Source organism: Lynx rufus, unplaced genomic scaffold (genome assembly GCF_022079265.1).
Source record: "Lynx rufus isolate CCGP_SWC_20201006 ecotype Redwood Valley unplaced genomic scaffold, mLynRuf1.p SCAF_2, whole genome shotgun sequence".
In the NCBI taxonomy this organism is placed as follows: domain Eukaryota; kingdom Metazoa; phylum Chordata; class Mammalia; order Carnivora; family Felidae; genus Lynx; species Lynx rufus.
In genome coordinates, this window is record NW_025814834.1 from 43,698,072 (window position 1) to 43,923,328 (window position 225,257).

The 225,257-nt window shown below is 40.3% G+C and overlaps 2 protein-coding genes and 1 long non-coding RNA gene across 8 annotated transcripts; 2 read left to right on the top strand and 1 right to left on the bottom strand.

Annotated features, from left to right (window-relative positions):
* Positions 1–72,380: 72,380 nt before the first annotated feature.
* On the top strand, positions 72,381–163,785 carry STAT4 (signal transducer and activator of transcription 4). Of its 6 annotated transcripts, none has more exons than XM_047084150.1 (24): positions 72,381–72,466; positions 75,112–75,240; positions 76,534–76,678; positions 125,964–126,062; positions 128,205–128,297; positions 129,173–129,251; positions 132,092–132,177; positions 133,645–133,796; positions 135,591–135,749; positions 136,483–136,575; positions 139,494–139,553; positions 139,863–139,880; positions 139,968–140,061; positions 142,322–142,366; positions 152,501–152,584; positions 154,064–154,162; positions 156,864–156,999; positions 158,553–158,602; positions 158,863–158,957; positions 159,250–159,386; positions 159,945–160,136; positions 161,286–161,352; positions 161,704–161,812; positions 163,498–163,785. In XM_047084150.1, the coding sequence occupies exons 2-24, from the start codon at positions 75,113–75,115 to the stop codon at positions 163,522–163,524; spliced, it is 2,247 nt and encodes a 748-aa protein (XP_046940106.1). In that variant the 5' UTR covers positions 72,381–72,466; position 75,112; the 3' UTR covers positions 163,525–163,785. The 6 variants fall into 6 exon arrangements, with proteins under 6 accessions (XP_046940106.1, XP_046940107.1, XP_046940109.1 ...); XM_047084151.1 differs by having other exon boundaries at positions 159,948–160,136; XM_047084153.1 differs by lacking the exon at positions 161,704–161,812.
* Positions 163,786–165,789: 2,004 nt separating this feature from the next.
* On the bottom strand, positions 165,790–176,650 carry LOC124515344 (uncharacterized). The gene is made up of 4 exons (XR_006962795.1): positions 176,461–176,650; positions 173,424–173,546; positions 170,609–170,712; positions 165,790–166,117 (listed from the first exon to the last, which is right to left on the bottom strand). It is a non-coding gene; the product is annotated as an uncharacterized LOC124515344 (long non-coding RNA).
* A 135-nt stretch (positions 176,651–176,785) lies between these two features.
* STAT1 (signal transducer and activator of transcription 1) lies at positions 176,786–219,726 on the top strand. Its single transcript, XM_047084154.1, has 25 exons — positions 176,786–176,934; positions 177,238–177,389; positions 181,918–182,046; positions 183,594–183,738; positions 185,008–185,106; positions 190,882–190,971; positions 191,981–192,059; positions 193,151–193,242; positions 193,653–193,804; positions 196,012–196,170; positions 197,808–197,900; positions 200,614–200,673; positions 202,981–203,010; positions 203,101–203,194; positions 204,306–204,347; positions 205,577–205,660; positions 206,079–206,177; positions 207,545–207,680; positions 209,095–209,144; positions 209,857–209,951; positions 210,754–210,899; positions 212,711–212,896; positions 213,952–214,027; positions 214,922–215,024; positions 218,564–219,726. Exons 3-25 carry the CDS (start codon positions 181,919–181,921, stop codon positions 218,576–218,578), a joined length of 2,253 nt encoding a protein of 750 aa, XP_046940110.1. The 5' UTR covers positions 176,786–176,934; positions 177,238–177,389; position 181,918; the 3' UTR covers positions 218,579–219,726.
* Positions 219,727–225,257: the final 5,531 nt, after the last annotated feature.

The following is a 225,257-nucleotide window of genomic DNA, read 5'->3' on the forward strand; positions in this document are numbered from 1 at the left end:
CCACCAGCGCTTGCTCCCCTACAGCAGCCTGGATTTCCTGCTGCCACCCTGACTCTGTATGGTCCTGCCCAGAGCACTAAGAAGAGGATAAGCAGTCCCCAGGTGCTGCTGGACTAGCTCCATTCCATGCCTTTGTTCTTCAGGATCCAGTCACGCCGGTTCATAGGAAAGGTAACAATGGCTCATACATGACAACTGTGGACCCACTTGGAAAATAAATAAACACTCACTGTGCAATAACATCCAAGCACTAGAGTCATACATAGGAATTCTAATTCAACAGCCCAGACATTTAAAATCTGAGACTGAGAGTCAATCTCTTGGTTAGGGACCTCCCCCATCTGTAGCTAGCTACTTGAAGGGCTTGCCTGAACTAGAACCACTGGCAACAAATGAAACCAGACTTTGACTCCCTCCTTCTCTGCATGGTAGAAAAATATTGGTCATAAAAGGCAAATTATGGGGCACCTGGGTAGCTCAGTTGGTTAAGTGTCTGACTTTGGCTCAGGTCATGATCTTATGGTTCCTGAGTTCCAGCCCCACATCAGGCTTGCTGCTGTCAGCATAAAGCCCACTTTGGATCTTCTGTCCCCTTCTCTCTCTGCCCCTCCCTGGCTTGCACCCGCTCTCTCTCCTCTCTCTCAAAAATAAATAAAACATTTATTTTTTTAAAAAGGCAAATTATGGCTACTTTTACATGGAAAGCTAAAGGGACACAGCACCCTTTTTACAGAGCCACAGATGAAGTGAAAATGGTCTGGTCTCAGAAGATGATGTGGGCTAGCCTCATTGTAAATGCAGACTCCAAACCCTCCTTTTTACTTGATGATAGTATATAAAGCAAAACAAGGAAGGATGGTGATGATAAGGGTAGGGAGAAGGGGCAGTCAGGGAAGACAGGAAACTTGTATGATAACCACTGTTCTATAGACCCAATCAAATATCCATTCTCCTCAAGGAAATACATTCACTTTAAAATGACCGATTTTTCTGATGGTGGATACAACCAAGTAAACTAAAGCCTAACACTCCTAAATGAGCATTTTTCAAAAAAGAAGGCATAAGAGATTCATTTATTATCCTGACAATTTTGGGTTTTTCTCAGTGCAGTGCCCTCTTCTGATTCCAGTTGTTTTAATTGCAAGCTTCAGATGATAAAGCTTGAGCCAATCAGCCCCCTAGGAAAGGTCCAGAGACAGGAGCTCCCAAGAGAGGCCGGCCATCTTTGCTGCTTCTCATACCAGGCACGTCCTAACTTTGACACAGACAGGATCAGAGCCGTGAACGCTTGTTCGACCTGAGGTTATTGACTAAAGTCTTGTTTGTTTGTTTTGCTCTCCACCTCTTAGGATGTCAGCTTTCTAAGAGCAATGTCTCTAAGAGTGATAGTTGTATTTTCAGTTCCAAGGACAGATCCTGACATACAGCAGGCATCAACAGATGAATGAAGGAAGAAAGGAAGAATGAACCTATTCCTAAAGGAAGTAAATGAGACACATTGCTTCTGGAGTATCCCAAATGGCAACCCTTATGCTCCAAACAACCAATAGCGTTCTCCATCATTCATTTACCAAACATTTAATGAGTAGCTTGAGTGAAGACATTATCTGCCACTCTTAGTACACGACGCTTCTTATTTCATCCATTCAGAATATCATCTCCCTCCAAGAGTTAAAGCCAGAAGCAACCCCATCCTCAAATTCAGGACAAAATTCTACAGTGATAGTATTTCTCGAAGTACTTTTCCAAAGAAGGACTACCTGTTTCACTACAGAAAACACTGCTACCTTTATGACACCAGCTACCATTATGATTAAACTGATTTAAAAATTCACTACATATTTCACGTGTGAATTCTTGTTAGTAGTACATCAAAAGTTGGTTTCAGTAGATGGAATTCAGTTTCCTACTTAATGTGTTCTAGCTTATTACTATTATGGGAATGTTAGTAAAACTAAGGCAAAATTCCCACTTCAGGGAACTGGTCGGTCTTTTCCCTCATTCCTCTTAATGTATTTATTTCCTGAGAGAGGAATAAAAGTTGAGCTCTCTCTAATGTAGTGGCCTCTGCTATTTCTCTGATTCCAGAAGTAAACTTGAAACCAACTTTTTAAGTAATAAATATGCCAGGCCCCATGCAATAGTTGTCTTAAAAGTGACAATGGTGGGGGGGGGGCATCTTTTAATATGTATGTGGAAGGAAATCATAAATGCTGTCCAGAATCACATTTTGTCTGTCGTACGGCAGATGTTAGTATGAATGAAGAAAATATGCATAGAATGTTTGAAAAGGTTATTCTGAGACATCTTCGTCCTTGAGGGGCCCCCTCACAGCACGCAGCTCCACTGTCTCTTTCAGGCAATGGAAGACTCCTTAGGGACTCAGAAAATGTTTCCCATCCTAACGCAGGTCTTTGTAGGACATTTGGAAAAGGGGGAGAGGAGTAAAAATATTTTCCCAAGTCAGAAGACTTCTGGTCAATAGGAACAAATGTGGAATCTGGACAGGTTCCAATCAGCTTCCTTGAAGTAAAATAAATTCAAGGTTTTTCTTATTTCTAAAACATCTTTCACTCGTGTAGGCAACACGAACAAGTGACTGATAAATTTCATTAATGGAACCGCACCACCACGTGGGAAAAAAAAATTCTCTGTGAGAGTAAGTTGCTTTCTGAAAAATTCTTAATACCCTCCACCCTCAATTTCATTTAGCTTATTGGTAGTTTTACGATTTCACAGGTGATTTGTTTTTATACACATAGGTGGGATATGAATTATTGTTATTATTATTTTAATGTATTGAAAGTCTATTTCAAACCGGTCTTAAAAAAATAATTACTGCTTGGGGTACTCAGCGGAGTATTGTCACCTTCATTAGTGCCCTAATGGGGCTCTGCAGGGAAGAAATTCTGCCCTGGACCTCAGCAGGGGTAAAATCATGAATGAAGCAAGAATTTCTTTTGTTTGTTTTTCCAGAAGAGACAAGGGAATGCAAAATAAATAAAATGTTTTACTAAAGAGAAAGAAAAACATCTGGGCGCTTCTTTTCCTCACTGCCTTCCTAGGAGCTCAAGTGGAAAGATAGAGGGCCAGGACTTTCCCGAGGACCCTAACAAAATCTCAGAAATCGCAGAGCTCACATCACCCTTTCTGGGCCTCAATTTCCTCATTTGTTAAAGAAGAAACAATATCTACCTCACAGAATGGCTTAAATATAGTGTAAACCATTGGGATGAAAACTGCCACACAGTAAGCGCTCATTAAGTGTTAGCTTATGTTAAGTGTGGAAATGGCCCTGTATAATATTGATTTTAAGAGTCAAGAGTTTGTAGTTAGAACTTGTTCTAAGAATCTCAGTAAGGGTACAGTACCCTGGAGGATAAAGCATTTGGTCTGGCACTTTCCATGACTATCTTATCTTCCAGCAAACGCATATAGATTTACTTACTTTTTGCTTACCGTTTATGAGCTACTCTGCAGGGAAGGAGAGAGGTCAGGACGCAGGGCCTGCTCTCTGGATGCTCACAGTCAAGGGACAAAAGCATTCCTAAACCAGCTATTGCAATGCAACATGGCAAGTTCTGTAATAAAAATAATTATACCTATTATTTATTGGCTGTGTTTGGGGGCGGGTCAGCATTGTTGCAAATATTGTCCTAGTTGTCTCTCACAACAGTTCTATGAAGTAAGTGCTATTATTCCCATTTTACAGATGGGAACACAGGTTCAGAGAGGCTAAGTAGCTTGTTCAAGGACAGATAGCTAGCAAATGATAAGGCTAGACTTTGAACTTGGGCTGTTTAAATCCAAAATCTATGTTCTTAATCACAACACTATGCGTCCTCCCTAAAATATAATACAGAAATAGCAGTATCTATTATTTGTGTTAAAATAATGAATATATGGTAAAACATAGAGAGTGAAAATGTTTGGGAGCATAGAGGGGTCAGTTGGCTAACCCAGCTAGAGGAAAAATGGGAGAGCCTCAGGGAGGGGGTGACATTTCAGTTAACCCACAGAGCTATTTTTATGGATACATCACAGATTAGACTCAAATATATGCCTTATCTGGTTTTCCACCACCCAGTCACCAGAAATCTAATTTTTAACTTTTTATTTTTTTTTGTAAAGATTTTTTAAAGTTTATTTATCTATTTTGAGAGAGAGAGAGAGAGAGAGCGAGCGATCAGGGGAGGGACAGAGAGAGAGGGAGTGAGAGAATCCCAAGCAGACTCCTCACTGTCAGTGAGGAACCCAATGTGGGGCTTGATCTCACAAACCATGAGATCATGACCTGAGCTGAAATCAAGAGTCAAATGCTTAACCGACTGAGCCACCCAGGTGCCCCTTAACTTTTTCTAATCAGCAATACATTTTCAAATTTCTTTTATTGATTTACTGTATTTGGTCACTGAATACATTTAGTCACTGAAACTCTCAAATACCATCATCCCCTAAATACCATTCTCTTAAAAGGAGGAAGCAAAAATCACTCACACACACACACACACACACACACACACACACACCCTAGTGTATCGGGGATTTCTTAAACACACTCCAATAGATAATGATACATTTTTACAATGTATACCTAGTGATATACACCAAAATGTTAACACTGACTACTTCTAATTTTATAGGTTCTGCGCCATTGGGTGCAATTTGTTTACTTCTCAATTTTGCAAATTTTCTCAGATAAACATTTGTTAGTTTTGTAATCACATTATACATGGATTTAAAATAATGAGCAACAAACCTCCTAGGTGTTTTCCTAAAGTCAATGCATGTTCAATTTATGCAACTACATCTTGTCTGCACCTCCAATAATGAGCTACTTAGCAACAAGGACTGCACCCCAGGAAGAGGTAGAAGTAAGGCCTTGTATGTATGTTGTAAGGGCTTGACAAATATTTGCTATCTCTTAATGTGACAAATGAATATCTGCGGTAACTTACAAATGAAGTCAGAGCCAAGAGACTCTTAAACTGATGGTCTGGCCAATAATGTGTAAATGAAACAGCGATGCACATCCTATTCCATAGGGGTTCTCTCAAAAACAGGGCCTGTCATGTACAGGGTGCTGAATAGGAAAAAAAAGAAGGCAGGAAAGGGCTACTTTCCAGCCTTGGATATCTTGCAGTCCAGCTGTAGAGACTAGACATCAGTGCAAGAAAAGATAACCGGCAATATGTGTGTAGAAAATCCATCTCTTTTCACAAACTCACTTGTGCAAGAAACAGATGTTTTATTCCTGAATAATAGTAAAAAGGTACATTTCTTCAGTTGATATCAGGTTCAGATTTTTCCAAGAGCAGAAATGTAATCCTAGACAATTCAAAGACCTTCTTTCTCCTTGTCCATGGTACCGCTGTAGGTTTGAGGAAGCTGACACGATGGGGGAAGAATGGGGGCATAGGTAGGTGCCCAAGCTGGCATCCACTGAGGTCTGTTGTCTCATCTGGTCATTGGGGATTGGCCAGCCAGCTTGGCTGGACCTCGCTCCTATCCAAAGGGCCCCTTGTGGTTGGGGACTGTCCTTGCTCTCAGAGCCCTTCCTGAAGCCTGAATGTCAGGTGGTGTGGCCTGAAAGACTGTCCAAGGTCCTCCAGAAGTTCTGTGCTCTTTATGAGCAAACTGGAATCATTCCCCAAAACCACATCAAGTCTGGGCTGGGAGGCCCTCTGCGAGACAGTGTCAGGCCGATGAATTGAGACACATTTCATTGACAAACTGCATAGCCATTTCTATTCTGACATCTTGAAGCTTCTTCAAACCCTGTCTGTAACTAGCAGCAGTTACCTGTATTTACTTGGGATTTCTGTTGTCTCTCATCCAACACCGAGGGTGGGGGAGATGCCTTTTTTCTAGGAATAAGCTAGTAGCTCATGTTCTTTGTTTCCCCTCCGATATTCAGGGAAACTTCTCACTCTTAACTCATTAAACAATCCTTTGGGGCACAAAATCTTGTTCCTGCATCATTGTGTATGCTCTCAAATCCATTAACTTCACCTGAGAACACCTTGTTCTCTGTAGGGTTTATACATTTGAACTCAAGTCAGGAAAATATTTCTCTTTTTCTCTGAGTCAGTGGATGGCCTGTGCTCCAGCTGCAAAATGGGAGAAGTGCCATAGGGTTGCAAGAAAACACATGAACACAATTCTTAAGTAATAGGTCAAAGTTATCGTGCTATCAATTGTTTAAATGAATGCTTAAGACAATAAGGGAGGAGAGGGGGCAGGTTTAGACCTCAGACAGGCCTGGAGCCTGCTGGGGGATACCCCTGAGAACCTGACCTCCTCACTCAGCCTGGCAGTCGAGTCTCAAGGATGTGCACTGGCTGTCTCACACATGCTACTTGCTCCTGGTCGGTAGGCATGTAGGTGGCTAGAATTTCCACAACGGTCAGGCAGGAAGAAAGATCAGAATAGAATACAGCCTCCTGTGATTATGGAAAAGGGGTCATTTTGCTCTGTTGCAACCCTCATTCTACAGGCAAAATCCTGGGGAAGATTCCTGGGTATCAAACCTCCATGCTGTGTTACCGCTCGTGTTACATCACTATCTCTAAGTTTTTGTATTCTTTTTGTTTGCTTTAGTTTTCGTATTCTTTGCCATCAGTCATGCCTGTTGGTGTCATTCATCCATTGTGACATACATGCAAACGTCACAAGGGTATAAAATTTAATGAGCACATTTTATGAACATTAATGTTGTTATTCTTAGCAAGTCCAATCAATGGCTTTGGGTAAGTTCACCTTTTATCCAATTAAATCTTACTAAATAACAAATAGCTATTGAGTACATAGTATGTACCAGGCACAGGACTCATGACTGGGAAACAATTAGAAGTAAAGCATGTATATTTGCTATTCTCACGGGGCCTGTGATTTGGTGGGGGAGACACAAAAATAACCTTTTAAAAAAAAGAGAGACAGAGGGAGAGAGAATCCCAAGCAGGCTCCACAGTGCACATGGAGCCCGATGTGGGGCTCGATACGGGGCTCAGTCTCATGACTATGAGATCATGACCTGAGCCGATATCAAGAATCTGACGCTTAACCTACCGAGCCACCCAGGCACCCCTCAAAAATAACTTTTTAAGGATCACACAAATACGTGATAACATACAATCATTGCTATGAGGGAAAAGTTCGTGGAACTAGCCTGAAGGCAAAGGAGGCTCTTTTTGGGACATTACGCGGTTACCTAAATATTGAATGCTGAGTAGGGGTTAACTTGACAGGACTTGAGGGGTAGGAGAGAGTGGGAGCCCACATCAAAGAAACAGCATTTTTCAAAGGCTAGAGACCAGAATGGTTGGGAAGAGGTGTCATGAGGTGAAGCTGGAAGCAGAAAGCATAACTTTATAGAAAGTGTTAAGAATTTTGTGTGTTTGTTTGCCGTTTGGTTTTCCTAAGAACGACCCAGAGTTTTATGTGTAAGTGTGACATGTTCACATTTGTATGTTAAAATGATCACTCTGGGGCGCCTGGGTGGCGCAGTCAGTTAAGCGTCCGACTTCGGCTCAGGTCACGATCTCGCGTTTTGTGAGTTCGGGCCCCGCATCGGGCTCTGTGCTGACAGCTCAGAGCCTGGAGCCTGCTTCGGATTCTGTGTCTTCCTCTCTCTCTGCCCCTCCCCTGCTTGTGCTCTCTCTCTATCTCTCAAAAAGTGAATAAGTGTTAAAAATTTTTTTTTTTTAATGATCACTCTGTTTGCTGGGACATCATCCCTCCTTCACCTCAGCCACCAGTTCTTACAGCCATATTAACAGTTCACGTCAGTCACTCAGAAACCTCGGTCACTGGCCACAAAATGCTGTTCTTCTGCGGTGATAACAAATACCCCAGGATACCCTCTCTTTCATTTCATGGAGACCTCCAGTGGCCTTCTCACTCTGCTGTCTACATTTTCATTGGTTGTCTCTTTCCTTCACTTTCCCCCTGTTTAGCAGAAGGGGATCAGAACCTGCCACCCCCAAATACGCCACTTGGGCATACTGATTATTTTGAGCAGAAGAAACAGCGTGTGCCGAAAGGGACCTCTGCCCTCCCCCTTTCTACCTAAAAGCAGGACATAAATATCCCACGAGAGAGATGCCCTCTGTACTAGGAAAAGGAGAACATTCTTATCACTGGAAACGAGATGAATCTGTATAAATAGACCACTAAAAAAACCCCTTATCTTTCATTAGTTTCCCCCATATATGTACTTGTCACTGTCTTACAACGTACTGCCCCTTGCCCCAAACCCTTTTTTCTTGGTCTTGTCACATCTCTGCAACATAGGGTTCATTGTTGAAGTGGTTTGTGAGTTCTCTGAACTCTCAGCTCCTTCGGGTCTGGCTGTCTTTTCTCTGAAGGCTCCTGTGCCACGGGAAAGCAGGCACACCAAGTAAGACCCGAATGCTCGTCTTTTGTCACTTTAATTCCCAGGCCCAGGCTCAGAACCTTCGAGGCCAAAGGAAAAGTCTTTCCTCCCCCACACGGCTAAGATTCTGTGGTTCCCGACTGAAGTCACTCTTTTGTTAACACCCAGCATTACCTTGCCATCGTCTGTCCTGTTGACATGCGCCCGGCAGCACCTGGCACACGGCAGAGGGGCTGGCACGGAGCAGATGCACATGTGAGAGTGAACACGCCCAACAGTTCACCATCTCTGGGTGACCTCTGGGCCACAGACGTCGCTCACCTTCTATCCGTGTGGCTGCACGTCAGGGGTCTGCAATTTCACCTGGGTGCTCATCTTGCTTAGTTAGCACGTCGACTGCTTCAGATCTTCCCTCTGCTCCCACCCCACCCTCGCTGTCAGCTGACGACACCCTTTGTGTTTAAGAGCCAGTCACCAGCACCACATAGACAACCACACCAACTTCCTGCTACCGATGCTCTAGGCGTTCTTGAGCTTACCTCATTCTCGTGCTTCTCAGGAGGAAGTTGTCCTTCTTCCTGGGTCCTGGGTCCAATCCCCTGCTGCCTTCTGACGAATCTTTCTGTTGCCTGCATTTTCAATGTCTCTCTCTCTCTCTCTCTCTCTCTCTCTCAAACTACTAGCTTTGCTGTATCAGCATTAAAATTGCTCGTGTTTCTCCCATGGGGAAAAAAAAACCTCTCTCCTCTACGTCACCTTCCTAGCCAATTTTCTAGAAAATGTTTTTAGCATGTATTATCACCATTTCTTTACCTCACGTTTAACTTCTCAGCTCACTGCACTCTGGCCCCAGCCTTCAATGTGCCGTAGAAACTGATCCCACCGAGCTCACCGGTGACCTCCTTGTACCCAAATCCGAAGAACACATTTTAGTTCTTAGCTCCCCTGACTTCTCCATAGCTGTCAATACCATTGACTTTTTCCTCTTTGATAATCATTTTTCGGTGGGAGGGGAACTGGACCTCCCAGTTTTCCTTCTATACCGCTGAGCTCAGCCTCTGTTTTCATTACTGATTATTGATTCCTAATCGCTACCAATTTGGAAAATGGTGAAGTTCCCTCAAGGACTGTCCCAGGACAACTTCCCTTGTCCCACTTGACTTGCTCCTTAGAAGGTCTCCTCAGAGTTTCCATTATATCTGTATATTGATAAGACTTAAATCTGGATGAACAGTTACAATCTTTCTTTTGAGCTCGACACATATATATGTGCTTTCTTAAATTTTTTTTTCAACGTTTATTTATTTTTGCGACAGAGAGAGACAGAGCATGAACGGGGGAGGGGCAGAGAGAGAGGGAGACACAGAATCGGAAACAGGCTCCAGGCTCTGAGCCATCAGCCCAGAGCCCGACGCGGGGCTCGAACTCACGGACCGCGAGATCGTGACCTGGCTGAAGTCGGACGCTTAACCGACTGCGCCACCCAGGCGCCCCTGTGCTTTCTTAACAACTCCTCTTGAGTGTTAAGTGCCTCAGACTCAAAATATCCTGAAATAAACATAAGAATTTTCCTCCAAAATTGCTACCTCTCCAGTATTTTCTACCTTGGCAATGTCATCAATCTTCTTGTTCAAGCCAGAAACCTTGACTCCTCCCTCTTACACATCCCATCAATGAATCCATGCTGTCAGTGGCTCTCAGAGCCCCTAGCTTCCTGCTGTTAGAAATAAGCCCATCAACCCAATCAAAGGAGAGACGTGGCGACCCAGAGCACAGTGAAGTGGGGCTTTAGTCAATGTTCTTGCAAGAGCAGGTGTCCAAAAGACAGGCACACCCTGGACAGTCACAGCAGACAATTTATCTCCTAGCATGCAAGTCCCCCCACCGCCCCCTCCCCCGGTTTCTCATTGGCTGAGTACTACATAGGCTACAGCCTTACTAGGAGGTCGCCCATGCCCATACAAGGTAAAGAGTAGTCTAACTGGAACAAATGTACATTCCCTGAGGTGACACGGAGATTTTCAGTCTCTCTTCCCTTTGTTCTTAGGTTCATACTCATTGCAAGGCCTGTGAAAAGAAGCCCGTGAAATGGAGAGGGAAAGAAGAATCAGGAAGCGAAATGTCTAAGGGTTTGGGACTCCACTGGGGGGGATGGGCTCGTACATATTTTGTACATAACAATAGGTTGTAAACCTATTGTTAGCACAGCTTTTATTTGGTATTTCTGAGAATGAATCATCTCCCTTCTTCTCACCCTGCCATGCTGGTTCAGGCTGCCATCATCATTTGGCTAAAGTAAAACAAAAGCTTTTGCACTGGTTCCTTCCCATCCCGTCTTACCTATTCGACCCAGCCTCCCCATTTCAGTCATAACATCCTTTAAAAACAATGCGCACGATCGTGTCTTTTTTCTATTTAAAGTGCTTTAATACTTACTGCCCAGCAGGCAACCTCTTCAACTTCTGGCCTCTCTGTCCCACTTTTTGTCCCCTTGAGCTATATATCCTGGAACCTTCTCAGGTGTTTGCCTTGAGCAGGCTACTTCCTGCTTACGGGCCTATGCAAATATCATTTCTTTCGCCTGGAATGCACATCCCTCCTTTTGGCTAATTATCCTGAGCACCTTGTACTATCACTTCCTCTTGGGCACTTTTCCTGAGCTGAAGACAAGGTTAGGTTCATCTGTTTTATGTTCCTGTAAGACCTGGTACTTTGCACATTTGTAATTGTTTACTTTTGTGTCGGTATTTGTTTAACACACATCTTCCGTACTAGGTTAGAAGCTTCATGAGGGGGAGGGTAATACCTGCCTTGCTTATCTTTGCAGCAGGACACAGAGAAATGACCAGCTCATTGCAAATGCTAAATCCCTATTTCTGCTTCTAGTGACCATCTTACATCTGGTAAATAGCCACAGCTTTACATTAGCACTTCAGACTAAAACTCCTCTTCTTGATGGTATATTCTGAGCCCAGTGAATGTTGATTACATTTAAGTGTCCAGCTACTAAAGGTCATATTATCGATTCCATTTCATAGAACACACATTTGGGTCTTCTGTGAGCAGAGCACTCCTATAACAGGTGATGCGGGATGAGGGTGGTACCACGATTGTCCTCATTTCACAGATGAGGATCTTGGGTCACAGAAAGGTTAAGTAACTTGCCCAAGGTCATACAATAGCAACTAGCAGGGCTTGGATTTGAAAAAAGCCTGCATTTGAATTTGCATTTGAAACAGACCTGCCTTTATCCACTACACCATGGTGATTATGCACCTGAGAACTTTCCTCCTCTGACAGCACAATAGGCAGAGTGCGCTGATGTCTGGCATCTCCTAGATTAGCCCTGGATACAAAGCCAAGGGTCTGGGAAACCTGAATCTTTTTGCCCAGGGCGTTGACAGAACAGCGGAAGTGTGCTCTCGCAAGCCCCACATATAGAGACATTAGCGCCACCTGGTGGATATAGTTGTTGTGCTATCTTGCTTGGATTCTCCACTTTTTTTGTTTGTTGAAGTTTGTTTATTTATTTATTTTGAGGGAGGGGAGGGCAGGGGGGGGGGGAGAGAAAGAAAGAGAGAGAGATTGAGAGAGAGAGAATCCCAAACAGGCTCCACATGGTCAGCACAGAGCCGGACGTGGGGCTCGAACTCACGAACCACAAAGTCATGACCTGAACGAAAATCAAGAGTCAGATGCTTAACCCACTGTGCCACCCAGCTGCCCCAGGCTCCTCCACTTCTTAACTGTTATCTCTAATGCAATTCCACATTCATGTGGATTTTAGGAACTTGTTAATAGATTTTTATGCAATGATATACTTGGGCATTATGCTCGGCTCTTCAGGGATGAATACCTCTTTTTGTCTTTTTTTTTTTATCACATTTAATTTTTGTTGAGTCTCCACTAAAGTTTGACAAAACAGAAGAAAGTCCTTTGTCATTGTCATTCAGCACTTTTTTCTTTTTTCATAAGAAAGGCAACATTTGTTTGCAATTAGATTTAAATTTTGTGTCTTTTTTTTTTTTTTTTTAAATGGTGATCATTGTAGCACTTACCTCCCAGGGCTGTGGCGAGAATGAAATAAATTAATCTGTATGAAGTGAGAGGGTCTTGCCAGACTCTTGATCAACACTCAGTAAATGTCGTCTGTCCATTTCTTGTATCATCCCACAGGGAAATTGGATACTTTTTTTTCTAGAGGATTACGACAAAGAAACATTTCAAAGTCTGGCATGCTCCAGAGTCTTTTTTTTTTTTTTTTCCAATTTAGAGAGAGCACATGAGCGGGGAGGAGGGGCAAAGGGACAGAGAGAGAGAATCCCAAGCAGGCTCCACGCTCAGTGCAGAGTCTGACGTAGGGCTAGATCTCACGACCCCCAGATCATGACCTGAGCCAAAATCAAGATCCAGATGCTCAAGAGCCACCCGGGCACCCTGGGAGTCATTCCTTTTGAAAACAAGGATGGCATAAGAGAGAAGCTTAACTATTACAACTAGGCATGCAGTTATGGGCTAAAGTTTTCATTCATGCTGTAGATATTTCCTGAGTTTCCACCATATGTTGAGATTAGAAAAGCAATGATGAAGGACAAGCGTCCCTGCCTGCAAAGAACTTAGAGTCTTGGGACAGAATGAGTAGGCCGACCTATTCGAGTGTGACGTCGCTCTGTTCAGAGAAGCACCTGCCGCAGTTTGCCCCTGGAGAGACAGACTTTGTCTCTGGTAGTCCTGCTGAGTGTTCCGTCCCCTGCCGGAGGTATCCTCTTCCTCTAGCCAACTTTCTTTACCACCTTGCAACTCCCTCTCTCTCTCTCCTTTGTCGGGTCACTGCCAAGTAATGCAAGCTAAGATGTGAACAATCACATCTTCAGCTGTTGCCTAGTCACATAGCCTTCCAAGGGGCATTTGCATTTCAAGGAAGAACTTGAGAAAAATTTTTTTATATTTATTTATTTTGGGGAGAGTGCAAGCAGGGGAGGGGCAAAGAGGGGGGAAAGAGAATCCGAAGCGGGCTCTGCACTGACAGCAGAGAGCCCAATGTGGGGCTCGAACTCCCAAACCCACGAGATCATGACCTGAGCCAAAGTCAGATGCTCAACCTGAGCCACCCAGACGCCCCTCAGGGAAGAACTATAGAAGATCTACTCACAGTCCAAGACCCAGACCAAAATGTCACCAAACGTCTTTTCCAACCTTATGATTCTTACTTAAACTCAGTTAAACCACACAGTCTAGAAAATGGTGGCCAAATGACCATCAGAAAAAAAAATTAACAATGAATTTTAGCAAACAACATAATTTCATGTTCTAATGGATGTGAAAGCGCTTTGAAAGAAGCAAAAAGCACTGTGCAGATGTGAGATATTGTTCCCCCTGTGTATGTATAACTTACTCCCTTATGCCATGGATATTGAGAGGTTCAATTTGGGACCATATTTCTGGCTCCTAGGCCCAGACATGCTGGTTATAACAGCTGTCACATAAATGAGCTCCATAAAACAGGCCTGCTTTTATGACATAAATACTACCTGACTCTCTGAAAAGATCTCTCTGGATAAAACATTGAGTTGAAAGACTTAATTATATTTGTGTTCCTCTTTAGTATCAAATAATATCACAACACATAAAGAGCTTTTTGTTCTTCTGACTTAAACATTAAAATCATATTTTGTCATTTTTTGTCAGCATATCTATCTGCTTCCTGTCTCATCTTTCCCCTCCCCACCATCAATCACCAGGATAAAAAAAATAAAAACAAAGCTAAACTCTCATTCAGAGAGGAAAAGTCCAGAATAGAGGTATATAATCAAATAAAATTAATGGTTGAGTGAACAGGGATTCAAAAGGGATGTGTGCCAACCCATCAAGGTGGCCACAAAATCTTGAATGTATCATATTCTGGTAGAATTAAATCCCAGGTTTTTTATCTAGCATCAGTAGATCATACCTCCTAAGGCCCCAAACCACCAAATTCCTTTCTGCACTAGGCTTCAGGCTTCAAGTGGCCAGAATTTCCACTGGGCAGGATGAAACAACAGACCTGCTCTCCTCAACTTCTCCATTCGCAGTGGCCCACACCCTCCCTCCTTTCCCTAATCTGCCCAATTATTTTGTTTTTTGAGACAAATAATATCACTTCCTCAGAATGAGAGAGAGGATCCTATTATATAACCTGTTGGAGATCTTCCCAAGTTGCCCAGTTCGTTAGGAAAGTCATATGGCATTAGCAGGGCACCAGGAACAGAACTTCTACATAATAGGCATTAAATAAATGTTAGAGTAATTGAATTGAGTTGTCTAAGAGGGCATAGCCACGTGGAGGCATGAGGAACCACTAGAGACTGTCCAAATTCCACCACTGATGAACATGGCTAATTTATCCAAGATGTTTTTCTCCCATTAACTGGCTTTCCTAGTCTGTCAAATAGTTTGCTGAAAACCATTCTGGCACAAACTAAGAAAACTGCTTGATCAAATGATGGTGGATATGGGAGGGGATACTGACTCTGCAAAGATGACTTAAATTAACCTGACAATTACTGTATTCTGCCTGTATTTTCACAAGTAATCACTTTGTATTTTTTACACTCCTGCTGTGTGGTTGTTCCAGTGAGTTGAACCAGTTTCCAAGTCTAATTGGTATAGCAGGAATGTCCTCCTGGCTAGAGAGAGCTTCTTCCAGGCCACTCTGCTTTGCTCAAATCGCCCAATTCAGGTCACGGTGAGGACTTGGGGGAGTACCTAGACTCCCCTTCCAGTGTGTGGTCGTTTCGAGCCAACCACAAATTACAAGTTAATTGCTCTAGTCTCAATAAGACTGGCTAATTCAACTTATTATTTTAAAGTTAAAAATCTCCCGTGGTGTAGACAGCCTTAAATTAACCACAGTTTGCAATTATTGCCCAAACTGTTGGGTCTTTCCAAAGTTACTCTGAAAACAATAGCAGTGCTGTATCGACAAATTACAAAAAGATGGTGAGATTTTTGTTGAGAAACAGATATGGGAAAGTCTGGGTGTGGTGAATTACGAAGCAAATTGAAGAAATTATGACCTAGAGAGAAGGACTTGTTGTGGAGTTAAAAAATAATCTGAGTAGGGGTTCAGCTACCTTATAGTATAGTAAGGTACCACACCTTAAACACCACTCAAAGGGACATGGCTTTTCTTTAATTGTTTTTAAAGGTCACACAGCAGACCTTCTAGGAAGGAGGCATATGGGTTTGCTTTTGCCTGTTCCACTAGCACATCAAGGGTCTAAATACAAATTCTTTATATCAATAAATTAAACAAAGAATTTTGTATTTTTAGTATCAGAAATATTACAAAGGGCAGATATCTAACAAAGCTAACACTGTAGGGGGCGCCAGGGTGGCTCAGTTGGTTAAGCGTCCAACTCTTGATTTCTGCCCAGGTCATGATATCGCGGTTCGTGAGTTTGAGCCCCACATCAGGCTCTGTGCTGACAGTGTGGAGCCTGCCTGGGATTCTCTCTCTCCCTCTCTCAAAAAATAAATAAATAAACTTTTAAAAAAGAAGCCAATACTAGATATTTTTTATATGATTCCTTGGTTTCAGCAACCTTGTCTTTGACATGGTTCATATTGACCCTTTCCCCTCCTTTTCCCCTCTTTTCCAGATGACGACAATCACTTCTAAATGGGCTACCCACCTCCAAGCTTGCTCCTGTGCTGATCTTTCTTCCACAAGGCTGTCACAGGGCAAAAACTTAAAGCTCAAAACCAAACAAAGAGAAACAACATCTTGGTTGGGTTTTTTTTATAAATAAAAAAAATATATTGGTGAGATATTTTACATTCTTTTCTCCATACTAAGTCTTTAGGTTTATTTTCTTTTTAATTTTTTTTAATTTTTTTTTAACGTTTATTCATTTTTGAGACAGAGAGAGACAGAGCATGAATGGGGGAAGGTCAGAGAGAGAGGGAGACACAGAATCCGAAACAGGCTCCAGGCTCTGAGCTGTCAGCACAGAGCCTGACACGGGGCTCGAACTCACAGACCGCGAGATCATGACCTGAGCCGAAGTCGGACGCCCAACCGACTGAGTCACCCAGGCGCCCCTCTTTTTAATTTTTTTAATTTAAATTTTAGTTAACATACAGTGAAATATTAGTTTCAGGAGTAAAATTCAGTGATTCATCACTTACATACAATACCCAGTGCTCATCACAACAAGTGCCCTCCTGAGTATCCATCAACCATCTAGCCCATGTCCCACCTACCTCCCTCTGAAAACCCACATAGTTTGTTCTCTATTGTTAAAAGTCTCTTCCCTCTCTTCTCTTTCTCCCCCGCTTCCCATATGTTCATCTGTTTTGTTTCTTAAATTCCACATATGAGTGAAATCATATGGTATTTGTCGTTCTCTATTTCACTTAGCATACTACTCTCCAGCTCCATCCACAATATACTGTTTATGAATCTATTCGTGGGAGATAAAATTCTTCAAAAAGCAAGAGAAAGTGAACACAAAATACAGAAGAGTGGTAATCTCTTAGGGGAGGCAAGGAGATGACACAGGGAAGAGGCATATAATTAGAGCAGTGGAACCGGAAATGTTTTAGTTCTTAAGTTGGATAGCAATATTTACTTCTTATACTGAGTAATGAGTTCACCAGTATCCATTCTACTATTCTGATTCAGAATTTATGCATGTGATATATATTCTTTTTAAAGTAATCAAATACTACAGAACACACGATTTTAAATAAGGTGAGTGAAGTTTGTTTCAAAGGAAAGTATTAAGTAAACATTAGAAGAATTATTGATTACAACCCAAATTAAAGTTAGAACTTTTTGCTTGTATCTCAGCAGATATAGTAAGCCATAGTCATCAATAAAGTAATTTTCCTATAAAAAAAAAAAGTAAACATTGGTACAGGTCTTTTACAGTATACATGGTGATAATGTGAAGGTGGTAAAAAAATGGCTAATATATAGGAAACATGGGCCTATGGAAACAAATCCATATTTCTTAAGTCATAAAAAGTACAGTCTTAGTCATGTTTACTTTCCCACCAATTTCCTCCCTCCCAAACATACCATACATCATAATCTTCTATGTTTCTGTGCCCTTGCACATGTCATTTCCTCCTGTTGAACTATGTCCACTACTGTCTCCACTTAATGAACTCTTATTCATTCTGGAAAACTCAGCTTAGATGTTCCCTTCCCAAGGACACTGAGATACCATGCTACTTTCCTTAGGCAGAGTTATTTCCTCTTTACATTTCCAGAACACCCTGTTACCTATCCTCTGCTAGTGCAGTCATGCATTGCATGTTTACTTTTTGTTTGTCAACGTTTCTATCTGAGTGATAAATTTCGTGAGACCAAAACTTACTCAATTTTGCACCTCCAGTACCGAGGGCATTGCATGGCATGAAGAAATCTCTGACGGACTGCTCACAACAAATATCCAAAAGTACATGAATAAACCTTCTTCTGTTTGAGTAGCACTGTGACCTCCAGCTCACTTAGACTCCCAAAGAATACAGCAATTTGAAGACTAATTCTGCAATCACACGGTGGGCAGGGACAAATAAGCCAACACACTAAAGAGAGGAGAAGTTATAGAGGCAAAAGTCCCCTGAGCAAAGAGTGTCCTTAGTGTTGGAAACTGCATCAGAGAGGGACTGAGAAACTATCATTTAAGCACATCTATACCTCCTCTCCATGAGGAAGTATGCATACGGAAACCACTGTTATCCTTAGCTCACAGAAGCTTCCAGAGCTTCAGTGATTGAGGGAGACTGACAATGGGGCAGGGGATTGGCAGAGGAATACAACAGATGAAAAGAAGAAGAAACATGAAGTCTTACCACCAGTTCCATTGAACATGCTGTCTCCATGGCAACCCAGGGTAAGGAGAAGTTGGCACGAGCTATAACCACAACAGGATCATTGACCTTTGAAGCACACATCCAGAGATCAGTGGTGCCTGCATTCAGAGGCTGCAATGAACAGAGCTGGATTCTGGTAAAAAAGTGGATCAAGGGCAGCTTATCTTAGAGGCCCTTCCATTTACTCACATTGTGCATTCAACAATGATTTACTGGGCACTACTGTTTGACAGGCCTGGGCCAAGGTGCTAGGAAATCACAAAGGTTATTACACCTGGGTCCTTCCTTTAATGAACTGGCATGGGTGGGCAAATGTGACAGCTGTACGAAGATGATACAGGTTAGAACTGATAATTATCCTTTGTGAAGTATAAATCAAAAGAAGTGGAAACATAGAGGAGAGAAAACAAAGTCTCAATTTAAATATATTACCAGGAAAAAAAATCTTTAAAAAAAAAGGCGGGGGGGCCTGGGTGGCTCAATCGTTTAAGAGTCCGACTTCGGCTCAGGTCATGATCTCACGGTCTGTGAGTTCAAGCCCCACGTCGGGTTCTGTGCTGACAGCTTGGAGCCTGGAGCCTGCTTCAGATTCTGTGTCTCCTTCTCTCTCCACCCCTCCCCCACTTGTGCTCTGTCTCTCTGTCTATCAAAAATAAATAAATGTAAAAAAAATCTTTTAAATATATTGACAAGGAAAGAATAAATAAAGGGGGTAATATATCATCTGAGTATTGAGGAAGGTGCAGAATTTAATAGCTACAGACATATGCAATGAGATATGCAAGAGAGAAGGAATAACGTGAGCATGGAGTGAATTCAGAAAATCTAGGGCATAGTACATGCTTTTTATTCTGGAAGAATTCATCCAGAAACCTATGAGTCTATCCCAAATAATAAATACTCCTATAGCATCTCATACTTCTTTATGATACTTAGGAGAGTTAGGCTTACAACAGAGAAAAATAAAAGTCCTATGCCAGCACCACAGTAATGCATTGTAGCAAGAGTTGTATATTGCAAAAAGAAGTGGGTTTTCAGGATTGAAGGCAATTAACAGACAATACAGATGTGGAGTTGGTGTTTTCAGTTTATTTTGCAAAGGGCCTCAAGGTCGTGGGACTGAACTAGTCATAGTTCATGGTTCATGATAACACTCTTCCTTGGTTAATGCATGGATACCTTTATTTGCTTATTAGTTGGATGGTTATTTTTACAATGTAACAAAATTTCTGCTTTTGGAAAAAAATGTCAGGGTAACTGGTACTGGACTTATGCTTTCTCTGTAAACAACTAGAAAAGTGGATGAAGTCTAGGAAAAGACCAAGATTTCAGATATTGGAAAACGAGTTGTGCAGGGAAGTGATCCCTGAGGAAATTGGCTCAAATAAAGTTGATCTATGACCACTTTGGCTTTCTTCATGGAGGCACTTTATAGACTGTGCAGCAAGCAGGGGAACCCAAGCAGAGTTCAGAGGACTCACTGAGGTGGGGAGACAGAAATCAGAAGAATGACAAAATCTAGACACCCAACAATGTTAAAAGGGTAATGTCCAGCATCTAATAAAAAATATTAAAAAGTCAGATAATATTTTGGATAATATAGATAATAACAGATAATACAATACTAAAAACAGAAGAGGCAGGGAAATGTGACTTTTAACCAGGAGAAAAGTAAGTAATTGGGAACAAAATAATAGTCAATTTCTTGTCAAAATTAACATGAGCTAGCAGGTAGTAACATTTCTAGCACACTGTAAAGCAGAATATGCTTTAGCATGCTGAAAACAAAAATGCTGTCAATACAGAATTCTCAGATCTGAGAGACCATCCTCTCCTTCTCCCCACAAAGAGCCCCAACATGGAATTCTATACCTAGCAAAAATATCTTTGTAAAATGAAGGGCATGGCCATTATGAAGTAATAAGAACTTGATGAGCACTGAGTGACATATAGAATTATTGAATCACTATATTGAACACCAGAAACTAATAAATACAACACTACATGTTAATAATACCTCACTAAAAAAGAAAAAAAAGACCTTGCAATTTAGTAAGATTTCTTAAGAATCTTAAGATTTGGGGGCACCTGGGTGGCTCAGTCAGTTAAGCATCTGACTCTTGATTTTGGCTCAGGTCATGATCTCACAGTTTGCAAGTTTGAGACCTGCATCAGGTAAGAAAAATACCTAAAGTTAGAAAAAAGAACAAAAGAAATTAGTACAGCAGAAACACAGAAATCCAATAAACATAAGAAGAAATGTTCAATATTATTAGTGATTAGAGAAGTACAGATAAAGACCTCAATCACATACCATTTTATACTTATTTGATTGGCAAAAATACCAAAAAAAAAAAAAGGTTAAAAGTTCAAACAATAAGATTCCAATGTATTCTAGTTTGGCTGAAGGGTAGAGTGTGGACTACAAATAATCTTACAAAGGCACTTAGAAACTAACCCATGGAGAGTATTAAATGCTAGTCTAAGTAGTTTAATTGCAGGTATCTGAAGCTGTAGGGGATCTGTTGGCTACTCAGACCCTCTCGATGGAGTGAGGAATACCTTTCCCCAGAGCAGTGATCTGTGATTCAGCTCTTTGACGCATCTTCCCTGTTCTCTTCACAAGCCACTGACCACATGTTTTTTTCCGCAGCATATTCTCCTTTTCAAATAACTTTTGACTTTGGCATGCAGTTTTTAGTACATCATCCCAAAGGTATGAAGAAGATGGGGATTTCAGATAGTTTGGAAAGTGGGACAAATTTTTATGTTTTGTTTCAATAAAACAGATACCTTTATTGACCAACTGAACCTTTTAGTCTCTCTCTCAAATGCCTGGAAAGCCCCATGGGAAATAGTACATTCGATTTAACCATTTTAGATGAAAAAAAAAAAATCTGTCCAAAAACACAAGTTACAGAAAAGGTAGTTGTGATTAAACAATATTCCATATGAATAACAATAATGCCACCTTCTGTTACAAAATACAGTTACCTTCCCCAAGCGCCTTCGCTACTGCTTTATATTTACAATTCTATGATGCAAGGTAAGTCCTGTTATTCCCATTTGATGAGAGAGAAGCTGAGACACAAAGATGAAATGAGTTGGCCTAGAACAGTCGGCCTCTTAATAGAGCTGGAATCCAAACTCAGCTGTCCTGACCCCGAAGCCCTGTTCTTACTCTCTTTCTCCTCTCTTCTCTCTCCTGTTTCTTTCTGCTTCCCTTCCACCCTCTTTTCTTTTAAAGTATTCATTTTAACAGCTTGTTAAAGTACATATTTGTTGTTGAGAATTTATTAAAACATAAAAAAAAAGAAAATCACACACGATCTAACCAGATAACAACTATTAAAATATTAGTGGGTGCTTTTTAGTCTTTTTCTTTGTGCATACATATTTTTAAACAATTTTTTTAACGTTTATTTATTTTTGAGACAGGGAGAGACAGCATGAACAGGGGAGGGTCAGAGAGAGAGGGAGACACAGAATTTGAAACAGGCTCCAGGCTCTGAGCTGTCAGCACAGAGCCCGATGCGGGGCTTGAACTCACGGACCACGAGATCATGACCTGAGCCAAAGTCGGCCACTTAACCGACTGAGCCACCCAGGCACCCCTCTTTGTGCATACATATTTTTAAAACAGGGAGCATGCTTACGTGTAACTTTTGTCACATGCTTCTTCACTTAATGGTCTAGTGTAGATATTTTTCCAAATTGTTAAATATTTTCAAAAGCATAAATTTTATTGGCTGCATAGTATTGTAGTATATTACTATACTATAATTTATTTAACTGATCCACCCTGCTGTTGTAGGTTATTTTCAATGCTTTGCCATTAAGAACAACAGACTGTTAGACATATATATATATATATATATAAATACATCTTTGCGTACATCTCTGATTTTAATAATGATAAATGGGGGCGCCTGGGTGGCGCAGTCGGTTAAGCGTCCGACTTCAGCCAGGTCACGATCTCGCGGTCCGGGAGTTCGAGCCCCGCGTCGGGCTCTGGGCTGATGGCTCGGAGCCTGGAGCCTGTTTCCGATTCTGTGTCTCCCTCTCTCTCTGCCCCTCCCCCGTTCATGCTCTGTCTCTCTCTGTCCCAAAAATAAATAAACGTTGAAAAAAAAAAAAAAATAATGATAAATGTTTCGTAATGGAATTTCTGAGGCACTTTTTTGTACTCTGAAATCTATTGCTACTTTTTGTACTCTAAAACATGGCCATTATGGGGTAACAGAGATGTGATGCATGTTCAAATGTTGGCTTTCAGAAATGAAATGGTTTTGGGTTGTCTGGAGTGTGACCATGCAGGTAGGTGAATAAACTAGAAAGTAGATTTTTACAAAATAGGATGACAGCATTCTGTACATTGTTTGTGAGGGTATAAATTGGGTTTTATCAGGGGGCAATTGGGCAAGCTTTAAAAATTAAAAATGTACACACCCTTGGATTTAGCAATTCCACTTATATTTATTCAATAGATTTCCTTCTGCATGTGTGAGATGATGCACTGAAGTGTTACTTATAAAAGACTGGAAACAACCTATGTATTCATCAGTAGGGATCTGGTTAAAAAGAATGTTACAGTTATTCAAAATACATTCTTAAGGGGCTCCTCGGTGGCTCAGTCGGTTAAGCGTCCGACTTCGGCCTAGATCATGATCTCGCTGTTCCCGAGTTTGAGCCCCACATTGGGCTCTGTGCTGACAGCTCAAAGCTTGGAGCCTGCTTCGGATTCTGTGTCTCCCTCTCTCTCTGCCCCTCCCCTACTCGTGCTCTATCTCTCTGTCTCTCAAAAATAAACTTAAAAGACATTTAAAAAATTTATAAAAGAACAAATTACATTCCTAAGTTAAAAAGAAAAACAAGGAATAAACAGCAATATAAAATACTACCATTCATGGAAAAAGATAGTAGTGGGGAGAACCCACACACATACACACACAAATACATAAAATATATCACGGAATATTATTCAACCATAAAAAGAATGAAATCTTGCCATTTGCAACAGCGTGGATGGACCTTGAGGGCCTTATGCTGAGTGAAATAAGTCAGACAGAGAAAGACAAACACCATTCGATTTCACTCCTATGTGGAATGAAAAACGAAAACAAAACCAAGCTCATAGATGCAGAGAACAGACTGGTGGTTGCCAGAGGCAGGGGGTGGCAGTGGGTGAAGGGGTCAAAAGGTACAAACTTCCACTTATAAAAGAAATAAGTCACAGGGATGTACTGTTCAGCTCGACGACTATACTTAATACTACTGTGGTGTATATTCGAAAGTCGCTAAGAAAGTAAATCATAAAAGTTCTCATTACAAGAAAAAAGAACCCCACGGTGAGGGATGTTCGGTAGGCTTATCTCGATCATTTTGCGGGGTATACAAATAATGAATCATTTAGGGTCACCTGGGTGGCTCAGTCGGTTGGGCGTCTGACTTTGGTTCAGGTCATGATCTTGCGGTCGGTGAGTTCAAGCCCCACGTTGGGCTCTGTGCTGACAGTTCAGAGCCTGGAGCCTGTTTCAGATTCTGTGTCTCCCTCTCTCTCTCTCTGCCCCTCCCCTGCTCATGCTCTGTCCCTCTCTGTCTCAAAAATAAATAAATGTTAAAAAAAAAAAACAAATAATGAATCATTTATGTTCTACACCTGAAGCTCCTATGATGTTCTACGTCGATTACAGCTCAAATGGAAAAGAGTGACGATGCGGTACATCTTTAAAAAGAAGGAGACCTGGCAACAACGGGCCTCGAGGCCAGAGGCTACGGAGCCATCTGGGCTGCCCGCCGTGGGCTGGCAGAATGCGCCCGCTCGCACCTGGCACCGTCGTCTCCCGTCCCATTATGTCCCTGCCCGGCCGCGTGGACGACAGTTTTCTACACCCAGAGCAACGCCTGGGAGGTGCCGGGCGACCCCTGGTAGCATCTTTTTTGGCTTCCAAGCGCCTGTGGAAACAGAGGGGCTTTCCTGTTCCCGCCAGCGCGGCTGGTCCGTGGACCAGGGCCAGTTGGGACAGCCAACGTGGAGAAGACAAGCAGGGAGCGTGGCCAGGGCTCACAGAGGCCAGCGTGATTAAAGGGTTGGAAGACAGAGCCTATGAGGCAAATTTTAAGGAACTGGATTTTTTCCCTGGAAAAAGAAAGGACAAGGGGATGACTCAATTGTCATCTTCAAGGATCTGAGCGGTAATTACGATGGGAACCATACCCAGCTGCTCTCCCTCCCAAAGCCACCGCACCCCTACCCTCCCCACCAGCCTCGTTTACACTGGCAGCAGGAATGCGGCCCAGCAACAGGGAGCTTTTGACTTTTTACTTCAGGCTGACAGAAGCCTCTGTCTGCTGCGGGCCAGGCTACACTTTTCTGTGTGAAACAAAGAAATAAGCTGGGTGACTCCTTGAATTCTATCCCAACTTTAATTCTTCTTGCTTTTCTCTACCATATTCTCTTTCATTTCCTTTGGGCTTATGAGAAGAAAGTTCGAAAGAGCTTTCTTGAATAAGGAAACACAGTCTGAATGAATCACTGTAAAATTCTCTGTAGCAGCAGCTAGCCTTGATGTTACCACAGTTAAAAAAAAAAACAAAAACTCATGTACTGTATATACTCTTCCTAAACGTACAATTAGGACACAGCTGGGAAAGTATTTAAGATTCTTTCCCCAAGTTTGTTTTTTTACCGGTTAAATTGCTAAAGGTATACTTTGCTCAACAGACTGGAGGCGAATCGTCTGGAGGACTTGAGCAAGTGCAAGTCTTGGAAAAAAATATTCCCCAGACTATCTAGTCTTGCTTGCTTTTATTTGGTTTTAAAGACCATGGCAGTTTTTCGTGTCTCTGCTCGTTGTGGATTCTGCGAGTCTACGCAGAGGTCCTGGAGGAACTTCTCGAGATGTCAAATAGATAAACGGTCAGCGGAGTAACAATAGCTACCCTTTGTTGTGAGGCTAGTGGGTGCCAAGTGCTTTTCGTATTAATCTTCATAATGACCCTGTGAAGGAGATAGCCACATCCTCATTCGACAGGTCAGAACACAGAGTCAGAGAGATGAGGAACTTGCCCAAGGTCACAGAGCTAGCAAGTGGTGACCTCCACGTTCAAATCCAGGTCTGAAGTCTGTTGTTTCTATGCTGCTGCCCAGCTCCTGGTTTGGGTGTTCACTCTGTTAGGATGCAGCAGCCACCCAGGCACAGGTCTGTGCGGCTTAATGGGTTATTTGGGTCAGTCTCCCGGTATCATTATTTTGCTCACAATGAGAGCTCATTAGCACCCCAGGTCAGCAAAAGCAGTGGTTGACAGGGACATCGCAATGAAGCAGCCTCACCACCTTTCTGCAGTTTCATTTCCCATCTCCTCCATGCAGTCATCTGTTGAATTCTTTTAGCCTGCACTTTAAGTGTTCAGAGCTCTGGCTTCTTCACTCCCGCCCACAAACGCAGCCCTTCCTCACGATTCTGTAAGCAATCCCGGCCCTAAGGTAGCGTTCCTTAAGGAGTGGTTGATGGACCTTCTACAACCACGTCACCTGGGCTATTGGCTAAAATGATAACTTCCTGGGCCTCACCATTGGTCCACTAATTCAAAATCGCTGGGGGTGAATCTGCGTATTTAATGAGTCCTCCAGGTCGTTTTTTATACATGCTGAGGTTTGAGAAGGGCTGCTCCTAGAGCGGTGGTTCTTAACCTCAAAGAGACATTGTAATCGCCTGGAAAACTTAAGCCTCCGTTCCCCCTCTGGAGAGTCTGATTCATCTGGGGTGGGGCCTGGCCATCAGATTTTTTAAGAGCTCCCCAGGGAATTCTGATATCTACCCAAGACTGAGGACCATGTTCCTAGACCTGGAGCATGGCGTCTCAAACATGAGCATGCATCACACTCACATGGAGGGCTTGTTAAAACACGGATTACTGCCTGCTCCTCCCCCCACACACTGAGTTTTTCTGATTAAGTAGGTCTGGAGTAAGACCTGATACTTTGCATGTCTAACAAGTTCCCTCGTGATGCTGTTCCAGGGACCACGTTTTGAGAACCACTGGTTTAGAGTTTCTTGGATATTAGCATGCATCACTGCTAGATTTTAAATAATTAAGGAAAACTCTTTTTCGCTGCTTTGAAAGCTTCAGAAACACCTTGCACTTTCCTGTCCTAATTTAAATAATTTTGCATACGTTAGGTCCACCACAAAGTCAGGCTTGTAAATACAACTATTAACCTATTTTTCCCCACAGGAGATTTAGATATATGAGGGAATGAGAGCAGCATTTAGCCAGAATAAATAAATAGGTTTCTTAGGCAAATTGCCCCTTGCAAAGCTAGAAGAGATCTGATGAGTGGAGATCCATGAAAGTACAGGTCACTTCCAACATCAAGGTATGTACTAGGGAAAAAATGGTAGGGAAAATCAAACTTTTTGCACAAGCACACAAATAAACCTTGGCCTGGTCATTATTGGCCCTGTTTGCATTCCTGCTATTGTCAGAGATGATGGTACAAAAACTGATTTCTTTGGGACTAGGGAATCACTGCGTAGAGGCAGGGTCACTTCAGATGAACTTGCAGCCTAGGCACAGCACAACCCTAGGCCACCTTTCATGTAGACTTTGGTGCAAATTGTACCCTCTGGGGTTGTGTTACACCACAAAACTAGAAGAGGTCTATACCTTTTCTAGAGTTACAGAAACCTGAGCAATATCCCCAGGAACGGGGACCTAGAAAGCTTTGCAGTGCACATCCCAGAGATCCAAGTTCAGTCCACTGGTTTTCCCTGACCACACCTGCTTTCTAGTAACCAACTAGGGAAAGGATGAGGAGAAGAACAAAAAATTCCCACAGTATTTGTTCACATACATAGACCGAGACATGGGAAGTCTAGTTGAGGGAACCCTGAGAGCAGTCTTCAAAGCCAGGAAGGCACAGAAAGAAGTATCCTGGGTGAGATATAGATCTTGAACATACGGGGACTAAGAATATACATGTAAACCTCAGGTCCTTTTTAGAGCTATGGATAAAAGCTAGACCTTGCTCCTCAGCTAAGTTCCTTTCTCTTTCACTTCTTTACCTTTACATAGTCTTGTATTTCCTCCGCTGTCTCCTGCACCCACCCAAGAGCAACCATAAACTATGTATTATCTGGAGAAATTCCAACTTTAAATATTTTTGTATGAATCTGGACCTCTGCCCTGCTTTTAGTGCTAGAAATGTGGTCATTCTTAACTTCAGCCCAGAGGATCATCAAGATGTCACCACTTCCACTCCACTCGGGCATTTAGTTGGGTCTCTTCTGGGACTTCTACCATCATCCACCCAAATGGAAGTAGCTTCTAAGGCTAAGGGTCTAAACTAGGAGGTAGGGGGTCATGCAAATGGGAACAACTCAAGGGAAGAAGTCATTGGTTTTCAAGTAAATCTTCCAGACAACAAGAATGAAATTGGGGAGACAGAACCATTGCCCCTCCCAGGTGTTTGAGATGAACTCCGGGTGTTATAGACTGAATGTGTCTTCCCCCAAATTTCTATGTTGAAGCCCTAACCCCAAGTGTGATTGTATTTGGAGTAAGAACGTAATGAAGGTTAAAACAATTCATTAGGGTCTGATAGGATTCGTATTCCTGTAAGAGACACCAGACAGCTTGCCAGGCCGTTCCCCCCGGTGCACAGACCGAGCAAATGCCATGTGAAGAGAAGCAAGAAGGCAGCTGTCTGCGTTTAGCATTTAGCAGATTCTTCTCCTGCAGTAATGTGTGAAGGGCCAGGCAGAACACACAGTGGAGGCAGATGCCTGCAGAGGGTGCAGAAGGCAAACGCCTATGCCATCTTGTTATTTTACCTTTTACTTTTAATGGTAGATCAAGAAAGCATTGACTCCCACTGCTAAAACTTCATGTGAACGTGTTGAGGCCAGGAATGGCTGAGCTGCCGGAGTGAAAACACAGTGAACAATGGCCATGTCAAATGTGGAAGACAAGAACTCTGCATCATTGCCCCAGCTCAGGCACCTGTCTCCTCAGGCTTGGCTGACACTGGCCAGACTCCTGCCCGGTGGACAGCCTGAGATGCAGAAGGTGGTGTGGGGGGTAAACTTCCTCCTAGGTCGGCTAGAAATCTTGCATTGGTGAGTCCTTGGTATAGGACTGGGAAGATCTATCTAACCCTTAATAGGGGAGATACTCAAAATATCTAACACCAGGTAGAACAGTTGTAGACAGCCAGAGCCACTGTATTAGAGCAGAGCAGTTACTCATCAGCCCTGGAGTGAGCTAACTGCTGATTCCACTGTCCACACTTGCTTCACAGGCAAAAGTCACATTTGTGGTCACAGCTAAATCACAGCAGCCTGTACAATTCATCAGAAGAGTATGTGTGCTGCCGTAAGAGCTACTCAGAGAACTTAGTCACTCAGGGACTTGGGGATGCGAAGCCAGGCCTGAATCAGATACGTGTCCAGTTCACGCAAGGGTTGTTTTTATTTTATTCTTTAGTTTTTTAATGTTTTTATTTCTTTTTGAGAGAGGCGGGGGAGGGGCAGAGAGAGAGGGAATCCGAAGCAGAATCCAGGATCTGAGCTGTCAGCACAGGGCCCGATGCAGGGCTTGAACCCATGAACCACGAGACCATGACCTGAGCTGAAGTCAGACGCTTAACTGACTGAGCCATCCAGGTGCCCCAAGTGTTGTTTTTGTTTTAAACCAAATGTTAGGAAACCAAAGAAATAATATCCACAGGTATTGTGCCAAACACGAATATATTATACAAACAAACTGGCATCCTATTTTCACATGTACTTCACCCAACGTTTCAAATATCACAAGGAACATATTTAGAGAGATAAAATGCAGGGAATAAGCCAAATATAAGACTTTGTTTATACTTTAGAAATTATGTAATGTGAAAAAATTATTTCTAGTAAGTCCTGGCATAAATTGTGTAAGTTGAGAAACAGTGATAAGGGAAGTAGATGTAACAGAATGTAAAAGGTTCCAATCCAAATTGTTCAGGCAGCATACAATTCTCCCATGTACTTGAAGCACATACTTTGAGAAGAAACTCCTACATTTAGAATGCATCTATATGGTAGGGCAAACTAGAACTTTTTGAATTCTACAATTGGATTTTATATGTAAGTATCACTTCAGCCACAATGGCTCCTCAGTTGTGCAAATGCCATTTATGTAGCACATGCAGTATTCAGAACCCAGCTGAGAATCTGGAAAATGATCAAAGGCCTGTAATGATTAAGACAGGTCCGTGTATTAAATGCCATTCATTTTACTTCCTAGGAGAAACCCACATTACTCGAAGTCTCTACACAATTTTCTAATAGGTGTGGATATTTGGTATTGGAACATGGCAAAGATTGCCAGTGGTTGGCCCCAACATCCTTTCTTCCATTTCAACTTAGTTGAACCTCAGGTTTGTTCGGGGAAGTCATGCACCCAGATAAAGACGATATTTCCCAGTCTTCTTACAACTATAAGTGTGCCAAGTCTTTGACCAATGAAATACAAGCGGAAATGTTTTGTAAGACATCCAGGAAGTATCCCATAAAGGTGAGACCCAGCTCTCTGCCTTCCTGCCTGCAGTCTGCTGGCTGGAACCCTGATATGACGGCTGTAGGGGCCATCTGGAGCTGTGACAGTGAGAGCTATGCCCTGAGGATGTTGCAGTGGAGAGCTAGAAGGAGCCTGAATCCCTAAGAAATTCAAGATGTGCTATGCTCATCTTGGATGGCCTATCTCTGGAATTCTTATGCATGAGAACCTATCTTGTTTTAGCCACTGTTAGTTTTGTTCTAAATGTTAAACGCATCCAAGTTTATCCTAATAACTATGCTCAGAATAAATAAAAAATAATAAACTTTTAGTTTTGTGGTTGCTAAAGACAGACACATTTTACCTGAGAGAAGGAACATCTGAACATTTGGTGTCTCCTAAAAGTGAAGGAGACACCAAAAAACAAAACAAAACAAACCAGAAAACAAACAAAAAATCAATAAACTCTATAATGGGTTTTAATGTAAATAGTTTTAAAGCATAGCATTCTAGCCATACTTATTGAAATAAATTGTCCTAGACCTCTTAGGTAGGCTCCAAGGGTATCAATATGCTATAGGAAATTAGAATCATCTGAATTAATAATACCCGGAGTCATCAAGAAAAGAATAAAATATATTCGGTATAAGAAATAGGAAATACCTTGGGCCACCTGGCTCAGTTGTTTAAGCTTCCAATTCTTGATTTCCACTCAGGTCCTGGTCTCATGGTTTGTGCGTTTGAGCCCCGCATCTCTCTCTCTCTCTCTCTCTCTCTCTCTCTCTTTCTCTCTCTCTCTGCCTCTCCTCTGCTTGCACTCTCTCTCTGTCTCTCAAAATAAACAAATAAACACTAAAAAAAAGAAAAAAGAAAAAAGAAATATGAAATGCCATAGAAATATTTTAATTCTAAATAGTTTAGTGTTTTTTTTTAATTTCGTTCACAAAAGAGGAAGGAAAAGTAGTAAGTTTTCTGAAAATTCTGCAATATGGAATAGCAGATTTTTCCAGGTTGCAAAATAAATGAGTTGTCACTGTGTAGGGTTCTGTCAGTTTGAACATTGTGATTTTATTAAGAATTATTTTCTTGGGGGGCGCCTGGGTGGCTCAGTCGGTTAAGCGGCCGACTTCGGCTCAGGTCATGATCTCGTGGTACGTGAGTTCAAGCCCCATGTCGGGCTCTGTGCTGACCGCTCAGAGCCTGGAGCCTGTTTCGGATTTTGTGTCTCCCTCTCTCTCTGACCCTCCCCCGTTCATGCTCTGTCTCTCTCTGTCTCAAAAATAAATAAACGTTAAAAAAAATTAAAAAAAAAAAAGAATTATTTTCTTGGGGCACATGGGTGGCTTGGTCAGTCAAGTGTCTGACTTTGGCTCAGGTCATGATCTCGGGGTCAAACCCTGCGTCAGGCTTTGTGCTGACAGCTCAGAGCCTGGAGCCTATTTCAGATTCTCTGTCTCCCTCTCTCTCTGCCCCTCCCCTCCTCACACTCTGTCTCTCTCTCTCTCTCAATCAAAAAAAAAAAAAAAAACTTAAAAAAAAGAATTATTTTCTTAAAATTCCCTTACATTTATGTGTTGTATTCATTTTATTTGGTCAGCATTCCAACTAGTTATACATTTTCCCCCACAAAATAAAAAAATTAAAACCAAAGAAAGCTACAAAATGATAGAGAACATAAAATCTCAATCTGGAGCCTTGGAGGTAACAAAATAAAGAAGCTACACCTTTCTTGCTCCCTTTATTTCCTGGAAAGTTTTAGGGCTCCTATTCAAATTGTGTGAATTCTCACCTGAGCAGTGCTGTACGCAGATGGGTGGGAAAAGAGCCAGCTCCTTCTGGCAAGGAGCAGGAGCAAGCCTACAGGCAATTTGATCTTTAAGCCAGACTTAGATAAATGAGAAACCTATTACAAACGGGAAATCTTCTGAGAACTTGCTGGCTATATGCCGTTCTCCAAACAGAGCAAAAGACAGCAGTGGTATAAACAATGGAAGCAAAAGGTTAAAGAACAAAAATATTCGAATAAAATCCCTTAATAGTGCCTCCACTCATGCAAAGTAATCAGAACTCTCCCCTCCGATGCCTCACCTTCCAGGAGATTGACGTCCCCACCACATGCTCTGTTACCATCCCCAACTTCCAGGATTCCTTGGTTCTTTCATCAATTATCACAATCTTTTTTTCACTCAAGTTTTCAGCTGCATGAGGGCAAGGACTGTGTCTCTTAGTCGCAGTTATAGCCCCATTACATGCCTAGCACAGGGCCTGGCAAATAGTAGGTACTCATTCAGATGTTGGATGGGTAGATGAATGGATGAGAGAAAGAAATTTGGAGAAAGGTATGATCAGGCACACAGGCAAAGGGAATTTGACTAAAAAGTTATCCTTAACTCCCACTGTCTCCAACCTAACTTTGACTCTACAAAAAATTGTGGGCTCATTAAGAGAAAAGAGAGAGAAAATGTAAAGAGGAAATAGAGGAAAATACGATGATAATGAGATGTAAATTAAACTATGGAAAAAGTTGACCAAATTGGTTCTTTAATATTTATCCTACACCCACACACACACTTCTAATACACACAGCTGTCCAACACAAGGCAGATATTGCCACAAAGAATGGTTACTTTGAATAGATTATATAAATTAGAATTATCTAATTTATTTGCATATTATCAATAATATGCAAATTTATGCATGCCCCACCCTGAACCTGACAGTGAGCCCCAGAAGAAACTTTCCTAGGTGGTAGCACAAAGCCAACTACCTCTGAGGTGGATGAATTTGCATTTCATTCATCATTTTCCATCTGGCTCTTTAGTGCTCTGGTTGCTGAGTAATAACAAGCCTAGAAGCTGAGCAAGAAAAGCAAGAAAAAGAGGAAGAGGCCCAGTTTATCTAGAAATTGACTAATACACCTGTAAGAACATAGACAAAACCACTGCTTATAACTCATTTATAACAGCGCAGCAAAAATGGAGCCACAGAAAGAGATGAATGGAAGAATGATGTAATATGCAATAGACATCACTGCCGCTGGTCAGTGTCTGTGGTCCTCCTCTTCTAGACCCACAGAGGACTGCCTTACTATCTCCCTGTGCTGAACTTACATGTGGCCATGTGATCTTCTATAATCAACAAAATGTACATGCAAGGGATACAGGTTACTCCTGGGTAAGGCATGTAAGAGCTGGTGCATGATTCTCCATGGTCTTCTCTCCTTGCACCAGCTGGCTGGGTGGCACTCCAAGTGACAGAGTCTCCACCAGCCTGGGTGCCAGAATGAGGTTATGTAGAGTACAGATCAGCAAACTATAGCCCCCAGGTTGGCTGCCTACTTTCATAAATAAAGTTCTATTGGAATACAGCCATACCCATTTGTCTATGTATGCTTTCCAGTGACAATGGCAGAATTGAGTTGTTGGGACAGAGACTATATAGCCTGAAAGCCTAGAATGCTTACCAAATGGCCCTCTAAGCAAAACTATGCCGACCCTTGATACAGAACACTGAACCTCCACCCACATTTATTCGAGGAGGACATGTAGGTTGAAGGGAGAGACAGGCCTCTGTTATTTTAAAATAACAAGAATTGGGGGCTTGTTTGTTACTCATATATAACCCAGGTTATTCTGACTGACACAAAACCCTCAAAAGAGAAAACCACTCAATTTGTGTGTATGTCATTAATAGAAATGTATTGTCTAAGCAAAGTACCTGGCACAGTGTGAGCACTTGAGTAGTAGGTTCTCATTTCTTTATTGAACATTCCCCACTGAAAAAGGAGACAGAACATTGATGTAATCACAAATGGACTACATGTCAGCTCCCTCAGAACACACTGTCTAAAAGTGGTGGCTTTTCAACAATTTTTAAAGGAAAGATGTTGACATGGTAGTTATTAAGATGGTTAAAAAAACATTAGAAGAGGCAGAGTGAAAGCAAAGGTGAGTCATGAGCTGTCAGAACATGAGGCACATAAAGAAAGAGGCAGAGTGGCCCCTTTTGATGTGCTGGCTCCTGGGATGCTGGAGCCTGGCTATACATTTGAAGCAGAGGCAAAAACATTGAACTGGACTCATTGGCTTCAGTGATGAAAATGATTTTAAGGTTTTGAACGATAAAAAGAAAGTTTCTTTTTTTTTTTAATTCTGGAAGAAACAAAGGTAAGGGAATATTTGCTGAGTCTCTCATAATACCAACATTGAACACCATTCTAGCTCTTACAATGATCCAGGCACTGTTCTGAGCACCTGACACATTTCAGGTCTTATAATCAGCACAATCCTGTAAGTTGGATGTTATCATTATCTTTAGTTTACTCACAAAATGGTGAAGTACAGGGAAATTAAGTAGCTTGCCTGAAGTCAGCTATTAGCAAGAGGTGAAGCTGAATTGCAATGCAGATGTTCTGTGCCCAGTGCAATGACTCTTAGCCATCTTGCTGAATGTCCAAAGGCTTTGCCACTGGACTTGAGACAGAGTATGAAGGCAAAGATTCGTTGCTAGGCTGCTGTGTTCACTAGGGTACTTTTGGCTCTCTGTATCAGAATGCCCAACTCGAACTGGCTTAAACAAAGAAGAAATTTATTACTTCATGTAATAGAAATCAAGAGGAGGGGCAGCTGCAGAATTGGTCAAGCCACTAGTTCATTGATGTCTCTTGCCTTCTGATTCTGTTCCCCACAGGGTTGACTTCACATAAGATTAGTTGCTGTTATAGTCAGGGATGGCAACCAGTAGCAAAAGGTACGTATGTGCCCCTTTGTTACCACCCAGATAGAAACGAATCCACCCACCCTCTTCATTCTTTCTGGGCCAAATTAGCTCCACATGGGGGTAGAGGCAAAAAGTGACCAAGGCAATGCCACCCACTGTTTGGCTTAGAAAAATTAGGGTTCTTGGAGTGAGAGAAGCAGTCAATTCTCCTGAGGCAATCTGGCTTCATGGCAAAAGTACTTAATACCTAAATAAAATTAGGGTTTGTTTAGGAAGGAGGATTGGGGTTGTAGGGGTAAACAACCAACAGTGTCCACTAGCAGGTGTCAGGTGAAGTGCAACCATATTTGCCAACTTGACTGTCTCTGCCACCATTTCCCTGGGGATCCTTCCACAGACTATATTGAGGTGGTAAAATTAATGCTCTCATTGCATCATGAGTTTGAACCTTAATCTTGTTATATGTTGATGGAGAAGCTGCTTAAACTCTTGAAAGGCTCATCATTATATAGATGAACAATGACCAGACAATATATAAAAATAGAAGTCTGACCAACAGTCCGCAGCAAACAGCCCAGAAAGCCAACCTATTGCCTATAGTAACCAGTCCAGGAAGTCAGATCATTATCTCTAGCAAGCAGCTCACAAAACCAAATAATACCTCTGTAACAATTGACTTCAAATGGTCAGGACTTGGCTGATATCTGACAACTTCCATAATTATTGCCCCCACTTCCAACTTAGAAAGAAAAACCAAAGAAAGCCAAATACGGTCCCACAATCAATCACATAGGATGATTGCTTCTAGTTAGCTTGTCCACAGCTTCCCTATGCCAACAGCCTCAAAGCAAGGCAGACCTGAAACCATCCCTTTTCTCCACTGAAAAGTTTTCCCACCCTTCTACTTGCCTTTGAGTCTCTGCCACACGCAAGTGATGCAGACTGACTCCTTTGCTACACCAAGTTCTGAATGAATAGCCTGTGCTTGTTCTCATTTGGGTCACCTTCATTTGTTTCCACACTCTCTATGCTTCAGTTTCTTCACCTATAAAGTGGAGACAATACGGGCGCCTGGGTGGTTCAGTCGGGTAAGCATCTGACTTTGGTTCAAGTCATGATCTCGTGGTTCCTGAGTTTGAGCCCCACATTGGGCTCTGTGCTCGCAGCTCAGAGCCTGGAGCCTGCTTTGGATTCTGGGTCTCCCTCTCTCTTTTACCCTCCCCCACTTGTGCTCTGTCTGTCTCTCTCTCTCTCAAAAATGAATAAACATTTAAAAAATTAAAAATATATATATTTATAAAATGGGGATAATAAAATTACTGACTTCAAGGTGAAGATTAAATTAGATTATGTATCAAAGCCCTTAGCATGTTAATTCTTAAGGACTGGAAATTATCTCTTGAGAAATAACTGTTCATTTGACTATTTGGTGGATTTGTTTAAGAGGTCAAAGAAACTGCAGGGATCACCATAGGGCATGATTTAGCAAAGCCAAATGCCTTGTGGTCTAAGCAGAAAAGGTCCAGGATTACAGGGGTGTTTTCCTATGAGAAGCTTTTGCCATACATTTCACATGAAGTGTCCCATGAGTGAGTGTGCCTTTGTGTGTCTTCACTGACCTCCCCATGGGCTCCTCAGGACAATGAGACTGGCCTGGATTGGGATGAACCAAAGATGCCCAGAAGATCACATTGTTTCATAACTTCCAGTGCCCACACTATACCTTCCACACAGTAGGTTGATAGTAAACAGTTGTTAATGGACTGATTGAATAACAAGTGCCATTTACCACTGTTGGAAGTTTGAGAATTAATTTGACCTGCATGTGCAAACTATTTTCATGTAGTCGAAGAAGCCAGAATTTTAAGGATCTATGAAGGAAATACCTTCTTCGGTCCTCATAAATATTTCGCACCACAGAAGTTGTAATTCATTACCCTTGCTGAAAGGAAGACACGAAGAAATATGAAGAAAATGTAATGAGGAAGAGGAAGACACAAAGGGAGAAAGAGAGAGAAACACACACACAAGAGGATGAGATTTTTTTCTCATTTGTGTTATGAGACACATGAACAAGGAAGCGAGAGGCTCTCACGGGAAAATGTCAAAGGACGGGGTGGTATAAATATCTTATGGAGAAGGAGGAGAGAAAGGTGATTTATTCCCTTTATATTAATTAAGAAAATTTCTAAGTATTTGTTGTGTGCATACATCCACGTTGTAGGTTATTCTGAGTATAAAGAGTTAAATGCCTGAAAGAAAGGTTAAAAGAGCAAAGGTGACAGTAATTATGGTCGGGGAAAATTCAAGGTTACAGATCATTTATCCCTCAAAGACCTCTCCGATGTCAAAGAATGTGAATAAGTTTAAGACAAAGTCATGTTAATCATACTGATTCAAAAAAAATATAGTGAGACAGCTGCCTGAGGTAAGTGGGTCATAACTAGGATTTTTGAAAATGATTCATGGGGTCCCCCAGATTCATAGGGACCTCTTAGAGGGAAAATCTGAGAGGCACCCCACTCAGCCACAAGTCTGGACATTTGCAAATACGTGAGCAGCAGGGGACTGAGAGGGGAAACCACCACTTTGAAGGTGATCATTGTAGCCTCTGGTGGACACTGAAAGCTCAAAGAGATATCCTAAAAATTAGTCTTTGATCATCTATAAGAGAAAATAGTGAGGAATCAAAACAGCTCCATTTCCTTTAAGTGATAAAACAGTGAGAAACAATGGGAGGGCAGAGAACTCACTATAATCTTCCACTGTATGCCTTAAGCAAGAGGGATTTTTTTTAAAGCTCAGACCTGATGTTTCAACAATTTCCAAGCAGATGTTCCCTCTGTAGGCTAGGTTGTGTGCTCACTCACTGATTCTCCGTTTGGCTCTATTACACTAATAACCCCACAGAGAGCCCTCCCTTTTCATGCACAGTGAAGTGGTGACTTCTCATTCTCCATCTCTCCAGGTGAAGTTGGATGCTGTTTAAAAATGCTCTTGACACCCAGGAATAGACGCACACAAATATACCCAACTGATTTTTGACAAAGGTGCAAAAGCAATTCAATAAAAGGCCAAAAAAAAAAAAAAAAAGAAGAAGAAGAAGAAGAAAAGAAAGAAGACTTGACCTAAACCTCACACTCTGTAAAAATTAACTCAAAATGGATTATAGACTTAAATGTGACATATAAAACTATAAAACATTTAGAAAAAAACATAGTAGAGAGTGTTTGAGACCTAAGACTAGGTAAAGAGTTCTTAGATTCTGCATCAAAAACACAGTCCATAAAAGGAAATATCAATAAATCAGGCATGATAAAATTTAAAATTCTTGCTCTATGAGAGCCCATGTGAAAAGGATAGAAATGAAAGAAAGAAAAGATACAGACTGAGAGAAAATATTTGCAAATCACGTATATAGCAAAGGACTAATACCTATCATGGGTCAAGAGTTCTCAAAACTCATGAGTTAAAAAAATCCAATTGGAAAAGGGCCAAAAAGACACTAATAGACATTTCACCAAAGAAGATATATAGAAGGCAAATAAGCTCATGGAGATGTTCAACATCATTGGACATTCGGGAAGTGCACATTGGAACCACAAGTGAGATATCACACCCCTACCAGAATGACTAACATAAAAAAGTGATCATTCCTGGGTCATCTTGGTTAAGCGTCTGACTTCAGCTCAGGTCATGATCTTACAGTGTGTGAATTTGAGCCCTGCATCGAACTCTGTGCTGACAGCTCAGAGCCTGGAGCTTGCTTCAGATTCTGTCTGCCCCTCCCGCACTCATTCTCTTTCTCTCTCTCTCTCTCTCTCTCTGTCTCAAAAATAAATAAACATTTAAAAAGTGTTTTAAAAACTGATAATACCAAATGCTGGGGAGAATGTGGGGAAACTGGGTAACTCATACATCGCTGTTGGGAATAAAAAATGATACAGCCACTTTGGAACACAGTTTGGAGGTTTCTTATGAAGCAAAATATGCAACTGTCTTTTGATCCAGGAATTGTGCTACTGAAGTATTTATTTCAGAAAAATGAAAAACATGGTCACACAAAAACCTGTATAGAAAATATTCATAGCTTTACTTGTAACAGCCCAAACTATGAATCAACCCAGATGTCCCTCAATAGGTGAATGCTTAAACTGTGTTCCATACACAACATGGAACACTGCTCAGGAATAAAAAGAAGCAGACTACTGTGATGGCGGTACCAATAGGGGTTGGGCTCTCTAGGGATGTATGCTGAGTGAAAACAGCAGATCCCACAAAGTTACATAGTGGACATTTATAGAGCAATCTTTGAAATGACAAAACTTTAGAAATGGGACCAGATTAGTGGTTGCCCTAGATGAGAGACTGGGGAGACAAGGGAGGTGAGTGGGGTGATAAGAGAGCAATAACAGAAAGGATACTTTTGGTGTTGAAACTGTTCAGTCTCTTAGCTGTGGTAGCCACAGACCTACACAGGTGATCAGATCATATAGAACTTAACACACACGCACACACACACACACACACACACACACACACGAGCAGAAGTAAAACTGGGAAAATCTGAATAAGATTGGTATTTTGTGTCAATGTTAATATTCTGGTTGTGATATTATATTAATTTATAATATAGTTTATAGTTTAGCAAAAGGTTACCATTGGGGGAAACTGGGTAAAGTGTACAAGGGATCTTTCTGCCTTGTTTCTTATAATGGCATGTGAACTTATAATTACCTCAGTTCATATATATATATATATATATATATATATATATGTATGTATATGTGTACATGATTGAGGTAGTAACAACCAAACTAACAATACATGCCAGCCTCCTAAACCAGGCCATTTTAAAGGTAATTCTGAGGGGCACCTGGGTGGCTCAATTGGCTAAGTGTCCAACTCTTGATTTTGGCTCAAGTCATGATCTCAGGGTAGTGAGATTGAGCCCTGCGTCTGGCTCCATGCTAAATGTGGAGCCTGCTTAAGATTCTCTCTCTCCCTCTCTCTCTCTCCTCTGCCTTACCCTGCTCTTGCTCTCTCTCTCTAAAAAGAAGAAGAAGAAGAAGAAGAAGAAGAAGAAGAAGAAAAGAAGAAGAAGAAGGAGGAGGAGGAGGAGGAGGAGGAGGAGGAGAAGGAGGAGGAGAAAGAAAGAAAGAAAGAAAGAAAGAAAGAAAGAAAGAAAGAAAGAAAGAAAAGGTAATTCTGACCATTCAAGATATTTGTATGTTCACTCTCAGGCTGTGTTCCTATCATACCCAAAGGAAAATGTTCTTTTCTTTTTTTAGATGGTTTATATTTTTATCATAAGGGTACTATTTAATTGTAGAAAACATGAAAAAATATAGAAATGAAAGTAAGGAAAATAAAATAAAATCACTTCCATTCTCACCACTGACAATAACTTGAATAGCATGCCTTTAAGAGCTATGCCGTAATACAATTTACTCTTGGTTTTTGCCATGTTCGTATCATAATTAATTCTTCCATGCATATACTTTCGTAAATATCCTTCATTTCTTATCATATATCCTTTTTAAAGGAATTTATATTTTATGAGTAACACCATTACTATACATATAAATATGATCAGGAGACTGTATCAAGGCCAGTACCCCAGTTATATCATGCTACAGCTTTGTATTTGTACATACACATACAAGATGGTTCATCTATCCTCGTGCATAGCGCTCACGAGCATTCCTGCTCCTCGTTTTGGTTATCACTCTGCATCCGTGGTCGTGTAGGAGGTCGGGCCCCCCAATATCTGTTCTAATCCCAGAGGCACCCAGGAATATCTCTAGTGCTGTTACTCAGATCGCTCCACTAAGGGTGTATACTCAAGGAGAGGCAGAGAATCCTTCAATATCTATTTAAGACTTGGAGATTGTCCCTCCCGGACTTCTGTGGGCTTTCCCACACCTCTCAGCTCTGAGAAACATGTGCATTCAACAAACTTCCTTACTATAAAAGGAAGGGGAGAGAAAGCCAAAAAAGCACTTGCAGAGGGTTCAATTCTGCAGCCCCTGCTCAGTCCCCATTAGTGGGGAAAGTCTTATTTTTTTGGCTCCGTCTGTGCAAGTCCGTAATGGATTTTCCTGGGCAGGAGGTCATAGACCTGACATTTCAGAAAGGCTCCAAAGAAGAATTCACTGGAAAGAACACCCTGCATAACTCAAGCAACAACAAAAAGAGTGCATGATTATATATTTCTCAGTCTTCAGCATGATTGTGCCACAGAAGGGCAATAGTCTTTCTCAGACTAAAAGAGGTAAAATAGGAAACTCTGCATGCACAAAAGCAAGTGTGCTATTCCTTCCATTGAAGGAGAGGTTTTTAGCATCTAGCGTAGCACCTGGCAGGCCCTGGAAGCGAGAATCCTTTCGGTGGAAAATCCTTTCTAGTTGAAATGCTTTACTTGCACTGCTAATGTGACAGCCTTGTCTGGAAACTACCTAGGTTTTTTTTTTTTTTTTTCCCCACACTTCACTGAATTGCACTTCATCTGTATTTTTCCTGCTGCATATCAATGGATCCTTCTGTGGTGGAGAGGGATGGAAGGAGAAGAGAGCTGACAGATTGAAGAGATGCTGTTTTCCCTCCTGTCTGTAGCTGTCTTCTCATTCAGGGTTTGATTCTCTGTGAAATCAGAAGTGAAACTCTGCCCTTGGCAAAAAGGAGCCGAAACTCTCGCCAGGATACACCGTGGTTGGCATCCACTGGTGGAAATTCAAGGCCAGCTCATCAGTTTCCTCCCACAGAGCCGGGGCAGATATTCAAACAGATTGGTGCCAGGCTAATTTAAGACATGATAGGAAACAGATTTGAGCAAGCCAGAATTATTTTTTTTTAATTTTCTTAGACGAGAAATAAAAACAAAAAGGATGTTATTGGGAGCACATACAATGAGAGGAGACCAGTACATCGAAGGTAGCTTCAGTAACTCTAGAAATGGAGGCTGTCAGAAGAAAGAGTTCAGGTCTTTATACTGTCAGTGCTCATGTCAGGAGGGCACCGAAGTCAATGTACCCACCAACGGGAAAGCAAGCAGATTTGCTAAGAATGGGGCTATTTTCAAGGAACAAGGGGTTTCTGCTCAAGGAGCATATTTTTCCTTCGTGACAGCTATGAATGCTGCCGCCATCGCTGTGCTAAAGAGGGCAGAAAGGGCAGCATGCTGTGTTTCCATTTGGGTCTGAACACAAGATCACAGGAAGAAGACCTCTGCACCAATCCTTCAGAGTTGTTTAACACAAACACTTTACAGACAGTCCCTGACTTACAATGGTTTGACTTAGATTTTTCTGGTGCAAAAGTAAAACACATTCAGTAGAAAACCGTACTTCGAATTTCGAATTTGATCTTGTCCCAGGCTAGTGATATGTGGTATGATACTCTTGACCTTTGGCAGCGCCGTGAGCCATAGCTCTTGGTCAGCCCTGCCATCATGGGGGTAACAACCCATATGCTTAAGACCCTTCTGTACCCAGACAACCATTCTGTTGTTCACTTTCAGTACAGTATTCAACGCATTACGTGGGATATTCCACACTTTATTATAAAATAGGCTTTGTGTTAGGTGATTTTGCCCAACTATAGGCTAATGTAAGTGTTCTGAACACATTTAAGGTGGGCTAGGCTAAGCTATGACATTGGGTTCGTTAGGTATATTAAATGCATTTTCGACTTAACGATATTTTCAACTTATGACAGGTTTATTGAGATGTAAACCCATTGTGAGTCGAGGAAATCTGTAGAATTAAAGAAAGGCGATAACTCTATCTGACACACTCACCTCTGTTTATTGCACTTCCCCTCTGTATCATATTCTTTTTCATTTCCAAAGACCAGGGCTTGCTTCCGGAAATGTAGATTCTCATAAAGTTCACTTTGATTCAACAACAATTCTGGCTAGTATTGTTTTCAAATTTTGTGTTCCAAAACCAACAATATTGCTTCAAAATTACATGACATCTTTTCTCAAATGTTCTTAAAATAGCTTCTAGACATTACCTCATGAAACCAACACCATCAAAAATCGTTGATAAAGGCAAAAGTGGGGGTACCAACAACTCTCCCCCTTCACCTGCCTCATGACATTGTGGACTGAAGCCTGAGATGGAGGTGGGCAGTCTCTCTCTTCCATTTTCCACGTGACTTGAAAGTGTCACCTAAGTGTTCTAAAGCTCATGCTTCTCATCTGAAAAATACGGCGGCTGAGCCAAATGATTATCCCAGAACTTTCCAGTCCTGTGAGTCTGTAAAATTTTAAAAAGAGGAAAGGTTCTCATTAAGAGAAGTTGAACACTGACTTGCTATACCATTAAGGAGTGGGTTTAACTTGGGGTGCCTGGGTGGCTCAGTCAGTTAAGCATCTGTCTCGATTTTGGCTCAGGTCATGATCTCACAGTTAATGAGTTCCAGCCCTGCGTCAGGCTCTGCACTGACAGCATGGAGCCTGCTTGAGACCCTCTCTCTCTCCCTCTCTCTCTGCCCCTCCCCTGCATGCACATGCTCTCCCTCTCTCTTAAAATAAATAAATACACTTTAAAAACAAAGGGGGTTTTAACTTTAAAATCAAGCTTTATTTCCTCGAAGGGAAAATGAATATACTAGGCCCGGTTTATGTGCCACCCAGATCCACTCATTCTCTCCTATTTTCCAGAGCCTGGCTTTGGAAGGCCAACCAGGAAGGGCCTAGCAGCCTCCTACCCATTCTTGCAGCCTTAAGGCCTGGTAGCTGATGCTGGAGTTATCACCACAGCTGAGAAGCTTTAACAGACACAACTAACTGAGGAAGACAGACACTGTGACCACACACTGCCTGGATTGGGCCTTCGGAAGCTCCAGTGGCTTCCTGGAGGCGGTATTGATGCCACTTGACTTGGGGGGAAATTGACACAATGGATGAACTCTGACCAATGGGAGACAAGAAACGAGAGACCATCTGTGCTTAAGTTGTTTCCCTCCTCCTGCTCCCCCCCCCCCCGCCCCAAACTGTTCCAAATGCAATTACTTTTGTATAGTACCTCTGGAGATGTCTGCTCAAGACTGAGCAACTAATGTGTTTGCAGTGAAGCTCTGCCTAGCTTGGTCATGAACTTCCCTGTGATGGCTCTTCCTTCTTCCCTGCATTAGTTCTCTTTTTCCCCTGGGATTTCGGCAGAGTGTTAACATAACAACATTTGGCCTCAGGTCCTGTTTTCTAAGGAATCCAGGCCAAGACAGTGGTACACGGAGTACCCTTAGAAAGCAGACCTTCAGTATAGAATTCTGGGCCCCCATATATGGTGGTAAACTGGGCGTCACTCATCCCTGGAATGCACTGATGTCACAGTTGCTAAAATGTTCACCTGGGTTTAATTGGCAAGCTATTGGTATGTCACGTGGCTGCTGTCCTTCATCAGTAAAGGAGAAATGATAATTATAAGGATTGTCTTGTAGGATGGCTGCTTTTGATGGCACTGGAAGATTTGCAAAAAAGGAATTAACAGGCTCAGAGAAGCTAATTGCCCACTTAAAGCATGCTGTGAAAGCCAAAGGGCTTCTACACAGCTTGTCTCCTGCAGATGCAAGAAAGACAAGGAAGAAAATCATGTCCAGGATCACATGTTCTGGGTGGCAAACCTACAAAGGAGACAAAATGCACAGCCTCCAAACGCTCCCATGTCAAAGTGAGAGCCCTAATAGGGAAGGAGCAGGAGACTGAGACCTGGAATGAGCGCATATGAGTAGACAAGCCTGATCATTGTGAAGGTACAAGAGTCCCGGCCCCTCCCGGCTAGCAGAAACAGCCCTTTCTCCTTCCCCAGAAGAGAAGGACTTCTACTTGTCCTGAGACATTTCAGTGATCTCATCTGAAGTCTTATATGAGGACACTTGTGCTTCTCAAGGTCTGCCCCGTTGGCCAGGGGAATGCCTTGATCCACAAGGACCGCTGGTGATGGAAGATCAGGACGTTCCCAGCAGTGAGATGGATAGACAACCCGCTAGAATGTCGGATTCTCTCTCTCATTTTATCTAATTATACTTATGTACAGAGGAAGGGCCAATTTCCATGTTGCCCAGAGGAAGAAGGGACCTGTAGCAAGTTCAGGCTGCAGTGAAAGCTGTCCTGCCACGCAAGCCATATGACTCATCTGGTTTGAAAGTTCTAAAGGTGTCTGTGGGTAAGAATATTGCATATAACTTCTTAAAAGTCTCATTAGAAGAATCATAAAACAGATACTTAAAGATTTGGGAGTAAAGGCCATATCTTTTGTGGGAGAGAACAAGTCCCTACTTAGATAGCATGACAGTTTTCACAAATAAAAATTTAGTCCTCAACATGGAATACCAAATGACTATGAAATAGAGCTGCCCATCGTGAGCTGAGTGTTATCAGATCCACCAAGTCTAAGGCCACATGGGTATGACAGTAGTCCATTCCAAAATGGAAGGGGTACATTCAGGATTAGACTGAAGTCAGTCCAGAACACCTGAGTAAATTATATAGACAAGTGGCCCAGGTTCGTTTCCCCTAACTCTGTTGTACCATTACCTTTCCTTTAATCTACATCTATGGCATCACTGGGGATTCCCTGTGGCCAACTGACAGAGGTAGGAAGGACTTGGATACGGTTCACAAATATGTAGGTGTAATATGTTGGTCCTAGCCAGGACTGAGCCACTACCGTACAAAAGCCCTCCTCGAGACTGCCCCAGAAGGCAAGTGGTTAAAAGAAATCTTCCCACTGGGCAGATTTAAGAGCAATACACTTGATTATCCATTTCATATTGAAGGAGAAGTAGCCTGAGGAAGGAATATATCCTGACTCCTGATCAGTGGGAAATGATTTGATAAGATGATCAGTACTTACAAGGAACAAGGCACAGAGACATGAGACAAGAATGGCCAGCAGAAATGTATGTACATAGGCTAATGGGAGTGAACACAGTACATGCAGATCTTTTATCACATATTAAAACCTACTAGAGATCAACTATCTTGTACAAAGCTTTCAACAACCAAGTAGACAATGAATTGGTCAGCTGCTTATTGAGTCATCTAGTGCTTCTGTTTGCCACGGGGCCATGAAGCCATGGTGCCACGGATGGAAACTAAGCATGGATCAAAACCCATGGGTTCCCTCTCACTAAGGCGGATCTAGCTCCTGCTGCTACTGAATTCTCTACTTCCAGGATCAGAGAATGACGCTGAGCATTTGACACGGCCTCAGTCTTGGAAAGACCTGCCAGTCAGTTAGTAGCAGGTCAGTTACATCAGATCCCTTAGTAAAATTAGTGATTCATACTTACCTTAAATGATACTCTGGAGACAGGTTTGCCTTCCTGCCCACAGTAACTCTGCAAACACTACCATCTAAGGACCTACAAAATGTCTGACCTACTCACAGATAAATGACATTTGCTCAGAGTAAAGGACTTATTTTACAGCAAAGGAAGTGTAATACCAGGCTCATGACTGTGTAGTTCACTAGTTTTAGCGTGTATTTCATCGCTCAGAAGCATCCACCTTGATAGAATAGTGGAATGGCCTGTAGAAGTCTCAGCTAAGGTGCCAGCAAAGGGACAACACCTTGTGGGCTTGGAGTATTGTCCTTCCTGGTGTAATTGATCAGATAGATACATAGATGATAGATAGATAGATAGATAGATAGATAGTCAACCCATATGAAATAGGATTAACTCTGTTTCACCACAAATCCAAGTGACTCACAGATACAATTGCAGAATTTGAGACTCTCATCTCCACAAACTTAGTCTCTGCTAGTTTAGAGGTCTTAGATCTCAGGGCAGGAACTCTTCTGCCATAAGTTTCACTGAACTGGGGGCTACAACTGCCATCTGGCCACTTTGGGCTCCCTATGTCAGTGAACCTACAGGCAACAAAAGGAGTTCCTGTGCTGGAAGGCATGATCCATGATGATTCCCTTGGAGAATGAGGGCTGCTGCTACACACAGGTGTGTCTATCTAGAACCCAGGGGATCCCCTGGGGCTTCTCTTGGTCTTCTCTTATTACTGAGTCTAATAATCTCTATTAACAGAAGTTGCATCAAGAATGATTAAATAAGACTAACAACTCAGGGCTGAAACCCCTCAGGGGTGAAGGTCTCTGTCACCACATGGGGCACGCAACTGAACCCGATCAAAATGTTTGTCAAAGGTAAGGAAAATCTAGAATGGGTGTTAAGGACACCGTGACTCACCAGTATCTGTGCTGCCCTGGGATCAGCTGCAGCCGCAAATGCTGTAGCTTGATTTGCTCACCTTCGTTAAGCCTTTTAAGGGATTGCGATGGGCCATTACCTTAAAGACCTGAACTTGTATTTTTTTCCTTATGGGAAAAGTAAGAACTTATTATCTTATGGTTAATAAAGTCAGGATATCAGATCCGAGCAGCCCAAGAAAAGGATCATGACAGCCTCTCCTTCCCTCTTCTTTGGGCTGCGTGTGAAATGACAGCTACCATGTTGCCATCATCACTCACACCCTCAGACTCTGTCACAATTCTTACCGTCATCGAGGGAAGAATCAAGGTGTTTTTTATGAAACCAGTCCAAACAGTATTTCATGGTAAAGCATAACTAGGGAAGCACAGATCAGGGGAGGGTGGATACAGGCAGCTGGGAGTAATTCAAGAGCCAGTTCTTGATTCCAACGTTGGTTCTAAGAACAGCAAGAAGAGCCTGCACGTGCTGCCCTGAGGGTATAAACTGGCTCAAAGTCTGGAACGTTCTTGATGTGCAGTGGGGCAGATGCTTGCTCACCAAGTTTTCTCCAAGAAATGCAGTCACTGAGGGAAGAACAGACCTCTTGTTAACAAGATCAGCTGCCTTAGAACCAGGAGGCAGAATAAAGAAAATGAGAAGACCGTTGCACAGTTTGTTTGTGTTAAATAAGAACTCAAATGTTTTGTGTGGATATGCATATACACAGAGCCGCACCCCCCCCCACAGACATCAATAAGAGTGTATATATATATATATATATATATATATATATATATATCAGGTTGTTGAAATCTGAATTGAAGAAGAGGAAGGACAGATGAGCTTTGTTCAGCATTGGAATGTCTCCACTGATAAACCACTGGATTGAGATTCAGATAGCCATGGAAAGGACTGTACTTGGGACTCAGTAAAGACAATAAACCCAGAGTCCAGATTAATTCAGTCTATGTGACAAGTCAAGATTCAGTGACCTAAGCTGGGTGTCTGTAAAGGATCTCCCTACACAGCACCCCCACAGTTTTTGCTTAGGTAGTAGGCTAGTTTTGTATTCAAAATACAAAGATGTGTGATGAGCTATGGGAGGACTCAATAAATACTTATGGAATGAAGAGTAGTTGCTACAAGATTTGAGGGCAATGCTAGAAAATACCTCTGAATTTATAAAGGTTCAAACAGACAACATTATCAGGTTATTAGTTTCTAGTAATTGTAAAACTAATTATTTGGAAAAGATGACTTAAATGCTGCATTAACAGTACATTGTTAGGGGTCTCCAGAGAAACAAAACCAACAGGATGTGTGTGTGTGTGTGCGTGTGTGTGTGTGTGCGCGTGTGTGTGTGAGAGAGAGAGACAGAGAGACAGAGAGATAGAGAGAGAGAGAGAGAGGAGATAATTCTTTTAAGGAATTGGCTCACACAACTGTGGAGATACAAGTTCAAAATCTGTGGGGTAGGCTGGCAGGGTAGAGACCCAAGGGAGAATTGCAGTTTGAGTCCAAAGGCAGTCTGTTGGCAAAATTTCTTTTTTATCAGAGGGTATATGTCCTTTTTATTTGTAAGGCCTTCAACTGATTGGACGAGGCCCACCCCCACTAGGGAGAGTAGTATGCTTTACTCAAAGCCTATTAATTTAAATGTTAATTTCACCCAAAATACCTTCGTGAAAACATCTAGAACAATGTTTGACCAAATATATGGATTCTGTGACCTAGACAAGTGGACACATGAAATTAACCATCACCAATAATAAGTGAATATTCAAGCATATTTAATTGGATTATAGTTATTTCTTTTCATTGAGACAATGAATGTATTTGTTGAGTTTGCAAGACAAATGTTTTGACTTGGTTGTTAAAGAGCACATTTAATATACATAAATGTAATTTGTTCTCTGTGAACTCCAAAGCAGTATCTGGCCCTAAGTGTGGTCAGTTAACACTTAAAGTTTTGTGGTATGGTGGGTTTAGAAGGTGGCCAATTTGTCTTGTTTTCCTAGGACTCTCTCAGTTTGGGTGCTAAAATTCCACTCCCTCAGAGACTCCTCAGGACACCAGTCACCATAGGGTGCTGTGCTTAAAACTTCTTTACTTCCCAAAAGGAACAAGGATTTAGGGGTGGCTTGTGCTGGCCACATAAAATAATTTACATTTAAACATGTGTGAATTACTTTAGCATGCTTCCTCCTTGAGAAGAATCCTAAAACAAGCAAAGAGGACCAGCAATGGGACATTGCCCTGGGTGACTTTATCATGTGCTGTGGCTAACTGGGGACTTCACCAAGGACAGTCTTGGTGAGTTCTCATCCAAAACAGGATTTAAGCTCACTGTTTGTTTCTGTGGCTCTGAGAAAAGATGGCTGTGCTAGTAGTGAGCACTAAATCAGGTCCATGATTGGTTCTGCCCTCGTCTAGGTCATAGGAGCACCCGTGACAACACAGGAGTGGGTCTACCAGGTGGCCAGAGCCTTCCCGCACAGCCACACCATTCCACCTTGGCAAAGGTACACTCTGTCACCCGCACACGATATTTGATTGCTTCCTGGATCCACAGGCTTGAATGGTATGTAGAAAAATGTTCAAGATTCTAGAAATTGTTGTGGGCTATAGGCTAGAGCCATGGAGTTCGTGAATTTAGGAAAAGTAGTTGACAGGGGAGATGGAAGGACACTGGCTCCTCATTGATCTCCCTCTTCCAAGTACCCTGCACAACTTCCCTTTTATTTACTTACTTTGCATTCTGGGTGTACACACCAAGTTTTGCTTAATGAAAATATTCTCTATATTGCTGGGGTGTTTGAAAAGACCAAAAATATGAGATTCAGAGTATTTATAACATTTACCCATACAGATATGATTATGAATATTTTAAACCATTTGAGGGCTGAAATGACCCCATTATGCAATATATCTTATACATATAAATATTTGTGTCTTTTTTCTTTCATTTCTAAATACAGCATTCCTCCCCTCCCTTTTTTACACTTTAAGGCTGAGAACTTGGTCAGATTCCAGCTCTGCTGTTTTCTAGCTTTGTGACTGTGACAAGTAGATTTAAGCTACTTGAGCCTCTGTTTCCAGGTGTATAACATGAGTGTAAAAATCCTGACGTTCTGAGTTCTGGGAGGATGAAAGGAAGTAATGTACATAAAGTGCCTGGCATGTAGTTGCTTGATAAATGGTAGCTAGTGTTCTACTAAACTGACCATGAAGCTTCACAATGGAGCCCTTGCGTACCTCTCCAGTCTAGTTTCTCACGGCCCCCTTATAGTGCACCCCATTCTGGATTGACTATCTCTACAAGTTCTGCCAGGAACGTAACAGACTTCCAGGACAAAGAAATTAAGGAGTTTTGTGAGCTTTTTACCATGTGTCTAGGAAGGGTGGCCACGGACGCTCGAAGTACGAATTTATAGTGCCATTCTGCACAAAAATCTCTTTGCTTTGAATACACTATTCTCATCTGCCTGTGGTCCCATTTCTCATCTTCTTCAGCAGACAAATTGCTAGTGTTCCCCCAAGATTCAACTTAGGAGTCACCTCCTTATCCCATACTCCTCCCATCGAGACTCGGGGCCCCTCCTCTGCATCCTACCACAGAACTCATGGGAAGTCACTGCAAATGCATGCTTTCACATTTTACCCCTCACAAGACCAATTTAGCAAACACATTTCATGGCGTCTGTATGACCACAGGCTATTCTAAGAGGCTCTCCCTACTCACAACCCCTGGATGGCCATGTTTGCATGGTGTGACCCTCCAGGCCACTCCACCGACCCCTCCAGTTGAAACTGGAATCGTTAAGAGCCCCTGACCCAAGGTCTGTGCTATGAATTATGATTCATGACTTGTCACGTACGGCAGTGGATTCAGTCCTATTTGTACATCAGCATCACCAGTGGAACTTTAAAGCAAATGCACATGCTATGCATTACATCTCTAAAGATTCTGATTCAGTGGGCCAAGGGTAGACCCATGCACTGGTACTTTTTTTTAAGCCCTTCAGGTGGTTCTGAGAAGCATCCAGGACAAAAGACTCTCTGGGCTAGCATAGAAAGAAGAGCTGGTCTAATTAGATTCTATTGCAAATTTGAACGAAGAAAAATGGAAAGAACTTTATAATGAGCAGTGCAATGGAAAGTGACAGAATTTAATTGGACTGAACAGGGTTATGCAATGTCAAAGGGACTTGTCATCTGAAGTTACCAAGGAGCGGAGCACATGTGGATAGTGAAGAAGTTGGTCGTTACAGAGGAGAGAAGAGCTGATATGCAGAGAGAAGCCGGCACCACAAGAGAACGAAAGACAAAGACAGAGATGGAATATCACAGGGAACAACAGGAGTAGACAAAGAGATGGAACAGAGGTGGAGAAAGAGAGAGGACTGGGAGAGACAAACAGGCAGAGAGAGCGTGTGTGAGTGAGAGAGAAGCCCCTTTCAGAATGGCTGCCATCAGCTTACTCCCCCAAACTAGAAACCTCTGTGGATTTCTCACTCATCGACATCCAATCTCTGCCTCAAAAACAATCTCTGAAGTGGCTTTTTCCCCTCTCATCCTGTTGCCACTGCCTTATACCCAGCCCTCATGAACACTTGCCGAGACTACGGCAAAACCCTCAACCTGGCCTCTCTCCCTCTAAAACCCACCCGCCTGGGTCTATTCTCAACACTATGGCTATTCACCCCACCTCTTCCTCTCTGTATGAAACCACAGGCCTTCCTGATCTGGCCAACCTGCCTTGCCACCTCTATGAGGACCACCCCGCCCCCGAAGATCTCATACCCCTTCCAAGCAGATCAGTCCCTCGTCTTTGTACATGCGGTTCCCTCTTTTGTTTGTAGCAATCTCACACTCTGCCTTCAAAACCTAGCTCAAAAATCACCTCCCTGGTGCCTTTTCACCTCCTTCAAACATGGTTAGCTTATTACAAAGCTCCTACCTTCCCCATTAGACCACGAGCTCTTTGAAGACAAGGACTCTTTCCCACTGATCTCGGAGGCACTCAGTGGGTGTGTTGTCAGTGAATTTGAGGAGTGGCGTGTAATGGGTGAGCAACAGCTACAGAACCGGGGCGTCCCGGGCAGGTGGGCCAGCCCTGGGTAGGTCTCTGCATCCCCACACTCTGCTCCCAGATTGTCAGTGTCTTGTCTTCGGCCACATTTATATCCACAGATCCTCTAAAGGCTCCAATCAGGTTTTTCCCAAAGCTCCATGGAAACCTCAGCAGAGGCTTCTGGAGGTGATGGTTGTGGGCTGCAAAGACGACAGATGGGCTGAAGCAGCCACTCGTCCATGTAGGTATTTGGACTGCCCAGATGCACATAAGAACAATCTCCTTCCTTTTTATTTGGAATCCTAAGAAAATGCCTAGATATGAAAACTTAATTTTGAAAAGGGAGAAGACAGAAGTGTGAATTAACTTATTCTCCACGACCTGAACCACTTATAGCCTCCAACAAAGCTTGCGGGGGGAAATTCTGAGTACAATCAATGTTGAAACTATCCTCCTGATGCAGAAATGAATATACATAGAGCAATTTCTGACCAGCAAATTTTGTATAAATATGTAAAATCTATTTTGCATATTTTGTCCCTGTTGACAGTGATGACCAACGGAACAAGATTTTCGCTCGCTAGAGGAAATGCAGTAGCATGCATCAGGAAAATTAACTTGGAAATTTCTAGTGGATAAGCATGATTTTGGGGCCTAGAGAATGTCAATTCGAGAACTCTCATGAGTCCTAGTTCTTCCACTGGCTGAAAAAAAAACCTTAAAATCTTGAATTATGTGCTAAACATTTTCATTTTGCTCATAACTCCCTTGAGTCACTTGGCATTTAATGGAAAATGAGTAGGAAGGGGAAGATCTCTGCCAGCTGAAAGGACAGAGGCTAGTCTGGGCAGAGTGTTTTGTAGGGTGCAGATCTGAGTGTAAGCCAACTATTTTAAAAGTCTTCGTTCTTGTATGCTAGCACATGACCTCTCCAGAAGGGTGAGGAGATGCCAGAGGTACCTATTTACCATCTGGAGTGAACCACGCAATTCATCTAGAAACCTGCATCACCATGAACTTGAAATTAATCACAGTGATGAACAAGGAGAACATGCTGGGTCAGAAAGGTCAGTTTCATTTGATAAGAAAGGAACACATAGCCTAGCTGGCAATGTGCTGACATCATTACCTTCAGGAAAACTCTACACAGCTTCTCCCTCTGGAGAGGACTCCTGGGAAAGAAAAGGGCTCCCTCTGAGGCCATAAAAATGAGAACCCCTTCAAAGCCATTGGCTTTTGATGGTGTCCAGAATCACAATGATCAGGGGCACCCGGGTGGCTCAGTTGGTTGAGCATCTGACTTCAGCTCAGGTCATGATCTCCCGGTTTGTGGGTTCGAGCCCTGTGTCTGGCTCTGTGCTGACAGCTCAGAGCCTGAAGCCTGCTTTGGATTCTGTTTCCCTCTCTCTTTGCCTCTCTCTCTCTCAAAAATAAATAAATATTTTTTTAAAAATTTTAAAAAAGAATCACGATGATCATAACTCCATCCGATGTTGCTCTTTTTTGTCCTGAAAGGGAAAACATCTCTCCATCCACGCCTATGAGGTTTCCTGTGTTTGCTCAAATCATGTCAGAAATAGAACATCTAGCTAGTAATCAAGCACCAGTTGGAGCTGTTTACTACTGAATGCATGGTTTTAATTTTGAAACTCTCACTCCATTGTTCTTTAGCACTGTGAAGGGCTTAGAACTCAACTAACTACATCTCCCACTTTGGCTTGGGAAACCAAGAACAGATCTGGCTTCAACTCCAAGCAGGCTAGAGCCAATTTTGTTGGGTTTTGGTTGCTGCTGTTACTTGTTTTTGAAAGAGATGTGGACACAAAAGAGCAGCCACGGGGATGGTGTTTGAAGTCTGCTTTTGGTGTTTGGGGAAATAGGCACCTATCGCCATAAAAGGCATTTCCTTCCAAATGTCAAAGAATTCTTCACTGTTTCAACTTAGCTCTCGAAACTGAAATGTTTGGGGAGTCGAAATCTGTTAAGCAATCGGAATTCAGTGGGTAAGAGAAGAAATGAAGTCATCCAACAGAATTCCTTGCTTAATGAGACTATAATCCATAGTTTTCTCTTGAAGCGATGCAGCCTGGAAATCGGTTTTGTGGATGAGTCTAAGTTCTTGTACTTTTCTGTTTCTATGTCTTAGAAACCCTCATTCCCAAATTTTACTCTCATGTCCCTGAAGGTGACTTTTGAATCTGTGTGTGCCGAGGAAATGACATCAAACAGAGATGGGTTAAAATCACCACTTTGCCCCTCAACTCCTGTTTGACTTTGCCTAAGTTACTTGGATCCTCTCACTCTCTGTCCCCTCATCTATAATATGCAGATAGTGATAACTATCTTGCAGGGATTATTTTAAGACCAAATGAGATAATGCTATGTTCCCTATTTGGATAATATACACAACTCCTTTAAAGTAAAATGATTATGTAAAATTCACTGTTTACTTAAATTATTTTTATCATAATGTTACTTAAGTGTGCACATATAAAACTAGACAAAAATTCGTTAAGACATACACCCACCCCTACTTTCCAACACGTACAACACAAATTTTTAAAGTCAAATTAAAATGAAAATATAATCTGTAAAATTCAAATAAACAACATAAATTCAATAGAATGGATGTTTCACTGAAATTAAATGCATTGACAATGTGAATTTGACATAGTTATGCAAAGGTCCGTTTGGGTTCAGTGAGGCTAACGATATCCAGTTCCGTGGCATAAGTGTCCCAGGAGCTCAGCTCCTGGAGAGCTCTGTTGGCCCGTTTGCCATGACATGATGGGTTGTAGGGCCCTTGTCCATCTTTGTCTGAGACGATTGCTTGGGCTAAAGAGTGGTCTCATTTATCCAGCTACCTACAATCCCAGACAGGGTCACAGGGGACCCTAACAGGCCAAGTTCAGCCAGAGGGAGCCTTCATTTTGTTGCTCAGCTGTGAACAGTCTCATAGATACCCATTCTTGAGCGGGCTTAAGAAACCCACTGAAAAGTCTTCAACAGAGGGGCCATATGATAACTTTATCTTTTAGGAGATTCACTCTGGCAAAAGTTTTGAGGACGGGTTGGAGTGGCTGAGAACGAAGTTAGGGGAGGACAACTGGGCCATAGAAATCCTCCAAATTCATGAGCTTGACATTCAAAACACCACAACGCTCACTGCTCGCTGGCTTTATCTTCTACTTGCTAATATGGAGCTTTAGCTTCTGCTGATGCGCCTTGCTTTACCTTGCCCGAACACAGTGTTTTCTTGTCTATTCACCTTATACTGACACCTTTCTCTTCACTTATGATGTCTTTTCCAAGCCCTTCTCAAAAATCTCAGGGCACCTGGGTGGCTCAGTTGGTTAAGCGTCTGACTCTTGATCTCAGTTCAGGTCTTGATCTCAGGGTTGTGAGTTCAAGCTCCACATTGGGCTCCATGCTGGGTGTGACGCTTACTTAAAAAAAAAAAATCCCAACCACCATTTAGGGTTTATCTCCACCCAGCCTTCCTTGGTTTGTTCAAATTACCTGATACAAGTCGCAAATTACCTGGTTTGAGGTATTTTTGTTCAATGTTAACATTTGTCTCTTCCAGCAATTGGGATCAAATTTGATGGCAGGGACATGTCTTGACCAAGTTGACTTTCCACCTGGTTTTAACTTAATGCAGCTCATTGTTTCTGCTGGTTCTCAGTAATTTACTGAATTAATAGATGAATAAATAAACCACCCGCTGACTTATCTTACAGACACCTGTATTCAGGTATAAGGAAATTATTTAGTAACAGCTTAAAATGTATTCAAACTGGATGTTTTACATCAAGTTCATAACGAAACATGAGAGTTCAAGATATACAAGCTTGTCAGAAATCTGTAAATGAGATTTATTTAATGAGTTATTATGCAAAAGAACATATAGAGGAATGAAAAGCCCCAGAAAATGAGTGATGTAGAAACATGCTTGGAAGAATAACAGTTTACTGATTTATGAGAAAAGTAAAAATAGAAGTGAACAGTGAAAAGTCTGAAATAATCTTTTCCCCATATGTTTTGTTTCATGTTTGTTTTGCTTCTGACTGTGAAAAAAACAAAGTTGCAGATAAAAGATAGCACTTTTAGTTGGTAGGAGCAGGGTACCAGTTAGCAACATATTGAAACTGTATAAAGCAGTAAGTTAAAAAAAATTAGAAATCTGGGACCTACAGACAAGGGTGGAACCATACTTTAAACTGTAAGTTTAAAAAAAGTTAAAAAGGAGGTGCACCTGGATGGCTCAGTCAGTTAGGTGTCTGACTTCGGCTCAGGTCGTGATGTCATGGTTCATGGGTTCGATCTCACATCAGGCTCTGTGCTGACAGCTCGGAGCCTGGAGCCTGCTTGGGATTCTGTGTCTGCCTCTCTCTCCACCCCTCCTCCACTTGCACTCTATGTCTCAAAAAGAATAAATTAAAAAAAAATTTTTTTAAGTTAAAAAGGAGCCACGTTGTGATGAAAAGAGCTGTTTAAAACATTATTTTTTTTTGAATTTTTGTCCTATCTTGTATCAAATTTTCAAAGTAGAGGAAAAAGTAATTGACTTAGTTTGGTAATTTTTAAAATAGAATAGTTAGTACTGATGAGATCATAATCCAAATGCTCCCTGATGCAGCTGTTGTCACTGGGGAGAAACCTCACCAACTGTTCATCATGCTTATTTTCTTACACCTATTAAGGTACCTTTCAAAAACAAGGCATTTAGTAAGTGTTTGGTGAATGAGTGACACATGAATAATTAACAACGTGCAAAGCAGTCACCTGGTGACCGCTCTGTATTCTCAAAGGGACAATCTTCATAGGCCCATGCTTGAAAATGCAATTTTTTAAGGGACAGAAAACGGCATGGCATCTTAGATTGTCTTAATCTTGGTTCTAGACCCCTGGCACAAATATGTCCCCAGTTCTGGTCTCTATCTGCATTCCTCTGACCTGGAATTCTCAGTCTTCTCGTGGCCTCTCTGGCTGGGCTGTGGGATTTGCACCACCAGCTCCAGCTCTGACACCCAGCTATAATTTGCCTCTCGTTTGTCAATAGATTAAAATATTAGATTGGCGTGGGGGGAAAACGTAGTTCATGTAAAGTCAATACCTCGTTCTACTCACATCATTCACTGTGGCATTTCTTCCCCTTGCTATAGAACTTGAGTTTACCGGTCTTTAACTTTCAGAACTCAACCTTTTTCCCTTTTCTTATACAACCATTGCATGTTGGCTCTTTTCCCAGTGTGCTGGCACTTCCTCAGTCCTCCATGAAATGTTAAAGAGTAACAGATGTAACCCTGCAAAACGTCAACCAATTCAGCGAGTTCACTGTGAAGTAAGTCACACTCCTTGTAACTTTGAATACAGCTTCTTTAAAAACAATCTACTGTCTGTTTGCCATTCTCTTTCTGGGTTCTCTGTCCTTATTTCTAGTCCATAGTGTGGTACTATATTGATTACCAATCAGGCAATAACTGGCTGCTTCTGATAGAAATTCAACTCCCAAGTTGCTTAAGGAAAAAAAAAAAAAGGAACTAGGTGTCCGAGGCTAACTGGGAGGTCCAGGGGTCCAGGGCTATGGATACAACTAGAACCAGGGACACATGTTGTCTTTATTCAGTAACATCTTCCATAGATAGAAGAGGCCACTGAAAGTGGCTTACATGGTCCTTACCAGTCAGCATCCCAAAGAGAGAGCCAGAGAGACTGAGTACCCTGACTGGGGTCCCACCATGGGCCCAAGAGCCTGGGTCACAATGAGGAATAAAACATTGCTGGATGGAGACTTCTATGTTCTTCACAACAAAGCCCAAAGTGAAATCGGAATCTGGCAGCCATTCTGGATAGTTCTAGTCTCCCACCCTCAAATATTACAAAAAATCTACTTTGAGAATCTGAATTACCTATACAGTTGAGCTTAAAACAAAATATACCTAGGAACAAGGTAGACTCTCCAATTAGTATAAAAACCAAAGTCTGAGGGTGAGAAACCACGCATTTCAGCTGTGCTTTTGAATAAACTCAATCAGGTGAATAAGCAAGGCTGAAACAATAGCCCTTTCTGAGCCAGAGTTTACACAATACAGTTCACAGCAAAGGTGATAAACTCTCCAGAGAGGAGGACTCTCCAGGACTTTTCCTCTGTGTTGGCCTTGGCTTGTCAAGGTATTCTCTGTAGTAACCTGACCTTGAGTTTTGCGCAGGCATCATTTACAAGAGTTAATTACCTTCCACCAGACAACATTTGCTCTATTGGCTATCTCCAAAGAAAAGAGCAGCACTGTATTGGAACCTTCCATTTAAGGAATCAAGTAGGGCATGGGTGCAGCCAACTAACACAGATTCGGTGCTCAGTCAGTATTGCTAGAGGAGACAACGATGTCAGTGTAGTTCTTAATACTTGGCCATTTGCCTTAAATAGAGTGTTAGGTTCCCTATCTAAGTATTCTGCCCTTTGCTGGGAAGATGAGTTGACTGGATGACTAATTGTTTTTTTTTCCCCTTTGCCAACCACTGTATGTGATCCATTGTTATCATCATTAAGCAACATCTAGTGGCTTTCTCTGGGAATGGCATACAAAGTTAGAAATACACGGGGAATACAGACTTCCCCTATGATGTCAGCTTTTATTTTAGTTTAAACATTTTGAAAGGATGTCCCAAGTAAGCCAGACATCTTGTTTACAATGGGGCAGTATTGCAGAGTGTGGGCAAGAGGACAATGCACTTCTGGTCCAAATTACCACTATGCAATCACGTCAAGTTTCACGTTACATCTGATACAACCACACATGACCAGCTTTTCCACCCCGAGAGAATCTGCAGATTGAATGTGGCTGAAAAGGGAGTTTGAAAGGATAGCTTTTCAGTACATTACCACGGATGTCAGGATTTGAGAATGGATGTTATTTTGTGTAATGAATGATTATTAATCATTTATATCGTAACAACATTTGTTAAAGATTAATACTTCTCTTGTGATTTCCTTGCAAATTTTTCTACTCCCTGTAGCAAATAAGGTAGTGAATGCAGAGACGTTGCCTTTATATAAAAAGTGAATTGGGTTATTAGAGAACGTTCTCTGAAAAAAGCAGCCAGTCAACCAGCCAATAAGCAGTAGTGGCTCTAGCATTTCCAAAAAGAGAGGATTTAAAAGTGGCCACTTATCTGGAGGGGACAGCGAGAGAACTTGTCTTGAAGGTGCATTTGTATAACAAGTACACCACCTTTACTCTGATGATATGTCTTGGGGAGTGCTATGGAAAGTGTTATGGAAAGGCAAGAGATCCTTGATACTTGGCATTACCACTCTGTGTAAACTTGACAACCCTAAATAAATACAGTGCAAAGAAAGGTTTTATCTCAATTGACCAAATTCCTGGCTCAGATCTCACCTAGATATGAATCTAACAATGTCACCATTCAGGTATTCGAGTTAAGCAAAACCAGGAATAAATCTCTGTAATCGTTTGACCTAAGTATTATTGTTCACATTCCCCTCTCCTTCCCCCTACATCCATCCTGCTGTAAAGTACTGTCCCATACCCTCGCCAGAGCCACAGAGCAAGTTCGTGGGGCCTAGTTTATTAATTCTGTAAACACCATGATATGTCAGGGTCAAGGCCATTACACAATCCCGAATGAGAAAAGCCTAGAGAATAACATTCATCTGTTTTACATGTGAAGGAAACTCAGAAGCCTTCATTTTTCATCTCCCTGCCAGTTGGCTTCCCTGTGAGAAGAGTACCCTCTGGTGCTCAGTTAAGGTTCTAGCCTTCAAACTAAGGAAAAGAAAACCTTTACAACTTGACCAATATAGACAGCTTTATGTGATAGGACTGGCTGTCCTTAAAATAGCACTTTTCCATTAAAAACTGTGTTGTTAGTTTTGTGTTAGACTTTCCCCCTTTGCTCTAATAGAGTATAAAACTAAGCAGGAACTTGGTAGTCCACACAGAAGGACCGACCCAGGCAGTAGCCGAAAAGGTAAGACATGCATTTATTGCCCCCTCATCAGCAACGATTTGAGAAGTCGAACAATTCTTCAGAGAAAGAAGATAGCAATTCTTCACTTTTTACAAATTTTTTTCAAATGTTTATTTTTTTGAGACAGAGAAAGACTTCGTGAGTCGGGGAGGGGCAGAGAGAGGGAGACACAGAATCTGAAGCATGCTCCAGGCTCTAAGCTGTCAGCACACAGCCCGACATGGGGCTCAAACCCACGAACCGTGACATCATGACCTGAGCCAGTCAGGCACTTAACTGACTAAGCAACCCCGGAGCCCCAACAATTCTTCATTTTTGACTGCACAGTCCTTGATAATTTCTATATATGTAAGAAAGAATGATTCACCCTTCCAATGACATTTTTTTCACAAATCATTTATTTGTTACAGGTGGTTATTTGCTTTGGGGATTTTTTTTTTCTTGTAGCAAGGATTTCCAAGCTGGTGAAGATCTTATAGAGGCTTTTTCCGTAGAGATGAGTAATAAAAACCCTCAGAGTTTCCAGACAGGGATACTAGTATGAAATGTGGGTGATAAAACTGAACATGAGCCTATTGTTCCAACCGGTTAAGTCTGCATTGGGTTGCCTCATCCTTTTAAGAAGATCAAACTGATGAAATGAGGAGAGAAAAGGAAGTAGTTGTTGTGGTTTACGGCTTCCAAAATATTTGCATTCATCCTGTCTTGATATATAGAGTAATGTCTGCCTTGGTTCTCCTCTGTTTCCCCCTTCTCTTTCTCTTCTTTTTTGGGGGAGGTCATGGAGCTAGTGTGTACCATGGTTAGAGCTAGGAAACAAAGCTTTATTTTTATTTTATTTTTTGTTTATTTATTTATTTATTTATTTATTTGAAAGAGAGAAGGGGGGAGAGATGGATAGAGAAAGAGAGAGAGAGACTCTTAGGCTCTAAGCTCAGTGTGGAGCCAGACGCAGGGCTTGATCTCATGACCCTGGGGTCATGACCTGAGCCGAAATCGAGAGTTGGATGCTCAATGGACTGAGCCACCCAGGCTCCCCGGAAATACTGCTTTACAACAGAGAAAGCACACCAGTGGCATTCACGTCTACAGATCTGCATTATCTGTTCGGAACAGTGTAAGTCTACACTGTGCTTTGTGAGATATACATAGAGGGGTATACATTTTAAAAATTATGCCAAAATTGAGATTCCATTTTCCCTAAAAGTCTTGATTTGCAGCTCCTCCTGAAAGATTTTCCAGAGAAAAAAAGATTTTCAGGTGCCTGTTAGAAAGGTTCTCCACAAGTCCATTAACTACCTGTTCCAGGAGGCCTTTGAATTTACAGCACTGGATTTAGGGCCATTCTTCATTGGATAACCTTCTGCTAATAGACAGACTACACAGCGCTGATGTTGAACTTCAGAGGGGTTCTATCCAAAACCCTATCAGCTCCAATCTTGCTTACCTACTTTGCTCCTTCAAACTATGAAATTAAATTTCATTTTGTCCCTTCCCACTCTTTTTATTCCACAGTAGCCCAGTAGAACAATGTTTGTAGCTCAGAGATGCTGCACCTTGTAACATCTCCACCCACTTTTCCTCACAGTGATTCCAACATGGGAGAATCTGGGTCACAGGTATAGACGTACTGTGACTACTCAGAAGGGAGATACTGAAGTTCCCACCTAGGACCTTAAATGTCCCACAAAGCAGCTTAGCATTAGAAAAAAGCGTCCCTTTCTCTCATTGGATGAGGCCCTGCATAGAGGCTCATGTCCTGGGAACTGGAGCAGTTCAGACTTCAGTCCTCACTCATCCTCCCAACCGGGCTCCCTTGTGCAATGAACAAACCGAACAACTGTTCCTAAATATCCTGGTACCAATTAACCTTGTTTATCATGACTTGCCCAAAGCATCTTTTGTTAAGGTTATTTTCCTCACTCTCTGAAAGGCTGCCAGTCTTACCTTCTTTAGGCAGGTAGAACATCCTTGCCCTTTCCCCTGACCGAATACAATTCTTTCATTCTTCACTCTTTCTGTTAACCACATCTCCGTATTTTCAGACTTCTTCGGTTCATTTTAGCCTTTAACTTTTCTGAATTCCTGTGACATTTTGTGCTTAGTATTATAGGTCAACTGAGCACTTATAGTTTCATATCCTTATTTTGTCTTCTCTGCCAATGTGATGTATCTTCAAGAAGATTCTGACCTAGAATCATTCTCATTGTGATAAGCACACCATAGCAGTTCAGTAAATATTTCATACTGAATTGAATGGATTTCCAAACAAGTATATAGCTCTGGCACTTAAAAGAGCATCTGGGGACTTCTGCTTTGAACATGATGGATTGAACAGGGATTAGGGTTGCCAGATAAAATCCAAGAAGACCCATTAAATTTGAATTTCAGGCATACTTATACTATAACTATGGGTCATACATATACTAAACAAGTACTTGCTGTTGATTTGACATTCAGATTTAACTGAGAGTCTTGTTTTATTAAATCTGGCAGCCCTTCCAGGGGTCGGTTTATCCTCCTCCCTTAACAGAAAAAGAAAAAATACACATACGAAACAATGGGTTTTCAGGCATTGGCAAACAGAAGCAGTGCAAGAGAATGATCCCTGGAAGAAGCGAAGAAATGAGACATCTTTCTGCTCCATCTTATTTTCTGGAGAACGTTTCCAGGACGCAACACAGAAAGCGGGAACTCAAACAGACCCTGGCAGTCTCCCAAGATGTGAAGACAGAGTTGAGAATTTGGGGAGACCAAGACGGCCAAAATTCACAGGGCAGAGCACCAGATAGGAGACTGCTGAACACTCCCCTTGATTCTTCAGTTACTGATCAGTGCATGTGTGTGAGGGAACTACCCACAGTTAGGGGAATAAAACCACTCGAGAGGAGTGGGGGGAACAACTTAGCTCACACAGCGCTTAGTACATGCTGTCAACAGGCAGAGCGGGGAAATTGTCAAATTGAGTAAAAAAGCAAGACCAATTATTCGCTACCAATGGGAAGCCCACTTCGAATATAAAATAAATAAGTTAAAATATCTGGAAACAAATATACCATTCTGACATGAATCAAAGAAAGCTGAAGTGGATATATAAATATAAAATGAAGTCGACTTCAGAGCAAAAAATATTTATCCCAGATAAAAAGGGTCATTTCATAATCATGAAGGGAAAAATCATCAATTGGGCAAGAGAATCCTAAATGTTTATGCACCTAAACATAATGCTCAGAATACATGAAACAAAATGTGACAGAACTGGAGGAAAATGCAGAATTATGGCTGAAGATTTCAACACTCCTCTGATAATAACAACTGAAGAAATAGGCTGAAAATCTGGAGTGAAATACAAGAGTTGAATACCACTATCAACCAACTTTACCTAATTGATATTGACAGAACACTCCTCCCAACAGCTACAGAGAACACATTCTTTTAAGTGAACCCTAAACATTGACCAAGATAGGCCATATTATGTCACTAAAAAAAAGAATCAATAAATTTAAAATAACTCAAATTAAAAAAATTCCCTAACCACAATGGAATTAAGTTAAAATAAATAATAAAAAGATATCTAGAAAAGTCTCCAAATATTTGGAAACTAAATGACACAGATCTAAAGCAAAACAAAACAAATGCATGCATCATAGAAGAAATCACAGGGAAATTAGAAAGTATTTTGAACAAAATGACTGAGAATTAAACTATAATATATCAAAATTTGTGGGATACAGCTAAAGCAATGGGAAAGGGGAAACATATATGTTTATCTTAGAAAAATCAATGACCTAAGCTTCTACCTTAAGACACACGAAAAAGAAAAGCAAATTGAAACCAAAGTTAGCAGAAGGAAATAATAAAGGCAAGAGCAGAAATCAATGAAGCAGAAAGCAGAAAAGCAGATCAATAAAATTGATAAACTTCTAGTCAGATTGTCCTGGAAAAAAGAAAAGATACAAATTACCAGTATCAGGATTGAGAGAGGTGACATTACTATAGATCATAATTAAAATAATAAGAAGAGAATATTTTTAACAACTTTATGCCTACAAATATAACAGATGAACAAATTCTTTAAATGATACAAACTAGGTATCCAGAACAGTTTTATGTCTGATACAGAAATTGAGAGAGTAGATCCTAAAAGTCCTCATTGCAAGAAAAAAAAAATTGTAACTATTCATGGGGATGAATGTTAACCAAACTTATTGTGATGATCATTTAACAATATACACAAATATCAAATCATTATGTTGTACACCTGAAACTAATATAATGCTATATGCCAGCTATACCTCAATAAGAAAAAAAGAAATTGAACTTGTGGAGTAAAAATTTTCCACTAAGAAAATTCCAGGGAGACATAGTTTTATTGGTGAATTCTTTCGAATTTTAGTAAGAAATAGGGGACACCTGGGTGATTCAGTTGGTTAAGTATCCAACTTCAGCTCAGGTCATGATCTATGGTTCAAATTTAAGGAAGAAATAATACAAACTCTACATAATCTCTTCTAGAAAATTGAAGAGGAGGAAACACTTCTTAACCTATTCTGAGACCAGTATTACTTTAATAATGAAATAAAACACAGACACTATAAGAAAAGAAAGTTATGGACCAATATCTCATAAAAATAGAGCTGAAAATCCTTGTAAAATAATAGCAAATTAAATCTGGCAATATATACAAAGGAATATACATCACAACAAAATGGGGTTTATTCCAAGAAACTGAGACTAGTTTAACATTTGAAAATGAATGTAATTCATCAGACTACCAGACTAAACAAGAAAAAAAACATATGGCCATATCAACAGATGCAAAAAAAATCCCTCTATTTCCACATTCATTCATGATAAAAATTATCAAAAGAAAAAAACAAAAACAAAAACAAAAAACAAGGAATAGAAGTGAACTCCTTAACCTTATACCCTTAATATATTAAAGGGTATATTTGAAAAACTTACAGTTAACATACTTAATGGTAAGAGACTGAATGCCTTCCTCCAAAGATCAAGAACAAGTCAAAGATGTCTTCTCTCATCACTCCTATTTGACAATGCACTGGAAGAACTAGATAAGGTAATAAGACAAGAAAAAGAAATAAAGGACATACAGATTACAAAGGGGAAAAAAACAGTCTTTATTCACAGATAATGTGATTGTGTATGCTGACAATTCCAAAGAATCTACAAAAACATTCTGTAACTAATAGAGGAGTTTAGCAAGGTCACAGGATACACTGTCAGTATGCAAAAATTAGTTGCAATGAACAACTGGAATTTGAAATTTTAAAAGCCATAGAAAGTAATTTGATATAAATCTAACAAAAACTGTTTAGGATTTTTATACAAAACATTAATGAAAAAAACCAAATAAGACTTATGTAAATGGAAAGATATACCACACCTCTTTTTAATACTCCTTTCTTTCTTTCATTTCCTTCAATATGACCACAGTAAAAACCATACCAGTCATTCTTGAAGACTGAGGAGGGAGGAGGAGGTATGAAACAAAGACAGAACGTAATTTGATATAAATCATTAGACATGTCATTAGATTGCACCAGCAGAGATTTTATACTGAGCCCCTTCATTCTTTGCAAGTTTTGTGCCATGTTTTCTTCTCTCTCCCACTCTCTCCTCCTTTTTAGCTCCCTTTGTATCTTTTTCTTTTCCTTCCTTTCTTCTTTTCTCTGCTATCTGCTCCACATTCCCAGTTTCTATTTGTCTTTAAATAGAGCATATTTAGCTGTCTTTTTTCACTTTTTCTTACTATCCCAAGCAGCTTAACCAAATTCTTTTCCTAAGCAAAGATAGTCCTCTCCCTAAAATATTTGAGAGAGAGATGGAAAGATAACCTCCTCTACCCTCTTCAACTTGGTGTTTAGACAGAATTGATGTACATCAAATCATCATATAAACTTTATATAACCATTTATAAACCTATAAATGTGAGATATTATTATAACTATCAAGGGTAGTGACAACCTTAGTGAGAATGAAGTGCCTGGACAAGGCAAGTCTTCTGAAAAAGCCCTCCTCAGGACCGATGAAGGTAAAGGGGCACTCCTTCAGCCCTCTGTCAGTTCAGTAAATATTTCTTAAATAGCTGCTCTATGCCAGGCACTGTAATACAAAGAAAAATTACATTTAAGTCTGATGCTCTAAATATTCAATTCTGAGAGAGACCAACACATGAAAAATACATTAAATGGAATAGGGCAGTTAAGGGTTATTTAACTGACCAGAAACATGGAATTTTTTCTGGACGAGTCTATACTTCAAATATCCTAGCCTTCTGTTGGACCTCATTTTCTAATTTGTGACTCAGCAGAAACAGTCACCTTATGTACAATAGAAACAAGATGTTATAGAGCCACATAATTTGCTAAACGATTTGGAACTCTGTTGGCAATGTGGCCACCATCCTGACACACCCAGGACTTTTAAATGCATGGCTAACTGTCCATATGTTCCCAGGGAAAGCTGGAAAATCAGAGAATATGCCTCATCTTTAATTAATAGCCTTTACAATGAGCCTCTCTATTTTGGAACTTGTGTTTAGATCCTTCAACTAACTTCCTCAATAGGTTTCTGAGAAATTTATTACTTTTCTTGTACGAGCAGATAAGATTTTTAGCAAAGACAAATGGTCACAAATGTTTCTGGAGCCAGAAAGTCCTAAGTTTGACTCCAGAACCCGCACCTTACCATCTGATTACCGTTGACCAGGTCCTTGAGCCTCATTAAGCCTTATTTCTTTGTCAATTGGAAATAAGAATGATACTTAATACTATGGGGCATTTGACAATTGGGTAAATTATGCATGTAAATCTCAGCACTTTGTCTTGCATGGAGTTATAGCTGTAAAAGTCCTATTATTATTGGAAAGAATGTTGTCCTTTATAAATTGTAATGCTCCTGAGATGGCAGTAGAGGGAGCACAGTCATTGGAAACTGGACTTGAGCAAACTAAGAAGATAGGTATTTAAAGTCTTTTGTATGAGAGACGTTGTCCCTATTCTGATGGAGCTTGAGGAAACTGCATACAGATGAGCTGGTAAGATACAAACCAGACTGCCTTGTCCCAGTTATCTTTGCTGTACCACTGATTTGAAGACTCAGTATGTCCTTCTGTATGCCCATGTGCCCTCTCTCCAACATCAAACTCTAACTCACACTGGTTTTCCTAAGACACGTTAGAGAAGCTTGGGCAGGACAGGGAAGGTGCTTCCACAAAAATGAAAACCAACAAATGTTTTATTCTTTGTACAAAAATTGGGAGAAGGTGGATCTGGGTTATAACTTGCAGCAGGAACAGTGATATCCCCTTCTCTTCTCTTGCTAACTCCTAAACAAGCAGCTCTACTTAGACATGGTAGAAAAAGCAGTCAAGAAGAACTGGCTGAATTCTCTCTGACTCTGATACACGCATGTGAACCTGCCCACATCACCTGATCTCTCTTCATCTCCATTTGAAACCCCATCTATACAGTAGGAGAGAAGGGAAGGAGGAAGCTTAACCTAATAACTTTCGAAGTTCCTCACAACTTGGTTATTATTATTCTATTAATAGTAGCTATTGTTGAGTGTTTTCTCTCATCTCATTCCTTCTATTAGATCTTTGAATCTTCCCAGCAATTCCATGTGGGATGTAATATCCCCATTTTTATAGAGAGTTTGGGGCTCAGAGACATTAGGTAGCTGATCTGACTTTGTACAGCTCGGAAGTGGCACAATCAGAACTAGAATCTACTTTTCTGCAAGTGTATAATCTGATATCTCCCTGTTAAGATGGGGCAAGAAAAAAATTAGAAGTGGGGCTTCTAAGTAGGACAATTGAGGCATCAATTATATGGGGGAGTGGAATCTGTGGTGGCCTTTGAGTTTGGTAAACTAGGGATTTCAGTTTAGGGTGCTTTTGTTTGGTTTTCTTTCTCTTCCCCGGCTCTCTGGGAATGATGAAGCCAGGGTAGATGTAGGGCCAAAATACTGTGACGTGGCTATTTAGACTTGATTCTAAGAAAGAAGTAGACATCAAGAATCTGTTCTCAGAAGCCTGGCTCAGTTCATGAAATAGGAAGGCAGACAGAGGTTTAAGGCAGATGCTTTAACCAAGAAATAAAGCGTTCATCTTGGCAGATTCCCTCATAATATTCTACTGGGTAAACTGACTATGGTAGATAGGATACGGTGGGCAGAGGAGAGGTTTCAAAAATGTTGTCTTGTGGACTCCCGGGTGTAGGTCCTAAGACTTTTTTTTTTTTTAAAGAAATCTGAAAATAAAACTTTTTATAACAATAATGTTTTACTTTTTCACTCTGTTGACATTGGCACTAATGGTACCAAAGCAATGGTGGGTAATGCCAGTGCCTTAGCATGAACCAAGGCAGTGATGCCGTATTATTCTAGAAGTCATTGTACTCTTTAGCACCAAACACTTAAAAATGTTTAAATACCAGTTTGACTTAATAATGTTCTCAGTGAAGTGGGAAAATTAATTTTATTAAATTTTAAATTAATGTCTCCTTAATATTCTGTCATAGAATGAGAAGTACACATGTTAAGGCATGATGATCGTCTCAAGGAAAAGCACTTGTGTGACTGTCGTAGAACATCATTTCTACTTGGAAGAATGACTTGACAAGTGGTTGTTCAAACTAGGGTATTTGGAAGATGTTATCCTGAAAATGAACAAAGTGTGACCGTCATTTCAGGGAAAACAATTGGCAATGTCTGTTTCCAATAATAAAATTAGAGTTCTTAAGCAAAAACTAGAATTTGGAAAACTTGTATCCTTGCTATGAACCTTACAACTTCCAAATACTTAAAAATGCCTTTCCAGGGGCACCTGGGTGGCTCAGTCGGTTGAGCATCTGACTTCAGCTCAGGTCACGATCCCACAGTTTACGGGTTCGGAGCCTGTAACCTGTTTTGGATTCTGTGTCTCCCTCTCTCTCTCTCTGCCCTTCCCCTACTTGTGCATGCACAGGCGCGTGCTTTCTCTCTCTCCCTCAAAAATAAATAATACTTTTCTAATGAGATCAGTGGTGGTATTAGCTAATATGATTTTGATTTGTATGATGAAGTGTGTCAGCATTTACAGGATGTGTAATTTAGTGGACTCATGTTTTCCAAGTAACTAATGTGTGACATTACAAAATCATGTGTGAGTAAAGTTCTATTTGAACTAGAAGATATACTAACAGATTTTCACATAACAGTATATGTAAAGTTGGTTGATAGAGTTTCACATCCCACAGTGCAACCAATCCTTAAAAAATTACCACTTGTTGAGTTTTGTGGCATCAAAGAAGGATATCCACCTTATCTGAAAAGGCTATTAAAATGCTCTTCCTTTTCCAATTACATAACTGTGCGAGTCCAGTTTTTCTTCAAATACATCAACCAAAACAATATCTTGCAAAAGATAAAATGCAAAAGCAGATATAAGAATCCAGTCTTTTCTCAAGCCGTACATTACAGATTTTCAAAATGTAAATCAATGCCACTCGTTCTCACTAATTTTTTTAAAGATTTTATTTTTTTTAAATATTTTTAAATGTTTATTTTATTTTGAGAGAGACAGACAGAACAAGCAGGGGAAAGGCTGACAGAGGGGGACAGAGGATCCGAAGCAGGCTCTGAGCTGACAGCAGTGAGCCAGATGTAGGGCTCGAACTCATGAACTGTGAAATCATGACCTGAGTTGAAGTCAGATGCTCAATGACTGAACCACCCAGGGATCCCTTAAAGATTTAATTTTAAGTAATCTCTACACCGAACATGGGGCTCAAACACACAACCCCGAGATCAACAAATTGCATGCTCCACTGACCGAGCCAGCCAGGTGCCCCCTCACTAATTTTTTTTATATTGGAAATATACTTGTTTTTAATTTTAAAAACGTTTAACACAGGGGCCTGGGTGACTCAGTCAGTTAAGAGCCTGACTCTTGTTTTCGGCTCAGGTCATGGTCTCACGGTTCATGGGATGGAGACACACATCTGGCTCTGCGCTGACTGCATGGAGCCTGTTTGGGATTCTCTCTCTCCCTCTTTCTCTGCCCTTCCCCCAATCTAAATAAATAAATAAATAAATAAATAAATAAATAAATATTTTTAAAAGTTTAACACATAATGGGTTTATGATTATAATTTCCCACGAATAAACATTTTAATTTTATTCTCAGGTTAAATTTTAATACAGTAAATAGGAATTTAATACATAATAATAACACCGAAATTCTTTGGAGTTGTCAACAATTTTAAGAGGATAAATGTGTCATAAGATCAGTTTGAAAGCTGCTGAGGGAGTCTTGGAGTGAGGTCCTTAAAAGGAAGAAGAGAACAAAGTCTGCTTTGTATAGCAGGCACTCAACAGTTGAATAAAGACACACAAAACCAGTATGACTAACAGTAAAAGGCAGGAAGTGAAAAGTGTTAAATGAGTGGTCTAGATCTGCGCTGTCCAATAGGGTAGCCGCTAGCCACATGAGGCTATCCAAATGGAGAATAGCACTTGAAGTGTGCCTTGTCCAAATGGAGATTTCCTGAAAATGTCAATTGCACACCAGACTTTGGAGATTTAGTATGAAATAAGGAATGCAAAGTATCTCATTAATATTTTTATATTGAAATATGTTAATATTCTGTATTATTGGATTATTTACATGATTGAAATCAATTTTGCCTGTCCCTTTTACCTTTTTCAATGTGGCTACTAGAAAATTTAAACACGTGGCTTGCATTTCATTTTTTTCTTGGAAAGTGCTAGTTTGTATGAGAAGTGTGATGAGAATTCAGAGCAAGGGAAAATTGCTGTGAGATGGGGTCAACAGTGAAATCTTTACCAGGGACAGGATCTTAAAAAAAAAAAAAAAAAAAAGGACAAACCAAAAAACAGACTCTCAACTATAGACAATAAGTTGATGGTTCCCAGAGGGGAGGTGGGTGGGGGGATGGGTGAATAGGTAAAGCGGTTGGAAGCACACTTACTTTGATGAGCACTGAGTAATATATGGACTCACCGAATTGTTTTATGGAACACCTGAAACTAATATAACACTGTATGTTAATTACACTGGAATTAAAATTAAATGTTTAAAAATTTACACAAATTGGGGGAGGAAGCTGCCATTGAAGGGAGAATCAACACTGAATCAATACAGAAATAGGAGAGGTTAATCTAGGGAGCAGAACAGACTAGTCTGCCTCAGATCTCAGGCTTCTGGGTAGGGAGTAGGGGGAGGAGGAGGGGGAGGGGAGTTTCCGGATAGGTTGGGACCAAACTGTACAGCACTTCGAGTACCAAGAATTTGGACTTTTTCCTAAAGGCAGTGACTGCTTCCCCAGAGCAAACCAGACTTTGCTCCTTAGCTTATTGGAATACCCTCAATTAGGCACTTTCTTCGGGTGCAGACAGAGTAGTAGAAGCTCCCAGAAACTGCCCAGGAAGCAAGCAGCCAAGACCAGGCCTACCTGATCAGAGTAGAGTGATGTAGAGTGTATGACTTTGGAGTTGACTGACTTTTTGTGTATGAGGGAGGGAGAGGGGCAGTGAATTTAAAGCACCTGATAATGTCACCTGGGAGAGGAGCATCAGGGGAGTGCACATGTGTGATGGCTGGTCCAAGAGTGAGGAAGCAGGCCTTTTACTTTGGTGTATTGCTGTAGGCTCAGGCGTAAGCAAACCGAGTCATTCCTTCTGCCTTGTTAGGTCTATCTTCCTTTATTTCTGTCTTTATTTGCCTGAACGTTCATAGAACTCGTGTGTGCTGAGGGTTAGCATCTAGCCTGGAGAAGATGAAATAAAAAGACCACCAAGGAGGGAATGGAACCCCTGACCTCTTATCCAGGCTCAGAAGCTAACTCATTGAATAGCTCCTGTCACCTCTCTGGGCCTCAGTCTCTCCAGATATGAAAGAGGTGTTAGAATCAGATGAGACCAAAGCTCCCTCCAGCTCTCTGATTCTAGAATAGGCCCATGTCACAAAGGGAGAAAAGCATACCACGGTGACCAGGAACAGGGCTACCTGGCAAGTGGGAAGGAGAATCCTGGACTAGTGAGGGTGGGCGTGAGTGGCCCACACAGGAGCTGGACCAAACCTTTGGGTGAGGTTGTCTTCTTCCTAGTGAGCAGACCCTGCTGGAATTGGAGGAGCACAGTGAAGTTTAGGAGTTTGATATTTCAGTCCTGGCACCCCTTCCATCCCAGGGGCTGGCTCACCAGGGTGAGTGTGGAGCCTCAAAGGAGGAAGCCAGGAAGCCAGGAATTTAGCTCCAGACAAGTCTGCAGGGGGTCTCAGATGTATGGGACCCCCCTGAGGAAAATGAATGCGCGTAACTCCACCTACTCACTCACCTCGCGACACCCTCAGACCACCTGCAGTCGCAGGAATGATGGCGGCCGGGGAGGGGGGGGGGAGATAAAGAGAGGGCGCCCTACAGAGGGGCTCCAGCCTGATTGTTTCTGTTCTTTAGCATTTCTAGAATAGAGAGTGGGTGGGAACCGACTCAAGTAAAGTCCCAGAGACTCTACCACTGACGCACAGGAAAGCCTCAAGTGGGAGGAGAAATGCAAATCCCCTACTGACAATGGCGTCAGCGGCTTTGTCCCGGGGACTGTGAGGGGCGATTCTGACTTTGGACTTTGGCACCGCCTGGGACCTGGGCTGAGAGAGCCAGGTAAGTAGGCAGATCACACCTTGGAGTTGCTTCTCCGGAGGAGCGCGGGTCAGGAAATGCTTATGCAGAATGCCGCCGAGGCTGTGCACTTGGTGGTGTGACAGTTCACTTCACTTTAACTGGTGTGAGGATGGGTTCTTCTGAACAGCGTCCGACTCCACGAGGCAAAGATGCGCTCCCGCGCAGGTCTGTGCGTGAGACTCGGGAGCTCAGCCCGCACATCTGCACGGCGGGAGGGACCGTGGTGGCTGATGCGGAGGTGTGTCCTCGCGGAGTGCTGAAAGTGAGCCCCCCCTTCTCTTTCTTAACCAGCTTCTCTGAGCTATAATGTCTGACATTAGACTGAGTACACGGGTTTCAGAGAAAAGTCTGGAGCTAGGCTGGACAGTGGCTGTGGCTTTGATGAGAGGGGGTATTTTCGGACATGTCATCTCCTTTGCAAGCTATGTGTCACGGAGCCAGCGTGGTACTATTAGCCCCCAGACAGCGCGACAAAATGCCCCTTTATCTAGGGCCAGACATTCAAGAGAATCGAGAGGCGCTCAGTTTTCAAAAGAAATGTTCTATAGTTTTCTTGTGATGGGAGACTTAGCGCTTAGAGAGTGAAAGCAAAGGAGGGAAGGATGAGTAAAGGCATTTCTAGAGGCTGCAACAGAGAAGAGGGTCCTCGGACCACATACCTTATCCTTCCCTTCTTCAGCCCTTCAGGTTCAGCTGAACCCTTAAGTTCAGCTCTCAGGAAGGTGGACCCCGGTCCTAAGAGTAATTTTTCTGACTTTAGGGTCAGTTCAGTCCAGTTAATTCTTAGTTAGAAAACAGATTGTAATGGCATTTTCAGCACATGTGCTCTCACCATTAACTAGAATAAAGCAGGGATGTAGCAGGACAATGGCAACACAGGCACTGTGGCATGGGAACAAACATCCCAGTTTTGTGTGGTGTGTGTATATATGCCCAGCATCTGCAAAGACAACCTCAGATCCGTCCTTAGGAGCTGTGCATCTTAGGCAGGGGTCATTTTGCCTACTTGTTCCTCAGACGTTTGCCATTTTTAAAGTTGGGGTCAAACTTACTATCCACCTGCCCTATTCATAACAAAATCAAGATTGCCACTCACTCTGCATTTAACAAGCACTTACTGAGCCCCCACGATGTGCCTACAATTGTGCGTGTAAAGGTCTTCAAGACACAAAGTGATATGAAAATAAAACATTATTTCTTTTGCCAGTTTCTTTTAGAAAAACATTCTTCTATACATTTAGATCAGGGAATCTGAATTTGAATTGTTCCATTTGAAACCTGAGGAATATGTGTATGAAATACATGAAATTTATTATCGTGACCTTCTGTGAGCAAAAGGAAAACTTACCTACAAGATAGGCCGAAATATTATGGTGGTTAATCATGTAAAAGTTTTGTTTCTTGATCTAAAATTGCCGATAAAACAATCAGAACTTTTGACTTTGGAACAAGTAAAGTACTATAACTTCAAGAAGTCATATTAATCTCCCTGAGTTAGGAAATGTCTAAAGCTTCTAAACTGGCCAGCGTAGGATAACATAGGGAAACATACTTTTGTTTTGTGACAGGCTCCCACATACATCTCAAGTGTGGTTTCTTCCTCCTTAAGTAACCTGAGGGTTTAACCCTTGTCAGTTGTACATCAGAGATGAATTAAAAGTAGACCTTAAAAGCTCTGCCCATTCATAGTGTATCATCAAACAGAGAAATATAAATATGCATTGGTTCACAGATATTTTGAACTGGAAGAATTAGAGCCCATGAAAATGCATACATGAAGCTCTTCATAAAAGCTAAGACCAGGGGCGCCTGGGTGGCGCAGTCGGTTAAGCGTCCGACTTCAGCCAGGTCACGATCTCGCGGTCCGGGAGTTCGAGCCCCGCGTCAGGCTCTGGGCTGATGGCTCAGAGCCTGGAGCCTGTTTCCGATTCTGTGTCTCCCTCTCTCTCTGCCCCTCCCCCGTTCATGCTCTGTCTCTCTCTGTCCCAAAAATAAATAAATGTTGAAAAAAAAAATTTAAAAAAAAATAAAAAGCTAAGACCAAATTTGATCAGAAGTCTGGGAATAGGAAGCTGACTCTGGAAGCCAGACAAATCTGAAATAAAAGAAAAAGGACTGGGCAGTTCGACACACAGGAAGCTTTTATTGGGTACTCCTCATATAGAAAGCCCTAAGAAGGTCTTTGAAGGTGCAGTTAAGTATGTTATTTGCCTCAGGCTGCTCAAAGTCAAGAGTGCAGAGGGAGCAAGTGAGCTTGCTGAGAACACAGATTTGCAGGACAGAATGGGGGTAAGGTGAGGAGTGTTGACAGGGAATGAAATCTTTCTGGAGAAAGTTCTGGAGTTCCTGTTAGAGCAAAGCAGGACATGGTTTGGGAAAAGAGACAGAATCATGTTCCGTGCATTAGGGATGACTTGGGAAAAAGCTGAGAATTGCTTTTATCTTTGGATTGAAAGCATTTTCTTTTTACTGTTTTCTTAAATAAGGTGACTATGAAAGAAAATTTTTTCACCAGTTACTTAACTAATGGACAACATCGTCTTTGTCTGAAATCTAAGGAGAAAAAAACACATGTACCACAGTTACTAACATTTGTAAACTTTAATTTTACCCTTCATTTATAGCATGTCTCAGTGGAATCAAGTCCAACAATTAGAAATCAAATTTTTGGAGCAAGTAGATCAATTCTACGATGACAATTTTCCTATGGAAATTCGACATCTGTTGGCTCAGTGGATTGAAAATCAAGACTGGTAGGACCAAACATTATTGTATTTTCCCTAGAGGTTGATATACAAATGCCTTATGCTCTATCCATGTGGATTTATTCTATGATCTTTTTTTGACTGAGTAGATGCATATTTTTCATCAAGGATTTGGAAAGCTTCCTCTGAGGAAGAAAATCATCATCTTTTCTGGTTTCATCTGTTGTAGATGAAAATTTAATGCTTCTAGTGCGTTGGGTTTTTTGGTAAGCCCAATCCCAGTAATTCCTAACTATTAAACAGCCAAGGAATAAAACTATTGTTTACATCAATTTTCAACACAGACTCCATGTAAATAATTATTTTTTATTATGTTTTACAGTCATTCTTTAAAGCTCTGTTTACCTTGTACAGTTAATTTTTTTTTTGCTTTGAATAGTTCTCTTTTTTATTGTGAGAAAATATAAATGACATTTACCATTTTAACCATTTGTAGGTATACAATTTAGTGGCATTCGGTATACTTATGTGGCTGTACAACTATCACCACCATCCATCTCCAGAACTTTTTCATCTTCCCTAACTGAAACTCTGTCCTCATTAAACAACTACTCTTCATTCTCTGTAGCCCAGACTTATCAACCACCATTCTATTTTCTGTCTCTCTGAATATACTACTCTAGGTACTTTATGTAAGTGTAATTGCACAATATTTGTCCTTTCGTGACTGATGTATGTCATGTCACATGTTTTTTCAAGGTTCATTCATGTAGCATATATCAGAATTTCCTTCTCTTTTTAAGGCTGAATAACATTCTATTGTATATATAAGCCACATTTTGTTGGGTTATTCATCTGTCAGCCAACATTTGAGTTGTTTCTACCTTTTGGCTATTGTGGCTAAAGCTGATGCAAACACTGATGTACAAATATCCGTTCAAATTCCTGCTTTCAATTCTTTTGGGTATCTACCCAGAAGCGGAATTGCTGTATGTAATTTATGCTTATGTTTTGAAAAATCTCCATCCTGTTTTCCATTTCCACCAGCAATGTGCAAGGGCCCCAGTTTCTCCACATCCCCACCAACACTTGTTATTTTGGGTTTTCAATAATAGCCATCCATTTAATAGGTATGAAATGGTAGCTCACATTTTGATTTGCATCTCCCAATGATTAGTGACGTTGAGTATACTTGGATGTGTAAAATTTAAGTTTTAAAAGCTGTTAAATGCTTATCACTGTGGAATACATTTATCTCTCTTTAAAACTAGTATGGTAAAGAAGTAAACATTTTACTGGACGTTGTTTCCTGCTGACTAATAACACTTCTGTTTTTTCTAGGGAGGCGGCTTCCAACAATGAAACCATGGCAACAATTCTTCTTCAAAACTTGTTAATACAACTGGATGAACAGTTAGGTCGCGTTTCCAAAGAGAAAAATTTGCTCTTGATACACAATCTAAAAAGAATTAGGAAAGTCCTCCAGGTGAGAATGCATTCTACTTTTTCAAAAATATTTGGATTTCTGTGTCTTAAATTCAGCTAAAAAAAAATATATGTACCCTTATAATATTATTTTCAATTCAGATTTAAGAGGGAAAATTTGAATTCTCTTACCATTTTACATTTTAACTAATGTGTGTTTTTCATGAAATTCTGAATCTGAAATACACCGTAAGTGGGAGGGTGTGTGTGATTCGCATGTGACTATTTACTAGTTATGTTCAAATTTGACACTCCCCGGAACAAGGATTTGAAAGACAATAGGTTCATGGCTCTCCACCAGTCCTCCCTTGCCTTTCTCTCTTATGTAACAATTTAGTTAGTATTGTTCTCATTTATATATAGAGGTATCGTGGTTGTATGTATCTTTTCAGATTTGGTTCAAATCTCACCTCCTCCAAAAACATTCCTTGGTACTCTCTAGCCCCTTGGTACTCTCTAGCCCCTATCTCTGGCTTTCTAGCCTCTAGCTCTCCAAAGGCTCACCCAGGCAAATATGTGTTTGTCTTCTCCCCAAAACTGTGGAGTTTAGTATTCACCTTTGAATTCCCAGTGCCCATCACAAGACTGGATATATAGCAGGTGTGTACTATTTGTTGATTAAAGGTATGAATGAATGAAGGGAGTGAAACAGGGATCTAAAGAATTAAAGGCAGGCTAATACTGAGTTAAACCCAGAGGTGCTAACACACATAACAAACTCTTAATGTGAACTGCTGTAATATTTCCTGAGTGTCTATACAATGTATTAAACAACATGAAAAATGCATGTGCCGTTTTTCAGTGAGGCATTCTTAAAATCCCAAAGTTCCGATGAATACGTTTTTAGAAAATTTCATCTAGGCTATAAGAAAAATGTGCTGGAAGTTATTAACGCTTGTGGGAAGGGCATATATATTGGTTTTCCTATTGTTTGGATTGCACTGAGCCATTTTTGCCCTTGTAATGCCCTACAAATTTGCAAGACACTCGGCCTAGGTAGGAAAATAGCTTGTTGCCAACAAAACAGGATTTCCCACAGCATAAAGCAAACAATCTCTTACAGAGATAAGACATTTAACCTTGGCTTCATTAGCTTAGTGCTGTAATCAATAAGCCTAAAACAGAGGTGGGCATACCATTACCCACAAGTCAAATGTGGTCACTGCTTCTTTGGAAAGCCCATGACTAAGAATGGTTGTTACATTTTTAAGTGGTTGACAAAGAATTAAAAATATTAATAAGTTTGTGACATGGAAATTCTGTGAAATTCAAATTTTTATATTTTAGTGGAAATTGCCATGCTCATTCATTTACATATTGACTATGGCTGCTTTTGCACTACAGAGGCACTGTTGAGCAGTTGTGACAGAGTGACCCCTAAAGCCTAAAATCAAAATGTGTATGTGTAGTGTGTGTGTGTGTGTGTGTGTGTGTGTGTGTGTGTGTATCAATAACATTTATCTGGTCTAGAAGCAAAGGTCCTACAGGTCATTTTGCTAGAGGGACATAGATGGATAAAATGGTTGAGGCATGGTCTTTGGAAATTCTGAAATTTGAAATTCTCAAAATGTGACCTTGGGTAATCACTTAATCTTTCTGAATTCTCACATCTTTTCATGTAAATGAGTATGATCTTTATTTACTTTTTGGGATTGTAAAGAATATGGGAGTTTTTATTCTGGCAAAATAAATAGGCTTCCAATAAAGGATTTTTGTTGTTGGTAGAAAAAGAACAGGACTTTCTTAGTGTAAATGAAGAGTAAATTTAAAGGCCATCTTTTTTTGGAGGGTGGAGGTAAGATTTTGAGGGAATTCAAGAACCTGCAATAACTCCCGTTCACATTTCGACTCAAGCACAAACTCTTCTGCGTATGTCACTGGCCTTCCAGCATCTTCTCTCTGTAGACCTTTCCCAACAAACTGCTCCAAGCTCCTCAACATTCCTGTCTCAGAAGAATACATCTTCTCCTTGTTCCTAAACACATCAAACTCACTCTTGAAAGACTCGGAGCCTTCGCTCATGACTATACCATGGCCAGGAATGCAAAACCATCCCTCTTACTGCAGCCCAGTTTCCAGTGGTTCCTGGAGGACCTATGGATGTCCCAGTGCACCAAGGAAATCTTCACCACCTTAGCCCTTGTTCCATCCTTCATGGAGCACAGGTGGCAAGATAACCAGTATCTCTTCTGTGCTGGATGTGTCTAAGCAGGTCACAAGCTCTTTGAAGTAAAAGCCTGACCTCCTTTTTTGGCCTCTCTACTCCCTCTGGTACCCATTGTGGTTCTACTACAAACTAGGAACTCAAAAAACAGTTGGGTTGGTTAAGATATTTTGAATTGACAAAACACTTGCTCTTTCCTTCCTTTTATAAGTGATACTTATTGGGCATTTGCATTAATTCAGAATACAGTAAAAAATAGCAATAAAGAACATTGTCAACTATGGTTGTAGACTTAAACTTGCATTTAATGTTTCTTTCGAATGTATCATATTCCCACTATGGTTTCTTTTTTGTTTTTGTTTTTGACAAATCTTTTTGAGAAAACAATATCCCCTGCTTCCCCAAGAATTAAAAGAGAAAAAAACCTCCTATCAAAACACTGTTGACACTGTGCTTATCTGGTTTGAACATTTTCATCCTCTGATATTTCAAATACAATCTGTTTAAACAATTATAGCAAAAAAGCACAGATGATACAGTTCCAGGAGAATTAAACAAGTATAAGGCAGATTTATTTTAGTTCTTTACAGAGCAGCTGAGGTCTCCAGTTTCCATATTTTAATTTCCTCTGAGATGGGAAGCAGTTGAACACTGATGTCCAGCTCACCTTAGCCCCTTTAGCGGGAAGCAGTTTCAGGTCAAGGCCAGGAGCAAGGACTGCCCCAGGTTGCATCCTGACTCTGTGACTTACTTGCTGCATGGCCCAGGGCAAGAAGTTTACACTCTCTGGCCTCAGTTTCCTCAGTAGTGTGAGCAGAATCACACTGGTACGGACCCCAGGGGTGTTAGAAGCATTGAAAACATTGTAAAGAATGTGGTAAGGTCAGGATTTGCTAAAAAACAAATACCTGCCTTAGATATTTCAAGAATGCTTCACCATGTTCTTGGGCCTTTTTTTTTTTTTAATTTTTTTGGGTTTACAGAAAAGTTGAGCAGAAAGTACATACTCCCTCTCTACCTGCCTCTCCCCACTTCCCCTATTATAACGTCTTGGATTGGTGTAGTACACTTAGTACATTTGATGAACCTATTGTGATATGTTACTATTAACTTACGGTCCGAGATTACATGAGGGTTTGCTTTTTATGTTGCCCAGTTCTATGGGTTTGACAAATGCATAATGTCATGTATCCACCATTTCAGTTTTACTGTCCTAAAATCTCTGCTCTATTAGTTCATCCTTCCCTCCCTTATCCCAAACCCCTGGAAACCACTGATCTTTTTTTTGAGTTATTTATTTATTTATTTTGAGAGAAACGGAGACAGCATGAGCCTGGGAGGGGCAGAGAGAGAGGGAGAGAGAGAGAATCCCAAGCAGGCTCTGCACTGTCAGTACAGAGCCCGACACAGGGCTCAAACTCACGAAATCGTGAGATCATGACCTGAGTCAAAACTGAGAGTCAGACACTTAACCAACTGAGCCACCCAGGTGCCTCAACCACTGATCTTTTAAATTTTTCTCTAGTTATGCATTTTCCAGAATGTCATATAGTTGGAATCATACAGTATATAGACTCTTCAGATGGGCTTCTTTCACTTAGTAATGTGCTTTTCAGTTTCCTCCGTGTCTTTCTGTAGTTTGATAGTTCATTTCTTTTTATTGCTGAACGATATTCCCTTGTATGGATATACTATAGTTTGTTGATCCAATTTTGGCGATTACAAATAAAACTGATATTAACATTCATGTGCAAATTTTTGTGTGGGCATGAGTTCTCAACCCATTTGGGTAAATAACTAGAAGCTTGATTGCTGGATCTTTGTTCTTGGGCTGTCTCCCGCAGGGCTCTTTTCCTTATTCATCTCCCTCACTGTGTCTTTTTCTGGGACATTTATTTCTCACAGTTCTGGAGGCAAGGAAGTTTAAGGGGCCAGCAGATTCGGTGTCTGGTTCAGCTTCCTGGTTCAGAGGCTGCTGTCTTTTCCCTGGGCCTCACATGGTGCAAGTGAGGAGGGAACTCTCTGGCTTTTTGTAATGTTTATTCATTTATTTTAAGAGAGAGAGAGAGAGAGAGCAAGTAGGGGGAGAAGCACAAAGAGGGAGACAGAGAACCCCAAGCAGGTTCCTTGCTGTCAGCGCTGAGGCTGATGCTTAACCAACGGAACCACCCAGGCACACCTAGGTTTTCTTTTATAAAGGTGCTAATTCTATCATGAGGGCTTTGCCCTTAGGAACTAATCACCTCCCAAAGGCTCCACCTCCTAACAGCCTCACATTAGGGGTTAGGAATTCAACATACGAATTTGGGAAGACACAAATAATCTACAACCTTCTGAGGCACCTGGGTGACTCAGTCAGTTGAGCATCCAACCTCAGCTCAGGTCATGATCTCACAGTTTGTGAGTTTGAGCCCCGCATGGGGCTCTGTACTACCAGCTCAGAGCCTGGAGCCTGCTTCGGATTCTGTGTCTCCCTCTCTTTCTGCCCCTCCCCTGCTCACACTCTGTCTCTCTCTCCCTCTCAAAAATAAATAAACATGAAAAAAAAAATGCAAGGTGCTTACAACAGTGCCTGACACATAGCTATAACAACCTTCCTCTCTGTCTCCTTCAGAATGACCTTTTAAAAAATTTAAATGGTGCATATTTGTTATAAAAAATTGAAGTAGTACAGGAAAAAATGCAAAGAAAATAGGAAATAATTCAAAATCCACTGCCTACATTTAACTATATTATTATTTGATGAGTGTCATTCCAGATGTCTATACATACATATGTGGATAAAAGGCCTGGTTACCAGAATCTTGGAAGTCTCCTGTGCCCCCTCTGTAACTCCACTTTGCTCTCTCTCCATCCAGAGTAACCACTAAATCTAAATTTTGCACTTGTCAGTCTCTTCCTTTTTGTTATGGTTTTACCACATAGGTCAGCATCCCTAGACAACATAATATATGTTTGCAAGTTACTGAACCTTACATAAATGGGATCAAGTGTATTTATTCTTCATAATTTTCCTTCTTCACTTAACATGGTTCCTAAGATCCATCCATGTTGATGTGGTCACAGTAGTTTATTCGTTTTCATTGCTATGTAGTATTCCATTGTGTGAATATATCACAGTTTATCCATTTTACTATTGATGAGCATTTGGGTTTTTTCTATTCACTATTCACTCTTCACTATTTCAAACAATGTTGGTCTGAATATTCTTGTGTGTGCTCTTTGGTGCTTGAAATGTGCATGAAACTCTCTAAGATAGGTAACTAGTAGTGGCATTGCTGAATCACAGAGTATACACATCTTTAATTGCACTATAATGCCAGAATTGTTTTCCAAAATGGTAATACCGGTTTACACTCTCCCAACAGAGTAAGAGTTCTGGCTGCATATCGTTGTACATACTTGTAGTGGTCATATACCACATATCAATCTGGTAGTGTATCCGTCTTATTTCTTCAGCTTATTTTGTTGTTCTTTTCTAACTTTTTATTCAAGTGCTTTATTTATGTTGAAACTTTCTTTTTTTTTCTTATAAATGAATTTAACTCTATACCTTTTTGAGAGGTACTTTTTATGTACTTTAATATGTAGTGCTTTTACTGTTCATATTGAAATAGTTCATAATTTCAGTATGGACTTATAATTTCTAAATGAACTTAAAAAACCATTCCAGGGGCGCCTGGGTGGCGCAGTCGGTTAAGCGTCCGACTTCAGCCAGGTCACGATCTCGCGGTCCGTGAGTTCGAGCCCCGCGTCGGGCTCTGGGCTGATGGCTCAGAGCCTGGAGCCTGTTTCCGATTCTGTGTCTCCCTCTCTCTCTGCCCCTCGCCCGTTCATGCTCTGTCTCTCTCTGTCCCAAAAATAAATAAACGTTGAAAAAAAAATTTAAAAAAAAAAAAAAACCATTCCACTAAAAATATATAGAAATACTAGATAAAATATAACAGACTTTTTAAAAAAGTTTTTTAACATTTATTAATTTTTGAGAGACAGAGATAGAGCATGATTGGGGTAGGGACAGAGAGAGAGGGAGACACAGAATCGGAAGCAGGCTCCAGGCTGTGAGCTATCAGCACAGAGCCCGATGTGGGACTTGAACCCACAAACTGTGAGTTCATGACCTGAGCTGAAGTTGGATGCTTAACTTACTGAGCCACCTAGTTGCCCCAAATATAACAGGCTTTTAATTGCATAGGCAAGCTTATCACATTAAAAGACATTCTAGAATCAAAAAAAAAAATTTAACCATAAAACATCGCTGTAAATAGGAACTACACTGGGTACTATAATACATTCTTGGATTCTTAAAATTCAGATTCCCAAGCATGCAGGACATCAGAAAGAGAAGTTCCCAAAAGTAGCAAGAGAGAACAAATATATTACCTACACAGAAATGAAAGATAACCTAAAAGCCCAATTTAAAACAGAAATGAAAGAAGAGTAGAATAATTTCTTCACAGAGCTGAAGTACAATATCCACCAACTTAAAATTCTATACCCAGCTAAGTTATTATACAAATTTAAAAGTTCACCATGCAGATACTACTAATGGAAATTAAACACAGATGTTAAGCATGCATGGTAAAATTTCAAAAGTACCACGACAACAAATGAAAATAGAGTGCAGAAGAAATTGAAGGAATAAAAAAATAAATATTTAGAATCTGTAAAAAAAAAAATTGAAAGCACAAAATGAAATATCAGAAAAAAATCCAAATAATGTCTGTTAAATGTACAAAACTCATCAATTAATTAGAAAAATTGTGAATTTTACAGGATTCATCTAAAAATATGAAATAACAAAAGATGATGAGATCAAATAGGTGTGCTGGGGCTGTTTTGTAGAGAAGTTTGGGGATCTTGACCAGGAGTCTTAGTCTTATTCTGAATGAAATGGGAATCCATTGGCAAATTTGAATGGGGGTGTAACATGAATTAATCTCTGTTTTAAAAAGCTCACTCTGGCTGTTAAATGAACTGTTCTGAGTCAAGAGGAAATTGGAGAGACCTATTAGAAAATTCATTGATTTTTTTTTTGAAATCAACATATTGAAATCTTTTTCTATTATGGTGGATTTATCACCACTTCTAAACTTCAGAAGCTTTGGCTTTATGTATTTGTTAATATGCTCTGAGGAGCCTAGATATAAGGCAATATTGGTGGACTAAACTTTAAAAAAAACAATTTAAAATACCTTTCTTTGATCCACTTACCATTTTTCATCTTGAAATTTTATGGTGTGGTTTTCTTTTTGTTGCCATTTGGTAACCAGTAAATGAATTCATCTCTTCCTTTTCATACTTCCCTACATCACTTTGTACTGGGCTATGCCTTTTATAAATATTCTATAACAATCTTATTATTTGGTCAACGCATATTGAATGAGTTCTTACTGTGTTACCAATCCCATTTCAAGCACTAGGGATACTATTGGAGGAAGTCATGAAGCTTATAGTCTAAACAATTCACACCTCCTATGTTTTGTTTTTTAACTTACAGGAGCTTCCATGGGCCTTCCTCAAAAATGAGTGTTAGCGAGGTAAGGGAAAGAAGGCATCAGCAATCTTGCCTGATGATAGAAAAAAATGTGTTCAGGGTTTTGGCGTTAACTCTGTGGTTAGTAATCCCACCACCCACAGAGCATTTTTCACCCACCAGGAGAACGATTCTGTTAGTGAGAGTTTTAAACCCTGTGGGTGAGGGGGTGCTTACAAGTGTAACCCACACCTCACAAGTTCTATTCTTTGCATCATGGTGGCCTCTTTCTCAGAGGGTTTCTCATGCGGGTTTGCCCCAACAAAAATATGTGCTGGAGCTAAAAGCTCCTCGAAAGTTGAGTAGATGGTGGGTTCCTTCTTGCCTAGTCTGCAGAAGTCCTATTGTGGGCCTGAGGATCAGGTGCAGTGAGATTTTTAACATGACAAGGTGGAGGATTCAAAACATTTTTGCAATATAAAGGGAGAAAAAAAGCCACTTTAACTACGGGTCCACTCTGAATTTGCCAGATCTTCCCCTTTAACTCATGCTGCTTTCTTAGTTCACTCCTCTTCCTTCCCGTCTGTAGACCACACACACATAAAGAGAAGGGAAGGGAAGGGGTGACCTCAACCTATGACCTGAAAACAACCCTGTATCGCCACTTTGTGTTAACTCTGAAAGAGCTGAGTGGAGGGTTCAGTCCTTCACATCACCTTGCAGCTCATAAGCTGCAGCCTGTTTGTCATTCACTCCACAGTTATTTCCCCAAGTACCACCCCCACACACAACACACACACCCTAAATCTGCTTTCATCTGAGATAATGGCCGGATGCTGGTATCACAATGCTTCTATTTCATAGGCTCAGAGACCTGCCTATTGTGCTGTTTAAAATATTTTTTTAATGTTTATTTTTGAGAGAGAATGTTAACGGGAGAGGGGCAGGGAGGGGGACAGAGGATCGGAAGTGAACTCTGCAGTGAGAGCAGAGACCCCAGCGTGGGGCTTGAACTCACAAGCTGTGAGATCATGACCTGAGCCGAAGTTGGACACTTAGCTGACAGAGCCACCCAGGCATCCCTGCCTATTGTGCTATTTAAGATGGCACATGAATTACTTGTCAAGATCTTGTTTGCTGCATAATTTGGGATAGTCACCAGAAGGTGTGCTTTGCCATTCCTTGCCCTGTGCACATCACCACTAACCTGGAATCCAGTGTGATCAACTCAAGATCCCACCCACCTGAAGTTTCAGTCTTGAAGCGTTTTGTCTATATTCCTCTAAACCTTTCTCTTATCTTATCCAAGGTTGCTTGGATTGTTCTCCTTCCTTACTGTCTTTTCTAACAGTTTATCACATGAGTCCATTGTGATTTGTCTTTTCTCTGAATTCTGATTCTCTTTGAAGTTTATACCAGAGTCCAGAGCTTCTTTATGCAATAATTACTTTGTGTCCAAATGACGATTTGGATAGGGGCACTTGTACCCCAATGTTTATAGCAGCACTCTCAACAATAGCCAAATTATGGAAAGAGCCTAAATGTCCATCAACTGATGAATGGATAAAGAAATTGTGGTTTATATACACAATGGAGTACTACATGGCAATGAGAAAGAATGAAATCTGGCCCTTTGTAGCAACGTAGATGGAACTGGAGAGTGTGATGCTAAGTGAAATAAGCCATACAGAGAAAGACAGATACCATATGTTTTCACTCTTATGTGGATCCTGAGAAACTTAACAGAAACCCATGGAGGAGGGGAAGGAAAAAAAAAAAAAGAGGTTAGAGTGGGAGAGAGCCAAAGCATAAGAGACTCTTAAAAACTGAGAACAAACTGAGGGTTGGAGAGGGTGGGTGATGGGTATTGAGGAGGGCACCTTTGGGATGAGCACTGGGTGTTGTATGGAAACCAATTTGACAATAAATTTCATATATTGAAATAAATAAATAAATAAATAAATAAATAAACAAACATTAAAAAATTTAAAAAAACAACAAATGACGATTTGGATTTCTTAAAGTAGGGCTCATATAATTTGCTTTGGGTTATACTGGGTATCTACGCCATAGATATTTGTTGACTGAATATGGGTTTCATCATATGGATTTTAACATCAGGCTCTATTGAGCATACAAGGTGAAAAGGACATAGATAAATCCTGATGTTCAAAAAGTTTGCAATTTGAAATGGAGACAAAAGTGCAAATGTTTATGATGTGGTGGGGTAAGCACCATGGTAGAAGTATATACAATCATAATTGTCGGAACTGGAAACATTTGAGCTGATTTTGGAAGGATGATTCAGGACTGTGAAGAGAAGGGAAGTAAGGGAGTCATGTACAGAGAAGAAAAGCAAGAGTGGGAACATAGTAAGAGAATGCCTATCTTGCAAACAATCTAGACACCTAAAGCATTAAACTGGGGTTTTATGAGGATCTTGAACGCCATGCTAGGCAGTTTGGACTTTGGCAATGGGGAGCAATCGATGGTTTTTAAGCCAAAGTGTGGCATGAATATGTGTTTTTATTGAAAACCTATCCAGAGCTAGTTTTCTCTGTAGGACAACCTGCCCCTTATTTGCTATAGGCAAAGGAATATTAGAAAATTCTCCTAAGGTTGAAAGCTTTTTCTTTCTTCATTCCACCCACTATATTCCCTCTCCTTAAATTATTTGAATTTAGAGAACTGAGCCAGAAATTGAATACATTTTAATTTTCTTAACACAAAACTAGCTGTAGGGCACCAAAGGAAAAAAAAAACCCTCAACTATTCATATGATGGAAAGTCAGGTCCAACTCTTGGTTTGGGAAACAGGAAGCCCACATAATCTGCCCAGGAACCAACATGGAAACTCCACACATGCTGATGTGGCCTCTGAACCTGTTGGCCTGATTGACCACAGCAGAAGCTTATAGAGGGGCTGTCGACCCCAGAGCGACACCATTGGGACACCCACGCCATTGGGAAAGTGAGTAGAGACACAGATGTTAGTTGAAAAAGAGGATATGAAGATGTTTAGAGTCACATGTTGACTTTTACTATCCATTGGTTTCATTTGCTAGGAGGGTCATGGTGGTTGCAAAGAAAAAATTGAGCAGGTATTCACCTTAAAAGTAGGAGAATTGTGTCATTCTGCCAGTAGTTTTTCCTTTTTAAATGTTTTCTGTTTTAGTTGTCCCTCTCATATGAAGATGAAGGCCTATAGGAAAGCTGTCCGTACTGATCTGAATCCGTTGTGATCTGGAAGCTTTCCAAAAAGATACTTAACCAAAACCAAGACAGTTCATAAGACTTGTTACCTTAAACATTTGCTTTCAAAACGCTTTTATGTACATTTTGTTGAAGTTGGTTTAATAAACAAAAGCATAAAAATTGGAGCAAAACCAAATCCACCTGTCAACAAGTTAGAAACCAGTTGTCATCTAGAAACTAATTTCTGTTTATATTTAAAATTGTGGTTTGACTGAGTCATGATCAAGTAGATATCTGAACTCAGTAGATAACTCATTTCAGTACATAGGCATTGAGTGACTGCCTTTAACTGATCCAAATCACATTAAGGGCATCCATTTTAACTTACCAATGAGATGTTCAGGATTGGGAAAGAAGTTGCCTTTCTCACCAAGCCACCAGGCACCCACCAAACTCGTCTTACTTACTTTCTCCAGAGATGACCAAAGGACAAAAGATTTGCCCAGTTGAAACCTCTCTCTCTCCTCTACTTCTTCCAAAAAATGAGGATCTGGAGACCAGTACTTGGCACACGGTTGATCTTCAACACTCTATTACCATAATTCTATGATTGGCTACTTTGGCGGGGAACACAGATCTCACTGCCACTGCTGAGTGAGTTCCTACGTGTACAATGAGGTACTAAGGTGGTACAAGTAGCCAACAAGTATGTTGGTGGCTAAAAAATGAGAAGACCCTTTTATCTATCTGTTTTCAAGAAGGGTCCTCTTTTCTATCATCTAATCTGTGATCTCTGTCTCAGTAGAAAGATACAGGGGTGAGAAACAGAAGTGGCTAGCTGCCTTTCATACTTACCAGGTTCTCATAACTCACCTCATATCTGTCAGGGTTTATTTTGGAAAAACTTAATATCTCATTGGTTTTCTGTAGCTCAGCACATCATCAGCTCACCACATCTTCTTTAGATTCTTGTATTTCTTTTCCTGAACAATAACAAGCCTTCCTAGAGAAAGAGATAGAGATAGAGACTTGACAGGAACAATGTGGAGGATAGTGTGGCTTAGGTGAAAACAGAGGCATGGAGACCTATTTGGACATAATTGCAATAGTTAAAGGGAAAGGAAATTGGATGCTGGGCAGTGACAATGAGAACGGGGGATAATGTGCTGCAATTGTGAGGTAATTTGGTAAAAGTTTGGGCATGTGATGAGTGAATAGATATGAAATGTGCGATAGCGAGAAATAAGAGATGACTGAGGGTTTTTGTTTGGGTTACTATGTGGATGTCGATGCATAATGAAGATTAGGTTTGGGGAAGGAAGTGGGCTAGCAAGATGAGTTTGATCAGTACTAAGTGGAATGCAGTAGGAAGTTAACGGGAAGTAACTGGAACTATTACGTCTACATACTTAACTGTCTCTTCCACAAGACTGAGAGCTCCTTGAGCACATTCGTCTTTGCATCTCCAAGTGCTTAACACAGAGCCCAGCACATACTAGGGCTCAGTGTCTTGTTTAATAAATGAAGAGTTAGGCTGACATTACAAATGTGATTAATGCCTTTTTTTCAATGAGCATCCCTAACTAAATGGAACAAATGCCATGTCATTATTGTAATTTAGAGCGCATCAGTGAAATTTAGATGATAAGATTTTCTTGTTGAAATCAGAACTTCCTAAGAATACTTTTCTTAATTTTTTAGATACTTTTAGGCTATATGGATTTTTAGATAATTTTAGGCTACATGGCTCATCTACAAGCTTTGTCAAATTGTTGCAAATCTCCAAAAAGTTTTCCATTATATTTATTGAAAAAAAAAACCCTGCATATAAGTGGTCCCAAGCAGTTCAAACCCATGTGTTCAAAGTTCAACTATACGTTTATTCAGGTCTTCCATGTTCTTCAATGCTGTTTTTAAATCCTCCCCATAAAATTATAGCATATCTTTCCTTAAATTTATCCCTAGAGATATATAAACCCCTATGTTTATTGCAGAATTATTTACAAATAGCCAAACTATAGAAGCAACCCAAATGTCCATCGATAAATGTATGGATAAAGATGTGGTATTTGTGCATATATATATATATAGAATGTATATATATATGCATATATATATGCCATACTGTATACACACAATGGAATATTATTCAGCCATAAAAAAAGAATGAAGTCTTGCCATTTGCAGCAACATAGATGGAGCTAGAGAGTATGATGCTAAGCGAAATAAACCAGTCAGAGAAAGACAGATACCATATGATTTCACTCTTAGGTGGAATTTAAGAAGCAAAATAAACAAAGGGGAAAAAAAGAGAGAGAGAGACCAAAAAACAGACTCTTAACTATAGAGAACAAATAGACAGTTACCAGAGAGGAGGTGAGGGGGGATGGGTAAAATAGGTGAAGGTGATTAGGAGTGCACTTGTCTTCATGAGCACCAAGCAATGCACAGAACTGTTGTATTCCTATATTGTACACCTGAAACTAATCTAGCACTGTATGTTAAGTACACTGTAATTAAAAAAAAAAACTTGGTAATTTGGGTCAAAAGGTAGAAACTTCCTATAGAGTAAATTAATAAATATGAATTATTATAAAATAAACAAGTCATGGTAATGTAAAAAAAAAACCCTAGATTTTTGTTACATATTATTGATATTTTGAGTGGTATTTTTTTTCTATTACATTCTTTTATGTGATTACTGCTAGTCTGTGGGAATACTACTGATGTTTGAATACAAATCTTTCTGAACAGTCTTATTGATTCCAACTTAGTGCAGATTCTCTTTTATTTTCTCCAGAGGATCATATCTGCAAATAAGGAAAGACTTAGTTCTCTTCCAAGTTTTATGCTTATTTCTTTTTCTTCTCTTATCAGTTAAGAATTTCATTCCTATATCAAAGTGAAGCAGTCATAACAGATGAAATGTTTTATTAAGATTATGCTTGCTGTAGGTTTATGATGTTAAGGAAATTCCCTTATAATCCTGGTTTACAGAGGTTTTTAGAAATTTTGATGACTACCACATGTTATCCAATGAATTTTCTGCACCTATTAAGATAATTCTATACTTATCTCCTTTAATCCACACTTAGGTGTGTGACACAGATTTTTCTTATCTTGAACCATTGTTATGTTCCTGAGATAAACTTTTTGGTTTTTTCATTCTGCCGAATGATTTGCTAATATTCTATATAAGATTCTCATCTACTTGCAAATATATCCTTTTCTTTTATGGTCCTTGTCTCATTCTGATTTCAAGGTTATACCAACTTTATAAAATGAGTTGGAACTGTTACCTCTTCTCTTGTGCTCCGAAGCTGAGTTCCCAGATGGGATACAAACACACAGTCCAGTTTTATATATAATTTTGTATATTATATATGTATATATTTTAAATTGTGTATATTTAAGGTGTACAACACGGTGATTTGATATACTTGCACGTAATGAAATGAGATACTGCAGTCAAGGTAATTAACATATCATTTCCTTATATATTGCCATTTTTGTGTGATAAGAGCACCTGAGATCTACTCTCTCAGCATATTTCCAATATTCAGTACAGTATTATTAATTATAGTCTTCATACTGCCCATTCAATCTCTAGGCTTAATCATCCTACATAACTGCAACTTTGTACCCTTTGACCCACGTCTCCTGTTCCACATTACCCCTGCCTGTCTCTGGTAACCACATGAAGCACTCATTTATTTAGGTCTTTACTTTCTCTCAGCAAGGTTTTCCAGTGTTCTTATATAGGTCTTTCACATCTTATGGATGTACTGTAATTTAATCAGTCCTGCAGAAATGGGCCTTTAGTTTCTCGCTCTTGCTCTATTTCATCTTTGTAAGCACAACGAAATTTAAAACCTCACATCTAAGTTTTGTTTGTCATGTTTAAGTGCTATAATTGGTATCTACACCACTCATTCTCCCCTCCTACATTCTCATCTACAAGCAAGAAGTCAAAGAGCAAAGAAGCCCCTCCCCCGCCCCCCTGCTTCAGTGTCCGATCTTTTGGGTTTTAAAACCACAGCTGAACCACCTCAATCTGTTTCCTGTTATTTAAAATCTCTAGGGAAAGGTATTGCATGAACAGACTTCAGAGCCTTTCCAAAGCCTTACCAACATGGTCATCAGAAAAAGTCTCTTTTGTCACTGTGCTGTTAATTATACCCATTTTCCCATTGTTCACTTATCAGCAATTGAAAGAATTTATCAGTGAATGGAAGAACATCTGCTTCTCATTTCTAAAAACTAGTTCTTTGTGCATTAGAAAACAGAAACTGTATTTGGGGGACTATCAATTTCCCATGTCTGTAGCTGTCTATAACTCTTTTTAGCTCCACATATAGGTCCTGATTTCCAATCTTGCCAATGAATTAACAAGCATGTGCTTGTTGGTAAACTGCTCTACATAAGTCCTTTTAACAAGCATGTGAACCACATTGGTTTCAGGTCTCCTCCCAGAGGTAGCCAACTTTCATATGTTATTGAGCCTCAAACCACACAAATCCATTTAGATGGTTTATCTGAGTTCCTTAGGTTATATCTTTTTGCTAATGCAGTTTAATATCATACCAATGGATCTTTAAATAACTTTATTTCTTATTACAAAGATGATATGTATCCAATAAAGGAAGTTCAGAAAATCAAAAATAAATGAAAGGGAAAACTTTCATCTGTAATCCCATCTTTACAAATTCATTTGCAATCCCATCCCACTGTTAACATTTTTGTATATTTCCTGCTGATATTTCTACATATATATATGTTTTATATATATATATATTTTTTTAATGTTTATTTATTTATTTTGAGGGAGAGCACAAGCATGGGAGAGGAAGAGAGAGACGGAGAGAGGGAGAATCCCAAGCAGGCTCCACACTGTCAGCACAGAGCCCATCACAGGGCTTGATTCTATGCCCCTGGGATCATGACCTGAACTGAGTTGGATCCTTAGGGCACCTGGGTGGCTCAGTCAGTCAAGCATTGACTCTTGGTTTTGGCTCAGGTCATGATCTTACAGTTTCTTGAGTTAGAGCCCCGCGTTGGGCTCCGCGTTGGGCTCTGTGCTGGCAGTGGAGAGGATGCTTGGAATTCTTTCTCTTTCCCTCTCTCTCTGCCCTTCCCCTACTCGCACTGTCTCTGTCTCTCTCAAATAAATAAATAAACTTAAAAAAACAAGAGTTGGACCCTTAACCAACTAAGCCACCCACATGCCCCTACTTATATCTATATTTTAACTATTTTAAAAATTATTATTGTTTTACTTACCTCTTCCCTAAGCTTAATGCCTTTACTTAAATGATCAACCAACCATGGGATGGCATTCTATGCCATTAATATTCTTTTTCAGCATCATTTGTATTCACCTATTAATTGGGCATTTATTAATTTTTCCTGCTCTTCACCGATATAAACAAATGAAGTGCACATATCTATTGTTAAAAGCTCATTCATATTTATGATTATTCTGTCAGGACAGTGGGTCCTAACTCCATGCATCAAAATCACTTGTAGAGTTGTTTTTAATACAGATACCAACTTTTGACATGAATGTAAACTGACATGTTAATGAGGATAACACTAGTTACTCTATTAAACAACAGACAATAGGATTTTATTTATCTTGCACATAACAGTCTAATGTTTGGCTATCCTGTGGATAAGAAGACCTTATTCTTTTCCTTTTCATTGTGATTCAAGGGTCCAAGTTCCTTCCATAGAGTGGCTCAGCTGTTCCAAAGGAGACTGGATGTCTTCATAGCTAGGAGATAAAGAGAAAGAGCATGAAGTCACAGCCATATCTGGGATCCCTCAGCCTAGAAATGACACACTGTCTCTGCTTTCCATTAGGAAGAACTAGTTGTGTGCCTCCTGAACCATGCAAGGAATGCTAGGAAATGTAATCTATGAATGGGCTGTCACTTGCCCTGCCAAGGACTTACTGCCTCCTACCAGAGAGGAAGAAGAAGTTTTAGTGGACAGTTAGGTATGGCTGCTACTTTGGCAAAACCAGCTTGCAAAGTAATTTGTCAGTATCCACAAAGTTTAATGGGACTCAGTAGCTCCATTTCTGAATATTTTTCCTACAGAAATTCTCACACAGGTAAAGAGAAGGATATCCACACAAGAATGTTCATTGTTTCTGTTATTTATAACAACAAATGGCTAAATACATTGAATTATTTCAGTGTATGTGATAACTATTAAGATATTAGATCTGTATATCTTGAAATGTAAGGATGACCATAATGTATATTATTGAATGGAAAAACATAGAAAAATATGCCCAGTCTGATTACACACAGGGAGTGAGGGGAGAAAGTGGAAGATGATAGGGGTCTCACCAATTTTTTAAAAAATATTTTGTTTATTTTTGAGAGAAGCCAGAGGGGAAGTGCAGAGAGGGAGGGGACAGAGGATCCGAAGCAGGCTCCTCGCTGACAGCAGAGAGCCAGATGTGGGGCTTGAACTCACAAACCGTGAGATCATGACCTGAGCCAAAGTCGGACGCTCAACCAACTGAGCCATCCAAGTGCCCCTCTCACCAATTTTTTAAACTTTTTTATTACTTGAAATCTGAAAAATAAGCCCAAATTACATCAGCATTTTAAAAACCCAGATTCCCAGACCTCACCCCAAATCTGTGGAATCAGAATCTCCAAGGGATGGGACCCAGAAATTTGTAGTTCATAAGAGCTTCACAAGTGATTTTGATAAATTGCCAAGGTTGAGACTACAGCCTTAGGATAAATTTCTAAAAGTGGAATTACTATGTCAAAGGGTATGAAAAATGTTAAGGCTTTGATAAGAATTGCCAAATTGTCCTTTCATAATGTACCAATTCACATTCCCACCAGCAGTGTGTAAAAGCTCATTCCATCATCAGCAATGAGTGGTGCAAAGTGTTTTAATCTTTGCCAGTTTGATAAATGAAAAATGGTATATCTGATTTATTTGGACATAAGCGCTGGTTTGTTGCATTTGATTCTCTTTAGGGGACATTCTGTCCCATCTGTCTTTCTCTTGAACTGGGTAGATTCATCCCCCTAAGTTAATGTTTCATTATAAAAATCACTTTGGGAACTCATTAAAAATGTAGATTTTGAGCACCTCCCCCCCCCCCACACACACACACTTCCAATTCTAGTTGATCAGGTCCAGGATAGGGTTTGGGAATATGGACAGGAGAGATAGGGTCAGAGACTTTACAAAGGACAGGTGCATCCCAGGCAGGAGCATCAGAAGAAAAGGGAACAACGGTGGATTTAGAATATGGGTATTTCATATCCCTAGAATAGACCCTTTGCTTCTGACTTGCCCTACCCTCTTCCCAGGACACAGCTCTTCTGGCCTCCTAGCATCCACCAAGCTCCAGCCCTAGTCCTTTCTACTTGTCATTAAAATTCACATCGATTTCTTTCCCTCTGCACTCCTACGGCCCTCGATGTCCAAACAGCTCATCCTGACACTTAATCACACGCTGCAATTACTTTAGATAGATGAGAATCGACTTACAGTAATAAAGATATAGTCTAATGAAAGCTGGAGAAGTATTATTTCAGGACAAAAAGAAATGCCCCAGGATAGCCTGGAAAATAATCCTGCAATAAATTACTTTTGTGTTGACACTAAATTAGAAACAATGGCAACTCTATAGAAGGTGAAATTTGAAGTCAGAAACGAGTGCTGCTCTGTCAAAGCAGAGGTCTCTTTTTATCTTCCCAAATGGCAAAGATTAAAAATCCTTGCTACCACTCAGGGATGGCTGTGGACTGAGCAACCCAGGTGGTTCTTATGATCAGACAAGTTTGGAAAAGAGTACCTCTCCACCGATGTTCTCAACATTGTCTGCTTATTAGAATCATCAGACACATATTTAAAAATGAGCCATGCTCAGCCCCACCCCAGAGATTCTGTTTCAATTGGGATTTTTTTTAAAGCTTCTTGGATGATTCTAATGTATAGCTAAGACTGAGACTCATTGTCTGAAGTCAAGCAAAAAAAAAAAAAAAAAACACCTTGTGTAGATCTCACATGTATTTCATTATTCTTTGCTATTTTAAGAGGAGGGGATATTTGAGTTTCTAGAGGAAGTAATGGATTCCCAGAGATTTATTTACTATCTCCCTCAAATCTCTTGTCATTTGTGAGATGTTTGAGTAACTTTATTTTCATTTATTCAGTCATTCAATCCTCAGCAAGTATGCATTGAGGAGTTTCTCTGTCAGGAGCACTGTTCATGTTGGGGACACTGCCCTCGTGATGGGGGTGACCTACAAGGTGGAAGTTAAATAAGTAATTGCACTGAAGCTGAGTTTGTGAGTAGTCTCCAGTGGTGTCAGTTTTAACTATGAAAGTTAACCAGCACGGACCATTTTCGAAACATGCCACGTTTGTCCAAATTGAATACAATGTGCTTAAAAAAACCTTTTCTATGAGGTTATTCCTTCTAATGGAATGTAAATCTACAATTATGTTATTAGAAGATAATTTTGTAGGCTACTCAGGGTTATTTCTTTCTAACCTGAAGTAACATTTCTCAACTTTCATTAGGCTATTTTTTATTACGGCTGAGGTGATGCTTCTTTATGTAAACTTTAGATTGCAGAGTAATTGTAGAGCGACAAGGCCAGCTCATGAGGGCATGTGAGCCCAGCTTGGAATGTAATGGATGCTCTATGATCCTGTAGAGAAGGGTGGTACTGGATCATAGTTCTAAAGGCATTGCATCATCAAACGGTTTCCCTGTTGTCAGCACCAGTGGACGAAGGGCACATGTGACCTTTGCTTCACCTTGGGAAGGGAAACAATAAAAGGGAACCATAAAGATTTCCATTCTGTCGGTGATGGCTGTTACCAAAGGGTTTCATGTTATGAGCAGAGTACATCCAAGCAAATGAAGTTTTACTGACGATCCAGAAGCATTCAATGTCTTTTCCGTGACCATAAAGTTCATTTGAACCATGGGTTTCCTGAACTCAGGTTCATCAGTCCCAGTGGACTAATCCCTTACTCCTGCAAGTATTGAGCAGCCCTGTATAATAGACACAACCTTATCTGACCTTTTCATGTAGCCCTGCTTGGCTAAGCAACAAAAAAACCTAGCATGTAAAACCAGAGCATGCTTTTAGACCTCCAAGAGCTGGTGTATGTTGATTACTATACTTCTGGTGTCACATATATAAGGAGATCCCTAACTTAGTAAGAGTTTCTTCATTATCTGGGCATTGGTAGGAAGTTGATAATTCTGAGGCCTGAGGTCATGTACTAGCCCAGAGTCCAAAATACTAAATGCATCCTAAGATCCTTACGGGTAACATGGAGCTGTAAGCTACTGAAAGTTTGCATTCTGTGCACAGATGAAAAAGGACCAAATGAGACACAGTAGAAGAGGCCTTTGGGGGAGCCTGATAAAGGAGCATCAAGCACAAAACCAAAGCGGAAGTTTCCAAAGCAGTAGAACTTTCAAAGGTGTTCAGGCATAACTGACAGGGTGTAGTCTGCAGGAATGCACCAAGCAGAGGGACACGTGGGAGACTGCCCTTAGAAAGCTGTGTGTCCTGTTGCTAGACTGTCCCGGTTGCTTCCTGGTAGGTCACATTCAGTCATCATATGCTCTAATAGCTGCCTTGGTTTTCCTTAATTCCTTATCTGCCTGTGAGCCCTAACTTTCCTCAGCTGAGATACATCCAGTTTCTTGACCATTTGGGTCAGTATTGTTTATAAACCTGACTGACATCATGAGGTACAATATGGCCACCAGCTAGTAGGGCACTGCTTAGAAGAAGGGTACAAATAGCAGAGGCAGTTGGAGTGCATTGCTGAGGTCAGAACTTGTAAGCCCACCCACCTTCAGGCCCGTATATACATATCTTGGAAACGGCTTGACCAACAGACCAGGAGCTGGAAGAAGGGAGATGCGCTTTTTTGCTTCAGTGAGTCCTGTGTGGAGGAGGTGGCTGTGTTCAAATACTTTTAGGAATTCTTATAAGCACTAGGTGAAAGCACATAAGTGAAAGGAAGACCTTTGTGCTTAGTCTGGAAGAAAATCTAGAATTCAAACTGGCCTTCAAAAAAATATCCTTTCTGTCTCCCTGCTTGAAGTCATGGGAAAAAACAAAAAAACAAAAACAAAAGCAAAAAAACAAAAAACAAAAAACCTAAAGGACAAAACACAAATTAAATCCAACTCCTCCTTCAGAGCCCAGATCAAGTCACACTTCCTCATTGGATCAGTTCCTAACCCCAAAGAGGAATAATTTTCTTCTCTGAGCTTTGAACAATAGCTGTGTTCACACCGCTAAGAAAGCAGCCATCTCATGGCTGCTTACACATCTACGTTTTGTATTAGATTGTGAGTTTTTGAGAGCAAAACAGTCAGGAATCACTTTGACAAATGGGCTCCTGGTGAGCTGATTTTTGATGAATTCACCTGCAGGTGGAATTATATTTCATTCAATTTGGACCTCTAATACCTAGCATAATCTCTGGCATACAGCGGGGTTCTCCATAAGTGTTGGTGGAATTGAAAACCAGATAAACATTTTCTCTGTTTATAAAAATAATGCATTTCCATGCTTGCTGTCAAAACATAAAATCAAAGTATGGAATATAGAGGGGGAAATCAATAAATTTACGTTTTCAAGCACACAGACTAGTGCACATCAGCACATCAGTTCTGGGAACAAAAAAATAACAGTCGCAATGATGACAACACAGAAATGCAGACACATGAAATTTTGCCAGTGAGGGTGGGAACCTACCTTTCCACTGGCCCCACAAAACACTACATGGCTACCAAACTGAATTGGAAGCAAAATGTCATCCTCTTCAATTTTCATATTTACTGTCTCGTAACTCCTAAGGCATCTCCTAATCTCTGTACCCCTTAAGGGGCATGATCACCTGCAGTGACCCTGTGGCAGGTGAAATACTGTGGCAGGAGAGCCCCCGGGCTTTGATTGCAAATGGAAGTGATGTCACATGTGATGACGTATGTTGCGATGGCATTCTCACTAGAACTGACTTCATATTTCTAATAAATGTTCAGCTGAAAAATACACAGAGAATGGAAAACACGAATTATGCAACTGAGAGTTGTGATTTCCTGTTCAACATTATGGAGGAGGTGAGAATAGAACAGTAAGAGAGAAACTATTCTTAAATGCTTCTTTTTGATGAATTGTTTCTTCTTTTGATTCCTCCACTCTCTACACTGTCTACAGAGTCTACTACATGATTTGTTTCTTACACTATGTTTATGTATCTTAGAGAAATAACATTTTAGTCATGGAAAAGACCTTAGACATAATGCATACATATGCAACAAATAACCAGCAGAATGTGTTTTTTAGGGAAACGAACGTTCTCTTGGCATATGGTCCCATTTACCATGACTTTGGTAAGACTTCAGGCTATACATTTTTCTAAGTTTTATGTCTTATTCAGCTTTAAAAATTATATTAGCAGCTTAACATTGAGTACAACAACAGTTAAGGCTGGAGGTTTTCATTACTTTCATTGATAATTATCCCCCCATCTCTATCGTAATTCAATTAGGTAAACTAAGTCTGAAGAGGTGCCTAAGTTATAAAACAATCATGTCCCGGACTAAATTATAACAGCAGCTTCCTGTATGTCACACCTTTGCTCAGACCACAGCTTTCTTAAGAAATGATGTATTTAAACATCAGATTTGATAGCTAGAAATTCAAGGGAAACCTCCTCCTGTCTATGGTAGTTTTGAGCAGAAGGGAGAAGCCTGTCAAAATGATATGTATGGAAACATTTTCTCTATATAAATCGCTTTTCCTATTTTAAAAAACTATAACATTCTCTGCTGTCCTTGGGTAAACTTCCTCTGTTTACCAATGGACAAATTACCATTGTCATCTTCCAAATGACAACAAAAGGCAAAAGTTGGCTCTGGTGGCACCTGTTGCCTTCCTGCATCTCCCTGTGAGGCCAAAAATTTCCTAGATTTTCTTAAACCAGGTCAGCCTTACTCAGATTTGGTTACCTTGTTTAAGTTTCTGAGTATTATTTATATCAAAAAAATTTTTATTGTATGAATTCAGCATTTCCCTTCTCTTAAATTCAATGCATCTTGAATAAATTTTTGTCTCCCATGCCTCAGGCCCTGCTCTGTGCCCCTACCATAACCCTCAGGGGTAAAGGAACAACTACAATGTAGATACTAAAAGAGAGGCTCAGATTCAAAAAAAGGGAAAGATGGAGGAGATGATGTTTGTTTGTTTCTCAGCACGCAGATCAGTGTCTGGAGATAATTGTTCAGTACAAATTTATGGACTAAACAAACAAATGAATGGGTGGCATCAGTAATGTCACTGGCTGTAAGTGTGTGGGTAGGACCTTCAGAAACAGAGGTGTGGGCAGGTGTTACAGGTGGGCAAAACTGTGTATGCAAAGGCACAGTGATAGGAAAGCAGTCTGGGGAGACATAAAAGCCTGGGTTGGGGAATCTGTGGGCATCCTTTGCCCACACACTTGAGTTGTGGGAAGATGGCCAGAGCACCCGAGAACCATGGCAACGGCCTTCATGGGAGGGAGCCCAGGGAACTGGCATAGGGGTGTAGGGCAGAAAGATTCTTTTTCTTACTATTTGCTCTACTATGAGACTAGAAAGTGTGTGTCTAAGCTGAGTCACAGAATAATTATTAACTACCCTTGAGAAATGACCTTAACTTTTCTTCCCATGGTTTGTGTGAACACCCATAGCCCTGAAGCCCAGTGTCTTGTATTCCACTTCCGGTTCTACCGCTCATTAGCAGGTTGACCTTACTCTCCCTCTGCTTCAATTTTCTTAGCTGGAGAATGGTGGTAATAATAAGACTTCCTCACCTACTTGTTAAAAATAAAATGGAAAAGAGGTCACAGTGATAACAAAAGCTTCATTTTTCACAGATTGATTCATTGTTCCTTTGGAGCTCATCATCATCCTCCACTGCACATAGATTGTGCCACGTTATCTGTTTATGTAAAAAATATATACATATACATATATCCATACATATGCATGTGTACATCTTAGAATAATGGTGAGCACTCAGTGGATGCTGGGTGTGGTGTGCTAACTGCTTTCATTAGGTCATTTAATCCTCAAAACAACTCTGTGAGGTCATTACTGCTATTTCCTCCATTTTACAGATGAGAAAACTGAGGTTTACCAAGGTTACATAGCTAAGAGGTGACAGAACTAAGACACAATCTCACTTTTTCTGAATCTAGAGCCTGCATCCCAAATATACACATGTAGATAATTTCTCCAAATTTTATCTTTCTATTTCTCTGAAAAAAAAATACAGTTTATGATAATTTTAAGAACTGTATCGAGGTAGGATGATATACAATAAACACCTATTTAAAGTGTACAACTTGGCAAGTCTTGGCATAAGTATCCACCCATGAAACCATTACCACAATCAAGATAATGAACATATCCGTCACCCTTAAAAGTTTCTTTGGGCCACTTTGTAATCTGTTCCTCCCACCCCTCCCTGTCCTGGGTCCACCCCCAAGCAACCACTGATCTGCTTTTGCTCATTAAAGATTAGTTTGCATTTTCTAGAATTTCAACATAAATAGAATTCTACATTTTGCACTCCTTTTTAACTGGGTTCTTCACTCGGCATAATTATTTTGAGATATATCCATATTTCTGCATGCATCAACAGTTCATTCCTTTTTGTTCCTGAGTAGTATTGCATTGTATGGATGTACTGAAACTTGTTTATTTATGATAATTTTTATCAATTCTCTATACTCTAGAATGTGGAAGAAGTAAAAACACCAATCACATTCATAAATTTGGTAGTATTCCATTAATTTATATTTATTTTAATACTTTATTGTACACATTTTCTTGAAATATGAAGTAGGTATCTAAATTGAAAAGGAATGACATAGGGAGTTGAGATAGGAGAGAGGAGAGAATGGGTAAGAATTGTATCCCGGGTGTAATACCACTCCAATTTTTTAAAGCCATAAGTTAGTTTTGAAATTTTCTCCTTGTATGCATGCATATCAAATCTATATTTTTGCATTCTATATGTAAAGTTCTAAAATTGAAATACTATTTCAAATCAAAGTAATCCAACATGGTGCTATAAACCATAAAAACTCTCTCCGTGATACAGCCACTGAAATTCATACATCTTTTCTTTGGCCAAACAATTGTAAGTGGTCAGTGATTTCTTCCATGTTAGGTACATTTATACCATGAAAGAATACTTTAAAGAAAGACAGGTGACTCTTTTTTCGGACTTGCAGATTGCAATCCATATGACACCCAGCTCCAGATTGTGTGGTGGAAAGCCTGTGGATGTCAGTGGAATGGGCTGGAATCTGGCTCCCCTGAGCCCCAGTTGCCCTGAGAACAAGGAGGAAGGCTGTGTTGGGCTTTAAGTAAGAAGGTATTTGAGAGTACATGGTACATAGGAGATATTGATAAATGGTATTTTCCTCCTCCTGCCCCTCCCAAGGCCTTTTTCCTTAAGACTTCTTCAGGCTCCCAGGAAGTATAAGGGCTTTTACCCATTCCTTTTCAGCACTTTGCAAACACTTTTTTTACCAGCATCTATGACAGAGCCAGGCATGAACCTGGCACTGGGATATTTGTTGAATAAATGCCCAAAGGAGACTTTTTCTTCTTGGCACTGGCATCAAAACAAATCCATGGCTGTGCAGACCGAGGACTGGAAGGGATTGTTTCATGACCTTGTTCCCACGAGAATCACGAAGGAGTTTTTCCTGGGGCTTGAGGCAGTGGTGTGACTGGCATTGCACAGGGCTTTGTTAGATGGTGCGGTGGTTAGAGCCTTTGTGGGAGGTGACAGAGCAGGTTGGGAACCAAGGGTTTGATTATTGTGGCCTTTCTCTGTGAATGGAACCCACTGGGAAATGTAACATCTTATTAAGGACCAGTTAGTGTAGCTAGAAGGTTGGTACACCCTCCATTAGTAAACCAGATACCTTGCTATTGTGAGAAGCCCGAGTAAGTTTCCAGGTAGTCCATCAAGAGACCCTTGTGAGTCTTTAAAAACATAGAAACTTGACCATGTTGAGTGAGAAAGAGAAAATGGCAAAATCGTTTCCAAAATCAGCAGGTTCGCTCCAGCACAGTTTGTGGGTCTGCAGTCAGGCCACTGCCCAGCGATGGTTTGTTCGGTGAGAAGTGTACGTGCGCTGTGTGTCCTGGGCCTCCGTCATCTGTGCCTTGTCTTGCTGCCTTCCCCTCACAGACGTGGGAGGCCAAAAACAAAAGCCAGAGTCAGAACTCTAAGTGACTCCAAAAGCCAACAGTGGGGTTGCTTTCGAAAGATGGAGTGCGGCATGGGAAATAAGGGGATGAAAACATTTTAAGAAGCACTGGAATAAGAGAAATCCAATGCGATTTAAAAATTAAAAAACAGTTAATGTGTCTAAACTGTTCCTTCCACTATTACAGAAGACTTCTGGAGGGGTGGTCAAACCTGGCTTGAGTTCCAGGTTGGCCTCTAACAAGGTAAATGGCCCAGGGAGGCCACCTCGCTTCAAGAATGCACAGTTCTCCCATCTGCGAGCTAGTAATTCATAGTACCTGTCTAACCGAACTATCTGGAAGAGAACTAAATGGGATCGGAGTGTGGAGAGACAAACCACACACAGAACTTCTCACATAGAAGGTGTTCAGTAGATCTTTGTTGTGTAGAAGACCGAAGGAGGCCTCTTCCTCTTAGTTATCCAAATGGAAGCATTCTGGCTCCCCTCCTTCTCTTTAAACAATATTTGATCATATTTTACGTGCCTATGAAAAGCTCGAAGAATTTTCGTCAAAACGACTAGAATTTCCTTTCAGCCTCGGTTCTTTATTTGTAAAATGGGGACAATTGCACCTGCCTCCCAGGGACTCCGTGAGAACCACAGAAAATCAGCGAAAGTACTTGGTGCACACCAGGTACTTGCTAAGGCTTGTCAGTGTGTGAATAATTCAGATAAGCAGAGTGGCTTTGATAAATAGGAAAGTAAACAAAGCTAATATTTGGTAATTTTCCATTTGAAACCAAGAGGTTTCTGTTTTTGCCAAATGGAAAGAGATTTGTCACGCATGCAGTTTTATTTTTCCACATGGTTTAGTATACATGGAAAATTCAATTAAGAAAAATGATTTTGTTAGTGAATCTCTATCAAATTTTTTAAGGGCAACTACCCCGTGTTTTAGAATTTTAGGGGAGTTTCCATCAGTGAACGGGGCTTGTTTTGGCTGTGACCTTTCGGCTGGTTTAAACCTGTCAGGTCTGACCACAGAATAATGGCTCCAGGGCACAGACTTGTTTTCTCTCCCTCTAACCTATTCATCACCCCTATTTTGCTGATGCTGACCAGAAGATTTCCTTTTTTAAGTAAGAAAAAAATTCATCTGTTTAGCTTTATATAACGTGCATGCATGAATTGAAGTGAAATAAGCAATATTTCACCTGTCCCTCTTCCTCCCACACCGCCCCCGTCCTCTTCATTTCATATTTGATTTACCTGTCCTAACACTCCAAAATCATTTTCTGAACGTGTTTCTCAAAGTATCACTGTGTGTAGGTGAAAAAACATGTTTCCAAAAGGATATTTATCTAGAACAATACCGTAACTATTATTACTTTTATAGTCATGTGTTCTACTTCTTTCTAAATAAGTTCCCTGATTTTTTTTATGTCTATGTAAGTTAAACAGTGAGTAATCTCTTTATTTCATCCTTGGCGTGCTTCATAAATCATAATCACTGTTTTCAGAGAACATGGAAATTACCTCTTTTTGTAAAATATGGTCATTAACAAAGAAACATTCTATAGAAATTGGGGCTCTTCAGCCTGCAGAAATTTGGGGGACTTCCCCACATAATAAATACTTGCTGAAAAACCAGAGATGTCATTGTGATTCTCTTCCTGTGACCATACATTAGAACAGCAGGAAGGGATGGTAATAATCTGTATTACAACCATAAAAACAAAAAAAGAAAAAGAAAGAAAGAAATCATGCCTTGAATACTTCCACTTAGGCTGGGTAAACTGAAGCCACACACAATGAACTTAAGGAAAAATATCACATCAAAACCAAATCGTAGAAATGGAATTTAAAAATAATAGCAAAAGGAGCTCTGGGGTGGCTTAGTTGGTTGAGCATCCAACTCTTAATTTCAGCTCAGGTCATGATCCCAGGGTCATGGGATCAAGTTCTGTGTCAGGCAGCACACTGAGTGTTGAGCCTGCATGATTCTGTCTGTCTCCCTCTGGCCCTCACCACCCCACCCCCGCTCCCACTCGCTCTCTCTCTCTGGAAAAAAGATAGTAATAACCTAACGTTTAAGTGCACATGTGTTCATGAATCAGACTAGTTTGCATCCCGGCTCTGATTTACTGCCTAAGTGACTTCTGGCAAGTGACTTCTTCCCTCTGCTCCCTGCTTTCCTTATCTTCACATCAAATGGAGACAGCGATAGTACTGCCCAGTGCTTATCACTGTGCTGTTAGAGAGCTAGATGACAAAATTTGTAAAAGTGTGGTGCCTGGCACTCAGGAAGCTCTCAGTAAATATTATTTAATAAATAGTATGGTTATCTAGAACTGAGTATAAAGGACATGTTTCTTTAAGATTAGTAATAGGCAGGGGCACCTGGGTGGCTCAGTCAGTTACCTGTCCGACTTGGGCTCGGGTCACGATCTCATGGTTCGTGGGTTCTAGCCCCGCATCGGGCTCGGTGCTGACAGCTCAGATCCTGGAACCTGCTTCGGATTCTGTGTCTCCTCTCTCTCCCCTTTCCATGCTCACAGTCTGTCTCTGTCCCTCTCTGAAAAATAAATAAACATTAAAAAAAAAAAAAAGATTAGTACAGGCAGGACAATTATAAAGAAGAAAGAAGGATTATTTGGTGGGTTTCGGCCCATAAACATGTTTCCCGCACATACTGAGGTCAACTCACGAGGTTTAACCCTGGGGATAAAAGGAGGACTATCACACCAAAGGGCTCAAAGAACAAGAACGTGAATCTCTGAAGCTTTTAAACAGTATTCATCTTACTGACCTCCCTGGACAATAAATAAATAAATAAATAAATAAATAAATAAATAAAATAAAAACCTATATTTATTTTGTCCAATCATAGGTTTCTACTGATGAGGTTAACTGTTTAGAAGTATTTGAATTCTGTAAAGTTAATTATGAATGTCAACTTCAGTATCACTTGACTGATGCTCTAGGTGTATCACCAAGCACTGAACATGTCGCTTTTTCGGGCAGCAGCATCCTTGTGTAGGCTTCCCTGTCTTTCTCACCTGGAGGATTCCAGGAATGCTCCCCCATAAAAATGAGATTTTTCCACATACCCTGCTATTCTTAACGGGATCTGGCCTAATTCGAATGCAGGCCACAGGCACGGGTGTCACAGGGAGGCAATCTGGCTCTGACCCTGAAGGATGTATGTTTGCTTTGCCTAAAATGATTTGTTGACTCATACACATTTTTTTTTTTCAAGAAAGCTCCTTGAATTGGACACGTTTTAATTTTTTTTTTTCTAAGCAGCCACTAAACCGTGAAACTTAAACAGAATTAGGCATGTGTTTTGATTTGTCTTTTGCTCTGCCAAGTTGGAAGAGTTCCCAGCAAGTGATTTATTTGCCAACAAAACCGCAAAAGCACAAATGAGACCCTTAAGGGTTACAAGTTCTTTTGTAATATCTGTGTTCTGATGGATGGCTAATTATTTTTGGCTTGAGACAGATTGATAGCAAAACAAAAATTAAGAGAGCTAGAGTTCTAACACCTTTTACTCCAACTCCTAATGTTACTGATGAGTCAATTGAGGCTGTAATGACCTTACCAAAACTCCTTAGGAACAGAAAGCTGATTGACGGTGTTTATCCTGCTCTTTCTTCTGCAATTTTCACAGAAAGTTCAGTGATACCACCTCCAATCTCAGACCCTTACAAGCCCACACTGCTGATGCCAACAAAATCCCGCTCCAGAAGTTAGGGGTTACTTATTGTCAGTTCACGTCTACTAGCAAGGATCATTAAATACTATATTTAAAAATCAGGAACAACCCAAATGTCCATAAGAGGGAAATGTTTCCACAGATTGTGCCTAAGCAGATAACTGAGTCGTGTACGTTTATTTAACACCATGTTTTTGAAGACTGTTTAAGGACATGGAAAAATAATCCTGGTGTGTTATTTATTAAGTGAAAACTGTGGAATACAAATTTACATATCAATTTTATTTCATACTGTATATATTTAAAAAATAATTTTAAAAACTTGGAAGGAAAGGCATGAAAATATTATTGATGCTTCTCTGTGGTAGGTAAAATTAGGGATGATTTTTTGTATCTCTATGTATACTTTTCCTAGATATACTTTTATATATTTTATTCTGTGGATATGGATTCGATTTATAATCTGGAAGACAAAGAATGTTATTTCAAATAATCCAGTGTATTTATGATCAACTGGAAGAAGGGAGTCATAGCTATATGAACTATCCTTTTTTCTTTTATTTTATTTATTTTTTTTTTTCAACGTTTATTTATTTTTGGGACAGAGAGAGACAGAGCATGAACGGGGGAGGGGCAGAGAGAGAGGGAGACACAGAATCGGAAACAGGCTCCAGGCTCCGAGCCATCAGCCCAGAGCCTGACGCGGGGCTCGAACTCACGGACCGCGAGATCGTGACCTGGCTGAAGTCGGACGCTTAACCGACTGCGCCACCCAGGCGCCCCTCCTTTTTTCTTTTAAAGAGCATGTCAGCATGAATATGATGTATGAAGCATGTGCCATCTACTCATGACTTTGGCTTGGGTCAGAAGGTATAAAGACTTTGGCTTTTAGTTTGAAATGAGAACCACTGGGTGGCTTTGGTGGAGGAGTGGCTTGATTTTAACAAGGTCACTCTGGCTGTGGCGTTTAGCCAAACTAAACAAGGATGGTAATGGTAGAACAGGTAGTGAGAAGAATTGGATTTTAGCTAGTTATACATCATGATGTTAGATTTTAAGAACCATTTTAAAATTTATTTATTATATAGGGATTTGAATATGTCTTATACATATTTTACCAGTGGAACTTGTGATGAACCCCCAAAAACTCCCTACTTGTTATATGGGATTTAATATGTCTTTTATATAAATTTTATCAATTTATTTATTACATGGGGATTTAAATATGTCTTTTATCTTTATTTTATCAATGTAACTTGTGAGGAGCCTAAACAAAAAAGCAAAACAAAACAAAAACAAAGATCACTGGGTATAGCAGGCCTTTTTCCTGAAAATAGTACCAGATCTGCTTTTACCTTTCCTTTTCAAACATCTGCTCCTATACTAAGTAACAGTTGCTCTGTCTCTATGGAGAGCAACCAAGGTTTAAGACCATGGATCTCAGAGGTTCCTGGGTGGCTCAGTCGGTTGAGCGGCCGACTTCGGCTCAGGTCATGATCTCGCGGTCCGTGAGTTCGAGCCCCGCGTCGGGCTCTGTGCTGACAGCTCGGAGCCTGGAACCTGTTTTGGATTCTGTGTCTCCCTCTCTCTGACCCTTCCCAGTTCATGCTCTGTCTCTCTCTGTCTCAAAAACAAATAAACGTTAAAAAAAATTTTATTAAAAAAAAAAAAAGACTATGGATCTCAAAGACTGATAGAGGCAAGTAGATTGAAATTAAAAATTCAAAAGCATTATATGAAAAGAAGGAGATGGTACCTAAGATAGGGAGGATTTCTCAGGAGGTAAAAAGAGAAACTGGGGTAGAATTAAATTTGTGTTGAACACAGGAAAGGATAAATAAACTCACTGGATAAATAAACATTAAAAAATAAAAAAATAAAAAGATTCTCACTTAGAATCAAAACAGAAAATTCAATAACATGCTGTTAACAAGCAACCCATAAAATGAGGTGCTGGAAAAGTCAAAAGTAAAAAGCAAGGCAAAGATATATCAGGCAAATGCAGACAAAAAGAAGGCACGGTCACTATATATGATGTTATAATAATATCATAAAATAGAAATGAGATATAATAGCTGACATTTATTTAGTATTAAGGACATACAACATCTCATTTAATCCTCATGATGGTTATGAGGTTGTTAGTGCCAAATTCCAGCCCAAAAGCAATAACCAGGATAAATATGATACGACCGTAAGAGGCAATTTCAAGTGAACAAATACCGTTCACAGATCAGTGTGCAACAGATCATTTCAAATCAACATGTGAGGTAAAAAATATAATAAACACTAGAAGGGATGAGACAAATCAAGTAGCGGTGAGATACTTTCTTAGTTTCTGACCTATCAAGTAGGCAAAAACAAATGAATAAGATCTAAATGCTATAATTTAATGAAGTTTGCAATATATCACATCATTTTAATGGTGAAAATTGTAAATAATCTAAATGCCAACAGTGGAGAATTTATTAAATAAATCAGGCTAGGACTAGAGTAACCATTTAACGTCTCTAAAGTGATGTTGTAAATGTTTTAAAAACATTATAATTATACATTAAATGGAAGAACAGATACATAATGATATATAGGATGTGCTCTGAATTTTATTTTTGAAAGTGTGTGTAAAACATATGTGAATATATATACAAAGAAAAGAAACTAAATGGGTACCCCAAAACATTAACATCAGTCATCTCCAGATCTTGTGATTATGGGTGATATTATTTTCTTAGTGATTTTTCCATTTGAAAATTTTCTTCAAAGGGTATTTTTGCCTCTTCAATCAGAGAAAAACATAACTGACCTTTGTTTAATGATTGACTGTGATCTTACAAACATCCCACTTGATTCTCACAATGTAGAAAAGGTACAGATTTTATATGGGAGGAAATCAAGGCTCAGAGAGGTAACATTGCTTTTTTTTTTTTTTTTTTAATTAGCGTTATAGTTAATAGCAGGGCTGGGGTAAAACCCTGACTTCTGACCCCAAATCCTGAGGACTTTCCAGGATATTCTTCTGGGTAAACCATGCCTCCACAAAGGCCATGTTCAAATGCTGCTGGTTCAGCATGTCAAGTGATCATGACCCTGAGGTAATAAACCCATACAGCCTGATAGGATGTTGCATCCAAGATAGTAGGAGAAAGAGGTGACAATGTTTAATTAGCTCTAAATGAGCAAGGAGCTAAGGGAATAAGACAATACATTTTGATGGAAGCTGAAAGTGGAAATAGTCATGGGAAGCCAGAGCTGGTCAGCTTCAAAGATTCTATCACCCGAGGGACAAATTTTACCTAGTTAGCATCTTTTCTAGAGGTACCCTGGGAGAAGAAAGATACTTTAAGTATAAACATGTTTGTGTGATTTGCATTTTAGGCCAGACTAAAGATCACTTTGAATGTCACCCTGGGTATCTGCAAACCAACATTAGGATTCATTCAGATCACTGGATCTGAGACCTGGCTTCATGCTCATGGTTGAGTGATGGGCCATTTGGACACTCACTTTCCACTATTTATGAACTATTAGCAGTTTTTCAGTTTCCATTTCTCTCAGTTGCTGGATAGTTTGTATTAATACTTCTGTTGCACTTCAAAATAGATTTCAGACTTTTGTTCAATGGAAAATGTACAGGGACACTTTGATGGTTGCTTTGTAAATGTCAACAATCTTCAGAGAATGATTTTATTTCTTCAGATTGGAATGATTTTTCCATTTCTCGCTTTAGGAGTTCTACTTTTCTGATTTTTTGCACAATATGTAAATTAATAAAAAAGTTTTTACTAGTGGAATCTTTGTTATGAAAATGGCTTTAAAATGTTTTTCCAATTGCTTAATAACACAAAACTTTGTAAAAATCAAATAATGAAAAGTCTAAGAAGAAACTAAAAATCCCCTGAAATTCCACCAAAATCAGAAAGCCACCGTGAACATTTTTGTCACTGCCTTTTCATGCTTTTACTGCATACACACTCATATAATTTACCATAAATTAGGTATGATACATGCTGCTTTTTATTGTAAACTTTTTCTCTTTTTCCCCTTATCTCTATCCACGCCATCACTCCCCAAGATATCATTGTTAACCAACGTGTGCTCTTCCGTACCTATACCTGATTACTTAAATAACATGGGAAAATGTTCGATTTATCCCCAGATATATTATGTGTATTTGTGGAATTTTGTAAATGGAGAAGTCAAGATTTTGTCATTTACAAAAATGAAGTTTTAGTTCTCATTTCTCTGCTTTCCAAATTTCACATCACAGAAATCTCTAGATTTTATGGTAGCAAATGGTCCGTGGAGTGGACATGCCACAGTTTATTAAACCATTCCTGCTGGGTGAGCAAGCACTTCACCACCAATTTTTCTCTATCATAAACAGTGTTGTAACAAACAACCTTGTACACGCATCCTTATGGGCTAGTGCTCTTACTTTTATGGGATAGATTCCTAGAAATGGGCTTAGTAGTCAAAGCTATAAGTACTTTAAATTTTAGGAGATGGTGTCAGGTTGCTTTCCAAATAGGTTGTAGAATGTACATTTTCATCAGTAAAGTGTCTGAGGAGCCTCTCCTTCATATCTCCATTAGCAGTAGGTATTTTCATTCCTTTTCATTCTGGCTTACCTGATTGTTGAGAAATAATATCTCTCTTTCTATCTTAAATTCGCTTTTCTCTGACTGAGGCTGGGGATCCTTTCTCACATTTATTGGTTGTTAGAATGTGCTCTTTTGTCAATCTCCTATTTACTTTCTTCTATTGGGATTTCTCATCAATACCAAAGGATTCTTTATATATTAGAAATAAACCCATGCTTCTATGGTCAATTAATCTGTGACAAAGGAGGCAAAAATATAGAGTGGAGAAAAGATAATCTCTTCAATAAATGGTGCTGGGAAAACTGGACAGCTACACGCAAAAGAATGAAACTGGACCACTTTCTTACACCACACACAAAAATAAAAATAAAGACCTAAATGTGAGACCTGAAACCATATAATTCCAAGAAGAGAACATAGGCAGTAATTTCTTTGGCATCAGCTGTAGAAACCTTTTTTTAGATAGGTTTCCCAAGACAAGGAAAACAAAGAGAAACTGAACTATTAGGATTACATCAAAATAAGAAGCTTTTGCACAGCAAAGGAAACCATCAACAAAGCAACCTACTGAATGGAAGAAGATACTTGCAAATTATAAATCTGATAAAGGATTAATATCCAAAATAGATGAAGAACTTACAGAACTCCACACCAAACAAAAAAATAATCCAATTTAAAAATGGGCAGAGGACCTGAATAGACATTTTTCTAAAGAAAATATGCAAATGGCCAACAGACACATGAAAAGATGCTCAACATAACTAATTACCAGGGAAATACAAATCAAAACTGCAATATCACCTCACTAGAGTTGGTGAGGATGTGGAGAAAAAGGAACCCTCATGCACTGTTACTGGGAATGTAATTTGGTGCAGCCATGATGGAAAACAGTGAGGAGGTTCCTCAAAAAATTAAAATTAGAAGTACAATATAACCCAGTAATTTAACTACTATTTACCCAAAGAAAATGAAAATACTAAATTCAAAAAGATGTAGGCACTTCTATGTTTATAATAGCATTCTTTACAATAGCCAAGATATGGAAACAACCCAAGTGTCCATCCATAGATGAATGGATAAAGACGATGTGGTGTATATACGTACAATGGAATATTGCCCAGCCATAAAAACGAATGAGCTCTTGCCATTTGCAAGAACATGGATGGGCCTAGAAGGTATAATGTTAAGTGAAGTTAGTCAGACAAAGAAGGACAAATACCATATGATTTCACTCATATGTGAATTTAAGAAACAAAACAAGTGAACAAAGAAAAAAAAGAAAGACCAACCCCCTCCCAAAAAAACAGACTGTTAAATACAAAGAATAAACTGGTGGTTGCCAAAGGAGAGATGGGGGGGGGTGTGAAATAAAGGGGATTAGAGTGCACTTATCATGATGAACACTGAATAATGTATAGAATTGATGAATCACTATACTACACACCTGAAACTAATATAACACTGGTTATTACACATCAATAAAAAATGTTTAAATATTTTTAAAAATATCTTTCACAGTACATAACTATCACATGAGTTGATATTTTCCTTAGTCTAATATGCCTTTTGGATTTATGACATCTTTTTCCATACAAAAAATATTTAAATGTAGTGAAAAATCCATCTTTTTCATACAGTTTCTGGGGATCTTGCCATTGGCTAAAAGTCTCCCAACTCTTAAATTATACAAGTTTTCCTAAATTTTATTCGAACATTTTTTAAAAATTCAGTCTTTCATCTAGATAGAATTCTTAGAGAAATCCAATTTCTTCTTCTGGATTGATAGACAAGTATACCAGCAAGATTTTTTTTAATAATCCTACGGAACTGAAATACCAGCTTTCTATGTTAATTTTCTCATATGATAATTCTCCACCACTCTCTGTTATGCTCTGCTGATTAGTTATATGTCAGTATTATTGATTATAATGTATACTTATGAGTTAGACATATGCTACAAGTCATAGTGTATGTCGATACCTAGTATGACAAGCCTTCCTTCCCCCAACTTGGAGACAATGATCTGGTGGTTAATTGATTGCAAGCACACACTCTGGTGTCAAATTGAATCCTGGTTTCAAGTCAGTTAACATCTCTATATCTTAGTTTACCCATCTGATAAATTGGGATGATAATATTTGTCACAAACAGTTGTGAAGATTAACTGGAGCAAAACATAGAACACTTGGAAAATTCCCTGGTATATGCTAAGCACTGAAAAATTAGCCTTTGTCATTTCTTAACTGTTGTACAGGATTTCTTTCTTATGGACATCATTGACTCTTCCCTTCAACCCAAACCCTCTCGAAGCAACTCTTGGGAGTCTTAACTTCAACTGCATTAAATATATGTATTCAAACTGGGCCAATTAAAATTTTTATGATACTATGTGTCACATTCTGGAACTCTGTTTGTTCTGTGTTATGTTTTTAGTTTATGCCCTCTTAGATCTTGTTCAAAGTCTTCAATATGACTCTGGTTCAATGACTTTCATATGACTTGCACCTTTCTTGTTAAATGTATTCCTGTTTTAAAAATTATTTTTCTTATTGTTCTGATTGTAACATTTTCCCCATGTCTAGTTCTAGAGGTTATTGCCATTGTAGAAAAAAAAATGTCATCTTGTTTATTCCTTCTAGCATTTTTTATTAGAGTCTCTTGGGTTTTTTTTTTTTTTACTGTACATACAGTTATATCATCAGTAGGAGAGATGTGTGTATACCTTCTTTACCAAGATTTACATTTAATACTCCATTTTCCTGTCTTTATACTCTTGTCTAAATACTCTTTAACTATGATAATGATGTCTCCTTGTTATCACAAGAGTAGTGGTAAAAGGGTGACCAAAGGATCCCACCAGACATAAACACAGGACCCTGACTCTTTTACCATCAATAAAAGATGTGTCCTACTACACAGAAAGCTGGAGACTCAGCGTGGGTATGAACCCACTCAGGGGACAGCTTTCATGGTTCAAGCCTCCCCAAGGCAGCCTCACTACCAATGATAGTGCTTATCCTGGGTGAGGATCCCATCCGGCGTTACAGGGGAAGAACAGTGAACTTGAAGAATTCACTGTTTTTTATAGGTAGAGAATCAAGCCTGCTCTTTAGCTGAGGGAGCCTTTACCTCATTAAGGTTGCCTGCTACAAATACAACTCTGAAAAATGAGATGAGTAAAAGAATTGTCAGGGCCTTGCACTGTTGCCATATCCAGCCAGATCATGCAGGGACACCCAGGGTCCACGGCAGATTACCTCTACCAAAAGCAAGTATAACTGCCTCAGGTATTAAGGCCCCAGTTGTCTCAGGAAGTCATCTAATAATCTTGTAACCAAACACAGGCTCATTTTCTGTTGGTTGGTTTGTTTTCACCATGGCAGCTGTCTTGAGGTTTCATGAAGAATGGTTAGTCCTTGAACAGATTTATCAAAGAAACTATTCTAATTTCCAGGGAAAATAAAACAAAATGCAGCTGTGGCTCAAGGGGTTTGGCTAAATAAAGGAGGAATGCATTTTTTTAAAAGGTAGCAATGATTTAGAAAGGTCATCGTTTATCGAATAAAATATACCCAATTTGAAGAGTTTCTTCTCTCTAACTTCCCAGTTCCATGACTTTTCACAAATAATTTAAGCCCTGGGCTTCCTAATATGTGCCTTGCAGGCTATTGTCAGCATTAAAAACAAATTGTATAAAGCACCCTGCATGTAATCGGTATTCAATAACATGCATGCTCCATTATTGTTATGTTCAAACATGTAAATAGTAAGTGGAGTTTGTTAACATTTACCTTGTGTTCTTCCTGTCATTCTGAATTAAGCAGTTCATTTATCTCTTAATTACAGGGCTGTGAATTACCAAAGAGCATTGAATTTTAGTCATCCTAATGATTTAACTAGCCTCCAACTCTTTCTTCCTCTTTTCACTGAATGACAAAGTTTCAAAGCCAACATTCATCTTCTACAAAAACCTTTGCTGAAATAAAGCAAAGAGAAAGATCTGATATGAACTATATACGTGTAATCTGTCACTTCTTGTTTCATTTTAATCATAAAAGTTCCACATGCTAATTATTTTAAAACTTCTAATACCAAAGAATTGGGGAAAAGTAAAATTTCCATTCCTCCCAATCCCATTTCCCCAAGGATAATCATTAATGAGAGTGTGATGTGTTCATTCCAGGTTTTATTTCTATGCATAGAAAGTGTAATATTAGTTATTTTCTTCCAAAGATTATATGAATTATGCTGAGGTGAAAGCACTATATTATTATTATTTCTAATTACGAGCTTGTGGGTTAATTTTTTTTTAATTCAAAGCAGCTTTTAGTGTGTTTGTGTGCATGCACAAGTTAGTCCTAAAGAAAAGACAAGGAAGTCCCTCCTGTCTGATGTGTCGAAAGCCCCAAATACATAGTCTTCCTTTTTCTAGGGCTTTATATTCATGTAAATATACTTCCTAGAACATAGCTCGCATAGCTCGGTCTTCATTGCTTTTATAATAGTTTTTTTTTGTTCCTTTCTGTGAAACCTATTAATAGGAAGATTTTTTTATCTTCTGTGACTTGCCATTATGAGCTTTCAGCTCTCCTAACACCCCCAGGAGGTAACAAAGAAAACTCCTTATGTTTACAGAGTGCTTTACAGATTACAAAGCTCTTTCTCAAATGTCTGCCATGCTCCTCACTGTGACTCTGTGATGAGTGGCAAGCATTATTTCCCCAACTGACTAATAGGACAATTAAAGTAATAAAGGTTAAAAGGCGACTTGCCTAAGGTCACACAGCCACCGTCACAAACCCAGTTACCCTCAGTTTCTTAGAGAGTTCTCAGGCAGCTTCACAGAGTCAATTGTCCAGGATGAGTCGAGCCATCACAGACATAGAACATAGTTTAGGAAATATACTCAGAGTTTATAGAAGACATACTTGATTCCTTTAAGAAGTGTTTTCTTTTCATTTAAAAGAGTAAGCTAAGACAAGCTATATATACCTGCAGCTAATTTTTAGCTACTGGATTTTAAGATGGATGCATTATTATCAGCATAAATAGAAATAAGGCATTAATCGTTTCCATCCATGGAGAATCTGTACCTCACCTCTCTTTCATCAAGAAACTCTTTGTGGTGATGAGAGGATTTAAAGCTAACTAAACAAGGGAGTGCCTGGGTGACTCAGTTGGTTAAGCATCAGACTCTTGATTTTGGCTCAAGTCATGATCTCACAGTTGGGTTCGTGGGATCAAGCCCTGAGTCAGGCTCTGCGCTGACAGCACGGAGCCTGCTTGGGATTCTCTCTCTGCCCTTCCCCCTCTCTCAAAATAAATAAATAAGCTTTAAAAAAATTAAAAAATAAAGCTAACTGAACAGGAGAGGCAAGCCACTCTATTCATTTGCTTTTGTTCATTCCCGGCAAAAGAAATAGCATAAGGATGTGTGAGACCTGTGACTTCAATAAGACAATTTAAAAAATAGACTTGATTTTTGTAGAACAGTCTTAAGTTTACAGAAAAACTGAGTGGAAAGTACAGAGATTTCCCATCTACTCCCTTAGCCTCCCTTCCCCCGTGTCAGTGCGTTTCCCCTGTCATTAGCAGCTTGCATTCAGTGTGGCACATTCATTACAACTGATGAATCACTAATACATTACTATTAAAGAAAGTCTATAGTTTATTTTAGGATTCATTCTTTGTGTTCCATAGTTCTGTGAATTTCAGTAAACACATAATATCATGTAGCCACCATTACAGTCTCATACAGAAAAGTTTCACCACCCTAAAAATCCTGTGTTCCATCTGTTCTTCATTCCTCCTTCCCTCCCTTCCTACCCCCGCAACTCCTAGAAAACACTGATTCTTTTACTGTCTCCATAGTTTTGCCTTACAGTACCTAGCCTTTTTATATTGGCTTATTTCATTTAGCAATGGCTTTAAGTTTTCTCTTTGCATAACTTGATACCTCATTTCATTTTATCACTGAATAATATTCTATCGTATAGATGTACCACATTATGTTTATCCATTCACCTACTGAAAGACATCTCAGTTGCTTCCAAGTTTTGATAATTTGAATAAAGTTGCTACAAACATTCATATCCTGGCTTTTTTTTAATTTTTTAAAAATTATTTTCTCAATGTTTATTTATTTTTGAGAGAGAGACAGACAGAGTGTGAATAGGGGAGAGGCAGAGAGAGAGGGAAACATAACCTGAAGCAGGCTCCAGGCTCTGAGCTGTCTGCACAGAGCCTGACTCAGCGCTCGAACCCATGAGCCATGAGATCATGACCTGAGCGGAAGTGGGAGGTTTAACTGACTGAGCCACCCAGACACCGCATCGTATCATGGCTTTTGTGTTGTCGTAGACTCTGGGTCTAAAGTTCTCTCTTGTCTAGCAAGAGAGCGGGATGCAGGATTGAAAGTGAGAGATGACTGATGTCTGGGAAAAGACAAGAGCCCTGAATAAGGGTCCTTGCCCCATATTTATTCAGATCAGAAGGCTTACAAACGTGATGGGCATGCACAAAGAGACAAAGAAACTGTGAACATTAACTTGGCGGCATGAAGGAAGAGGAGGGTTTTGAAGACATACAGTGTTTGGGGTTTGGGTCAATACAAAACAAAATCTGGGCGCCAGACAGTCGGGGAGGAATGTTGTTTACAGAGGACATGAGGCAGCACCTCTGTTTATCTTAGCTAGCCTAGGGGATGAGACAGATAGGGAGAGTAACCTCAGGGTTAATAAGGCACCTTTTCTTTTGTTAACCATCTTCGCTCTGCGCTGCTTTGCCTGCAGCACAGCTGTCCATAGTCCAATTCACCAATTTACCTAACCTGGCCCTATTCTCCTGTGAAAGTAGCTTTCTGCTACAGTACTAAATTGGGGGTGCTTCCACCCTGAATATCTAATCTTGTTTATTTCATATACCTATGTATTTGGTACCTTTGCACCATTCCTATTTTAGGCCTTTGCCTCTTCCTGTCTATTCTGGGGCTCTTCACCCCCTCTCTATTTTGGGGTGTCTTTGCGCCTCCCTATTCTTGGGGTGCCTTTGCACCCCATATTCTTGGGTGCCAATCTGGTTTACCCAAACTCGGGTGTGAGCATTTTATGGCTTTGTGTTTCTTTATGCGTTGTTAACCCATTGGTGTAAGCCCAGGGGATTCCTAATCTTATCCCCCACATTGTGTGAGCCTAAGTTTTTAATTCATTTGGGTAAATAGGAGTATGATTGCTGGATCATATGGTGGGAGTATGTTTAACTTTGTAAGAAACTGCCAAACTATCTTCCAAAGTAGCTGTACCATTTGAAAGTTCCTGTTGTGCCACATCCTCTTCAGTATTTGGTGTGGTCTGTGTTTTGGATTTAACCTTTCCAATAGCTGTGTAGTGGTATCTCGTGGTTGTTTTAATTATCCTGGAAGATAATTGCTTTTTAAATCTATTAGACTGATCCTTCTACATCTTAATCAGCCTTAAGACAACTAGGTCAGCTCTTCAAATTGATTGGGATTTTTCTGCCATAGACATGTTCTTATGATTCTAGTGAGAAAATACTAGGTAGAAGCTATTAAGAAAAATCATGTGCCCAGAACAAAGAGAAGGAAATAGGAAAAGGCTGAAGCTGAGAACATGTTGTCAAGTAGAAACAGGCCACTGTGTTTGGCACTGGTAAGAGGCAAGGATAAAAATGATTTAAGAGCACTATTTGGGATGATAAAAGGGGAAAGAGCTCATTGGCAACCAGAAGTGTGCAGTAGATTGCAGATTGCCAATAAAAGTGTGAATGAAAACATTTGACTCCATAATTGGAGACAACTGCTTCATATCCCAGAGACACCATAAAAGAGGAAATATCAACATTTGAGTGCAGTATGGTTATAGGTAGTTAAAAACAATGAGAAGTCAAAATTTCTCTAATTGAGGTTAGAAGAAGAGCTGGTATAGCAGAACCAAGGGGTGCCCTACCCATATCCCCTTGGGCCCCATCATTTCAGTTTAATCTAGTGGAGTGATAAGTGCTAGCATCTGTATATATAAACATATATATTTTTTTTTCTTTTTGCTTCAGGGCTAATGAAGATAAGAGTTGGTGTAAAAATGCTCCAGTTCCCAAAGCCCTTGGTAGATAGCTCTGTCACCTGCTCTCTCCACTGGTTCCTAACCCATCTTAGCCAATGGCTTGATAACACCTGGTTTACTGGATACCTTTTCTTTGTCTCACTTATCCCCCTCCCATAACTGTTTTTGGGGATCAACTCTCAATTATACGTTTTGCACTCAAATTCTTATTTCAGGGTTAGCTTTTGGAGGAACCCAGGCTCAGACAGTTGTTGATTACATGTTTCTTCAGAATCCTACATCCCCTTTGGTTCCTATTGCCTCCCTCTTTCCAGGCTCTCATGAAATTTCCCCCTTTATTTGACCTGAGACTCATTATTTTCATCCTGTAGTTGCCAAGTCATTGACTGCAGCCAGAAAACAACATCCTATTCTTCTTTCACAATGCAGAGGCAATTAATTAAATGTAGTGTTAACTCTTCCTCATGTGTTTGCATTTTAAAGGGGATCCTTGGAGAAAGAACTCAAAGGAGTGAATGAATGTCTAGTTGTGAAATCTCAGATTCTGTGCCACCTGAATGGAGGAGATTATTTTGAGCAAGACTTCTCATATCCTTTACCTCTGATTCTGGTACTCCTTGGACCATTTGGGAGAAAACAAGGAGATTAACTAGTCACTTTTTTTCAAAAAACTTTTTTTTAATGTTTATTTATTTTTGAGACAGAGAGAGACACAGCATGAATGGGGGAGGGGCAGAGAGAGAGGGAGACACAGAATCAGAAGCAGGCTCCAGGCTCCAAGCCATCAGCCCAGAGCCCGACGCGGGGCTCGAACTCGGGGACCGCGAGATCGTGACCTGAGCTGAAGTCAGACGCTCAACCGACTGAGCCACCCAGGCGCCCCACTCACTTTTAAGTGACAAGTCAAAATTAGAAATTAAATGGAAGGGCTGGAGAAGAGGAATTTGAAGGAAAGCCAAAGAATTTGGCATAAAGTAGCAAAAAGAATAAAACAGCATATTCATTAATCCTAAAATACCTTTTTTCAGCATTTTAATCTCTGAAATGAAAATGCATCTTATAATCAGTAGCATCTCTTAATTACGGTTGTCAGGTGGCAAACACAATGTCATTGTCATTGCCTGTGATATGAAACTCGGTCATAGCTATTCGCATTGTTGTCACTTCAGTTGAATTATGTGCACTGTTGGCATAGCATATGTTGAGTTTAATTGCTGCTTAAAGCGTCATTAGTATAATACTGATTTAGGATTGAAGCAAATAGCTATCAATTATGCAAAATGGGTTGGGAACAAGTCAGCAGGGTATAAATGTGATATTTGTTAAGCAAATTATTTGTCACTGGATGGATGATCCTAAATTCCATATTTCCATGGAAAGTAACAGTAAAGTGCTTTACAGGATGAACCAAAGGAAGATGCACACAGGTAAAAGAAGTTGTGTTACATTTTGTTTTTGAGATTCGTGCAAAAGGATTGCCTATCATACACAAAGCAACAGTGGGAAGAGAAATTGCCAAATTCCTCACAATAGAGGAATGAAATATCAGTGCAACAGCAAACTAGAATAAACAAATCATGCATTGCATGGAACGATCTTTAAGATGCATAGTATCTATTTATCAGAAACTTCCTGCTGATTTGGAACACAATGCACTTAACTTCCAGCATGATGCCATTGAGGAAAAAGTTCAATATGTGTTTAATCAAATAGGTAATGCCTGGGATGGGGAATTTGTTTTCTTTGATGAGACTTAAAATTACACTGTCAGTGCAAAAGGGATCAAGAGTATGAGTTTGGATTATGACAAGCAGTGTGTCACTGTAATCTTATACCTGCCAATTGCTGAAGTTACTGCCATATTTAATTTAATTTAAACAATGTCTAAGAATAAGAACTTCTTCAAAGACATTTGGGATGGCATTAAGGAGGGTACTTGTTGTGATGAGCCCTGGGTGTTATAGGTCAGTGATGAACCCCTAAATTCTACTCCTGAAACCACTATATTCTATATTTAACTAACTTGAATTTAAATAAAATCTTGAAAGAAGGAACAAAAAGATATTATTGAGTGGACCAAAAAAATATAGATGACAGTCCAGCTGATAGAGGACTGCTTAGTAGACTTCTGGAATAGACATCCAGGAACCTACTATATATTCTTGTCCTCAATGATTTTATGGACATGTTTCTGAATAGTTAAAGAATAATTCCACCTAAAAGCATAGTGATATGGTTGTTAATAAAGATGGCATGACCAGGCCACTACAACCCCTCAATGTTTCAGTCAACAAACCATTTAAGGACCATTTGCAGAAGGAATGTGAGTCCTGGTTCTTGTTTGAAGGTTTTCTATTGAGACCTTCTGGTAAGATCAAGAAAGTGCTAGCATCAAAACTTACAGAATGGAGATAGTAGCTGTGCACGCTTTAAAGAAATGCTGCATCACCAACATTCCTGATGTCCCAGAGGGCATTATTTTATGGAATAATATGAATGCCAATGGGACTAAGTTGAAAAGAGATTCAGAAAATTTGAATTCTAAGTAAGTGATGAAGTTTTAGGAATACATTAACCAATTTACTTCACATGTATTACCCTTTTTATATATGCACAGTGCTGATATGTGATTTTAAATATTTATGTCTCTATAGAAATAAATCCAGAGTTCTTTCAATAAGGATAAAATAAAATTTCCAAGTGATAAAAAGCATTATGTCATAGTTTATATTTTTGCTTCAAAGCTAAACACATCATTAAAGTTCAGTTCACAGAAATGGCAGGATTGACTCACTAGTATATAATACGTCTGAATGTGTGTTGAGAGAACCCTAGGGAGAACAATCCACAAGATAGATTTTAGCATGCCTCTTTCAATAACTGATTAAATTAATCAGAAAAAAAATCAACAGAGATGCAGAAATCTGAACAAAACAACTGACACACATTGGGCTAATGAGCCTGTGTAAGACATTTGCACTGCATGCAGACTTCACATTCCCCACAAGCTCATATGGGACATTTACAGAAGGTTCGTCTGCTGGGCCACAAAGCAAGTCTCAGCAAATTTTAAGTGGTTAAAGTCACTCAGAACATCTGCTCTGATTAGAATTTTTTAATCTATAAAAAATGAGTGGGAAAAAAAAAAACCCCAGAGAAGTAGAAAACCCCTATGTTTGGAAATTAACCAAAACATTTATTTCTAAACAAGACGTAGGATGAAGGTAAAATCCTGATGGAAGTTAAATGATAGAAAAGGGAGAAAAATGTTATCAACATTCACAAAAGATATGATTTGTGTATGTAGAAAATCTGAGAGAGTTTACAGATAAATTGCCAGAAATTGTTAAGAGATATTAAAAATACATTATTAGAGGGGTGCCTGGGTGACCAAGTCAGTTAGGCGTCAGACTTAGGCTCAGGTCATGATCTCACGGTTTGTGAGTTTGAGCCCCGCGTCTGGTTCTGTGCTGACAGCTCAGAACTTGGAACCTGCTTCCGATTCTGTGTCTCCATCTCTCTCTGCCCCTCTCCTGCTCACACTCTCTCTCTCAAAAATAAATAAACATTAAAAGTTAAAAAAAACACACATTATTAGAGTCAATAAGATTTTTGCTAAGTTGCTAGATTCAAATTCAATATATGAAAGTCAAATATATTTCTACATACCAGCAAAAATAATTAGGAAAGAAAGATATAATTTATTCTATTATCAAAAATACCAGTTATATAGAAATAAACCTAACAAAACAATGTGCAAGATCTCCATAGATAATTATAATGCTTAATGGAGAGACATTAAAGAAGACCCAAATAAATGGATTAGAACACAATTATAAAGATGCCAAGTTTCCCAAATGTATCTAAAGATTTAGCAACATTTAAATTCTCAACATGATCATGTGCGTGACTGCAGGCAGACAAGCTGGTTCTAAAATTTATATGGAAATGCAAAGAAACCTATTTTGCTTGACGTCGAAACTTATTATAAAGCCCTAGTAATTAAGATAGCTGGTTGATAAAACAGAGATAGGTAGAATCCTAGATGGAATCGAGTCCAGAAGCAAACCCACCCGCATGTGGACACTTGATGTATGAGACTCAGCCCAGCAGAGCACAGTGGGGGAAAGAAGTCAGTAAATATTGTCAGAACTGGGTACCCACATAGAAAAATGTGAAAAGGACCTCTCATTATTAACAAGCTCCAAGAGAATTACAGTGAAAAACAATACGATAAAAAGGTAACAGGGAAAAAACCTCCATGACTTCAGGTTAGGGAAAAACTTCCTAAGTCATAAAAAGCATTAATCATAAAGGGAAGAATTAATAAGTTTGATTTCACCAAAATAAATACTTCTATTCATTGGCACTTATGAAAGCACAGCCACAGGACAGAAGATAATGTGCTACCCATATATAAGACAGACACACACCCAACAGAAAATGGGCAGTTTTCTCTCTCTGGCGTTATCTTCCTTCCTTCCTCCCACCAACACAGTCAGGGGTGTTTTTTATTTTGTTTTGTTTGGGTTGCATTTGGTTTCGGTTTTGATTGCTTTTCTTTTTTCTTTTTTCTTAAGGTTCATACACGTGGTAACTGAAAGATGAACAGGAGTACATCATTGATATTTACCAAAATAAAAAGCAGTAATTTGGTTTTGAATCTGTAGTGATCAATTTTCCATGAGATGTTTTTGTCTCATACATTTAAGTGAGGGACTAAGTTAGAAAAATGCAGAAGGAAAAGTGAAAAGATAGGCTAGATGAAAACAATGGTGATGCTGTGCTCTCTTTAACTAAGGGAGAAAAATAAACAGTTTAACCTTATAAGACATGAGGGGAAGTTGAATCTGAAAGGGAAGGTAAAATAGTTCAAGCAGGAAAGGAAAATGAAAATGTACACAACAGAGCTGAGAAATGTTGAAAGATAGTATCTGAATGATCACGGGAAAGCTCCCATAAGGGTGAGAAAAACAAAGACAAATAATGGTGATTCTCAGGGTCTTAGCGGAACTCCAGATCTTGGGAAGAGTTTTCAAGTTTACATAAATAACAGAGCCTCCAAATGAGCCCTAGAAGAAGAAACCCTCTATTTTTAAAACCAGAATATTTAAAAATTAAAGGCAAAATGAGAAAGCATTATCTTTCTTGGGAAGTTGAACAGGAGTTATTTGGTAAAAAATCAATAGATAGGAAAATTAACAACAGGAGCAAATTTCTAACTACAGACTGTCTGAAATTGTCAGCATGCAGAAATGGGAAATTTGGTATGTTTGCTAAAGAAATAGAATCATTTTCATTTCTTTACCTTATGGGCTGTTGTCAGTTTATTTTTGTTTTTTTTTTTTGTTTTTTTTTTCTTTTGGAGCTTTCTGATTTAAGAGGGAAGAAAGGTTTTTGCAGGTTGTAGAATATGGAAGAGCAGGAACTCAGAAACTTGGTGTTTACCCTAGGTTTACAAATAAAAGTCCCAACTGATGTGCATCACCTAATAAAATTATGGCAGCAGTGAAGGTCATAAAAATGTTTACAACCTCATTTCTTTCCTTGAAAGATCCTTTGGTTTATCAATCTGTATAATCTTACTTTTGATTAATCGCCAATTTTCCACTTTATGGGTCGTTATTCTGTTTTTTTTTTTTCTGTTATTGACCTTTTGACCGTTTCGTAGATAATTATCACTTCCTTCAGAGAGGAGGGTGGAGGGAAACTAAATACTTTTCTACATTTATTAAGCATCCTGTTAACCCTGGCTTGGAAAAGTCCTCGTAACAAAGAAGTTTAACACACCTAAAATAATGGTGGTGTTGCAGATAGTTCTATAAACCAAGACATCTCAGACCCCTGCAGGGCCTTGGCAAGTGAGGTAAATCAGTGCCTGGATTTCTCAGTGGTGGACAATCGGGCACACATTTCCCCCGAAAGGATTACAATATTTGAACTTACACAACATACCTAGTGGCTGAATTAAACCCACAGACTGCCAGCTGCCAATGTCTGCACCAATGTCTGCATAGGTAATAAAAAATGTATATGCTTAGGTGTGATAAAAGTATTACTGCTAAGGGGCGCCTGGGTGGCTCGGTTGGTTAAGCATCCAGCTCTTGGTTTCAGCTCAGGTCATGATGTTGGCAGCTCATGAGACAGAGCGCCCTGTTGGGCTCGGTACGGACAGTACAAGAGTGCTCTCCCTCTCTCTGTCTCTTTCTGCCCCTCCCTTGCTCTCACTCTCAAAATAAATAAATAAATATTTTCTCAAAATAAATCTTTCTATTTTTCTCAAAATAAATAAATATTTTAAAAAAACATATTATTGCTGAAATGTGTGATAGTTCCACTCTAGTAAACTCACAGTTACAAGCCAGTCGACATGAAAGGCTTGGACGGAAGAATGGTTGAAGCATACCATAAAGTACAGAGTTAACAAGTGAACAGCTGGGACCACCTGGTTCATAATAATTTACAAAGAAGTAACTCTTTTACCTAAAACTTACCTTACGCATAAAATAAACGGAACCTCCTGAGTGTGTGTTCAGAGCCTTTCCTACAGAAGTGTTCAAGAACTCTTTAACTATTAAAAATGATTTTTGAGGACACAGCAATATGCTACAGAGGAGTTTCATTCACAATATAAGTTTCTGTGGCTTTAGGGCAAATGTTGAAATAAATCCCAAGTCATTTCTTATATTTAATGAAAGGTTATTTTTGATTTGCAAGTAGTGATGTTTCCTTACGATGTATACATTTAAGCTTTTATGTTGTTTTTGCTCACTTTTTTCAGGGCAAATTTCATGGAAATCCAATGCATGTAGCTGTGGTCATTTCAAACTGCTTAAGGGAAGAGAGGAGGATATTGGCTGCAGCCAACATGCCCGTTCAGGTAATATTTTCTGAGCTTGTGATCTCGTTATCACCTTGAACTCAATTTTTCTGAGACAGATAAATTCTTATCTTCTTCCCATCCAGCTCCTTCTACCTATGCTAATGGTGCCAACCATCCTTACGATCACTTGGAATCAAGGTCATACGATCATTTTTGAGTAGTTCCTTGTCCCTGCCTTCATACTGAGATAATTACCTCATCCGTCTAGAGTTTGTTTCTGGAATCCTATCTATACATTCTTCTCTGTTTCCATTGGTCACCCTCTGATTCACGATCTTAAAACACCAGTTGGGGAATATAGTTAACTATCTCCTAGTTGAATTCCTAACTACCATTTGGATTTTGCTTCCCTCGGCGTGTTTATCCTTAGGGATTGATGTTGCTCAAAACCTCCTATATCTCCCGATTTCCTACCCCACAAGTCCAAAACTACTCCACAAGCAAAAACTTTATCTTTTAGAAACTCCACAAATACCTGCTTGTGGATTGTTTCAATGTACTTTGCACCTGCCATTTTTTAGATTCTATTTTATCACCCTATCCTGAATGAATTCAGAGCCCCCAACCAAGACTCATAGAGGAAAGAATGAAGCCCTTGGGAATACTTTTTCAGTTAATCCTTATAAAAAGGAAAGAATATGTAAGTAATCAGTTGTCCAAATGACATCTCCATAATTTAGTAAATCACACCACTATATTTATTTTTAAAAGCCCAAGAAAACTATCTTTTTTTGGAACTGTTAAGAATTTTTAAATTTAATTATTGTCAGGTTATGGTTCTTTTGGGAGAAGTATGAAATTTTAACAATTTCTTCTTTCTTAGATGAAGAAGGGCAGTATCATTTTTATTTAATTTAAAATCTAAAGTATAGTGCTGCTACAGTAAATATAGCTTGATTCATAATTGGGTAAAAATTAAGATTCTATGACTACTATTATATGATATTCTTATATATCCTCAACTCTCCTTTTCTATATCCCTCTTGTCTCTAGTCATTGTAGAGTGTGTGTGTGTGTGTGTGTGTGTGTGTGTTGTTCTCTTCAAATGTCAGATATCAGTCAAATTAGAAACTACAAATAACCTGCCAGATGCATGCCACAGCATGGTACCACATGCTACCATAAAAGAAGCACTGTTGTAAATTTCAAACCTTCAAACCAATATACAAATATCTGGATGGATCTATAGAGAGAGAGAGAGAGAGTGAGAGACAGAGAGAAATAACTGAAGACAAAATGAGAGAGAAGGAACTTTATAAATACTTTCCAATCTGAAGAACGTGGTGTAGTTGAAAGAACACTTGACTGCCAGCCAACCGCATCGGCTCTACTTGAGGTTCCACCCGATTTGCTTGGTCAGGTCATCAGCCTTTCTAACCGTAGCTCCTGGCCCAGCTATAAGGTAAAGGGGTTGCTGATGTTCTAACTCTCATCTCTGGGTATCTGTATACTTTGATACCAAAGGAACGCACTCAGTTTCTTTATATCTGAGGAACACTCAATGTTAGATTATTTGAATGGCCAGGAAATGGTGCTTGGAAAAGTTGGTTAGCACCTTTCTGTTTAACTAGGCTAACAGTTTCAGATATTCTTTAGTGAGCTCCCTTTTGTTCCGGTGTAAAAGTAAATCTCATCCCAGCAGATTCAACATCCCTAATTCTGAATTTAAGTCCAACTTAACGTAGCCACTATACTCATTTTTAAATTACATGTATTCATTTTATAGAATTTCGAAAGTAACAATAGGTCTGTTGTAGAATGTTAGGAAAAAAAGTTTAAGCCATAAAATCATCCGTAACTTCACTTATACACTGACAACATTTTAGTGTGTGTTCTTCCAATCATATGTACTTAAGTTCACATGTCTATGCATATATCCATATATTTCTACATACATATACATATATAAGAACTAGAGATCACAAACACATGGTGTTTTTATAATTTGCTCTTTTTCTTAACAACTTAGTGCTACTTTAAATGTCATTAAATATTTTTCTAAAGCATGCTTTTTAATAGCTGTAGAATGTTCCATATCATACTGATCCAAGCCTCAGTTCAAAGTATGCTACATATGCTACATTTGCTATAAACTTGTTTTATCCACATCACTGAAAGTTCAAGACATCTTTTTTCTAGGGACCTTTGGAGAAATCCTTACAAAGTTCTTCAGTTTCAGAAAGGCAGAGGAATGTGGAGCACAAAGTGACTGCCATTAGAAATAGTGTGCAGGTGAGTGTTTCATGAAAAATTAGCAAGGTGGCCCTAACTGTGCCTCTTTTTCTTATGTCCCCAAAGCTAGTACATACAGAAATCATAGGGTAACTTGTCAATAAGATAACTATCTCTCACACACTATGTTCATATTAGAAAAGATTTCTTTGGGGGAAACTTTTCAACTTCAATTTACTGGAGACTGGAGCTCCCTGCCCCCCAAATTCTAAGCCTCTAACCTTCACATCTGTAATGTCTGCATCTTCATCTGCAAAAGTGAGGATAACCACCACCACAGGCTTGTTGTGAGGACAAATGAGATGATGTAAGGAAAGCCATTAGCCCAGATCTTGGCACTTAATACCTATTATGTCTGAGCAGAAAGATATCACCACGTTTGGAGAAAAGCAAAGTGAAATCTTGAAACATAAACAAACAGGAGACATAGAGGAAGCATAGATATTTTTCTAAGAAGCAGAGAGGGACTGTAGGTTGAATTGTCATAAAGTACAGCAGATTAGAATAGAGCCTTTCAGTGAAAAGATAACTGATACATTAATGCAGAGTTGTAGGGAACTAAAAGGGAAAAGGTATCCATATTCTCCAATAATAAAAAAAAAAGTTATTAGTAGCATCATTTGGAACTGAGAGATAAAAGGCAAGATGCTGAAAGATTTTCAAACAATCAGGAAGGAAAAATGAAAAGAAAATTTTGTCTGGTTCTTCCAGTGCTATTCAAACTTCATGGGAATTAGCTCTTTAGAAATGTAGATTGTACACACTTCGTCTAGGACATGACTAAAGCCCCAAATAGTGTATTTTGAAACACTGATGATGATATTTCCCTGATGTGCTTACATGTAACAACAGACTATGTTTTCTTTTGTACAAAGATGACAGAACAAGACACCAAATATTTAGAAGACCTGCAAGATGAATTTGACTACAGGTATAAAACAATTCAGACAATGGGTAAGTTTTTATTTTGTCTGTAGTTCTACCTAGGGCATAAAGACAACCTGACTAGGACTTATTCTTTACTGACAAAATTGATAAATTGATCTACTTCCCTAAGTGAAGTGCTTTTGTTTTTGTTTTGGAGAGTGCAGGAGAGTATTTTGCTTCCTCCTTTTCCCTCTTTCTGTTTCTCTGTGTGTGAGTGTCTGTGTGTGTGTGTGTGTGTGTGTGTGTGTGTGTGTACCAACCAATCCAAAGTAAATTATACAGCTCAAGAGAAATCAGAATCAAAAGATCATTATCACAACTAAGAAAAGTAATAATAGTTCCTAGCATGATCAGGAAATTACTAATATCATCCCTAAATGAGTGTTTTAAATATAATTTCTTAAGTTGTAAGTAGAAATATAGGGTGCCTGCCTGGCTGAGTGAATAGAGCATGAGGCTCTTGATCTCAGGGTCATGAGTTCAAACTCCACCTAGGGCGTAGAGCCTCCTTAAAAAAAATTTTTTTTAATTGTAAGTAGAAATGTGATTCACTGTAGGAAATTTGGGAAGTAGACAAAAGCATTAAAAAATTAAAGATCATACAAAATTCCACCATCTATAGATAAACACTGTCAAAATGTTAGTATACTTCCTTCCAGCCTTTTCCCTATATATTCAAATACATACATATCTATTTATTTGCAAAAATAATAATAATACACAGTTTTGTGTATTGCATTTTAAACTGAAGTTTTAATTTAAATATTTCCCTGTATCATAAAAAATCTTCAAACACATAATTTCAATAATTGTATGAATGTCAGAACGTAAGAACACTGCAATTATTTGATTATCTCTGTGATTAAACACTGAGTTTGTTTACAATTAGATGTTTTTTAAAAAATGGAAAGGGAAAAAAGCAATGAAAGAATGAGAATATTTATAAGGTCTAAAATTTACAAGTAACAACGGATTGATCATTCGAAGTGTACTGCCATTAGTGGGACAATTGAGGAAATTCCAATTAGGTCTAGATTAGCTAATCGGATGTACCAAACAATTTGCAGGCTTTGGTAATTGTACTACACTTATGTAAGATATTAGAGGGAGCTGGATAAAGAACAGATGGAAACTGTACTATTGTCGCAACTCTTTTGTAATTCTGAAATTATTTTCAAATAATTTTTCAAAACAAATCGGGTAGAAATCTTTTATTTACTGAAGCATTTTTAACTACTGAGATGTTAGCTTAAAACTTCTGGAAGGAACTATGGATGACTGTGACCAAATGCTTAACTGTCATCTAAGATTTAAAAGCAAAGATATTCGGATAGGAATCTTGTTTGGCATAGGTGACAAGTGACGTGTTCTGGCATCTTCAGGATGTGTTGGCTCCTATGAGGTCATGTTTAAAATAGTCATAGTTGCTTATATGTATAATTTTTCCCTTCAGAAAAAATGGCACAAACATGCATTTCATCAGATTATCAAAGGGGTCCATGATCCTAAAAGGTTTAGAAATACAAATTTAATCAAGCATTCCAGTCCATTGAATGCAGTCTCATCCCAAATTTCATATGTGAGTCACCAATTTAAGCAGTAGAATGTAGAGGCATCTGGGTGGCTCAATAGGTAGAGCATGTGACTGTTGATGTCAGAGTCATGAGTTCAAGCCCCAGGTTGGGCATGAAGCCCACTTAATTAAAAAAAAAGTTGTTAAAAAAGAAGTAGAATGTAACAAAATACATTAAACGATAGAATTGCTTTGAACTTAGCATATTACAATTAGAGTTATATTGATATTATCAGTGCTTCACGAGCATTACGAAGAATCAAATTGATCATTCTATCACTTAAATCAACAAGTATTCATTTTGTTGATTATAAGTGAAATGAAATGGTTTTTTTTTTAATGTTTATTTATTTTTGAGAGAAAGAGAGAGAGAGAGAAAGCGTGGGCAGGGGAAGGGCAGAGAGGGAAGATTTTGCTACATGTGGGATCTAGGAGTTAGCGAATTTGTGAATACAACCAAGAATGATTTCCTGGAGGTCAGTGTATTTTGTAGAGAAATTGGGCCCCACGTTGTTTTGGGGCCTCTTTTTTCACAATCACACAGGTCAGATTGGCATTTCCACCCTTCACTTTTCACCGACAAGAGCAGTTACTATAAATAACCACTTGCTATATACCAATAAAGTTTAATGTTCAAGTTAAATAATACAACGTTTATTGCACATCTCCCATTTAAGAGGATAAACCATCTCAGGTTTTTTTCAGTCAGAGATTTTTCTTAATTTGTAACTCTTTCCTGCTTCTAGTTTTACTGTGAGGCAAGCTCATTCTGCAAAGGACAAAAAGGAAAGCAAAGGACTTCATCGTTATTAGTTCATGAGACTAAGTAGGTAAAACTGCAACTCTTCAGGCAGTTTTCCATAATTCCTGGGTATCAAGTAGAGTGAGGCAGATGGGTAAAGGCATCAGGAGGAGTCAAATATGATTAATGGGCACAAAGACAGGCCCCTTTCCTACTTACGCCAACCAGCTAGGGTTACTATCAATGTAGAGGTATCTTAAAAAGGAATACATTTCAAAAACTTTTTACCTCTCTCTCTGCCCCAAAAAGGAACATGGTGTGAAGAATGGTCTTCAGTCAAGGTCTGTATGATAGAGAGCTCACTGGCTTACTCGGTGGTGATCCTTCCTGGCAAATGAGCAGATAGGGACTGACTTTCATGCTCATCTCTAACAGTCGCATTAGGCTTCTGTATCTTAAGACTTAAGGATGGGAATTGCAGCAGATGTAGCTTTCAAAACAGAGACCTTTGCCTTGGAGTGGACTCCACATCTCATCTCTTTTCCTTCACAGATCAGGGGGACAAGAACAATGCCCTAATGAATCAGGAAGTTTTGACTCTGCAAGAAATGCTTAACAGTCTCGACTTCAAGAGAAAGGTTAGTGAAGAACTTTAATTTGGCCTTTTGCCCGTTTTTCTCCTTTTCCTGTATTTGATCCTACTGAAAAGAATCAAGCTCTTGGATTCCTTCAGTTCTATTTAAGCTGAATGAATAAATGGCAATGTTTCTAGAAAGAGTGCCATGCTGTTTGCCATGCTTCTCTTGCTAAGTTCACAAAGTTGGACCTCTTGCGAGTTTATTTATCTTGCTTATGCTGTACATTTACTGTAGCTACCATTAATTTCAAGGTGAATATTTTACCCAATTTTTATTTGCCACTATTTCAGACATGACTGTCTTAGTTTCTGTACTTAATATGCTGATGTGGGTTCTCCTACACATGTATAATTAAAATATTATTTGATGACTACTAAAATTTTAATAGAAAAATCAATGTTCCAGTTTCTACTCTGAAAAATGACCTCATGCTAAGTAATTTCTTAGATTTCAAGATAGTTCATTGACAACTGAGCGTATTCAATCTAACCTCCTTTCACAGAGAGGAAGAACTCCTTTCTGACAAAATGAAATATTTTTTAAAAAAGGGAAACATTTCTATTTCAACTTTCTATCTCTCCTTGAAAATAAATGCATTGAAATCTGAGCTGTTACTGATAAGTCAAGAGTTTATTTCTAAAAGTTTGGCTTTGTTTTTTGTGCAGGAATTTGTGTGAGCACAGATAAATGTAAAATTTATTTTCACCCTAAATTATAAACTTTAACAGTTAGATATCAGATTTTAAGCATGCAAGTATTTAATCCAAGATAAGCTTAATGCTTTTATGCATAATGAATCTATACTATATGTTTTATGCATGCTATCTTATTCTACTTCAGAAATAAGATTTTAAGGACAGAAGGAACCTTGGAAATAATTCTGTCCATTCACCTGATTGTATAGATCAAAATATAAAGTTCCAGCAAATTAAGTGGTTTATCCAAATTCACATAGCTTGTCACAGAACCAGGATAGGAATTCACAACTTCTAATCCTTAGGCCTTTGAAAGCTATACTTCTTCCTAAATTCAGATAAAGTCCTAATAAAAACTAATACAGAAAGACTCCAATTTAGTCATTGCATTTAAAAATAAATGAATAAACATATTTATAAGAATATAAATTTAATCTGTGTCTTTTTAAATAATGGAGAAATGGCTGTATGACTAGAAGATTCAATATTGTCACAGGAGGTACAAACTCAATATATTTACACTAAATGATATTACATTATGAGATTGCTAACTGTGGTCATGCTTTTTTCTTTGTGATGTTATTTGTGATAATTTAATAGTTTGAAAAGGCAGTGCTATGATAACTATAAGGTAGTATTTCATAAAGTATGTAGTGAGAATTGTAACCAAGCCCATATCTTCCAGGTCAGACAAATTGTTTTACAGGTTGAATTATAAGTGACTTTGGTTGTGTCTCCTGAAAATCTTTTCAGTAGTCACCTTTGTTTTTAGGAAGCCCTCAGTAAAATGACACAAATAGTCAATGAAACGGACTTGTTAATGAACAGCATGCTGATGGAAGAGCTGCAGGACTGGAAGAGGCGCCAGCAGATCGCCTGCATTGGAGGACCGCTCCACAATGGGCTCGACCAGCTTCAAAACTGGTAAAACGAATTGACTTTAGTTTCTAGTGAAAACCACAGGAAGTACAAACCTTCAGTGTAGCTCAGCCAGAGATGTATATGTGTTTTTTTTTTTTAATGTTTATTTATTTTTGAGAGAGAGACAGACAGACAGAATGCAAGCTGGGAGAGGCAGAGAGAGAGGGAGACACAGAATCTGAAGCAGGCTCCAGGCTCGGAGCTGTCAGCACAGAGCCCGACGCGGGGCTTGAACTGACAGACCTCAAGATCATGACCTGAGCCAAAGTTGGATGCTTAACCTACTGAGCCACCCAGGCGCCCCTATGTGTTTTTAATTTTATTCCTTTGGGGCAAAAACAAAGCATCTATAGAAGTCTATAGAATGCATCAGAAATGCTTACTTTTTCTCATCTAATATATTAATCTTAAAAGACTCAAGTGAATTTTTGAAACCTGCAATAAATGTAACTTTCTATAAGGACATAAGAAGCACTAACTTCAAAAGCTTAAAAAAAGATATCTTAGTTTTTAAATGTATATCTTAAGAAGTCAGTGTTCAACGTTAGTTTTGTGTGTTCAACAAAGTGATTTATTTTTGTATTTAAATGAAATATCTCAAATGGCTAATACAACAGGGCATCCCCTACCGTATACACATAGGCTATCATATACAGATATCCTTTGTATTGGAAAAAAAAAAAATGTGGATAGGGCTTTCTTCTTCATCAGTGCCAAATAAAATTATCTGATCGATGAGCACTTAGAAAAAATAATGAAAAAGAAGGAAAATGTTCAGTTGAAATCTAAAATTGCTTTCAAAGGGTACAGAGCAATACAAGGGAGATATGGCATAACTGGGGCCACTTGCACTAAAAGCTCCACCCCACCAGGCCTGCTTGTCAAGAAGAGTAAGGAATTGGGCTCTTTTTAAAACATACTGATTTTCTTTGGGGAGATGCTTTAATTCCCTAACCTCACTGTAATCCCTTGTTTTGAAAACAAGATAAACAACAAAGGAAGCCATCAAGAATTTAGCAGATAAGCGTGCTTACACCAAATTCTGTGGGGGGTTGACAGATCTTTTCACAGCACTATGTGGGGAATAAACTTCTAAGTAGAAAGAGCTGCTGTCAGGGCCAGAAAGACTTAGCAAGTCTGTCCAGATATCCTGCCTCCTTGGGAGTGGACAGTCCCTTCAGTGTCCATTTCAGCCTCTCTCTTTCTTAAACTTCAGGCCCAAGAGCCCACCTCCATTTCTGAGGTGAGATCGCCACATAGTGAGTAAAACTCTAAGCATGTACCTTCTCCAGACAGATACGCTGATAATTTTTGGCTAATACTTAGGATTTGAAAAATACATACTGGAGTGGGGAAGGCAGTTCATTTCATACTGTCTTTTTTCTTTAGTATTCTTATGCATAACACTCTTCATATCATGTAGTAGCTTGCTGTGTTTTAAATTTGCTCTTTCTCTACCCGTTAGTGAGTACCATATCCTTAACATATATATGTTTAACAGACTTGTAAACAAAAAAATTAAAAGGGATTTGGTTCCAGATGTTGACAAAATTTTGTAAATGATGTCTATAGCTATAGGTAAAAATGAGAAAACGTTGAAAATGTTTCCCATGCATCATACATCTTAGAGGAAAAACTAATTTGGGAAATAAACATACAGAACTGTCACTAACTTGTAATGGAATTAAGTAAATGATTGTATTAATTGAATAATTATTTGCTAATGTGTTTAATAGTTAAAACGGTAGCTTGTTAAATGGGAAAACTATCTGCTGATTTTCATTTGTTGTTCAATAGCTTTACACTGTTGGCAGAAAGTCTGTTCCAACTCAGAAGACAATTGGAGAAATTAGAGGAGCAGTCGACTAAAATGACATATGAAGGGGATCCCATCCCCATGCAAAGAGCCCATCTGCTAGAAAGAGTCACCTTCTTGATCTACAACCTTTTTAAGAAGTAAGTAAAGTATTATCCATTTAAATGCCTCATGGAAGCCTCAGTCTTGTGGGGTTGTAAGGACACCCTGGCTGGGGTTTTAGTGTTAAGGTGATGGGGGGGGTGGGGTGGGTAGGCAAGTGTTAAACAGTGAGCCTCAGGGTAAAGGGAATAAAGCTACAGAGAGTTCCAGAAGCCTTTCTGCTCTTCACTATGTATTCAACACTTCTCCCAAGAACTGACTCAATTTTCCATGAGCCAAGCACATCATCCAGCTGAAGTTCATTTTTCACATTTTAGAAAACAAGATTTCAATGATTTCTTCTTAAGTATATATCCAAGAAATGAAGGGTGGAGACCATGTTTATGTGTATTAGCTCATCTAAAAAAAAATTCTAATATCCAGAAATTCTAATATCCAGAAATTCTAATATCCAGTTCAAAGATGGCATGAAATTAACTTTTCCTTTATGTTTAGTATGATAAAAATAGACTTTTATTCTTGACTCAAGTATAACAATTAAGAATTATTTACCATTGTTATTTAGGGACAATCTTTAGGCATTTTTTTCCATCTCCTGGTAACTATTTATGAGAAGTCTTTGGAAAGATTTGAACTTAATGGACATTTGAATGTCTTCTAAGTGTAGAAAATTTGGATCTTTTAAGAGGACAGCATCCTGTTTCTCTGTGGTTTTCAGCCTGTCAATATTTTCAATGTTTTCAAGACGTGCTTTATTTCCTTTTAATCTAGCTCATTTGTGGTTGAACGACAGCCATGCATGCCAACCCACCCTCAGAGACCGATGGTACTTAAAACTCTCATTCAGTTCACTGTAAAGCTAAGGTAGGCAGAATGTGCTCTATCATTTCATTTGTTTGTGGAGCCTCAGCCACTGCGTTAATTACAACTCATTTCTCTCATAGTGCCTTTCATTCAACTCTTCTTTATTAAGCACTTCCTGCATGCCCAGCACTGAGCTTTGGTAGATACCCTCAGAAATGTTAATATGAGGGCCCTGCTTGTAAAGAATATGACAATAAAGATGAAAGCCTGAAGGGTATTATCATGACAGTATGGAATTCCAATGTCGGGCATCATGGGATTAATGGCTGAAAAGGCTGACTTGGTAGAGGCTAGCAAAGCCTTGTGGTCCCTATGAGGAAGGACCTTGCAGGAAGAGCAGAGACAGGAAGGAGAGCGGGATTGTAGGAGAGCGAGACGACAGAAATAATGACTTTCTGGGTCTGTTTTGTAAGCATGTGAAATAGGGAGAGGTAGACTTGAGTAGATTGGGGACAGAATATGAAAGGCTTTGAATATCTTACCCATGAAATATGATGGTATGTTCTTCCCCTGTGATTGCCCAGCAGCTAGCTTATAGGATTTTCCACAAAAACTCATAATGCTGTAATTTTCAATACATCCTTACCATGTACCTGATTTAAAGACATATGACTTTTGTGTTATTGCTGCTTTGTCTGTGCATTTGATCCTTTCCATTAGCATGAGAAACCAAGACGTATCATTTTCCCTAGTGACACTTAAAATAACGAATTTGAACTCAAACTTTCAAAGATTTTCATCATGCATCAATCTCCAAGGCCCCCAAGCTTTAAATTCCTAATCACTAAGTCACCTCTGACTACCATACGAGAGGTAATGATGCCATGGTAGATAGTGATTTAGGGCCCCACAATAGGGTCCCTGATCACACATCACTATTGGAACTTTATTTTTTTACTTTATTTTATTTTATTTTATTTTATTTTTTTATTCATTTCAAATCTATTGAGATGTAACTGACATACGCTATAGAAGTTTAAGATGTACAGTGTAACGACTTGTCTTACATAAGTTGCAAAATGATTACTACAATAAGTTTAGTTAACATCCATCACCTCAGAACTCCATTTTTAAAGGGAAGGCATTTTTCTTCAGTTTGCATTTTAAATACCTGACTTGAAATTCTTAATCATTTCCTTTGTGTGAATTTTGTAGTAAGACTTAAGAACCAAGAACAAAAGGCAGAGGCCAGGTTCCCTTTCAAAATTTCATGATTTTCAAAAGTTGTTCATTCATTCCTCATCCCTATATTTCTATAACCCAGAAGACAGTAACACTAAAGGGAAATAGGATAGATGGGTGGTGGACATCCTACTTTTCCTTGAGATACCCCCAGAGATGAAATGGTAAGTCTAAGATGCTCTCTGGGACAAAAAGGGAGATGATTAGGGAATGTTCTCAGCCAAGAGTTCAGAGTGGAAGAAGCTCCCTGAATGGGCATCACCTTACATGTTGTTTGAACTGATTGCCAGGAGCCTAGACCATTAGTCCCTGATTTGAAAGCAGCGTTCCTGCTTTCCTCTTCCACCTGACTGTTGGTTCCCTATCCTTCTCTGTACCCTGTTCTTCACTGTCTTGATAGATGATCCTTTACTAATATTCAAACTTTTTCCCTAAAACCCCTCCCTCCCAAAGAATTCCAGCCTCCTATTTCAAAAGGAGCAGTGACATGGGATTCCCTTTAGTCATCAGCGTCTCACAGTGGATCAGATCCTTCCTGAAGTATGATAGGAAGGCAGAGAGGGAAAACTTGCTGCCCTATTTCATATGACCTCCTCACCCTTCACTACTAACAACTACACGCTTATCATATTCCAAACCCTAACACCAAACCTGTGCTTCATACAGGATTTTTAAGGAGCCTTTGTCACATTCTACCCACACTTTTGTTTGAGCTGTCTATCATCTATGATTATATTTCTCTAATGCCAATCAGTTGCTTATTTCCATTTTCCATATTCCATCTATTATATTTAGCTGGACCTCTTCCCTTTATGTGTAGCTACGTCCACACTTCTAGGGCTGTCCTGGCCATACATGAGGAGCTCAATACATGCTGAGTGAATGAATGAGTTTTGGGATGAGTGCATGATTGGGATGAGTGAGTGATTGGATTAATATCTCGGAAATCGACTGAACCCACAGAGAGGGTATATTAGAGGTTATGACTCAAACGATTGGGAAAAGCAAAAGAATAAAGGATCTGACACCAGAAGAAGAAATTAAAGGAATTCTTACTCTGATCTTTAATCACTTGTTTGGAATTAAATATTTTTAAGTTATGAACATTTTTGCTGGGACTTACATAGTGTACTTAAAGATTGCAAATACATTTGAATTGGAATTTTTCAGATCCCAGAGGCCTGGTCTTTCTCAGACTTTTTGCCATAAAACAGTTATCATCAAAACATTTTAGTTTTACCAAGCTTACAATTTTTTTATGATATGAGAATAAAATGGAGCCATATTGATACACTTGAATGTTTTTCTTATATTTATACACTTAACCCAAATTTGAGCTTTAGCCAAAATATATAGCTATTTTTCTGACCTAGCCAATGTATTATCCAACATATATCAACTAAAGCAATATGGAAGTACTTCACAAATGTTTGTCAATACGATAGGAAATGGCTGGTGTCAATATTAGTAACATGACAAACTAAAGAGGAATTGTACATTTTTATTTTTATTTATTTTTACTTTATTTTAATTCCAGTATAGTTAACCTACAGTGTTATATTAGTTTCAGATGTACAATATAGTGATTCAACCACGAATCACACTAACATATAACTGAAGATAACCTAAATTCAATTTATGTGTATAGGACATAAATATATTTATATATTTAAATATAAAAAGGCTCTTAGCACTTTTAATTTTTGGCTCTGATTCTTGTTTATGTGTCTTTCCAGACTACTAATAAAATTGCCAGAACTGAACTATCAGGTAAAGGTGAAAGCATCTATTGACAAGTAAGTTTCTAATTTCATTTTGAAACATGAAAATGTGAGACTTTGTAAAAAGAACTTTCCTCATTCTATAGAATTACTTCAAACTTTTAAATATATTTCTCTAACATTACATATCAATGTACTTCAAATATTTGACTTTGAAGTTCAAACATTTAATAGAACTCCAATGAAGATTTCTTTAAAAAATTTTACTATAAAGTCTTGAAATGAAAATTTATGACTATATTATACTACTCTCTAAAGTATCAAAGAAAGTTTTTACTAGATCCATAAAATAGCTCATTTTAAGGAATCTTCTTGGTTTTACAGGAATGTTTCAACTCTAAGGTAAGAAATTTATTTTATATATTTTTTGATGGTCCCATAAATGTATTTTACCTGAGACCATGTAAATAGCTAAGATTTTCTGTCTAGCAATCGAAGATTTGTTCTTTGTGGAACTCATGTCAAAGCGATGTCCATTGAAGAATCTTCTAACGGGAGTCTCTCAGTAGAATTTCGACATTTGGTGAGTTCAACAGTAAAATTACACAAGCTACTCTCCCTCCCAAATCAGACACATCCTTAAGAATAGGCCTTATAATTAAATATATTTTGGTTTCTGGCATTTCTTATGTGAGATTAAGGGCCACATTGAGAAATAAAACATGCCATTATTGAAGAATTAAAAATGTTAGAAAGACCACAGTAACTTAACTCAGAAGTCCAAGTTCTCAAAAATGGTGAGAATAGTGCCTAAGTATATACAGCAATTGGTCAATATATTTTGGAAATAATAACAGACATAATCGGTCTTGTAATGGATAGGAATTCCTGGTTTCATTTTTTAAATGTCCCCAAGAAATGATATCCAGCAACAACATGTCTGGCCGAAGGTGCTTTCATTTTTAGAGTAGCTTGTGGGCAGGTAGGATGTTCCTGGGTCTGGCGGTTGCACAGAGTTTGCCTTGGCATGTCTAGAAAGCTTCTGACCCAGCCTTAACCTGCTGCTTCTTGTTCATACCACTTCCTCTTAACCTAGAGTTCTCTTCCTGCTTTCTTTCTAATTCTTTGTATAGTTCTTAGATTCCCAAAGACTCTACTGCTTTTCTTGCCAGATGCATGATACTCATGATTAGCACTTAGAAAGGACCTCACCCGAATGTTGGGGCACCACTAAATGGGCTTCAAAAGGTCTAATTTCTAAAAGATAAAATTTAGGTTAATAGATATCTGCATATACAAATGTATGCTGGCTTTTGTTTTTAATTTTGTTTTTGTTTGGTCTGTAGTATTGAAGGGTACATTTCTTTTTCACTGAATCCCTCCAGTGTGAGACTGATAAATAAACAAAATGTAAGGAGGAGTTATGTATTATACATCCTTATAACTAATACTCTTTGCACATAGGTTCATTTCGTATTCTTAAGAAATTTTCAATAATGGGGGCGCCTGGGTGGCGCAGTCGGTTAAGCGTCCGACTTCAGCCAGGTCACGATCTCGCGGTCCGTGAGTTCGAGCCCTGCGTCGGGCTCTGGGCTGATGGCTCAGAGCCTGGAGCCTGTTTCCGATTCTGTGTCTCCCTCTCTCTCTGCCCCTCGCCCGTTCATGCTCTGTCTCTATCTGTCCCAAAAATAAATAAACGTTGAAAAAAAAAATTTTTTTTTAATAAAAAAAAAAAAAGAAATTTTCAATAATGGACAATGTTTGCTAATAAATAAAGCTGTAAGAGACCTTAACTTAGAGATGTCTATCTCTTAAAAAATGTCATGTGGAAAGGACAAGGAACATACCAAAAAGTGGTTAGGTCTTTACTCCAGGAGGGATAACACATAAAATAAAATCTTACTTTTTAAGGTGCTCTTCTAGTTACAAAGCGTTTTTACATATATTACCTTTTGCATAATAACTTAAAAAAAAAACTTTATTTTTGAGGCTGGAAAGGGGCAGAGTGAGGGGAACAGAGGATCCGAAAAGCGTTCTGCATCCACAGCAGCGAGCCCAATGCGGAACTCGAATTCACTAACTGTGAGATCATGACCTAAGCCGAAGTCAGATATTCACCCAACCGAGCCACCCAGGCGCCCCGCATAATAACTTCTAGTTGCTTTTTAATACAAAACTAAATGTAGAAAACCAGAGAGGCAAAAATGAAAAAATTAAAAATCATCTGTAATCTCACTACCTTATAGCACTATTACATCTTTACTTTCGTTTTCATTCTTTTCTAACTTTTGTATATGTACTTTTTAAGTGAGATCAGACTGTAGGCAGTGTGTAAACTGTTGTCTGCCTTTCAAAAAATGAAGTCATCTATATCATGAACATTTCTGTGTCCCTGAGTCTCTAACGCCATGTAGTAGCTTGCTGTGTCCTGTGGCATAGTACCTCCCATTGTTTGTTTCCCCAATCCTCTGTGTTGGTTTCACAGGGATTGAGAACCATTGCAGCTTAGCTCAGGTGATGCTTTCCAGGTACAAAGGAGTGCTGAATAGATTTTAAAACATCCCAGCATGATTTCCTTTTTCTAAAATGTGGGCTGAAAATCATAGTCTTAACAGTATGCCAACTTCCTCACGTCCCTTAGTGAAAGTTTCTAAAGTGACATCCCATGAGATGAAACCGTCAGCTTCTTTCTGTTGAATCTGGGCACCTGTGTCAGGTTTCCGTAATTAGAAGACATCTGGGTTACTGTTCTAGAAAGCAGAATTGTGGCCCAGAAAATCACTCCAATAGGTATGACCGACTCGATATTTAATTGATAATGCTGTTATTCCTTTTTTGCAAAGCAACCAAAGGAAATGAAGTCCAGTGCTGGAAGCAAAGGAAATGAGGTACAAAATGATTTCTACAAGATAATTATTTTTAGGAAATAACTCTATAATATCTTATTTTTACAAAGCTTTTAAACTGCCCTTTATAATTTTATGTAAAGTCAAATTCATGTTTCTCTGGTTACAAACGTAAAGCTGGATAAGTGCAAACAGTCTAAGAAATTTTGTCTTAAAGAGGAGAAAATAGAAATTGCATATAATAATACCCTTTTAAAAGAAAAACTTAACATTTTGGTTCACATCATTCTAGACCTTTATCTATGTATATATTACTTTACAATATATGTACACATTGTTTCATAACCTGCTTTTTTCCCACATAACAATTTAAGGTGAACAGCTTTCCATAACCTGAAATACTGCTAGAGAACATCACTTAAAGTGCCTGCACTGAATTGCATTTCACAGGTGTGCTGTAATGTCTTTAGTCAGTTCTCCCTTATTATAAAACATCTTAAAATCACTCATTTTCCACAGATAAGAGTTAAGTCTCAAACTTCATGACATATTATATGAAAATCAGACATGAAAAACAGCCCTGTTACTTTATGGTATCAGTTACCTTGCCTTTTTACTTCAGGCTTGTGTTCCACTGGATGAAATTGATTGACAGAACAAACTGATGCCATTCCAGTGTTTACATTTTAGTCAGTAAATGACAGAGTGGGCAAATCCTGGGTTGGAAGTGGCCTTGGGGATCATCTGTTTTGTTGGACTAGATGCTAGGACTAAATATACTAAAACTAAAACATATTTGGAATTAGAAAGCCTGGGTTTGAAAGTATTCTGACAGTGACTGAAAATGTGACCTTTGGCAAATGATCTGATAGAGAAAATTTTTTCCTCTTACAGATCAGGGTATAATGCCCAACGCTCTCTGTTCAGAGATGCTGCATATGCAAGATCATCTACACAATGCAGTTGTAAAATAGTGAGGCTTATCTCTGGTGTGGTTGATATGGATTCAATCTCCTGGCTTTACAGTCAGTCACAGCTTCTATGAGAAATCTCTTTGAATTATTTGAAAGGAAAAAGCACTTTATAAAATCCAGCTTTCAACTGCAATCAATCTAGCTCTCCCCGCAAAACCACAATGATTGACCACAACAGGTTTAATACACTACGTTTTCTCTTCCAAAAATCCTTCATTCTCTTAATGGCTTAGAGAGCATTTGCCAAATATTACAGCCACACCAAAGATGAACTAAGTCTTCCTCCCAGGGTAAGCCTTGTCTTAAGCCAGAGCTGCAAATGGGTCTCTACCACCCAGATATCACAGGAGCAGAGCTTTTGAGTTTAAGGATAGTCTGGTAAACCGGAAAGTAGAGTTATTGTTCTGACCACATTAGCACATTATAAATAAAAATCTATTTCACACATCTCACTGGAATTCTGGACCAAGCTGCAAACACTTCAAGCAGCATAACATCCTTGAATAGTACTTGCTAAGTGTGAATAGACGAAACACAATGCTTCTTAACTTTTCTTAAGTAAAACAGATCAAATGGAAATAAATCTAAATAGTCAACTCTCCAATACGTTGTCATCTTTATAAATGTAAAATCAAAATCTTTACTCTGGTTTCCTTAGAGAAGAAATCTAAGTATATCATCTACTACCGTATGATAACCAAGCAATGTCTTATTAACACTGTCTACTTATATTACATCGAATGTATTTCCTCTTATTTTTGGATTAATAACAAAATCGTACTGTTGTGTCAGAATGATTGTATTCTTCCTTTTTTCCCCCTAAGTTTGCTAGAGCAAGAAAATTTGATTTAAGCTATTCCTTGAGCTCCCCCTGTTGATGGAATTGTAATATGACTCCTAGGTACATTTAAAATAAACCATAGACCTGAAAGTTGTTTTATGTACTACAGGAATAACTGAGAAGTCACAAAATATACAAAGTGGGCTCAGAAAGGTGGGCCAAAAAGAAAACAAAAAAAAACCCAAGGGGTTGGCCAGGCAGTAGGAGTGATCAAAGGAAGTCAGGAAAGAGCCTGGGGAAGATCTAGTGATAAAATGGAGTTCATAAAGTCATAGGGCCAAAGATTGTAGTAATCAAAATGTCAGGAAAACAGGAAGGTAGGATATGATACCTCATTTTCAAATTTCAAATAGTAGTTGTTCCTTATCTGTGAGCACCTGCAGCAGGAGTTCACAGCCCGATAAGAACTTATTTAACAAATCCTCCTGTGGCATTTACTATATACTGGGCACTAAGAGCTTCACTGACATTGATTTATGTAATTCTTGCAACAGTGCTATGAAGCAGATGCTATTAGTGTACTTATTTTAGTTAGGGAAACTGAGGCACAGAACGGTCAGGCCAAGATTCAAAGCATGGCTCCCATATCCATGCTCTTGGCCACTAGGCAATGCTGCCTCTGGGATCGGAAGATCTGCCCTGGGAGAAGCATTATCGCTTGGCACTGATCTTTGTCCTCCTCCTGCCCCTTGCCTCATCATGTTCCCTCCGTTTGCTGGGATTCCAAGAAGGGAGGTCTTTGCAGGTGTGTGAGGAGCATCTCATCCTTTCTCTACTCCAGCCGCTGCTGTTACTGTTCTCACTGTACCCACCCACGCAGAAATCACGTAGCTACCTCAGCCAGAATCCTTATAAAGTTTAGAAGAAATTTAAAAGAATTCTTTCTCAGAAAATGTTGTTTTTGACCTCTCCCTTATGTTTAACGTGCATCAGTGGGGGGATGGAAATAGCACCATGTTGGGGTCTGCCCCCTATAGGCAACTGACCTGGCTCAAGCTACTTACCCTCACTAACTCCCAATTCCTAATCTGTAAAATGGACATCATGTTGATCTGCACTTAGAGGGTTGTTAAGAGGACCAAATGACATGGTATGTGTGAGAATCAACTGTGATGTGCTGTGCTGTGCGATAGATGTCTGCTATGGCTCTTCCTGATCAGCCCTCCAGGCTGCCCCTTTGCAAAGAACAGGTATTTACACAAGTGGAGAAATGACTGTAAAGATGGTACCTGACAGGACAAACTGCTGATCCTTATCCTTCTCTGCCCACTGCCAAAGTGCTCGGCTGCAGATGTTCCTTTTCTAGGGCCCCTGAGCACATCCCTCTCTGGCCCCATGTCCCTGAAACCTCAAAGCACCATGTGTGTGTGCCCTTCTTATAGGATCACATATCTCGGGTTCCTACTACCACCCCACATGTCCCCACCCCCTGTCTGATAGGCACACGTGCATACACAGACACACAGACACACAGACACACACACACACACATGGGGCACACAGGGGCCCCTCAGTTCTGCTTTTGTGGTTGTCAGAACTTGGACTGAATGATTACTAAATGATTGAGAACAGACCAAGATGTCATGAATGATAGTTTCCCCAGGGGCACCACTCCAGACCTCCCTAGCACCCCCATGCCTCTTTGACTCACATTATCCAAAAAGAGGTGATCGGTCTGGTTGTACAGGGATCCTGGCTATAGGACTGGGTGAAGGGAAGAAGTTGCATTAAACCCATACCATCCCAAAAGGACCAAAGAGGTACCTTAGAAGTCACCTCCAGATTATGGGGGGTGGGGAGGTGAATGGTGGAGCTCTGGGTCCCCCACCCCTGTTTTAGTCAAGATAGCTCTGTTTTATATATTTTACAGGCTGGAACCCAGATGGAAAATTTCTTTTCAAGAATGTGTTTCAAGGTTAAAAAAACATTTGAAAACCATTGGAGTTAGACAATTTCTGAAGCTTTTTTGACTAAGGTTCTATAATCTGCAAGAGTGCAACATGGCGTAGGAGCTTTACTTTTTTGAAAAAAAATGAGTTTAATTTCAAAAATTTGCTTTGGAATTTCACAACATCCCTTGGGAAATCTGTAGACACGCTGTCACAGAATCAAGGTTAACAATTACTCCTTCTTTCTCCCACCTTTGTTCTTTTCCTTGGAAGAACCACTGTGAAGAAACAATTTCATCACCTACCAAGTGGCCAAACTTGGAAGGAATCAGTTCATCCCTATACGATAAACATTCCCAGGAAGGAGACTTTCCCAGAGGTCCTTATCTGGCAAAATGCTGACTAGAGAGTGATTGTTGAAATGTGGAAACTGTTGGAACAGGAAAGCTGGAATTGCAGTCTCTTGAGTTTGCTCTTTGTTGGTAGGCTTTAACTGATAAATGACAGTTTTAGTCTTAGACTGAGGTGTTGGGTAATTTTGTTTATGTGGTGGAAAGTCATGAAGCACAAAGAAGCTATTAGTAAAGCCTGGGTGACTTGAGTTTCATTGAACAGAATAGCCAAACAGATGTTCTTTCAAGGTTCAGGGTTCTCAGACACAGATCCACTACTCACACGCCAACTAGCCCATGCATTGTCACAGGAAGTTAATTTCCTTCTGAACAATTTAAGAAGTTGCAACACTTTTTAGAAGAGACAGTACAAGGATAACACTAAAAACGTTAACTTTTTATGTGGCACCCTCCACACAGTTCCCTTATTTTACTGTGTGAGGCTGAGAATTAGTTGTCATTTTCCATCTATTTCTTATGATTCTGTGATTGGGGTCTGTATCTGCTGTGACTGTACCATCATTTCCCCTTTTATCATTGTTTCCCAGCATCTAAGCCAGTGTCTAGCACATGATAGGTAGTCAACAAATACACTCTAGGTGAATGGATGATTGTTTTCTATTCCACGTAGTCTTCCCCATGAAACATTATCATAGACTATGGCTTGTTAAGAGATAAGCAAGGAATTTAGGTGAAAATTAGCTTTATCCCAGTCATATTTTCTTAACGGAGGTTTCCTGTCAAGTCAAAAGCCATAGCTATTTGTTAACATAGTCTAGGTTTCCAGGGTGTATTATTTGGCACTGAGCAGAGAAAAGAAGAATATGGTGACATCTATACCTACCTTTCCTGAGGTTGTGTGTTTTTTTTCCAGATGGAGCCTGGTCAAGCTGTTCTGCCACTTTTCCAGTTTCTTAGCAGATTATCCAGTGTGTGCTTTTCTTTACGAGTATAATAAAGTCAATCCATTTATATTTTCAGTGCCATATAATATAAATATCATATATATGGATGTTTTAAATCCATAATCATCTCAGCTGATTAGAATGGCTTTTAACACAGCCATTAATGGTGCACGTTCTCCACAATGTTTTCCCCAGTCTATAAAGAATAGACCCTGAGAATGTGAAATTGAATAGCGTCCCTGGCTTGGACTACACTGATAAAGTAATAAAGACTTTGACTGATGGCCATGCAAGCTTTGAAAGTTAATGACGCTTCCTTTTGTCACAGCACTTTTCTCTAGTCATGTGTATTGTGTGTCAGCTTCCTTGCTGGATTTCATTCTCAGTATGCCTCACAACTGCATCAGAGGTTTTAAGTAATCATTAGATATTAGTTTGAATCACTGAAGAAACCTCTCACCATCTACATTCCAGTTCAGTAAAGTAATAACCAAAGCACAAAGCCTTTTCCCAATGTTAATGGACAACTCTAAGCGTCATTGCTCTGTCTGTGGAGTCCTGGTTTCTCACACTTTGGAGTGTGAATACACAGGTGCCATAACACAGAGATTTGAGGAAATCATCTATAATCATGAATAATTATATCATATTTACATTTAATTGTATAAATTAGACTATAGAGGCTATTAGTATAGGGGATGGATAGGACCTCATACTCAAAAAGGCTCCCTTTAGCTGTCTGCCAGCTGTGCCCCTCCCCCCCCCCCCCCACTGAGAAAGATGTCTGTGGGATCAAGGCAGGGTGCTTTCCCAGAGTCCCAAGCACAGATGGCACCACCAATGCAAATATTTCTAGACACAAGCAGAAGCCAATGGGCCACACTAGTCAGTGAGGTTTCTCACAGAGGTGGAAGTGGGGGTGGGGGGAATGGGCAATGGTCCAGATTGGCCCACCTCTCTCCAGGCCACCATGTTCCAGTGGAACTTTGAGGAGTTGAAACCTGGCCAGTTAGGTAATATGAAAGCTTAGATGTCAAGGCAGGAGGCTATATCATATATCAGTTTGTTAATTTGATTTATAATGGTTAAATGTTTAGACATATGGTATGTGGGTCTCCATCTGTGCTTGCCTCAAGCCTCTTAAATGTTCTACGCAAGCTTATATCATCCTGTCTGCCATTGAACTTAGTGAGAATGTGAAAGGCACCCATTAGTGAACATGAAATTGTGGATTCTTCGTTTGCCCCAGGGTTTGCATAGTGTAAATACCCTATATAGGGCAGTGAGATTCTCTGTTGTTTAAAAAATGTGGGTTTTGTTCAACTTGGTGCCTAAACACAACCTGACTCCTTCATCTCATGCTCAACCAAAGAAACAGCAATTTATTTATTTCAAGACAGGAGAGGTTTGGGGGGAAACTAGCTATTTCATGCGTTGGATGTCCTGGGAGTAATTTTAGGGATGGTCTAAGGGATTTGTAAGCAAAATTTCCATTAACATAATTTCTACTAACCCAGTAAGAAGCAATCCCATGAATCCAGCTACCTGAAGACAATGTAAGATATCACACGGGTCTAACCCAAGGGAGAGAGGAGTCTTTAACTTTCTGCTTCCTTTTCAGGAACAAATCCTAAGTTTAACATTCCTCATTGTCAATAAAGTCTTCATGTAATTGTCCTTCATATCATCATATTAGAACTATTTTTATTATTTGAAACTTAATACAAGAAGATTCCAACTTGTTATTAATACATATTCAATATTAGGTCATTTCTCCTAAAGCTGATTCTGCTGCCTCCAATCCTACCCTAACTTTCTAGTCTCAATAATTCCACTTCTGTTTACAGGTTCCCACAGGCTTTTTTTTTTTTAATTGTTGAAGGCTTTTATACCATCTCCAAATTTTCCACAACTCTTTTGAGACTAAACATAATGTGGATACAGCACATTGAGACTCATTGCCTCACAAATTCCACCCGAGGTTCTTGTTAAAATGCAGAATCTGATTCAGTAGGCTTAGGATAAGGCCAGAGATCCTGTTTTTCTAACAAGCTTTTATATGACAGTGCTGCTGGTCTTGGGCACATAGCAAGGTGCTGTAAGGTTTCATCAAGGAAAACAGCAATCTCTGTCCCACTCTTTCCCACTCTAAACCCACTTTTCAGAGGTGATCATTTTTTGAGTTGAAGTATTATACTAACATCATACTAGCATTTTTTGAGAGAAAGAGAAAGAGAGAGAGAGAATCTCAAGCAGGCTCCATGCCTGGCACCGAACCCAATGCAGGGCTTAATCTCACGACAGTGAGATCATGACCTGAGGAAAATCAAGAGTTGGACTCTTAACTGACTGAACTACCCAGATGCCCCTACCATTTCTTGATTTTTTTTAAATTATATATCTAACTCCTGAATTCTTTCTATAAAAGGTTAAACTATGGCTCTTTTATAGCAGATCTCCATACATGTAAATTTCCCCCCACCTTCACAGTATCATTATATAATATATTTTGGCTTAGTCAATATATTCAATGTTTACATTACTATGAGTATATAAAAATTATTAACAGCTGACCATATATCATAGTATAATTGTATTTCCATTCTTGTATTACTTTTAACTTTCCCTGGATTTATTAGTTGCCTCAATTTTTTTTATTTCATCACTTTATTTTATGTACCTGTCACTAATATAGCCCAAAACCCTTCTTCAAAACTTGAAAACTTTTTTGCAATATGGCCAAACAACTCAATCTGAGTTTTTGTTTTTTTCTTTTTTCTTGGCAACATCCCTCTGGGGATCCTCCATCACTTGCTCTAATTTGGGCTGATTGCCCTACGATTCTGTGCACAATTATTTTTTTTATTTTTTGGGTTTTTTTAATTCCTTTCACCATCATCCTAGGAAGTGCATTTTCTACTTTACTAGATATTGAGAAATTATTCTGTAAAGTGATGTTACCAACTCCCATCAGCAGTGTATGAGTGTTATCATTGAGTTATGCTTTTGATCTTTTTTCTATTCCATTTTCTCTATTAGTTTTCTGGAATTTCTGTTAGCTTGTTATTGGAGTTTGTGTATTAATTCTTTACTATCTTTTCTATCCTATTTTTTTTTAATTTCTTCATTTTTTTGTTTTACTTTCTGGGACATTTCTTTCACGTTGTTTCCAGTCCTTCTGCTGACTTGTCTATTTCTCTTATTATATTTTTAATTATTAATTATTATTTTCTGAATGTTCCTTTTGATAGAATCTTAGTCTTGTTTCACTGATGTAATATATTTGTTACATCTTTAAGGATATTAATAAAGAGCTTTAAACATCTTGGGCTTTTTAGTGAATACACACACACACACAAAAAGAGAGAGAGAAATACAATGAACCTTCCATTTATACATCACTCAGCTTCAACAATGATTAACATTTGCCTGTCTTATTTCATCTGTTTTCCCCCTATACACACACTTTTTTTTCTGGAGTACTTAAATTCCAGATAGGATAACATCTTACTCATTGATATTTTGGTAGACAGAACTTCCGGATAAGAGGTTTTTAAAAACCTTAACCACAGTACACTTAACACAAAAAAACAAAAAAATAGCAATTTCTTAAAATCTTTCCTTAATAAAACTCCATTATTCAAATTTCTCCATTTTCTCAAAAAGATCTTTTTACAGTTGGTTTGTGCAAATCAGTATCCAACTGATGTCCACCCATTATGATTGGTTGATTTGCCCCATTCTTATGCCATTTATTTGTTAAGCTAATGTATAAAACTGACCCTGATACATTTTTTGTAAACTCTTCATTTGCTTTTTTGCAGTATCTCTTTTTTCTGAGTTCTTTCTTGTTGATTTTTGTATCAATATTCATGTAACAGGTTTTGTCATGTTTGGTGATTGTCAAATGTTTGCTATTTAGGAGAAAGGCACTAAAAGTCTGGAAGCTCTATGTGCATGTTGGGAATTGTAGACTTAAGGGTGATTATTAGGACCTGAATGTCTTATTGGGGGCCCCCAAAGGCAATGTCTGTAAGTTGTCTCCTTGATCTTGTCCACTTCCCAGATGTCTTTCCTGGAGATGTCAAAGAAAGGGGCACAGACTTCTTCATAGACTTTTACAGGATCTTCCTCTTTTCTGCATTGTATCTTATCCCTTCCCTCAGTTTGGCCTTGGATCTGAAATGCAGATAGCCTCTAGTTCCTCTGATTCATCCACTCTAGAGAGTAAACCTTCTGTCCCATTCCAGGGACAGGGAGGGGTGGGGACCTCATTACATGGGTTCAAAATTACTCCCCTGTTCAGCCCTCTTCACTCTCTGGCCTCAGGGCCTCAATGCTTCCAACCCCTTGTTCTTTTTTTTTTTTAATTTTTTTTTCAACGTTTTATTATTTATTTTTGGGACAGAGAGAGACAGAGCATGAATGGGGGAGGGGCAGAGAGAGAGGGAGACACAGAATCGGAAACAGGCTCCAGGCTCTGAGCCATCAGCCCAGAGCCCGACGCGGGGCTCGAACTCACGGACCGCGAGATCATGACCTGGCTGAAGTCGGACACTTAACCGACTGCGCCACCCAGGCGCCCCAACCAACCCCTTGTTCTGAGAGACACTGCCCCTCATTGCCACCCTCACTCCATACTCCCCCACCTCTCATTGGGCATCTAGATTATAGTTTTACTTTACTAAAAAGTTAACAAAACTTATTGCAGTTTCTGGAGGGAGCAGAGGAAAATACATGTTTTCCACCTGCCATGTTTAACCAGAAGGAAATCTTGCTTTCTTTTTAAATAAATTAATTATGATACTCACTTGTTTCTGTTATATCTACACACATATGCCTCGCTTTTATTAATAGTTTGTAAGTTGAAAGGACTAATTTTTAAAAGTTAAAAATAAATAATTATTTGTCTGCACTTAAACTGACAAAAATATGCTGGAATTTTGAGTCAGAAGTTAAATTGTTATGGAGACTTAAAATCATTCTGTTTGTGGAAATGAAGATTTCTCACTCTGTATAATACTCTAAATAACTTCTTCAAATAATAAAAGGGAATATTCCATAATAGGGAATGTTTAGGACATTCAAGAATGTATTAATTTGTATAGAAGCAGGCCTACTAATAGATAGCAGGAATACATTTGTAAGATAACAACTTACTTCTTTCTTCCTTAGGGCTGTCACATGGTGACTGAAGAGCTTCATTCTATAACCTTTGAAACACAGATCTGCCTCTATGGCCTGACCATAGATTTAGAGGTAGGTATCAATTAACTCTGCTAATAATATTTTCAGTAATTTGTTGTCATTTGTAGATGAAAGCTGAGTCTTTTCTAGGTTTTAGTACATTCTCTATTTTGTTGTTGTTGTTGTTTTTCTTTGGAAAATCATTATGTCAGTTACTAATTAGTCAAATTCTACTGTTTGAATGTATACTATTCTGGTTAAATATAAATGATAAAATCTCATGGGCATTATCAATTCGATACAGATTGAATTTCTTACCCATATTGCATGTTTGCTGGTTCGTTTTCTGGACTATTCTGAGTCATGAATACTCAGTGGAAAGCCTTAAACTATGTCACATAGTGATGTATTTTCACAATTTTAACCTTTACATAAAATCCCTCAGAAGGAAGGTTTTTCTAGCGTAATGAGTAAAGACAAATGATAGGAACTTTAACAGTGCATTGTTTTGATTCTCTTGTAACAGTCACCGTTGTGCTCAAAAAAGGAATAAAGAAATTCTGAAGATTAAATTGAACATGACTGACTCTGAGCTGCTTGAAGGCAGGACATCATGACTTTGTCACTCCTTACCAGTGACTCACTCAATGTCTAGCACATAGTAGCTGTTCGACATTTGTCGAATAAATGAATGAACCAGTGCATGAATGAACAAACACGGTTTTACACACCCCAGATACGATCTTATTTGTGGGATGTATTGTTTTAAAGTCCTGCCTTTCTTTTGTTGTCTTGATGAATGTAAATTTGTAAAATGTTTCCATAAATGCCTTCCTCATCTCTTTTCCCTAAACTTCTATTTCTGTGACCTCTTAAGCTGGGTATTTTACTGTCTACAAAGATCTAACCTGTTATGGGGAAGGGACTAATGTAGGCTGATTGGTTCCACACACTATCTGTGAAAGCCTGTTTATTCCATGAGGTTGAAAACTCTGTACCAGTACTACTAGGGTGAGTTCCACAGCAGACCAGGCAGCTATGTTTCTCCAGAATTGCTCACCTCTCCATCTTCTGCAGTTAAAAAGCCCCATATTTAGTACTGACATTAATTAGACTGTCAGATCATAACTTGAATATATTGACCATTTCAGAGATAAATTTAAAATTAAATTCTTTAAAGTAACTTATTAAGAGGACAGTTGCAAAATCAATACAACCTCTAATTAGCTGCATTTTAGTCTATATATATGAGAAAATATAAATATTTGTATGATGTCAAGGGAAGATATTGGAGAACCTAACTGACCAAGCAGTCTGAAAGAATTCCTGTTTCTATGGCTCCATTCATCCCTGTACTTTGACTCATACATGCTCAGAAAGTGCCCGTACCTTCACAAGTCATTTTAGTATCCAAGGCAGTGTAGACACCAGGATTAAAGGAGTGGAGCTGCCTTGAGATAGCCCTTCAGGGGACAGAGTCAATTATAAAATCAGTGCAAGGTGCAACTACCTATAATAACAGTGCTTTTTTTTTTTTTTTTTTTAAACCAGACCAGCTCATTACCTGTGGTGATGATTTCCAATGTCAGTCAGTTACCTAATGCTTGGGCATCCATCATTTGGTACAATGTGTCAACCAATGATTCCCAGGTAGAGTCTCTATTCCTATTTCTCCTCCTTTAATTATATTTGATTTGTTTTATTGTCAATAAAACCCATATGCATCAAAAGATATATATATAGATAGATAGATATATAGACATGAATTTTGAATATGTATCCATATATCTATATATATGAAATTTGGCATGACTTTTTGGGTTATTTTATTCCAGAACTCCAACATATTTAGTTGTATGAATCCTCTCTCATGTTATATTTAAAGCAATATATTCTGATGGGCTTGGACGCTGGGAGGGTTCCAACTAGCAAAACTGACAGACAGGTATTTGTTCTTCTGAGGGTCTGGTCACCTTCCAACTATGTGCATCACAGAGACTTTTAAGCCCATCCTGTGGCTCTGTTAATTGGGCTTGGGGAGACTTCTTGGTCTAGAATTTAGTATCTGACTGCTGTGTTTACCTCCTTACTTTTGGCCACACCTCCAAAGAGACTTTTCTACAAAGGTAGAAAATTGGCTTCCAAATAAGTGACTAGAACATTAACCAATCTTGCCTAACCTACCCTCGGATTATAAATATTTTCAGGTTGATTATAGATTTAATCCATTCTAGGCTCAAATTGGGTTTTAATGCCACCTGGTGGTTATTTGAGAAATAGATCAAAAAGTGGCCCTAAGTTACAAAGCAAGCCCAAAACAGATGCTCTTCTTATAAGACAAACAGCGAAGGGAGTGGCAAAAAAGATGAGTCAGCCCTTCCCTTTGCTCCATCTTACAAAACCTCAGTGTTGTTGTCCTGGAAACCACCAAGGGCTAGATAAAATAGGTCAAATGTAAATAACATTTCTTCCTAATTCAAAGCAAATATTCACTCTTAAGGGAAAATTTTTTTTTACCTTGGGTTCTAGCAATAAGAACAGACATAATGAGTTGGCTCTAAGTGTTCTTTCTCTTTTTTAAAAGTGGGCCTAATAAGGAAACAACATGGAAAATGACTCAGCCTTATTCTTTCTCATCCTCCGGTGCCCTGGCATCTGAAACAGATTAACTGTAGAGAGGAAACAGATAAACTGTAGAGAGGAAGGCTGCACAGGGTACATGGTACCTCGCTTCCTCTCAGGATAATAGTGAGAACAGGACTCATTAGAGAAGCCACCCGGTCTTTAAAGCCAAGAAGAGCCTACACCCCTGGAAATAAATGCCATTTCCCACTGTGAGCTACACATATTCAGAGCTTTTCATTCAACTCCAGGATGTAGGAGGGAAGATGGGTCACTTCTTTGTCCTTGGCACAGTACTGTTGCACTAAGATTTCCTCGGCATCCTTCTTCTGTAAGAAAGCCACCAAAGTTGTCATACTGACCATCCCAGATTCTACTCTGCTCCTGGATGAGGAATCTGGAGATGCAGATCATATATAGCTCCTAAAACTTGGATGCACAGCCTACTTACAGAGTTCAGCATAACAATGAACTCTGGTTCTCTTCTTTATTCTAATATGCTTCAAAACCCAAGCTCCTATACCTTGATTATATTCTATGCTTTTTGGTCATTCATCCAGACACAATTTTCTGGTTCAGGGGAAACTGTCTTTCCAGAAACTCTCTCTCTCCATTCCTCCCCTTCCTATCTCCCACTCTTTGTTGGGGTTGGGTGCTGTGTCTTCTTTCAGTCCTATTTTCTGAAATCTCTTGGATTGATTCTTCTTCTTGCTGCCCAGCTTAGTTCCCGCTCACCAAAGGCCTTCTCCCTGCACTGCACTAGGTTAGTTAATTCTTGCCCTGCTACTCTCCTTAGGACATCTTTTTTGGCTTTCATACCTTCTGCTTCCCAGTACTCTGAGATAAAGTCTTCTCTCTCATTAATGTTGACCCAGTTCCTGGTACAAGCAATCTTGTTTGCAGTTAATCACACAGAAGATGCTGCTGTCCAGATCAAAAGAAAAGACTACTTTATTATCCATAAAATAGGACTCAGGTGAATTATGAACTCATATTGTAGGGTCACCTTCTTTAGCCTGAGACTTAACCATTTTTGTGCTGTGGAATGCTTTGTTTGTTCAAGGTGTAACTTGTACCAACCCGTGATAAACTAATAACTTGATATAGGTTTTGTTTAAGATTATTAGTTCAGAAAAGAGTATTTGTCCGATGATCTGTTGGACAATGTTAAGTACTTATATGAGTTAATTGATAGCCCATAGTCTATGGAAATTTAAAAGATGCCCAATTATTCTTTCAAGGATAGATGGAGCCATATATGTTATTGGACTCAAAGATTAAGGAACTCTTTAGGAAAAGACAAAATCAGTTCAATCAAAAAGCACAACAGAAGTGCACCTGGGTGGCTCTGTCGGTTAAGCCCCTGACTCTTGATGTCAGTTCAATTCCTGATCCCAGGGTCGTGGGATTGAGTCCTGCATCTGGCTCTGTGCTGAGCATGGAGCCTGCTTAGGATTCTCTCTCTCTTTCTCTCTCTCTCTGCCCCTCTCCCCCATTAATGCTCTCTCTCTCTAAAAATAAAATAAATACTTTAAAAAAAAGCAGTTCAAAAGATACCCCAACTTTAAAAAACTAAAGAAGTAAAAATGAAAGGCACAAGAGAGATGAGACAATATTCTGTATTAACTTAGATTGGCATAAAGAGTTTAAAACAGGAACTTTATATATTGAATTATAGTGTGCTCAATGTAATTAATGAATATAATCATCATTAAAAACTCTATTTCAGAACTTGGTTTTTTTTAATAATCCTCCATCTGCCACTTTGAGTCAACTCCTGGAAGTGATGAGCTGGCAGTTTTCATCATACGTAGGTCGTGGCCTTAACTCAGATCAACTCAATATGTTGGCAGAGAAGCTTACAGGTGAGAGCTGGTAGATGTAGAAGACTTGGCCTCTGTTTTGGGTACTCAAGTATTTTAGAGAACAAGGTGATATTACTACAACCGATAATAATAATGATAGTCATAATTTATTGACTGTCTACCATATTGTGAGGCACAGAGCTAAATGTTATGTTTTCTTTCTTCAGAAAGGGTATCTCATTGTTTTCTACATTTTATAGATGAGGGTACTTAGTTTCAGACATTAAGTGACTTGCCATGGCTGCGTGGCTAGTACACAGCAGAGCCAAGACACGGGCCAGGTCTGTCCAGGTCCAAAGCCCCTTCCTTTCCATTCCACTCTCCAGTCTCCAGGGTGTTTCTGTGCCATTTCCACTGAGTGTGATGTGAAGCCTTGATGGTGCCTTGATCCTTCATGTCAATATCACAATGGTCATTAACAACTGGGCAATAGCTGATTCCAGGACCAGGGAATTTACTAGAAATTCAAAACCACCCATGCAATACTTAATCCTCCATATCAAGAAAATTTCAGTTTTGACTAGTATTTTTTAAACTTGCAAAATAGTCATTGGTACTTCATATAGTGACTATAGTGTAAGATTTTTCTAAAAGAATTTCAAAAGATATCTACATTTTGACAAGTCTGGGTGAACACATTTAGCATTGGATTTGTATGCATTTCTAGTTAAAGTAGGGCCAAAGATGGATTTGAGCAACAGCAGTGAAATCGTGTGTAATTTGGCAAGTGATGCTGGGTTGCCACTTGTACCTACTATGTGATCAATAGGTATTTAAATAAATCAGACCTATTGAAAAAAAATAATAAATAAATAAATAAATAAATCAGACCTTTGGGGAATATTGAAAAATTTAGTTAATGTAAATATGCTTTTTGAACTTTAGTTTATAAATTCAATAGTAGGCATTCAGTAAATATTTGTTGATTGAATAAAGTTTTTAAATATATAGTACAGATAGTGGCCATACCCTTTCAGATTATTATCAAATTATCCTTGTGGGTTATAATTTCCTTAAAAATGTAGATAGAAACTTGTGTATCCTTTCATTTCCCTGGATCAGAGTAGTCAAAGGCTCCTTATTGCCTAATGGATCTCTAGTTCATTCTTTTCATGGCAATAATCAGGACTCCTGGTAATCTGGCTATATCTAACTTACATAAATTTATGTTTATTTACCAACATTAGGCAGCTCTTACTGTCTGCTACCTAAGCTATGTTCATGTCCACTATGCCTCATCCTGCATTATTCTTACTACTGGAGTGGTTTATTCATCCTCCTGTGATAACTTATATCCTATTCATTCACTGGGGACCTGGTCCTAAAAACTCACCCTCTTCCTAAAACTATCTTAGCTCCTCCACTAAAAAGGATTTTTCTTAGATGATAAATTTTGTATCTTACATCTTTACTGTTCCTAGTATTAAGCACACTGTAAACCCATAGCAGGTGCTTAAGAAATTCTTGAAAGGGGATGGGCAAAATCTAAATCGAGCACCATATTGAAGAGTTTAATTGTTCAATAAAAATCTCATTCTTTTCTTTCATTTTAGTCCAGTCTAGCTACAATGATGGTCATCTCACCTGGGCCAAGTTCTGCAAGGTACAAACGGGAACAAGAATATCATTTAGATCATTTTTTAGTAGTGCTTCTTTTTAAGCCTCCATAGTATAATTGGGGTTTTAAGGGTTTCCTGGATGCAGTTATTTTTTTAACTCTATTGTCTGACTTAGAGGAAATATTTCATTGAAAAATGAAACTTGAATTATTATGTCAATTACTATTGAAATAGTATTTGAAATAATATTCGATTATTACTATTGAAATAATCATTGTCCTAACATGTTTTTTTATTCCACTAGGAACACTTACCTGGTAAATCATTTACCTTCTGGACATGGCTTGAAGCAATATTAGATCTAATTAAGAAACACATTCTTCCTCTTTGGATCGATGGGTGAGTTACAGGTCCTATTTTCCATAAGAGTTCATTAGGTTCTTATTTTTATGCTGTTGTTTTTTTTCCCCTTCTTTTTCTTTTCTTTTTAAACATGTTTAGTGTCGGGGGGGTGGTGGGAATGGTTCGGTTTCCTACATTCTTCACAGAGTACTGATATCTAATCTTAGAAGACTATTTCATTGACTTTTATTACACTCAGTACAAATCTGTTCTTTGTGGATGAAATAAATGCAAGTGTAATAAATCATAGTGTTTGATCAGATAAAACTATGCATTGTTCTATTTTTAGGTATGTCATGGGCTTTGTTAGCAAAGAGAAGGAACGACTCTTGCTAAAGGATAAAATGCCTGGAACCTTTTTGTTAAGATTCAGTGAAAGCCACCTTGGAGGAATAACTTTCACCTGGGTAGACCATTCTGAAAATGGTACATGCTTACTCTTGTTTATTCATGTGAAGTTAGTATTGACTTTGACTATTGGTGTTTCAGTTTTCAGAAGTGTGTAGTGCGTGTTCTGTTTTTCATGTGTTCGGTGAGCTTGAATATTAGTTGTTACAGTAGTCCCAGAAGAGAGAACCGTGAATTTTTCACAGCCTATGTGGGTGTCCTCTATCACATGGCCATATGTACCATCCACACTGCAGAAAAGGGCTAGCATTGTTTTATAGCCAGTGACATAAAGATAACGTGGGTAGGAAGAATGCCCGCAAAGAATGCCCTGCAGAAGCCTGAATATTCCTCCCCTCATCCACCCTTTTATTTTAAGTTTATTTATTTATTTTGAAAGAGAGAGAGGGAGAATGGGGGAGGGGCGAAAGAGAAGCAGCATGTGAGAATCCCAAGCAGGTTTCACACTGTCAGCATAGAGCATGACGTGGGACTTGATCTCACGAACCATGAGATCATGACCTGGGCCCAAACCAAGAGCTGGATGCTTAACCAACTGAGCCACCCAGAGGCCCCTCACCCTTTCTGTTTTTCCAGGAGAAGTGAGATTCCACTCTGTAGAACCCTACAATAAAGGCCGGTTGTCTGCTCTGCCATTTGCTGACATCCTTCGAGACTACAAGGTTATTATGGCTGAAAACATTCCTGAAAACCCTCTGAAGTTCCTTTATCCTGACATTCCCAAAGACAAAGCCTTCGGTAAACACTACAGCTCCCAGCCGTGCGAAGGTTAGTTTCTTTCGGTTTGCTTGTTTTGTCCAGATTTTGGAAAATGACCTCATACTGGAGTAAAGTAAACAAAGTTCCTCTTTTTATGTTTACTTTGATCATCATAAGACCTAGGGGGTACATGGAGGTCAAAGCCTTAGAAATGAAGTAGTGTGTCAGTTTCGAGGAGGGATGGCTGGGGCTGTCCAACGCCAGCAGAGTAGTTAGTAATCAATAGTTGTGACAGGACTTAACCATGGCATGGTGGCCTCTTACAGCCACTTGTAGAGTTTGAGTTTTCTCCTTCCTAAAATAGAAGTGGTGCTGACTTCACCTCTATGACTTTGGGAGAAGAAAAATAATGAGGAAGTAATGATTAGAAAGCTGTCACAAGTTAGGCGAGTTTGTTTTCTGCAAAAGAAGCCTGGGGTTTACAAGCTTTATATTTTTTACCTACTATCATCACACAACTCAGATTGTATGGTTATTTGGCAGGGAAGGGACAAAGGGCTCTGTGCTTCATTCCCCACTACTGCTGGCCTACCAATAACAAGTCTTGACATGCCTGCCTTTCCTGGTTGCAAAGGGGCTTAAATAACACCTGATCAAAATAAGTAATTGGTAAATATTTGTTAAATACATGACAGGACATAAATAAAATTAGCCATGTAACTGTAATGTAAGTTCACCATTCTGTGTCTCTAATAAAAGCGTATATGATCCATTACAATGTTCATGGATAGCCACTAAATCTACGAGCACCATCTTGTGAAATATCCTGCAGTCGTTAACTCCCAGATGGTGACTTGCTGCTGCCCTAGAGTTACCTTAAATCCCTCCAGCACACAAATAAATCAGTCTTTACAATCAAACTTAAACATAACATAGAAGATAGAAGATAGGTAATATAGCTCACTCTCAATTTTTCCCATGCATTTTGGAGACAGTAATATGCAAAGTCAGATTAGGCCTGTCAAGAGATTTGTTTTTCTCTTCTGGCACATTTCAGGTTCTCTAAAATACTGTTTCATCTATTCAGCTAAAAATTTTTGTGAATCGCTAAGCAATCATATTATCTCTCTTCTTTTTAACATTACTTATATTTTTCTAGACTCTTTAATAATTTTATCAATAATATTGGTAACATTTTATCCTGCCTTTCTTTTCTAGTCTCAAGACCAACAGAAAGGGGGGACAAAGGTTATGTTCCATCTGTATTTATCCCCATTTCAACAATGTAAGTAACCTTAGCCACATGTAAAATATCTATTATTGAATTTATTTTTTAAAAACTAAGGCTCTCTACAGGAAATTGAAGGATAGAGCAGAGTACATATACCTGACAATAAAGCATTTCAATGCTCAATGTCCCATTTTCTTTAATACATAAAGCGACTCTTCAGAATGCTCCATAGTCTACCATAACTGGAATTATAAAGTTGCCCTTCTATATGCTGTATATTCCATAATAGGCTGAGTGCTCTCATTTCAAACAATGAATTAGGCATCTCCATGTCACAAATAGATGAAGCCCTAGAAATGAGTTCCATTTAATCCTTTTCAATATGTACTTTGTTATCTCTTTAAGCCGAAGTGATTCAACTGAGCCACATTCTCCAACAGATCTTCTTCCCATGTCTCCAAGTGTATATGCAGTGCTGAGAGAAAATCTGAGTCCCACAACAATTGAAACTGCAGTATGTTCCCTTTCTTTTCCATTGCTGGTCAGGGGCACTCCTAATGAAGCAAATGTGGTACCTGTTACTCAAAAGGGCTCAAGTTCTGCCTGAGAAGTGAGAAAACACATTTGTTGGAACAATTCCATGTGCATAACACTGGGTGTGTCTGTATGTTGCTGTGGGTCACTGACATTATGGGCATTGAAAGCAGACACCTTCCCTCACTTGAACTGCTTTATGTTCTTTCCATCAAAAGCCACTAAAGGGTGAAGTATTCCTGTGCCTCACTCATGTTCTCTTTGTCTCTACTTTCACCATTGGCCACTGGTCAATATTTATTTTAGTTCACGCATCACAAATTCCAATTCTTCTTGCTTAATTGTCACTTACATTAGTCTTCAAGTAGTATATGAATTACAATCAATAGCAGCATAATAATACCCTCCTGAGAAGTGAGTCACAATCTTAAATGCGAAATGTGATTTAGGATGCATTTTATCTATTATTGTTCCTCAATACCATCAGGTGATTCAAACCCCCAATTTACATACGGATGAACATACTAGAATAATAGAATCTTGGAGAGACCCTGAGCCCCAAGAGATTTCTATCTGGTGTTGGGAGAAAAATTTTTACTTTACCCATCAAGATTCATTTGGCTAATCTAAGAATTAAATTGACATGAAACAGATGAATAGGAGAAAGCCAAATAATTACTAACTAAATGAAGTACTAAGAGGGAGGCCATTAGAATTTGAGGCTCACAGTCAGACACTTGAGGCTTATATGCCATTCTGAGCCAAGGAAAAGGGGCTAGGAGTATGGGACTTCAAAGGAATGAAGACAATTCACAGGAAGATGAAAAAGAGTAAACATTTCATAAGTAAATGTTTGCTGGACCGTACGGAAACGATGGGACACAGAGCAGAATTTTAACAAAGTGTTCATTCCTCCCTGTCTACCATAACTAGTTCATATTATACTGTAGTTATCTATGGTGATAGCTCCCTTCCTGGAGCAGGTCCTCTATCTAAATGCTTTTAGACAGGCGGAAAGTCAAAGTTTCTTCCTGAGCCTTTTGTTTCTTAAAAACAATCATCCTAGGGGCACCTGGGTGGCTCAGTCGGTTGAGCGTCTGACTTCAGCTCAGGTCATGATCTCATAGCTCTGTGAGTTCGAACCCCGCATCGGGCTCTGTGCTGACAGCTCGGAGCCTGGAGCCTGCTTCGGATTCTGTGTCTCCCTCTCTCTCTGCCCCTAACCCACTAGCATTCTTTCTCTGTCTCTCTCAAAAATAAATAAACATTAAAAAAATAATAATCATCATCATCCTAAAATAATCCACATGCTAAAAAGACACATTTTGGGGTGGAAAATATTACTCCTCTACACAGGTTATAAATCAAGTGAGTTTTAGTCCTTCTCCTGAAGATTTCCAGGGATGGAAAATCCATAGTCCCCTCTTACAGCTTATTTCAGTGTTAGTTGTCTTAAATCATTTAGCTATAAGAGAACTTTTGCTACACTTTGCAAGCATTTCCTCATTACATTTTTTGTGGGATGAAATTTGTGAATACTTAGTAGTTAATTGGTAGAAATATTATGATGTATATAGTAGATAAGAGACTGTTTACCTAAGAAATTATGGCTTATTTGCAAAACTAATAGTTTCCTCAAAAATCATTTTCATTTTCCAATTTTAGATGAAGTCTCCATATTCTGCTGAATGACAGGATAAACCCTTGACACTCAAAAGAAGGAAGCAAATGAAAAAGCTTAAAGACTGATCTTTGCCAACAATCATATCTTATTTCTTCAGCTTTGTATAGACCAATTTCCAGGAAATGGTTGAAGTCTGAAGCTCTCCTTTCACTGGCATGACACCACCAATTGGGAATGTTTTGATTGGAATGCTAAAAACCAAAGCTTCAGATAAACTTGCAAGATAAGACACTTGAAGAAACCACTGTTAATATAACATTAACAAAAGACTCATTTGTATATATTTGTTTCATTTCTGATTTTTTTCTCACATGTTACTTATGATTTTGGCTCCAGAAGGATTAAGTATTAAGATTTCAGAATAGAGGCACCTGGCTGTCTCAGTCAGAAGAGCATGTGACTTTTGATCTTGGGGTTGTAAGTTTGAGCCCCACATTGGATGTAGAATTACTTAAAAATAAAATCTTTAAAAAAAAAGAAAAGAAAAAAAGATTTCAGAATAGGTCAAGAATGATAGAGTCACACCTACATCAGTCAAAAACCAGCAAGAAGGCCTAAGAGAAAAGCCAAATAAGCTAATGTCCTGAGTTCTGGCAGGTAAGAGTCATCACACTAGATACCAGATGGAAGGAACGGTGTGACACGAACAGCAGCAATTCACAGGGCGTCCTGGAATGAATTATGAAGCCTCGTGATTGCCATGTCAATACTGTCCCAACTTTGGGGTTTACAGCTGTTGGTACCACTGCCGGGGACGACCTCTCCTTAGGGGAAGGAATTCAGTATCATTCTCCGGTGGTATTCTCAGGTAAATTGCACTGAAAGTAGGTACAGAGGTAAAAATCTCATGAAACAAGGGCTCTAGAAGGGCTTGGACTAGGTGAGTCCTATGATACTTTCCAGCTCTGAGTCTCCAGTCCCATGAATCCAACTTGAGTCTGGGAAAGCGGTTTAGGATGAAGAGAAGTTCCATCCCTTCAGTTTTCTCTGGTGATGAGGGAGGGGAGGGGTTTTACTGGATGCTAATACAAGTATATAAGCTGCAGATCTTTTCTGATCCTTGCCTTGCTTTAGTGGTGACATTGCCCAGATACTGCCCTTAGTTACTAATGCAGGATCCCCCAATACCCAAGACCTGGAGAGGTCTCTATGTCTATAAGCCCTAGGGAAGTTGTTGAACCAGGTGAGGAAGTCACAATACCAAGACATCTGCCATGACCAACTACAAAAAATCTTGTTGCTGGTGTTCAAGGTGAGGTCTGACTGCAGAATCAGAGATGACCATTCCCTCTAGAGGATCTCTCTGTAACTTCTTCTGCCCACCTTTTATCCCTGAGGCAAGCCACACAGAGAGAGGCTAATGTGTAATGGAAAAGGTTACAAAGAAAAAAATAAATATATATATTTTTAATATAACCTGTATTCTCTCTTAAAGAGAGTCCATCTTACCAATTTCATCCTTTATACCCACTCACATGCACCCAACTGATCTTATATTGTTCTTTGAGAGGCAAACTCTGCACCTGCCCCAAGGCCCATTCCCTTATTCCTTTGCAAGCTCCTGAATAGTACTCTTATGGGCAAGGTGTCTATTGGATGGAAGACCATCAGGCTAACTTGAGGTGCATTCTCCCAGTCTCTCTTCCATAAGCCCCATTTTCTGAAATTCAAATATATCAATTGGCAGCAACATTAGAGTAAACCATCATAAACCTTAAAGAAGTAATCTCCAGGAAATCTACCTGGAAATACTCTTAAACAATTGGATTTAGAAGCTAAAAAAGGTTTCAGAAGCTTTTCATTCCCTGGAATGTATTAAAAGTATTATGCACTCTTATTCAGCAAAATTTTTAGAAACTGCCTAATATAGAGCCTGGTAGCAGAATACCAAGGTCTTATGTATGATCTCAACCATCACTGTTATTTGAGGGTAGATAATACAAGGACATCTGTAGTTTGCTCCCTATAATAGAAACAGAGGCCATGTAGTAAGAATAAGAGTTCAACAAGTCACCTGTTTTCGGTTCGGAAAATCAAAACCAAGCTCTTGATCCCAGTATAGAATTAGTTCCCAAGAGTGTGAGTCTTGCATTCCAGAAATCATGTTTGTGAGAGTAACAGGATTTTGGCAGGGTATTCCTGGATATCCCTGTTTAGTTCAGGGCAAGGTGTGTGCCACATGAGATGAAGTGCAATGAATGGGAAGGGAATTTAGACCACACTTCCAACAAATCCTCCCTCAAAAAAATTTTTTTTCACAACTGGCGGCAGCAAATAAGTAGCATTTAATGAAACAAAGTGTAGATTTACTTTTTAAATATCGAATCACATTTTCACTTCTCCCCTCACCCATCCCAGACCAATCACAGACGTCCATTTTGCTAAACCCTTTGCAAATTCTTTTTCATGTAGACTCATTTTGACCAATTGTCCCAAATATCAATGCCTTTGTCTATAATGTTGAAAGAAGGCAGCTGTCAGTGGATTTCCTCAAAGTCTTCAGGTGGCAAGGAAGACCCCCCAGAGACCCATAAAGAATGAGTATGCTTCTGGCAAACCCAAGGGATTTTTCTATACATGTTCAGGAGACCCAAGAACTCCCTGCAGAAGAAGGAACAGAGTAGAGGTCAAACCAATCAGAGCTATATTCCAACAGCAGGTAAGTGTAGTCTGGACTTAGCAAACTGCCTCTGTGCACACTCCAATTTTTCACAGATACTTTTTTTTTTTTCAAATTGACCATGAGCATTCATTGATTTGACTGCATTTTTTAGTCTGGCTTATTGAAGTATAATATAATAAAATTCACCCTTTCCTGACAAGCCCATACAGCTGTGTAACTACCACTGTAAGAACATTTCCACCAGAGTCCTCACAAAGAGGACGCTAGAAAAACATGAGTAAGGACATTCTCTGCAACATCCTTAAATACAACAAACAACTCCATGCAGCTTCCTATGTAGGCAGACAGCTCTGTTTAAAATAAATTGGGGGTTGGGGGCAGGGAGGGGCACCCGGGTGGCTCAGTCGGTTAAGTGTCCTACTTGGGCTCAGGTCATGATCTCATGGCTCGTGAGTTCAAGCCTCATGCTAGGTTCTGTGCTGATAATTCAGAGCCTGGAGCCTGCTTCAGATTCTGTGTCTCCTCTCTCTCTCCCCCTCCCCCACTCCAGCCCTGTCTCTCCCTCTCTCAAAAATAATAAACCTTAAAAAAATTTTAATAAAAATAAAAATAAATAAAATAAATCAGGGGGGTGCCTAGGTGGCTCAGTCCCACTCTTGATCTCAGCTCAGGTCTTGATCTCGGGGTCGTGAGTTCAAGCCCCACATTGGGCTCCACGCTGGGTGTGTGAAGCCTACTCAAGAAAAATAAATCAGATCATTTTACCCTCTGTTTATAACCTTCAAATGGTTTCTGGTGCTCTGGATTAGCAGTTCTTACCTGGGGTATTCATGAGTTTGGATGGCAAAAGAGTTTTCACAGACTTCTAACTGAAACTTAGAATTTCCTTCAATTATGAATAAAGGCAACAAACCATAACCCGCACCTTTTTCTCACATTAGAGTTGTTACAATTATCTCGAAATATTTCTTATGCTAAGTACAATTTTGAAATTGTCATCAGACTCACTGCTAGAGCCTATTTAATGCCATTAACAAAGAGGCACTTGTATCACTATATCACAAAGTTGGTTTTAATATTCTGATATCTGCATCTCACTGTGGTTGCTTTTCCATTTAATCTCATGTATTTTCTTTTATTCAACTAAAAATACTACTCTTTGCAGGAGTTCATAGGCTTCATCAGACTGCTGAAGGGGCCCGTGGCACAAAAATTTAAGAATCCCAACTCTGGGATGATGACCATAATTCTCAAGGGATCTTCCCAAAGTCATATATTATTTAGTCTCTTCTTAGTCTTCAACTCCTCTTTCATCACCTCCCCCAACAATGGCTTCTCACTCTCCAAAACATACATGCACAAGACTGTGCTACTCTCCATTTCTTTGATGGCCCAGGTACTCTCCTGCCTCCCTCCACTGCATCTTCTCAAGTCTCCAACCCCACCTTATCCACCTTGCTACCTGGATAATGTTCATACATCCTGAGGATTCTAGAAAGCCTTCTGCCCCCACACTCCCCATGTGCACATGTGAATGACCCCAGGTCACATCATGCTTCCAGATTCCCCAGCACCGTTCCTATCAACCTTGTTGTAAAGGCATATTAGCTGTCCTCTTCATTAGACTCTAAGCAAACTCTCTATGGACAGGGACCAAGAAGGTTTTGTTAACAGTTATATCCCTAAAATCTAGTGTAATCTCTGCCTCTTAATGAATATTTGTTAATGATTTAATATTTGAACACACAGAAGACAGTAATTAGTTCCATTCTTTATATTGCTCCTTGACCTGCCTGCAAGACTAAGCTAGAATTCTCCATACAACCTTCCAAATTCTAAAATTATGGGATAGTCACTAATATTATACTTCAAATTTAGTAACCAAAACATGCTTGCCATTGCTTCCCTCTACTTCACCTCACTCATAACTTCCAAACTCTGTAGAAATGCTCTGGATGAGATTGTCTGATTATCTGCTTATTCTAACTTCTCTTTAATTTAGAAACCTTATACGTACGTGCCTAACATCCCAGACTTCTGTTCATCCATAGATGAACCAAGTGCTCTTGAAATTTCCCCTTAACTCTGCCTTCATTAAACTCATTGCCTTTACTACTCCTGGGGAAAGCCCTACACAACACTCTTACATTAGGCTTGACAGCCATCCAGTTAGATGTCTCACAGACTGCTGTCAATGGGAAGAACCCTAGAGGCTGTCTAGACAGGGTGGAGATGAGGAAGAGGTTAAGGATGTAGAACAGTGGTGCTCTCATTAAAATCCTTTGGGGAGTTTTTAAGAGTACACAAGTCCTTTATTCTCCTCCCCTCAATTCTAGCTCAAGAAGTCTAGAGCCAGTGTTGAGATCTGAATGGTTGAATTAACCTGTGATTCCTGATTCCGGTGTTGGTTGATGGTATTATGCACTCGTTAAAAAATGTATATTATAAAAATACTGAGATTGTGTATCAGGGACTGCCTTTCTCAACTAGAGTTTCCCATCTGAACCATAAGACACAGTAAGTAATTAGCTTGACTATTTTCCCAGTTGACCCAAGGATGGTACGCAGTGCCATTTGAGGTATATAGGAGAGACAGTAGGTCATACACAGATGCCTCAGAGCATTAGGCTTAATTTTTCCACGGAACCTGGGAGGAGGCAGACTGTCACAGTACAAAGTCCCTCCTGTTGTGAGGAGAGATAAAAACAGACAAGTAATAAATGAGAGATTTAATAAGTGCTATGAAGACTAGAGTAACTGGAAGAAGTGGTCAATGAAGGTCTCTCTGGGGAGATATTTGATCTGAGACCTAAAGAATAAGAAGGAGCAAGTTCATAGACACAGCCAGGAACACAGCATCCTAAAAGAACAGTACCTAAATAAGACCCCTGCTGATAAAATCTTGAGTGCTTGAGGAAAAGAGGGAGGCCACAAGGAGTGGAGCATGGGGAGACATGGAGTGACTGGGGCAACATGGGTAGGAGAGATGGTTAAGACGAGATCATGTAGGAGTCTGGAGGGAAAGCTGAAGGCTGTGGATTTTATTACAAGTGCTATAGGAAAGAGTGGTGGTATTATTTTTGTTTCTTCATTATACTGAAGTTTTCATTTGTTTCAAGTAAATATATAACAAGGTTTCTACAGAAAAACTCAGCTTCAATTCCTGGACTAGGAGCTTCGTGTGGTGCAACCTGAGCAGTTGCACAGGGCCAGCACTCGCAAGGGCTCCATGCTTGATTTAATGCCCTACTGTTGGGTCCTGCAAATTGTACAGCCTGCCCTGTCTTTTTTTTTTTTAATTTTTTGTTAATGTTTATTTTTAAGAGAGAGAAAAATACAGACGGCCAGCAGGGTAGGGGTAGAGAGAGAGGGAGACACAGAATCTGAAGCAGGCTCCAGGCTCTGAGCTGTCAGCACAGAGCCCAATGTGGGGCTTGAACTCAAGAATGGGGAGATCACGACCTGCGCTGAAGTCGGTCACTAACCCACTGAGCCACCCAGGCTCCCAGCCTGTCCTGTCCTTCTAACGGGAAGATAAACGTTCATTCGTGTTGTAGGAATTATGTAAGGAACACTTACTGGTCCCCATGGGGACCGGTGCTCACTCTCCCATGAGACTGGAGTCTATGGTACGGTAAGATGGATCCCCTCACACACTGGAGGTCCTGGGTTGGTCCCTATATCACCCTACGTAGTTATGGCTCTTTGCTGGTGCTGGTGCTGGAGCTCTTCCATTATACTTCTCCCCCACTCCTTCTGGTATAATCACCATAAGGGAAAGGGCGAGTGGGGGGGGGGGTGCAAGAAAATCCCAGGAGAAAAAGAAAAGCCCCTTTTGCAGATAACTGCAAAGGGACACCTGAAGAGCCAGCCAGCCCTTCAACTTGACCTTCACACCAGCTGGGTGAAGGTCAGAGCTTGGAAAACAGGGTCTGAGTTAGCACGCGTGCAGACTGTGTAGAAAGAAGACAGGGAGGAAAACCGGTCGTCTCCAGGCCAAGGGAAGAATGAAAAGATGCAAGTGGGAAGAGTAAGGTTTCCAGCACCTTCGGGAGTTAGAAAACATTCCCCTCCTTCCTTCCCAAGTTAACGGGCACACCCCCCTCCCCCCCGCCTCGGCCTTTCATCTAGTCCAGGACTACTGTAAGGACTTTGCCGACCGGAATGGCGTAGCGCAAGTGGCAGGGCTGGTGCTGGCACTAGCGTGCGGATCCCGCCTCCTTCCTCCGGGAGGCTGTGGGAAGGAACCGCTGACCAGGCGACCAGATTGTGGGAAAACCCCGGGCCGCGCCTGCGCACTACTCCCTGCGTCTCTAGACTTTCGCTTTTCGGTTTCCTCCCAATTCTGCTCCTTCTCGCTCCCGGGCCGTTTCCCCGAAAGCACGTGGGGCGGCTCTTCTGAGCAGCCGAGTCCCTCCCGCCGCGCGCCGGGCCGGCTGTTTTGGAAACATTTCAAAGAGCCGGACTACCTGCACCTCCCAGTGTACCGCATCCTGGGCAGGCATGGGCTGCTCTCCAGAAAGCACAGGACTTCAAAAGCTGTTCACGACGGTGTCTGCATGATGAATGCTCACTATAGACATTTGTAGGGGGAAAAAAAGAAAAAAATATATAGTAACCCACCACCCAGAAACTTAAACACTTTCAAATATTTTCCCTCCTTCCTTCTCTCCTTTTTTCCCTATTTCCATGTGTTTACATTTCTGTATGTTCTTATAGCAATAGGATAATACCTTCTATGTTTTCTATCCTGCATTAAAAAAAATTTTTTTATGTTTATTTATTTTTGAGAGAGAGATAGAGCACGAGTGGAGGCGGAGCAGAGACAGAGAGGGAGACACAGAATCCGAAAAAGGCTCCATCCAGGCTCTGAGCTGTCAGTACAGAGCCAATGGAGGGATCTAACTCTGAATGGTGAGATCATGACCCGAGCCTAGGTCGGACACCTAGCCACCCAGGCGTCCCTCTATACTGCATTTTAATTTAATTTTATACGTGGGTATTTTCCAATGTAACTAAATGATCTTTGAAAGCATAACTTTCATATTCTAGCATATGAGTATCAAAAATCCAGAGAATTACTGGGAATTTTAGAAATCTTTTATTTTGAGGGCACCCGGGTGGTTCAGCCCATTAAGTATCTGATTTCAGCTCAGGTCATGATCCATGGTTCATGAATTCTAGCCCCACAGAGCCCTGCATCTGTCTCTGAGCTGACAGTGTGGAGCCCACTTCTGATCCTCTGTCTCCTTCTCTCTGCCCCTCCCCCCTGTCTTAAAACTAAACTTTAAAAAAAGTTTAGAAATCCTTTATTTTAATCCTGTTATATTAACAGATTAACAAATATGGCTTATACCGATGAAGTGTAATTCCTACTGACGAAGTGTAATTCCTACAATTAGATAGCTCAGTTACCAACATCACTACAAAATTGGAAAAATATGCCTAAAATGCAATATGGACCATAGATTTTTTTCATCAGATTTATAGTTGCCATTTTGAGACAGGCCAAGACCATAAAGACAAAACACAGAGTAAGTTTTTCATTGCAGGACAATGGTCCTGCACCACCCGAGAAATTCCACTTTCTAATTCGGTAGTAGGATGCTTTGCTTTCCCCCATAAGATCTGTATCCATGATCTATTGCTACGTAACAAACCAAACTATCCCCAAAACTCAGAGGGGAATAAAACAACAACCATTTATCATTGCCTGTGAGTCTTTGGTAGACTGGGCAGTTCTGCTCATCTGGGTCAGATCTCTGATCTTGCTGTCTCACTTGCCTGAGGCCTAAGCCCTGACAGCTGCAGACTCAGTGGTGTTCTGCGTGGGCTTTTGTGCTGCAGCAGGCTAGGCTGACTTGCCTTGGAGGCAGGGCAGGGTTTGTGGAATGGAGTATTGTGAGGCCCCAGAAGCCCAGGCTCAGAATGGCACAATGTCACATCTGCTGTGCAATATTGGGCAAAGCAAGTCACAAGTCAGCCCAGATATGAGGGGTGGGAGAATCATCCCTGCCTCTTGCTGGAAGCAGCTACAGAGTCACATTGCAAATGAGTACATAAGAGGAAGAGGATCATGTGGCCATTATTGAAAACAATCTACCAAAACATCCTTCCTAATTAATTCTAATGAGAATTATATAACTGATAATATCTTTTTGCCTTGGTTTGTAGGCTGCACTGTATTTTTATATTACTAGTTATTGTAGATATAATTAAATAAATAGAACTGAGCGACTGGAAATACAAGAAGGGATGAATGAAGAATAGGAATGATAGGGGTACCTGGGTGACTCAGTTGGTTACATGTCTGACTCTTGGTTTTGGCTCAGGTCATGGACTCACAGTCTGTGACTTCGAGGCCTGCATTGAGCTCTGTGCAGAATCTGCTTGGGATTTTTTCTCTCCCTCTCTCTCGGCCCCTCCCCTGCTCATTCATTTTCTCTCTCTCTCTCTCTCTCTGTCTCAAAATAAATAAATAAGCTTTTTAAAAAATTAGAAAAAAAAGAAGAGGAATGATACTGTCTTGATGACTTCCCCAAGCAAAAATAAATTTGCTTCAAATAGGAGGTTTGGGATGGTTTCTAAGAATCTTTCCACTGTATCATCATGGGAATTTATGAGTTACTACAGTGCTTTCAATAACTCATCATAAAATGTGGCATCTAGGGGCTCCTGGATGGCTCAGTCGGTTAAGCGTTGCACTTTGGCTCAGGTCATGATCTTGGTTTGGGGGTTCGAGCCCTGTGTTGGGCTCTGTGCTGACAGCTCAGAGCCTGGAGCCTACTTCAGATTCTGTGTCTTCCTATCTCTCTGCCCGTCCCCTCTTCACGCTTTGTCTCTTTCTCTCAATCTCAAAAATAAATAAACATTTAAAAATAAAAAAATAATAAATAATAAAATCTGGCATCTGGACTCCTCACATCTTTGCCCTTTAAATAAATGCCAGTTGAGGGATGGCAAATAATAAGTTTTATCTTACCTGCCATTTCTGATTGATTGCTGTGACTTACCAGATACAACATGGAAAGGTATTCAGAAGCTGGGCACTGGCAGCAAAGAGTACCCTGTCATTTGTTGCCTTTTTTTTTTTTTTTTAACTCAAATACAGGTCTTTGCATTTACTGTTTCAAGTTTTATCCAGCTGGTTTCAGCACAGCAACATTCTACCCCAAGATAATTTAGACTTTTGATTCTGTCATCTGTGAATTAGTCAGTTATTTCAGTGGGGGGAGGGGGAATCTCAGGGGCTTACAACAATGACAACAAACAAACACATCTTACTCATGGGTATGTGGTTAGGCTAGACCAGTTCTGGTACATTTGGGGGTGGGTGAGGGGGCTCCATGCAGCGTTTCTTCTAGGACTCAACCCGGAGGAGCAGTGGCTGCTTGAGCCTGCCATCTCCTAGAGCAGAGAAGGAGCATATAAGGACAAGTCAATCACATGGACCATTCAAAGTCTCAGGTTGGTTGGAGTGTGCCTCACATCTGCTTATATTCCACTACTCAGCATGTCAAGGCCAAAGTGAACTGAAGCAAGGAGTGGGAAGGGAAAGAAAAAAAAATGAAAATAAGGCAATCTACCGACCATGGTATTAGCTTTTTTTTTTTTCCAGATTTGTGTCTTTTGCAAAGTTGACACTGTTGATATAGAAATAGAGTTTCCTAAACTGACTGTTCTAAGGGGGCCATCACACATTTGGGTCTTGTATTTCTGACTCTCTAGTTTTTGTTTGTTTGGTTGGTTGGTTTGGTTTATTTGGCTGCTTTTTCATCAGTCGGCATATTAAATAATCACACTTACAAAATACATATAGTTTGCCCTCCAGGAACTTAGAATCTTAGAGGGAATAAGACTTGGACACTTCCAAAACCATTATATAGGGAGTGTGTGGTGATTGTCAACATAAATAGAGACACTTATATATCAGGTTATTTCAGAGACAAGATTAATCAGCACAGGCTGAGGTGGTTCCAGAAGGAGAATACAGGATTTTGGCTTAGTTTTAAAAGTTGGGTAAAGATTTCATAAGTAAAGTGACTAAGGGGCAGGACATGCCATTTACTTTGTGCAGTACTCGTCAATGATATGGGCAAAGGGACAGAAACAGGAAAATTAAAACCTTGGATGGGGGGGGAGACAGGGAATAGAGTTTAGTTGGGTAAATGGGACAGTGGGGGACAAGACTGGAAAGAAAAGTGAGGACATTCTGTGGAAGATCCAGACTAGTAGACAAAGTTTGTGTTTATCATAAATGCAGTAAGAGTCGTCAAGGCCTTTGAGCATGGATTAAGGGTATCAGTGTGGTTAAAGTTTTAGAGAACTTAATTTGGCAAATATAGTGGAGAAGAAAGGGATGGGAAGAAGGTGGTGTACCTGGTACTTATGGTAACATTCCAGTGCTGAAGTGATGAGAGCTACAGAGTATGGTCAATGATGGTAAAACAAAGGAGGATAAAGGCACAGGGCAGGAGACACCCACAGAACTTGATAATAAGTGCTGACTTCCTAGAGTCACATTTACTCAAACGTGGTCTGGGCCCTTCTGCAGGTGAGTAGGAGGGGAAAGCCTTTTTACAGTGGACTGGCATCTCTTTTTACAGAAGGCTGCTACTTTGGTAACAAGGGTCATTGTTATCACAGGTCAGTGAATATGTGACAAGAAGAAGTATATAGATGTGGGAAGAGAAAAATAATAGACACATGTATAAACACATCCCTGGAAAATTATTTAGATCCTTTTCCTACCTGAAGTTGCCTTATTATTCCAGTTCCCTCTGCTTCAAGGAATCAATTTATCATATGGGCATACCTTCCAAGATCTAATCTAGGCTGGACTCAGGGATGCCTACCTGGGGGAGTGCCATTTAAGCTGAGTTTTTAGCTAGGACATAAAAGATGAGTTAGCCAGAAAAGAGGATGGGGGAAGGGGATGTTGCCCCAAGTAACTTTCCAAATGGAGAACTGCTGGTGAGAAGGTCCTGAGTTTGGGGAAAGAGCTTGGCATATTTGAAAAACAAAAATGCTGAAGTATGGAAAGGAAAGAGTGGCACAAGATGGGGTTAGAGAAAGTGATAGTGGAACCAGGGCTTTGTACGCTCTATTAAGAATTTTGAATTTATAAGGGGTACCTGGGTCGCTCAGTGGGTTCAGCGTCTGACTCTTGATTTTGGCTCAGGTCATAGTCTCATGGTTCATGAGATTGAGCCCTGCATTGGGCTCTGTGCTGGGTGTGGAACCTGTTTAAGATTCTTTCTCCCTCTCCCTCTCTCTCTGCTCCTCCCTCCACCTCATAGGTGCAGGCACACATGCACGTATGCACTTTCTCCTTCTCAAAATAAATAGACGTTAAAAAGAAGTCATCATGGGATTTTTCAAGTTGGCAAACATGCTCTGCTTTGAAATCCAAAAGAAAATCACTCAAACTGTTCTAGAAGAATGGGTTAAAAGGGAATTAAGAGCAGGGTGCCTGGCTGGCTCAGGTGGTAGGGCATGTGACTCTTGATCTCAATGTCCTGAGTTCAAGCCCCAGGCTGGGTATAGAGATTACTAAAAAAAAAAATGAACTTTTAAAAAAGGGTGGAATTAAGAGCTTAAGTGAAGCAGCCGTTTGGGAATCTACCGCAATAATCCAAATGAGAAAAAAGTGCAGATGGTATAAGAGTTGTAAAGAAGTCGATGAGACTTGAGGAATGTTTAACAGGAAGAATCAGCAAGGCTCAAGGACCAGGTGTGGTGGGTCAATATCAAAGATGACTCCTAGAAGAAGGCAATATCAAAGATGACTCCTAGCTCTCTGACACATGCTAACTCTAGGTAAAAAAAAAAAAAAGGGGGGGTGGCAGTTTTGAAGAGAAAGATGATGAGTTGGTTCTGAATAGAACTAGTTTGCACAGTTTACCAGACATCCATGTGTTAAGTCCAGGGAAGACTATACACATGCGTGAAACTTACAGGAGAGGTGTGGACAAAATCCACATGTAGAAGCCCTTCACATCTAGAGGGAAATTGAAGTTGTGGGTGAGATCATCACTGACAGTGTGAGAAATGTAGGTAAAGCTAACCAACATCTGGACCCTGACAACATTTAACACTGAACGGTTTGGCAGTGGAGTGAAGCAGAGATAAAGAAGTGTGCCTGAGAGGTGGGAAGAAACAAGCAGGATCGTTGCATGGCCATGGAGGAAATGCTGAGAAATGGAGGCGCCAACTGTTTCTGAGTGGTCCAGTAAGGTGAGGACAGAAAAAGCGCCCCCCTGGGTTCAACAACACGCAGGTCAGCTGCTAAACTTTGCTTCTAGATAGACAACGTCCCCACCTGTGACCTTTGTCTTGGGTTCAAGTTTGCGCCTCTGCAAATACAGACTTCCTTTTACTTGTTCTCTAAAATGTTTAGAGGTAACCGGCAGTCGGCCGAGTTGCAACACACAGGGGAAGCTTCACGTCAACCAATCCCCACCGCGGGGCTCCGCTCAAAGACTAGGGAAGGACCTCGCGGGCTGGCAGAGCGGCGGCTCCGGAGGGGAGAGAGCCCGCCCGCGGAACAGCCACGTCCGATTGGCGGATTGCAGCAGCCTCTCGGTGATTGGCGGAAGCGGAAGAAGGCGGGGCGCCGGGTGCAGTCTTTTCTCCCAGCTGGTACTTTCGTTTTCCTGCACGGAGTCTGCGGAGTGGCTCCGCTGGACCCGGGACGACGCCCGTTAGACCCCAGACCCAGTAGAGGTGACCCGGGTGCCCGGGAAAGGCAGCACTGCTGCGCCTCCGCCCACTGCTGCCCGACCCAGCGCTCAGAGTGAGTAGGCATGAGGTTCCGGGTGCCGGGGTGTGATATGCCAGGACCGCCCTGTCGGGGCCTGGTAGCCGGACGGAGAGGACGGGCTTTGCAGGTGAATCCGTCATCCCGGAAAGAATGCGTACCCAATATCACAGGTGTTCTTGGTGACAACTCGATTGCTCCTGGCAGTCGTGCTCTGGCAGTAAAGATGTCTTCTGAAATAGAATTTTCCCACATAAAACACTACATTTCCCCGTTTACCTCCACCTTTTCCTCCTTCCCGCCCCCTTCCACGACAGTCATCTTTTCTTCTTTTCACAGAAAAGTTTTCATTTGCCGCGTGCCATCCTTGGGGAGCTGTCTAGGTTAGACGCTCACATCCTGTGCATGCAAACCCAACAGTCTTGGCACCTGACGTGAATAGCTGCTGTTTGGGTTGGATCCTTAGCCCCTTGCTGGGACACAGGTGACAGGTCAGTAATTGTTCATGGAAGCGAATGAATGAGTGCATAATTTTGGAAATTTAATTCTGATTCTATGTTTAATTTTTTTTAATGTTTATTTTTGGGAGAGAGACTAACACACACAGAGTGGGAGTGGGAGTGGGAGAGGATCAGAGGGAGAGGGAAACACAGAATCTGAAGCAGGCTCCAGGCTCTGAGCTGTCAGCACAGAGCCCGACGCAAGCTCCAACTCACTAACGGTGAGATCAGACCTGAGCCCAAGTCAGTCGCCCAAGGGACTGAGGCACCCAGGCACCCCTGCATCTGTGTTTGAAGATGAAGGAATGTAGGGACGCCGGAGGCTTAATCGGTTAAGCGTTAGTTAAGTTTTGGACTTCAGCTTAGGTCACAGTCTCCTGGTTTGTGAGTTCGGGCCCTGCGTTGGGCTCTGTGCTGACAGCTCAGAGCCTAGAGCATGCTTCAGATTCTGTGTCTCCCTCTCTTCTCTGTCCCTCCCCTGCTCGCACTCTGTCTCGATCTCGCTCTCAAAAATAAATAAACTTAAAAAAAATATTTTTAAAAAAGATGAAGGAACTTAATGTCTTTCAGGAATATAAAAGTTCCTGCAAACCCCCATATTAGTCTTTGAAAAAATTGTGTCTAATACTGAAGAGTTTGTGTGTATGTGTGTGTGTGTATATATATATGTGCACATATATATGATTGACTGCATTGGATATTGTTTAAGTTGGAGAGGTTTTTATGGGACAGAAATAAGATGAGCCTCCAGCACAATCCAGTATGCGACCACTGCTTAATGAGGATGCAGAACTCAAACTTGGTGAAGTATAATATGGTTGGCCCTTTACATTCTAATTCACTATGAAATATACCAGATTTTAATTCAAACTTAGTACATACTGTGTGCAGGACACTGTCCAATGTACAGAGAATGCTTAAACAAAAAGAGAGTAAGAAGACATGGTCCCAGCAACTCTGAAACTTACATCATGCAGGGGAGAAATCATAGAGGTTAATAAGGAACTGATGGTCTAATAGAGGGTACAGAATGCAGTGAGGCACAAGTCAAAGAAAGCTGTCTCTGGATGAGTCTTAGCTTTAGGAAGAGGGGGCACCATATCTACCTTTGAATGCCGGTAGGATTTAGAGAGGCAGAACTTTGTGGGGAGGCTGTTTTCAAGGGTGAGTGACAGCTGGAGCAAAGCAAAAATGGTGGGCATAGCCAAAACACTGTAGAGAATTTGGTGAATGATTTGCTCTGTTAATGGGTGAAAATAGGGTAAGGGTGCAAATCAGCCTAGGAATGGGCAAACTAGAAGTTTTGAGCAAGACAGGGATGTGGTCTATGTGTACAGCAGGAGGCTGGATTGAAAGATAATGTTGGAATGTTTTGTTTTGTTTTAGCATAGACAATCTTTATTGGCAGATGTTAAGAGTGCAAAATGGTGGGGCATCTGGGTGGCTCAGTCAGTTAAGCGTCCAACTTCAGCTCAGGTCATGATCTCACAGTTTGTGAGTTCGAGACCTGCGTTGGGCTGTGTGCTGACAACTCAGAGCCTGGAGCCTGCTTCAGATGCTGTGTTTCCCTCTCTGCCCCTCTCCTGCTTGCGCTCTCAAAAATAAAATAAACATTAAAAAAATTGAGAGTGCAAAATGGTGACAAATCCAAAGGGATGGGAAAGGAGGTGGGGCATGGTTCCCCTTTGTCCAAGTGAGGACCCTATAATCAGGCCAATGGGCTGGGAGCACTTGACTGTGGCCACTTTGGGTCCAGCACCCTTCAAAGAACAAGCTCCTAGACAGGAGGTTCCTCACAGAACACTGGAAGGGAACAACACCCCAGAAGAGGCATGGGCTATGTCCCACACCCTGGTAGCCTAGCTCCTGCCCACTGCACAGCTTGACAGCTTGGGGTAGGGGTGTTTGGGGACTGGGCTAAACTTATCCCTCTGAAAACCCAGGTATCTGCCTCCTGCCTCAGTCCCCCCTCCCCATCCCCCCCCCCCCACAGTGATTAGCCAGGTTGGATGGCCTAACAGGGCCCAGCCCAACCCAAAGTGAATAGTTCACATAATATACCATATTTTAGCCATTGTGTGGGTTGCAGGCCTTCGGAGACTGCAGGGATCACTGTGGGCTGACCCTAGCCAAACAACCCTTTCTAGGCCACAGAAATCAACCCAAGGTCTTGAGACTATAGAGGGGGAGTCAGCCTAACATTGGAATTTGAGCCAGGTACCTGGGGGATGATCTTGTCACTCCTTGCATTGGTTACAGATTTTGTGAGAAGATGATATGGCTTCTAGATTTGTTAACATGAATTTGTTAATTGCCTGTTCCATGCCAAGTGCTGTGTCTGTATGAGTTCATCCAGTCTTAACAACCACACCGTTGATAGGGAAGTGAGTTTCCTGAGGTCATGCATGTAATAAGAGGTGCTGTACCCCCTCTGGCTGACGCTCTGGCCAGCCTATTTACTTTAGGCATATACTTATTAAACACCTTGCAGGATGGGAGAGAGCCACAGATTTGGAATCTCTCACTCAGGTAAAATTAATTTGAAGTGAAAAATCAAATTCTTATAGCAGGTGTGCCAAAAGGGTGGGTTTGTGTCCATTTCTACTGGGATTTGTGAAGGTAACTAGCTTTATAGTCCCACCATATCCTTACTTTTCTTTGGAAGGAAATTCGTGGAGTAGACATGACTTCATGCCTGCACATGTGTGCTGGCCAGCCAGGACTCGTGACTCTTCCATACCCTGCTTAAAAATCCAGACCCTTCCTCAGAGGCCTGGGAAGACAAGATTCATATATACCCACTCTGCATATTGCCAGCTGTGCACTAATCCTAAATTACGCTGTGGTAATGAGAGGCTCTTTGTTTTCCTCATCGATGTGAGGACTTCCTTAAATCAGGTTTTTGTTTTCATTTCCTTAGAACTGCTGTGCAAAAACTGACTCACAGTTATCCAAATAGGTAGTATTACTTTATCGTTTGAAATTATATTTCACAATGTTGTTTCAGTCTTTAAAAATTATTACTGAGCGGCGCCTGGGTGGCTCAGTGGTTAAGGGTCTGACTTTGGCTCAGGTCATGATCTCGCAGTTTGTGAGTTTGAGCCCCGTGTCAGGCTCTGTGCTGACAGCTCGGAGCCTGAGGCCTGCTTCAGATTCTGTGTCTCCCTCTGTCTCTGCCCGTCCCACACTTACAATCTGTGTCTCTCTCTCAATATAAATAAATATTTTTAAAAATTAATTTAAAAAAAAGCATAGGGATAAAGCCCTTTGATTAAAAACAATAAAAAATGAATAAAAATAAAAATTATTACTGAGATTAAGAGTTGTGCCAGTTTTATTGTTTGTAGTAGGCCAAAAAGAAAATATATCTTTTTTAAAAGGTAGAAGACAAAAATAATTCATTTTACCATATGAATCACAAAATATAAAATACCAGTTTAAAACTCTTTGAGTTAAATTATAAATGTACTGTATTTTTAAGAGGACAGCTTGTGGAAAGTTCTTATGATTTGTCCTAAAGCAAATGTAATTAAATAATGTTTTCCATGTTTTATTTGATAAAAGTGCAGATTCATTTTGAAGGCATATTATATACCCAGCACTATTCTGGAGATATAGTGGTGAACAATCCACCCACCTTCCAATTTCTTCCCTTTGTGTGGGGAAAACAGACAGTAATCAAAATAAAAAAGACAATAGGGGCACCTGGGTGGCTCTGTCGGTTAAGCATCTGACTCTTGATTTGAGCTCAGGTCATGATCTCACGGTTTGTGAGACTGAGCCCTGGGGTTGCACTCTGCACTGAGAGTGCAGAGCCTGCTTGGGATTCTCTTTCCCTTTCCTTTCCATCTCTCTCTACCCCTCTCCTGCTTGCTCACACATATGCATGCTCTCTCTTTCTCTCTCAAATAAACATTAAAAAAAAATATGTATGCATATGGTAGGTTAGATGGTGGTAAGTGCTATGGAGAAAAATGCATCAGGGCAGAGGGATAGTATTCTACGAAGTGAGAGGTGATGTCAGTTTAAAAAAGGTGTCCAGAAAAGGTTTCCCTTTTATGTTGACATTTGAGCAAAGGCCTGAAGATGTGTTTTCTGGAGAAGAAAAAAATATGAACTCCTAAACCTCAGTAAAAAACAGGTTTCAGAATATAAGCACCATTTAAATAATATATCTCAGAGACAAATTATGTTTTGGGTTAAGATATTTAAAGAAGCAGAGGTACCTGGGTGGCTCAGTCGGTTGAGCGTCTGACTCTTGGTTTTGGCTCAGGTCATGATCTCATGGTTTCATGAGTTCGGGCCCCATGTTGGGCTCTGTACCGGGGGTGCAGAGCCTGCTTGGGATTGTCTCTGTCTCCCTCTCTTTCTGATCCTCCCCCACTCACACTGTCTCTGTCTCTCTCAAAATAAATAAATAAACTTAAAAAATATATATATTTACGAAAGCATAACGCTAGATGTGCTTTCTTTGGAACTATGGTCTTCCATTCACAACCTGTGTTCTGTTCCCTTATAGGATGTCTCAGTGGTATGAGCTTCAACAGCTTGACTCCAAATTCCTGGAACAGGTTCACCAGCTCTATGATGACAGTTTTCCCATGGAAATCAGACAGTACCTAGCACAGTGGCTAGAAAAGCAAGACTGGTAAGAAAAGCCCACTTGAAGTTTTTCTATGCTTTTAAAATAATTTGTTGATTAAGTGACTTGGAAAGACATTGACTAAAAGATGAATCACACTGTGACCTTTGGGACTATCTGTTGCAGAAAAATGTATTGATTTGAAAAATGGCATGTGTCTCTACAAAGCTAAATTCATTAGTCATTAAGTACTTTTATGCTGTTTGGTCCATTTAATTATGATGCATACTCTTAAGTGCTTTGGACGAGTTAGATAATGCTGAAACCAATTATTTTGCACATTAGGATCCAAGCTATAGGAAGAAGAAGTTAAAAGAAATAATTATAGCCCAATTATGGTAGAACATTGATTAGAAATATGAAGAAAGTAATAAAATTAGGGGGATATCCCTAAAAACTGATACGTGGGCTTTTTTTTAAATTTTACCATTTGTTGATTGCAAAAATTTTAAATGTTTTAAAAGTATTCACAATATGGAGTGAAGGCCCCTTTTGTCTTTTTTCCTCCAGAGATTAGCATTAAGAGTTTTGTGCACAATCTAGAGTTCTAGAATTTTTCAAGCTAATTGTGCATAATATATTGTATATGGGTGCCTGGGTGACTCATTTGGTTAAGTGTCTGACTCTTGACTTCTGCTCAGGTCTTGCTCTCATGGTGTGAGATTGGTGGTGAGATTGAGCCCTGCATCAGGCTCCACACTGGGCTTGGAGCATTGTTGAGAGTCTTTCTTCCTTTGCCCCTCTCCCTGCTCATGATTTCTCTCTCTCCCTGCTCATGCTTTGTCTCTCTCCCTCAAAGGAAGGAAGGAAGGAAGGAAGGAAAGGAAAGGAAAGGAAAGGGAAGGGAAGGGAAGGGAAGGGAAGGGAAGGGAAGGGAAGGGAAGGGAAGGGAAGGGAAGGGAAGGGAAGGGAAGGGAAGGGAAGGGAAGGGAAGGGAAGGGAAGGGAAGGGAAGGGAAGGGAAGGGAAGGGAAGGGAAGGGAAGGGAAGGGAAGGGAAGGGAAGGGAAGGGAAGGGAAGGGAAGGGAAGGGAAGGGAAGGGAAGGGAAGGGAAGGGAAGGGAAGGGAAGGGAAGGGAAGGGAAGGGAAGGGAAGGGAAGGGAAGAAGGAAGGAAGGAAGGAAGGAAGGAAGGAAGGAAGGAAGGAAGAAAGAAAAGAAAAATTAGAGGTGCCTGAGTGGTTCAGTCAGTTAAGCATCTGACTTCAGCTTAGGTCATGATCTCACAGTTCATGAGTTCAAGCCCTGCATGAAGCTCTCTGCTCAGTGCAGAGCCCGCTTCAGATCTTCTGTCTCCCTCTCTCTATGCACCCCCTCACTTGTGCACACATGCACATGCTCTCTCTCTCTCAAAATAAACATTAAGAAAATTAAAAAAAAAGAAAAATTGTACAAACTGCTGTTCTGAAAGCAACATCAGTCTTAAAAGAAGGAGCAAAACCTGAGAACACACTTAAAATTTGTTTTTTTTAATAATTTTAATAAGGAAAGTAGTGTTTATTTTGTACGTTTAAAGTAGTTTCTAAAGTGAAATGTATAAATTTCAAATCTCCTAGGGAGCATGCTGCTAATGATGTTTCATTTGCCACCATCCGTTTTCATGACCTCCTATCACAGCTGGATGATCAGTACAGTCGCTTTTCTTTGGAAAATAATTTTTTGTTGCAGCATAACATAAGGAAAAGCAAGCGTAATCTTCAGGTATGACCTGGATTTTGTGTTTCAGTCAAAATGTTCCCAGGCTCATATAACAGTTTATTGAGCATGCACTCGTTGGTATTTTTAAAAGTTACAGAGACTGTAAATAAACTACCTTTATATAGCTAATAATTTTATAGCATAAGCAAAGTAAAATACGAATTCATTTAGTAAACATGTAGGGAATTTTCAGGTTTAAGTGTATCACCTGTTAGGCATCAATAATTCTGAGAGAAATGTGATGCTATAACCTTGTTTTGCTAGAAATTGTTGAAATTTAAGCCCAAGAAAAAGGGTTACATTTTAAAAGCAGTGGGCTATAGAAACATGTCAAAGCTCCAAGGAGACTTAGTGACGAGTCCAGTCTGAGTCCTTGGTATACAGATGAAGAATAAGTTCAGAAAGGTTTGATAACCCTGAGGCCTGATACTGAGTTGGTGAATTAGAACTAGGAGTCCACCTTTCCTTGCTTTTGGAGGAATTACCTTCCCAGGGAAGAGAAAGTCGAAGAGAGTCCCAGGCAGGAGAGAATGGGCTACAAAGTTTTAGGATTTTTTCAAAAGTACTCCCAGTATCCCCTAAGCCTGGCTACCATATTTATTTCTATATTAATGGAACTTTTCTGTTTCAATGGAGGTGAAAGCTAGCATTTTCTTGTTTCATACCATGTCACCAAACTCTTCAACTTAGGTAATTAGGAGCTTTTTCTTTTTTGTGTGAATGTATCTATGATTTTATAATACCAATGACAGGGGGAAGTCAGATTAAGTTTGTAGAAATTTAATCTCCTATAGACTTGGCTTGAACATGCCTGTTACAAAGAGCTGTGATTGCCAGTATTTTGTAAACTGGCTTTGACAAGGAAATACAAAAACTGAAAAGAGTATCTTTAATCTAATTCAAAGCAGAGACCAGTAGCTACATTAATTGAGAAATACCATGGATAATTTCTGTACCATTTACATGGTCTCAAGATCCTAACAGAACATAATTGGTCTCAAGAACAACAGAAATTAAAGTAAAAATATAGGAACCATGTATGAAAATACTTGATTTTTTAATCAAGAAATAATTTATGTATCTGCACTGATTGGAAGTTTTTGTCGTAATTTGTAAAAAGAATATTTAGACTTTACCAAAAATGGCTTGTATAGAATTTAATAAATACAAGATGAGGCTTCTCAGTGAATAGGAGTGAATTCAATTTATAATATACAATGGCTTAAACATTCTGAAATTTAGTTTGTTTTTATTCTGACAACGGATATCTAGGATAATTTTCAGGAAGACCCAATACAGATGTCTATGATTATCTATAACTGTCTGAAGGAAGAAAGGAAGATCCTGGAAAATGCCCAGAGATTCAATCAGGTACTTTTTTTTCTAATTGAACACTAAAGATAATAGTAAAGTAAAAATTCATTCATTTATCCAACAAATATTATCAACACCCTGTTCAAGACAATGTTGTATAGTTCTCTGATTTTATGGCCCCAAAGAATGGGAAAAACCAGATATAGAGATTTTATAGATCCAGGCTTTTAGAAAGCACCATATCTAATAGAAGTCATTCTGGTGAGGGAGAGAGGTAACATGTAAACAAAATACTTTCAGATAGTAATCATTACCATGAGAATACCAAAGCAAGATACTGTGATACAATAATGGAGTATTTGGAGGATGGGGTTGTTTCTTTAAATCAGGGTCCAGAAGCTTCTCTGAGACAAGGGGCAGGGACGGAAGCCGGCAGACAGAGGGCTCTTGCAGCAGTCCAAGGGAGAGAGGGCAGAAGTGTACTCGGGAAAGGTGCAGTCAGTAGAGGTGGGAAGAAAAGGACAGATTATGCTTTGGACATGGTATCAACGGGGCTTACAGTGAAGGATCAAATATGGGAGTGAGGGAAAGTGAAAAAAAGATGACTTCATGGTTTATGACTTGAGTCACTTGGAGATACTGTTTATTGAGTTAGGGAAGAAGGAAAGGACTGGAGTAGGACTTTTATAGGACATAGTATGTATTGGAGAAGAATAGGTTGATGGGAGAATCAAGAGCTTTGTTTTAAATAGGACTGAGTTACCTCTTAAATACATAAGACATCCAAACAGGAAACGAGTCAGAGTTGTTTTAGTTCCAAGACTTTTCATCATGGTTTTGCTAATACTAATACAAACCTTCCCATCAGTCAGGGTTCAGATTTTTTAAATTGCCATGGCATTTGTTCATTCCTTTCTTGAGTGAGTGATGGAGTGGTGAGAACAACCCAGAAGGCAGATAGTTGTGAAACCACCGGATGGGTTGTTCTGGTTAAGACCCTTCCAATGTGAGGCTGGGGTGGAGGGGCAGGGTGGTTGGTGGGGGTTGGGGGGGGCAGGGCGGTGGAGAATGCGAGAGTATTAGAATTTAAGTAGTGGTGGTGAATGCCATTCTCCATTCACTTTCTGGGCATTTGACCCCAGTGCTTGTGAATCTGCTGCTTTCCTGGGCATTTAGTTCCTGCCTCCTCGTCACATTGAAAGCACCTTGCTGCACTAAGCATTTAAAGATATTTATTTGTTCTCAACTCAAGCTAGTTCCTCTGGTACCGGTCCTAGTGACAAAAGTGCATATCAGCACTGGCTGCCTGGTCTCTGCAGGAGCTATGCCCATCTTCAACATGGCATTCTGCACCTGGGAGATTTTAAGCAAGAAATTTTGATTGTGTGTGACTTTCGTCTTAACACCACTGTGCGATGGGCTGGCCACTCCCGTGTCTCAAATAAACTTGGGAGGACCACCAAGAGCAGAGACAGGCAGAAAAACAGTTTCCACTACTTTGGCACTCAAGCATTTCTCACCTCACATTCAGCCCTGAGGCCCAGAATTGGCATTGGGAGGCAGAGAAGGGGACTGACTTCTCTTCTCCCAGATCTTGGGTATGCTTTAGGTCTTAAAAGCTTGCAAACTTTTGTCTCCCCTTTAAAAATGTAGGTAATCTGGGGAGAGGTTCTTTTTAAGCCTTTCAGAAGACACATGAGGTATCCGTGAACACCTTTAAGGGGGTTTAGTTGATTGTCCAGCTGAGAACAAGAGAAGCAAGACTTTTGGGAGTTTGAGGGAAGGATGTGGATGTCTGAGGCCATCAGGGAAAGGGAAAAGTCACCAAAGTTACCCAGCCACTACAGGCTGGGAAACTGAGAAACAGTTCTTTGCCATTTCTCCCCTTACTGAAGTAATTACATTTTGATAATATATCTTTTATTCATACTGACATCTGTATGTATGGGATGATAAGATGTCTGTATTTCATTCAAAGGAACTCCATTTGGGACCAGATGTATGGAGAGAATCTAGATGAAATAGGAATGTCCATGAATTGACTGATAGGTGTGGAAACTTATAGGTACCCAGGGATTCAAGAAGTTCAGCATGTTTAAAACATGCAAAATTCAGTCTGTTCACCGCATTTAAAGAGCACAAAATTCTGTTAGAAATGTTGAGATAGGAGAATATTGTTCCCATCATTATTTAATAGAAGAGCTTTTAGAAAGTACATTTAAGAGAATATGATATCATATGTAGATATTTCTTAGTAAACTACAAATGTTTTGTTTGCTGCCATTATAGAACAGCAAAATGTTGAAAAAGTTGTATGTATATGTATGGACAAAATTAAGGTCCATAGGGTTTGCCACAGTGGGCAGTGATCTTTTCTTTCAGGTTGGAAAGACAGACATAAAGTAGCTGTTCTGTCTTTGTGATCTTCAGTAATAATAGAGTTACCATATACTGAATGCTTACTTATTTATATAAACATTATTTCATTTGAATAAATGTTTTCAAAACTGTCACTGAAATTAAGTGTTCTTATCCCCATTTTATAGATGAAAAAACTAAGGTTTAGAGGGCAGGCACTTTGCTCATGGCCACAGAGCTAATGAGGTTTGGAATTTAAACCTAGAATTAATTGTCTGACTCTAAAACCTATTCATTAGAGAAGTCTTTTGATCTGTCTTCGGGTGTTGGATATGTGAGGTGGGGTAGGATGGCATTCTGACTGGGACTTCTGACACCCATTGAGTGCCTGTCACAGATCCTTTTACTTGGACATCTGCTCATTCATTTGAAGAGAAAGCCTCCCTAAGCAGACTTTTCCTTGGTCTGGGATGTGCAAGTAACTCCGTTCCAATTAAAACCATCCAAACAAAGTCTATAAGGTGCAGGTGTGCAATGAGAAAATAGGAGTAAAGGACCGCGAAGGTCTCTTCCAACTTTAACATTTTTTAAAAGTTTTTATTTAAATTCCAGTTAGTTAACATACAGTGTAATATTAGTTTCAGGTATAAAATACAGTGATTCAACGCTTGCATACCCAATTTTAATGTTTGGTGTTACTGTGGTTTCCTGATTTTCCTGGTTTGTCAGAAACTTAAAAAGTTAAAGACTCACCCTGGAAGTAGTATCAGACTCAAAAGTGTAGGGTTGTCATAGTTATAGTGCTGGTATTTTTTAAGTACTTGATAGTAAAATACTTAACAGCCACCTAATATTTGGGAGTAGGGTAGAAGGATGAAGTGGGGCAGGAGAACAAGGAATAAGAAAGAGAATACCAGATTGTGTTAGTAACTGGGACGGACTGCTGAAGTTTGAAGCAGGAGGTTTCTTGGGGCTTTGCCACAGTCACCAGATTTTTTTCTGCCAAGCATTTCCTAGTGTGACAGCAGGAAGAGAATGGGGTAGCTGTGAGTGCAGCTGCCTTCTTATAACCATCATTTCCCCATTTACTAAACTAACCTTTGACAGTGTAGGAAAAAGGAGCAGGAAGTCAGCATCCTCCAACGGCCCAGCCCCTCTGGGTGAAGAAGCCCGGCTCTTAGGAGAGCCCACAAGACAACGGCATCCATGCCGTACTTCTAGCAGACACCAGCAGAAATTCCTCTGCAGAGACGGGAAGGCTTACGGAGCTGCTCATGATGATATCTCATTCTGAATGGCCAGAGCAGCCCCATTTATTCCTTGGTGACATGTGGCACCTGGGGATACCAGTCATTTTAGGGCATTTTTAATACACGCTTTATATAGATACAATTCAGATGTTTTGAACTTCTGCAATTCCAGAATATATAAAATGAAGGAAGCCTTCCAAAGATTTCTGTAAACAAAGAATAACTTTGATTACTGAAACCTAATAGAGGTGGAACGAAAAAGAATATTATAGGCCAATTTCACTTATGAATATCAATGTAAAGTCCTAAATAAAATATATTAGTGATCAAAGTTAAATAATACAGTAAGAAAATAATATGACCAAGTAAGATTTATTCCAGATTATAATAATTACAGAGTTTATTGTGACTGGGAAATTCATTAATGCAACTCATTATGTAAACAGAGACAAAGAAGAAAAAGCATGTGCTTATCTCTACAGTTGCTGAAAAGGGCTGGCAAAATCCAACACCCTGATAAGAGACATTAAGTAAAATAGGAATTGATGGATATCTCTTTAGCCTATTAAAATATACATCTCTCAGTTCTATAAACAGTAACTTACTTGGTTTGGAAAACAGTAGTAAGTCAGAACCATGGCAAGGATGTTCACCGTTTCCCCTAATATTTAGATAACGTTACATTGGTGGTATTCACCAATGCAGTTAGGCAAGAGAAAACCATTAGAAGCATAAGAATCAAAAGCAACATCATAAAGATATCGGCTCTCCCTAAGTTATTCATAATTTTAATGTGATCCCAATAGAAATACCGAGTTGCTTTCTGAAGCTATGAAAGTCATCAGGAAAATAAACCTGCAAGAATAGCAAGGAAATGCATGAAAAAAGTACAGCAGTGAGATGGGACCAGCCCTATTAGATATACTCCAAACCCTCTGTAATCAAACACTGTTCAGGCACTCAGGCTTATGAAGAAAAAGCCCCATGGGAAAGAAAAGAAAATCTAGGAGTTGAAACCAGGTACATAAAATTTGGGTGATAAAAGTGGCAACTGAAGGTTCTGGGGAAAATACGAATTTCTCACTAAATGTTGTTAAGATGAACGGATAACCAAGTGGGGAAAAGTTAAAATTGGAGCCATACTTCACAGTAAACACAGGAATAAACTTCAAATGGATCAGAGATCTAAAAGTAAAAAAGAAAAAAAGAAACTATGCACGACCTAGGTTAAAAATGGGTGAACTCCTTTATAATCTGTCAGTCCAGAAGGGCTTTCCAATAGGGAAAATACAGATATGAAAGAAGAAAATACTGATAGATTTGAATATATAAAAATACCCACATAGAATCTGTGCTGTGTAGGACTCTATGTAAGAAAGTTTGATGGGCATAGTTTTTGCCATGGGAAGGGGCTTTAACTCTAAACAAAAATAGCATCTTTCTAGAATCTCATCTATATGAGAACAGTCTTGTGTTTCCCACTCTGCCACTTGGGCCTAGGACGTTGCCTGACCTTGACTTAGTCTCTTGTAAGTCATACTATGTGAGTCATGGAACACCTTATGCAATGAACACGTAGACACTGCTATGTCCATGTCCTGATTATCGAGGATGGGACCAAATACTATCAGTGTGTCTGGGTTGACAGTCATTATTGCTTTAGGGTAGCCGCTACTCGTTGAAGTCCTTCAATGGCAGTGCTGTTCAATTTTGATAGGCCTGTGAATCACCTGGGATCTTGTCACAGTGGAGCTTCTGATTCAGTAATCAGATTAGGACCCGAGAGTCTGCATTTCCAGCAAGCTCCCAGGTGGTAAGGTACTGCTGGTCTGGGGACCACACCATGAATCACAAAGCTTTGAAACAAGTACAGGGTTAATAAGAATAATCTTGTCTACAAAATTTGAGAAACCGTGAAATAAACTTCTCATGTGGTACCATGCAACTGTGTGAATTAATGGAAAACTCCAGAAATACTCTGTTTATATTAGGCATGAACTGAGCCTAGTCTTTCTGTAGCCTTTTTAATAGTTTATCAGCATTTTCCAGGTCCTTGAGAACTGAGCTATTTCTTGTCAACACCCATGTGGGAAGCTTGTAGGAGGTTTTGGAAGGTCTGGGAGGTAGGTAAGAGCACAGGGTATGGACTTGACTTTGGAGAGTAACCAGCGGGTAAATATGCTAGAAGAAATGATACTCGTTAACCACGCACCTCCCATTACAGGCGCAGTCGGGGAATATTCAGAGCACTGTGATGTTAGACAAACAGAAGGAGCTTGACAGTAAAGTCAGAAATGTGAAGGATAAAGTTATGGTAAGTATTGAGTAAATATATACATTTAGCCTCTTTTTGTAAAGGAAAAAGCTTTCGATTACTCGAGTGTGAACGTGGTAACTAATTTGTTTTTCAAGTAGTTGAGAGAAAAGTTTTGCTGAAGTTCCAGACCGTAAGTAAACAAATTGGTTAAACCAATGAGCAGATAGACTTTTATGGCCCCTTTTATAACTTCCAAACATTGAGCTTATCTCTTTCTTCCTTGAGAGATTGTGCAGAAACTGTCGACTTTGCCCCATCACACAATAAACTAGATGTTGCTGCTCTAAATAGCCTTTTACGTCTATGCTTCTCAAATCTGGGGTGTTCCTGGGATTACACAGAGCTCCAGCATGAACATAGCTCATCTTTTTCAAGCACCTGGTTTACTCTAAAACTTGAAAAGGGAACAAAAACATTTCACTTGAAAGAAATTCTGATACATTTCTGATTAGAATAAAATATCCACAACAATTTTAAGATAAAACCTGTAAGTTCATATGAAAGCAGAGAGCTGCTTTGGTGCCCTTGGTGGCCTGTGTTCACCCCCCTCTACGGTGAGAGCTAAGTCGGGGCAAGAGACAAGGGGTCTTGCTTTACACCAGGACTGTATCTGTGGGAAAGGCCTTCCAGCTGAGAGGGGTGATCTCATCTGGATATTGGTCACCCCAGTGTGGATTTGACTTTGTGCTTCAGACAGTGCCTTTCCGAATTCCAGATTCTTTGAAGCAACTTTATCCTGCAGCCTTCTAAGGAAACACTTCATTAAAGTAGAAATCAAGTAAGCCCAGTCTGGAAATAGCCATATGTTTTCCTTTCTAAAAAAAGTTCTTACATACTTATTAAGGACATTGAAATTATTATGTATGTGATTAGAATTTTGCAAGTTGAATCCATCTTTGAGGGAGCTGGATTGTTACCATGGTTTTCTGGGTCCTATGGAAACAATCTATTTCCTAAAGTCTTTGGAAGCAGATGGGTGAAAACCTGTTTATGTTTTTGTTTGTAGTGTATAGAGCATGAAATCAAGACACTAGAAGACTTACAAGATGAATATGACTTTAAATGCAAGACCTTGCAGAACAGAGGTAAGAGTTAACATCGAAACAGTGCCCATTGGCTGTCTTTTTTTTTTTTCTGTTTACACTAGATAAAGAAGACAAGTATGTCTTCACATTTGCCAGACGCTTTATGACTCTGAATTGCTAGTCTTGGCTTCTTGATGACTCAAGCCAGGGTCTTAACCTCTGTACTGTTGACATTTTGAACCTGATAATTTTTTTTTGTTGTGAGGGGCTGTCCTACACAGGAGACGTTTAGCAGCGTCCCTGACTTCTTCCCACCAGATGGCAGTAGAACTATTTCTCTAATCCCCAGTGGTGACCACCAAAACTGCCTCTATACCTTGCCGAATGTTCTGCGGTGGGGGTCAGGGGAGTACCACCCCCAGTTGATAACCCCTGGTTATGTGTTATTCACTGTACTTCTTGTACCTGGCCCACTGATGGACGTAGACTGACAGGTGTGCAGGGTTTCCCTGTGCGAATGCCAGAAGCTCCTTCAAACATTGCAGCTCCACATGTATACTCTGCAGAGAAGTTTAGCATTGCTCTTCATGTTTTAAAGCGGTTTTGCTCTGTTTTGTTGCTTGTTTTTCATGATGGCAGGCCACTGACTGAAAAGAACCCAAAAGCATGCATTGTGTAAAATATGTTAGGTACTGCTGTAACCCTGGCTGTCATTTGGAGGATACCAAGGTTAATGTAGAGAGATGATTAGTATAATTTGAGGAATAGTAGGAGAGAAAGGAACCTCAACTACTACTTCCTAATACTTCTCTTCCAAAGCTACGGATATGCTTTGTGTAAATTTTTTATATGAGATTTTGAATTTTGTCACTTATGTGCATTTAGGTAATCTGGCAGTGATTTAAGAACCAGACGGTAACTGTTCCCAGTTTCCATGGGTCATTGAAAACAAGTGTACTTTGTTTCAGCCTGTCAGTTTTTATTCTTAGGACATTTTTCTTATTTTGTTCAGTACAAACTGAAGACCAAACTTTGATCTATCACCAGATAGCATTTGGATTATATTTCTTCTAAGTGTTTGTGAATCTTGGATTTAGTTGGTTTTGGTTTTTTTACATTTATATTTATCTGCTGTCTCTCCCAATTCACAGAACATGAAACCAATGGTGTGGCAAAGAATGATCAGAAGCAAGAACAGATGTTAATCAAGAAGATGTATTTAATGCTTGACAGTAAGAGAAAGGTAGTGATTCGCTTTCCAGAATAACATGTTGCTTCTGTCACAGGCTGGAAATAATGGACATGAAGTGTATAATAGATGAAGAATTATTTTTATAACCACTTGGCTTAGAGCCCCAGTTGAGATATTTGCTTTTGCTTTTAAAAACTGTTTTTATTGTTTATTTATTTTTGAGAGAGAGAGGGAGAGTGTGTGTGCCTGAGTGAGCAGGACTGGGGCAGAGAGAGGGGGGAAAAAGGCTCTGAAGCAGGCTCTGTGCTATGGGCTCAGACTCACAAACCATGAGATTGTGACCTGACCTGAAGTCAGACACTTAACTCACTGAGCCACCCACACGCCCCTAAAAATTAATGTTTTTAAATTCAGTGATTAAAGATGAACTTACTTCACTTTACTTCTTTCTCTCTCTTTAGGAAGTAGTTCACAAAATAATAGAGTTGTTAAACATCACCGAACTTACCCAGAAAGCCCTGATTAATGATGAACTGGTGGAGTGGAAGCAGAGACAGCAGAGTGCCTGTATTGGGGGACCCCCCAACGCTTGTCTTGATCAGCTGCAAAACTGGTAAGATTCTCCAAAGCTGGCTGGCTAACCCCACGAACTCCTGAAGCGCACATTTGAGTTGTTGTTAGTGAAAGGACCCTGTCAAAACTTTGGTTTAGGGTTTGATGTAGTCCAGCTTCTTCTTGCCCTGGAAGCACTCACTTGCAAAGCACACGTTTGTCATGCATGTGGCCGAGTTCAGCCAAGTTCTGCTTGGTTTGGAGCACTCCTCTCCCTACTCTACGTGTACTGTGGGATGCATCATTTGTGCCAAAACATTGGTGACGTCGCCATCACTTAAACACACTTAACAACTTGAGCCCTGATGTTTTCTTAAAAACAAAATAGTCTGAGACATTTTCCAGGCTTCCATGAGATCATAGTTTGTCGTGGACCATTCATTTGCTCATCATCGAGTCAACACTTATTAAACGCCATATGCCCGGCACTGGGCTAGGATCTGGCGACACGTGATGAATGGTTCTTGGTCCTCTCAGTGTGGAGGCGGGAGGTAGATGTAATCATTCCATGCAGTAGAATGTTACCAGTGCTCTAACAAAGGTCTGTCCAGAGTTCTGTGGAAGATGAGGGAAGGAGTCAGCAGGACAGGTTTCTGAAAGGAAGTGGTCTTGCACAGACTCTTGAGAGTGAAGACGAGTACTTCGTGGAGACCAGGGAGGAGACCATCATGGACTGAGACAGAGAAGAGGAGCGGCTGGGCATGAATGGGGGTCTGCAGTACCCCATATTGGATGATGGGAGAGTGGGGTGCCGGGGAGGACAGGAAGAAAGCGGAGGTGGCAAGATGCTGGAACCTGGTTGTGGAGGCTCCCACACAGTGCTAGGAACGGGACTTTGTCCAGTGGGTGCTGGTGAACCAGGCAGGCTTTTTGTTTAAGTGGAGATTTACTTCTCTGTTTTATTTTTGTTTTACTTCGAAAGGTCACTCTGGCAGCAGTCAGGAGGAAAGGCTAGAGACAGAAAAGCCAGTTGGGCGACTGGGAACATGTTAGTGTCGTTTGGGGGAGGGCCAACAGACCAGAATGGGTGGGAGACTGGATCAGAGAGGAGATGAGGGGATGGTGGCCTGAAACAATTCCCAGGGGCCCAAGGACCAGAGATCTCGGGAGGTTCTCTGGATGCTACTTTTTAAAAAACTCGCAATTAATATTCAGTCATTTACGTTTATTCTATAGATTGCCTGCTCATATTCCAAATTTCTTTTTGGTTAGCACAGAGCTTCCTAGCTCGGTGTGCCTCCATGGGCCTTGAGGGGGACTGACCCCCCTGTCCTCCTAGTGCTCTGGGAGGCCCTGGGCTGTCTGGAGCCTCCTTGTGGTCATTTAGGCCACGGGGAGCCTCTTCCAGAGCTGCAGATGCCCTCCAGTGTCCTCCACTGTTCTGTCCATAGACTGTCATTTTCTTATGACAGTGGGGAAGCCCTGGGTTAGAATCCACCTGGAACTTGCCCACCCACCATTAGCCTACCTTCTTTCATGGTCAGGGGCTGCTCTCTGGGTGCCTTGAACAGCATTCGGGAAATGGAACTGTGAAGTGAAGGAAATGTATCTCGCTGGGAGAAGATTTTCTTTTGTCATTACTCCAGCTAGTCAAGTGACAGTCCCACAACCTGACTTGGCTCAGAGGCACTTTACAGTCGGCAAGGAGGAAACTGAAGCAATCACTGGTTTCCTCCTTGGCTAATATTTTGAGTGTCTGGATTGAGTGCTTTGCCTTCTCCTTTCAGTTCAGTGAAACCATGACCTTGGTTCCCTCTTCTCCTCCTTCCCCAGGGCCTGCCATTCCTATATGTGGGCTCCTTGCTGCCTCCTGCATCACCTCTGATGGAGTCTGCCTCGCTGTGTCCCCTGCCTCTGCCCTCCTCTTTACCCTCTCCCTTTAAATCTCAATTATCTTACAGGTCAGTGGAAATCACAGATCCCCAGCGGGCCACACCCCACCCCGCCCCATCTCCTCAGGTCCGTCTCGAAGTGTAGGGAGGTCTTTGATCTGGGCTGTAATCAGTGCCGTTGGTTTCTTCTCCCTGAATAACTGCCCTTGAACACCAAAATGAACCTTGTTCTCTGTTTCTCCCTGCAGTGTGTGGCCATGAAGATAACATCGTGTGTTGCCTGTAAAAACCTCTTGTTGATCTCCGTGATTCCCTGTGATCCAGGCTGCTTTATGACAGCCTGCGATTGAGACCCTTGTGTCTTCTTCCTCCCCAGGTTCACCATAGTTGCCGAGAGTCTGCAGCAGGTTCGTCAGCAGCTTAAAAAGCTTGAGGAACTGGAACAGAAATACACCTATGAACACGACCCTATCACAAAAAACAAACAAGGGCTGTGGGACCGCACCTTCAACCTGTTCCAACAGCTCATTCAGAGGTAACTTGAGGGGGATTGGTTTGTATCTTCTGCAATTATTTTATTCGGGAAAATGTTATGGTGATTCAGATCATTTAGAAGTGTTTAATAGGTTATGTAAAAATTTTTAGAGCAGTCACCTCTTTCCAAATTCCTGTCTATGCCATTGGCTTCCCATTCTTGTGGCTATCTAGACTGATAACTTGTCAGTTTTACTCCTTGGGCCACTGTGTGCCAAGACCTGTCAAGTCTATCCTGGTGTCCCCTCCTTCCCACACCAAGGCCTCATCCTGTCTCCAGCTCTCAGATCCTCTCTGCTAGACTCATACATGGTCACCTCCCAAGTGCTTCCCTTCTCAGCCCCTGCCTCCCTAGTCCCTGTGACCCTGTGCTTTCCAGAGCAGACTTCAGCCTGTCTCTCTGTCACCTGCTCATCCAGGTAGAGCCCCCTACTACACACTTGTACTCTATGTCCACAGTCCCAGCTGGCCACTCCAGGGTGAGCTTCTGCACATGCCTCGTTTCGGCAGACCTCGTGCCCACCACATACAGTCGCTTTGCCTTGCCTCTCGTAACTATTTCCTCCACCTCTCTCTTGAACCTCGTCTCAAAATTGTAAATTTCAGCTTATATCTAATTATGAAATCTTTCCAGAGTTCCCAAATATGTTACCTCCCTTCAAGATCTGCCTGGTTCAGTCTTCATTCTTGTCCCATTCTGGATTTATTATGTAATTGTGTATGTATTTCTGTTGTCTGTGACATAAATTGGGAAGTTCTTGGAAGACAGACATGTGCCTTTGTCATCTTTTTGTCCCCCATAAGGACCTTGTACAGTGCCTTGCCCAGGGGCAGGTGTTCCACATATGCTTAGCAGATGAATAAATGGCACTGAGTAGAAAGAAGCATAGAGTTCATATTGCAATTTAGTCTTCATGTTAACTTGACATGTGGCTAATGTCCAAACAGGAATGCCTCAGTGCTATTGTTTTGAAATTATCAAGGATATTTATTTACTAGGGTTTTGGAATGCAAATCCGATACTTTTTTTAATGAAAATTAAGGCTTGGAAATGTTTAATAGATAGATAATAAGTATTACTAAACAATTTTACTAGAAGAACAGTTTTCCAAAGGATACCAAAATACCCATTTCAAATTATGATAGTAAGGCAATATGTTACAATATGTTACAAAGTTATTTACATTTTCAACTGTAGTAAAATTTCTTTTTATTTGTTCTTTTTGTTTATTTTTATTTTAAAATTGGGATGCAGTTAACATACAACATTACATTAGGTTCCGGTGTACAACATCATGATTTGATATTTGTGTATGTTGCAAAGTGATCACCACAGTAAGTCTGGTTAGCAGATTTGGTTCTTCATGCAAATTCATAAATGAACATAACCCAACTCAAGGTTTTCATTATTGACGGTATCACAGTTCACTGCAACTACTCTAATCTTTTTGAGTATAAATTTGGTGTGGGGATTTCTGTGCTGACTAGCAAACCTCACTTTATTTATCAACTCGTTCGAATCTTCCAAACTGAGTTTGAGCTTGTGCCCTCTAACCCCCTCTCCTGTTTAGGGAAAATAATTCATACTCCCTCAGCATTAATGGAAATGCTAATCTGCACTCTGCTTGGAACTTACAGCTCATTTGTGGTGGAAAGACAGCCTTGCATGCCAACTCATCCTCAGAGGCCACTAGTCTTGAAGACTGGGGTCCAGTTCACCGTGAAGTTGAGGTAATTGAGAAAAGATGGAATCATTGCGCCTTCTGCCATGAAGTTTGCATCCCTCAGTTCCTTCACAACACTGTCATATAGAGTGCTTTAGAGAAAGCAATTTTGCAGTAGGCATTTTTTTTCCTTTTTTTAAGTTGTATTTATTTAGGTAATCTCCACACCTAATGTGGGGCTCAAACCCATGACCTTGTAATCAAGAGCCTCACGCTCTGAGCCAGCCAGCTGCCCCTGTAATAGGCATTTCAATGGGAATTCTTATTTAGAGTATCTAAGAGTCTGTCTGTCCTATTAAAATTAGAGCTATAACACAACGTCGCTCCTCATCAGGGAAATACAAATCAAAACCACACTCAGATACCACCTCATGCCAGTCAGAGTGGCCAAAATGAACAAATCAGGAGACTATAGATGCTGGAGAGAATGTGGAGAAATGGGAACCCTCTTGCACTGTTGGTGGGAATGCAAATTGGTGCAGCCACTCTGGAAAACAGTGTGGAGGTTCCTCAGAAAATTAAAAATAGACCTACCCTATGACCCAGCAATAGCACTGCTAGGAATTTACCCAAGGGATACAGGAGTACTGATGCATAGGGTCACTTGTACCCCAATGTTTATAGCAACACTCTCAACAATAGCCAAATTATGGAAAGAGCCTAAATGTCCATCAACTGATGAATGGATAAAGAAATTGTGGTTTATATATGCAATGGAGTACTACATGGCAATGAGAAAGAACGAAATATGGCCCTTTGTAGCAACGTGGATGGAACTGGAGAGTGTGATGCTAAGTGAAATAAGCCATACAGAGAAAGACAGATACCATATGTTTTCACTCTTATGTGGATCCTGAGAAACTTAACAGGAACCCATGGGGGAGGGGAAGGAAAAAAAAAAAAAAAAGAGGTTAGAGTGGGAGAGAGCCAAAGCATAAGAGACTCTTAAAAACTGAGAACAAACTGAGGGTTGATGGGGGGTGGGAGGGAGGGGAGGGTGGGTGATGGGTATTGAGGAGGGCACCTTTTGGGATGAGCACCGGGTGTTGTATGGAAACCAATTTGACAATAAATTTCATATATTGAAAAAATAAATAAATAAAAATAAAATAAAATAAAATTAAAAAAATAAGAGCTATAACAGATACATATGTACACACACCTGATATTTTCCCCCGTGATAAGTGTAATGCACGTTCACTATAGAAAGGAATTCAGAATTGCAGAACTGAAATAGTAGAGAGTAAAAGTTCCCAGCAGCCTCATGCTCTCCTGAGTATAAGCTTGTAACCTAGGCTTTACATACCCCTGCAAGCATATGTGGTGTGTGTGAATATGGACTCATGACACATATGTTTTTTTAGTGAATGGGCTCATAGCTTTCATCAGTTTTTCAAAGTTGCATGTGATCTAAGTTGTCTGTAGACCACCATGGTAAACGCCTAGTGTCAGTACTCTCAGATTTCTGTCCATGTCCATGCAAATACATATATACATTTATGTGTGTATGTGTGTGTGTATGTACACACACACACACATATATGTTTTTATACATAGATACACACATATGCATGTACATAATATACAGTATTTTATTTTTTTTTTTTAAATTTTTTTTTTTTTTTCAACGTTTATTTATTTTTGGGACAGAGAGAGACAGAGCATGAATGGGGGAGGGGCAGAGAGAGAGGGAGACACAGAATCGGAAACAGGCTCCAGGCTCCGAGCCATCAGCCCAGAGCCTGACGCGGGGCTCGAACTCACGGACCGCGAGATCGCGACCTGGCTGAAGTCGGGCGCTTAACCGACTGCGCCACCCAGGCGCCCCAGTATTTTATTTTTAAAAGTAAGGATTCTGCTATACATGTTTTTCAGCCTGTTTTTCTCTTCAGTAAGAAATCGTAGAAGCGTTTCCATGTGAGACCATGGCTTATCTTTCTTTTTTTGAGTGGCAGATTTATTTAACTAGTCTTCTACTGATGAGCAGCTGGACTCTGAAGAGCTACATTGGCCTTCAGAGTTGGCCTTGGTCCTCTTTCCTGGGGTGCTGCTGAGCGAGGTCCCCAGTTGCTGCTTCCTGGTTGCTGGTCTTATAGCACCACACTCAAGCACCCTCGGGGGACCAGAACTCACATCAGAAGGGACACTAAAACTCTAATCCCATCCGCCTGCCCCACTAAGTGCAGCAGACCAGTGAGGGGCTCCTTCCTGAGGTCTGTAGCTCATCAGAGAAGACACATGCACATCTTAGCCCTACGTTCCTTCCTTCCGATGTTAACCTGTTTTTCCTGATTATGGATAAGAGTTCTTATTTTTTCCCAAGAGAACAAACATTAGTCACAAGTTTTAGTAAAAAGTACATTTGCAATTTTTCACCCATATAATTGTCCAAAAGTAGAAATCTTGATAAAACCCAGTGTTGGCAAGGCTATCTAGGGAAGCAGGTACCCTCACTCACATTTGGTGGGAATGTAAAATCAGTGATGCTTTCTATCAGAATTTAGTGTTACAGTTTTGCCCCAGCAGTTCCATAGCTAGGAATTTATTTTGCAAATACAATTAGAAAATATTCCAAGTTGACATACATGAATGTTGATTCTATTGTTTGTAATAACTGGAGGGAGTGAGGATTCGTGAAACCTTCTCCAATAGGGAATTGATATAATAAATAAACTCTAATAATTTTTTAAAGTAATAATGACTTTTATTTTTTGTTCCAGACTGTTGGTGAAATTGCAGGAGCTGAATTATAATTTGAAAGTCAAAGTCTTATTTGATAAGTAAGCTATCTTTAATATTATCTAATATACATACACTATTGAAATTCTGGTTTTGTTAACCAAACATGGATGGATGCACTAGAGCTATTTATAAGTGATCCCAGGAGATTTAAAAAAAAAATTTAAGTTTATATATTTATTTTGAGAGAGTGCACGAGTAGGGTGGGGGCAGAGAGAGGGTGGGAGAGAGAGAATCCCAAACAGGCTCCGCGCTGTCAGCACGGAGCCTGATGTAGGGCTCAAACTCACTAACCATGAGATCATGACTGAGCTGAAATCAAAAGGCAGACATTTAACGAACTGAGCCACCAAGGCGCCCCTAAGTGATCCTAGGAGATGTAAATTGATAGCTCCCATTCTGGACATTGGGAGCTTCCTTTAGAGCTGATAACATGCTGGTGCCTTTTGAGACTATAAGTGAACAAAAGAATGAGTGTATTTTATGCACATGAGTTTGTAATGATCAAGTCTTGCATACTACCCCACCTCCCTCCTAGGCCAGCCCCAGAGGAGGAGAGGCCTGTGATCAAACTCAGGCTGAGGATCCTCGAGGCTGCAGTGATTCTGCGGCCAGTTGTGGGGTCGTTTCTGGAATGACGATGACAGCATTTTGCGGGGACTGTGTGGAGCCTGCTGGATCCACCCTTGTCTCTTCTGGGCAGTAGGGACCTGGGAATGGGTGGGGTCTCTCAGAGGGGGTCTAGATGGAGCAGTCCCATCCCATTTTGCCCTTAGACCTTAGACCTGGACTAGCACTGACCTAGCTACTGTCTCCCCTCTCTGCCCCACCCTTGATACATTTAATGTTTTTTGTGTGTAACATACTGATTTAGCAAGTTTCAAGACCATTTATGATAATCCAGGTTTCCTCTGGTGTTCTAGCTTTCCGCCCTGTAACAATATTCTTTCTTATAGTCTGTGCCCTTGTCTTTCCTGCCATCATCTTTGGTTTCTCTGTGTATCAGCTTTTGCTACATAACAAATCACCCTGAACCTAGTGGCTTAAAACCCAAAAAGTTATCCTTTCTCTTATTCTGTGAGCAGTAGGTGGTCTTTCTGGGCTGGATCAGCTTGTTTGTTGCTGAGTGGTCCAGAATGGACTTGTTACATGTCTGAGGTCCTGGCTGGGATAACCGAGCCCTTCTCCACGTGGCTCTCAAGGGCGAGCCAGGGCTTTATCGCATAGTGACAGCATCCCAGGTGGGTAAGAAGAGCAGCATGAGAGGCCTGTTGGGGCGAGACTTGGAGCTTGTACAGCATCCCTCCCATCCATTCTATTGGCAAAACCAAGTCAGAGTTGCCTAAAGTTCAAGGGAAATACTCTCAATGTCTTGAAATGAAGTGTGGCAGAGATTTTATGGCTGTTATGTGTGTTACCACACTGTAGTCTGTCTCAGTCTCACTTTTGGTTTGTTACAGCTCTTTTGTCTTTTCTCTCGTTCCAGAGAGTTTTCTTCTTAGCTCTGACAAGGAAGCTTTGTGTCACACTGTTCATTCCCTTCATTTCAGATTCTTTTTTTCTTTTCTAAAACTGGGGAAAATTGGTCACTCACATAGCTAATGGTGATGGTCATTCACAGAAATGTTGAATTTCTAGTTGAGATAGGAAAGGAAGCTAACCCATGTAACTGTGAGTGTGCTGATGTTTTCTAATCTGTGCCTACTCCTCACAGATAACATGGGTATTCTGGAACGTGACTGAGTAACCACTAAATTTATATAAGAGGCAAAGTTGCTCAAGATTTAACCTCAGACTTAAAACTTAAACTAGACAGTTTCCCCCAATAATTGACTATTCTTGCACTCTCCTAAAAGCATTAAAGGTAGTAGAGAATAAAAAGAAGGTTTCTGCTGTCACATTGGAAGTTCCCTTAGTTTTCTAAGAGCAGAGATTGCTCTCTGCTGCCCCAGTGCTTAGCATGGGGCCTCACACCGGGTATGTGATTGCCCAGGACGTAGCCCTAACTGTAGCTGACTTACGTTTATGGAGGGTGTGCTCTGTGCTCTTTTACCCGTTGTCTCTTACCCCTCGCCAAATCCTGTAAGGTTGGTGCTGTTGGCACCTCATGGTACAGATGATAAACATGAGGCCCAGAGAGTTTATCTGCTGCAAGTCCCTCCGCCGCCCTGGGCAGAGTTAGTGGTGGTTGATTGAGGGAGGGAGGGAGCGAGTGAATGAAATGGCAGAAAACCCACAGGTGTAGATTTCATGTTGGTCTTTTACTTATAGGTATACTTTCATATTTTTGTTAAAGCTCAGTTCAAAATTTAAATATACATATATGACTGTTTCTTTTTTTTTTTCAGAGATGTGAACGAGAGAAATACAGTAAAAGGGTATGTCAAGTACTTTGTACTATATTTTACTACCTTTGTTTAATAGTTCTGAGCCTTTTAAGCATCTCTGCTCTGTATATTCTGTTGTAGATTTAGAAAATTCAACATTCTGGGCACACATACAAAAGTGATGAACATGGAGGAATCCACCAACGGAAGTCTGGCCGCCGAATTTCGACACCTGGTAGGGAGACCAGTTTTCCATGTTTTATGCGGCGTCTGGCTTGCTAGGACTTTATTTCCGGTGCAGTGGCACTCGGTTCATGGTGCGAGGCAGACGGCACCCCCTGGGAGGCTTCCTAGAGTTTGCGGCTAGTGACTGCCCCAGCATGTGGGGGAACCTTTGTTCCTCCTCCTTGCCCCAGGACTGTTCTGTTACTGTGTTCTGCCAGTCTGTCCCCCAGAGATACTTCTTCGGGATGTGGCACTCTCAGTAACACACGCCGTATAAATCAGTGTGCGCATAACTTGTCCGTTCTCGGTGCTCTACAACCTTGCTCACTCTAGACTCCTGCAGTTTCCTCGGGATTTAGTACTGCTCCCACATCCTGGCGGCTCCCCGTGAGACTGACCCCAGGAGTCTCTCATCGGCCCAGGATTTGCACCCTTCTTCCTGGTAGTCTTGCCGACAACCACTACCTCCGCTGCATTCCTCCAGGGGGTAGGGATCCAGCAGGGGTTGTAAGCAAGCGGTGCCTGTCTCCCTGCTTCCGTGGGGAGCAGGAGCTGCCTGTTGTTGTGCAGATGTGTTGGCACTGCACCCTGTGTGCTCCCTGGGCTGGAACCTGCAGCCTTTTCATTGGCAACCATTTTGTAAGCCAGCAAACCCATGGTGAGTGAAGCTGGACCTCATAGGAGAGCCTCACTCCAGACTCGGGAGTCTGAGGATGCCCAGAGCTGCTCTCGGGGCTCCAAAATGCTTCCTTAAAACCTCAGGGATTGAAGTCCATGGGAGGGCAGTCTTAGCTGTGCCCTTAGCCTGAGGACCATGAAACAACTGATGAAGGTTAAGGGGCATCATTTGGAAGAGCTTGTATGGGGGAGGGGAGCGGGATATGATTCCCTGGGATCCTTCCAAACTCTGGTGTTCACATAGTGTCATGTCAGGCTGCTGGAAAAAGGCACTTAGGCTCCTGGGCCCACACAAGGGTCATTTCATATCTTGTTCTGCACCCTGAAAATAATTTCATATCCTTTATTCTTTCTAAGTCCTGACTTTGGTTTGTTTGTAGATGAAAACAGCAACTGTGACTGTTATCATGCTGTTTACTAAGATGATTTCTCTTGTTCTATAGCAACTGAAAGAACAGAAAAATGCTGGCACCAGAACTAATGAGGTGAGTCTTTCTCTGTTGTGAATGGTCTCTAATCAGCAGGTCTGTCCGGGGAGGTTGGCTCAGTACCCCTGGTGGCCGGGGGTCACCTCAAAAAGGGATTCAGACCCAGCAGGGAAGAGCAGTGAGTGAGCTTTAGGACACGTTATATCCATGGTAGCAGTAAAAACACTGCATTCGTGCTTTATGGTTGTCAGAAGATTTTGCACACGACTCCTGGACCCTCACAGCACAGTGGAACAGGTATAATGGGTTTCTGTGCTACTCACATTTCACAGGCGAAGAAAGTGAATCATGGGAACTTTGTAAGATTTTGCTAAGGGTACCCGGGAATTACTGTCTGAGCTGGAATTAGAGGCTCGTCTGGGGACTCCCATGCTGAAAATGAAGTGTGGCGAGAGGGTTTTCTCTCCATTGCATTCCCTGCCTGGCGGAATGGTCTTTCTGTCAGTTTCCCTTTTAGAGCCGGATCCTCGAGGAATTATATTTGTAATGTAATATTCAGAAATGAACTACAGACAGAGGTTTGGGACGTTTTCAGCCTTTATGCCCACGTAGCACACCACCCTTCCATGCCGTGACCAGTAGTGCTCGTGTGGCAGAGTGGGACAAGCCCCGGCCAGGGCAGTGCAGAGATGTGCTATCTAGCCCTGGTTTTGATCTCTGCTCTCTTTGTGACCTTCTGAGGGCTTAGTTTCTCCTGCAAGCACAGATAGCGGCTGCTCCCCTCTGGTTCTAAGTCATGATGCCTGCATGCGATCGTTTGTAGCAAAACACTTCAAGAACTCTGTTGTATTTCTACCTAAACCAAGGACTCATGACCTGCCAGGCTTTTGCAAATCAGTCCTTCCAGTAAATAATCACACCTGGAACGCACGCTTTCCAGCCCTGTCTGCCTCAGGCTGCAGCGGGGCAGCGGGCAGAGCAGGGCTGAGAGCCAGGAAGCTTCACCTCACAAATAAACCCATCACAAGTTGCTGTTTCCCTATCCACATTTCTTTCTGGTAATCTATAACCCTTGCCATGGTTACAGAAATCTTATCTTTGAGAGAACACTGATATACGATCGTTAGAACTGGGGCATACATTATTGAACATGGGAATTTTTTTCTGAATTGCAGCCAGCTGGGTTCAGGCTTCCTGCTGCCTGTTGAAGTGCGTATTAGGCTCCTGGAATCTGCAGGATGTGTGTGAATCACTGTATTCCTTTTTTCTTCCTTGTCTCTTTTAAGGGCCCCCTCATCGTTACAGAAGAGCTTCACTCCCTTAGTTTTGAAACCCAGTTGTGCCAGCCTGGTTTGGTCATTGACCTTGAGGTGAGACTTCCGTGCTTCAGACACGGAAAACTTTATTTTTACATTTAACTGTTAGGCGCAGTGTTTGTTCTCAATTTTTGTTTTAGACACATTTACTTAATTGCTAAAAAAAGATGGTATTTTTCAGCTAATACTACCTTGACATTAATTGAATGGTTCAGGAAGCTGGAGAGCTGAATTCACCTTGAGATGTCCTATGTTGATTTTTTTATACAAAGCACAGAGACTTGTTTCTTAACTGAAAGATCTAACAAAAATAAACTATGAACAAAAGAATTTAGCTTTACATTTTTAGTTTTCAAATATAAAATATGTGCAAATTTACAAGTAATCCCTTGGTTGGTTTTGAGCTTACACAGCAGTCTGAAGGTGATATTTCTGTGATTCTGACGATTTCAAGGTCTTTGTCATCTTTTAGACGACCTCTCTGCCCATCGTGGTGATCTCCAATGTCAGCCAGCTCCCAAGTGGCTGGGCCTCCATCCTGTGGTACAACATGCTGGTGACAGAACCCAGGGTATGGAAAACACGCCTGCTTTTGTATAGATGTTAACCGTTTTGTATAGATGTTAACTGAAGACCCCAGGGTCTAGCTTCTGTGCATCTCAAAGAGTCCCTGAAGACCAGATGTTGAGAGAAAAGTGACATAACTGGAGTGACATCGTTAGGGATCTTGAGTAATTCTGGATTAGGGAAGCATGTATATGTATTAGAAATGAGAATTATGGTTTTCCTTCTATGTGAATAAGCTCAGGCAATAGATTTCTTACAACTTTTACTGGGGAAGAGCTCATTTATTGCTTTTATTTTTTAAAAATGTATACATCTGCTAAACAAGCATGCTTCATTCATTTTTTTTTCTTTTACGCATGCTCCATTCTAAAGTGGATAGTCACTGTTGATTAATTATGGTTGATTCTTGTTATTCCTTGTGCTTACATTTTTTTTTTTAATATAATTTATTGTCAAGTTAGCTAACATACAGTGTATACAGTGTGCTTTTGCCTTCGGGGATAGATTCCCACGATTCATCACTTACATACAATACCCAGTGCTCCTCCCCAGAAGTGCCCTCTTCCATGCCCATCACCCATTTTCTCCTCTTCCCCCGATCCATCAACCCTCAGTTTGTTCTCTATATTTAAGAGTCTCTTATGGTATGCGCTTACATTCTTTAAAGTCACTGTGAACACTGAATTAGCAAATACTGAGCAATTGCTACTGAGCTGCTCAACGCATGGCTTTGTTGCTGTGTGTTTCCTGTTGAAAGACACCTTCCCTAATGTATTTGTTGGCTTATTAATATTGAACTCACGGCCAACAGCACTCTGACTCATGCCTGAACAAAGCTCCTCTAGCACATGTGTTTTCTCCATACAGGTGTATTGTGGCCATCTTGCAGTTAGAACAGCAGACAGCACTTCAGCACTATACTTGGGACCATTTTAAAAATGAAATTTTTAAAAACCAAAAAAACCCACAAAAAGGCTAAAAACATGGCACTAAATAGACCTCAAAAAGGACATTTGCTTATGGTATAAGAGCTGAAACAAGAAGGCAGTTGCTCTGTTTGATAAGTGTTGCTTTGTCTGACCTCTCCTGGAAACATACGTGTTGGGGACTCAAATCTTTCTACTCATTGATATGTCCACCCATTCACAAATGAGCCCAGAAGTGCCGTGAGTAATGATTTGGGGGTTAAAGTAACTTTGAATGAGTAGGTTGAATTCACAAATGTGAATCTGCAAATAACAAGAATCAACTGTGTTTCTCTTCTGTGAAAACTGTGTGTCACAGAAACCAGAACTGAACTTTGAGACAGATCCATGTTTTAGTGCCTTGCTTATGACCACTGACCTTACCTTTTGGGTGTTTTCTCTCCAGAATCTGTCCTTCTTCCTGAACCCGCCCTGTGCACGATGGTCTCAGCTTTCAGAGGTGCTGAGTTGGCAGTTTTCTTCTGTCACCAAAAGAGGTCTGAATGTGGACCAGCTGAACATGCTGGGAGAGAAGCTACTTGGTATGAACTTTTTATGTATATAAAAATTGAAATTTATAAAAATATCTCAATTTGTTCTTTTTCCCTCTTTGCTGTCTATTTTGTTCAGGATAGAAGAGTGTCAAAAAAAAAAAAAATGTGTGGGCTTTTCCAGCTGCAGCTTATTATAGCTAAATGAGAACTATAGCTCACCTTGGAAGGACGTATAGATCTGATAAAAGACTTAAATGAATCATTTCCTGATTATCTCATATTAACATTTCTGAGTAGGTTTCCTAAGGGAAATATTTTTGAATTACGTAAAATACATTAGTTGTGGCTAAAAGAAGTTCCTTGATAAGAAAGATGAAGTCTTATTAACCTTGGGGAGAAAAAAACCCAAGTACCCAGCATGGTAAGAATAATAAGTAAGGTCCTGGGGCCACCCACCGCATAGCATACACCCAAGACCCTTGCCTCAGGTGGCCCAGGTTCATGGAGACACTGTCCACATCAGGATGAAATCCTTGAGCAGCAGTTTTGCGTGATTGGCAGGATCCAGCCATGATAGATAATTCTCTTTCAGGAGCTAATACCGTGAATTTATTAGTCTTCCACATAAGGCGATCCGAGACCTGCTAGTCTCAAGGTCAAATCTTGGATGAATGGGACTATCTGAACTATTTCTTTAAAAATCCATAGGCAGCTTTTTTCCAGATTTGCTTTCTGTACGGGAGAATTGTGTGTATTGCAAATACCAGTAGACTTCCTAACTACGTAGCTCTCAGCAGTGCCTTCTCGTGGCCATGTAACTGTCACAGTGGGGTCTTACACTATTTAAGAAGATGTAAGAAATTACATTGCTCCATTTCCTTATTTGGTGTGAATTAAGACTTATCATTTCTGCCTATAAAGGCTTATTTGTGGTTCTCTGCAAAGAGAGGTGATGGGTTCACCACCTTGTACAGCCTTGGCTGCTTTAATTCATGTAGCTGGCAACCCCTAGGCTTCCTTCCCCCTCATTTCTCTCCCTTGACTTTTGATTTGCGTCAGCCTCCCGAGTCCACGTTCCATCTGGAGGAGGGCCGAGAGAAGTGCCAAATGATATCCAAGATAAGCTTGAAAAGCCAAGTGTCAGTTAAATAGATCACCTAGGGGTGATCTTGGTCTTAGTTAGAAGTTTGAGCGAGCTCTGGAGGACCACTGGGAGAGGAGCCTGCTGAGGAAGGAGGAGGCAGTGGGAGAGGATACTGCACTGAGAGGGACGACTGAGGCTTCTCCGGAAAGCATAGTTGATTAGCATTAATGTGTCTGAGAATATCAACCGCGTACATACAGTCTTCCTCTTTGGGGTGTTGGCTCTTTTCTTTGAAAGGAAATACAAGAGCTATCAGTGTAACCAAAGCTTCAGAATCAGTGTTTTGTTTCCTGAAACAGCTTATTTTTATTTGGCTAGGTCCTAATGCTGGCCCCGATGGTCTCATTCCGTGGACGAGATTCTGTAAGGTGGGTGCCCTTGGGTCGTACCCTCTCTGAGTGCTCGCTCCCTGTTGAGGTTCTCGTAGTTTTTGCTGTGGTAGTGATTTAACTGTGTGCTTATTTTGGCATGTTTGTCTCTGGCCCATGGAACCCCTTGGGCAAGTTGTTTACTTTCCTTCAGTGGAGAAGGTCAGTCTCCAAGTGTGAGTCGGACAGGAAGGGCCTGTGTGTGTGATAACATTCTTTCATATCTGAAATTAGTCTTGTGTTTACTCACACGGATACCTTGCCTGGCAGCATTTTAGCCCCGTCCATGAGAAATGTGTGCTCTGTGCCGGATTGCACAGCCTGATGGGCCAGATGAGTTTCCCCAACCCTGCTCAAGCAGAGGGACCAATTGGAGGGAATAATCAGACCCCATGGGGGTCACCAGACGGTGCTGACAAGCTCAGGCTACTGCATTTTACTAGTACGAGGGCAGCTTTTGTTCTGCGTTCACCCTGGAGGTCATTCCCTGGCTGGTTCGCTGCAGTTTAGAGAGGGAAGCAGAGCCTGGCCCAGGAAATAGCCTGGTGTCTGCAAGCTGATAAGGGGAGGGGCGGCTCTGGAGGGGACAGCGTTAGTTTTGGCAGCTGGGCAGGCTTTGCAAATTAAAATCCAATCTGATGGTGGGAAGAGGCCTGGTAAGTCACTATTTTGAATTTCCTTGTTCCTAATGTGTGCGTTTGTACACTTGCAGGAAAATATAAATGACAAAAATTTTCCTTTCTGGCTTTGGATTGAAAGCATCCTTGAACTCATTAAAAAACACCTGCTCTCTCTCTGGAATGATGGGTAAGGGCCACGGATAGATTTATTTTTGAAACCTATTTTTAGCACACACTTCCTTACTGTAAGGCTGAGACAGGCCTGACCTGGACAGACCTCATTATTTGACAAGACTGGTGTGCATCTCACAGAAATGGATGCTTCCAGGCCATCCCTTCAGGGCTTCATGATAGTGGAACCTCATCAGATTAAACTTATGCATATGCATAGTATTATGCATATGTATTTTTAACATTTAATTAAAAACGTTTTAGTGCCATTCATGCGTTCACTCATTTAACAGAATTTCTTAAGTACCTATGTACTATATTGCCCTTAGGAAAGAAGAAAAACTTTTTTAACTTGGTGAGTTGTTTTTATCTAACTTATTCCACGGTCAGTTGATGCTTCAACAAAGGCTTTAACTTGGTCAGAAGTGCTAGAACATAGAAATATATTGCTTGAATTTTTCTCTCCAGTATATAAGATGCAGAAATTCAGACATTTTCATGGCCTGTAAAAATCATCAAGTGAAAAAAAGGTCATCAGATAAACATAAAAGGCTCATTAATCCAGCAAATATTTATTGATCATCTGTCGCATCCTATTGGCACTGTGTTAATGATTTTTTTAGACTTAAGCATACAAGTATCTAAGTGAAATACATCCCCAAGTGTCAATTAAATAGGTTTTAAAACATCTAAAATACACATTTTTATCCTATGTTCTTTTGCCAAGTTTCAGTAATCTAGTTCACTTGTAAGTTTGCGTGAAAATTCAAAACCTGGCTGAATTTCAGAGTACTTCCTCAATCTGTTTGCACACCCAGGTGTATCGTGGGCTTTATCAGCAAGGAGCGAGAGCGTGCCCTGCTGAAGGATCAGCAGCCAGGGACGTTCCTGCTGCGGTTCAGTGAGAGCTGCCGGGAAGGGGCCATCACGTTCACGTGGGTGGAGCGGTCCCAGAACGGAGGGGGTAAGTGAGGGCCTGTGCCTCCATTAGCACCGTGCGCGTGCAAGTCCTTCCTCATCGCTGCAAATCAACTTGTACAAATAATGAGCTTTTGACATAAAATTACAGATCCTACACTTACCCCCAACTGAGCCTCCCAGATAGGATTTAATACATTGCCTTGAATATTTGTGATTCACTGCCTGGGACGTACTGTGGAAATGATGGTTTTTAAAAGACAAGGCCAGGAGTGCCTGGGTGGCTCAGTCGGTTAAGTGTCCGACTTCGGCTCAGGTCATGATCTCGTAGCTAGTGATTCAAGTCCTGCATTGGGCTCTGTGCTAACAGCTCACAGCCTGGAGCCTGCTTTGGATTCTGTGTCTGCCTCTCTCTCTGCCCCTCCCCTGCTTGCTCTCTGTCAAAAATGAATAAACATTTTTTTTTAAATAATAAATAAAAGACCGGGCCAGGTTCTTCTCTTTTCGTCAGGGTTGTTATCTGTAGATGAAGGATGTGAGTCAGCATGACTGGCAACCAGTTTTGGGAGGAAACCCACTTTGTACAGGCACATGCTTCCAGACTCGCTGTGGGGGATCCCATGTGGGAGCACACCTGCAGGCAGGCTCTGTGAGGGGTCCTGGGGACTGGGTGCAGCCCTCCACTCTGCCTTCAAAAGAGCAAGTGCAAGTTCGTCTTTGCTCTGCCTTGGGTTTCTGTGGCTAAAAGGCCCCGAACACCTTCGCATTATGGAACAGGTTTCTGGGGAGGAGGCTGAACAGCAGAGATGGAGAATGACAGAGACAAAATGGTTCCTTTTCTCAGTTGCTTATAGTTTGCTGTATTTGAGGGACTGGAGGAGAAACTGATTTGTTCCAATGACTCTTCTGCTTTCGGTGGAAGGATGCAACAAGATGGGATACTTTTCTTGTTCTGGTTTTTTTTTTTTTTTTTTTCTCCAAATAAAAATACAGGAAAGCTGGGGTTAGGGCACAGTGTAGGCAGTAGACATTAGAAGCTGCCTTTTCACCTTGTCTGCAGGTAGTGCCTTTCCTCAGCTGACTGAGGGATGGAACTAGCAAAGCAGGCATGGAGGAGGACATCCTTGGCAACCAGAAAGCCTAAGCAGGCCAGCACCAGCTAGCGAGCTTTAGGGTGCCCTCGTAGTCTGAAGTTGTAGAACAGAGCCCCCGTAGCACCTGACCAGCAGCCCCTGGAATGTGTGCACCCAGAAGCGAGCTTCTGGATCAGTTAGGAAGCAGGATTCAAATGAAGTCTGCGAAAAAGTCCACGAGTGAATTAAACTGGTTTATTACAGTAAGGATTAGAAGAAAAAGTAGTAAATAGGGTCTTTTTTTTATTTGTTTAAAAAATTGTTTTCCACGTATTGGCATCATTTATTTCAATAAAAAATTTCATTTTCCAGTCTGAAAAGAAAAACAACCAGAAAGTGAAATTGTTTTTTATTAACTTACTCTGTGACTTGAGCTAAGGTGGCCAAATTAGTATTTATTTTTCTGCCTGTGGTTGGATGCATCATGAAAGATTCAGGCTGCTAAAGATGTTTAATAATCCTCTCCTTGCCAGGTTTACAAGTTGCACCAAATGATGACAAATGCAGTGTTGTTGCATTACTAGCAAGTAAATGGCTGCCTTTATTTTTCCTGTTTCTAAGAAAGGATTATAATTTAGAAGTAGAGGGGCGTACTGTATTGTAAATCCTCTACTGTGCTTAGTTCTAACCAGGTTCACTCACATCCACAAACTCTGCAATGTGTTGTTTCTCTCCTCTAGTGTTTTGGGATAGTCCGTGGGACTCACTGAGCTCTTCTTTTCAGAACCTTACTTCCACGCGGTGGAACCCTACACGAAGAAAGAACTTTCTGCTGTTACTTTCCCTGATATTATTCGCAATTACAAAGTCATGGCTGCTGAAAATATTCCAGAGAATCCCCTGAAGTATCTGTATCCAAATATTGATAAGGACCATGCCTTTGGGAAATACTACTCCAGGCCAAAGGAAGGTATGTGGGGAAAGCATGTAATCATTGCCCTGATGAGCAATAGCACAGTTCAGTCATTCCTGGTGCCTATGTTCTCATTTTATTGTTAATCCAAAGGTTTGCTAGAGACAGGGTTTAATAACACACACTGCTCTTACCTTCCTGTAAGTACGCGGTGCCTGCATAGACTTCACCCACGCCCTGTCATTAACCCAGAACTTTCTTTTGAATCACTGCAAGCAGGCTTCCCAAAGATGGTATAAACCCAGCATAGTTGAAACATGTTATTTGGTCTGATATGGATAGTAAGAAATGAACAAATAACGTCTTATTTTAAGGGGTGTCGAAAAAGTCCATTTTGGTCTTGTGTATTTGTTACACTGTTACCTTTTCTACATGGAAAGAGGTGAATGGCAAGAACACCATGGCCAACTCGTTTATTACCAGCCTGTTCCTGTAAAATTAGGGAACTAAGGCCCAGGAGAAGGAAAACAGTTCATTCAAGGTAATCCAGTTAATCTATTAGATCGTATTATTTCTAGTGATTATTGTTAAGAGCACACCTAGGCTTAGAACACAGGTCACCTGCTTCTCCATCTTCACTGAAGTTGCATTTCAGAACGTTCAAGTTAGACTGATCTGGTTTGGAACACGCCAACAAATTTTATTACATTTTAGAAGCCGGCATCTCAATATTAGCGCAATTGCTTTGGGAAGAAGACGCCCCCAGCTTCACCTTGACAGCTGTGTGTATCACACCAGCCAGGCCAGGACCAGAACACCAGACAGAACTTCACACGTCTGGGGCTCCAACTCCTGCGGGATGTCAAGCCTGGGAAGGAGAAACCTCTCAGCTTGACTTCTGTACCAAGCTCCCCTCCCTTCCCTTTGACTTGCTCCTACATTCCCCCCAGGATTTCAGATGACCCAGGCAGGGAAGTCACAACCCTTTAAAGTTACGGCACTCTAACCTGACTGTCAAGAAAAATGGTAAAACTTTCATGAAAGAATGTTGACCATCTGTTGTTGTGTGAGGTCTGCTAACGGAAAGCTGTACCCGATGTGTTTGCTTCCAGCTCCAGAACCAATGGAACTTGATGGCCCTAAAGGAACTGGATACATCAAGACTGAATTGATTTCTGTGTCTGAAGTGTAAGTGAACACAGAAGAGTACCATGTTTAAACACCTCAATCCAGCCCTGCTCCTGGCTGGGGCCTGGTGAAGATGCTTGTACTTTGCTTTTTCGTTGTAATTGCTGCTGCTGCCGCCACGGTCGGACTTGTTGGAAAGATCCTAAATAGAGATCCCGGTGTCACTGCCTATCAGAATTAAACTGCCTTTATAAACAAACAAAAAAAGAAAAGAAAAGAAAACCACCCAAGGTTGTTTTTAAGGTTTATAAGTTCCCTCCAAACTGATACTTTGAAAAAGTATAAATAAAATGAACAAAAATTGATCAGAGTGGGAAAGTAGTTTTTTTCAATTGAGGAAAGGCCAAAGTGATGATTGAGATACACTTTTTCCGCTTGCTTTTATTTTGTTGTTTCATTTTGTAAAAGGTAGAAAAAAATTTGGAAAAGTCATTGTCAGTTATTTGGCCTGCAGCACTGTCTTGGGGTGAATGGATGTAGCCTTCATGTAAAAACACTCTGGAGCAGCTTTATCTGCATACAAACCTCAAGGTAGGGATGAGGGACTCCCCAGACATTTCTCTGGTGCCTGTGGGGCCACGGGCCGCCCCGAGGCATCATCCTCTCAGGGTGACACCCCGCACACGCTCCCACACAGGTCCAACCAGGCAGAAGCGGCACAGGGTCCAGTCTGGCTATTTCCCACTCACATCTCTAGAGTCCCGTACGTTTCCCAAGGGGCTGGGCTGGGGACGCGAACCTCCCGCGATCCGTGCTTTTCCTGACGTACCGTCCGAGTGTATGCACTCAGCTGAACTGAAAGTGTCCAGTGATGATTCCGTCGCAGGCCGAGGATGAGGTGTCCCAGTGTGCCTCTAGACGTTAACATCTCCTTCTCCTTTCTCCCCGTTTTAGTCATCCTTCTCGACTTCAGACCACAGACAATCTTCTCCCCATGTCTCCTGAGGAGTTTGACGAGGTGTCTCGGATAGTGGGTCCTGTAGAATTCGACACTATGGTGAGTACCCGCAAGGGTGTTCTCCGCGCTCACGGACCGCGTGCTCTGTGAGGCTGGGAGGGCGCCCGCAGACCCCTGGCTTGTCCGCTGCATGCTGGAAGGAGCCTCTGCCAGCCAGGGCGCTTTCTAGATCCGCGTGACGCGTCGGAGCCTGGTGTGCTTACACGGGCCACGTGGTCCCCGGGAGCCTTGTTCCCGGTGCTCTCTGCCCTTCCGAGAACCAAATGGCATCTCAGATATTTAAAAGTTCCCCTTCTGCCCTTCCAAGTTGTCCTTGTAAAGTTCTTCATATATTAAGGAGCTAAGACTTCTCTGGTAAGAAACCGTTTTCCTCCGGCCTGTTACTTCAGCGCTGTGTCTGGGTAAAGAAGTGCCGTTTTTCTTAAGGGAGAGGACTGGCCCTTGGTGGCTACGATAATAGACGCCTCACCAGCAGCGATGAAACGGCTTCACCTGCTTCACACTTGAGAGCTAATCTGTACGGCTCGCCCCTGCCGGGAGTAGACAGTTCCAGGAGTGACAGAGTTATGAGTGCCATGACCACAATAGGAACAGGGCTGTCCACAATAGAGAGGATCTCCCTCTGGGAGAGTGTTTCAGTAAATCAAATAGTATTGTTTGCCTGTCAGACTGAAATCCTTCCTCCTAAAGCCTTTTTTCAGTTGGCTGGAATTTTGCTGATGGTGTTTAATTTAAGCTCTCTCCCACATGAAGCGATTCCAGTGTGTTTTTAAACATGTGTTTAATCCTTTAAAAAACTCCTCTCTGAGTTATTGCTATCATTTCTTCATCACTGTGTACCTGGGGCCTGCATAGACCGTGTGCTCAGTAACAAGGGAGGGGGTCAGGGAAGGCAAAGGAGAGCGGGACAGAGGGGCCGCTGTTCAGATGCCCAGGGTCATTCAGCCACGTGTTCAGGGAAGGCGTGTGTGTGACCGACCGTAGCACCTGTTTGGAGTCAAGTTTCTGGAATGTAACTTTTTTCTTGGTCCTTTTTTCTCACCTGAAGAAGCACGGGATAAAATCTTCAGGGATTGTAATTTCTTACACCTTTCTGATTGTTGAGAATGACAAAAAGTCACTTCTGTTCCTGTTGGCATGTGTAAAATGAACCTTTTATATGTGCGAGGATGCACCCTCTGTTGGAAGGTATCCCCCGACTCTGCTAAAAAGTGCCTTATGAGCCTGACACAGAAATGGAACAATATGTAGAAAGCCCTGTTCCAAGGATGTACCATCTGTTGGTGGCACCACAAAATGGCAGATCTTCTTTTGCACCTTCTTTGTTGTTCCTATGCAAGTTACATTATCATCGTGACCATCATTAATAGGTGACACTTACTAAGCACTTACTGTGTACCGGGCACTCCACAGGTAGGAACTTATTCAGTCTTCACAACCACCTTCCGAGTTAGGTGTTATTGTTATTCTCACTTTTACAGTGTGGTAAAGAGCCACCCCACTCCCCAAAACTGTATAACTTGACTAAGATCAAACAGCTAGTGAATGATGGCATGAATATTTGAATCCACCTGATGATGTGTCTCTAGTGTGCATGCTCTTGTCCACTCTCCTGGAATGCCTCCCAGAAAAAGCAGAGCTTTGTTTCATTCAAAACATCCACCATAGAGAAGCTGTTTGCACAGGACTGAGTAGGTTTTGGGTGAGAGGCCTGTGTTTGGGATTTGGAAGTCAGAGCTCCAACTCTGTCATCACCATTATTCCCCTTGACCTTGAGAAAATAAGATGGATTAGTTGCCCCACTCTGTGCAAGCAGTGTGACTGCTTTCTCTCTGCTCTTGGAATGATACTGTCAGAGCAATTTAAATACTCTCAATAAATGCCAGGAAATGGTTTTATGGTCTCTGGATGACCCCCCATGGCCATTCCATGCCATTCCAGATGATTTCCTTCATTCCATTTGTAGGGGGAAATAAACCTATTTTATGCGCGTGCACGCGCGCACACACACACACACCCCTCCAGCCTAAATCTTCAGAAGACCAAAAGAGCTAGAAGAGGCTATAATATGGGCATGGCACTGGCTAGACAAAATAAGAATTGGATTACTCTCCAAATTTTGTCTCACATCATCTGTCCTCAACCGTGGCCACGATTTCCATTCAGCGTCTCCTGGCGTGAGGGCAGATGCTCCGAAATGGAGCTCCCTCTCTGAGAGCTGGCTCTTTCCGCCACGTCTGGAGGCGGCAGCTCTGGACTATGGTCAGGAACAGGAGCGGTGCAGGCTCCGGAGGAAATTGTCCAAGAGAGACAGAGCACCAGTGTTTTCTGCAGGATGACTTATTTGTTTAGTCTGGATTTCCTGTACAATAAACTTTTTTCCTCTGGGACTACATGAGAAACAGTCTACTCTCCTAGAGGCCTCTGGTCAAAGCCTGGTCAAAGTACAACAGGAACATCGGTTAATCATCTGCTATTTCCCATCTACCACACTAGGTATTGCACATGTTACCTGATTTATTCCTCTCAGCGTACCTTTATGCTTAACAGTTTAGTCTTGTGGGGTTTTTTTTTTAACGTTTATTTATTTTTGAGAGAATAGAGAGAGGGAGAGAGAAAGAGAGTAGGGGAGGGGCAGAGAGAGAGAGGGACACAGAATCCAAAGCAGGCTCCGGGCTCTGAGCTGTCAGCACAGAGTCCCACATGGGGCTTGAACCATGAGATCATGACCTGAGCCGAAGTCAGATGCTTAACCGGCTGAGCCACCCAGGCACCCCTAGTCCTGTGTTTCTGTCGGTATTCTGGGCCCCACATGATTTCCTCGTGTTGGGTGGCGTGGCTGTTGTAGAACGTTCAGCGGCATCCCTGGCCTCTACCCACTAGTTGTGGGTCGTGACACACCCAGTCATGACCATCATGAATGTCTTCAGACATTGCCAGAGGACAGAGTCATCCCCAGCGGAGAGCGCCTGGTCTAAGGGGAGAGCCCAGCATGGAGCTGAGATGGAAGTCAGTGGCAGGCTGGTGTTCTTTGGGCGAGCAGCATACTGCCTACAGGGGCCCCATTCAGTGCAGCTGGCCAGGCGGCACTGCCGGAAGAGGCGAAGGGACTCCTAATAATTCTGCTTCTCTAGTGTGTGCCTGAAAGACATTCATTTATCATTCCTACTTCGTGGCCTTTAAGGAGATTCACCACCTCCCCCACATCCCGTCCTCCCTCTGGCATAGCGCGCAGCGTTGCCTCACCCGTTTTTACACGAGCAGATTTGCCACGTTGCTCTGCCCCCAGACTTGCACAACAGCAGAAAGCTTTATATGGCCTGGACGAACTGACAGAATTAAGCCGGCAGGCTGCAGAGGAATAATCCATCAGCTTAGATAAAAAAGGTCTCGATTAGTCCAGGAAAAAGGGTGCATAGCACATGCTGAAGGCCCTCTAATTCCATGGTGGTTATTTGCTGTTCAAAGTGTCTTCTTGCTTGCTACCCCACTGTAGAACAGACAAGGGTGTTAAATAAATGAATCTGCATTTCATGAGAGCAGTGTAATAAACTTAACCACATTTTATCTTTTCACAGATGAATGCAGTATAGACCATGAATTTTTCTCATCTTCTCTGGCGACATTTTTCCTTCCCATCTGTGATTCCCTCCTGCTACTCTGTTCCTTCACATCCTGTGTTTCTAGGGAAATGAAACAAAGGTGAACAAATTTGCTGCAACCTGTTGATAGCAAGTGGATTTTTCCCTAATTTCACAAACGTCTGTTACTCTGAAGGGCTTCATGCATCTTATGAAAGGTAAAATTGAAAGGCCCTCCCCATAGAGTGGGTTTTAGAAATGAAAAATATCCAGATAACACTGAAAACATGAGGACTAGAATGAGAATCCTTTGGGAAAAGGGAGAGGGGGGTGGTGGCTTAGTAGCATTTAGTAAATGCTGTGCACAAAGTCCATGCCCAGCTGTTACAGGTTGTTGGATAGACCACATGGTCATATAGGGAACTTCTTGATGTAGGATTGGCACACTCCTATTCCGGAGAATTCTTATTTGTTCCCTCTGCTTTAAATATGGCTGGACGTTTTCCATTGGTTTACCTATGGAATAGTTCAGAGCTAAGTTGAGTAGAAGTACATAAACTGTTTACCAAAGGTAGCCATCCTGTGTCTAGAGGCAGGGATACAAGCTGTGTTCTTCCACACTAGCCATTTAAAGCTAAAAGCAAATTCTCTCTCTTGGGAGAATTTGCTTTTCTGTTTGTTATGGCATGATGTTACTGGCTAGTATCAGTAGAAGGAAATATATTTTCCAAATTCATAAGTAGTTTTTTTCTGTTTAAACCTTAATATCCAAAGCTGCCTATCTCCTGCCTTTATCATAGTCCCTAGTAAATGAAATTGTCTTCCCACTTCTATTCAAGGGAGCCAGGCTGTTAACAACAGCTCTCTCAAGGCAAAATCCTGTTTTTATGCAAAAAGTTGAAGTTAAGACCAACTCAGAAATTTAATTCATTGTTTCTTAAATGGGTTAATTTGTCTTTATTGTTATTAGTTGGTATTTAGTCTTAGGCATAAACTTTTCAAATCTGGAAGAAAAAATAGTAATTGACAAATAATTAACCAGAGATAATATGAGAATCAAATCATTTGAAAACTCGTCCTGTATAACTGCGTTGAGAATTGCATGTTTTTCACTGATAAATGTGTGTCTCTGACAAATACATTTGCAAATGGTTCCATTATCTCTCCTGTGCTTTTTCTAGACTGCTTTCTGATGTTTTGTGAAGTGTGTTTTGTCATTTACCGTCTTTCTTCACCTGCACTGACACAGGTCAGTGGTTGAGCAGGGCGGGTCTGACAGGCTCCTCCAGATAACTCTCACACACTGCTGGCTTTGTAGCGGGGCCCTCATTTCCCCCGCTGTCACCACCACAGTTACACTGTTGTGTGAAAATGCCATATTCTGGGGGGGACGAAGTTTCTTGAAGTCTATTTTTAAAATTAAAACCAAAGTTCACGTATTGCATTTAATACAATATGCACATGGCGCTTTCCTCCTCTCGGTTTTTACATAAGACCCACATGAGTCTGGCTGGCTTTGCACGGACTTTTTAAATTGAAATGAGGAAGGAACACAGAAGAGCACATTAACAAAGGTATTGCTTCTAATTGTTGGCATTTAACTATTCGGTATATTTTTGCCCTTGGAGAACAACCTGGCACGGTTTCATTTTACTGCGCCAGCCCAGAGGTTTTGTTTACTCTTAACAAGTATTGAAATTCGATTGGTAGTCTCTTATGAACGGCATTCGGTGTAAAGATTTTAAAAGTTACTGGCATTAAGTACAGGTTTGATGTTTTTCTCATTTTTGCCTACTTATGATTAAACGTAAAAATGTGTGAGTTCTTATTTTTAAGCAAGGTTAATAACAGCGCGTTCCTGAGCGCTGCCCCTGCCCAGCCTGCTCACAGTCAGAACCGCGGTGGCGGAAGGGACAGGGGAAGACAGCAGGCAGGAGGCATTATTGGAATAAGCTGCAGTGTGCACCATAAAAAGCAAACAAAAAAAAGTGCTCCAGTCTTGCTGACCACAGCTGCCTCCAAACGCACGAATCATTTGGCAGTTATTTTGAAACGAATTTTGGTACTGCTGATACAAGTTTTTAACTTAAAAATACATGTAAAGTGGGACTCTGGCTTGTCTCCAAAGCCGCATCTCAGCCCCACATCCCAGGATTGGAGGAGCTAGCTCTTCCTGAGGAGTCACTGCGCCCACACCAAAAGGGGCCATTTTTCTCCAAAGATGTTGGAAACTAGAAAGCCATGACCTTCTCAAAGTAAAAGGCACCGTGTGCCGGAAAAAAAATAGTGTGATGAAAGACATAATCGCCACTTAGACACAAATGTGGCAGGTTAAACTTAACTATTATCTGAAGAGTCGTCAGGGAAGAGTGGTGGAGACTTGAATTCTGGCATCGTAACAAATAGGACCGTTCTCATCTCTGCATCTGCAGTATTTACATCTAGGAAATATAAAGTTTCTTCGTAATAAACATAGAGAACTGTATTTCTACAGTAGATAAGGCCCTGCCTAGCCAACAGAAATTTGTATTGTTATATAATTGATCGTTATAACGAGTCACCACCATGTAGATCCTGGCTTAGGGATATTTGTGTGTTTTAAGAGTACTTCTTATATAGTTATGTATTTGTAGAGGGTTTGCTAAGCATAGAGCTTTTATGTACCACGTGGGAAAAATTTCTCCTAATATATTAAGGGAGGAGATTTCAGAGATGGCAATAAATAGATTGAGCTATTTATTTAGCATTAAATGACTGAAATCTATTTATTGCCCATGACCTAGAATGGAATATTAAGTCTTAATGAACAAAGTACTCCTTTCACATATGACTAATCCAGGGAAAACAGGAAAAACTAGAATTTGCTTTGAAAACTGTGGTATCAACTATTTGAACTAGGATGCTATTCCCAAGGTAAGGGATATATACTTGAGTGGCTTCTTTTGGTTAGTTAAGATTCATTCACTTATTAGTTCATCAGATACATAGTGAGCACCTGCCATGAGCCAAGCACTATTCTAGATTTTGAGAAACACTGGTAAACAAAACCAGACTAAGACCCCGCTTTTTTGGGACTTAAGATGTTTTGAGATACTGGATATGTTCTAGTACAAGCGTCTTACGAAAACTTAAGATTTTGTGAAGCAGACATGGCCAAAAGCTGAAGATAACTTAAATGTTATATAAAAATATGCACAATTTCATAGAAATGGCATTTAAAGCACTTATAGGAAGGCTAAAGATAATAATGGTTTTTAGAACCTTCTAAGATGAATTTATATAGCTCTTACGAAAAATTTTTTTAATGTTTATTTTTTTTTGAGAAAGAGAGAGACCGAGTGCAAGTGGGGTAAGGGCAGAGACAGAGAGAGAGGGAGACACAGAATCCCAAGCAGGCTCCAAACTCCGAGCTGTCAGCACACAGCCCGACACGGGGCTCAAACTCACGAACTGTGAGATCATGACCTGAGCCGATGTTGGACATTTAGCCGGCTGAGCCACCCAGGCGCCCCTATATAGCTCTTAAAAGATACAATCGATCACACTGAAGCTTCCAAATTTTGGTGAACTAGCCTCAGGTTATGTGTATGCTATACTGAGAAATTAAACATCTTACAAGATTGACCAATTGGAAAAAAAAGAACATAAGCAGTTTTAGACTTCTTAAATTTATATCGGGCATACAAATGTAAAAGTACCTAAATGGTACCTTTGACAAGAAGCTGTCAAATTTGTATTATCAAACTATGCACATTCTATATTTTTTAATGCCATCACACCACTTGAACACCCTAGTGTTGGTGTGTCTGCAGCCTTTCCCTGTTTTGTGTACATGAAGCAATCTTTTGTTACCACAACTGCTTGTCGGACTCAATTCCAGTAGACTCTTTAAAAGACATGTGGAGAGGCAGCTGGGGGAAGGCGTAGAGGCCTGGAATCAGGTTCAGGCTCCAGAATAGAAATAAAATGCCCAATCTTTGCCCCTTTGTAAAAACGGACTTAATTTTCTCATCCTTCCCATCCCAAAACACACATACCTTCCCTAATCTTCTAGTAAATCACGTCCTTTATATAACTACAAAATACCCCTTCTCCTAACCTAACACATTTTTTAAGTACCACCTAACACATTCATGGGCTGCTTCCCTGTGCTTATCTGGTGTATGACTCATGAATTTACTCATTTCACTATGAGGGTTAGCAAGTGAAATTAGGAAGATTACCCAGCCATTAAAAAAATTCCACCAAAATAAGATACTCATGTCGTATCAAGAATAATTTAATTTCTTGTATTTGGTATTGTTCATCTGTTTGTTTCCCCTGCACTGATGTCCTGCTTCTATCTGCAGATGTGTATATGCATAGCTCAATTTAACCACACGTTGCAGGGCTTAACATTATAGCATTTATACTTCACTTTAAAATTCCACAGAGAGGTTTTAGCTAATATGCAAGTAGCCAAGTTTTCTGTCCATAGTGGGCACAGTGTGTTAGGATGCTAGAGAACATGAGACTAAGAGTTCTGAATCACAGCTCACTCTTGGGTCTCAGCTTCATCTATGAAAGAGTGGGATTCAATTACAGATGGCTGTCTCTTCCAGTCCTAAAGTGTCAGTAATGCAGACAATTAACACTGTCTGACTACTGTAGCAAAGCAAATTATTTTGTGACAGACAACTTTCACAGTTGAAAATGGCAGCCATGGTATTCATGTACCATCTCTATGGTTGGAAAACCATATGCTAACCCTAAGCCCATAGACCAGGGGTTTCTGGCATTGGACGTGAATGTCATTCCATATCCCCATGAACCGGTAAGGAGCTGCAGTTTTACAACTCAGCCCAAGCAGACCCTGGTGTGACAGGACTAGATTCAGCCTCCTAAACAGATGCCAAGGCTTTGTGGAAACAACCTCTCTTCTCATGAAAGGAGGTTACAACCCCTCCTGGTGAAGGACATGTTTAACGATTGCGTTCTACAGATATTTACTGAGCATGTCCTAACTGCACAATGATAGCGTTAGCTTCTAGAGCACTGGAAATATTCCTGTCCACCCTCCCACCTTCAAGGATGAACTCCTTACCAGATTCTCTTCTTATTGTGATAACCCCAGGTGACACCTTGCATAGTACCTGGCTCAGAGTAGGCATTAGAAATGGATTTGAACCAGCCGGGGACAGTCCATATGCTCAGCAGAGTTCCCAACCCAGTGATGTAAGAGAACCTTGGTTGTTTTAAAAAAAATTCATTTTTTACAGGGTTTTTTTTGATACATGTATTTATTATGCTGTAAAAAGCAACACTACCTGATTTCATTTAAAATAAATATTTCCCAATTTCAGAATACTTACAATTTATAGTTTCAAGATTAGATTCACTTTGGGAGGTTCTGGAAGCAAATACATTCATAGCTGTACAGTCCCCAGGAAGAATCTATATCCAACCTCAGGTCATTCAGCCCCTGCCAGACAGATAACAGCATCAAACGGCTGATAGCTAATCCAGCTGTGCAGCTAAAGGGCAGTGTGGGGCAGTAGCGGGATACAGCACATTACGCCCAAAAATGAGGTCATTAGAATTGAGACTACCAAAACAACAGTGTATAAGCAGCTTTAAATAAACATGACCATATAGAGAGCTCTCATGATACAGAAAAAGCACGTATGATCCCAAAGCCAAAACAAAGAGATCTTTGGAGTGAGTATACTGATGGCAGCAGTTAAGAGCACAGTCAAAAGCATTTAAACCAAGTGTACTTGTTATTACCAGCCAACAGCAAACAGCCAGAGCAGGACCCGGCATTACAGTCATAAATAAATAACCTTATGGGTAAATAAGGGCACATTTGACTAAACCACACAGATTTTTCAAAATAGTTTTGATCTGAAAAAAAGATGAAAACTCTCTTTGTTCCAAATTAATGGTTAGAACCTCTTTTTATTAAAGCCTCCAAATTGCTGGTAACCTTTAAGCCACACAATTGAATCATCTTAATGTTTCATTTTAATCACACAAAGCAAGCTGCTGTTTGAGCAAAGTTATTTCAGTTGATTTCAGTTAAAGAATGTCTATCCCATAGTATCTCTGGGGATAATGCCGTTCCTCTACAGCATTTTGCAAATACTGCCTGTCTGCACGGCTTGGTAGACCCATGGGGCAGGAACCCAGCAGCAGGGCCGATGCCCGTCCACCAAATCCCCCACAGCACACCCGTGGGAATGGCTTCGTGCCTGATGCAGCTGTTAGGGAACACTGGCCACGCTTCCACCAAAGGAGGTGCTGTGTAGGTATTAGGAGGGCAATGGCTGAAGCCACCAACTGAGACTGGAAGCAAAACCCAAAACATTTGGAGGCTGCTGGAGCGGAAAAGGGGCCATTAGGCATGATAAAGGTTGGAAGCAGCAGTGTGTGCGGATACAAAAGGAAAAAAAAGGAACTTGCTGAATTTGCCACATTGCAACAACTAGTAGCATTCACGTAGCTGAGGATTTTGCTCATTTCACAAAACACGGCCTCAGAGAAGTCCATTTGTGTGTGTATGTGCCTGTGTGTGTGCTTAATATCAAAAATCCTCATTAGCAAACCCCTTTACCTCTGAAGTACGATAGGCTAAAGCATATGTGCGGTTCCTCCCTAGGACAAACAACGGGTCTCAATTTAAAATTAAATGGCCTTTTCTTATTATCAGTCC

Excerpts from the sequence above, each read along its gene's own strand:
- STAT4 (XM_047084147.1), top strand. The coding sequence starts at position 75,113 with ATGTCTCAGTGGAATCAAGTCCAACAATTAGAAATCAAATTTTTGGAG. Across the intron at positions 76,679-125,963 it reads GAATTAGGAAAGTCCTCCAG|GGCAAATTTCATGGAAATCC; the intron begins GTGAGAATGCAT and ends CACTTTTTTCAG. Across the intron at positions 157,000-158,552 it reads GTTGGCAGAGAAGCTTACAG|TCCAGTCTAGCTACAATGAT; the intron begins GTGAGAGCTGGT and ends CTTTCATTTTAG.
- STAT1 (XM_047084154.1), top strand. The coding sequence starts at position 181,919 with ATGTCTCAGTGGTATGAGCTTCAACAGCTTGACTCCAAATTCCTGGAA. Across the intron at positions 196,171-197,807 it reads TTCCAACAGCTCATTCAGAG|CTCATTTGTGGTGGAAAGAC; the intron begins GTAACTTGAGGG and ends TGGAACTTACAG. Across the intron at positions 214,028-214,921 it reads TTGATTTCTGTGTCTGAAGT|TCATCCTTCTCGACTTCAGA; the intron begins GTAAGTGAACAC and ends TCCCCGTTTTAG.